We start from the raw sequence: 253070 nt of genomic DNA, 5'->3' as shown, positions 1-253070 counted from the left end.
CGGATTTTTTTTCTATCTCTTAATTTCTGTGACCAGTGTAAATTATGTAAACATTTTTATTTCAATTGTAATTAATTAAGCACCTTGCTTTATTCTTATATTTCTTATTACAACCTAATTTTCCTTATGACAAACTAATCGTCCCCTGGACGTTTCCACACTCCCACACACTTAATTAAAAAACCGTCCACCAGGCGTTAAACCTTATTTTCTTAATTCCTAATTTTTAAAAACCGACCACAGGACGTTAACCTGCAATTTCTTCATTTCTAGTGTCCCCTGGACATATCTTAAACCTAGCTTAATTTTTGTCCACCGAACCTACATCACAGACACAGTTTTTTTTTTTTCTTAACATTAATTTGACTCTAATTAAAACTTTACTTTGTTTTGTACTTTCAATACCCCCGGGCTGTCTAATCTCCGTAAAGGAGAGCGGACAACAAGGTTGAGGGCCGACCGGGCGCGTCCCCAGGTGGCGGATAGGGAGGGATATTGTGGGCAGGCCACGACTACTTTGGTCAACATGTGCTACAGGAAACCCGGCAGGTATAAAAACCAGCCTAGGGGGACCAAGGCCATGTCGCGGACCAACTTCCCAAGCCAAGGTGTAAGCGATCGTGCTGAGGGCTGAATGGCACAGGGGTACTGTGTCGCTAACGATGCACCTTGGGGCACCAGGTGCAACCCCATTGTATCTATGCACCTTCCGCTGTGCAATCAGGCTCTGCCGGCGGTGACCGTATATTTCCTTGACTACTCGTGGGACCAAAATGGAAACAACAATAACAACACCAAATAAAAACTCTGGATCGGAGGCTTCGAAAGAGGACTCCGATCTTCTAAATGTCCACATGGACGTAGTGGAGGGCACGGGAGGCTCAGCTAACGCCGGGACTCCTGGAACTCCAACGGATGGAGGCAAGAAGAAGAACCGCAGTGGAGCTGCGAAAAAGAGGGCCCGGAAAGCCAAACTGGCCGCACGGGAACAATTTTCGGAGCAAAACAGCGGGGACGCTTCTTCCCCCATCAACGTAACCTCGGTGGAGGATGGCTCTTCAGGAACTGGTAGCTCTAAAAGGCCCAGACCTGAGAACCAAACCCCACCAGAGGTGAAAAAAGTGACCAAACGTGGCAAGGTGACCTACAAACCGACTGGTTTCGGTGACGCAGTTAGGGCGGACAGAAAGGTAGCTATTGTGCCTTCTGGATACCCTGACGCGTTGCTGAGCCAGGAGACGGGTGATCTGATCACACAGGCGTTAGTCAGGGCGCTGGACGCTGTCCCTACAGGACAGCCCGTCCCGTGCTTTGACGGATGCCGGTGGGACCAAGGAGCTCTGTGGGTTACCTGCGCCGATGTCAAGGCCAAACAGTGGTTGCTGGGGACTGTTCCGGCTATTAAGGCTGGGGGGGGACTCGTTCTTCAAGCTCTGGAGAATGAAAAACTCCCTAGACTTAAGAAGCTTACGGCGGTTCTCAGTACCACTGAGGATACCAAGGTCATCCTGAACAGGCTGGCACGACAAAATCCTGGGCTCACCACTCAAATGTGGCGGGTCTGGGATCGTAGGGTGGTAGGTAAAACTGTCCACCTTGTTCTGGGTGTGGACCAGCGGTCGCTGGCGGCACTCTCGGGGTGCAACTACTCTCCCCACTTCGGTCTTGGTAAGGCCCGTTTTTACGAGGTCACATCCGGGAACGCAGCTGGGGCGAGTGGGGGTGCTTCGGGAGGGGCTGCTAGAAAGGCAACGAAGACCACGTCCGGAGCAGTGCCTCCTGGAAAGGAAAAGGCAAAGGCAAAGGTAGGAGAGCGGGGCCAGGAGACTGAAGCGGCTGGCGCTGCTCAGGAAACTGGCACTGCTCCGATACCTCCAAAGATTGTGGTCGTTCCGCCTCCACCTCCTCCAGCTGAGGAACCTGCTGGGTCCCTCGGTGGGGGGGGAGAGGGAGGAGGAACGTCACAATTCGCTTTGGACCTCGATAGTAGGGCCAATCATCAAGCCACCTCGCCTGATAATGAGTGGGACTTCCGATGGGGAAAAGACCATGCCTCCGGCAAGATCTGGATCCAGAGGAAGGCCCACAAAGGCGAAGGCGGTTGCCAAAGAGAGCCTGTCAGGGACTAAGCAGGGTAAGCAAGCTACCCTCGCTCAGGCGCTGGCGGGAACCCTCCAGTTGTCCGGCACACCGAAAAAGGGGATAGCCGAGACCAACAAGAAGGAAGACGATGGGCACTAAACTGTCCCCTTCCTTCTCCAACCCACCAGCCCCCACCCCTCCCCATCCTATTTCCCATTTCCCTCCCCATAATAAAAGCGATAAGACAACCAGTGCTGCAGATTCTGTAACTGCAGGACAGACTAGTTTTTCGCAAATAAATTTGCAACACTGCAAAGCGGCCTCTGCATTACTTAGTAGAGATCTGGCGGTGTTGCAGACAGATGTATCCCTAATCCAAGAACCTTGGGTTTACAAGGGCCAAGTCTTAGGGATAGACAGAAGAAATGGCTGTTTGATCCATGGTGATGCAGAGCTGGGGCCTAGGGCCTGTATCTTTATCAATAAGAAACACACAGCGCTCAAGTTGCACCAGCTTTGCACCAGGGATCTAGCCGTTGCTTCCATGATAATCTCCATAGAGGGGACTAGGACGGAGCTGATCGTCGGCTCTGCCTATTTTCCATATGAAGATGCCAATGTACCTACCAAGGAGGTCACTGACTTGGTAGAATACTGCAGGTCCAAAGGGCTACCACTCCTGATAGGTTGTGATGTAAATGCACACCATACGGTTTGGGGTAGCTCGGACATAAACGAAAGAGGCTCAACATTACTAGAGTACCTTTCTACCACTTGCCTAGAGATCCTAAATGTGGGATCTAGGCCCACTTTTGTTACCTCTCGGAGGCAAGAAGTGATTGATATCACGCTGGGCTCTAATAAGATTGCACAGTCTGTCACGAATTGGCGGGTGAGCGAAGAAAATTCTCTTTCTGATCACCGTCGAATTCACTTTTCGTTGGAAGGCAGCAGGAACGGCGGAACTGGGGGCACATATAGGAATCCTAAGGCCACAGACTGGATTCATCTATAAGAAAGAGCTAGTAGGTAGGCTGGGAGAGCCTTGCGGGACCCTAAGAACGGCTGGTAGGATTGAACAGGCGGTCGAGCATTTACAAACGGCCATTGTTCAGTCCTATGAAATTGCATGTCCTCTGAAAACTAGGAAATGTAGCAAGCGGGTAATATGGTGGAATGCAGAGCTGAGCAGGCTCCGTTCCTGGTCCCGGAAACTACTTAACAAAGCGTTAAAAACGAGAGCAGACCAAAACTGGGCTGAGTATAAAACAGCCCAGATTCAATACAAAAGGTGTATTAAGGTCTCCAAAACTGAGGCCTGGAGAAAGTTCTGTGGGGAGATTAAGGATCTACCATTGGTGGCCCGTCTCCGTAAGATCTTCACTTCGGGCCCTACAGTTAAGCTAGGTGGTCTGACTCTCTCGGATGGGAGGGCAACAGCAAACCACAGAGAAATACTCGCTCATCTCTTTGAAGTACACTTCCCTGGCTCGGAATTGACGGGACAGGAAGGAAATCAAAGAGAGGAGAGAAACCTCACAGTTACCAGACATGGTGACTGGAGAACTGCTGCAAGGGTGGTAACGCCCAGCAGAATTGAATGGGTAATTGGCAATTTTGAGAAGTACAAAAGCCCAGGGGTGGATGGGATTTTTCCGGCTCTCCTGCAAGAGGGTGGAGAATCACTTCGCAAACACCTCCTACACATATTTAGGGCCTGTCTGGCCCTAAGTTATGTGCCCGAGGCATGGCGTGAGGTCAGGGTAGTCTTTATACCAAAGCCTGGGAAAAGCTGCTATGACCTGGCGAAATCCTTCAGGCCTATTAGTCTAACCTCCTTCCTTTTAAAAACCCTGGAAAGGATGGTAGACAGACATATAAGGGACGAAGCGCTGAGTCGAACACCAGTGCATCATTCACAACATGCATACCAGGCTGGTAAATCCGTTGAAACGGCTCTACACGAAGTAGTTAGCTACGTCGAGAGGGCCTTTCGGCAGAAGGAATCAGTTCTGGGAGTATTCATTAATATCGAAGGGGCATTTGATAATACACCCTTCGAAGCCATCTGTGAAGCAGCGGAACGCTTTGGGATAGAGGAATCTATCACAGAGTGGGCCCACAATATGCTCCGCTCGAGAATGGTGACAACCGAACTTAGTGACACTAAGGTACGGGCCCGTGTTCGAAGAGGCTGTCCGCAAGGAGGCGTGACCTCTCCTCTCATGTGGCTATTAGTCATTAACGAGCTTCTAGTAAGGCTGGAGAAGCTAGGAGTACACTCAGTGGGCTACGCGGATGACGTTGCTTTGATGATCAGAGGTAGTAGTCCAACAGAGATAAGATGGAGGATGCAAAGAGCACTCGATCTTGTACAGAATTGGTGCACCGACAGATCTCTGAAGGTTAACCCTAACAAGACAGAGATGGTGCTCTTCACCAAAAAGAGGAAGCATAAGTTAAATGCGCCTTCAATTTTCGACACTGAGCTGAAGTTTTCAACAGAGGTACGCTACCTTGGAGTAACTCTGGACAATAAGCTCACGTGGAGAAGCCATATAAGGAAACAGGCTCAAAAAGCCACTGTCACTTTTTGGGCCTGTAGAAGGATATTTGGCACAACGTGGGGTCTAAAACCAAAACTAGTAAGGTGGATCTACACGGCTATTTTGATACCCCAATTAACCTTTGCCTCTGTCATTTGGTGGCCCGCAATACGAAGGGACGTCAATATCAAGGCATTAAATAAGGTCTACCGACTTGCTCTGCTAGGTATAACAGGAGCGTTTAAAACAACTCCCACCCTAGCTATGGGGGCACTCCTGAATGTAGTCCCCCCAAATATAACTATAGAATCTCTGGGTGTGAAAACGGCTTTGAGACTGCATTTTGTTGGGTTGTGGACGAAGGCTAGGACGGGACATGCGTCCATCCTACGGAACAGAGATCTCGAAGAGGTCCTGGCCCAAGGAGGGGACTATGGCTCTCGTGGCTACGACTTCCGACACAAATACAAAGTCCTCTTTCCAAACAGGCAGGAATGGGAAGAAGGAAGCGATGAAATCCTATCACCCCAAGGGCTAGTCTGGTTTACGGACGGGTCCAAAAGGGTAGAGGGAGCAGGTGCAGGAATTTATAGCGGCGGACCCAAAACTGAGATATCCCTCAGACTGGGTCACACTGCCTCTATTTTTCAGGCAGAAGTATATGCGATTCGGGCCTGTGTAAAGCATATTTTAGAGCTAAATCACAAGAACAAACACATATACATATGCAGTGACAGCCGTGCAGCTCTCAAGTCTCTCACATCGGTTGTGGTGACTTCAAGGCTGGTACGAGACTGCATCACACTCGCTAACAAACTAGCGAGCGCCAACTACGTCAATCTCATTTGGGTACCGGGTCACAGCGGTATCAAAGGGAACGACATAGCAAATGAATTGGCAAGGACAGGGGCCTGCAAAACGGACCCTGAGCCAGTCTGTTCAATTCCGGTGCCTCTGTGCTTTATAAGAAGCCACTTGGCTCAATGGACATGTGACAGGTTCTGGGACCTGTGGCTTGAAGCCGGAGGCATGCGACATACGAGGGCACTAGTTCAAGGACCATCGAAGTCGCTTGGTGCCAGTCTAGTAGAGCTCGACAGATCCAAATTGAGGATCATTGTCGGGCTCGTTACAGGACACTGGTTTACCGGGAGGCATCTGAAGCTCATGGGCATTACCGATGACTCGATATGCCCGAGATGCAATTTAGAGGATGAAACTCCCCTTCACCTGCTGAGCCAATGCAGAGCCTTAGAGGATGTAAGGAAAGACATCTTGGGCATCTGTGATGACACTCGGCCTAACTTATTAGAGGTTGGGATGGGCAGATTTCTGCGATTCTCGAAATCCATAAATCTGCTAACCCAACCTTAATTTTAACGAGAATTGACCTAGTAAGGCCGAGTACAATGGTTCAAAAGAACTGAGTGCTCGGCTCTACACCAAACAAAGACGTCAATCTCACTCTCAATTCAATTCAATTCACTTTCAATACCTTCATTAACTTTTTCACCCGAATTTTGATGACTAAATTCTCAATATAAATTTTCAACATTAATTTATTCTAACGATAGTTTCATTAATTAATTAATATTCACTCATAATTTTTCACCAATTAATTTTCCACAATTGTTATATACTAATTTTACCTCACAACAAAATAATCCGTTTTCTTTAATTTACTCAATATTAATTTATCAAAATTCCTAGCGTTTTTTTGTAACTTCAATTTATTTTATTTAGAAATTTAATTACTTAACTTTAAAATTATTTTATAATTAAATTTTTGACTAGAATCAAGAGTTGTAAATTGACTAGAAAATTCCGCCAGGCCAGTGAGTTGGCATCACCCGGGCCTGAATTTACGGACGGAATCCAGTAAATTATTTAATTAATAATTAATTCAGCCAAAGGAATAAATTTCGACCTGAATTAGTTATTTGCGTGAGATTAACGGAAAGATATCAAGTAATTGATTATAATTAATTCGGCCAATTAATGAATTAATTATAGGCCTTAATTAATTATAATTTACCTCGGCGTAATTTTCAGCAGCAACCAGATGAAGACTGTAGCTGGTGTTCGGTCTTCCTTAGTACCCGATGAAAAAAGATTTTATACATTAGATTTTAACTGTATAGAAATTGTATACGATTCTACACAAATTGTATACAAGTCTATATAATTATATACAATTTTATACAAATTATATACAATTCTATATAATTATTTGCAATATATAGAATTGCATATAATTATATAGAATTGTATACAATTTGTATAGAATTGTATACAATTTGTATAGAATTGTATACAATTTTCTATACAAACTGTATACAATTGGATCGGGCCATTTTTTCTATCCAATTATATATAGTCTATATATAATTGATATATAATTCTATACAATTGTATAAAATCTTTTTTCATCGGGTACTGTTGTTCGTCTTTTGGCTGATGACCTGCTCGTTTTTGGTTCTCTGTTTGGTTGGCGGGTTCTCGCTCCTCGTTTTCTCTCAATGCCTCGTACAATTAGTTCTTGAATATTTGTGAATGAACAGTACGCATTAGAATATGTAATTAATTAGTTAATTAAGATATCGGCCTATGGGCCTGATAGTCAAAATTTAATATAATAATCACCTCGTTCCACGTGAAGCGGAAACGGACTTATATTTACCTGAATTTTGATATGCATCCTGCTACTTTAGTCGTCCGACTGTCTCTGATAAAATCCACGTTCCGCAGTCCTAGACATCTTTGGTTCACTCTCGGAAACTTATTCCTACTCTTACTTAAATTAGGGGAGTGGCGAATGTTCGGGTCTTAGTGATCCATGCGACGCCCGGTGACTAGTCGCGTCACTAACCCACAACTTACGAGTTCAACGACCGGTTATCGACGGTAAACAAATTCGAAATTCAAATATTTGAATTTACAGGAGTTTCTAATTTACCCTGTTACACTCTCCCCTGCCAGACTATCACCCGGGTTCCGGATGATCACAAAGGCCTGAACATCCTAAGGATAGGGAACGGCCATGTACTCAAGACTTAATAAGATATCGATATTGTGGAAAGATAGAAAAATATTTATTTTAAATTTCAAAACAAAAAGAAAAGAAAAGAAAATTAAAGAACATTAATTTCTTCTTCTTGTTTGATTTAGGTGGGGGTGGACCCGTATACAAGGGCTCGTCGAATGAGCTTAGCCCAATCTCGAGGACATCATCCATCAAAAAGTCCTCGTCCTCATAGAACTTGGGGCTTTCACACCCAGAATCACCCGAACAATATTTCCGCTGTCGAATATCTTCATCTCAGCTCAATTAGGTCCACATTCCCGGTTCTTCTTCTTCTTGCGTCGAGTCTTCTTTTGTTGGTCCATGCTGCCAGTTTTGGAACCAGAGACCTGACCAGCGGCCTCGGGTGAGCATTGCTGGACACCCAGTTCCTCCATTGCTGGACGTAAGGGCTATTGAACTGCCTGTTGTTGCGTACCGGGAAGCGCCCTGGCCTCCTCCTATTATAGTTCAAGACACTGGGAAGATGACGATGCCAGTACCTCCGATTCGGCAGGTGTTATGGGAGGAGACCCAACTTCCATCGGTTCACGTACACCCTGGACTTCCGCAATGAGGATTTTACCCTCACGCGTAATGATATGCTTCATCAATTTTTTCAATTTCACGGGATCCACCGACTCGGGCTGGTTAACTAGTTGGCGAAGTGTATTGAGACGCTTTTCCCTACGTTTCGCGCTCTTAGACTTCCCCGGTACAGGAGATCTAGCGATAGATGGTGACGTGTTGAGAGTAGCTGATGATGTAGCTTGAGCCGACGGCAAATCGACAGAAATAGGTGGTGACTGAGTCGGCAATGGTACGAGCTGAACAAGAACGGGTGCTGGGCGTGATCGAAACGAAGCTGGTGGTCGTCGAATTTCTCTGGGGCCTGCTTGAGTCTCAATCAGGCGGCCTGAAGCTGGGTTTAACGGCCACTCCAATCCACTAGTCTGTGTTGCCACAGATCGACATACTGAAGCGCGGCCTGAGGAACCACGGTAACGGTCTGCATGGTAACGTCTGAGGCGGCCAGCTTGGGCTTGGGTAGCATCAGTCCCAGTCCAACCCGTTGGTTGATATCGATTCATCTGAAATATAATCTCATTGATAATCTTTCCACAATATTTTAATTATAATTAGTAATTATGTTTTATTTTTAGTCTTGGTGTTAAATCTTTCGCTTCTGCGAGGGAATTTCAAATCGGGAGTATAATGGGTACCGAGTATTTTACCGTTATTACTAATTCACTCGACTACTAATGGACTGACAATTTTTACTACGGTAGCCGGACCGAGATATTTATGGCCTATAACCTTGGCCTTTGTTACTAAGTTATTAGTATTATGTTAATAAAATGAAAAAAAATGTTGGAAAATCCAAAAGTGCACACCTCAATCACTCTTTTTATTTTTAATCATTACTTTTATTAAATAATATTAATGTATTTTCTTTTTATTATGAACTTTTATTCAACTTACAAATTATCCATTTGATTTTTTATTTCTTATTTTCAGTTTAATATTTTTTTACTAACATTTTTTTTAAATATCCCGCCTTTTGTCTTAGATGTCACTTTTTTTCAAACATATTAATACGCTAGTGCTGCCACCAGTAGTTGATAGAGAAAAACAATGAAAAAAATAATAACAACAGTAAAAATAGCAGCTAAATTTTTCACGAATAATCACTTTTACGTTGTTAATTAATTACAATTAAATTAAAAGGATTCATATAGTAATTTTCATAAGGGTTCTTGCCATAAAAAAGACAGAGATAATAAAAAAAAAGTTAAGCCGATTAATGGTGTCTATCGAGAGTTATCGTGCTTACGAAGATTCATATGTAACAAATTCACAGCACTAGTTTCTTGGATTAAAATAATTAATTTAAAATCAATGAATTTACAAATCGACTCAACGTTGGGTTTAAATTATTCCTTAATAAATTATCTGCATGCGAGTACACAATTTAATAATTTTTTGTGCTATGAAAAGGGTGTAGAAATGTTTTTGTATGAGAAAAATTGTCAACGAGGAAGAACCGTCAGTAAAGCACCCCTAGCGCTTTCGCGCTTGAGGTGTGCAAAAATTATATTACTGTCCCGGTTGCAGGTGTTATTGCTTAAAAATATTATCATTTATTGAAATTAAATAAAAATTTTTTTTTAGCTTTTTATTTTTTTATTATTTATATCCATTAAACTTTCAAAAGTAAGGAAATTTTGATTCTAACAATTATTTGAAATATCTTTCGTATCGTTTATCATGAAACATACTTGATTCTTAATCTTATACTTCCGACAAAAAATCTTATTGTAAAAAATTAACAAAAACTGCAGAACGGAACTAATAGTTATTCAAAAATAAATTTCCTTTTCTGTAAAATTGTTGAGGACATAAATTTTCGTATTTTTAAAAGTTTCATAGACATAAGTAATAGAAACATGAGAAATTAAATCAAATATTTAATTTAATTTAAAAGACAGTAAATATTTAGTGAACGATGTCAGCTGTTAACCAAGACGAAAATAAAGTTTTTCGAAAAATTTCTTTGTCAATAAAGTCAAGTTATTGTTTAATTTATTTGATGTCCAATCTGTTGATATAAACATTGCCGGTGACAGTAAATTTTAAACAAGTGTTTGGTTTGTAATTCGAAATAAAATGAGAACCTCTAAAACCTTTGGGGATCCATTTGTGTCAAACTAGGCCCAGGGGGCAGCATCATACGTTATTCGATGTCACGCAAAAATTTAACGTTAAAAACGATTTCTCAACTTATCGAACCAAATGGATACAAATAATAATTAACATTCAACTTCCCTAGCGAATTTGTTTATACCGAAAATTTTAGCTTCTTTTGGGTTCATTTCCGGTATAGTAGAAATTGATAAATATTTCGGTATGTTTTAAGAATTATACCTAATTCATACCCAGATTATACTCAAATCGTCTCATGTTTTGAGTATGTTTTTGAATTTTTCATACTTAAATTATACTGAAAAAAAACCATTTGAAGCTCGATTTATACTCAAATTATACCGAAATCAGAGAGGTTGAGATAATATCTTTCTATATAAGTCTTTACCTGGGAAAAAAGAAAAATTTTTCTTTGAAGTTTGAAATAAATAAATTTTTCGAATTCATAGAAAATTATAGAAATACTATTCCAATTGAGTGTTCAGTATTATAATGCTTTTTAGTAATAAATAGTTCAAAAATTATTTTCATAATAATTTAATTATTGATTTACTTATTTACTTCTATGTTTCTTTTTTTTTTTTTTTATACCAAAATAAAAAAAAATTTCAGTGTTAAAGAAAATATTTTTGTTTATGTTTGATAGACATACAATTATCATTAATTTATTATTTATTTGATTCTATTGCAATAATAGTATAGGGGGCATTCCATATCAAATCGGCCACTTTTTGAGGTCACCCCCTCCGATATTTTTAAAAAATTTATATGTTTTGGAGGCTGATAAAAAACGCTCTCATGAATTTTTTCAAATTTTTTTGACTACTCGTTTCCGAGATACCGATTTTTTTCTAAATACGAGGTTTTTATTTGAAACGGTTATAAATTTGCGAAAAATACACCAATCGGGTCGTTTTTTTTCCAAAATCTTCGTTTTTAAATGTTCTTTCATGTTATTAGTACTTGAAGAATGGTTAAAAAATAATCAATTAAAAATGAATATTAAAAAAACTGTTTACATGATTATACATGATCGAAGAATTCAAAATATTCGTGATAATTGTAATCTAATAATTGGTGATGAAAAATTAAAATATGTGAAGGAGACTAAATATCTTGGAGTGATAGTTGATGATAATTTAACATTTAATAGTAATGCCGCTTATACAAGTAGAAAGATAGCAAGTAAAGTTAATCTTTTATGTAGGCTTCGATTTACTGTGAGTAATTATATTAAAAGTCTTATTTATAAAACTATAGTTCTTCCTCATATAAACTACTGTAATACCTTAATGTTGAACTATACTGATAAAAAATTATGTACACTACAAAAAATACAGAATAAAGCAATGCGAGCAATACTAGGAGTAAATAAGTACACTAGCATTCTAATAATGTTAGAGACATTGAGTTGGCTATCGATCCGAGAAATGATATTTTACAATACTTGTATATTCGTTTTTAAAATGAAATATAGACTCCTACCTGATTATCTTAATGAAAGAGTTATATTTAATAATAATATTTATAATACCAGAAACCAAAATTTGTTAAAAATTGCGCATACTAGAACTTACACCGCAGAAAAATCATTAGATTATAGAGGATTTCAATGTTATAATTCTCTACCAGACGAATTATTAAAAGAAAATCGGTTACTAATATTTAAAATGAAATTAAAACTATATATTAAGGATAAAATTGATTATTTATATAAATTATAATTTTATACCAAATATGACATGTATATTTGTGAAATTGCTGTAAATAGCTGATGCTAAATAATAAATCATTCATTCAAGAAAAAAAATACGTTTTTATTCTTAATCAATTTTTTCATTGCTTATTTTGAGTTTTAAGCAAAAAAAACGTTTTTTCGAAATGTATGCCCCCTTCGAGTTTTTTGAAAAAACTCTCAAAAGAACTTGGATGAATTTAGAAAATTTTGAGACCAATCCGATCATGGGCAAACAATTCGTTCTTTTTTTTTTCTTAATTCGAAAAATTTTTTTTTTCCCTAAATATTATTTTTTGACTTAATTTGAACAATCAACATTCTCAGATCGGTCTATTTAGATGCTATAGTTTTTTTTAAATACTGTGCCGTTCGAAGTGTACTATTTTTTGAAGTTTTTCCACTCATTCAATAAATGAATTATAAAAATCAACTAAAAACTACTTATGAGTAGTTCATTTGGTATCACACAATGAAGTTTAATAGAACAGCAACTACAAAAGGAACTCAAAAACTTGATTGTGTGATACCAAATGACGATGGAAGTTTACTTGTAAAACAATACTCTAATTCCACTGAATTTAAAATTCAAAAATTATTTAAGCGTCAAAAAAAAAAAAAACTTCGTTTATTACTTTGGAGTTTAAATACGGATCAATTTCATTTACTATCCTTTCCTGGGTTTTTTTTTTATTCCTTATTGACTATCGTCCCAACAAGGCCAAGTACCACTTCTCCTACACGTAAAAAAATGTGTAGTTAAATTTACTACAAATGGAGTTCCATCTACTACACCGACTAGTAATATATAGGATAACTACAAGTTTAGTAACAGTTACTAGTATACTGTGGTACACAACTTGTAGTACCATTTACTACAGTAAGTAGTAATAAGAACTTGCATTAAATAACCACTGTGGTTCTTTTTACTCCACAACATAGTTGAATATATGTTATTCTTAATGTATTAGTTAACGATCATTAGTTTTTATGATATTGAAAAAAATATATAAATTTATCTTACATTCTTCGGACTTACAGTTTATCAAATTGAAATGATTTAAAATTGAATTTATTAATGAATAACTTAAAATAATCAGGACTCAAATTTTAAAAGCCTACTTTTAATCAATACCTGATAAGGATAATTTTTAAAATATATTTATAATCTATGAATTCTCGTATAAGCATAAACTTAGAATAATTACGTATTAATTTTTATTAATAGGAAATATAAAAAACATCGTTTTAAAAGTTATAATTCCAATAAATAACATATACCAATAAGCAATGATTTCAAGAATTGCATTAAAATCATTGAGTTTATTTATAACAAAAGTGTCAGTCGTTTTAAATTATATATATTATTATTTTTAAGTATATATTAGGCCCTAACGGATCGCTATCTACTAAGTATACACCAAATATACACGGTGTATACGCGGCGAATATACACTGAGTATACGCTAAGTTTACACCAAAAATTTTGTTCCAAGTCCAATTTTCATAAAAATTTTTAAGTGCTGTAAGCAAAGTCAAAAGTTTTTTAAGTGTGACTGGAAAAAAATTTTTTATAACAAATACATATTTTTTTTTAATATTTAAAATATAAATAATCAGTCATGCTATAAAAAAATAAATGAAAAAATTAAAGGTTGCACCTTCTAACGTCAACTGCTTAGACTACACTACACGTAAAAAATGGCTTCCTTAGCCACCTACGACTAAATCATTTTTTTTTATTCAGTTAATAATTTCTATGTTTTTTAAATTGCCATTAATTAGGCTTAGAATAGATTACTATAAATTAAGAAAAAGTCGATTTTCTTATTAAAGTTATAGTTTTTTAAGTAAGTTAGAAATAAGTTGAAAAGGTCAGAAACTGGGTCATGGTCAACAACAGGGTCTTTTACCTTATGTGTATATTTTTTTTTTATTTTTCTGAAAATTTTATTTTTTTTTCAAAATTTTATTTTTTTTTTTTATTCAACTTTTTTCAAAAAAATTTTCTTCACAACATTTGTTCTGAGGACTTCAAAAATTTTTTTTAGCGTATAACTCGGTGTAAGCTCTGTGTATATCGTGCGCATATCCACCGTGTAAATTCAGTGTAAACTTTGAGTGTATTTGGTGTATACTCGATATTCACCGAGTATACACTAAATAAACCCCTAATTTACACTGACACTTCAGGTATATATCGAGTTTACACTAAGTTTACACGGTGTATACGGATCCGCTAGGGGGGTGGTTCGTTTCAGAGCAATATTTTTTTTTTCAAGATGCTGACTCAAAATCTTGTAGAATATATAGAAAAAAAAATTCGGTCAAAATTTGAGCCCATAACTACTATTTTTAGAGGTCGCCGATTAATTTTCCAGTTTTCCCATTTAAATAACATACAAAAATCATTTTTTTACACTTTTCTTTACCGCAACCTGTGAAGACATTTGTTTTCTACTTAGATCATAATTTATTCTCATAGAGCATAAAATTCTCTAAAAAAAAAGTCTGTCACGAAAAAAATATCTAACGAATATTTTTATTACGTAATTATATTATATTTATTATATTATACTTGAAATTTATATTAAATAGCTCATAACTGTTGAGTTATTGATAACAGAATTGAGTCCCATACAACAAATTTGTAAAGCTCAATGAGCTTTACAAAATTGTCATTTGACTTTTGTTCATAGAGTCAATAATTTAGCCCTTGAATCCAATTGAAGATAAATTTTCATATAAAGCACATTCAGGACTAATTACGTACTAAAAATATTCGTCAGACAATTATTTCGTGACATACTTTTATTTAGAGAATTGTATGCTCTATAAGAATAAATTATGATCTAAGTAGAAAAAAAATTTCTTCACAGGTTACGGTAAAGAAAAGTGTAAAAAAATGATTTTTGTATGTTACTTAAATGAGAAAACTGGCAAATGAATTGGCGACCTCTAAAAATAGTAGTTAAGGGCTCAAATTTTGACTAAATTTTTTTTTCTACATCCCTGGCGGTTTTGAATCACCCTGGAAACACCCTGGGAGTGGAAACACGGCGGAATCACGGTCGATCCACGGTGGTTACACGGTGGTTTTGTGCCATTTTACCACCGTGTATACACGGTGATTACACGGTGTTTCCACGATGGTTACACGGTTTATCCACGGTGATAACGTGGTGTAGGTGGAATCACGGTGATAAAATGACAAAAAACCCACCGTGTAACTGCCGTGGAAACACCGTGTTTCCAGGGTTTCCAGGGTGATTCAAAACCGCCAGGGTAAGTATAATTTAAGTATACTTTTAGAATTCTACTGAAAACATACCGAAATCATACTGAAATACCAGGTATGTTTTAGATATTTTATCGGTGTAACCGAATTCGCTAGGGTTCACACAAATATTAAATAACGAAAGATAACTCAACTATTTATTTACCTGTGTAATAACTTTCAGTTTTTAAAAAAATAACATTCTTCGCGAAACGGTTAGGACATAACCTTGGTGATTTCGAAGACCAAAAATTTTCATTTATAGTCTTTTCCCAAAGGGTTCAACATTTTTTATCTTGGTGTAAAGTAAAAGTTGCTTTTCCTTTACAAAAAGGAACACAACACACCCATATTCTGTATAATTTTGTAATTTTTCTGATATTGAATATACATGACAATTATGCGACACTTGTAGCTACTCCAAAACACAGATGTAACTGAAAAATATACTGTATATTAATGATGGTCCGAAATCTATATTATTTATGGAAAATATCATAGAATTGATTATAAATTTGAAAATTTCTTGTGTTGTTTTTTCCTAAATCATTCGAGAACGAATTTTTTATTTCTTTTTAAATTTGACATTTAAAAATGTGCTATCGACCAAATTTGCTATCATGCTGCTCTCAAGCGGAGGAGTTTGACAAAACGGATCCCCATTGGGAACTGACAAACTGGATCACGCAGTCTAGTGGCAAAAAATCAAACTAATGATAGCTTACAGTCAAGTAAATACACAGTAAATGCATGCTGTTGACATCATCAATAAATTTTATAAATAAAATTATTAAGAAATAAAAATTAAAATAGAAGTTAGAATACTTAGAGAATGTAGAAAGTCAAAAAATTGAGTATTTTTTGCAGTAAAAAATTGTCGGAGTAAAGCAAATAAAAATTTGAACGCGATTTTCTATGAATTTCCGAACACTGGCGACCGTTCAGTGTTATTAGAAAATTTTTTCGATATTTTGAAACAAGTTGATAAATCAAAAATGTGGAAGAAGTTATTAAAAAAAAAGAAAGTTACTCCTTAAATGAAAGTTTGCTCCTTACATTTAAAAAAAAACCGATTATATGTTGCCAGATACGTTTGTAAAGTTTAACCTAAAACTTAAAAACTGAAAATATTGTTTTTGTTTTTCAAGTAAATAAATATTAATTATAATAATATTTTTATTACTCTGAAATTTTTCAGATTTTTGTAATAATTTCACAAGATTTTGTACGTTTGTACACAAAGCACGATAACTACGATCACATATTTATCACTTTTTTTGCGGTTTATTCCACATTTAATTAAATAGCCGACAAAAAAAATTAGTTGGTGATCATGAATATTTTTTTTTTGTTTTGGGTTTTTACCCGTCGAAGATAATTTGTCTATGAAATTTAATAACATTTTATTTATTTACCCTACTATCACATGGGTGACGCGTTTAAAAGTGTCAGCTACTGTCCGACATGTTTTTTAAGCCACGCCTCCGTGTCAGTTCCTAATAGTACTAGATTACAGAGCTCTCGGTGTGACTTTCAGTAAGATACAAACCACTCTGGTCAGGAGACACGGTAGTGTCTCGCGCCAAGTAACGTTCAAACACATGTATATGTGTGAAGTGTCATGGCGCGAGCCTACCGTGTATCTATACCGTAGACATAGTCGTTTTTGGTTCTTTTTAGCTCTCATTTTTAAAAACTTTTTTAAAATAATAAATTTTCGGAAAATTCCTTCTCTGTTCGAAAGATGATTGATTGTTCGTCTTAAAATTATAAAACTTTATTCATTTTAGTTATGAGAACTAATTTAAATAATGAAATTAGGCCAGCATATACTATAGCACCCCCAATTTAGACACTTTTATAAATTTTTTCATGCAAAAAGGGCACTGCCAGAGAATAAAAAGTTGTAAGGAATGCCATGATTCAGTAAAACATTGAAATTTTTTTATAGCAATGGTTCATTCTTGCGCCACTAGCGGTGCTTCAGTCTGTATTTTTTACTATAGTTTCATTGAGTTATATAGAAATTCTGACATAAAATTCAAACAATCCGTACTTAAATTATCGATATCATATTAGGAGATGACGATCAATAGAATGTAAGAACGTTTTAGATTTCAATGATACAAATAAATCCTTGTTAATGTCTAAGATGAATTTTTTTTTATTCATTTCGTATTCAAAGTTTACTTGTATTTTTTAAATGTTTCCTGATTTTGCATACATATATAGATTTATACCTGTACCACAGAAATACCTATTTGTGGGTTGCTAAAAATTTTTTTTTTTATTTTCTTAAGTTCTATCTAGTTATATCCGCTAGGTGGTATCAAAACCGTATAATATTTAGCGCGATGGCAGATACAGATGCTCCAATAGTTACTTTAGCTTGAAATTGACGGTAATTTGATGTTGAAATTGCCTGAAATTTTCTGCCTGAATTTTGCCGACAGTTTGACAACAAAAAGTGGAAAGAAAAATTTGCGGTTAATTTTTTCTCAATTTAAAGGTTAATTTTTACTACAAAAAAAAAATCTGTAATGTTCGTTCTTACCATTTCAGAAGGTAAGCATATTTATACATAAAATTGTCTACAATTTGAGGATAAAAAAATACTTAACAATTTTTCAAGTCAAATTAACAACAAATTGACATAAAATTTGCCTGAAAATTGACGACAACTTTTTTCTAGTTAACTTTTGAAGTGAATTTGCATTCTAATTCGGGCAGTAAATTTACGTCAAATTCAATAGCAAGTTGCATACAAATTATCGTCAAATATGGAAAAGTCCGAAGTTGACAGAAATTTGACGAAAAATTCAACGAAACTTTTGTAAGTCAATTTTTGCTAAAGCAAACTGTGCTATTAGGGTGTTGACATTGGCTGTCTTCGACCGAACCTCCCTGATAGCACAGTTTGCTTTAGCAAAAATTTCTTTGAATTTTTCTTCAAGTATCCGTCAACTTCCGACTTTTCTGTTTTTGACGACGATTTGCATACACCTTGCTAAACAATTAGATGTCAATTTACCACCCGAATTAAAATGCAAATTCACTTCAAAAGTTGACTAGAAAAAATTTTTCATAAGGTTTCAGGCTAATTTTTACATCAATTTATTGTTAATTTGACTCGAAAAATTGTATAGCATTTTTTTACCGTAGAATTGTAGACAATTTTATGTATAAATTTGCTTACCTTCTGAAATGGTAGAAACAAATATAACTGACTTTTTTTTTATCATAAAAATTAACCTTCAAATTGAGGAAAAATTAACCGCAAATTTTTCTTTCTAACTTTTGCTGTCAAATTGTCGACAAATTCAGGCAGCGAATTTCAGGCAATTTTAATATCAAATTACTGGTAATTTCAAGCTAAAGTGGCTGTTAGGGTATGCATAAGGATATACATATACATACAATCAGCGGCGGGTATTCATACCGTACCCGGTTACAAGCGTGCCTTGCAGATCTCTACTATTATCACTCTACCAACATACAACTCTCTTAAATAGATTTCTATGCGAAAATATCAATACTAAATATATTTATGTTGCAAAATAATTCTCTGTAAAATTATCTCTATGTAAACTTATTCTATTAAGTATAAATATATGCGAAAATAATTCATGTCCAAAATATCTCTATATTATATACAATCAGCGGCGGGTATTCATACCGTACCCGGTTACAAGCGTGCCTTGCAGATCTCTACTATTATCACTCTACCAACATACAACTCTCTTAAATAGATTTCTAGGCGAAAATATCAATACTAAATATATTTATGTTGCAAAATAATTCTATGTAAAATTATCTCTATGTAAACTTATTCTATTAAGTATAAATATATGCGAAAATAATTCATGTCCAAAATATCTCTATATTATATATCTCTATGAAAATTAAGTCTCTACAAAATTTACTATAATATGACAGAATTAGGTGTTAACATATTTATATTATGGAATTTCTCCATAACTATACAACTCTCCTTAATATTTCTCTATTCTGCATATCTCTATGACACAACAATTCTATGAAAAAATTTTTCTATTTAAAAATTTTTCTATGTTGACAAAACTCAGTTTCATAAGATCTCTCAGCAAAAAAAAAACTAAGTTTTACGAATGATTTTGTGTCTTACCACCAGCAATCGCGTGGCGCTACCATAAAATTCCAACAACAATACAATGATAATGATAATGATTTAAGTAATTATAATTTTTTCTTTTTAAATGTCATTAAATTTGAATCCTGACTTTGTCAGTATTTTATTATAATTTCATTTGAATCCTGACTTTGTCAATATTTTATTATAATTTCAAATTTAATGACATTTAAAAAGAAAAAATTATAATTACTTAAATCATTATCATTATTATTGTATTGTTGTTGGAATTTTATGGTAGCGCCACGCGATTGCTGGTGGTAAGACACAAAATCATTCGTAAAACTTAGTTTTTTTTTTGCTGAGAGATCTTATGAAACTGACTTTTGTCAACATAGAAAAATTTTTAAATAGAAAAATTTTTTCATAGAATTGTTGTATCATAGAGATATGCAGAATAGAGAAATATTAAGGAGAGTTGTATAGTTATGGAGAAATTCCATAATATAAATATGTTAACACCTAATTCTGTCATATTATAGTAAATTTTGTAGAGACTTAATTTTCATAGAGATATATAATATAGAGATATTTTGGACATGAATTATTTTCGCATATATTTATACTTAATAGAATAAGTTTACATAGAGATAATTTTACATAGAATTATTTTGCAACATAAATATATTTAGTATTGATATTTTCGCCTAGAAATCTATTTAAGAGAGTTGTATGTTGGTAGAGTGATATTAGTAGAGATCTGCAAGGCACGCTTGTAACCGGGTACGGTATGAATACCCGCCGCTGATTGTATCTCTATGAAAATTAAGTCTCTACAAAATTTACTATAATATGACAGAATTAGGTGTTAACATATTTATATTATGGAATTTCTCCATAACTATACAACTCTCCTTAATATTTCTCTATTCTGCATATCTCTACGACACAACAATTCTATGAAAAAATTTTTCTATTTAAAAATTTTTCTATGTTGACAAAAGTCAGTTTCATAAGATCTCTCAGCAAAAAAAAAACTAAGTTTTACGAATGATTTTGTGTCTTACCACCAGCAATCGCGTGGCGCTACTATAAAATTCCAACAACAATACAATAATAATGATAATGATTTAAGTAATTATAATTTTTTCTTTTTAAATGTCATTAAATTTGAATCCTGACTTTGTCAGTATTTTATTATAATTTCATTTGAATCCTGACTTTGTCAATATTTTATTATAATTTCAAATTTAATGACATTTAAAAAGAAAAAATTATAATTACTTAAATCATTATCATTATTATTGTATTGTTGTTGGAATTTTATAGTAGCGCCACGCGATTGCTGGTGGTAAGACACAAAATCATTCGTAAAACTTAGTTTTTTTTTTGCTGAGAGATCTTATGAAACTGACTTTTGTCAACATAGAAAAATTTTTAAATAGAAAAATTTTTTCATAGAATTGTTGTGTCATAGAGATATGCAGAATAGAGAAATATTAAGGAGAGTTGTATAGTTATGGAGAAATTCCATAATATAAATATGTTAACACCTAATTCTGTCATATTATAGTAAATTTTGTAGAGACTTAATTTTCATAGAGATATATAATATAGAGATATTTTGGACATGAATTATTTTCGCATATATTTATACTTAATAGAATAAGTTTACATAGAGATAATTTTACAGAGAATTATTTTGCAACATAAATATATTTAGTATTGATATTTTCGCATAGAAATCTATTTAAGAGAGTTGTATGTTGGTAGAGTGATAATAGTAGAGATCTGCAAGGCACGCTTGTAACCGGGTACGGTATGAATACCCGCCGCTGATTGTATATATATATTCTAATAGCCACTTTAGCTTGGGACTGGCAGTTATTTGACAATTGAAATTACCGAAATTTGCTGCCCAAATATGCCGACAATTTGAAAGCAAAAGTTGAAAAAATCAACTTAATGTCATTGTCTGACGGTAACACTTGTAGTCAAGTTGAATACAAGTTACAGACAATTTACTGTCATTTTAACCGTAACTTTGCTCTCCAACATTTTCCTTTAAGTTGGCTTCAGAATATGGCAGTAGCTTGAAGTTCACTTGCAGTTATGGTGGCCATCAGGGTACTTCCCTAATAACCACTTTAACTTGAAATTGACAGTAATTTGACATTGAAATTTCCTGAATTTTCTGAAATTCTCGAAATTGATTTTGCTTGAATAAATTTAGTAATGCACACCAAGTACATTGAAATTTTTTTTTTCAATTTTTTTTTCAATTCTATGAAAATGTTTTTCATGATTCCGAATTATATTAGGTACTTGGTATTTTTTCGATTTGATTTATTTTTTTTGTAAAAAGAATCTTTTCTTAATTGTAAAAAATTTTAAACGTGTACTTGGCGCGATTTTATACAGAGAATCTGTTTTTGGTAGGATAGCCACCTTATCCACAAGTTAACTTCAAGCTAGTGCCGTATTCTGAAGCCAATTTAAAGGAAAGTGTTGGAGAGCAAACAGTTACCTTTAAGTTGACGGTAAATTGTCTGTAACTTGAATTCAATTCAATCTAAATATCAGGGTGGATGCTGTAGACGTCAACAACAGCATTTGCAATTTTATCATACGATGGTCACAGCATTACCACAATAGTGGGCGCGAAATTTGAATTATTTGTCGACAACTTTATTAAATACAAATAAAATTAAATTATCCTAACGTAACCGGAAGTTTTCATTCTATAAATGTGACATCCTTGTTACGTTGATGTGTTCACTGGGAGTGACCTCTAAGTGACATCATTTTCTATTAAATTGTACAAAGCACTTTTATGCGCTAGAAATTATAATTGCTATATTAAATAGAAATTAATAAAGAAAAAACATAAGAGATATTAATATGTGATTTATTGGCTGAAAAACATACATACTTTTTTTATATGAAAGTACATTTTTTAAAATAAATATTAAAAAATCTCCAAGTTCTTACTTTTGTTTATTTTTCTCGATACTGAAATGTTATTTTTTTTTTTTGAGTATCGTCCCATACAGGTCGATACCAGACAAAAATATATCCGTTGTACTGGTTACCTCGAATGTGCATTCGATTGGGGGATAAAAGTTGGATCATATGTATCCTTGGAGGAACAATTTGCGCGCCCATAAATTTCTTAGCGGTGGATTTTTGAACTACCAAATATTTATTGTGCAGCAACACTACATGTTCGCACGTCAGACACTTTATTAATTTTTCCGCCTGCTTGTAAATAATTATTTTACACTTATTTTTATTGTTATTTATTTGTATTTAATTTAATAAAAAAGAATAATAACAATAACAATTAGAAAAACCAAATAAAATGTCTAATAATAAAAGAAATATATTATAACAATAAAAATAATTATTTAAATTATTTACAAGCAAATGAAAATACAGATGGAAATTTATATAAATGAAAAAAAAAAGTTTACTTCACCGATTCGACATAAACCTCAGCACATTTCAATAACAAATATTATTTTTTACATAAATTAAATGTAAAAATATTAATTATAGCAAATACATCATTTTTACACATAAGCCTTCCTATTGCAATGCCGTCACATACGTAAATCATTTTAAAGTAAAATTTTTTACATACCCTGTGGAAAAGCTCTCATAAATTCTGATAAGATATTGAATATTTTTTATGAGAATCTATGAGCTTCGAAAATATCTATGAGATTTAAAAAAATTCTCATATGAATTTTTATGAGAATCTATGAGTCAAAGCTTTTGATGTTTTCCTATCATGATTTCCGTACTAGATTTTTAAAAGAATGAGTAAGATTTTTTAATTTATGAGATTTTGTGACTCGAATTCCGCCAACGATTATGAGATTGAATAAGTACTTTCACTTCTATTAGATTGTTACAGTTTATTCTATGTATTTTCAATAAGAATTGATCAGGCGAATTCCGATGTTATAATACTTACAAAATCGCAATAAGATTATTTTTTTATACGAAATTTCCAGAATTTATAAGTTTTAGTAAGAGTTATCCTAGGAGATAATATCTTATTGAATATCATGAAATATTTGTCATATTTTATGAGAAAATATTTAACATGTATTTCTTCGAAAATTTATGAGACTGAATCAGGAATCACATGGACAAATGCAGACCTTTTTCTCATAAAAATTTTATGAGAATTAGTAAGAAAATCTATAATCGAATTAACTTGTAAAAACTTAAAAGATTTAATTTCAATTTAAAAGCTATGTGATTTATGAGTTTTTGTAAGTTTTATTTAGAAGGCTATTACTTATAAAATATTATGGAGTACTTATGGGATTTTATAAATAATTTCCATTCACATAAAATATTAATTTTATCAGATTCATTCAAAAATAATTGTTTAACTTCATTTTTTTTACAAGAATATACACCAAAAATACTAATATTATCACTTTTTTTTGTACTTTAAATATTTTAACTGTTCGGAGATGGGTGAAAATATAAGTGTTTATGTGATTTTTTACAAACCCAGTAATGTATCTTGCCCCATTTTTTTTTTTTTGGTGCAAGATACATTATTTGTTTGTAGCAATATTGCATTTTTTTGGTTAAATAGAATAAAATTTCTCGGAACAAGTGCTATTCTTTTCACGCAAGTATTTTTTTATTCTCCGACCAAAATAACAAAAGTTGCTTAAGCCAAGAGAAAAAATTTCTCGGGAGAAAAGATCGATATAGAGAAGAGGAAAGTCACCCGTGCCAGGCAGTAGCAGCGGGAGTAGTTCGGTGCTCGCCACGAGATCGCGCCTACGATTTGTAGTGTCCCTGGTAAGACATTTATTTCAGAAGTGTTATATTCCAAATTTCAATACGATTTTATTTGAGTACTCCTCTGTCATTTGACAGATCAACAAGTACCTGTTTGGGTTGTACTATGGTATATCCCATAATACATCATGACTTTAATATTTAATATTAATGTTTACTTAGTAATTTTTGATGAATAAATAAACTGACTCAATTCCATAGATATTTCGTGAATAGATTGCTAAGGATTTTCCGCGTAATTACTCATACAAATATTCTTGAGTATACATAATAAAAACTTTTTGAATTCATGCTAAAAAATTCAATAATTAAGCATATAAACCTTAATTAATCTCATAAATTTTTTCGTTACTATATGGAAAATTACTATAACAGGGCTAAGCTGCTACTCTGGTCGTCCTTACAAAGGGCGCCACTGGAAGTAATAACGGCCTCCCAGAGCCGGATCTTAGATCATCAGGGTCGGTGTAAAATAGATTTGTAAGAGAAGGAAGAGGAAGGATAATTTATAATTAATTAATTTATTTCACAATCAACAATTTTAACCTTTATTTATTCAACCTTGACAATATTTATTTAAACCTTTATTCTATAAATCTTATAACCTTTTATTACCTTATTAAACCTTATTACCTATAAACTTTATTACCTAATGTCAACTACCTTTGACTATATCACACACACACTCACTCTAAGTCCCCTGGACTATAATACACACACACACACACGACTTAATACTTTCCACGCGGTCAACAAGACCCTCTACGTGGCTAATATTTTCCCGCGCGGTCCCCTGGACCCTCTACGCGATATAAAACCTTAACTAATTAATTCACGCGGTCCCCTGGACCCTCTACGTGATTACAAAACCTTAATAACTATTTCACGCGGTCACCTTGACCCTCTACGTGATAAAACCTTATTTAATTAATTCACAAATTCCATAATTACACTATCCACTCCCACACACTTTACAATATAAAATTTCATTACCTATTTTCCGACTAAAATTAATTCTCATATAATTAATTACTACACTTTAAATTCACTAATCAATTAACAACTAATTTCTTATAATCACTACCACTTTCTTTATCAATTCAATCAATCATTTTGTTAAGACGGTTTTAGGATTATTTTATTTTACCGCTTAACATTCAAATCACCGACTCTATATCCAATACTCAAAACTTGAACACGTTTTACTTTACGACACTTTTAACGTTTGTATTTTATTAATTGATTTTGTTTAATTACTTAAATTAATTTAATTTATCCTATTATTAGTGACTAGATAATTTTGACTAGATTGCAATTGCTTTTCCGGCGAATGCCTTACACAACCTGCCTGGAAAATTTCAGAAGAATTTTCCGGCGATGCTTTATACAACCTGCCTGGAAATAACAAAGCTAATTATTAAGACCGGCTTTCGATTGAATATTACACGAAAATAGACACGACAATACTTCGCGGACACGATGTATAACTGCGTATTTAATTAATAAATATTCTGGGAATATTCTATAAAATACTTATCACGATTACGTTTATTCTTTCCCCATCGGTTGTCCAGTATTAGTTGTCCTGGTCTGGTAATTGTCCTGGTCCGTGTAATTGTCCTATTCCATGTAGTTGTCCTGGTGGTCACTTGGTCCTCCCGGCTCGGTGCTTCCCGGTTGTAACTTTGGGCGTCTAGATGTTTGCCCGATCCTCTGGACTCTTGTCTTGAACGTCTGTTCAGTCTGGTCGTTCCGGTCACTACTTCTCATTTTCCACTGCTGTCTTCTAGTTTTATTAATTCCTCTCGATTATTTTCGGCAATGATCGGAAAACCCCTCCCTGATTAATTATGATTGGGCCTAGCGTGAGAGTATTTTCTATTAGCGCGCCCGGCGACAAGTCGAAAAACTTAATCGAACGCTCGTTTGGGGTTGTAGGTAGGGTAGGTGGCCATCAGTGATAAATCACAATTTTGGTCAATAGAATGACCCAATTTACCCCGTTACATTACTATAATCACATTGATTAATCAGTATCAAATCTTGTATGATTACTTCAAAAATCGTCTCATACAATCTTATTCATTTCCAAAATCTACTCAATTGTAAACTTTACATTTTTCAAAAACTTATAAATACTTATAATCACAATATTACAGCTTCTGTTTCTTATAGATTCTGATGATTTATATGAGAATTTTAAGGAAAATTTTTTTTTGATGCACCATCTATGAGAAAATAATTGTATAAGAATTTTAGAGATTTTTCGTGGACAAGTGTACTGATAAATACTGGTACTGGTAAATACTGATCGTTTTCTCATAGCCAATTTTTTTTATGAGATTTTATAAGACCTTTTCCACAGGGTAAATGTGTCGAAATGTTTCGATGTAAAATAAATATAACTATTTTTTATGTTAGAATGCTGTAACAGTATGAACATATCCGAACCATTGCATTGTGATGTAAATGTGACGATATAATAGAATCACCAAGATTATGTCACTTATAAGTCGATTTAGTTACGTAATTCCGAGGTAATATCTAGAATGTAAAGCTAACGTTAGTATGTGATATAAATATAACGTCACATTTAGGTCACCAATGTGATATCACTCGTTCAGTAACATCCCTGATTAAAAAAATGTATTTGACAGGATTAAAAAGGATTAAAATTTTAATACTTTCAAATCCTTCTAAATACTGTAAATCCTTTTTTAAAATTCACGATTAATCATATTAAATACTTTTTAATACTAAAATAATCGAAAGGAGTAGAAGGATTTGAAAGGATTTAACTAGCATTTAAAATTTCTAATGCTACCGAATACTTTTTAATCCTGAAATAATGTTTTTATTTCGTTATCTTTTTAGGATATGAAAGGATTCAACTAGCATTTAAAATTTTTAATGCTATCGAATACTTTTTAATCCTGAAATAAAGTTTTTATTTTAATATCTTTTTAGGATTTAAATGAATTTAACCAGTATTTGAAATTTCTAATGCTATCGAATACTTTTTAATCCTGAAATAATGTTTTTATTTCGTTATCTTTTTAGGATATGAAAGGATTCAACTAACATTTAAAATTTCTGATGCTACCGAATACTTTTTAATCCTGAAATAATTTTTATATTTCGTTATCTTTTTAGGATTTAAATGAATTTAACCAGTATTTGAAATTTCTAATGCTATCGAATACTTTTTAATCCTGAAATAATGTTTTTATTTCGTTATCTTTTTAGGATATGAAAGGATTCAACTAACATTTAAAATTTCTAATGCTACCGAATACTTTTTAATCCTGAAATAATTTTTATATTTCGTTATCTTTTTAGGATTTAAATGAATTTAACCAGTATTTGAAATTTCTAATGCTACCGAATACTTTTTAATCCTGAAATAATGTTTTTATTTCGTTATCTTTTTAGGATTAAAAAGTATTTAAAAGTATTTGACAGTTTAAATCATTTCAAATCCTGTTAAATCATGTTTTCAGGATTAAATAGTATTTAACAGAATTAAAAAATTCGAATCATGTTAAATCCTTCTGAATCATATTTTCAGGAATCGATAGCATTCATAAGGATATAAATTTTTTTAATCCTTTCAAATACTTTTGTTTAATCAGGGATGCATGTAATCTTAATGTCACATTTACGTCACAAATTTGACGTACCATTTAAATTACAATTTATATCATCAGAATGTAAAATTTACGTTGAATTTGTTACGTTACATGTTCTCTAGATATGATATCACTGTTACGTTGGTATGTTCACTGGGCTGTTATATAACCTCAACGTAAAATTTGTATTTTTTCATGACTTCTATGTTATGTAAATATGATATTCAAATAACATCACCGTTATATCACCAATGTAACATGTACGTTACATTAACATCACATTTACGTTCATTATGTTACGTCACGATGTTACGTAAATGAGTGTGAAATTGTAATATACATGGTATGAAGATGTGATGTACACGTGACTCACGATTTTACGTAACCGGAAGTTTTCATTCTATAAATGTGACATCCCTGTTACGTTGATGTGTTCACTGGGTAGTAGTCAACGGATAAGAATTGATTTTTTTTATTATTTAATTTTAACCGACATTTATAGTGATGAAGACAATAAATCCTAATTAATTTACTTCATTAATAATTTACAGATATTCTAAATGAGATTCTAAAAATGACTATATTCGTTCATGCATGATTATATATAATCATATATGATCATCTATAAACATATCTGACTATATATAATTAGACCTGGCCAATTTTTGGATCTGATCATATATAGACAATTATGCATGATCATATATGATTAGACAAAATCTTTTTTCATCGGGCAAGTTGGTCGCGAACTAATGAATACCAACTTTTGCACGAGAAACCCTGGTTATCAGGGTATGTCCTGGGAGGTTACTAGGATCGGAGCTGACGCCACCTCCTGGACAGTGCCAGGACGATTTATTATTTAAATTATTGGCTAAATATTGATAAGACGCAATAAGTGTTGTAAGATATTAATAATAATAATAATAATCATAATAATAATCTTTATTTGCATTTCACTGTACAACTTCCGTTTTTTTTACAGTTTTTTTCCTTATTCTTAGTTTTAGTCTTAGTTTATTTACTTATTTACATTGATTGATGTCATTCATACCTGATTTAGCACTTTTACAATCATTCATACTAAATTAGTGTAATTTGTTCCCTAGTTTTCGCGGGTGTATAGTATTATACTTGTAATTACTCTATTTTGACTTATCACTGATTAGCTTTATTCTTTTTATCACTTTTTTATTTATTTACACTTCTTTTGCTTCGTTCGCCTTTTTCCTCGCTAGACTTTCGAATTTTCTTGCGTACTCTATGACTTCTCTGCTTGGTTCTCCTATTCCTATTTCCTTCATTCTTTCTCTTGCTTGCTCTGTTTGCTTGCTTTGCATGAATCTTTCTTTGATTTTATTTGATAGTATGCGGTCTATTTGGTTGTGTATTTCCTCACATTCCCATATATGCTCCAATGTTTCTTCATGTTTTCTACATACTCTACATGTTAAGTCCTGGTGTCCTTTGGCTGTTGATTTACCCAGGTTTCCGCATCTGAGCCTTGCCCATTGCTCTTTATCCTCACTCTTTGGCTCGTGTTCTTCCCAATATTTTTCCTCGCCTAATTCTTTTTTTCAGTATTTGTACCATTCATTGTATTGCGATCTATCTATTTTGCACCAATTTAATTGCAATTCTTGTTCTATTTTTATTTTTATTCCTTCTTCTAATTTCTCCTTGATTTTTTGTATGTCCTTTCCTTCTTTTATTAGATCTATTAGGTCTCCATCTCCCGTTTCTTCTATTGCTTCCTTCAGTTCTTCTGCCTATGGTGATGGGTTGCCGTTTGCTGTGTTTCTTAACTCTTCTTGCAGGCGTTGTTTTGGCCATCTGTCGTCTTTCATCGCTATTGTTTCTACCAGGTATCTTGCTGCTCTTTTTCTTGCCTCAATTTCTACCCCCATTCTTCCTGATTCTGCCTTCCATATGTATCCCGGGGTGTTTTTATTGACTCCCATGGCCATTTTTACTAGCTTGCTTTGTACTCGTTCTATTTGCTGTCTTTGCTTCCATCCCCATATTTCTACTCCATACAATCCTCCAGATTTCGCTATTGTGTCATACAGATATAGTCTTTTCTTAACCCGCTTATCTTTGCCCTCTTTATAAGTCCCCATGTGCAGTTTATTGCCCTCTGCGCTTTTTGGGCCACTTCCGCTATGCTTTCCTGGTTTGTTCCGTGAGTTGAACCAGTATCCTAGGTACTTATAACTGTTGACTATTTGCAGTTGCTGTTTATTGATGTTCTATTTTTCTTTCTTGCTTCTTCTGCCTCCTTTACTGAATATCATCACTTTTGTTTTCTGTGTGTTTATTTCCAGCTTGTTGATCACCATGTATTTCGCTACCGTGTTGAGCATGGCTTGTAGCTCTTCTGGTTCCTCTGCTACTTGTGTCTGGTCAACCGCGAACTTTTTGATGTACGAGACATAACACGCTCACTTCGCTCGCCTTCATTCTTTCAGAAATTCCGCCATTATCTCGGTCGACCAATCGACAACCGAATAAAATAGTCACAGAAGTGACGTAAAACGATACGACATCCGGTCATCAACTTTTTGGAAGAGGATACTTTTGCTTTTCCTAGTACTGCCCCTCCCTCTTTTTTACTTTCCAGTTTGTAGTCTATGTCATCTATCATTATGTTGAACAGTGTTGGGCTAGCTGGGCATCCCTCTCTAACTCCTTTGTATGTTTCGAAGCTTCTAGTCTTTCCTTCACTGGTAATTATTTTATTGCTTGTTCTTCTGTATATTGCTTGGATTATTTTGTGCATTTTTCCCCTGATGCCCTCTCTCCAGAATTTTCCCAGTAGTATTTCTCTGTCGACTGTGTCAAAAGCTGCTTTGAGGTCTATAAATGCGATATACGGTATTCACCGTTTCTTTCTGCAAGAATATTTCTTGAGCAAATCAACCGATTGAGATGGATGAGGCGGCAATCGAGGCATTCTATCGAGTTCTGTAGCTGATTGGATTTTGAAGTCGATCGTCTCAAGTCGTTTCTAAGAAATCGAAAAAAAAAAAATAAATAAATAAAATTTGCCAAAATTTTCGAGCCTACTCGATCAAATGATCATAAATTCCCATGAAAGTTGATGGCTAACAAGCTCTTTCGATTGATGCCTTAACCAGCTAAATCGGTTCATTACTTGAAAAGTTATAGACCGGTCACACACACACACACACACACACACACACACACACACACACACACACACACACACACACACACACACACACACACACACACACACACACACACACACACACACACACACACACACACACACACACACACACACACACACATACATACATACATACATACATACATACATACATATGTATGAATATCTTTGAAACGACTCAACCAAACAGTTTCAAAATTTGATCAGCTCTAGAACTCAATAAAATACGCCAATTTCCGCCTCAACTATCGAAATCGGTCAATTCGTTCGTGATGTATCATGCGAGAAAGAAATGCTAAAAACGGTTTTTTTCGAAAACAATGGGATACAAAAGTATTCACAACAATGTTTTCGAGCTCAAGGAGCTCGGGAAGTTTTGGGGCTGGCCCGCAGGTTTTGTAACTTTTTTAAATTATATTCATAAAAATGTAAACTTAAGTGTCAAAATAATAGATCTGATTCGACACACTGTTAAGATACCTGATAATTTCATTGAAATGCTCAACGTTAAGATAATAAATGTGATTTAAAATAATGCTAGTAAATAACAATTTATTTCATAGTAGACAAAAAATGTTAAATATTAAAGTATTAAAGGTAAAATAGTAGAATGTTGACAAACATAATAATTAATTGTGGTTCAAATGCTTAAATGTTATTCAACTTGGTAATATTTAAAAAATTCCAAGGTTTTAAATGTTTAATAAAAGCAATATAATTTACTCTTTAAGAACAAAATAAAAAAAAATGTAAAATGTTGTTTGTAAAATGATGACAATTAAAAAAATATTAAATTTTCAAATTTAACAATAAAAATTTCATATCATGAAATGCTTAATACTTTTTGATTTCTATGTAACCATACATTGCTAAAATAATAATTAAAATTTTCAAAATATTGTAGATAACGTAATAAATACGTATACTTTCGTTTATTATTTCATTACAAATGTCGTACAGAATTCAACATACACACTTTCGAATTTTAAATTATATGCTTTGGATTTTTTAATACATCTACTTGAAAATTGAAAAAAAAAACATTTGACAGTTTGAAAAAAAATATTTGAGAATATACCGCGTATATTTAGAAATTCTGAAACGTGTATTTTAAGTACTTTATGGAATTTGCAATGCAATATCAAGGAAAAATGTATTTATTTACAGCGTTAAATACAGTATTTTAAAAATTCAGAAATTATTTTTTACAGTGCAAGTACAGGATTTTTTTCACAAGTTTTTCAAAAATAATGATAAATTTAAAGTAATTCCAGGAAACCCTGCTGCATAGTGGTAAACATTTATATGATCTAACTCTCAATAGGAAATATTAATAATTTAATTCTTTTAGTCGAACCAGTATTATGTTTTAAACGAAAATTCAGTTATACCTTGAAGAGTAAAACTATAAAAAAATTGTTTTCGAACATCCTTGCATAGCTCTGTGATTTCCAGTTTTTTAGAAAATTTACATATCGTCGGCACAGATATACATTGTAGTCACCGCCCTGTTGAAACAATCTCATAGATTCCCATAAAAAAATATTTACCCTAGAAATTTAATGAGAAATGGCAGTGTATTTGGCACTGAAATTCCTCATAGTTTCTCATAGAACGATTGTATGAGAAAAAACGCAAAACTCTTATTTTTTATTCAGTTCTCATAAAATCTGATAAAATTTTTATAAGAAATTTAGAATGTTTTGTATGTTTATGATATTTTATGAGACATGAAATCATAAGCAGAGCAGTCTATCATTTCAAGCGATTTTGAATAATCTTATGCGATTGAAAGGTATTTTCGTCTTATAATTAAATGAGAAAATATTAATAATCGACTGCGATTTTCCTATAAGGTTTTATGTGGAAATAGTACACTGAGAAAATAATTTTCTCCTGACAACTAAATTTTAGTTATGACAAGAAAATGATTTGATTGCCCGCATTGCCAATCATATATTTGGTTATTTTAACTAAATATTTTATAATCAACCAACAAAACTAGTTATTGGAAACTATAAAATATTTAGTAAAGATAATTACGTGTTTAGTAGAAAGCATAAAATCAAATTAATTATCTGTAGAGTTTATAAAGTAGTCATAATGAAATATATGAGTGATCTTTAGAGAATGTGTTATTAATAATAATTGAATATTATTTTAAAATGACAGAATATTTATTTTACAGTTAAATGAATGCATATTCAATAGAATAATTTATTTCCTTGCCACTTAATTTTTTTCGTACTATGACAAAAATTGTTCAGAAAAAACATTAATATTGAACATTAATGTCATAGTCTAATACAGGATACCACTATAATCAAAAATTTTCAGCGGATAATCCGTCCTATGAATGGCAGTGTTACCAGATGGACTCATCTACTTTCCCCTAAACGCCCGCGTAAAATCCCCTAGATTGAAATAAAATCCCCTAAATTAAATGACTGAAATTATCAGACGTCTGATGACTTTTTGAATTTATTTTTTTTAATAAATAAATTATATAAATATAATTTAAAAATTTACAGGTGAAAAAATTAAAAAAACTTGAAGAACATTTTGGGTGTTGTATAGCCGCCAGGTTGACTATAGCGTGAATAGTTCTTTTAATTCGCCCTTCGGAACTTGGAGGCGTCAGCTCGCGGAGAAATGTGTAGGATTTAAAAGCGCGCGATATTACTGTTGAAATTTGAATTAGGTTTTTAATATACTAGTCGGAATTAATATTGAATATGAATTAAATTAACTCGTTCAATTTAAATAAAACTGTATTATTTTATTTATATATTTTACACAAAAAAGACGAACTTTATAAAATATCGTTTCTAAATTACCAACGTTCAAGTTGGTTACCACGTTTGGAATCATTCTCTATCCGAATCTTGAATCCGCTTGTCCTTCGTCTTCTCCAGCGATCCCCTTTTTAGAGAGGGGGTAAAATGAATAGTGAGGGTGTTTTCGTGTGCTGCTGTTGAGTCCCACTGTCACTCGCTTTCATCCCCTCTCAAAATGAGTGAGTCCGTGCAGACTTTGACGTCACAGCAGCTTCAATTTCCCTGGACTGTCGCTGCCATGGAGTCTCGCCATATTGTCTGCAGCTTAGTCCCAGCAAAATAATCCCTTAATTGTTTTAAATATTTTGGGAAAGTTTTGCCAACAAGAGGATTACAGTCATAAAAATATGGAATTAAACATCTGGCAAAGGATCCTCGTGGGTTTTCCCAAAATATTCATTTATTTTATACTCTAAGTGACCATTACAATACTTGTATTCTTATTTTAGTTTTTTATTTTGTATCTTATATATTTATATCTAAGGTTTTCGAAAATTCCCGCCTATAAATATAATTGTTTTGTTTCATTTTCTATAAGATGGTCATAGAGAGCGCTGTGTAACCCGTTGGCTACACAACATGGGATAATTTTTTTTTATAAAAATTTATCTCTTAGAAACTTAAAAAATTTATAAAATGTCTGCTGACTTTAATATCATTAAATCAAAGATCTTATAATTAATATTGTAAAGCTTGTTGAAGAATCAATGTACTATACATTGTGTTTAGAATAAAATATGTTTAATTATGATTAAAAATACATTAAAGTCTTATTGTTTTATTAGTTTAAAATTTTTTTCCGAAAAAAATAAACCATTTTTTAGTACAGGTGATAAGAAAGTATGAAAAACATATTTTCATACGAAACTTAGTATAAATAACAAGTTGTATTATATTTTATAAATTATTTAATAGTTAAAATCTTTTAAAATTTTTCAATTATTGTTTAAAACTCTAATAAATTATTTAATAGGTAAAATCTTTTAAAATTTTTAAAACATTGTTTAAAACTCTAATAAATTATTTAATTCAGACGAGGACGCTGTTTAACATGTGGACAACGATTATTTGCCATTTTCCTTTTTTTTTAAAGAAAATATGTTTTTTTATCTATAATGAAGCATGTTTGTAATTCTCATTGATAATTTATTAAAAAAATTTTAAAAATTTCTGTTCTGAACTGAAATCGTTCTTCGTTCATTTTTTTCAACTTAAATTTAAGGAAGTTTGTAATCCCCTGATCAAATCCCCTAAAAAAATGTTTCCCCTAGATTTCCCACCAAGCCGTCTAAAATCCACTAAATTTAGGGGAAAATCCCCCAACCTGGCAACACTGATGAATGCTTCAAGCTGGCGAATATAAAAACTCTGAAATAAGTATCTTACCAGGGACACCACAAATGGTGGGCGCGATCTAGTGGCGAGCACTGGACTACTCCCGCTGCTGCTGCCTAACATTATAACTTTTCAAATCAATAATCATTAGGTTCAAATAGATATTTATTAACCTCGAACAAATATATATATTTATTCTAAATGAATATATTTTTTTGTATCTAAGTAATGTTTATTAGAGTTAATATAACAATACTTTGCTTCAATATTTGGATTTATTGGGACTATAAAATATTTTACTTGTCCCTTAAATAAATATTTTCTTAACTTTACCAAATGATTTTATTATCTTAGAGAAAGAAATATTAATGTCAACCAAATAGGGTCTATTAAATCATTTGTTAAAAATGATAAAATAGATTATATTGACGTAATAAAATTTAGTTGTCCCAAATAAATTTTAGTTTTTGATTTTAGATTTTGAATGAATTTATGGGAATGAAAGGGATTTTCGTCTTATAATTAGATGAGACGTATGAATTATCGACTGCAATTTTCCTATGAGGTTTTATGAAGAAATACTTAATCCTTAAGTCATTTCGAGTGATTTTGAATGAATTTATGAGAATGAAAGGGATTTTCGTTTGATAATTATATGAGAATGTATAAATGATTAACTGCAATGCCCCTATGAGGATTTATGAGGGAATAGTTGATTTTCATATCATTTCAAGCGATATTGAATGAACTAATGAAGTTGAAAACGATTTTCGTCTTATAATTAAATGTGAACGTACGAATAATCGACTAAAATTTTGCTATGAGGTTTTATATGCAAATCCTTAATCTTTCTATCATTTTACGCGATTTTGAATGAATTAATAAGATGGAAAGGCATTTTTGACTTATTATTATACGAGAACGTATGAGTAATCAACTGCAATGTCACTATGAGGATTAATACGGGAATAGTTTGTCTTATTGTTTTAAGCGGTTATAAAATATCATTCAACATTAATAGGCTTCTACACGGAGAGAATTTTATGGTAAAAGTTACCATCAAGTTATAGTACAATTCTTAAACTGAATTATATGATTGATAATATCATTTAAATTATTAAATAAACAATCTGAATGGTAGTATCTACCATCTATATGGTCAAGTTTACCAATTATTTATGATAACCAGAAATTATAACTGTTATTATATTAAATAATTACTACTATTATAAAAAATCGTAATTCTTAGTAACCTGATGGTAATGGTTACTATCAGCCTAAATATTGATGACCATCTAAGCTAATAAAAAATTAAAATATAAACGTTATAGTCTGACGCTTGTCTATGTGTAATTTGTTTAACTGGGGAAGTGATTAATTTCACACACACACACACACACACACACACACACACACACACACACACACACACACACACACACACACACACACACACACACACACACATATATATATATATATATATATATATATATATATATATATATATATATATATATATATATATATATATGCACACAAACACACATACACACACACCTACGCACGGGTTCGCACACATGTACATACACACGGGTGCGCTAACTTACCCGCACACTTACCTGCACACATACGTACACTTATCCGCACACATGCGCACACTTACCCGCACACATGCACACGCACGCGCGCGCTTGCACTCATACACCCACTCGGACATACACACACGCGCACACTCATGCACACACACATTCTTAGTTAAGAATTTTTACAACTTTGAATGGTAATAGTTACCATCATCGATTGTAACAATTATAATTTTTAATAATTACAATTAGCATCTTCGATAGTAACCGTTACCATCATCAATTGTAACTGTTATCATTTTCAATAGTAATACTAATCAGTATAACCACTGAAAAATGTTATTACCACGTTAGATAGTTAAAATTACAATTTTTGTATTGTAGATACAATAATTAATTTCTCTCCGTGTAGATATAATAATTTTTCTTTATGTAAAATCTTCAAACATTACGTAGGTAAAAACATTTTTTTAAAAATTATTTAAAAATTTTTTTTTCTAATCGATTTAAATCGTTCCTTTTAATAAGGGATGTCATTAAGCTTCATATTTTTCAAAAGTCGACCACAACAAATCCACTAACAGTAAAAGATTTTCTGAGAGTTACTGATTTTTAAAAAAGTCTCATCGAATCTCATAAATCTAGCGTTTTCGAAAAATAGATTTAATGGGAAATTTATGTCATTATGATATATACCAAGTTCTCATCGGATCTCATAGGATGACAATTTCAACATGAAGAAATAAAATTTATTATAATTCTTTCAAATTTGTTAAGTAGAAATAATATAGTTAATAATCATGTAGGAACTTTTTATTTACTTGAACATTTGAATAGTAATTTAAGAGAAATTTCTTGTTAGATAAGTCTCTTAGAAACTCATAAATCAAGTAACCACATATATATATTTTTATGAGAAATTGATGTGTATCTGGCACTGAAATTACTCATTAAATCTTTTAAAATTGTTGCATTCATTACTCTGCGGAAATGTCTTATAAAATCTTTTAAATACTCTAAATTTTTTTAAGAGAATTCAACTTTAGATAAAGTCCCATTCAAACTCATAAAACTCGTAGATGTTTTTATATGAATAGAATTGATGAGATTTTGAGAGACTTTTACGTATCAGGATATTCTGTATAAACTCTCATTAAGAGTAAAGTAGTAAATACTTATAAAAACTCATAAAGAAATTTTCTATATTCAATCTTATAGAAATTTCTGACGATTTAACTTATAGTGTCTCATAAAATAAAAATTCTCATTCATTCCCATGAAAATTGTATAAGATATATCGCTTAAGATCATGAACAAAATAAAAACCCATAAATTCTCATAAAGAGTTTTATGAGCAAATTTTTCGTTTCTCATAGAAAATTTTGTAGCTCATAAAGTCTCATAGAAAAATATGTTTTTTTTATGAGAATCTGTGAGTTTGTTTCAACAGGGGCGTAAATAGATCGCTTAATCACCTCAAATTCACCGTGAAGTCACTTGATAATCACCATGAATGAATTTTGGAATCCCGAGAAATATACCGTTTAATCACGGTGGATACACGGTGATAAAATGGCACAAACCCACCCTGGAAACACCCTGGATCCACCCTGTTTCCACTTCCAGGGTGGTTCCAGGCTGTTTCCAGGGTGATTCAAAACCGCCAGGGTTCCTCTAGTAAATCTTCTAATTTTTTCTCGTTCTTTGTCGTTTTATTGCTTGCTTTGTTTTTTGGCGGTGTTTTTTCCACGATTGTATCATTCAGGCTGCTTGAGAGTGACATGTCATTCCAGTACTCTTCAAATTCCTGGTCTTGGTCTGCTGCTTTCTGTGGATCTTCTTCTTGCTTACTTTTCTCATTTTCTCTGTTTAAATTTGAGCTGCTTTTCCTTAGGAAGTAAGCATCCAGCCTGCCCGCATTATTTTTAATTAATCTGTTGCATTTTATTGTTACATTCGTACCTTTTGGCGGTCTACCCCTTCCTTTTTTAACTTCCCGCTAAGAAAATTGCAAATTATCAAAAAAGGGAAGTTATTGGTTTCGGTCCGATTTTCGAAAATCGAGTTTTCACCAGATGTCGATGTTTTGAGGTCCTAGGAAACTATTCTGACTATTCCCGGGTGGACGTCCGTGTGTGTGTGTGAACTTTTTTTTGTCCGACGATATCTTTGGAACGGATGAACCGATTTGAACGTACTTGGTGGCGATCGAAAGAGCTCACCAAAACTTAGTCTTGATTAGATTTTGGGGTAAATCGGTCATGTAGTTTACCAGTTATACAAAGAATAAGAATTAAAAATTTTTTTTTTATTTTAGTTTTTTATTGATTTCTCAGAAACGACTTATACGATCAACTTCAAAATCTAATCAGCTCTAGAACTCAATAAAACGCGTCGATTGCCGCCTCAATCATCAAAATCAGATAATTCGTTCGAGAGTTATCGCGGGAGAAAGAAATGGTAAAAAACAGTTTTTTGCGAATATCTTCAAAACAACTGAACCAAACAATTTCAAAATTTTATCAGCTCTAGAACTCAATAAAATATGCCGATTGCCACCGCAACCATCAAAATCGGTCAATTCATTCCTGAGATATCATGGGTGAAAGAAATGCTAAAATCGGTTTTTTTTTAAAACAGTGGCACACTAAAGTATTTTTTTTAAAACAATGGCACACTAAAGTATTTTCGAGCTCGAAGAGCTCGAAAATATATCCACATCAATGTTTTCGAGCTCGAGGAGCTCGAAAACAGCGGGAAGTTTTGGGGCTGGCTCGCAGGGTCAACCGATAGACAGATTTTTTTTGTTGCCGTCTGCTCCCACTGTTGACTTGTCACTTGGCGTACTTGTCGCTGTTGCTGTCTCTTCTATTGCTGTCTCATCCACGCTACTCACGTCATCTTTCTCCGGCGTCACGCTAGGCTCTCTGTTATCACTCCCGTCGTTCCCTCCCATTTTCTAATAAGTCTGCCTTTTCTTTTATTTTTTTTATTTTTTGCTTAGTTTTAAATTAATTTCTGGCACCTACCCTGGGTTTTGTTCCGCTTTATTTATATTTGTCTCTAAGAACCGGCACCGTGGGTTTTCTTTTTAATCACTCTTTTACTTTTTTTCACTACTTTTTTGTCTCAATCACTTTAAAATGCACAGCGGCTTTATCACACGCGTCTTATTGCTTTCGCTGCTGGAAGCGCCCCTCCTTGTAAGATATTAATATATAATTTTAAATGAAATTTAAATGCGCGCCTATTTATGGATCTCAAGTTCACTAATTAATTAACAGGTGGAGGCACCTGAGGCCACTTGTTATGACCTCCACCTATCGGGAGGTCGATTAATTAATTCTCTATAAATTAATTCGCGTATACTAGGGCCACTTCGCCCGGGAGTATTTAAATACTCAGCTCTGGTATGTTGATTATGAATTGGTGAAAGGCTGTTCAGAAAAACAAGGTTTTCTTAGTTGGTTGAACAATTTTTAATTATAAGTATATTTTTGCCTAGTACAGCGACGTTCGTGCTCGAGCTTCTGGCTAATTCTGCCTTACAAAATCAATCTTAAAATTATTCTCAGTTAGAAGGGGCGTCAGCCCTGGAGACTATGGCGGGGTAAGGTTTTCTTATTGGCTGATGTGGGGACGTAGTCGGGGCCTCATGACGTCACAGAGTATCTCCGCCCCTCGAGGTTGAATCCTCCGTTCCGTGGCTTGGTCGATCCTTTTCTACAGTTGCTACGTTGTCTGGAGTCATGTGGTATTTCCCGCCATTAGGTCCAAGGCTTTTACCCTTACAGATGTTTGGACCGCTCGAATTTTATTGCGGTCTCTAATCGGCTTACCCTCCATTACTCAAGTTTTTTATACATAACAGTTATAAGAAATTTTCTTATTAAAATTTATGGCAGGGTACTTGAATCTCTAGAACTACTTAAATACAAAATACACGGAATTTTTATAAATAACTTACAAATGTCTACAAAACTTACTCTTAATTTTAACGAACAAAGGATTTCAAACATAAGTTCCTTTTATGGTTTTTCCGTTTATAATTTTATTTTGAACAAGCTTCGAGTGACCAGATGTTTTATTACTCTTATTTATTACTTCCGAAAAACCCAAGAATTTCCCACGATTTATTTAAATATAATTATATTTAAATAACCCGCGTAAGAGATTGTTTGTTAACTCCGCGAGGGGTCATTTCGATCGGGCAGGTGGATCGCGATGGGACATCACACACTGAGGACTGTGATGTCCTATCACGGTCAGTACGAGCGATTAAAGCGACACCGCGTAGATTATGAGATAAACGCGATTCCGCGGGATTATTTAAAGATATCAGCATTTAATTTTACAATATAATATACTCTGTCGTGTTTTAGTTATATCTTATCATATTTTTCTTTGGGAATTTCCAAACCATTTATTTAAGCTAGGCCTGGTCACTTAAACATTTCTCTATTCTTCGAGGTCATAAAATTGTAAGATCTCGGGAAAACCCATAGTCCTAGAACTTATTTTTCCCAATTCTGTCTTTTTATTTAAAAGATAGAATTTGGTCTAGACATAAGGTTTTATTTTTTGTAAATGTAAAATATTTATAAATATTGTAACTGTAGTATTTAAGCTAAAATAGTTGAGCCGATTAGAGACCCTAATAAACTTGGGATACCCTAATGTCGGCAAAAAGGCAAGTCTAGAGCCATAAAAGATCGTACCCTGGGAAAAACCCTAACCACGCCGGATAACAGCACAGCTGCAGAGCAGACGGAGCCGGTGGTCAAGAAGAGATCCGATCCTGCTGGAGGAGGTCGCCCACGTGACGTCAGACGGACCCAACCCCCCACTCAAACCATCAGCACGGACTTGCCATAATTTTAAGTTATGCTAAGACAGAAAGATTGTGTAAGTCGAGTCGACAGGACGTATTTTGTAAACCAACTGATAAAATACAGATTTCTAGAGTCGTAACTATTTATTTAATTATTTTGTTTTATTTAATGAGCCTGCCATCAAGCTCAAGGATATTTATTATTTCTCTACTCATCGCGCTCTCGAAGTTGAATATTTTAATATTCCCGGGCGAATCGACCCCGTCGATAAATTTTAGACTTTAAAAATTAACTTCCAGCCAACCGCTAGGAGGAGGTGATTACAGGACATAAAAAGAGTATAAAAAAAAAATATTTAAAAAAATTACACTCATAGTTTTTTTAATTTTCTACATATGCATATATTTAGTTTTTCAATTTTAGTAATTGATTAGTTGAAAATAAAATCAAAAAATTGTCAATTGTTTTGTGAATTGAGGATCATTTAAAATCCTACACAATCGATTAAAAAATATCGAGAATCGAAACAAAACATCGGTGTGAAGCGGAAAGTTAAAAATTACCTTTAATGATAATCAGCTTTTGAAGAAGTTTTCAAAGTAAAATTTGTCGATTGCTCTGAAAAAATTACTCCTAATGCAATGGTATTACTTCCAAGAGACAAACAAATTCAACAAGCCAGAATCAAACTGCACAGTAAAAAATATTGTGTATTTGTGTCGAAAACGGTTTGTGTTAAAAATTGTAGTGTGTTAAATTAACACAACGTTTGTGTCACTTTATTTTGTAACATAAAAAATGTGTTGTACACTCTTTATTAACACATTTTGTGCGTACATACTGTGGAATTCTTTGCGCCCTCTTGTGGCGATCTTTCAACATAATCTTTGTGTTAAAAAGGGGTTACACAAAGTTTGTGTCGAAATTTTAACACAAATTTCGTGTCAACCGTTTTTAACACACAAACTGTGTTGATTTTACACAATATTTTTTATTGTGTGCAAGCAGATCCAACAACTGAGGAATTTCGGGATTCCAGTATAACGTGGAATAGCTATTTATCATGTGAAGATTCAATTCTATTTCTAATAGATCTTATTGCAAAATCATCAAGTAAAATTAAGTCTTCCAAAAGATCACAAAGAGGAGCAAGTGAATTCACCAGCGAGTTTTTCAGAAAGGGAACGGAGCCCACTGCCAGATAATTTGTCTCGAATTGACAAAGAATTTAAAGAAAGTTCTATTAAAGAAGTAAATATGATTCTCAAACTGCAGACAGCCACCTGTTTTTTTTGTTGTTATAAAAAAAAATGTTTGTCTCTAAATATTTTCCATAACCAAACGAACATCAAGTACAAATACATTTCAGCACGAAAAATAACAATTACTGTCAACAATCAAAGCTTTATGATTTTAGGTCTTGTCGGTCAAGGTATGAGTGCAAATGTTTTCCATGTACAGAATTTCAAATTATTTGAAATGAGGTCTATTAAAGTCGTAGATTTGTCTCGAATAGACGAAGAATTTAAACAAAGTTCTATTGAAGAAGTAAATATTAGGGTGGGCCGAGAATCCGCTTTTTTTGAATTTTCATTATTAATACCAAAAATATTTTTCTTTGTACAAAAAAGAAATTTTTCGGTAAACAAAAAAAATTTTTAGGTCGATATCTTAGGCTCGCCAAATCCCGCTAAAGTTAGAAGTTGTTTAAAATTTTTTTTTTTAACTTACTTTGATCGGAAATTTAATTCTCTACAAAAAATTTACGTAAAGTTGATATAGTTACTGAAATAATTGCAAGTTTTATTCTAAAAAATATAATTTTTTAAGATATTATCACTTGTTCAGGGTAAAATATGAATTTTATCATATAAATTTCATGGAAAATCAAATTTCTTACAGAATTGGCCTCCCTGATTAAAAAAAGCGATTTAAAACGATTTGCAATATTAAATGCCCATAAGAAGAGGGATTCAAAAGTACCCTGATTAAAAAAGTGAATTGAAAAGTATTGAAAAAGATGAGAAATGAATCCTTTCGAATACTTTCTTTACCCCAAAGTTTTCATTTTGACATAAAATGAATACTTTTCAATCCCAAAACAATAAAAGAATTTCTGAACTTCCGAGGAATTGAAAAAGATTCAAATGAATTGATATTTTTAATCTTTCTGAATCCTTCTCGATACCTGAATAATCCGACATTTCGGATCAAGTGTGGGATTGAAAAAGATTGAAATGAATTGAAATTTTTGAATCTTTCCGAATCCTTCTCAATACCTAAATAATCCGACATTTCGGATCAAGTGTGGGATTGAAAAAGATTGAAATCAATTGAAATTTTTGAATCTTTCTGAATCCTTCTCAATTCTTAATTCTTTTCAATACTTTCGAATTCCACTTTGGAATTGGAAAGTATTCAAACGATCGAAATTTCACTTCCATTCAATACTTTCCAAAACCGCCGAGGGATTGAAAAGAATTGAAATAATTTTCAATACTTTTCAATTCACTTTTTTAATCAGGGATATTCAAGGTATTCAAAAGCATTAAAAAGTATTTAAAATTTTTTATTTCGAATCGTTTTAAATCGCTTTTTTTAATCAGGGCTTCTGGTAAAAACTTGAAATTTGTAGTTAATCAAAAACTGGCAGTTTTATGTTTAGATACACATTTCTCGTTATTTGGTGGCTTTTACCAAGAATCGCTATGATCTTTGTAACTATCAACTTTGAATAAATTTTTATTAGATCTGTTTTGTATAATATTGAATTTCTTATGAAACTTTTATGAAAAAATTTATTTTTAACCTTGTAAAAGTAATAATATCTTGAAAAATTTCATTTTTTAGAGCAAAATTGCAATTATCTCAGTAACTATCAATTTTACGTAATTTTATTATAGGACCTTTTTTGTAGAAAATTAAATTTTCGATCAAAATGAGTTGGAAAAAAATTTTAAACAGTTTCTAACTTTAGCGGGATGTGGCGAACCTAAGATAACGACCTAAAATTTTTTTTGTACAAAGAAAAATATTTTTGGTATTAATAGTGAAAATTCAAAAAAAGCGGATTTTCGGCCCACCCTAGTAAATATGCTTCGCAAACTGCAGACAGCCACCTGTACAGGCTCAGATTATTCTCAGCACTTGACACAAGCCCTGCGTCTAATCTTCCAAGCGACAAATTAATTCTCCTTGCATTTCGATTAATTTCATTGATTGATTCGTTTATTTTTTTAACTAATTTATTATTATTAGTTGATAAGAATCGTTTTTAGTTCATAGTTTAGAGTAGTTTTAAGTTAATAGATATTAAAGTATTTATAAGTGGTTAGGATTATTATTATTATTATTATATTAATTATATATATATATATATATATATATAATAATATAATATATATATATAATTATATTAATTAATAATAAAATAATAATAACATATATATTAAGACGAAGGATTGGCCATTTTTCAACGAAGGAAAAAGGTAAGAGAAAAATATCGTCCCACATAAATTTTCCTACAGAATTCTTAAATTCGAAATGGATCATGAACGAAAGTTTATTAGAACACGGTTCCAGAGCAAATGCTAATTCCATATTATTACAATCATTAGCAAACTGAAAAGCTTCGGTTTTCTCGTACGGGTCGAGATATTCATCAAGTTTTTCCAATAATAATTTGACCATTTCTTTGTTATTATTGTAAACAGTTAGTTGTAACAATATGCTAGCATCGAATATATCTTCGTAATACTCTTGCAAGGGAGGGCAAACATCGCCCGCGTTTAATAATTTCTGAAACAACTCAATGTTGTCAGAATTTACTGTACAATAAATTGCTCGCATACGAAATGGTTCCCCAGGTAAAAAAATTTATATTTTTTGTAAGTCCAAGTTTAATATCTAACAAAAATTATTCATGGAAACATTGATAATAAATATTAATGCCACGATGTAAAATAGAATATAGGATGTTACCATCAAAAAAGGTACTTTTCACTCTGTCAAGTAACAGAGAAGTACTCGTACCAAAATTGCTTTCAACATCTGAATATAATACTTCTGAAATAAGTTTCTTACCAGGGACACTACAACTGGTAGGCGCGATCTCATGGCGAGCATCGAACTACTTCCGCTGCTACTTATAGCACCGGTGACTTCCCTTTCCTGTTTCAATTTACACTAATTCCCTGGTGAGTGAAAAAATTGTAAACTGTTAATAATTTTGATAATATCTTAAATTATTGCTATTAATTAATAAAACATACGTTTTGCGGGAATAAATAAATTGTCACTAATTTTTAATTAAGTTAACAAAAAATTAATTTATTAGCAATAATTACAGTAGTATTAATTTTAGCATATAATAATTAACAATCATCAGTCTTTATTTATCTAAGTCTAAAATTTTTACAACTTAAATAAAATTTTTTAATTAATTTTAATTATCAACAGATTCTGATATCGGTTTATCAGCTTTTTTTTTACAAGTACAGTCTCTATTTTTATCAGAATTTAATTTCAAATTATTTTATTCATTTGTACATTCCGCAGGACTGTACTCAATTGACTCGCACACTGTATATATTTCTAAAGCCAGTTTACTTTCTTCAATATAAGAAAATTAATGGATTCAGCTCCTAGAGCACTTAACACAATAATAATAATAAAAAATTCAAAATCTGACATTGGTACTGACAGATTTCATTTTTACCCTTAATTATTAATTTTGATTACACAAAATCTTAAGATCCTTATCACTAAAGTAGTCCAAAATATCTTGTCGAAGAATATCTGATAGTGAATGACCAAATAAATCAGAAATTGTTTCGTCAGCACGAACCAACAATTTTCTACGCTGCTCAGCTTTCAACACACGATAATAAATAATTCCTCCATACAGTTTAAATTTACTACGTAGTGCATTTTCATCAAAAATAATATCATCTTTACTGATATATTTAATATTTCGAGATATTTTATTTACAAACAAGTGTAAAACATCATAGAAAGTAATTTTCCAAGAAAACCGTTGTGTCTTCATAAATTCAACTTCATCCAAACACTTAAAGTAAAAATCGTTAAATTGATTATCTTTCACAGCATCTAGATTTTTATCTATCAGATATAAATTAGCAGCTTTTAATTTAATAATATGTTGGATTAATGTCTGGGAGTTTTGAGTACTTAAGGAAGCATCAATTGCCGTCTTGCCATTTTCGTCAGCGACATTAACATCAGCACCAGCATCGAGCGAGAGACTGACAATTGCTGATCCAGATCGATAAAAGTTCCAATTTAATAATAATACAACATTTTTAGTGACATTGACATCTGCGCCATTTTCTATCAAATATTGAGATAATTTGCAGTCCCTCAATTTAATAGCTTCCATCAACGGTGTATTATTTTGTGAAATCAGATTTATATCAGCGCCAGCTTTTAATAAAATTTCCGTTATTTCAGACGTGTGGTTTTGAATACTTAAGCAGAGAGCCGAATATTTATGTTTAGGGGTGTAATTAACATTGGCACCATTTTTAATCAGTAATTTCACTATTTTTTTTCTTTTATTTTTAATAGCGCATATTAATGCCTCTGAATAGTCGCAAGTAATGTTAGCACCAGTGCAATGATTGACTAAGTATTCAGCCAATTGGTAATTGTTATGATCAATAGCTGATTGTAATGAGGAATATTTATCTAATGATATATTAATATTGGCACCAGCTTCTACTAATATTGTGGCTAACTCTAAATTATGACCTGCACAAACAGCATCTAGAGCTGAGCCACAAAATTTAGGCTGATAATTTACATCCGCGCCATTCTTAATTAGTAACTTCATCAGCTTTTTTGACTTTCGACAAGCAGCTATTTGTAATGGCCCAGGATCTCCATTGACACCATTAATATAAACGCCTCGAGTAATTAGGTATTTGGTAATTTTATATTTATTACCATATACAGCTCGCTTCATTAGCTCTTGGAGAGCAGAGACATTATTATTAATGTCAACATCTGCCTCCATTGATATTTTAACTAACTCTAAATTGTTTTTGTTAATAGCTGCAATGATCGCTGTCACTTGAATTTTAGCGCCGTTTTTGAGTAATAATTCAACTACAGGTTTATTATTTTTTTCAACGGCTAAAATTAACGGCGTTTTTCTAAAATATGAAGTGTCGTCAATGTTATCTCCATTTTTAATTAACTTTTCGACTCTTTTATGATCATTTTTAATAATGGCGATATGAAGTGAGTTATTAATATCGAATGTTTCGGTTACATCAAAGCCAGCAGCAATCAATATCTCAATGATTTCAATATTCTTCTTATGACAAGCCATTCCAAAAACTTTTTCTAAGATCGCCGGACTTGCCTTCGTATCAGCTATTTTTCTCATCAGTAATTTAACTATCGGTATATTTTTATTACCAATAGCAGTACGTAACGCGACCACCAAATCGTTGAGTGAATAATCATCATTATCGATTAAATATTCAACAAATTCATGCTTACTGAGAGAAGTAGCGGATACAAGTAAACCTGCAAGTACTAACTTTTGAGGATAACCAGCATTTTGTGACATCATTTTTTTAAAAATTTTTATCTTGGTCTGGTCGATAGCAGCTAATAATGCAGAATACGGTTCCAGAGCAAATAATAATTCCAGATTATTATAATCATTAACAAACTGAAAAGCTTCAATTTTCAGGTACGGGTTGAGATATCTATCAAGTTTTTCCAATAATAATTTGACCATTTCTTTGTTATTATTGTAAACTGCGAGTTGTAACAGTTTGTTGCCGTCTAATATTTCTTCGTAATATCCTTCAAAGGGAGGACAAACAGCGCCTGCGTTCAATAATTTCCGAGACAACTCAATGTTGTCAGAATTTACTGCAAAATAAATTGCTCGCATACGAAATGGTATGTCTCTATTAACGTCTACGTTGTGCTGGAGCAGGAAGTCGATGAATTCTGTATCTTGATTATTAATCGCTAATTCAAAAATTGGTAGATCAAAATCGGAGATTCCCGGATACTGTGTGTTTACGTCCATCTTACCCGCAAGTATTTTACCTCGTACTTCATCATATCCAAAACGTTTATTCTTATTCTGAACTTCAGACATCGTGTCAATCTGTTTAAAAAAAAATTTTATATAATTTTAACGTACTTTTTATTATGATATTGAAGTTAGCCGACGTCTAATAATTTTTAGATTTTTTTTAACCATAAATTATAAAAGGATCATTTTTTATTGGCGGCATAAACAAAAAAAGTAAGTCGAATCTTTATTTAACTAGATTTCGGAAAAAATTTGGAGGTTAATGTCTTGTATAGAAAAATAATATTATGCACTTACCCAGTAAACACGTAATTATAAATTATTTTAATAATAATAATAATACTTGTTTTTATTTTTTATTCATGCACTTGTGTTTATTTATTAATTTTTAAAATAACGCCAGATGTGACGGTTTAAAATAATGACGATGAATGCCGGAAAAATTCGGAGCTACCCGACCTTGGTCGAACCGTATTAATTTTTACGCATTACTTTAGTCGTGTGATGATGAGAAAAAGTCTCATGGCTCTTTAAAATAAATATTTTTTAAGTATTTTCTAAGCTCAAAATTCCTCTATTTTAATTTTGATACATAGATCAAGATGAATCCAAAATAGTTATGAAGTTAACTGAGTATCGAATCAGCGCAGGGACATGGTCCACGATTCCTTATTGGTTGAAATTAAGGAGCGCAATTTAAATTTCTATTAATTTTTAAATTTCATAATCATAAAAAGCATAACATTTTGTGAAAATAGAAAAAATTTCACCAGCAGGGTGGCCACAAAGAAATGATTTCAAAATTCCCTGATATTTCCCGGTTTTCCAGTAAAGTTTTTCACATTTTTCCCTGATTTAGAAATTTTATTCGTATCATTTAGATATTCAAAGTTTTTATGATATTTTTATTTTTAATAATTAAATTTGATAATTAAATCATGCGAGAAATCAGAAAAAAATAAATTAACATTGCCGACTTTTGATTATTCGATTTTAAAAATGTATAAGTTAAAATATTTAGTAAGAAATTTTATAATTTAAATAAATTCAAAATACACTGGATACAAAAATTAAGGGATATTAAAAACATTTAAAATTCTTTGGTAATTTTTAACAGTTTGTAACTTGAAGGAAAATGGTCGTATAATAAAAACAAAAAGTCAAACTGTAGCTTCAAGTGTCTAGTTTTCTGATTTGGGTCTTTTAATTTTTAGGTAGATTTTTCTAAAATCTAACTATTGTATTTGTCCTCATGGTCGATTTTTCAAGCAATTTTGTCACAACCTATCATAATTAGTTGAGTAGGGTTCGAAAATACCATCCGTTAAAAAATTTATATATGTATGTATATATATATATATATATATATATATATATATATATATATATATATATATATATATATATATATATATATATATATATATAACGCAGTTTTGAGGACACGATTACGCCGACCATTCTTATCAGATCTTAATGAAATTTTTCACACTTATTCTATGGGCGATTATCACGGTTAAGTTCGAAGATGGGCAAAATCGGTTGATTAGTTTAGAAGTTATGGCTTTTTGAAATTTCCATGATTTTTTGAAAAAATCAATTTTTTTCCACATTCAAGTTCATATAATTTTAAAACTAATACTCATAAACAATTTCCGTAAAAAGTATCTAAAAGCTTGTCTAATAAGCTTTAATTTATGACCTTAGACTTTATATTTCGACCATTTCATCCTATAATTTGATGGCCTTGAAAATTTTAATGGAATCAAAAAATGTTGAAAATATGGGTTTCATTCCACATAACTTATGAATTTCCCATTATAATCCGGTTTCGTCAGTTGTATTTTATTGTGCACAAAATAACCTGTAAATTTCACTGCTATTTTATATTTTAAAAGTATTTCTTTTATTACTTATGATGGATCAAATGTACCTCTACTCCCTATGATTATCACTGGTCTTGTCATTACGATAGCACCTACAGTTCTTATCGGATCTTAATGAAATTTTCCACACTTATTCTATAGGCGATTATCTTGATCAAGTTCAAAGATGGGCTGAATCGTTCAAATAGTTTTGAAGTTATGGCTGTTTAAAATTTTCACGATTTTTCGAAAAAATCAGTTTTTATTCACTTTTAAAGTTTATATAACTTTAAAACTGAGACTCATAGATAATTTCTGTAAAAAGTATTCTAAAGCTTGACTAATAAGCTTTAATTTATGACCTTAACCTTTATGTTTCGAGTATTTCTTTCAATAATTTGATAGCCTTGAAATTTTCATAAAATCAAAAAAGTTGAAAATATGGTTTTCATTCCACATAACTTATGTATTTTCCATTATACTACAATTTTGTCAGTTGTACTTTATTGTGAACAAATAACCTGCAAATTTTACAGATATTTTAGATTTTAAAAGTATTTCTTTTAATATTTATGATGTTTCAATCGTACCTGTAGTTCTAAAATTATATCTGATCTTGCCATCGTAATAGCAATTACAATTATGATCTCATACTAATTAAATTTTCTATAGTTTTTTCCGTGAAGGTTACTTTGTTAGGTTACCTATAAAATGTTTTGTCGAATCAACTATCTGAAGTTCTCTATCGAAAATAGTCGTTGTCTTTTTTTACCCTCACTCTAAGAAAACGAGCCTAATATCATATCATGTCTATATACACTAACATGTAACGCAAAATATGTCTGTATGTGACTTTTTATAAATCTACCTTCCCTGTGGAAAAGCTCTCATAAATTCTGATAAAATATTGAATATTTTTTATGAGAATCTATGAGCTTCGAAAATATCTATGAGATTTAAAAAAATTCTCATATGAATTTTTATGAGAATCTATGAGTCAAAGCTTTTGATGTTTTCCTATCATGATTTCCGTACTAGATTTTTAAAAGAATGAGTAAGATTTTTTAATTTATGAGATTTTGTGACTCGAATTCCGCCAACGATTATGAGATTCAATAAGTACTTTCATTTCTATAAGATTGTTACAGTTTATTCTAATGTAGTTTCAATAAGAATTGATCAGGCGAATTCCGATGTTATAATACTTACAAAATCTCAATAAGATTATTTTTTTATACGAAATTTTCAGAATTTATAAGTTTCAGTAAGAGTTATCCTAGGAGATAATATCTTATTGAATATCATAAAATATTTGTCATATTTTATGAGAAAATATTTAACATGTATTTCTTCGAAATTTTATGAGATTGAATCAGGAATCACATGGACAAATGCAGACTTTTTTCTCATAAAAATTTTATGAGAATTAGTAAGAAAATCTATAATCGAATTAACTTGTAAAAACTTAAAAGATTTAATTTTAATTTAAAAGCTATGTGATTTATGAATTTTTGTAAGTTTTAGTTAGAAGGCTATTACTTATAAAATATTATGGAGTACTTATGAGATTTTATAAATAATTTCCATTCACATAAAATATTAATTTTATCAGATTCATTCAAAAATAATTGCTTACCCTGATTAAACAAAAGTATTTGAAAGGATTAAAAAAATTTATATCCTTATGAATGCTATCGAATCCTGAAAATATGATTCAAAAGTATTAAACATGATTCAAATTTTTTAATTCTGTTAAATACTATTTAATCCTGAAAACATGATTTAACAGGATTTGAAATGATTTAAACTGTCAAATACTTTTAAATACTTTTTAATCCTAAAAAGATAACGAAATAAAAACATTATTTCAGGATTAAAAAGTATTCGGTAGCATTAGAAATTTCAAATGCTAGTTGAATCCTTTTATATCCTAAAAAGATAACGAAATATAAAAATTATTTCAGGATTAAAAAGTATTCGGTAGCATAAGAAATTTTAAATACTGGTGAAATCCTTCTATATCCTAAAAAGGTTATGAAATAAAAAAATTATTTCAGGATTAAAAAGTATTCAATAGCATTAAAAATTTCAAATACTGATTAAATTCGTTTATATCCTAAAAAGATAACGGAATGAAAACATTATTTCAGGATTAAAAAGTAATCGGTAGCATTAGAAATTTTAAATTCTAGTTGAATCCTTTCATATCCTAAAAAGATAACGAAATAAAAACATTATTTCAGGATTAAAAAGTATTCGATAGCATTAGAAATTTCAAATACTGGTTAAATTCGTTTATATCCTAAAAAGATAACGGAATGAAAACATTATTTCAGGATTAAAAACCCTGTGGAAAAGCTCTCATAAATTCTGATAAAATATTGAATATTTTTTATGAGAATCTATGAGCTTCGAAAATATCTATGAGATTTAAAAAAATTCTCATATGAATTTTTATGAGAATCTATGAGTCAAAGCTTTTGATGTTTTCCTATCATGATTTCCGTACTAGATTTTTAAAAGAATGAGTAAGATTTTTTAATTTATGAGATTTTGTGACTCGAATTCCGCCAACGATTATGAGATTCAATAAGTACTTTCATTTCTATAAGATTGTTACAGTTTATTCTAATGTATTTTCAATAAGAATTGATCAGGCGAATTCCGATGTTATAATACTTACAAAATCTCAATAAGATTATTTTTTTATACGAAATTTTCAGAATTTATAAGTTTTAGTAAGAGTTATCCTAGGAGATAATATCTTATTGAATATCATAAAATATTTGTCATATTTTATGAGAAAATATTTAACATGTATTTCTTCGAAATTTTATGAGATTGAATCAGGAATCACATGGACAAATGCAGACCTTTTTCTCATAAAAATTTTATGAGAATTAGTAAGAAAATCTATAATCGAATTAACTTGTAAAAACTTAAAAGATTTAATTTTAATTTAAAAGCTATGTGATTTATGAGTTTTTGTAAGTTTTAGTTAGAAGGCTATTACTTATAAAATATTATGGAGTACTTATGAGATTTTATAAATAATTTCCATTCACATAAAATATTAATTTTATCAGATTCATTCAAAAATAATTGCTTAACTTCATTTTTGTTTTATAAGAATTTACACCCAAAATACTAATATTATCACTATTTCTTGTACTTTAAGTATTTTAACTGTTCTGAGATGAGTGAAAATATAAGTTTTTATGTGATTTTTTACAAACCCAGTAATGTATCTTGCCCCATTTTTTTTTTTTTTGGTGCAAGATACATTATTTTTTTGTAGTGATATTGCATTTTTTTGGTTCAACAGAATAAAATTTCTCGGAACAAGTACTATTCTTTTCACGCAAGTTTTTTTGTATTCTCCGACCAAAATAACAAAAGTTGTTTAAGCCAAGAGAAAAAATTTCTCGGGAGAAAAGATCGATATGGAGAAGGGGAAAGTCACCGGTGCTAGGCAGCAGCAGCGGGAGTAGTTCGGTGCTCGCCACGAGATCGCGCCTACGATTTGTAGTGTCCCTGGTAAGACATTTATTTCAGAAGTGTTATATTCCAAATTTCAATACGATTTTATTCGAGTACTCCTGTCATTTGACAGACCAACAAGTACCTGTTTGGGTTGTACTATGGTATATCCCATAATACATCATGACTTTAATATTTAATATTAATGTTTACTTGAGTAAATTTGATGAATAAATAAACGGACTCAATTTCATAGATTTTTCGTGAATAGATTGCTAAAGATTTTCCGCGTAAATACTCATACAAATATTCTTGAGTATACATAATAGAAACTTTTTGAATTCATGCTAAAAAATTCAATAATTTAGCATATAAACTATATGGAAAATAACTGTACTCACATTGATTAATCAGTATCAAATCTTGTATGATTACTTTAGAAATCGTCTCATACAATCTTATTCATTTCCAAAATCTACTCAATTGTAAACTTTACATTTTTCGAAAACTTATAAATACTTTTAATTACAATATTACAGCTTCTGTTTCTTATAGATTCTGATAATTTATATAAGAATTTTAAGAAAAAAATTTTTTTGATGCACCATCTATGAGAAAATAATTGTATCAGAATTTTTGAGATTTTTCGTGGACAAATACTGATCGTTTTCTCATAGCCAATTTTTTTTTATGAGATTTTATAAGACCTTTTCCACAGGGTTCCATTTCGGCTGCCGAATGGCCTTTTTTTATTATGCACGTGTTACGTCCCAGCCTGCTCGTCAGATGTCTCTGACTATTTTCAATTACTAATTATTAAAAGACCGATCTGAGACCTAACTAATTAGTTAAGATGTATATTGATAATTTAGCAAGTTGCATAATTAATAAGTTACTCTATAATATAGAATAATAATATAATGTAATAATATAGAATAATAATATAATACAATAATATAACATAATATAATAATATAAAATGGACTTGGTTAGTTGAGCGGAATCGTGACGGTTGTACTTAAAAATACAGGAGAGAAAAGTTAGTGTAATAGAGGAGATACATCGAATCAAAATAAAGAAAGTAATCAAAGTGGTGAAGGAAAGCGTGGGGAAGTGAGTGTGATAATAATTTTGATTGGGGAACAAACAAAAAGAATAAAATTTAGCAGAAAAGTGTTGTTGGCAAAACTAAGGTTAGTTTACAACAAGACAAAGATGGGGAAATCGCAGAAGCAATTAGACAGAGAGAAAAAATCGTCGGTCGGCAAAGAGGGAACCGGGAAAACCACGTCAAGACCTGGTAGACCGACGCTAGAGGCGCTGAGGCTGAAAGAGGCGGAGAAGGCAAATAAAATTAAAGAGTTCATGCAGCGAGCAGAGAAAAATGCAGGTGGGGGGGGAGATAAATACAAAAATGATGAGATGTTGGAGCAAATTCTACATGAGATAGAGGGAATTAAGAAAACAATGGAAGAAAATAAAGAAGAGATCAAGGAAGCGATTAAAGGAGAAATAGAGAAAGTAAAGGAAAATATAAGGATGAGAGATAGCATAGGAAGCATAGGAAAAATTAGAGATTTTAAGGTGGAGGGAAGGATAGAATCGGACCATATGCCGATTGTGTGCGAGTTAAAAAAAGGATATAAAAATAAGAACCTGGAGGTAAAAAGTGAATTTAGAGAAAAAATTATATGGAATGAGGAGAGTAAAACTAAATATCAGCTTGCTACAATGAACGCGAATTTTGGGGAAGAGACGACAGAAGGAAGGTGGGAAGAGATAAAGAAAGTAATAAACGAAAATATGCACAAAGAATTATGGAGATGCAAACAGACAAAAATGGGGTACAAGAAATGGTGGGATAAGGAATGTAAAAGGAAAAAGAGGTGCGTGAGCGGATGCCTCAAAAGATGGAAAAAGGGTATAGAAGAAAAGGAAAGATACTTAGTGGAAAGGAAAGAACTTAAAAAGCTGTGCAAAGAAAAAGAGCAGAGGATGATTGAAAGGGAGTATGATGAAATAAGAAAAGCGCGAACTGAAAAAGAAGTATGGAAATACATAAACAAATACAGAAAGGAACACGTGCCAATAAATAAAGAAATAAAAATGGGAGATTGGAAAGAATATTTCATGGATTTGCTAGGTGGAGAAGGTAGTGGGAGATTGGAGCAGGATGGGAGTTGCAGAAGAAAAATACAGAGAAGAAGTCGAGGATAAGCTGACAGACGAGGAAATCAGGCGTCAAATCAGGAAACTGAAAAAAGAAAAGGCAACAGGAGAATATGGCATTCCAAATGAAGCCTGGCAATTTATGCAGGGTAAAACGGAGCAAGAGGTCTGTGACATGATGAAAAGGGTTTGGAGTGGTGAGGGCTTCCCAGAGGACTGGAAAGTGGGGCTAATTTCTCCAATTTACAAAAAGGGAGAGAGGGACAAAGTGAATAATTACAGAGGAATTTCGTTACTCAGCACCGGCTATAAGATATACGCGATGGTGATGAATGAAAGGCTAAAGGAGGAGATAGACAGAAAGAAGGTGCTGCCAGATACTCAAGCAGGATTTAGAAAAGGGAGAGGGACGATTGACAACATTTATATCTTGCAACACGTAATCGAGAAGGAGCTAGCAAAAGAAAAAGGAAAGCTCTTCACGTTTTTTGTGAACCTGAAAGCGGCATTCGATAAAGTAGACAGAAAGATATTGTGGGAAGCGATGGAGAAGCTAGGAGTAAGTCCAAAGCTCATTGATAGGATAAAAAGGATATACGAAGAAACGAAATGCAAAGTCAAAGTAGGAGAAGACAAATCAGAAGAGTTCTGGACAAAAGAGGGGGTCAGGCAAGGATGCCCATTGAGCCCAACACTATTCACCCTGTTAATGGCGGATCTAGGGAAGGAACTGGGAAAAGGACAGACAGGAGGGGTAGTGGTGGGAAAGAAAAAATTTTGGTGTCTGGAGTATGCAGATGATATTGTATTGTTGGCAACAAGCGAAGGAGAATTAAAAGAAATGATGGAAAGATTGGAAAAATACTTAGACAAAAAGAGGTTGATCTTGAGTGAAAGTAAGTCCAAGATAATGGTTTGCAAAAAAGCAAGAGGAAGAAAGAAGAAGTCAGATTGGCGTTGGAAAGGTAAAGAAATTGAAGAAGTGAGCGAGTTTTCATACCTTGGTTATGTTTTCAAAAGCAGTGGGAGCTGTGAAGGTCAGATTAACAATTTAGTGAAGAAGGCAACTATTGTGTGCAAAAGCACATGGAGCATAGGGGAAAGAATCTTTAGAGACGACTATCGCAGGAGAATGAAAATGTTTGATAGCCTCGTGGTGAGTGTCATGGCATATGGAGCAGAGATATGGGGGTGGAAGGAACGCACAGCACTTGAGAAAATACAACGGAAATACATAAAATGGTCGTTGGGGCTTGAACAAAGTACGCCAGATTATATTGTGTACGAAGAAACGAAAAGGGAGAAATCGTAGCTGAGGCTAGCAAAGAAAGCGGTAGACTTCGAGGAGAAAATACTCAAGAGGGAACAGGGGATCGTTAAAGAGTGTGTGGAAGAAAGAAGAAGAGGCAAAGGAAATAAAAATAATCTAGAAGATAGAATGGAATATGTTAAAGAATGTGGGTATAGCCAAGAGGGAATAGATAAGCTGAGAGAAGAAGGAGTAGGAATAGGAGCAGAATTAAGAGAAAGAGGATACGAGGTCCAGAGACAACTTCAGGTAGTGAGGATACAAACGCTAAAAAATAAGAGATACCAGGAAATCTACACGGGATCCAACGCGAGATACCTAGAGCAAAGAGGGGCGGGAGGTAGCCAAAAGATTCTGGCTAGAGCAAGATGTGGTAGCGCAGAAGAAGGAAAAAAGGTTTGGCTAAAAGAAGAAGAGAAAAAGTGTAAAATTTGTGGGGAAGGAAAAGATGTTTTTGAGCACTGGCTAGAAGAATGCAGAGAGATTGAAAAAACGGAAATGAATCTGAACGAGCGCCTGAGCGATAGTGGGGATGAGAGAGCAATAAAATGGCTAAGGGAAATTGAAAAGAAGAAGAGGGGGAAGAAAGACAAAGATAAGTGAGGGAGAGGAAAATCTACCAAAGAGTCAAATAGTATTTAATGGAAGAAAGAAGAAGAAAATCTAAGAGAATTTAATTCAATAGATTATGTTAGTAGTTGAACTTATTGTGTAAATTAAGTAAAAGCAAAAGTTTATTATTTGTTATGTTATCTTCTTAAAATATTAAAAAATATTAAAATATTAAAATTTTCTAGGTTAAAAAGTTTGATTTAATTTAATTTAATAATATATATGTCGGAGATAAAATAATACTTGGGTTTTTCCTGAGACTTGGGAAAGTCCCAACTATATTGAGTTTGTTTTTAGACAATAAAAACTTAGTAAAAATATTTTACAATTTAATCCGCTTAAGATTTTGTTAGTTTTCATATTTACGTTTATGACGGTAGACTTAAGTCGAAGGAGCCCGTCTGGGCATCCAACGTAGACACGATCGAGAGATAGCAATATTTTCGGTATAATGAGTTTTCAAACATATGGAAGTATTTGTACGAGTTTGTAAAAATTACCTGAGATATAGTTTTGGTCGATTCGGGGACTCAAGAATATTGGGTACAGAGAGTTAGTTCTAATTGAGCAAAGGAACGGACAACATTGCTATCCGACCGATCGTGTATTCGTTTCGATTTTAATTTTACCGCCGTATACATTTTACAACAGTAACTAGAATATTTTCAATAGTTGTTATTCTCTAGTAAACTAATCGCTTGTAATAATTTGTGTATTTAATATTGTGTAATATTTGATATTTTGTAATCTTTGATATTTTCTCGGATACTTTAATATTGTGTAGTTGTCCGATACTGATATTATTGCTTGTAATCTTATTGTTTAGTGTATACGATATTTGTGAGTAGTAATTACCTGTGTGTGTTCGTTAAATTGTTTAATAAATAAGATGAGTGGCAAAGATAACGGCGTAGACCCGAGTCTCATTAATACCTCAACTGGTAATTCGACATATATATATATGTAAAACCATGTAATAACCAGTCCTATTTCAAAGCCACCAGGCTGAAATATAAATAATAAATAAAATAAATAAATAATATAAAATAATATAATATTATTTAGAATATTTAAAATATATTGATAAAGTTATTTTTCTCTTAATATTTGTTATGTACAAATAAACACTGACGCCTCGAGTAAATTCTCGAGACGTGCAGCTGCACAAATACCTATTTTGCTCTAAGATAACTTTTGTTCATAGATAAGTGACTCATTTGTTAGTAACAAAAACGGAGAAAGCGCAAGAACAGAGCATGGATCATTCGAGAATATCCATTATCTCGATCCACCCCTCTATATCGAACGATGCGCGGGCCTGATGCCCAAGCGCCTCGTATTGATAAGAAACACTCTAGTTTTTCTCGATCAAGAGAAGACAGTCTGAAATATAGAATCATCGAGAGCAATCAGGCTCAATATTAAAAACCCAACTTCGTTCTCGCCCTTTTGAAATTATTGTTAAGAGTACATTAACAATTTTATAAATCAATTCAACTGTATATTTTCAAATCACTCAAAACTGTTCTTTTATTATTGAATAAATCGGATTAATATATATTAAGAAATATATATATTCAAACAACCAGTTTATTACAACCACCGAGTGGTGGCTGTTCAATCCATACTTAATTATTATTTATAATTATATATAAGTTCTCATTACGTCCAATTTAAATCGACCGCTCAACTACGCCAGCGCCAAAACATCAACCAGGACGTAACATACGGATCCGGAGCAATCAAAAATCAATCGTAATTATCGAAAAAAATTTATTGAATCTCGAAGACCGTTTTTAAGACGAGCAAAGATTTGGTAAATGTCTTTTTCGATAGTTTTCTTAGGATTTCTTCGGAACCGCACATCATAAAAAAATATAAAGACTTGAAGCTACAATTTGCCTTTTTTGTTTTTGTCGTATGACCATTTTGCTTTGAGTTACAATCTGTTGAAAATCACTTTAAAATTTGAAATTTTTTTAATATCCCTTAATTTTTATAACGAGTGTATAATTGAAAATTTTTTAAATTTTGAACTGTTACAATTTAATTCCCGGATACTTTTCGAAATTCCCCGATATTTCCGGTTTGTGGCCACCCTGACCAGGTCATTCCATTTGAAATTATTTTGAAAAAATATTTTAAGTCGAGTGTAAGAAAAAAAATTACAGCGCGTCATCAGATCAAGAATTGTTCAGAAACTTTTTTATTATACGCTTTAAGTATCAAATCATCGATTTCAGATAAAATTAATTAATTCATTTATAATACTAATAAATTACTTTTAAAATTATTTAAATTAATCACTGTAATATTATTTTGTAGTGTATGTTGATATTTTTTATTGAAAGTATTATACTAAACTTTATATATTCAAAAAACAATTTGGTAATTTCTATGATCTCTTATTTCAATTATTGTTAATAATTAATAATATATACTAGGGTGATTTGTTTTGAACGACTATTTATTTTTTCACTCCCACTTGAAAATATTGTTATAGACACTGAAAACAAAATTCCTTGCCAATTTCAGCCCTTAATTTTAATTTTAAGTACTTTATATTTGATTTTGAAGTTTTCCTATTTAAAATACATAGGAAAGTTGGGATTTTTTTTTAATTCTCTATAACTCAGCCGCATTTCAAGTTATCGGGTCACCGTTTGCGGCATTTTGTAGGTAATTCAATACTCTTCAAAAGTCTCCATAATAATTTTACTCGGACTCTAATTAATTTTTCTGTATTGGTTCTGAAAATAATTTTTTTAATAATAATTTGGGTTTTTAGTTGGTATTAACTAAATAACGAAATTTACAGAAAAAGTGCAGATAACGATTTTTTAGGAAAATTTATTCGCTACATAAAAGGTCCTCTTAGTTAAGTGGCTCAAGTCCTTCGTTCACGTGATACAGGGATTTTAGTAATTTTGTAAATAAAATATTTGTCAAAAATTTTTCCGAAGTTCGTCAATTTGACCCCCTCTGATTTTAATGACTGGATTAAATTAATGAAAGGAAAATTATTTACTGATTTAAAATTGAAATTAAATAGCATTTGGTGGAATTTTTTGACAAATATTTTATTTACAAAATTACTAAAATCCCTGTATCACGTAAACGAAGAACTTGAGCCACTTAACTCAAAGGACCTTTTTTGTAGCGAATAAAATTTCCTAAAAAATCGTTATCTGCACTTTTTCTGTAAATTTCGTTATTTAGTTAATATCATCTAAAAACCCAAACTACTATCAAAAAAATTATTTTCAGAACCAATACAAATAAACAATCAGAGTCCGAGTAAAATCATTACGGAGACTTTTGAAGAGTATTGAATTACCTACAAAATGCCACAAACGGCGATCCGATAACTTGAAATGCGGCTGAGTTATAGAGAATTAAAAAAAAAAAATCCCAACTTTCCTATGTATTTTAAATGGGAAAACTTCAAAATCAAATATGAAGTACTTAAAATTAAAATTAAGGGCTGAAATTTGCAAGGAATTTCTTTTCCAATGTCTATAACAATATTTCCAAGTAGGAGTGAAAAAAAAAAATAGTCGTTCAAAATGAATCACCCTAATATATACGCTTTCCGGGAGTAAATAAATGGTCGCTAATTTTTAATTGAATTAACAAAAAATTAATTAGCAATAATTACAGTAGTATTAATTTTAGTATAAAATTATTAACAATCATCAGTCCTTATCTATCTAAGTCTAAAATTTTTACAACTTAATTCAAATGTTATAATTAATTTTAATTATCACCAGATTCTGATATCGGTTTATCAACTTTTTTTTTACAAATGCAGTCTCTATTTTCATCAGAATTTAATTTCAAATTATTCTCTTCATTTTTACATTTCACAGGACTAGAATCAATGGACTCGCACACCTTATTTATTTCTAATGCTTGTTTACTTTCTTCAACTTTAAGATTGGAATTATCTAAAGTACTCTGTTTTATTAAATTAATTTCAACATCATGCCCATCATTTTTTAACGCCTGTATACTTCTTTCAAGCGAAACAGATTTATCAGCTTTGAAATTAACTGATGTCAAGTTCTCCTCGCTTGTATTTTTAATGGCGATTTCGTGGATCTGACCTCCGTGTAACTGAAAATAATTAATCAATTAATCAATCAGCTGTAAATTATTTTTACTTATTTTAAATTGCGATAGTAAAATAATTGATAAGTAATGTAAGTACGTTGAAATTATATATGGGTTGAATAGCTTGTCTTTCCGTACTCGGTAAATTTACATTCTGTGATTCCGTACTCGGTAAATTACTATTACGTGACTCCGTACGTCCGCATAATGAAAAAACAGAAAAAGGCCCAAAGCCCCAAAGGTTCAAAGATCCACCTCCGAGCACAACCAATACCATTCCAGTAATTAATATTATTCCAATTATTAATAATGGCGCGACGACCATTTGAATTGGGAACCAAAGATTTTCTGAAACAAAAAAAAAATTATTTTATTTCATTATTTTTTTTTTTTTTTCATTAAAAAAATTAAATATAAAATTTACTCGTCGCATTATTGACAAAATCTCCGACAGCATGGCCAATTAACCCAACAGGTGTTACTACACATGTCGCTATCATTTTAGACAGCGCCTGTGCTGGGGTCACTTGAAGGAATGGATTTTCCATCATCGCTTCGTAATATTTTTGACATTCATCTACAGCTGTAATAATAAATATATAAATTACATAAATAATTATAGTTAATAATAGTAGTAATAATTAGTAATTATTATAATTACAACTCCATGCTGTCCATAGTTTATCCCACCATGACATTTTATGCGGATTACATTGAATGGGTACCTGCGTAAACTGTACCTGCTTCACTGTCAGCTTTATCTCAGCTTCCTAATAAATTTAAATATTATTCTATAAATATAATTATTTAAATATATAATAAATATCCTGATAATTGACAAAAATCTACAATTGAAGACGTCAAGTTGACTGCTAAAAATTAATAATGCAAATAGCTGATGGTAACTTCAACTTGTCAGCTTTTTTCTCCCAACTTTCTGTCAGATTAAATTTAAATTTTGCCTGGCACTTTTTCCCGCCATTTTTTGATTCAATGTATTTTTATTACGCTGTAGATTTCTGTCAACTTGTAATTTATGTTCTAATCAAATTAAAGTCAAGACTTAGAACAGAAGAACTTGACGTTAAACTGACGGAAAAAACTAAACAGCAAATTGTTGAAGAGAAAATTTAATTATTAATTACTTACACGTAATAATTGTAACCACGTGATAATAAAACTCGCTGCGAATACCGTCAATAAGATGATAAGAGTTATTTTTAACATATTCCATTTTGTTGTTAATATTATCCATGAGATCCATAGGACAACTATTGTTATTAACGTTATTTCCTTCTGTAAAAAAATAAATATATAAATTGTAATATTTAATTATTTAATTACAGTAATTAATTAGGTATAAAATTCATGATTCTGAAATTAGCAGACGTCTAATAACATAGATTTTTTTTTAAACCGATAAATTATAAAAAAAAAAAAATTAATTTAAAAAATTGCACTAATAGTTTTTCAAATTTCCACATGTACATTTTTTTTTATTAATTAATTTGTTTGAAAAAAATCAAAAAATTGTCAATTGTCTACTAACTTCAGGAATAAGTGTAAATGTAGCAGAAATAAGATAATTCTTTAACAGGGTGGCCACAGAGAAGTGATTTCAAAATTCCCTGATATTTCCCGGTTTTCCAGTAAAGTTTTTCACATTTTTCCCTGATTTAGAAATTTTATTCGTATCATTAAGATATTTAAGAGAGTGAAATAGTCGAGTTTCAGATGAACTGTTTTCATAGACAAAGACCCAAATCATTAAATAAAATATTTCATTCGATGCCCAAAGTTATAAATTACCGAATGAAATGTTTCTCGTTCGGAAATTTGACTTTATGTCTGAGAACGGCTCATTTTAAATTTCCATTTGCTGATGCAAGTGCAACAATGACCGTTTCGTTTGTTCGCATGTGTGTGAGAAAGAGAATAGATAGCATATTCTCTTAAAGTTTTTATTATATTTTCATTTTTAATAATTAAATTTGATAATTAAATCATGCGAGAAACCATAAAAAATGGCAATAAAATAAAATAATATTGCCTACTTTTGATTATTCGATGTTGAAAATGTATAAGTTAAAATATTTAATAAGAAATTTTATGATTTAAATAAATTTAAAATACACTGATTACAAAAATTAAGAGATATTAAAAAAAATGTCAAATTTTTTAGTAATTTTAAACAGTTTGTAACTCGAAGGAAAATGGTCGTACAATAAAAACAAAAAGTCAAACTGTAGCTTCAAGTGTCTAGTTTTCTGAACTGGGTCTTAAAATTTTTTTTGTATGCACGGTTCTGGAGTAATAAAAAATCAATCATAATTATCGAAAAAAATTTATTGAAGCTCGAAGACCGTTTTTAAGACGACCAAAAATTTGATAAATTTATTTTTCGATAGTTTTCTTAGGATTACTCCGGAACCGCACATAATAAAAAAATATAAAGACTTGAAGCTACAATTTGCCTTTTTTGTTTTTGTCGCATGACCATTTTCCATCGAGTTACAAACTGTTGAAAATCACTTTAAAATTTGAACTTTTTTTAATATCCCTTTTCAAAATTTTCTGACATTCCCATGATATTTCCTGGTTGCATTAAATTCATTGATAATTTCAGATATTCCCGGTTCGTGGCCACCTTGTTTAATTACATCTAAAAAAATAAAATAATAAAATTTAAAAAAATGCATATAGATTTTTGAATTGTCTAATTGTATATTTTTTTATCTATATTTTATAAAAATTTAATTCTATTATTTCAAAGTTTCAAAAGTGTTCAGATGTCCGCTAACTTTACAGGATTCTGAAATTAGCCGTTTAATAATTTTTGAATATTTCTTTCAAAACAATAAACTTAAAAAAAATATACTTTGAAAAATTGCACTTATAGATTTTTTAATTTTCTACATGTGCATATTTTTGTTTTTTTTTTTTTCTTCAAATTTGATTGTTCCCAACTTCAAGATCGTGTGTGAATGCAGCAGACATCAGATAAATTTAAAATTACAGATAGAGTAAATAATTTAAAAAATAATATTTATAAAAAATGCACTTATTGATTTCAAAATTTTTTTAATTTGATTTTATTAATTATTTACTCTAGTTATTTGAATTTTTAAATTTGTCTGATGTCTGCTACATTCACACTCATGCTAACTTCAGAATCATGACTTTACTGTTTTACTTCAGGATCATATAAATACTTACGTGTATTATCAAAAAATATATGAATTCTTTAATAGATAAATAAGTATTTTGCGCATAAATTTTCTCTGGTTTTATAAAAATATGACCAATAATTGAATCTATTTCACGTATCGTAGATTTTCCGATGGCAAAATTTTTTAATTTTATTAAATCTGTCGTCGTTAATTCGACTGTTAAACTTGATGTCAACAAATTGCCATTTTTCTGAAAATAATTAAACAATTAATTACTTAATTGTAGTAATTACTTAATTCAAATAAAATTACCTCAAAAGATGTTGCCTCTAGTAACAAATTAACGAATCTACGAGAGAATAATTCATCTGGGATATCATTATTGCGATTTACGTTGACATTAAACGCATCAAATGACTGCTCTGTTGTTCTGAAATATATAAAATATGTGAAAAAAAAATGAATCAGTGTTTTGTTTAAATTAAAAAATCAAACTGTTGGTAAACAAAACCTACATTACATCAGTTGGTTTTTTTAAATGACTGCTTACTTCCAATTGCTGGGTATATTTGTTATAATATATAGAATGCGGGTCTATATAATGATCCCGGCTGTAATTATAATTAATTAATTGATTGATTAATGATTTAAATTTATTGACATGAGGTGTGAAGTAAATAAAGTTCTTACTTTTTTTTAGTTTCTAATGTTGGATCAATGAAACAATTTACTGTCTTACATATCAATAAAACAATGAATATTTTTAAATTATTATTAAGTTCAAACATTTTTACATTTTTTTAAATTTTTGGCAGATAAAAATATAATCAGGTGTTTATACTTTTTTTTTATACGTCATATATTTTTTGGTTATGAGTGATTATTATTGGATACATATATGTATATATATATATATATATATATATATATATATATTAGACTGTTTCAAATTAAGCGACTATTTTTTTTTTTTTGAAGAACTTTGAAAAATCGAAAGGGTATGTTAAAATATGTTGACAGTTAAGATATGAGCTCTTAATATTGATATTTAGAGGTGGCTGTTTATAATTTTCGGTTTTTCATTTAGTAACATGGTAAAAAATACATAACTTCCGAAAAAATCAAGATACAGAAAATTTCTTCCCAAATATTTTGTAGCAAATTTACCGACCTACAAAAAAGGTCTTTTATGATTTTTGCATAAATTCAACCATTCACAAGATAACCGACGTCAAAGTTTGATACAATTCGAAGAACTTGTTTTTGCTCGTTCTGAATTTTATACCATGTCGACTAATGAGAATTCAGCAATTCTTAATATAGTTTTTTGTAGGAAATTGAATGCTCTACAAAAAAAGTCTCTTATCATTTTTTGATAAATCCATCTGTTCAAAAGTTATTGGAGCATGAAATCAAGTTAGAGTAAATTTTTAGATCTTTTTACTTTTCCGGCGAAACTATCGGACTTATTATAAAATGTCATAGGATATTTTTTGTAGACGACTTTATTATCTAGGAATTATCATTGATAAAGTTTTTTGGAATTCTGCATTGTTTTCTAGTTATTTCCATTTTATTGCCAAGCACCGAAAAAAAAATAATTCTTATCGATTTTAAGAGCTTGGCAATAAAATGGAAATAACTAGAAAACAATGCAGAATTCCAAAAAACTTTATCAATGATAATTCCTAGATAATAAAGTCGTCTACAAAAAATATCCTATGACATTTTATAATAAGTCCGATAGTTTCGCCGGAAAAGTAAAAAGATCTAAAAATTTACTCTAACTTGATTTCATGCTCCAATAACTTTTGAACAGATGGATTTATCAAAAAATGATAAGAGACTTTTTTTGTAGAGCATTCAATTTCCTACAAAAAACTATATTAAGAATTGCTGAATTCTCATTAGTCGACATGGTATAAAATTCAGAACGAGCAAAAACAAGTTCTTCGAATTGTATCAAACTTTGACGTCGGTTATCTTGTGAATGGTTGAATTTATGCAAAAATCATAAAAGACCTTTTTTGTAGGTCGGTAAATTTGCTACAAAATATTTGGGAAGAAATTTTCTGTATCTTGATTTTTTCGGAAGTTATGTATTTTTTACCATGTTACTAAATGAAAAACCGAAAATTATAAACAGCCACCTCTAAATATCAATATTAAGAGCTCATATCTTAACTGTCAACATATTTTAACATACCCTTTCGATTTTTCAAAGTTCTTCAAAAAAAAAAAAATAGTCGCTTAATATGAAACAGTCTAATATATATATGGGTGCGTCATTTCGGAGAAACATTTTTTTTTTAAGTCGTGTGGAAAAAATCATAGTTCAACACAAAAAAAAATTTTCGGGCAAGAAAAAAAATTCTATGTCGATTACAGACCTAGCTCATTGAAAAATTCGATTTTCCCATTTAAATAACACGGGAAAATTTTTTTTTTAGCTTTAAGTATTGTTAACTCCTTAACAAATCAATAGATCAAATAGACTAATACATATTTTTGTAGGAAATTGAACGCTCTACAAAAAAGGTCTCTTATTTTTCGATAAATCCATTTGTTCAAAAGTTATTGGAGCTCGAAGTAAAGTTGGAGATCTTTTTACTTTTCCGGCGAAACTATCAGACTTATCACAATTTTATTTTCTACAAATTATTATCAGTGAAGTTTTATCAAATTCCACATTGTTTTCTATTTGTTTTCATTTCAATTTCAAGCACTTAAAAAAGTGGTTCTGATCGATTTCAAGAGCTCGTCATTAAAATGAAAATAACTAGAAAACAATGCAGAATTTGAAAAAACTTTACAAACAATTTATTCCTTAGAAAAACACTTTTTTATATATTTTAAAATTCAAATGAATTTAAAAAATTTCCCGCGCTTTTTATTTCTTACATGTCACCGTACTGAGCGTGTGTCTATCGAATATATGTGTAAAAAATTTTCCATAAAATTGTTTTATTATTCTGAAATTTAAAATTCTAGTATTTAAATTTATATGACTTTTATTATTTGACATATATCTATATGTTAACATATACCCTAATAGCACAGTTTGCTTTAGCAAAAGTTTACTTTACAAAAGTTTACTTTTCAAAAGTTTCCTCGAATTTTCCGTCAAATTTCCGCCAACTCCGGACTTTTTCGTTTTTTACGACAATTTGCATGAAACTTGCTATTCAATTTGATGTAAATTTACTACGCGAATTAGAATGCAAATTCATTTCAAAAGTTGACTAGATAAAAGTTGTTAATTTTCAGGCAAATTTTCTGTCAATTTATTGTTAATTTGACTCGAGAAAAATTGTCAAGTATTTTTTTACCCTTAAATTGTAGACAATTTTATGTAAAAATTAACTTACCTTCTGAAATGGTAAGAATGAACATTATCAAGTTTTTTTTTCTCAAAAAGTTACCTTTAAATTGAAGAAAAATTAACCGTAAATTTTCATTTTCAACTTTTGCTGTAAAATTGTCGAAAAATTCGGGCAGCAGATTTCAGCTAATTTTAACATCAAATTACTGTCAATTTCAAGCTAAAGTGACTTTTAGGGATATTTTAAGTATGGCTATCTGGGCATTTACATTTTAGTTGGCCTTCTTGTTGAATTTTAATTTCGGGCATATGCAGGCAACCGAATGCAGAAAAGAAAAAGAAAGTTTTTATCTAGTGTTTTATTCAAAACTTTGCGGGGACCTGAAAGATTGCGTTAACTTATTTAACATCAACTACATGCTGTCAACTTGACGATAAATTTTCCGGCAGTAGCTTCCCGTAAATTTTCCGCTAAAGTGACTACTAGGGATGGTACCTCAGATCACTTTCGCGGATATATCTATAGTTTTGAGTAAAACTTTGTCGACCTGGATAGAATAACTTTGCCGTTGTTCTTAATTAAACTTAAGGATATCATTGTTTATATTGGGTAATGCGGAAGGACAAACGAATGTTTAACAAGTCTCTTTGTATTGTGGTTACTATGACATAACTTAATGGTCATTTTTATATGGCTGATTCCTTTGAACATAAGTAAGTAATTCTAGTATGCTTATTTATAAAGACAGTACTTTTTTTCATACATAATAGAATTTAACACTCGTTTTACTACTTTATGACAATAGTGTTAATTACCTAACATATCAATGCAAATCATTTAACTGATCTGTAGATATATTGATAACTTGATATTTGGAAGAATAAAAAAGAGCTAACCAGATGACTTCTGAATAATTAACAAATTACGAATATATGTATTTGCACATGTTTATATATATACAAACATTGTGTTTACCACTTACAAAAGTCGATGAATGATCGATTAGTTTCGACAATCGTCGGACATCGTCGTTATTCGTTCGTTTGTAATCTATATTTTACAAACTTATTTTTGTAACATTGGAAAAAAATATTTTTTTAATATTCCATAGCAATATTTTGAAAATAGTTCTTTCAAATGTTACAGTAATATTTTTGAGATATAGTTTAACAATATTTCTGATGAATATTCTTAAGGAAGTTCTAAGAATTATATTTATTTAATATTGTAGATGAAATATTTGAAAAATATGTATCATAAATATTTTCGAAAAATATTTCTTAAATATTAAGACATATATTGTGTTAATGGATCATCAATCGATTTTTGTATGTGTTAAAGACCATACCCTGTTTAAAAATACTCATTGAAAAGTATTGAAAAAGATGAGAATTGAATACTTTTGAATAAATCCTATTTCACAAGGTTTTCATTTGGACTTAAAATTAATACTTTTCAATTATATTGAATCTAAAAATAATGTAAGAATTTCTAAACTTCCACAGAATTGAAAATGATTCGAATAAATTGATTTTTTTAATCTTTGTGAATCCTCGTCAATAATAAAAAAGTTTCGAATTTTAGGGTTACGAGTAGCATTGAAAAAAATTCGAATAAATTGACAGTTTTCAATCTGTCTAAATCTTCCTCAATACCATAATAGTTCCATATTTCGGGTTAAGAGTTGGATTGAAAAAGATTCAAATGAATTGACATTTTCAATCTTTCTGAATACTTCTCCATAACAAAATAATTTCACATTTCGGGTCACGTGTGGGATGGCAGGTATACGACCTAGCCATAAGCGACCCTACCAAAAATAAAACCCTACCCAATTGAAGTCAACCGCATCACACCTACCTAGAAAATTCCTGCTCCAATGAAATATTCTACTGTCCCAAAATCTCCACCAATGAAAAAATCTAGCATGATATAATCACTGCTAAAAAAAAAACACTACCAAGTTGCATTTATGAATAAACTTTACCGTTTAAAATCCCTACCATCAACTTTAGAATGTATATTTTACTGACATAAAATTTATTTTTAATTAATTGGGAGCCATTTGGGAAGATTTAGGAGTATGACTTTATTATTTAGGACTAATTAATTAGTGAATACTTAGCATTTGGGATTTTGAAACCAAAACAATTCATAACTTTCTTCCCGAATAGTTTCCTATTAACTAATGAAAAGTCGTGTTAATTATATTTTCTAACATGTACACTAAACGCTCAAACAATATTGAATAATTACTCTTAAATTAATTAGTGCTGAGTTATAAAATTATATTCCTAAATCTTCTTAAATGATTCCCAATTAATTAAAAAAAATTTATTGTCTGTAAATATACGTTTTAAAGTCGATGGAAGGGATTTTCAAACGGTAGAGTTAATTCATAAATACAACTTGGTAGAGTGTTTTTCTGGTAGTAATTATATCGTGGTAGATTTTTTCATTGGTAGAGATTTTGAGATGGTAGAATATTTTATTGGAGCGGGAATTTTCTAGGTAGGTATGATGCGGCTGACTTCAATTGGGTAGGGATTTATTTTTGGTAGGGTCGCTTATGGCTAGATCGTATACCTGCCGTGTGGGATTGAAAAAAATTCAAAGAAGTGACAGTTTTTAATCTTTCTGAATTTCCCTCAATACCAAAATTGTTACATATTTCCAATTATGGCTTGAACTGAAATAAATTAAAATGAATTGACATTTTCCAATCTTTCTGAATCCTTCTCAATACCAAAATAGTTCCATACTTTGGATCGATTGTAGGATTGAAAGAAATTGTGAATTTTCAATTTTTCTGAATCTTTCTCAATACTAAAATAGTCCCATACTTCGAGTTATGACTTGAATTGCAATAAATTAAAATGAATTCACATTTTCGAATCTTTTTGAATCTTTTCCGAAAATAATGAAAGATTGAATTCTTTTCAATACTTTTGAATTCCATTATAAGAATTAGAAAGTATTCAAATGATCGAAATTTCAATTCCATTTAATATTTTTCAAAATCTCCGTATGAATTGAAGAGAATTAAAATCATTTTCAATACTTTTCAATGAGTATTTTTAATCAGGGTATATATCTATGTTTATACACTAACGCAAAAAATTAAAGGAACAAAAAAATTTTAGAAATTTTTTAGTGATTTTTCCAAGGCTGTAACTTTGTAATGATAATCGTATCGAGATTTAAAAAAATATAAACATTTTGAAGCTTGAAACCTAGTTTGAATATACTCAAGTATATGTCTTTTGATCAAAAAATCTTTTTAGAGCTACAATTTTTGCGCATTCATGAAGAAAATCGCGAGACAAAAATTTTTGAAATTTTTTTTTTTTTTTTTTGGAGGGTCCACGGGCTGAGGAAACTTTTTTCTCTGCCCTCCGGCCGGAAAGTTGCAACTTTCGGGCCGCTGCCCTGAACGAAGTTGCAATTTTCCGGCTACGTCGCGCAGAAATAGTATATTGCACACCTAGGGCAGTAAAGTAAGAAAGCTTCAGATCACATGTAATTGTTGGCCGAGGCGAAGCCCTGTTTTGCACAGTGGGACACGAGCTCAAGGGGCTCGAAAACGTTAGTGTGAACCTTAAAGAATATTCCGGTTTGGAAAGATTTGTAAAATATTTAAAACCTAATAGGATATAAAAGCTCAATATGGAAATAAAGCATTAGAAGCACCGTCGAACTGTAATTTTTCAACTGGTCCCGTAGCGTAGCCGTAGCGGTATTATCGTTGGTCTCTCGCGCGTCCAGTGTTTTAGATGTTAGGTTCGAATTCTCCGTAGGGTAGTGGCGAAAATCCAATTCTCAGAGAGCATGTAGGTATGATATTAATATGTAAATGCAGTACAAACGTCACTACCCCTGTACTTCGCTTAAATTGAGAATAAAAAAAAATTAATTTTTTGAATTTATCATTGTTGAAATCATTCAAGGCGCTAAACTAATATAGTAGCTGAAACTATGAATTTTTAATAGTGGTTACTATATTTATATTGTGATGATAATTATATCGAATTAGCCTTGCTAACCATAGAAGTATGGTTGTCATAAAAATTTGCTTCTGGACATGCTGAATAAAGAAACTGTTAAATTTACTACTAAATAATTATCTTAACTATACTTTTCTGTTACTGTTAACTAATATCATATCACACGGAAAGAATTTTTCGATAAAAATTACTCTCTAATTTCGAGTAATCCTGGGCCGTTGCAAAAAATTGGTATTTTTTGTTTTAAATTTAATATTTTTTGTTTAAATATTAACGTTGCTAGACTATGTTTTACTCTACTACTGAGTAATTTTTTAAGTCTTATATTTAATCGATTATTGTGAATATCTCATCTTAATCTATTAATTTTTACTCCATGCGATTAATTTTTACTCCCCAATATACCATTCTTTTAAACCCATTAACTGTTTGATGAAAAACTGCTTATAACTCGAATAAATTTTCTAATCTATGGAAGTAATTTTTACTCTAAACTGCAGAGTAATATTTCAGTAGTCTCCGTTAATCTTCGGTTAATATCGGCTTCAATTAAATGTCTTTTATTTTGCTCGCGACAACTTACATGTTACGCACACAAACGTAAGGCTGAAAAAAAAGACGATCTCTGTATCTCTCTATAACTTAATATTTATTTAAAAAAAAAAAAAATTTGTATTTCTTCTTTTTCAACACAATAAGAGTAATATTTTTTTTTTATTCTTTTTCAAAATATTTATTTTAAGTCATATTCTAAGGCAATTAGATGGTTTTTAGATTTTTTATAGAAATTTCAGCCTATTAATTGTAATTTTTATTGTAATTCAATATAAATTTTATAAATTGACTAATCAACTTTTTATCATAACCTACGAGTAAAAATTGAATTAGAGAGAATTTTTTTAGACATCCGCTAGGGGTAATTTTTACTCGCAATTGTGAGTAAAAATTAATCTGATTGATTTTTACTCACTGAAAGAGTAAAATTTCGTAATTCGAAAGTAAAAAGTCGTAATGGCCCAAGATTACTTGATTTAGAGTAATTTTTAGAATAAATAACATGGCAATATTCATACGGAAATTCTTTCCGTGCATTTAACGAAACTGCACTTAATAGTGGAGGTCTTATTCAACTATGTTTTTTATAGTCCAGAAAACCATTTTTTTCTCTCAGTGATCTTCGAGCTTGAAAATCTTCTTGCATGCAACTTTTTTTTTATGAGTTGTTTAAGGTGGATGGGTCGTGCAAGCGAAAATTCAAGAAATCTTCCAAACTTTGAGTATAAGTATTTAAATGTATAATACACACGCTCTTAAAATTTAGAGACGATTCACCACGTCTAAAAAAAGATATTTGCAATGAAATTTTATGTTTTTTATATATGTAGCATGGGAGAAGCGTGGGAAAATGACAAACTTGTTAGTTTTTTTCTTGACGGAATTTCACTGTTTTAACGAAAAACTAATATAATGAAGAATAATATATTTAGAAAATTAAAAAAAAAAAAAAAATAGAATTATTTACCATGTAGTTTGTATAAAATATTGAAATAAATTACACTTTTCGAAGATTAGTTTTAGTGGAGAGGATCGGAGAAACAGTCACGAGTAAATGAAGCGGCCACGTTACAACGGGTAGAAAGCGCGAAAATACATAACGGCTAAATTCATATAGTAAAATATCGGGAATAATATTAGTGGATAAATAGTTATATATGTTTCATTAACAGTTATCAATAAAATGCAACGATTTATTAACAACAACAAAAAATGAATAAATAAATTAATGACTGAATTAATTAATTTAGAGTATATTTCAAAATGCGCTACAAGTAGCTACAGCTTCTAAATTTTGAAAATTTAATTAATTAAATAATTTAATTATAGTTAATTAGAACTTTAATTAGTTGAATCATATTTAATTTTCTTGATAAATAACCACCAAAATAATTTAATCGAACATTTACGTTTAGATCATGTGCATAAACTATTGGCAGGGAGTCTAGTATATGGTGGGGACAACTGAATCGATCGCAGCGCTCGATGTGGGCACAATTTCGTTGAATCATGCTCTTGTGGAAAATAAACATGTGAATATTAAGTTTAAAAATAGTTTATAATAATTATTGTGTCATTAATGTTTGCCTCTGCTCATCGTTTAAAGTTAAAACAATATTTTATAATTTACTGATTCAAATCCGTTTTGGATAATGATTTTTATGATTGCCTAAAAATAATTTTTTAAAAAAATATTATAAGTTAATACTTTCTTAGTTACGATTCATAAGCAAATTATCATGAATTACAATAAAATTATTTACTAGAATTTTGTTAAAAAACGCAAATTACTATTCTACTATTTTTAAACTTTTATTATTGTAGTTGTCATGTATTATTTGTTTTGATTTTATCGGTTAACCTTATTCTATCCCTAGCGAACCTGAAATACGGTAAAAAAACCGAAATTTCGTTGAATTTACGGTAAATTACCGTAAAAAACCGTAATACCGTAGTATTCCGTATTGCTACCGAATTTTGCGGTAAAATTGCGGTATCCCACCGAATTTTTACGTAAAATTACGGTAAGTTACGGTAATCTACCGCAAAAATTCCGGAATGGGTATAAAATTCTTTTACGGTAAGCCTACCGTATTCTTACCGTAAATTTTTAGTCTGCCACCGTAGAACACACTTATCTAAATGTATTTCTGTAAATTTGGCAAGTACTTAAAGTTTTACTACAATTTAATGACTTTTACCATCTGGGACTCAAAAATAAAAGGCTAGAAAAAATGGCTAAATCTACCAACAAATAAGATAAACATATCTTAGAAAATCTACTACAATTCAGGTATGGGTTAAATTGGAAATGCTATGAGGAAAATGGACACAAAAAAGTTGATGTACTAACATTTTCCACTTTTATTTATTCATGGTGTCCAAAAATAGAAAGTATAGAAAATTTAAAGCTCACATACCAATAAACGGATGTTTATGCAAGATTATTATGGTTGTAGGAAATTGAACGCTATACAAAAAAAGTCTTTTATTATTTTTTGATAAATCCAACTGTTTAAAAGTTATTTGAGCTTAAAGTCAAGTTTATAGTGAATTTTGAGATCTTTTTATTTTTCCGGCGAAACTATCAGTCTTATCACAAAATGTCATAAAAATTTTTTTGAAGGTAATTTTATTCCTTCCAAATTATTACGAATAAAGTTTTTCGAAATTCTGCGTTGTTTTCTAGTTATTTTCATTTCAATGTCGAGCTCTTAAAAGCAATCAGAAAACTATTTTTTTAAGTTTTTCTTTCTTTCAAGTTTCATACATTTGAATTTGCCGGGCTATTTTGAGACAGCTGAAACCTGAAACACGCTCCCTCGTGTGAGTAGCTGAAACTTGCTCCCTCGCCAGATAATCAGCCATTAGATTTTCTGCGCAGTGTCTTCTGTTCATTTTATAAGCGTTACATTATTGAATAATTATCATTGTGGATTTAAATGATAAATAAATTGATTTCAAATAATTGAAACATGAAAATTTATGTTATGTGATTTTTTACATTTTATGCGTGAGAATATGCTTAACAAGTGATTATAATAATCATTTTAATTTTTGTTTATGACATGCTGAGTTTATTGGTTAAGTTTAGCGTTGTTGTAATAAGTTAGGAAAAATAATCAAATTCGATTTATTACGTGCTATTTACAAGAATTATTTTATTCTTAACTTAAATTTAAATTTTTCTAATAAATTAATTTATTCTAAACTTAAAAGCCAGATTTATAGCAAATTTATAGATTTTTATTACTTTTCCGGTGAAACTATCAGGCTTATCATAAAATGTTAGAGTGTCTTTTTTGTACACAATTTTATTTTTTACAAATTACCTCCAATAAAGTGTCTCAAAACTTCGCATTGTTTACTAGTTATTTCCATTTTCATGTCAAGCTCTTGAAATCGATCAGAACACTAATTTTTTTTAAGAGCTTGACATTAAAATGGAAATAGCTAGAAAAAAATGCGGGATTTTAAGAAACATTATTGGAGATAATTTTTAATGAAGAGGATTCTCAACAAAAAAGATTCTATGACGTTTCGTGATAAGTCTGATAGTTTCACCGAAAAAGTAGAAAGATCTCGAAGCTTCCTATAAATTGGACTTCAAGCTCCAATAACTTTTAAACAGATGAATTTCGCAAAATTTACAGTACAATTACTGTTCCTGTGAGCATATCTAATTTTACGGTATTTTTCGATATCACTACCGTAGTTTACGGTAATGCCACCCTAATCAAGTACGGTAATTCTACGGTAAGTTCCGGTAAACTACGGTAGATTCCGCGGAATACCGTAGTTTACCGGAACTTACCGTAGAATTACCGTACTTGATTAGGGTGGCATTACCGTAAACTACGGTAGTGATACCGAAAAATACCGTAAAATCAGATCCGCCAGGGATTCTAAAATAATAGTATTTATTATTTATTAAAATTTTTTATCCTTAGTTTCTTTATCGAAATATATTCAATTTAATTTTCTCTATCAAAAATACAAGTGCACTTTTTCATTTATATCATTATAAATTTTTGTATTTTGATTTTATAACAAATTTTTATTTTTTAAACTGATTTTATGTATCTATCATAATTCTCGAGCATGATTTTTTGTAACCATCAGATGTCGTTTTCGTCGCGCTCCCTGCCAATAAGTGAGTCTTGACTGTACAAGGCGAGTAAGAGAATAAATATGCGACGTTGCCAGATTTTCAAACAGACTAATTTATCATAGTGTGAGGGTATTCGTTTAGGGAATACAGTAGTATTAGGAGTACAGCCCAGTTAAAAAAATATGGACTATAACGTTAGCTCCGCAGGTACGCGATACATGGGTAGTGATCCAAAAATTTTTGACTGTACTGTAGGGAAAGAACTACCTTAAGCTCAAACAAGTTACGTCATAAAGTTTAAAATTTCAAGAAGAGGAAATAATTAATGAACAAGCGTTTTTTAAATTTTCATTCACGATGATGTTCAATAAAATAAATGTATTTAGGCTGTAATCATTTTAAGTGACCAAACTAAGAATTTAAAAGAATTTGGACTCAGATCAGAGCATTAATATATAAAATATCCGAGAAAAATATTATTATAACAGAGAAATTTTCAACTTGTTAAGAGTTGGCCCCTTATAGATTTGTTATTAATTAGTGCGCCACTGAAAGATAAAACTCAGCCTTCCAGAACCGGATGTTAAATTGAATAAATTTTCAGAGTCATTGTACGTATTGTAAGAATAGGAGACGATGAAGGAATTAAATAAATTTTATCAATTATGTAACAAAATTTTATTCAGTTTATTTATAATTAGATTACAAGCATAATCTTAACATTATTTAGTTCCCTGGACTTTACTTAATCTAATTTAGTTTCCTGGATTTTTGTAGTTATTTAGTCCCCTGGACCTTTTACTTTATACCTTGGATACTTGAGCAATCACGATAGTTTGAGAGAGAAACTAATAGTCTAATAACGAGGTCCAACTGTAATATTAAATTTATTTTGATTACAATTTATTTAATTGTGATTTGAAATTTTATTTAATTAATTAATTTGTGATTTTACCCAATAATAAATTTTTTTCATTAGTGAATTTATAAAATTTTCCCGTTGTATTAATTGGTTCATAAAAAGTTATTCCTTTAGGAAAATTATTTTTTGAGTTCTGATAATTGTACTTTGATATAGTACTCTGGGCTCAACTATCTATCTCTTTCTAATTCGTGTACAATTTTCCATAGCTCTTTTATGTCTTTCTATTTTGTGTACTCACACAACTCACTAAATTTTATCACTGGACACTTTATTTTCGACATAACTTTTACAATAATTTATCGCCCACTTATAACTAGTTAATTATAAATTATTTAACAATGAATTTCCGGCGTACTCGCCAGGAAATAAATTTCTCGTCTAATTAGATACAAGAGTTAATTTGTGCGGCCACTCCATGCCAAGGCAATACGAACGAGGATTTATGATTTTAACCAAAATTTTCTGGCTTCCAGAAATATTTTATAACTTAATCGAAAACTTGAAATGAATTGATCAAATTTGTTCCGGCTTCACTGCCAGGAATAAATTTCGAAGCTAATGAAGAAGCTAAATTGAACTAAATTAATTACTCCGTCCTCACTGCCAGGAATATTTTATACGAAATTCAAAACTTAATCGAGACTTTCCGATTTAATTGACTACTACTAGAAAATGGTGACTAATGCAAGATGTCTGAAGTGCTAGAACTTTCTACGCGACTGATTACGCGCTGTTCCAACAAGTAATCAAATAAATTATGTAGATTAATCCCGGCAACTGCCAGGACTTAATACTCATAATTTACCCAAAGATCTCCAGATGACAATCGACCAAACTCGTTCCACCAATTCTCCAATTATTCTCTAGCCGGAGTTTTATTTGTACGTTTTTTTAGCCAAATAAGTCTCAATCGTCTCAAGAATCTCCAATTTACTTTCTCCAATAATTGCCAATAAATTCTCGAAAAACCTGCGTATCAGTACGCATCAGTAATTGGATAGCTTACAAAATTAATACCAGCAACTAGTAGGTGTATTAATTTTAAATAAATGAAAGAGTCATTGCTTGGTTCCTCTAGGTAACCCATGCGAATAAATTAATTACCTAACAATTAGATGTCGTTCCACGACTGGATGTCTTGGCGGTCTGACCCGTTCAGCTCTTGTCGTTACCTTATAAAAATATCACTCGTGTTCCTTCGGTAGTTTTTGAAAATTGCCCCTTTTCCTAAACTTACAAACAAAAAGAGAGGCTGAAGGACCGAGTCCTCTCAATTTGTGTTACTCGGCGACCAGTCGTATTAGATAGTAACGATCTGCTAGTAAACATTATGGCTATTTACCGACTGTGAAATTGATTAATGTCAAATGAATGAAAATCCTGACTTATTTTTATTTTTTACAATCACGTGAGCGATCGAGATGTGTGATTTTGGATTTTCCAACAATTTCTTTTTCTCCAATGAATTTACGTAATAATATACTTGAATAAACTACGAAACAAATAAAAATACTTATGGATATATCGTTATTAACACAATCAATTCATATGGATAATTTAACTAGAAATAAAAATTTTATTTTAAATTGTTTATAATAGTGATTTTCTTCCAGATAATACGACCTTGCTAATCAATATTTGTTTTAAATACTTTATTATATTCGTTCAGTAATCAGTATATTTGCTTCAACTTTTCTTTCGGGTCTATTTGCTTCGACACCAATATTTCGATGACGAAACAAATTTAAGGTCAACTCAGGGTTTAGCTAGAAATAGGATGGTCCGGGCTAGCTCAGAGCCGAGTTTTCAATCTATAGAACTCCGCTACTTAGCTGGCCTATCAGATAATTTGGAGGTCTATGACACTGAATTGATGTCTTTTATAGCCAATAGAGAAATCCAACGAGGCAGCAATGCTGCATACCTTATACTTTACGCGGCTACCGAGATGGAAGACGCCGCTACTACAGAGGCTTGTTATCTAGTACTCAACCGCTTCATGATGTATTTTGACCGCTAAGTAAAATAAATTACGTAAAACGACATCAAAGTGATCTAACACCGCTGATTAGTTCTAAATTATTCACAATGAATACCTCGAACTTCTGATGCGAGTATTTAATTATTGAGAGTACGCTGTAACTTAGGAAATTTAAGCAATTGCCACGGCAGCGGTTAATAGCATACTCAACAGAATTAAATAATTAATGACAGACGCATTTGCTACTGAAATCACCGCAAATATAAATTATTAGCTGCAGGATTAAGTGAAACTTACTGTAAATAAGCGTGAATAAAATTTAATTTGTTTTTTTTTATAATTCTGTGTTTGCAATTTTTTGTTATCATTAAGCCACACCTTCACCAGATCCCATCCTGTCACCTTCTTATCTATTGCACGACTCATGATGCGAAGCATCAGAGTGCTTTACGATCGAAAAATTTTTTTCGCCTCACTTCGGCAACTATCTTGTTATGTCAGATTGACATAAATTAATGATTTAGTGGGTATTTGGTCCAAGCCGAAGCCTATAGACCGGGAACCCCAGAGATCTTTTATTAAGGAGGATAGGTTTATTTTTTTATTAATAAAACAATATTTAATTTGAATCTTTCACTATATTAACAACTCGATTACAAAAATGTCGAGGTTTAGAGATTATGCTTCTAATTACAATGTTGGAATTACCTCCTGATTCAAATAAATTTCAATTATAATCCAAAGACAGGTGGCTAGTCAGCCGACTCTGATTTACAAGATTCAAAATTATATTTACTATTTTAATTTTTAATTACATATGCTCGAATTTTAATTTTGTGATTCTGATATAACTAACTGAACATTTCAAACTTTCAAATAACATTTTAATTTCAAACTACACGTGTTCGAATTTTCATTTTGTAATTCTGATATAATTAATTGAACATTTTAAACTTCCATTTAATATTTTAATTTTAAACTACACGTGTTCGAATTTTTATTTTTTAATTCTGATATAATTAATTGAACATTTTAAACTTCCATATAACATTTCAATTTTAAAACTGAATATTTTCAATTTATTTAATATTTTAATTGTACCTGCTTTCTCTGTGGGAGTCCATGATGTAGTACTTATACACGTTTAACAAACTCTTTTCCTTTTCTTTTTCTTCATTGTATAAAAAAACTTGTGCACACTCCGATGATCGCAGCCAGAAGAGAGAGAGTCTCTTTTTTGTTTCTGGGCCCTAAATTTCTTATCTGCCCCTCCATATTTTCCATTTTGGTCGGCGCACGCATTATTCTCCCCACTAAGGTTTCCCTTAGCAGGTATTTTGCTGTTCGCGTGGCTCATTGTATGTTAAAAAATTATATGAATAAAAATAAATTATTTTGGAAATTATAAAAATCAATCGGACGTAACAATCTCAATAATTATACCCTTGTTAGTTCACGGAATCAAGATATTTTGCACACTATTTTGAACATAATTTAATGGAGATTAGTTACATACTTTTCAAAAATTTATTTAGTTCGATAAAAACGGAAAAAACATCAAAATAGTTTTAAAAAAATTTCCTGTCCGTCAAGTCTGAAAATCAAATTTTTTTTTTTAATTCTTTGATAGATTTGTAGGTCCCCTATTGCAAATGGCTAGGTAACTCAGTGTCGTTTAATTACAATTAATAAAATAAAAAAAAGGCTGTATAACTATATCTATATATATCTATGTAAAATTAACATGAATGGTGATATATCTATACATTATACGTACATTTATCCCACCAGGGGCGCTTGCGAATTACCGTCCTAGTACAGCTGTTTTTTTTGCTAATTTGGTAAGCTTGAATTTTTTCAATTCAATTTTTTTTTATTTACATATATTTTTTTTGTTTTTGTTATTAATCGAGATATTTTAAGTAGGTTCTTTTGTAATTATAAAAAAAATACGAATATAATTAAAAAAAAAAAAAAAAAACAACAAATTTTAATGAAAAAAAATTGTATATATTTTAAATTTATTCGTGCTTCCTGCTATTTTTTTATTATTATTTTATAATAAATGAGTATTATGAGTCGTGCACTTCTGGATTTTCCAAATTTTATTATTTTAGTTTCGTTTTATAAAATGAATTACTAAGCAGGGAAGATAATTAAGCTGATCAATGAGTAAGCAATTTTTTGTTAATTTGTATTTTCTTAGCAGTAAGTTCTAAGCAGAAAATTAACGGGACCACAAAATTGTGATTATTTCATTGTATCGAATAACATCTTATTCGAAACATTAGACGCTCATTCAAACTCACTGGTAATTGAGTTATTAAAATTACTCTTATTTTCTTTACTTAAATACATCATGAAATACAATTTTCTCACAACATATTATGCCATAACCTCCGGTATTGCTTTTCAGCTTAAAGGTGTACCTGTTTAAGCCCAGGTACTAGTTTCACTTTCTTAACTTTCATGTGTCGTTTTCTTAACTCTTAATTCATTTAAATTAATTTTCGTCTTAATTAACAGCTGAAATTGTGCACAAAATATTTACAGTCTTTTAAATTAAATTAAATTAAAGTTGCTCAAGCAACTTGCACAATATTATTGCTACTAGGGTATGGACTCGTAGTGGCTGTGATTAGATGCCACGCGAAATAAGGATTTTTTATCATACTTCCAGTTAATGTCCACTCTTAGTCGTCACTTGATTATATTTTTTGACTCAGAGTATCATCTGGGGTGGGGATAGCGATGCCCGCATCGTGTGGATGCCCAAAAGGGCGCTGAAACGGTCTCACGTAAAACGGAGGTGGATTTCGGTCCCGTTACAGGAATGAATTATACGTGTCTGCGTTAAGAGATTGATCTTTTGTGGATACGTTTGTGAGTGGATCGATTAAACATTGGTTTTCCAGATCAAGCAGCAGGTTGAAATTTGTGAGAAAATTGGCCCCTTATTTTTAGTCAGCTATTACGAAGAACTAGGAAAAATTTCTACGAAGATTCAAATCCAGGTTGAGCGTTTTCGTACCGTCTATATTTATATCGGCTAACGGGATATTTCAACGCAAATCAGAGCACTCACTCTTCACTAGATTAACGACCGCGCACTTGTCCAACGCAAAAGGCATGCTGACATCCCGTGTATACTCTGCTACGATGTTCAAGGATGTCTGAAGGTGTTCCTCATCAGATCCATACACCTTCAGATCATCCATGTATAGCAAGTGATTATTATTATTAGTATTATAACTATTTTTCAATAAAAATGTCTTTCTCTCCTTTATAATTTTATAGCTCATCTAGCTTGATAACTTAATTTAGATTCACGAATTTCATATTCTTTTATTTATCTTGAATTACAATTGACTCTACTTCAAAGTACACTACGTTAATCATGTTTCACTTCCTATCTGTTATTATAACCACAGCAAATTTGTTGAATAACTGTAAGGGTTTGAGACATGAAAGTGCACTTGTAATTTAAATTCCTACTTCTACTTTAGTAAAAACTGGAAGATTTTATAGACAAATAGTTGAAGATTAGATAAAATATATAATTATATGATAAAATTACGCACTTGATATCAATATAATAGTGATAGTTGCTAAAGATAATATAAAGTACATATATTTACAAGTAAAATGAATCATTTATTATAAAGATAAGAGAATACCATAACCCGGTGAAAAAAGATTTTGTCTAATCATATATGATCATGCATAATTGTCTATATATGATCAGATCCAAAAATTGGCCAGGTCTGATCATACATAACTTGATCTGTTTATACATGATAATATATGATTATATATTATCATGCATGAACGAATATAGTCATTTTTAGAATCTCATTTAGAATATCTGTAAATTATTAATTAAGTAGTTTAATTAGGATTTATTGTCTTCATCAATATCAATGTCGATTAAAATTAAATAAAAAAAAAAAAAAGAAAAAAAATTATTAACCATCGACAATTATTTTACTACGAGGTCACCCATCCAATTAATGTCCAACGCCGATGCTGCTTAACTTTGGTTATCGATGGTTTGTAGTCTGATCCTCTAGTCTGTTATACACTTACAATTAAGAAACGTTTATGGCATTACTTAACTCAAATAATCAAATTGATACTTTATACTTTTAAATTACTGCCGAAACCTCTGAACATTTTTTAAGTATTGGGGATTTAAGTTTGATTGATAGTTGACAGAATAAAAATTTAATAACATTGATATTAAAAAATTGTCATATTATTTAATATATATATATATATATATATATATATATATATATATATACCCTTTTTAAAAGAAACGATTGAAACGATTAGAAAAAAAAAATTTTAAATACTTTTTAATGCTTTTGAATACTTTGAATACTTTTGAATCGCCCTTCTTATAAGCATTTAACATTGCAAATCGTTTCTTTTAATCAGGTTATATATATATATGTATGTATAACACTGTCTTTGATGACATTTTGTCATGAATAATACGGAGTTCGATGACATTTCCCGTCTTTGACGACAGTCGTCGAAATTTTTTCGAATTAACTCGGACTTTGGTGACAGTCACCGAAATTGAAAAAAATGAAGGATATTTTTTATCTCGGACTTCGGTGACTTGAGCATGTACGGATTATTTATGTGACTTTTTGTTCATAAGCACTTGGATTAATAGCTTATGTTAATGTTGATGAGTATGAAATCGTTTAATAACAATATTTATTGAAACTTAACAATCCATTAAATCTTATCTAACTAATTATAGCAATAAACCGTTTTTATCGTCTGCTAAAAAATTTTCTAAATGCGCGATACGATGTATGAGAGCATAGGTATTGATACGTATTTTCCAACTACTACAATATATTGTTATGATGTAATTGTTTGTGTACCTTTCATCGAACTTATAATTTTACAAAAAAAAAATCAACAGGCTGAAACATTGTAAAAACATGTTGTAGTTTTTTTTCTATTAAAAACTTTAATAAATTACAGTAATTCTAATATCCCTCTGTATTTTTTTGAGCCATATTTTCATAATAATATACGAAATACTAGGGCTTTTTCAAGCACGATGGTTTAAGATATGCAACATTCTACAAGAATATTATTCATGGATAAATCTCTTTTGATTGAATAGTTCAGTACATAACTAGAAGTACCACAAATAACCTAGTTGCATGAAATAAACTTCGAATATGGTTTTTGAAACCCAATCCAGACTATAAAGATGAAAATTTTTTGTGACAAATGCTGCATGTTTATGAACACATTCATAAAAATATAACCATCTTTAACATTTTTTAGTATTATACCGTGACTTGGGCGACTTTGTATCTGAAAATTACTTGCAATATATATCTGACTTCAGAGACATATTTGTATATCATACACTAACTTTGTATATCATACACTAACTTTGGTGAATTTGTACCTCAGTATTACTAGCGATATATATCTGACTTTGGAGACATATTTTTATATCATACTCTGACTTTGGTGACTTTGTATCTCAATATTACGTGTGGGGTATATCGGAATTTGGGAACATATTTTTATATCACACTCTGATTTTGGCGACATTTTTTAGTATTGCAATCCAATTTTGGTGACTTTTTATTGGAGTATTACTTGTAATATATATCTGAGTTCGGGGACATATTTTCATATCATACTCTGACTTTGGCGACTTCAAATTGTCGTGATAAGTACAATACATATGTATTTTAGTTTGATATTTTTTAGTATTATACTCTGACTTTGGTGATCTTGTATCCCAGTATTACTTGTGATATAGATCTGAGTTTGGAGACATATTTTCACATCACACTCTGACTTTGGCGACTACAAATGGTCGCGATCAGTACAATACGTATATATTCGAGTTTGAAGACATTTTTTAGTATTATAGTCTGACTGTGGTGACTTAGTAGATCAAAAATCGGGTATTTTGTCGCGGATATTATATCGTCGGGTCAAGTGTTACGCAGCCCTGTAGTTATATAGCATGAAGACAATATTGGATTATAGTAAAATTTACCGATAACATAGAAAATACTCATATTCAACGAGCAAAATTTACAATGCACATTGTAAACTTGAAAAAGCAGAAGACTTTATATTTTATCGAATATTTTTAGTAACTGCATCGTAATTGATACTGTTGTATTATGATAGTTACTAAAATACTCGTAAAATATACACTAGTAGGGTGTTTCAAAAAAAAAAATAATTTTTTTTTTATGGTACCCAAAAATTGATGGTATAACAAAAAATAAAAACTTTGGTACAAATCCGAGCTCTTAATAATAATATTAACGTTTGCCTCAATCCATTTTTCTATTTTCCATTTAAATAACATGGGAAAAAAAATTTTTTTTTTTTTAGAATTTTCTAGCTTACGTACCACTCAACGGATTTTTATGCACCATAAATAGTTTTGTAGAAAATTAAACGCTCTACAAAAAAAGGCTCTTATCATATTTCGATAAATCCCACCGTTCAAAAGTTATTTAAGTTTCAATTCAAATTTAAAGTAAATTTCGAGATCTTGTCACTTTTCCGGCGACACTATCAGTCTCATCACAAAATGACATAGATTTTTTTTTGTAGTTAATTCTATTCCTTACAAATTACAACGAATAAAGTTTTTCGGAATTCCGGATTGTTTTCAAGTTATTTTCATTATAATATCAAAAGCTCTTAAAATAATAGATTTCTGATTGATTTTAAGAGCTTGACATTGGAATGAAAACAACTTGAAAACAATGCAGAATTTCGAAAACCTACATTGTAATAATTTGTAAGAAATAAAATTATCTACAAAATAGTTTCCACGACATTTTTTGATAAGACTGATAATTTCGCCAGAAAAGTAAAAAAATTTCAAAATTTACAATAAATTTGACTTAAAGCTCAAATAACTTTTGACCAATGGGATTTATCAAAAATTGATATGAGACTTTTTTGTAAAGCGTTTAATTTTCTACGAAAACATTTATTGTGCATAAAAATCTGTTGATTGGTTTTTGAGCTAGAAAATTAAAAAAAAAAAAATTTTTTTTCCCGTGTTATGTAAATGGAAAACAGAAAAATGGATTGAGATAAACCTTCATATTATTATTAAGAGCTCGAATTTGTACCAAAATTTTAATTTTTAGTTATACTTTTAATTTTTGGATACCTTAAAAAAAATTGTTTTCTTTTTTTTTAAAAAAACACCCGAATACACTAGTCACAAAAATTAAGATACTAGTCACAAAAAAAAAAGCAAATTACAGATCTAAGTTTCTAGTTTTCAGATCTGAACTTCAATCAATAACTCAAGACTTATGAGCCTCAGACTCAGGAACCTGAAAAAGTTCCGGGCCTCGTTTCTAAAGGCGCTATCGTAATGTTTGTAAGCGTCGTTCACTGATAACTTAATCGTTATAGTATTTTCATGCACCCGGCAAACTTTCTGACTCTGTCAACAGATTTTTCGTTTAAGGAAGACCACTAGTGTAAAATTAAAAAAAAATCAATTATTTATTGGCATAATTTGAAGACAAAACATTCGATAAATTTCATTAGAGTTACAGTTTCTTTTATTAATGTTTCTACGCACCATGAACCTCCAGCTTTCCGAACGAATCAAAAATTTTTTTCAGATGATCACACTAGTGGTCGCTCTCTAGTTATTTAAATCGAAATTTAGATGAAACTATAAAGCTTACGTAAAGATTCATCATAATCTTTAATCATAATCTCTAATTAATCAAAATTTGGATGGACTACAAAAAGTTTATCATTTTTTGATAATTAGTAATACTTTGTAGGAAATGAAATTGTCTACAAAAAAGGTCCCATGATATTTTGAAATAGGTCTGATAGTTTCGCCGGAAAAGTAAAAAGATCCCAAAATTCAATATGAATTCGACTTCAACCTCAAACAACTTTTGAACAAATAGATTTATCAACAAATGATAAGGAACTTTTTTTCTAGAGCATTCAATTACCTACAAAAATATGCCTGCCAATCATTCCTATGACGCATTGTAAGCAACTCATAAAAATCAGAAGACGTAAAAAAATTTTTTTCCATGTTATTCTTATGGAAAATAGAAAAGTGCGATGAGGAACCTCTTAATATTAATATTAAGAGCTCTAATTTTCACAGTCGTCTTTTTTTATCTAAATGAAACTTTTGAACCGGTTTCCGAGAAAAAAAAAATTTGTAATTCTTTGGATCACCCTAGTATAAACACTAGGATATACTGGCATATAAACTAGGCCGAAGAAAGAAAAATCAACTATTTTTTTTTTTTTTTTTTAGGGACACATTTCAAAAATCTAATAGGATAAAAAAGTTGCATGTTTATTATAATAATAAGTACTACCTTATTGTAATTTACTATTTTCCACTTAAATAACACAGGGAAATATTTTTTTAAATTCGAATTTTGTAATTCATTAGCTAATTACTGTACTCGACAGACCAATACATATTCGTGTTGAAAATTGAAAGCTCTACAAAAAGGTCTCTTATAATTTTTCGATAATTTTTCAAATGTCATTCAACGCCAAATTTTAATTCATGGCAAATTCCAGTATTATTTGACATTCCCGATAAAAATTTCTGTTTTATTACGAAATGTCGTAGGATTTGTTTCCCGATAAAATTTTCAAAATGCAAGTAACGTAATTTTCAAGTGATCAATTTTTACAAAAGTATAGTGTAAAAACCTTGTAATAAAAAATGCATATAGTATTATAAATACGTAAATAAATGAAAAATCTGTTATTTTCGGTTTTAAAACTGGTCAGCAATGGTCAGAATATGATTTTCATCAAGAAATTGATGTGAAATTGAAATGCAAAGAACTAAAAAGTATTTCCGGATTTTAAAAACTTGGTGAAAGATAATTTATTGGAAATAAAATGGTCCCCAAAAAAACTCCTAAAATATTTTGAAATAAAACTGGTATTTTCGTCGGATCTGTTGAATAATACTGAAATTTACCATGAATTAAAATTTGGTGTTGAATGACTTTTGATTGAATTTATTAAAAAATTATAAAGGAACTCTTTTGTAGAGTTTTTAATGTTCAATAAGAATATGTATCGACGTTTCTGGTACAATAATTTACTGACGAGTTATAAAATTTTAAATTAAAAAAAAATTTTTTTATTGTTTAAATGGGGACTAGAATATGGCAATAAGGAAGTACTTAATATTTATAATAAGAGCTTTAGTTTCAACGGGAGTCCTTAATTATCCTATTGAAACTTTTGAGTGCGTATCCTTGAATAAAAAAATAACAGTATAATATATGTGGCGAATTTAACTATATTTTCTGATGCATTTTTTTTTTTTTATATTAAAAAATATAATATTCATCATATACGAGTTCGTATATGTTAAGCATATATAAAATATATATGTCAATCATATACAAAAAATATATTTTTATCATATATTCTTGTCCTATACGAAAAATTTAGTCTGCCCTGGTGGAATTTTTTCGGACGTTTCTCTGAAAAGCTCTGAAAAAGTCTTTAGAACTTTGAGAAAAACTTTAGAACTTTAGAACTGAATTTTTCAGAGAAAATTCCAAAAAATTTCCACGAGGGTGATCATATATAAAAACATATATTTTTATTGCGTATGGAAAAAAAACTTTCTTATTCGTATGACCAACTCAAATTAAATTAGATCTAAATTTTAATATACTCTTTAAATTGCAGCCAAAATTTTCAACATTAGTTAATTTGATGCGAATATGCATACCTATATACATATACATACACCGAATAAAATATCTGCTTAAATATAACAAAGAAAATATTTAGTGCCATATACAATATAAATTATATGCTACCATATATTTCATTTCATATAAAAATTTTATATTTTTTGAATATAAAACGAAATATATCAATACAATATATTATAAGGTAAATGTAAATGTAAATATAGCTTAATATAAAAAGCATGTAAGTTACATATATGGAATACATGTATTTACTACTGTATATAATTTTATTTTAAATCGGCGACAATCTCTATATGATTTTTTATAGTCTGACTTCGAAGATTATGAAATCGTAGTCGTGATTTTCATATATTTTTGTATTTGAGTACATTCCTTTAAGCTCCCATTCTAGAAAATTGAATGTATGATTCAATTTTTATTTAACCGAAAACTCAATATTTTTTAACTCAGATACTTTAATTTTGAGTTCAAGATAAGAAGAGGTTGGTGATTGTTTCCTGACTTATTCAAAAAATATTATTTTTGAAATAAAATCAAGTAAGTATATTTAAAACTTTCATTATTTTTGAGAAAACTTTTTCTTATTTTTGAGAAAAAAGTTTTGAACAAGTTTAAGAATAAAAAGAATCAACTGTAATAGTTAATTACTCTGTGAATAAACTTAGGATTTAACTGCTATTGATTTCCTAAAAAATCATGATTTACAAAATGATCGTTTTTATTGCGTAACTCAAATTATATCACCAAAAATGTTCTTTTCCTGTTATTTCAACAACTCGTTCCTTTAGAAGAACTAAGAAAGGTTACAGGGATTGTTTGGATATTCTTTGAAGTTCTGAAAACAAATTTTAAAAACTATTTTAATTTCATTGAAATTTATTTATCTTTACTTAATAAAAATAACCTTTAGTCTATAAGAAATCCTTGTGAATGAGAATATCAATTTTTATTTTCAATAAATTTTTAGCTGAAAAATTATTTTTCTTGGTCAAATTTTTAGTAAGATACCAAATTTTGTTTGAATATTTCCTTATTTCATTTTATTATATAGAGTACTCCAAGAAAACTATTAATTTTGTTTGATAAGATTTAATGGTATCTGAAAAATTTGAGCTGTTTTCCTCGATTAAGTTATGGAAAATTTAAAAATCTCTTGTTGCTATTATGTTATTTTCATTGTGAACGTCAACATAATATTTATTTTTTATTTGCGTAGAAAGTAAAAAACATTGCAGTGTTAAGCAAATCCAGTTAAATAAGTTAAAATTTTTTGTTGTATCATTAAATTCAGTTTAATTTATTAACACTCGTGATATATGTATCACCCATAAATTTATTCAGAATTATGACGAATTAATTGCTTGTTTTGGCATGCACAAAAACTTTTTAAAAATTTCAATAAATTTATAAATTTAAAAAGCATATCATTATTTATTGTCGAATTAACCAACAATTGAGTAACATATTTTTTTTAGAACAGGCTTCAATGAAAACTTTCATGTAAATCAGATTGGTGCTTCAGTAGAAAGTCGGTTAAATAGATATCTCAGTTCATATTTGTAATAATATCCACTAGATGTCGCACTATTCTCTGTCCATTTTTAATTTCACTTTATCGACATTTCACCTTCTATCTGCATATTGATTGCTGTTAATGGAATAGTCACAGCCATTTTCATACTAGAAGCTTTTTTGTAAAGTATGTCGAGTACGACAACTGCGTTGTTGATAAATAAAAATTAATTATTACTTCTGGCAAGGTTTAATTATACTTATATTGATTATTAATAATGTATTCCTTAATACGTGATGAAAATAATATATTTCATGTTACTTTAAAAAAGAAATGTAAAAAAAGAAAGCATTCATACAGTTTCGAAGATTCAGATGGAAATTTTATATCAGGACGCTTAGAATGTTCTAACGGTAATCGTAGACGTACTTTATTATAAGTAATAGATTTTTTAACATTAAATATTTTATCATTATTTTTTTAAAATTATTAAATAATAAAATGTAGAAAATTTGCTGATTTATCTATAAAATAATTAAAATATATGTGAAAAAGAACAAAAATAAAAATAAGTATAAAATTCTTAAGGGTTATATTTCTGTTGAGGATAGTTCATGTGAACGGGATGTATGGCGGACTTAAAACTAGAGATGCCATCAATAATACTGTTCACTGATGAAATACACAAAATTTTGTTTTTGAATTTTTTAATTTTAGCTTTCTTTATACACTTTTAATTATTTAGCAATTTCAATCAATTCATTTATTTTGACAAGAGCTCTGATTATTTACTTAAGACATAAATTTATAACCAATTAGCATCAAGAGATGCATTATGTATCATCAGTATATTAGAAAATTACAATGTCACCTTGTATTTCGATGCAATAACTCATTTATTTTATATTATTACAGATGATATAGAATCTTTACGTTCGATACAAAAAAATCTTACATCAAAAGTTCCTAAAGTTGAAGTCACTCAAACATTACCTAGCCCATCACACAAAAAAAAACTTAAAAATATAATTATATTAGAAAACACAAAATTACAAAATACGAAAAAAATTCATATAATTGAAAACAGTCTCAAACATTCCATTAAAAACAGCGATGGGAAAAATTTATTTCACGATTCGCCAAGATTAATAACAAGTACACCAAATACTTCAGGCACATTGACATCTAGCTTGAAATTAAACACAACCCATACATCAAGCACAGCAATAAATTTATCTCTTATGGAATCTGAATCAATATCTCAAATTAATGGAATTGATAGTGTATTGGCAAAAAATGATTCTCAGATCATATTAGTTAATGAATCAGAACAGTTATCAACTTCTCTCGATCCTTATTTAAATGATGGCGGAAATTTATCATTTGAACAATCTCTTACAAATTTAAATAACGATAACTTTATTGGTAATTACTTATGGCTGATTTACTTATTTTCCACTGAAATATATAACAATTCTTCTTTTTATCATATTTGAATGAACTGTTAAATTCTACAATTACATAAAATGTTTTTTATCATAAAGACATTTATTACTGATAAGTTTATGACTACTTATTCTAAACCATAAAAATTGTTATTGAAATTTCCTAGTACTGATTTTGCAAGCTGCTCACTAATTAGCAGGCTGATAAAATTTCTAGAATTTACTGAAAATTATATTCTATTAACTCAAATAAGTACGTATACTGTAAAAATACTTACGTTAAATTTTTTTCCACTCAAATCTTACACCAAAATAAATATGTATTTGTTGTTACTGAATTGTTCTCCATTGTCTATACATTCGAAATTATTCAATAATTACAATCGGTTAGAGTATTTACTAATAATGAAAACATTTTAATACTTCTGGTTGCAAATATTAAATAAACTATAAATTACAGTAATATTGCCTGTAATTTTTTTTGTTTAGTTTTACCCTTCTAAACATCAGTATCAGTAACTTTTTTTTTGTAAATATTTTGAAATAATTATTAGGACCGTAATTATTTCCATAATTATTGTTTTTTTTGCAATGTGGAGTGATTTAACTTCGAAAAGACGACATTTACCATGAATTTATTTATCTGTCTACCAATAAGTAAATTAAATATCTTGAAAACAAAATATAATGGAAATTTAATGCAAAATTTTTATGATAATAGAATAAGTAGAGTTGTAGAATTCTGTCATTGCCTTTTAAATGTAAATTCAGAAAGATTTTTTTTCTAGGTATAGTTGAGAAGTACAATCTAACAGATCAAAATAATTTTGATAGGTATGATACATTAGTTATCTTTATTTTTTTGTTATATTCAACACTTAGTTAATTTATTTTAAATACTAGGATATTTCTAAATTCTCAAGTTCTTGATTTATCCGAAACCGAGTTAGAACTATTAAAAACTATTGATAGTGAAATTTCAATAGATGTTTGTTTAGAAAATGTGGAAAAAATTGAGGAAGTATCAACTGAAATGGATTTTAGTAAAAAACAGGTTATGAAGACAAATGATGAACAGTTGATTTTAAATAAAGAAGCTTCAGAAAATCTAATGCCTACTGAAGTTGATAAGGAAGTGAACGGTAATATGATAAGTCTTATAAGTTATAGTTTAAATTTATTATTTCTAGTATATTTTTAACCAATGTAAGACGTGTTCTTTTATCAAGAGTTAAAAAAAAATTGAATCTCGTTCTTTAAATAAATAAAATTATCTCTATCTTGTATATCCTTATCATAAATATTACTTTCAATAGATTCGGATCCTAGTTATGCACCTGATAATGATTCCAATGTTTCTATTGATGAGAATCTCTACGAAAATAATGAACCCGGAGAAACTACTAGCAAAAAAAATGATGTTACAATAGTAATTCGAGAAAATATCATATCTCAAGGATTTGATGTATCTTTGCCTATTCGACACGTTCCCTCATCATCGAAAGTATCTGAATTAGAACATAATCCAAGTGACGGTGGTCTTAATGAAGAGAGATCTGTCGGTCAGATATTTAATGACAAAAATGGCACTAATGACACAGAAAAAAATGCAGGACGTAATTCTGAAGACGTCGATAAATCCTCTAAAATCTCTGAAATACCAGAGCAATTGGAAAATACTGATAAGAAAATTTTAGTTAAGCCGTCCAACTCAGGGAGTAAAGTTCATGCGTGTTTATACTGCATGAAACTACAAACACGATTACCCAGGCACTTAGAATTGATTCACCCACTGGAAAAAGATGTTAGAGCTTTCCTTGCGTACCCTCGAAAAAGTTCAATTAGACATGAATTAATTGCGACGATTCGGAACAATGGTGATTATATATATAATAGTAATTTAGAAGGTGAATCACTTCGTAATCGGATTGTGTCTAGGCGGCCTAATGTGTCAAATCCCAAAGATCCAAGTGAGTTTATGTTTTGCCCTAGCTGTCAGGTGTCAGTTCGTGAAAAAACTCTTTCAGCTCACTTCAAATACTGTACCGGACAAAATGGAAAAAAACGCAGAGTCATTAAAAAACTGGCAAAAATATATGATAATGATTTACATCCTGAAGCATGTAAAAAGTTACGCAATCTTATTGTTTGCATGCATGTCGACGATGTTTCAAAAACTTTAAAATTCGACACTCTATTGATACGATTTGGAAATACGCTTTGTGAAAAGTACAAACAAGATCAGCAAAATGAACTGATTCGGAATCGACTTAGACTCCTTTCAAAGCTACTTGTAACGACACAAAAAATTGAAAAACATACATTCGAAAAAAATAATCTTGGTAAATCTTTTATTTTCACTCCAAAAATAAAAAACATGACTTGTTTATTTCACCCACAACATATAAATACTTGCATAAAAGCAGTTCATCTCATGGCTGGAGGAAATGATAAAAATTACGATATGAAATCTCCGTCGGTTGCATCTTTAATCGGGACTTTGTTAAAACAGCTTGGAAATTTTTTGAAATGTGAAAATATCATGAGTAATTTGAAGAACAAAAATGAAGAGATTGATGACTTTCTGTTGGTTGTGGAAAGAAAGTGGGCAGACGTTATAAATAAAAACGTTCAAGAAGCGCAAATTAAAAAGAAGAGACAAAAAAAAATAATTCTACCCACGACAGACGATATTAACAAACTAATGGATCATTTACTAAATCAACAAATGTTAGCTTATAATTCTCTTAAAGAACAGTTTTCAACTGAAAATTATCTTTTGTTGGCTGAAACAACACTCATGATTGTTCAAATGTTTAACCGGAGAAGGGCAGGTGAGATGGAACGGGTTCTATGGGAAGATTTTAAACTGTATAATAGTCTCAAGCAAGATCGATTCAAAGAAATTATGGAAAGTATCTCTGCCCAGGCCAGAGAGTTCTGTAATAAATACGTAAGATTTTCAATCCGAGGCAAGCGTGGAAGAGATGTTACAGTTCTATTAGATGAGACTATGTTTAGTGCAATTGAAATGTTAGAAAAAAACAGATTGAAAGCTGGAATCCGTCAAAATAACCCGTATATCTTTGGGATACCTGGAAATTCCGACGATAAATATTGTTATTTACGAGCTTGTGTACTGATGCGTAAGTATTCAAAGCAATGTGGAGCTCAAAATCCTGGGTCTTTACGTGGAACAACATTACGAAAACACATTGCTACCTATTTAGTAAACCATAATGCAGCTAATATTGATCGTACTAAATTGGCTAACCATCTAGGCCATAACATGGGCATACATGAAAATTACTACCACCTTGTCAATGTTGCTGAAGAAATTTGTCAACTACCGAGAGTGTTAGAAAGTGCTTGTGGCGCAAAACATTCTAAAGACAAAAATCACGATTCATCTGATGATTCTGATTCGAACTCTGAAGATGAACAATCAGAAGCTGATAATTATGAGCTGTTTCAAAAAAATAGTCTCATGGCAAATTCATCTATTAATGCCGGCGAAGTATCATGTTCTAATTCTCCAAAAACTTTAAGTGGAGTTTCATTAGACAAAGGTATAAAATCCATTCATTAGACATGTCAAATTTTTTATGTATTTTTCTCTAGTATTTCGAAGTTAAAAAGTTCATTTTTTATTATCTTAAATAAAAGTATACTAGGGTGTTTCAGAAAAAACAAATTTGTTTTGGTATTCGAAAATAGTAAGTATATTTGAAAATACAAATTTTAGTGCCAATCCGAGTGCCAATCCTTAATAATGATACTAAGGTTTGCCTCCATATATTTTTCTATTTTCCATTTGAATAACACGGAAAAAAAATTTTTTTTTTTTAATTTTCTAGCTTAAAGACCACTCAACGGATTTTTATGGGCAATCAATATTTTTGTAGGAAATTGAACGCTCTACAAAAAATGACATTATTTTTGGATAAATCCAACTGTTCGGAAATTATTTAAGCTTAAAGTCAAATTTATAGTAAATTTTGAAATCTTTTCACTTTTCCGACGAAACTATCTGTCTCATCACAAAATCTCATAGAAATTTTTTTGTAGATAATTTTATTTCTTACAAATTACAACTAATAAAGTTTTTCGAAATTTCGCATAGTTTTCAAGTTATTTTCATTTCAATATCAAGCTCTTAAAATCAATCAGAAATCGATTTTTTTAAAAGCTTGATATGGAAATAAAAATAACTTGAAAACAATGCAGAATTTCGGAAAATTTTATTTGCAATAATTTGTAAAGAATAAAATTATCTACAAAAAACATTCTATGATATATTGTGATAGGACTGATAGTTTCGCCGGAAAAGTCAAAGGATCTCAAAATTTACTATAAATTCGACTTTAAGCTCAAATAATTTTTGAACAGTTGGAATTATAAAAAAATGATAAAAAACATTTCTTGTAGAGCGTTCAATATCCTACAAATTGTTTATTGTGCATAAAACTTCGTTGATCGGTTTTTGAGCTAGGAAATCCAAAAAAATAAAAAAAAAAATTTTCCCGTGATATTTAAATGGAAAATAGAAAAATGGAGGGAGGTAAACCTTGATATTATTATTAAAAAGAGCTCGAAGTGGTACAAAATTTTAATTTTTTGTTATACTTTCAATTTTTGGAAACCATAAAAAAAATTTGTTTTTTTCGTATTTTTTTTTTTAAACACCCCAATGTATACTTATGTAGTTGAGTTGATTAGTCTTTTTTTAGTTGTGAACTGTACCATCTGAATTATTCAAAATACTTTTATAATGATCTTGCATAGTCAACACTTGTGTAAAAACTGAAAATAAGTTATTTTGTTATTGTGAAAATTATATAAATAACAAAAAGATAGTTTTAAATAATTCTTGTTTTTTAATATCGCTTTTCATGTTCATATTCAGTTGATTTTTCACATGATATTCTTTGTACTACTAATTACGATAAATGTAGATACTCATAAACAATGAAACACAATTTCATTCTAAAAACAATTATGATTAGAAAAAGTGTTAGTTATTAATAATCGATAATAGGCTAAAACAAAAATTTGATTGAAATTCTTTTTATTTAGATTTGGATGAATCAATAAAAACTTCGTGCAGAAGGCAAAAATGGAATGAGCGCCACATCGATGCGATGCTGAATCATTTTAAAGACGAAATAAAAGATGGACGCTATCCAAACAATAAAAAAATGATGAAAGTATGCTCTATTGAGCCACTATTAAAAAACCGCTCAATTCCAGCCATGAGAACATGGTTTTCAAATTACTATAAGAAAATAAAGCCAAAAAAAGCAGAGTGATTTTGATATTTGATATTATTCGCAAGTTATTTTGAAAATTATTTAGTGAATAGAAATAGAGGAGTGTTGTGATAATGAGTCAATCGCTCTTAGGTTAGTTATATTGTAGAAGCAAATGTTTCTTAACTTTTGATAATGCTAGTTCGTTTGTTTACGATAGGATGAGTAGTCAAATCCGAACAGTGCAATGATACTTAAATATTTAAAAACGAAAAAAAAAACTTTGTAGTCTTAAAATAAGTGATTATTTTAAGTACCAGCTCCGAAATATTTGATAGTCAATTATATTTAAGTTCAGCGCTGAATTATTGATAAGTCATTATGATTATCTTCTTCTCTTTATATTATGTTTTTTAAAAACAAAATTTCTATTTAATTGTTACTAGCATTAAGGTGTTTACTGATTATGATTCGCTTAAATTATAGACATTTTTATATCATTCAATGCGTACGTAGCATGAAGCTTATTGATGAAAAAAAAAATTGTTATCAATAATTAACATAGATATACTTGCAAAAAATGTTCAATTTTATTTGCTAGGATTTTTGACAAATCCAATTTTTTTTTGTTTTTTTTTTTTTTTGTTTATTGAAATGTGAATTGCAGAACTATTTTTACAATTCAAAAACTATAAATGATTAATATGTCAGAATTATTTTGCTCACCATATTTTTTTTTTTTTTCGTTAATTTATGAAATAACTACATGATTATGATATATAGTATTTCATATTCTGCTTGGGTAGAAAAACGATCGTAATATTTAGAATACTATCATTTATCAGAGAACATATTTACATGATTATACTTCAGTTTGCCTCGAAAAGTTGATAATAAATCGTTTTTGTATTTTAAACGATGCATCCACAAATTGCAGATTAATAAAAAAAAGAGTATTTGACCACAGAGAATAGAATAATCTTATTAAATTGAAAAGAATGATACTACTAAAATCTTCACAGTTTTTAAGGTGCAAAAGTTGAAAATAAACAGTTTTCGAGACGTATAAGTAAAAAGTTACGTCATAACAATTTCCGTTTTAAATTGTCAATATTTTTTGTTTTGGGTGAACGGAAAAGTTATATTTCTACTAATTTTCTATTTATAATGTTGATTGTATGTAATCAATTACTTTAATTTAACTTTTTTCTTATTTTAATAATGATATAACGATTAATTTTCAATAAATAAAATTTCTCTGGTAATTAAGCATTATTAGTTAATTTCTGGTTCTAGAATATATAAGATTTTATACTTTTATGTTTATGCAATTACACAATGATACTTATATTCAGATGCATCTGTATTTTGTTGAAATAAACACTTTTCTTTAAGTACGAACGTTATACTGCCATACATCAATGTGATAAACAATTCGTTTCTATCTTATCTTAATAAATACGATTAGATGTTAATATTAAGACATTACTCTACCATCAAGAAAATAATTTTTGTTGCGAAATTTATTTGTCTTAACTTTGAAAATGATTATTTTTGCTACAAACCGATAAAAAATAATTGATAATAATAATTAACACAGAACTGTATTTTATTAAATTTGTGATTAATTTTTCCGAACTCAAACTCATATCAGTTCATGGAATCGCGGATTCAGTGATGTTGGGAAGTCAGCAAAATTACAAACTTTTATGTACTTTTCATAATATTGTTTTATTATAACGAACGTTAATTTGGAGACTACGCTGTGATTAATACAGTGAAATTTTCTACGATAATTACGGCATATGGTCGCTACAATTTACGTTTCAATTAGAAGTCTTAGAAGTTAAGTCAATATTACATGCCAACTTCTTAATAAGGATCATTTGCTCATCAGAAGTTAAGAATAACTAGGAAATAATAATTTTGAGGAATTTAATAAAATTTGAAGCCACTTATTTAAGGGAATTTTATCATATTTCACTGCTAAAAAAAATGACTTTTTGAAATAGTATAATAATTTTGTAAAGCTCTGTACGATGTCTAAAATTAAAAAATTACGTAAGATCATATAAAACATAAAAATATTTTAAATACATGAAAATGAAAATATATTGCATCGCAATATATTATTATTTTGCTATCATATTTCGGATGGCAAAAACAGGATTACCTGAAATTTGTGAAAGCATACAGATAATTAAAACGATTATAATATAAACGATCGGAAAAATTGTCATATAGATGTCATTTAAGTCCTTAAGTTGATTGGCATCCAATATAAGTATATCGTCAGCACTGATTCATTGAAGTGGTTTAATGACCGGTAAGTAGTTTAGACTTAGCGCCTGGATGTCAGGGTTGAATACAGTTGACATCAAGATTTTCCATTAAATAAAGAGACAAATTATCGGTTTTAACAACTAATTTCAGTCTAAGAACTTTAAAGATATTAATTCGTGAAGACCTATGAGTTTTTCACAAATAGATTTAAAAAAAAATATTTGCAATAAGTGTACAGTATGTATAATTTGATAAATTTTGTTAAAATTTAATCAGCAGTTCAACATTTTACATTGAGGCTTTATTCAATAATTTTTAGCGGGTGCTGCAAATTGAATATAGATCTCCAGTAATCCTTTAATGAAAATATCTCTTGCAATAAAAAATATTGAGAAAGAATGCAAATTTATATACAAGAGTTGTCCGTTTGGAACGATTATTTTTTCTTTCACTCTCACTTAAAAATTGCTGTAGACATTGAAAAAAAAATTCCCTGAAAGTTTTAGCTCTCAATTTTAATTTCAAGTATTTTCCATTTCATTTTGAAGTTTTACCCTTTATAATACACTCTCTAAAAATGAATTAGTGAAATTCTCGCGAATCAGTGGATAGTCACTATTTCTACAGCTATAAGTATACCACTAATTCAACCAGTGGTATACTCATAGCTGATTCCCAGTGAATATTCACTAATTTGAAGTAAATTTCACTGATTCATTTTTAGAGAGCATGGGAAAGTCAGGATTTTTCGATTCTGTATAGCACAGGCACATTTCAAGTGATTAAGTCGCCATTTGCGGCATTTGATAAATAATTCAGAACTCTTTAAAATTCTCCTTAGTAATTTTACTCAGATTATAACTGTTTTTTCTGTATTGGTTCTGAAAAGCTTTTTTTAATAGTCATTTGGTTTTTTAATTGATACTGACTGAATAACGAAATTTTAGGAAATTTTATTCTCTACAAAAAGGCTCTCTTAATTAAGTAGTGCAAGTTCGTCGTTCACGTAATATCAGGATTATGATAATTTTGTAAATATGTTTTTTTATATTCGACCGAATGCCTTTTAATTTCAAAATCTTCTAAATAAATAATGATATAAGCGATCAGTCACTGAAGTCAGAGTTGAGTAGCTCTGTTTAAATAGTCAATTTCAACGACTATTATCATGAACCGAGTTAATTCTGATAAATGTCGACGACAGTCATCGAAAATGTAGAATGTCGTCAAAGATAGTGCATGTTTATTCAAATTGTCATCGAAAACCGAGTTATCCGCAAATATCGTAGTTTAAATTAGGATATAAAGTCGCCAAAGTCAGTGTATGATAGGAAAATATGTCTCCGAACTCAAATATATATGCCAAGTAAGATTTGTATACAAAGTTACGAAAGTCAGATTACAATATTATTTAATTTAGCTAAAATCAGAGTACGATATAAAAATATGTCCCCGAATTCTGATATATAACACAAGTCATATTGAGATACAAAGTCGCCAAAGTCGGAGTATGACATAAAAATATGTCACCGAAGTCAGATATATATCGCAAGTAATACTAAGTTACAGAGTCACCAAAGTCAGAGTATAACATTAAAATATGTCACCAAAGTCAGATATATATCGCAAGTATTACTGAGATACAAAGTCACCAAAGTCGGAGTATGATATAAAAATATGTCACCGAAGTCAGATATATATCGCAAGTAAAACTAAGATACAGAGTCACCAAAGTCAGAGTATAACATAAAAATATGTCACCTAAGTCAGATATATATCGCAAGAAATACTAAGTTACAGAGTCACCAAAGTCAGAGTATAACATAAAAATATGTCACCAAAGTCAGATATATATCGCAAGTATTACTGAGATACAAAGTCACCAAAGTCGGAGTATGATATAAAAATATGTCACCGAAGTCAGATATATATCGCAAGTAAAACTAAGATACAGAGTCACCAAAGTCAGAGTATAACATAAAAATATGTCACCAAAGTCAGATATATATCGCAAGTAATACTAAGTTACAGAGTCACCAAAGTCGGAGTATGATATAAAAATATGTCACCGAAGTCAGATATATATCGCAAGTAAAACTAAGATACAGAGTCACCAAAGTCAGAGTATAACATAAAAATATGTCACCAAAGTCAGATATATATCGCAAGTAATACTAAGTTACAGAGTCACCAAAGTCGGAGTATGATATAAAAATATGTCACCGAAGTCAGATATATATCGCAAGTGATACTAAAATACAGAGTCACTACCCGGGTCAAAAAATTAAATCTGTTTTATAATATATGATAAATTTAAATATTTTTTCTTTAATTCAAATTTATAAATCGTATTCATTTTATATAGGAATTTAATCTGTTTGTGTCCGTACTAGTCATTATCCAGGCCAATATCAGACTTATTTTCGTATGATATTTAGTCTGTTTTAAATCGGGTTTAGACTAAAAACAGACTTTTTTATTATAATTATTGGTCTGTGTTCAATTGTTTTTAAGGACAAAAACAGACTTTATTTACTATAATTTTTAGTCTGTGTTCAATTGTTTTTAAGGACAAAAACAGGACTTTTGATAAATATAAATAATAATAATAATAATCTAGAATTATAAATTTATTTTAACTTTCTTGGTATTTGAAATATGCTAATGCGCTTCGGTAATAAGATGTCACACGGAGAAAAATGTTGGCTTGAAACCTACCAATTTTTACAATGCTGTAGACCAAACTTGAAACAGGAAGTGAAGCATCCAAAAAATTATTGTGCTCTTATAAAACATTATTATGCTACATCAAAATACTTACAACGCTCAAGAAACTTATCGATAAGCTATAATATCAATTACTTTCATACATTACAATAATTTTGATGCAGCATAATAATTTTTTATAAGAGTATAGTAATTTTTTGGATGCTTTATTTACTGTTTCAAGTTTGGTCGACAGCATAATAAAAATTGGTAGGTTTCGAGCCAAAATTTTTCTCCGTGGCACAAGAATTTTGATGTTTTCGAATGCCAAAATATTTTCGATTTTATCCAGTAAATAAGAAAAATTTCTTGACATTTTGAAAGTTGTTTTATCACTTTTATTCAATGCTATAAATATTCAGCCAAGACAACTAAAAATTAAGCTGTCAAATTTTCATTATCTGCCGACATTTTTAAACAAAAGATACTAAATAAATAGTAAACAAAATATAATCAATTCTGTAACTTAATTTTACTTCCTGCTAAGAAAATCGATGATTTTCGAAAAATTCAGGAAGTTATTGTTTTCACCCCGATTTTCAAAAATCGAGTTTTCATCAGATGTCGACGTTTTGAGGTCCTAGGAAGCTATTCTGACTATTTTCAGAATGATTTCCGAGTGTATGTGCGTGTGCGTGCGTGCGTGCGTGCGCGTGTGTGTGTGTGTGTGTGTGTGTGTGTGTGTGTGTGTGTGTGTGTAAACTCTTTGTAACTTTTTATCTAATGAACCGATTTAGATGGTTAAGGTGGCAATTGAAAGAGCATGTTAGCTGTCAACTTTCCTGAAAATTTCAGAACATTTAATCAAGTAGACTCGAAAATATTAGTGAATTATGAAACAAAAAAATTTTTTTTTTTAGTTTATTATTGATTTCTCAGGAACGAGTTGAACGATCAACTTCAAAATCTATTAGCTCTTGAACTGGATAAAACGCATCGATCGCCGCCTTAACCATCTCGATCGGTTAATTTGTTCGAGAGATATCGTTGGAGAAAGAAATGGTGAAAAACGGGTTTTTCCAAATATCTTCAAAACGGCAGATCGGATCGATTCCGAAATTATATCAGCTCTAGAATTCGAGAAAACGCGCCGATTGCCACCTCAAACGTCAAAATCAGTTCATTAGTTCAAAAGATTTCGGCGCTGAAAACTTAAAAAAAATAACGTAAAACGTTATTTTTTCCGGATAAATCAAAATGAAATGTACTAAATGTGAAATCATGCCAACTATTCCTTTTTATAGTCTCTTTCGATCATCATAGAATGTCATCTAATTTGTTCTTTAGTTTAAATCATATATTCAGCAAAAAATTAAGAAAACCCAGTTTTTAATATGTTTCTCGGATATTTCATATATTATTGCTCTGACCTAATCAAAACTAACTCAAATCATGATTTTGATCACTGAAATTGATTTCTGCCTCGATACATTTATTTCATTGAACATAATCGAGACTAAAAATTTGAAAACCGCTTCTTCATTAATAATTTTGGATTTTTAACTTGTCAAACTTGAGCAAAATACGTAACTTAGTAGAACTTGAAAAGCTCATAAAAAATAATCTCAGGCAATTGCATTTTCGAGCTCGAAGAGCTTGAAAATATATTCACAATAATGTTTTCAAGCTCCTTGAGCTCGAAAACAGCGGGAAGTTGTGGGGCTGGCCCGCAGGGTCAACCGACGCCCAAATTTTTTTTTATAAACATTGCCCATAAATTAAAACTTTTTAAGTCCATGATTTAATCTAGTTTTGTCCTTGTAAATATTCAGAGCTAAAATTTTCAAGAATTAATTTAGTTTGGTCTGCCTGTAACGCAATTGTTTTTTAAAACACCAGGTTGAAAACAGCTTAAAATTTTTGTAAAAGATCAAAAACAGATTAAACAGTTTAATTGGACTAAAATCAGATTAAATCTTTCGGTCCGGGTAGATCAAAAACAGATTAAAATTTTTATAGAAGTTCAATAACAGACCAAGTAGTCCAAATACAGTTCAGTTAGACTAAAATCAGATCAAATTTTTCGACCCGGTTACTGAGATACGAAGTCACCAAAGTCAGAGTATGATATAAAAATATGTCACCAAAATCAGATATATATCACAAGTATTACTGAGATACAGAGTCACCAAAGTCAGAGTATAACATAAAAATATGTCACCAAAGTCAGATATATATCGCACATGTACCCGAAGTCGATGTATAACATTTAGATTTTTGAGATTTTAGAATCTATATATATCAGATGTCATCAAAGTCAGACTATATCATGAAAATCAAAAATAACATTGGAATATCAATAAATAGACTAAAAAACTTAGTGTTATATACCTCAGGACAGTCAGTAGTAGCTATATATACGTAATATATATCGGCCATTTTGGAGTCATCAAAGACCGAGTTAAACATATATATATATATATATATATATATATATATATATATTTAAATAATTATAGGTTTCATATCAATGAAATCTGATCAGACTTAATCATACATAGACATATATAACTACATATAGGTTTATATCAGTCACGTCTGATCAGATCTAATTATATATAGGCCTATATCTAATTATATATGGGTTTGTATCAATCATGTCTGATCAGATCTAATCATGTACAGACTTATATATGATCATATATGGGGTTATAACAGCTAGGTATGATTATATCTAATTATATATAGACTTATAGATGATCAGATCTGATCATATATAGACTCATATATGGTTATATATGGAGATATACCAGTCAGGTATGATTATATCTAATTATATATAGACTCATATATGATCAGACCTGATCTTATATAGACTTGTACATAATTATATATGGGGTCATAAAAGCCAGGTATGATCAGATCTAACTATATATAGACTTATATATGAATAGATCTGATCATATAGAGACTTATATATGGGCTTATAACAGCCAGGTATGATCAGATCTAATTATGTATGGGGTCATATATAATTATATATGACCCCATATATAATCATGCATGATTATATATAACTTCATATATGATCATATATATGAACATATATAATCATATATGATTAGACAAAATCTTTTTTCATTGGGAAATAACCCCATCAACAAGTTATACAAACACTCCTACTCCAAGCAAAACCCTTGAAATGTACATTCTCGACCTCACATCCTCCTCCTTAAATCCAACAACTCAATCTACATTATCATACTTAACCCTTTCCCGGCTCGGAGTATCGGTGAGTCTAGGTGTGAGACATGTGGGGATAGAGCTAATCAAAGTCCGTTGTAAGGCTGTATGAGTGAAAGTTTAGTTGTGGTAGTGTAGACAAACGCCCCCTTCTACCGTTTTTCTGTCTCCCTCTCTAGAAAACAGACTATAGCTCTCTCATTTTAACAATAAGACGTACGATTCAAATTAAGAGTAGGGATTCAAGGTCGACCGGGAAAGGGTTAATTCTATATTCTCATGCCTAAATCAACACAATCACGCCCTATCCCCACCACAATTCTGGCCCCTATATTATGATGCCCAAATCTACGTTATTAACCCCCCACCAAGAGCCTGTCGTCAGTAACTCCAAACCACAAATAAACAACTACCGCCATTTTGATTCTGGGTAATTTCGATATCCAACCCCCTACTTATCAACCCAGAAACGGAATCGCATTGGAAGCCAATGCGATTCAATGTGATTCAACGCGATTCAATACTATTTTTGAAACCCATTGTATCGCGTTGGAAAGTATTGAATCGTATAGGATTTTCAAGACCCCGTAGATCATGCAGTTTAGAGGTTAAACTGAATAACCAACTAAGATTTTTGTGTACCATAAGCCGTTAAAGTACACAGAAAAAAAAAAATCTTCTCTCAAGAAAATTTTTCTTCAACCAAGAAATTTTTCAGCGAGTGGAATGAAAACCGAAAATTTCTTGAACGAAGTGAAATAATTTCTTGAATTTTAAATCTTCAATTAAGAAAAAAAATTCTTAAGCCAATACATATTTCATACTTGGTCCAAAAATAGAATTACTTGTTTTAAAAACTTGCAGTTTTTAGTTTAATAATAATTTTTCTTAATCTGAGTATGTTACTTACTTAAACCAAGAAATATGAATATTTAGTTCGAGAAAGTTATACACTTAATTAAAGAACTATGATGTTTTGAAACAATAAACGGTACGAACTCGAACTAAAAATAAAGGGAGTTGATTCAAGAAATTTAAACTCTTGGTTTGAGCATAGTTTACTTTCTCTGACCAATCACACGAAAAATCTCAAACCAAGATTACTAGAGTCTCAAGCCAAGAAAGTTTTCTCTTGGATTCTCACTCATAAATGCTCCCTCCTTCGCACCCGAAGGAATGAATACTCCCCACTCTCTCTCTTTCTCACACTAGCACAGCAAATGGATTTTGAGTTCACCTTTTTATTTTAAATAAATTAAAAATTAAATAACCAAATTATATTATTATAATAAATTAATTGATTAATGTAATTATATAATATTAAATAATTTCTCAATTTTTTTTGTAATTAAATTTTTTTTTTTTTTTTTTAACTTTTTTATATTTATGTCGAAATTCATTTATGAACGATTCATACAATCCGTTCAGTATTTTGGTAAAATGTCAAAACTAACATTTTTCTAAATTATTGGCGATAACATTTGTAATATTAATTCTGGGTTTAGGATTTAAAAATGTGACTGACCATAAGCCAGTGTGGTTCAGTATATGTGGGCAAAGTAAACGTAGCCTAGCAAAGGCTGGGATGGCTTAGTTGGTAAAGCTCTCGCGTGACGCCGAATCGATCTGGGTTCGATTCCTCGTTTAAGCGATAAAAGTTTTTTCTCAATTTGTTTAAATATTAACTCATTGCGAAACTTGCCCATCCCTTATAAATGCTTCTGATACAGTATTTATTTGCTTCACAGCATTGTTTGTAATATTTAAACAAAAAAAAAATTGTTCATTAAAAAAATGAAACAAAAAAAATAAATTTTTTTAGCTCGATAGATTTATTTGCTTAATTAAAGAAATTAATTTCTTGGCTGAAAATTTTTTTTTTGTTTGCGACAAATAAAAAAATTCTTGGCCCAAGAAAGTTTCTTCTTGGTTTAAAAAATTTTTTTTCTTAGTACTGTTATGCCCAAGTCTTAATATGTACTTCTATTATTATAATTTTTGCTGACAGTGATATTCTTACGCCTGCACTTAGTCGTAGCACGACTTTATCTTTGTTTTTTCTCATGGCGTAACAATACCACTGTTCAATGTTACAGATTCGCTGACGAATAATCGTCAGACGTTCGCTTAGCTTATGATATGAAACATCTATTGTAGTTATATAGTATTATCTTGATAACTCTGTACTTATGAATTAATTATATGATTTTTAATGTGGTATCATTACTGAATTTGTAATCCTGAAACCGAATGGAATCTAAACAATAACATTTTTATATTAAATATTATAAGATTATCAATAAACAATTGGGTAGAGATAATAAGAAGTGAAGTGTATTACTCATCTAATCATTTAAAACTCCTGGCATAACAAGAAAGTGGTGGCAGCAGTACGGATCTCAAACCAGTTCCAAGAATTAGAAACGAGACAGAAGAATGGAAATTACAGAACTACTGTAAGTAAGAATCTATATAGTACATTTTTATAATCATACATGAGTGGAAAAGAATTCTCTGAATATAGAGAGACTAGTGAAATCATTCATACGGACGATTCTAATTCTATCGGTTCCACCGTTAACGATTTATGCGATCTTGAAGACTCAACTCTAGTTACCAAAATGCCGAACACTATTGAAAGTCTTACAGAATTGGTAAAAGCTTTGCAAGAACAAATAACTACATTGCATGAAAAAATAAATAACCCTGATCGGTCATCTGAGCAACAAGATAACGTCTCGTTGTCAGCGGAGAATAGTGTTTCGTCTACGCTTGACATAAAGAATTTGAAACAGCAACTCGAACTAATTACGGAGTTTGAAGGCAATAATATTGCGGTTGAAACATTTATTTTTGAAGTAAAAACTGTTCTCGACGAAATACCGGAAGCTCAAAAAAATACATTTATTCGACTAGTGATATCTAAAAGAATAGTTCGACAAGCACGAAAAACAATTGACGGGCACGATGTTCGGTCATCCGATGATTTATTTCAAGTTCTTCGTAATAACTTCGGGGAATGTAAATTATACGACGTCGCCATTCTCGACAGAAGTCAGTGTCAGCAAAATTATGATAGCGTACTAACTTATAATAAACGATTTAACGAATGTCATCTAAATATCAAAAGAGCAATTAACAACAATTCAGATTTTACTACCGAAAGCCGAAATTTAAGTTTAAAAAATGAAGAGAAACAAGGTCTAGCTCAGTATGTGCGAGGTCTTCGCTCAAGTATTAAATTATTCGTCAAAGCCGGAAAACCGTCAACGATCAGAGAAGCTCAGAATTTAGCTTTAGAGACCGAAAAAGAAGAAGAAATATCGCGAGTCGTCTATAAAAAACCTAACTTTGAAAACAAAAGAAACCCTAATCCAAACAAATCCAATAACGCTACCAAGACAAATCAAGAACATTTCAAATCAAACACACAGCGAATTACAACAGACAACAAAAAACGATTTCCGTGTCACGGATGCGGTAGCTTAGAACACTTTATAAGAGATTGTCCGCGAAAACCATCGAGCTCAAATTTTCCATCTCGCCAACAACCAAACGTACCGAACCCTATCAAGTATACCGAATGTCGAGAAATTCACGGAACCCAGGAGCAAGCTTCATGCTTAGAGTCAACAGCAAATTCGGACAACGATCTCATTCAATCTTGGCAGACACAGGGGCAGCAGTAAACGTGATTAAGCTCAAATGTACTTCGGGTTTAAAAGTTAGAAAAACATCCGCACAATTAATCGGTATCAATAATACGCCTGTAAACTGCAACCAAGAATGTAAAATTGATGTAGATGGTGTAGAACATATATTTTTAGTGGTCCCAAATAATTTTCCACTAGAAGAAGACGGGATCGCCGGTCGACCTTTCCTTGAAAAAAAAGATGCTATTATACTAGCGAAACAGAAAAAAATTATTTTTAATCGGAAGATTCCACAGGCACAAATTTTCAAGTTTAATTGCAATTATTCAAAACCCAGAAGTAACCTTTTAAAAGGTAACACTCGCATCAATCATATTCTTAATGAAAAGGAAAGAAATCAACTTTGGGATATTATAGATTCTTATCAAGACGTTTTTTATTTACCAGGTGATTCACTTCCATGTACTAATTTAGCTGAGCATATTATAGAAACCATGGATGAGGTACCAATTAATGTCAAACAGTATCGATACCCACCAGGTCAAAATGAGGAAATCCTGAGACAAGTTCAAGAAATGAAAGAGAAAGGAGTCATTCGAGAATCAAATTCGCCGTACAACTCACCGCTCTGGGTAGTCCCAAAAAAACAGATGCTTCAGGTAAACAGAAATGGAGAATTGTGGTCGATTACCGTAAGTTAAATGAAAAGACACACACAGATGCGTACCCCATACCTAATATTGAAGAGATATTAGACCAACTTGGTAATGCTCGCTATTTTTCAGCCTTAGATTTAGCTAGTGGGTTCCACCAGATCCCGATGCGGAGAAAAGACAGCCCAAAAACAGCATTTAGCACACAACATGGCCATTACGAGTTCGTAAGGATGCCATTTGGCTTAAAAAACAGCCCTGCTACATTCCAGAGGACCATGGATGATGTTTTGAGAGGATTGATTGGTAAAAATTGCTTTGTATATCTCGACGATGTCGTCATATATGGCAATACACTGGAAGAACACAACTCAAATTTACGCACCTTCTTACAAAGAATGAGGGAAACAAACCTGAAACTGCAGCCTGATAAATGTGAGTACCTAAAACCTGAACTACAATATCTTGGTCATTTAATTACAGAAAAAGGAGTTAAACCTAATCCAGAAAAAGTTAAAAGTGTAATGGAATTTCCACGACCAAAGAATATAAAGAATATCAAACAATTTTTAGGACTCTCTGGCTATTATCGAAAATTCATTAAAGATTACAGTAGAAAATCCAAAGCGCTAACGGAACTATTAAAGAAAGACGTTCCCTGGCATTGGGGACCAGATCAAGAAAAAGCATTTATCACATTAAAAGAAGAATTATGCAGAGAACCAATATTAATATTTCCATATTTTTCAAAAGAATTTACATTGACAACAGACGCATCAGGTGTTGCACTAGGTGGAATTTTATCACAATACGAAGAAGGAAAAGAACATCCAATAGCCTACGCCAGTAGGACACTGAACAAGGCAGAACAAAATTACTCAACCACGGAAAAAGAATTATTAGCAGTAGTATGGTGCGTAAAACATTTCCGTCCGTATCTATATGGACGCAAATTTTAAATTATAACCGATCATAGACCATTAATTTGGTTGATGAATTTGAAAGATCCTCATTCACGGCTGGCCAGATGGAGAATAACCCTTGAAGATTACGAGTATGAAATCATTTACAGAAAAGGAATTCTCAATACAAATGCCGACGCCCTATCAAGAAATCCTGTTCTTATATACCAGAAAGGACGTGTTGAACATCCAAGTAAGAAAAGAAAACTCAGTGATCCCTCACAACCAGGACCTAGTAAACAAAGAAATTTAGCTACTGAAACTAGACAGTCAAATAAGGAAAGCCAGCAGAATATGAAAAGGAAAAGAATAGAAAACGAAGAAAAACAAAATAAAAAACTATGTTCCAGAAATCAAAGCAACCCAGGAAAACAACCACCAGAAAATCAATTAGAATTAGAAGAAGAAATTAAATTAGGAAAACAGCTTATTCTTACTAACACGCCCATACCTGAGGGTAGCGTGGATATATCATTCTTTAAAGGTGACAATCTTCAACCTCTTGAAGTTTATTCTGAGGAAGACACTCAAGAGTTACATATCATCATAAGAATTAGCCATAATACAACAGTAGAAACCTTAGACAATATAATTGCTGAATTGAAGTATTTAGTTGTGGCTGAAGAAATAAAGGAACTCCATGTCGATCACAATGAATGTGTTCAATTAAGTGGACTCCCCAGTCAAATAATCGAGAAGGTTTGGCGTGGACACTTTAAATATTGTAATACTAAAGTTTATTTACACGATAGAAGAAGAATGGTACCAAAACAGGAAGACCGAGGAAAAGTACTACAAGAAAATCATACTAGTCTTACAGGAGGCCATGGAGGAATAAAAAAGATAAAAAGCATATTATCGAATCTCAGAGAAATACTTTTGGGAAACACTAAGGAAAGACGTTGAAAATTACGTCAAAAACTGTGTGACGTGTCAAAGAAATAAAATTAGTCGACATCCGACAAAAATGCCAATGATTATAACGGATACACCAAGAAAATTCAATGGTAAAATTGCGATGGACATCTGCGGACCTCTTCCGGTAACACAAAATCGCAACAAATATATATTATCAATACAGGATCAACTCACCAAATTTTTCATAGGAATACCAATGCAAGACGCTACAGCTGCGAACGTAATCGATAAGTTCTTAAAACATTATGTAAGCTACTTCGGTACACCAGATAATATTTTAACTGACAAGGGAACTAATTTTACCAGCGAATTGATGAAGAATTTTGAGAAATTTTTAGGAATCAAACCAATTACAACCACAAGCTTTCATCCAGAAAGCAATGGAAGCTTAGAAAGAAGCCATCAAGTCATAAAAGACTTTTTGCGTCATTTCAGTAATGAAAATGCTGACAATTGGGATGAGTACCTACATTTCGCAAACTTATACTACAATACGTCGAAACATGAAAGTACTGGGTTCGCACCATGTGAATTAGTCCTCGGAGAAAATGCTAAAGATGTGTCATCAGTGAAGAAAAATGAAAATATTCCTTATATTGAGTATTTAAATGAATTGAAAGGAAAATTAACAAGAAATTTGAATGAATGCAGAAAAATCCTAACTGAAAGTAAACAAAGAACTAAAGATAGATACGATAGAATGATTAACCCCCAGACGTTCAGACCTGGAGATCTTGTATGGTTACGAAAGGAAAGTACCGCCAACAAAAAAAGTCACGCGCTGGGTTTACCATACGAAGGACCATACAAAATAATAGACAAGACTTCAGATGTTAATTATAAAATTGAAAAAAATAACAGACACATTATTGTGCATGCTAATAAACTAAAATTTGCTAACATTAATTTGTTTCAGGATCCTTCTAATTAGTATCGCCAGAATTAAGGCTAAAAACTACGAAGAAACAGAATTCTCTGTTTTGCCAAACATCTATATGGAGTACTTGGGAGAAGTCAGATTCTTTCACGAAACATACAATATCATCTCATATTTCAATTTGGATGAGTTAACGGTTGAAGAATCAGAAATTTTAAAAAGCCTGAACTTTGTTGATTATCACTGCGCCAAAAACTGCAGCGAAACAGGTTTAATTAAAAAATTATACAGCCAGTTCGAAACCATTAGACAAGATAAGTACAAGCTTTTTTCAGCAATAGGCGTACCTAATTTAATCCGACAAAAACGTGGTATATTCGATTTTGTTGGAAAAATAAGTAAAATACTTTTTGGAACCATGAGCGAAGATGATGCGACTTATTACAATTCAGAAATAGATGCTGTTCATAAAGACAATAAAAGAATTGGAGAACTATTTAGAAATCAAACATATATTTTACAACTGACTCTTCAAAAAACTGAACAATCTTTAAAAGACAATGATAACAAACTAGCTCAAATAAATTCGAATTTTCAAAATATTGACAAAAATATTCAAATATTGGCAGAAAAAGAGGAAATAATTGAAAGAAATTCATTAATTACGGAAACTTGTTTAGAAATAGAATTAGCTTTAATCGAGTTTAACAGAAATGTTGGTATGTTTATTCAAGCAATAATTTTTGCAAAATTTGGTCAAATAAACCCTCAATTACTAACACCAGATTCGCTCATGAGTTCAATAAAGTTAATTAGAGACGAAAGGGGAGCTAACGAAATGCCTATTGTAATTCAAAATGGCAACTATTTCGAATATTTAGAAGTAAGTGAAATTACCATAAGTGTAATAGAATATAGATTTGTTTATATTATTAAAATACCTATTTTAGAGATTGGGGACTACAAAGCATACAGAACAATCCCAGCTCCAAAATTGATAAAAAGTAACTTGTTAGCATACATATCAAATCCGCATGATTACATAATTACAAATAATGAAAAACTACTGTACACACCCAGTGACGAACACTTTCTTAACACTTGCAAAAAACACAAATCACATCATTTTTGTAGAACAATACATCCTAAATACTATATTCAATCACATGATACATGCTTAAGCAAAATTGTAAATGAACCGACGAAAATAAATAAAAACGATTGTGATATTAAAATGATTACAACAAAACAAACCATTTGGGTACAATTTAAAAGTAATAATAGATGGTTATACTCAGCACCAACGCCACAAAGCATAAAAATTATATGCGATGACACTGTAGAGAATAAAATAATAAACGGAACAAAAATTTTATGGATTTCACCCGGTTGTAGTGCCGTATCTAATGATGTTATATTAAATTCACACATTGAAAAAAATTATGATAATAATAAAGCATTTATTCCAATCATAACTTATAATTTTAGTGAACATTTTCAATTATTCGATGATCCATCTTTGAATCTGAGCTTAATAAAAATTCATACAATAGAAACCCCCGATGTAAAAATAGAAGATTTAACTAAATATGGCACTAAATTGAGTGAAATCAGTAGAGAAGCGATAGAAATTGGTAACCATGAAAGAACACAAACTACTTATGAAAAATTTATAAATTGGGGTACTTATGTTCTGTATGCATTAGTTGTACTAGTAATACTATTCTTAATCAATAAATTTAAAATTTTTAAGATGATTAAAGAATTAAGAAATGGAGTCTATGACCTTTGTTGTACATATTCAAAGAAAAAGAAACTTAACAAAAAATATCATTCGAATAACGAGCTTCCTATGGGGGCAATAAATCATGCTAACTCTATCTCGTCAGAATTAAATTACCATATAGATAATTTTCGACAGAATCATCAACTACATGAACAAAGAAACAAGGTACAAAGGTCAAAACTCCGAATATCAGAATTCGAAGACATAGCTCATAATTAAGTACTATGAAAAATCAGTTTATAAGAAGATTTTTCAGTCTAAGGGTAGGGGTGTTATGCCCAAGTCTTAATATGTACTTCTATTATTATAATTTTTGCTGACAGTGATATTCTTACGCCTGCACTTAGTCGTAGCACGACTTTATCTTTGTTTTTTCTCATGGCGTAACAATACCACTGTTCAATTTATCTTATGATATGAAACATCTATTGTAGTTATATAGTATTATCTTGATAACTCTGTACTTATGAATTAATTATATGATTTTTAATGTGGTATCATTACTGAATTTGTAATCCTGAAACCGAATGGAATCTAAACAATAACATTTTTATATTAAATATTATAAGATTATCAATAAACAATTGGGTAGAGATAATAAGAAGTGAAGTGTATTACTCATCTAATCATTTAAAACTCCTCCCTGATTAAAAAAAATGATTAAAAAGTATTTAAAATGATTTGTTTTTTAATCATTTTAAATACTTTTTAATCCTTCAAATCATTTCTAATCCTGTCTCTTATGGACATTTAACGTGTGAAATCATTTTTAATCATTTTTTTTTATCAGGGCTGGCATAACAGTACAAAAACTTTTTTTTTTAGCTCAAGACATTGTTTCTTGACTCGATAAGGTAACAGTCTTTAGATAAGAAACAAGTTTCTCGAGTTAAAAACAAACTTTCTTGAACCATGAAAAATAATGCTTTAAACCAAGAACAAACTTTCTTGGGCCAAGAAAGTTTGTTCTTGGTTTAAAACATTATTTTTCATGGTTCAAAAACTTTTTCGTTTCAGCTCAAGATATTTTTTCTTGACTTAAAAACGTAAAAATTTTCAGGCAAAAAAAAAATTTGTTGAATTGAAAAAAAAATCTTCTCGAACCAAAAAAAAATTTTTTGGGACCAAGAAATTTTTTTCTTGGTTTAAAGAATTTATGTTTTAGACTAAGAAAATTATGTCTTCCGCGAAGGAAATGATTTCTTGATCCAAATAATTTTTTTACTTCAATAAAGTAAGAAATTTTGCTTGGTTCAAGAAAAAAATTTCGAAGACATTTTATTTCTTGTTTCAAGATTTCCTTTTTTTCTGTGTAGTAATAATTGACATGAAATATCGAATTACTATTTAATTATCGCGGTCATTTATTCAAAGGAAAATATTCTCATAAAATGAAAAATAATAACTGTTATCATTTATATTTTATAATAAAATAAAGTTATATCGTCAATCCAAAGAGATTATTTTACGGTCAATTTTTAAAAAAATATTAGATTACAAGTAAAAAATAAATTTTTTACAGTAATTTTATTTAAAATAAATAAAAATTTATCGCATAGTAATTTTTTAATTAAACTTAACCGCGTAAATTTTAGAGAAGACAATTTTAAAAATGTGAAAATTTGTTGACAGTCGAACGTCAAAGTAAGACCTTGACAATTTTTCTGGAACTGTCATCTAGTGTAGTCGAGAAGTGAGTTTTCTGCGAAAAATCGTTAAGACACTCTTAAAAATATGGCGGTTGGTGCACTGGATTCAGAATTTAATTCTGGGAAATGGATATTTTTTTATTTATCCGCCATTACAAATTTTATTTGTTACAAACAAAAAACGAAGAGACAAAAAGGGAGTCTCCGTTTTGTAGCTATAACTTCAAAAATATTAAAGATATCTGAAATTTAAAAAAAAGATTCTAAAAGAGGAGAAAATTTTAGTAAAATAAGTCTTGACTCCCCGAGTTGTAGCTCCATTATTTATAATTTTAATTTAACGTTGAAAGTTGGGCTCCGCGCGGCCGTTTCGGTGCCTAGGCGTCGCCGCAAAGCAAAGTATGCAACACAAAACTCAAGTCTCCGAAAAATTTGTTAATTAACAATTAAATAACGTAAACAAAAATCTAGCTAAAAAATTATTCTTTTGCGGGGCTATATTCCTTCAAGTGTCTAGATGACACTATAATTTATTCGATTTTTAAATTAATATTGAATGTTGTAAAAAAATTATTTTGTGTTGCATACTTTGCTTTGCGGCGACGCCTAGGCACCGAAACGGCCGCGCGGAGTCCAACTTTCAACGTTAAATTAAAATTATAAATAATGGAGCTACAACTCGGGGAGTCAAGACTTATTTTACTAAAATTTTCTCCTCTTTTAGAATCTTTTTTTTAAATTTCAGATATCTTTAATATTTTTGAAGTTATAGCTACAAAACGGAGACTCCCTTTTTGTCTCTTCGTTTTTTGTTTGTAACAAATGAAATTTGTAATGGCGGATAAATAAAAAAATATCCATTTCCCAGAATTAAATTCTGAATCCAGTGCACCAACCGCCATATTTTTAAGAGTGTCTTAACGATTTTTCGCAGAAAACTCACTTCTCGACTAGACTATTTGTCTTTCTGACATTTTTAAGGGGGATAGTCACTGTGAGATTTAAAAAAAAAAAATATTTTTTTTTTTTATTAGATCAAAGTGTATATTCTTAAATAATCTAAATTTTGTTGCTTAAAATTAATTATATTAAATTTTCAATTAATTGCGAATAACTTACGACTTGTGAGAAATATCAAAAATTTTCTCTGAGATAAGTTGTAGGAAATAAAAGGCTCTACAAAAAATGTCCTCTAAAATTTTCGGATAAAGTTGATGGTTGCGTCAAAAAATTTAAAAAATGTAGAAATTTATCGTCAATATAACTTTAACTTTGAATAACTTTTGAAGAAATGAAAATATCGAAAAATTATAAGAGACCTTTTTTGTAGAGCGTCAAATTTCCCGCAAGAATATGGCTTGAACATTTGAAAGTATTGATCCCACCGAGGGCTACAAAATTCCAAAGCTTAAAAAATAAATTTTCCCATGTTATTTAAACGGGAATTAGAAAATTGCGATGCGGCAGTTGTTAATAATAATATTAAGAGCTCAAACTTTCACAGTATTTTTTTTCGTCATTTCCAACAATATTTTCGATATATATAATGAAGTATGACCGAGTGATTAGCTTGCCAAGTCTGGTCGCACCTAAATATTATAGTCGAATATTAGGGCGCCACTGGAAGATGGACTCGGCCTTCCAGAACCGGATGTTAATGTAATTATTTTATATGCTCAGGGTCGTTCGTAATTTTTATAATTTTGTGAGAGAGGAGACCCAGTGAACACATGACCTTATTTTGACGTCATACATAGGTCATAGCAATGTCACGACATCTGATGTAAATTTGATGTCAATCTGACGTTCTACATGACTTTAATATGATGTAAAGCTTGTGACATCATATTGATGTAAGCATGACTCTTGTACGATGTCACAGTTATGACTTATGTATTACGTACGTTTGACATAGAATCTACATCACATTGTTATGTAGTAATAAAGTCATTATCCGTATATCATAATGACGTAATTTTAAAATCATGCATTTATGTCAGTAGCAAAGTCACGGTTATACGTAATGTGGATGTCACTCTTAAATCATATCTTTACATCAGTGACAAGTCAGTATTTTACGCAACGCTGATGTAATGTCCGAGTCATAGTTTTTTATCATCTATTTATTGAAATAAAACAATCATAGAATGAATTTTGAAACATGTGTAAATGTGTAAAAATAACAACTAAACGTCGAACATTTTTGGGGTCAAAGTAATCGATAAACTCGATAATAGATCATTCAGACGTTTTAGATTAAAACATTAGCGTGAGCATAAAAAAATTAACTTTATTTTTTTAAATGATATATCGAAAATATCATTTAGGATGACAAAGAAAATGTAACGACCGTTTGAACTCTTTTGCTATTATGATTTTAAAGTTTAGTATCACAATTTTTCAATCGATTGAATTTCATACGATTTTGTGAAATTATTTAATGTTTCGCAAAATTTTATATAAGATTTTTTAAATTTCACATCACAACAAAAAATTAAAAAATTTGATGAAACTTAATGAAATTTTATACAATTATCATCGAGGTCGACAAATATTGCTTCTATAAAATTTCATATAAGTTCATGGAGTTTTTTAAATTTTGTAAAAATCCATCACGATAACTTATTAACTCTGTCTTTTCCGGCATTTCACTCTAAATACATCAATTAAGCACGAGATTTGAACTCTCGTGATGTGGACCAGTGAGCAACGTTCAGGACTACCAGCCAAGAGTAGCCGTGTTCGAACCCAGCCGACGCCCAGGATTTTTTCATCATTTAACGTTATCTAATCTTGTTTCAGAATTCACAATGCGTTCGCGCGGTAATAATCAAATCAAAAATTCGGTATTTCATTTTATTTTTTTCTTTTTCAAAATATTTTTTCCGAATTGATAACTTTGACATCACCCATATGTCATATTGACGTCATAGAAGGTCACACAGACATCACATTTACATCATGCATACGTCATTAGTTTTACATCATAATCTTACGTAAAAAAGTGGGAAATAATGAGTCACACCTGACTCATTCGTGACTTATATCTTACGTAAATGATGACATAGCGTAACGTCACTCTGACGTCAAATTTACGTCAATGTGTTTACTGGGGAGGATTGATGAACAGGCTGAAATAAATTTTATTTAAGACTTTGCTTTCAATTTTAATAATTATAAGCACCTTGCTTTATATTTATTTAACTCTTAATAACAATTATAACCTTATGACAAACTAAATTTTTATGACAAACTAATTTTCCTCGTCCCCTGGACGGTTTACTTATGACAGACTAAATTATACCTCGTCCCCTGGACGGAATCTTATGACAAACTAAATTTTACCTCGTCCCCTGGACGGAATCTTATGACAAACTAAATCTGCGTCCCCTGGACGTTTCCACACACACACACTCCCACGTTAAAATACCGTCCCCTGGATGTTAAACCTTAATTAACCTTTAATAAATTCGTCCCCTGGACGTTAACCAAAATTTTCCTTAAAACAAACTAAAACATCCCCTGGATGTATAACTAATCTAATCTTAACATGTCCACCGGACCTAAATCACAGATACAGTTTTCCTTTACACTAAATTGACTCTACAACTAAGTGACTCTACTCATTAACTTTCACTTCAATTTTACAACTCCAATTTTCAATTAATTAATTAATTTTTGGTTTAATATAATTTATTAATTAATTAATTTTAACGCTTATAATTTTTCCACTTTTAATTTTTGTCATTTAATCATTTACTTTCTTTTCCAATTGTTCATTAATTAATTTAATTTTCCACGCATAGAATTCTACTATTTTATTCGCCACAATTAATATTTATCAATAACTTTTAATTCATAATTTCTTCACTTATAATTTTCAAAACTAAATTTAATTTACTCACAAAATAATCCGTTTCTCACTTTTACTCAATATTTAATTTACCCAAAATTCTAGCGTCCTTTTTAACTTTTAATTATTAAATTATTCATTTAATTTTTACTAAAATTAATTATCACTAAGTCACGACTAGAATTTATTTACAAATTGACTAGAAAATTCGGCCATAGAGTTGGCGTCACTCAGGTCCAGAATTTTACTGACGGATTTGAGTAAATTGAAATTAATTATAAATTAATTCAGTCACTGGAATAAATTCCGGCCTCAATTAATTTATTGACTTTATTTTATAATTTAGTTGATTAATATTTCACGCGGAAAATTATTTTATTTCGGCCAAAGGACCTGAAATAAATAATTTTGAGTTACAGACACTATTTAACAAACGGAACGGCGCGACAACTTTTGAGAAACACGAGAAGCGTAATTGTAATGGCCAACGGCCTTCCAATACGAAATAATTATAATTTAACCGACGGAAAGATATCAAGTAAATTAATTATAATTAAGTTTGGCCATTGGAATAAATTCCGGCCAAACTAAAATTACAATTTTACCTCCAGAACGTTACTGCAGCAACTGATGATGTTAATTCGGCTGCTTCCTGGATGTCGGTGTAATTTTCCTCGGTGGACGGAATTTAGCCGGTCTCGTGTCGTCTCAGGCTTCTCTTATTTACTCTCTTTATTTACGGTAATTGTTAATATTGATAAACCTGTCAATGAACAGTACGTATAAGTAATTGATTTCAAGATTTATAAAATTGAAATTTATCGGCCAAAGGTCCAGATAATAACTTTATTATTAATTAACTATCGCTTCGTTCCACGTGAAGCAAACTTAAGCGTATATAATTACCTTGATTTTAATTAGTGTCCTGCCGTTGTCGTTGTCTGAACAAAAACTAGAACTCAACTGATGATTCCATGTTCCGCAGTCCTTTTTATATTATCATTCCCTCTATTCTGGTTCACTCCCGAAAACTTAGACTAGGGGAGTGGCGAATGTTCGGGCCTTAGCGATCATGCGACACCCGGTGACAAGTCGCAACCCTAACTCGCAACTTACGAGGTCATTAGCCCGTTAACGGCGGGAATACAATTCAAATTCAAATTTATAGTTTTAACCAAAGTGCATAATGTATCCTGTTACAGAAAAAATTAGTCGATTTTTTTGAATCACTCTAGTGTCTATGTTCAAAAATATGTATCTAGAGTTTTATATGAAAATTCCGAATATTTTCCAAGTTATAGTCATTTTTGTGACAGTGCGTCAACTGACCGTTGCATCGACTAAAAACTTTAGACGCGTTTTTCTCGAAACTACTTTTTTTGAACTGGTGGCATCTGTAATTTGCATAAATATGAACCGATTCGCAACTTTTTTTTATGCCGTATTCGTCTATTCAGTAGCTAAAGTTGCACGTAGGAGATTTTGAAAATTTGGATTTTTAAGATTTTTTAGGGCTGTTTGAATCCAAAAAAATGAGAAAAAAAAACGAAAAAATTTTTAATATGTCGCCATTTTTTTTCAAATCCAAATTTTCAAAATCCCCTACGTGGAACGATAACCACATGCATACAGATTACAACGCCGTTTGGTTTTTTTGTTTCTGATAATCCGTTTTTGAGTTAGAGATGACACCGTGGTGGGGAAAATTTTTTTGTTGCTCCACAAAAATGCTTATAACTTTGTAACAACATAATATTTTTTGATGAAAATTTAGGAGAATTATCTTCAATGTATACATTATAAAACAAAAAAACCCGATCCCCAAATTTCTTTATTATTCCAGTCAAAAAAATTCCCGAAAATCACCTATTTTTTCGATCCTCACAGTGGCTATCTCCCTTAATAATTATATTTTAACAAAGTTCAATAGTTTGTATTTTTTAAATAAATAAATACATGCCTTTAAACTTAAATACTTTTACAGTCATTCAATTTTTCGTGCTTAGTGAATTATTTTACTAAAAAAATTTGATATCATTAAAATGATTGCAAAAGCTATAATTTTACTAGATGTTTTCTATTTACACTCTGTATTAAAATAATTTTTTTTCTCTCAATTATTTTTGAGTCATATTATAATCGTATTGAAATTTTTAAATTTCGGCTATCGGTAATCTAGAATTTTGGGTTAATCGGTAAAAGAAAGTTCCTACTTAGCCTATATCAACGTGTCGCATTGAATCGCATTGATTCGGATTGACAAGACGGCCATTCCAAAAACAGGATTGAATCGGATAGAAAACTGAATGCGATTCAATGCGATCCCGTTTGCTGGGAACGATGCTTTTGCAGACACCTGTTGCTGGAGTAGGATTCCCTCCTCTTATCTACTGTTTTGGTAAGATTTTTTCTCAATTTCAATTATTATTTTAGATTGCCAACATGGCTGAGAAGAATGTTAATCGTCATAACACTGATAATAATGATGAAACAAGTAGACTTCAGTTATCACAAGAAATGCGGCAGCAGAACTTTGATAGTATACGATTTGCGTCTTATCGTACAGCATGTAAACTTCGATTTATACAGAAAAAAGTTTATCGTAAGTATCTTTTAGCCAATGCAAATATTTATACACATAGTTACGATAGTGAAACTTATTACAAACATTTGAATACTCCCTGTTTAAACAAAACGATTTGTGACGATTAAAACTGTTTTAATTGTTTTATATTGTCAGGAATCGTCAATCGATGATTAAAGAGATTAAAAACGATTAAATTTTTAATCGTTTAAAATCTTTTTTAATTTTCATGCAGGACCAGAAATTGCTATATGTTATTTTACGATTAAAGACGATTCATGACGATTAAAAATTTCAAATCGTCATGAATCGTCTTTAATCTTTATGCGGGACCAGTAATATTATTTTACGATTAAAGACGATAACAATTATAGCAATTTCTGGTTCTGCATGATAATTTAAAACGATTTCTGACGATTTGAAATTTTAATCATCATTAATTGTTTTTAATCGTAAATTAATAAATGGTCTTTTGACGATTAGAGACGACTAAATGTGAAAAATCATGACGATTAATACTGATTAAATTTTTAATCGTTTTTAATCGTCACAAATCGTTTTGTTTAATCAGGGCCTGTAAAACAAATGCCTTCTTCTTATGGGTAAGGGTAACGCAACTGTAGTCAGTCAATTATATTGTTATTGAAACAGCGATCATCATATATTTCGATAAATATTATTTTCTTTGTTTTTCCTTTCACCATTGTAAATTGTGGTGTTTTTATTTTTCATTCAAGTGTGTTGATATATTAATATAAGTGATTTATTAACTTAAGGAACTGGGTATTGCAATTTGGTATCATAATTGAGCGTTCGTGCGCGCGTCTATGTGTGTGTGTGTGCAGATGTGGTCATTAATGCCTGGTATACTAAACGTAGCACTGCTATACTTTAATGTACCGGACATTAATGACCACATCTGTAAGTAAATTTACGTGCATGTAGTGTAATATATATAGACAAAAGAAACCTGATAATGCTTTGACGGCCATGCAACTGGGAAAAAACGATGATGATTCAGATATTACCGAAGGCGCAGTGGACAACAAATTACGGATGAAGTTTAATAATAAGAGAGATGAATTCCGTGAACACATTATGTGCGTTATTTGCGAGCGAAATTGAATGAAGAGGGGAAAATGATTGACAAGCATGGGGTCCAAATTTTCAAGAGTGAAGATTTAGTAGCAGTAAAAAGAATAACTCACATACCGCTTCTCGTACATGCCACTTCAGAACATTAATACTAAATCGCAAGTTTAGTTGATTCGGTGATAAACGAAAATGCGGAAAAAAAAATCAATAAAAATCAACCGAGAAGTATTGTGACATCCAACCCACTTTTTGTTTTTCGATCGATTGACTTGATACATTTGACGTTTCAGTGCACCATGACAGATGCTTGGATCATTTTGAAATAGTTTTAAACCACAACGGTTGGACTGATCAAATAAGAGTTTCTTATTAAGAAGCTTTTCAGAAAAAAAAGCTCAAACACCTTTAGAGATGCTATTAATTAAGGATGGGAAATTATTTAAAGTATTAAATAATTCAGGTCTGATCATGCCGGGTCATTTTTCATGTCTAATCAGGTCTGAAGACTCATGCCTGTTGGGGTCTGATCATTTTGTCCCGAGTAGCTGTTAACATAGTTCCGTGTTGCTTTTACACCATAGTGTTTCAAACAAAAAACAATTTTCCTACCTGAAAGTATGCTTGATTATAAAGGGAAGACTCTATTATAATAATATTCGAAAATTTTTTAGTATTTAAAAGAAGTTATTATTTTAATTTTTTTTTTCAACTAATTGAACGAACAAGATTATTTTTGTTGCACATACACAGTAAATTAATACTTCAGTCACTAGTTTCTCTCCAAGCAATTTATATTTCTAAAAAATGAAAATATAGATTGCTAGATTGTGGAGTATTATATCCAATCTCGAAGTTAATTTTTGATAATCTTTGAAAAAATTTGCTAGATTACAAAGCATGAATTCTTGCCGTGATGAGTTACCAAATTAGCTTGACGATTTCAAAGGCCGTGGGACGATAAGTATACCGAAACGGCCCCAGATAGGGATCGGGCTCATTTTTTCAGGGAATGTTTGTACCCATGAGATACTTCGATGCTGCGAGTTTCGGGTCTTTATCTATAACCACTTCGGAGTAAATCGAAAAATACTGAAAATTAGAAAAAATTGATGTTCTCAAAGCGTACTTATTCGTTTGATCTGAAAATTGGATATGTTTTGGGGGTTGATGGTAGCTATCTGGAAAAAAAATAAGAGCTATTTCGGCTCACAAAAACCTAAAAAAAACGAGTTTATATTTTTAATTTCAATTTTTAAGCATCTTACCATTACGACACAGTTATGAAAATATTTTTTTTGAATTCCTCATCCAATTTCCTATGAATCTATGGCCTTTCGAAATTTTTTAAAATGGTACTACATATTGAAAAAAAAAAAAAACCATTTTTTGCTCAAAAATCGGGTTTTTCTAATAATTTTACTCTTGAACTGATAAAACACAAAACTTACTCGTTTACTAAGGTAGAGAAAACCATAAAAGAAATAAAATATCCTTACATTATTAAAATAATTTTTTTTATTTATTAATTTCAACGCTGATATTTCATCCATAAACAATTAAAACTGCAATTAAATATATTAATCTACTACACGTTGTAATCCAGTAAATATAAAAAGTTGCTCATCAGTTATTCGAAAATCATCCATTTTATCGAGAAGTGTCGAATCACATTCTACAGCCAAACTTTCCATCATTTTAGACAATTCTGAAGATCTTAAGTAACTCCAATTAGAATAAACTTTCAAGTGGTTCAAATTCTCCGTATAAAAGCGTTTTTTTATGAGATGATCGCTGCAGCATCGATTCCCATTCGGAATAAAAATTCTTTTCTTTATAAAGCATATCATACGGGCATCTTGAGGAACAACGACTAGATTTTGATTTGAAACAGAACATACATAACAATATCTATGAGTCGCAACAGTTCTCTTCATTTGAACTTCTATACATTCTTCTATTTCATTATTACAGGCAACATCTAAATGAATAGATGGATCATCAGTACTTGATTGAGATAAAGTCATCGTTGATAAACTCGATTCTGTTCTTTCTAAAAGATCACTCCTATCTGAAGGTAGTTCATATTCCAACGATAATTCCTGATTCTCATCTTCAAGTTTGGTTTTTTTTTTATTTTTTTACGCGACAATTCGAACAAAGAATATCACCAACTACAATCGGACACTCAAAAACAGTTAAAAACTCTTCAGCTTCTTCGTCAGATTCTATATGTTTTGGAGTACCCGGCATTTTTTTCAGGTACTTCGAACAAATACAACACTTTGGATTATTAGCGTCAGGGGTCGACATATTTTCACTTAAATAGTTATTTAAACAATTAAAAATAATTACTAAATATAGATAATAGTACAGCCAATTCTTTGGAATGTCAACACTCAGTAATTTTTAGGTTATCTACAGATCTAGTGACTTTTCACAAAAAAAAAACAGTGTTACCAATTTCGAATTACAGTGCCATCTTGTGGTTGTTAAATTCATTGAATATTGGGCGGGAACGTTTAAGTTCTCTGAAACAACGTTGATTTACATAAACAATAGTAATGAATACTGATTTACTCATTACAGTTACTGATAGAGTTTTTAATAATAGTTAGGTACATTGAATGAAATTATTTTAATAATGTAAGGATATTTTATTTCTTTTATGGTTTTCTCTACCTTAGTAAACGAGTAAGTTTTGTATTTTATCAGTTCAAGAGTAAAATTATTAGAAAAACCCGATTTTTGAGCAAAAAATGGTTTTTATTTTTTTTCAATATGTACCCTGATTAAAAAAGTGAATTGAAAAGTATTGAAAATTATCTCAATTCTTTTCAATCCCTCGGCGGTTTTGGAAAGTATTGAATGGAATTGAAATTTCGATCGTTTGAATACTTTCCAATTCCAAAGTGGAATTCGAAAGTAATGAAAAGAATTCAGGTATTGAGAAGGATTCAGAAAGATTCAAAATTTTCAATTCATTTCAATCTTTTTCAATCCCACACTTGATCGAAATGTGATATTATTTAGGTATTGAGAAGGATTCGGAAAGATTCAAAAATTTCAATTCATTTCAATCTTTTTCAATCCCACTCATGACCCGAAATGTGAAATTATTTAGGTATTGAGAAGGATTCAGAAAGATTCAAAAATTTCAATTCATTTCAATCTTTTTCAATCCCACACTTGATCCGAAATATCGGACTATTTAGGTATTGAGAAGGATTCAGAAAGATTAAAAATATCAATTCATTTGAATCTTTTTCAATTCCTCGGAAGTTCAGAAATTCTTTTATTATTTTGGGATTGAAAAGTATTCATTTTATGTCAAAATGAATACCTTGGGGTATAGAAAGTATTCGAAAGGATTCATTTCTCATCTTTTTCAATACTTTTCAATTCACTTTTTTAATCAGGGTAGTACCATTTTTAAAAATTTCGAAAGGCCACAGATTCATAGGAAATTGGATGAGGAATTCAAAAAAAATATTTTCATAACTGTGTCGTAATGGTAAGATGCTTAAAAATTGAAAGTAAAAATATAAACTCGTTTTTTTTTAGGTTTTTGTGAGCCGAAATAGCTCTTATTTTTTTTCCAGATAGCTACCATCAACCCCCAAAACATATCCAATTTTCAGATCAAACGAATAAGTACGCTCTGAGAATATCAATTTTTTCTAATTTTCAGTATTTTTCGATTTACTCCGAAGTGGTTATAGATAAAGACCTGAAACTCGCAGCATCGAAGTATCTCATGGGTACAAACATTCCCTGAAAAAATGAGCCCGATCCCTATCTGGGGCCGATTCGGTATACCCGGGAAAAAATGATCAGACCTGATCAGACATGAACAGGCATGAGTCTTCAGGCCTGATCAGACATGAAAAATGACCATGCCTGATCAGACATGAAAAATGACCATGTCTGATCAGGCCTGATCAGGCATGTTCAGGTCTGATCAGGTATGTTCATGTCTGTTCATGCCCATCCGGGTAAAAAAATTATATATAAAAAATGGCCCTATATAATTATATATAATTATGTATAACTATATTCAATTATACATGTATATAATTGTTGCTATAAAAATAAAAAAAATAAAAAATTCGGGCGTGTGCAGGATTTGAACCGTGGACCTTGCGCTCGAAAGTGTATCTCGCTACCCACTGACCTAAGAGATTTAGTTGAAAAGTAAGTTTCGCATGAACTTCAAGTAATAAAAATCTTATACGTGATAGATTCTTGGTCAACAAAATTTTAGATCTATGAGCAGACATGAACAGCCATGAACAGACCTGAACATATATGACCAGGCATGAACAGGCAAGGACAGGTATGATCAGGCCTGAGCGTATTTAACGCTTCAGACATGAACAGGCATGAACAGACATGACCAGGCATGGACAGGAATGATCAGGCATGAGCGTATTTAACGTTTCAGACATGACCAGTCATGAACAGGCATGGACTGGTATGAACAGGCATGATCAGACCTGACTGTATTTAACGCTTCAGACATGAACAGTCATGAACAGGCATGATCAGGCCTGAGTGTATTCAACGCTTCAGACATGAACAGGCATGGACAGGTATGATCAGGCCTAATCATACATGAACAGGCATGATCAGGTCTAATTTCAGGCCTGATCATACATGAACAGGCATGGTCAGGTCTGATCATTTTTTCCCGGGTACTTATCGTCCCACGGCCTTTGACACTAATGATATAGGTTTGCAATCGTGGATTTTCCAAAATTTTTTTTTTATTCAATTTATTGTACTTCATCTACTTTGCCCAAAAACTCTGATCAACCTTTATTGAAAACACTAAAATTCAGGTTAATCACGATCGAAATTAAGAAAAAAAAGAAACTATAGTATATTACACACCGAGGGAAGTAAAGTAAGAAATGTCTCAGATCCCATGTAATTGTTGGCCGAGGCGAAGCCGAGGTCAACAAACATGTGATCTGAAGCTTTCTTATTTACTTCCCGAGGAGTGTATGCTATTTTTTTCCTCGACGGAGGCGGAAAGCGGCAACTTCGTTTTGCACAGCGGGACGAAAGTTGACGCTTTCCGCCCGTCGAGGAGAAAAGATGATTACTGTATCCTACAACGTTTGATTAGAGTTTTCGAGTTAAAAAAGTGAGATGTAATTCGAGATAAAAATAACTAGTTAATACAATATGCAAATTAGGGTGATCCAAAAAATAACAAACTTTTTTTTTTTCTTCCAAACAGGTTCAAAAGTTTCATTTAGATAAAAAAAGACGCCTGTGAAAATTGGTTGGGCGCGTTTTGGTCCCCGGACAATTCATCCCCCGGACAGGTCATCCCCTGATGGTTGACCCTGGGGACTTCTATTCAAAACGATTTTGGAATGAGTTTGTATGGTGATGTGGCACATAAACAATAGAAAAGTCCGCCGTGTACACATAGATGGCGTTTAATTACATACGTGTAGCCGGTTACTTACCATCTTGTAATAGATTAAATAAAAATTAAAATATTTAATAATTAATTTTATTTAAAACCGTACGATGGACGGTGGCGTTATAGGTCCAACCCATTTATAATTTTTTGGTAACTTCAGTGTTAGGTATGAGGCAGGATGTGTTGGAGGTGCCTCACTGACGATCCCTGTGGAAAAGCTCTCATAAATTCTGATAAAATATTGAATATTTTTTATGAGAATCTATGAGCTTCGAAAATATCTATGAGATTTAAAAAAATTCTCATATGAATTTTTATGAGAATCTATGAGTCAAAGCTTTTGATGTTTTCCTATCATGATTTCCGTACTAGATTTTTAAAAGAATGAGTAAGATTTTTTAATTTATGAGATTTTGTGACTCGAATTCCGCCAACGATTATGAGATTCAATAAGTACTTTCATTTCTATAATATTGTTACAGTTTATTCTAATGAATTTTCAATAAGAATTGATCAGGCGAATTCCGATGTTATAATACTTACAAAATCTCAATAAGATTATTTTTTTATACGAAATTTTCAGAATTTATAAGTTTTAGTAAGAGTTATCCTAGGAGATAATATCTTATTGAATATCATAAAATATTTGTCATATTTTATGAGAAAATATTTAACATGTATTTCTTCGAAATTTTATGAGATTGAATCAGGAATCACATGGACAAATGCAGACCTTTTTCTCATAAAAATTTTATGAGAATTAGTAAGAAAATCTATAATCGAATTAACTTGTAAAAACTTAAAAGATTTAATTTTAATTTAAAAGCTATGTGATTTATGAGTTTTTGTAAGTTTTAGTTAGAAGGCTATTACTTATAAAATATTATGGAGTACTTATGAGATTTTATAAATAATTTCCATTCACATAAAATATTAATTTTATCAGATTCATTCAAAAATAATTGCTTAACTTCATTTTTGTTTTATAAGAATTTACACCCAAAATACTAATATTATCACTATTTCTTGTACTTTAAGTATTTTAACTGTTCGGAGATGAGTGAAAATATAAGTTTTTATGTGATTTTTTACAAACCCAGTAATGTATCTTGCCCCATTTTTTTTTTTTTTTTGGTGCAAGATACATTATTTTTTTGTAGTGATATTGCATTTTTTTGGTTGAAGAAAATAAATTTTCTCGGAACAAGTACTATTCTTTTTACGCAAGTATTTTTTTATTCTCCGACCAAGATAATAAAAGTTGCTTAAGCCAAGAGAAAAAATTTCTCGGGAGAAAAGATCGATATGGAGAAGGGGAAAGTCACCGGTGCTAGGCAGCAGCAGCGGGAGTAGTTCGGTGCTCGCCACGAGATCGCGCCTACGATTTGTAGTGTCCCTGGTAAGACATTTATTTCAGAAGTGTTATATTCCAAATTTCAATACGATTTTATTCGAGTACTCCTGTCATTTGACAGACCAACAAGTACCTGTTTGGGTTGTACTATGGTATATCCCATAATACATCATGACTTTAATATTTAATATTAATGTTTACTTGAGTAAATTTGATGAATAAATAAACGGACTCAATTTCATAGATTTTTCGTGAATAGATTGCTAAAGATTTTCCGCGTAAATACTCATACAAATATTCTTGAGTATACATAATAGAAACTTTTTGAATTCATGCTAAAAAATTCAATAATTTAGCATATAAACTATATGGAAAATAACTGTACTCACATTGATTAATCAGTATCAAATCTTGTATGATTACTTTAGAAATCGTCTCATACAATCTTATTCATTTCCAAAATCTACTCAATTGTAAACTTTACATTTTTCGAAAACTTATAAATACTTATAATTACAATATTACAGCTTCTGTTTCTTATAGATTCTGATAATTTATATGAGAATTTTAAGAAAAAAATTTTTTTGATGCACCATCTATGAGAAAATAATTGTATCAGAATTTTTGAGATTTTTCGTGGACAAATACTGATCGTTTTCTCATAGCCAATTTTTTTTTATGAGATTTTATAAGACCTTTCCCACAGGGATTCCACCAACACATCTGGGATGAAACCTAATATTGTTCGGTGTCTATTAAACTTTAAGTTTGATAAAGATTATAAGTTTGGTGATTTAACGCGGCAAATTACACAAATTACACATTTTAATTCGCGATATCTACAAATTATCGACCAGTTTTCAGGTAGATATTTAAGTGTACACGTGTCAGTTTAACATCAAAATGGCGGTTTATGTGACATCATCTTTGTATATACTCACAACATCAATTCTTGTTTGGAATTGTTACTCTGAACAAGATTACGACTAAAATAACCGAGTGGGAGTTCTTGGGGATATTTTGTCGGGGATGAGTTGTCGGGGATGTATTGTCTGGGGATCAAAACGCGCTCAACCGTGAAAATTAGAGCTCTTAATATTAACATTAAGAGGTTCCTCATCGCACTTTTCTATTTCCCATAAGAATAACATAGGAAAAATTTTTTTTACGTCTTCTGATTTTTATAAGTAGCTGACGATGAGTCATAGGAATAAATGGCAGGCTATTTTTTTGTAGGGAATTGAATGCTCTACAAAAAAAGATTCTTATCATTTTTTGAGGAATCTATTTGTTCAAAAGTTATTTGAGGTTGAAGTCGAATTCATATTAAATTTTGAGATTTTCTACTTTTCCGGCGAAACTATCAGACTTATTACAAAATATCATCAGACCTTTTTTGTAGACAATTTTATTCCCTAAAAGTTATTTCTAATAAAGTTTTTTCGAATTCCGCATTGTTTTCTAGTTATTTTTATTTTAATGTCAAGCTCTTAAAATCAATCAGAAGACTATTTTTTTATGAGCATGACATTAAAATAAAAATAACTAGAAAACAATGCGGAATTCGAAAAAACTTTATTAGAAATAACTTTTAGGGAATAAAATTGTCTACAAAAAAGGTCTGATGATATTTTGTAATAAGTCTGATAGTTTCGCCGGAAAAGTAGAAAATCTCAAAATTTAATATGAATTCGACTTCAACCTCAAATAACTTTTGAACAAATAGATTCCTCAAAAAATGATAAAAATCTTTTTTTGTAGAGCAATCAATTCCCTACAAAAATATGCCTGCCATTTATTCCTATGACTCATCGTTAGCTACTTATAAAAATCAGAAGACGTAAAAAAAATTTTTCCTATGTTATTCTTATGGGAAATAAAAAAGTGCGATGAGGAACCTCTTAATGTTAATATTAAGAGCTCTAATTTTCACAGGCGTCTTTTTTTATCTAAATGAAACTTTTGAACCTGTTTGGAAGAAAAAAAAAAAAGTTTGTTATTTTTTGGATCACCCTAATGCAAATATTTAACTATAATTCTAATGCACTAAATTTTTTCACACATTTTTTCAGTTCACAATGTAGATATTTGGAATGTTATTGAAGCGTTTAGAGAAAATGGTTTGAACACATTGGAATCATCGTACATGTTGAGTGTTTCAAGACTGGAAACCTTATTATCTTCGTTGTTTCATGCACTTAATAAAAGAGTCCCAATAAATCAGCAATGTAAAGTTGATGCAACGACGGCCCTACTAATGAACTGGTTATTGGTTACATACATGAGCGGGTATGACAGAAATTTTATTAATACAATGATTTTGGCTACAATTTTTTGAAAACTTGTTAAAAAGTATTTAATAAATGTTGTGAACATTTACTAAACATTTGAATAGTTTGAGCTATTCAAATAAATCGAGTATTTAGTCATTAGTAAAGTTGTTAATTGAAAAAAAAAAAAATTTTTATGCTTTGAAGATTGGTTTTAATCAACTGTTACGTCCTGGTTGATGTTTTGGCGCTGGCGTAGTTGAACGGTCGATTTAAATTGGACGTGATGAAAACTTACATATAATTATAAATAACAATTAAGTATAGGTTGAACAGCCATCATTTGGTGGTTGAAATAAACTGGTTATATTTATATGTTATTAAACATATTATCTGGATCTGTTTTATTCAACGAATAAAGAGATAGTTGGAGAATTTGTGAAACGTACAATTGTGGTATTATAATATTGTTAAGTTATTCTTAACAATAGCTTCGAAAAGGTGAGAACGAAGTTAAGTGCTTTATTCTGAGCCTGACTGCTCTCGATGATTCTATAATTCAGACTGACTTCTCTTGATCGAGAAAAACTAAAGTAACTCTTATCAATACGTTTGGGCATCAGACCCGCGCATCGATTCATATGGAGGGGTCATTCGAGATAACGCATGTTCTCGAATGATCCATTTTAATATTTGTTGAATATACTTAATTCTTACGATCTCTCCACTTTTGTTACTTACAAATGAGTCACTTATCTATTAACAAAAGTTATCTTAAACAAAATAGATGTTTGTGCAGCTGCATTAACTCGAGGCGTCAGCGCTTATTTATATTTGATAAAATATAGAAAAATAACTTTATCAACTATTACTCATAACCTTAACGTTCAAATATCTTAAATAATATTATTCTATTATTATATTATATTATTTTATATGATTAATTAAATATTATTGGAATTACTAGATTATCGATATACAATATAATTAGTTAGATTTCAGGTCGGTAATTAAGGAAGTAAAAGCTTACGTCATCTGCCATACAGGCTGGGACGTAACACAACACAGATACAGAAAACTTCTAAAAATATGTAAGAAAAGTATATTTATTCTGAGATACATTTTTATGATAAAAAGTAGTGTAAAACTCCTTTTGGTGGCAAACGCGTTCTTTCCACGATTATTATTTTACCAGCTCGAGAAAACAATCTATAGCATTCGATAAAAGTACATGATATTGGCAAGTACCTTCTTGCGATCGGCAAAAGCTGTGTGAATACATATAATTCTTATCGTCACCATTGAAATGGATCGTTAGACTGAATGATTCTCGGCATTTCTTGATTAAATTCGTAAGTTAAACAAAGATTTCGTTCTTGGTACTTACTAGATCTTAGTTGTCTCATGAAATCCCAGAATAAATTACGGTCATCAGTACTGGGTTCGCGAGAGGATAAAGGCTGGGGTTCAGTAGCTATTTTGTCAGGATGGTATTCTCGAATTTCATATCTTGATTTTTCCACAGTGTTTTTTTTTTCACTTTCATCAAACAGAAGTCATTATATCGGAGTTCTAGAAAGGTACTCTTACGATGCCAAATTTCTTAATCTATTTCCAAAAATTTAACATCGAGAGTACTCAAAATATTTGCCCTAACGTTGTCGCTATCAGATGGGTATGATCATTCTGATAGTAGCTAAAAGTATCATCTTCATCACGTAATGATTACTATAAATCTATTTATCTCATAACCCTTCATTATATTTTCAATGCCAAAATTATTCGGATCAATGTCATATTCCATATGGTTTGATTTATTAATAATGCCCTATAGTAAACGTTCGGCCATTAAAAATGTCGGATATCGAGCAGTACAAGTGGATTTCGTTACTTTAAACGACGGTCATGAGACGTTCTTGACGTCAGTAATTCAGCTACTAGCTGTCACTTGCCGCCACATATCTGTCCTCATCCTCCATGATGATTCAAGTATGAAAATACAGTATTCATACGCTGACTAGGCCCGTCAGTGGCTGCAATACGTCATAATATAATTAATAGTCATTTTCTCGCATAACTATACCAGTACTTATAACGTTTTTTATTCTTATGTTTCATGAAGCGAAAGCAATAAGGTAACAGTATTTTCAATAAAAGTGGCATTAGCAACTTTATGTGCAGGAAAACTTATCGACAAGTTCCGTTGTAAGTTGCACAATATAGGAAAGGTTTGGATAAAGCTTAATTTATTCAAAAGTTTCGGTTCTTTCCAGATATTTACTCTCAAATATCGGATAGTAATGGACATATGATGCACTGGAAGTTTACCGAATATTTAAAAGAAATTTTGTCTTTACCGGCTGCGGTATACGAAACACCGTCTTTCCCATATTCAGAAGATCTTAGTACCTCAATTTTTAAACCAGTAAATACAATATAAGCTAAACTTCATAATAATACTAATATTTTGTCTACACTGAAAAAAAAAATTGCTATCATAACAAAAATCAAGACTACGCAGCTATTTGTTATGATAACAAAACTATCTTGGTTAACGCAACGAAGTGACATTTGTTGTGGTAAGTAAAGTGAAGTTGCTGTTATAACAAATGATATGTGTTCCGGAAAAATTTTTCGAACACGCATAGAATTCTGTGCTTTAATTAGGTAAACAATATCATTAAGAATTTATCACGAGTTTTTTATATTTGACATAAATTGCGGTTGTAAATTATGGTTAAGATATTAAACGCTATTTATTTTGAAAAATATACCAATATCTCTAAGTATAGCTAAGGGCGCCTTAAAGAAGTGATTTTTTTGACTCAAGAGAATATATCAAGAAGCGATAATATCTTAAGTGAAGTAAAATTTTCCCGAGTCAAGAAATTTTTCTTATCTTAGGAATTTCTTTCTGTTCTAAAACAACTCAGATCTATCTGAAAAATTCCTGGTTCCAGTAAACTTTTTTTTCCATCTAGTAAATTGCTAAGGTTGATAGTCTGTATTGAACATAGTTGTGAACGTGATGCTTGGCCCAATTTGGACAGACAGTTATTTTCCAGATAACAATTGTGAACAAAGTTTTTTGAGTTTCTTTTTTACTTATTTACTAATTCTTGCAAAATTAGTAATTCTTAATGATATTGTTCACCTAATTACAGCACAAAATTCTATGCGTATTCGAAAAATTTTTCCGGAACACATATCATTTGTTATAACAGCAACTTCACTTTACTTACCACAACAAACGTCACTTCGTTGCGTTAACCAAGATAGTTTTGTCATCATAACAAATAGCTGCGTAGTCTTGATTTTTGTTATGATAGCAAATTTTTTTTTCATTGTGTATATTCAACACTTATATTTTTCGCAAATTCATTTTTGCTTCATCAGACGATCATAATTTAAAATATTAATACCATCGATCTTACATTATGACCACCTGATAAAGCAAAAATAAATTTGCGAAACGTTGCGTAAAATGATGGTTTGTTATTCACTTTTATTTTTAGGATTCAAAGGTTACGGTTAACACTTTTCTCGATACATTTATGTCCGATGCTGGGCCTCATTGCTTAATATGGTTGCCACTGTACCATAGAATAGCAAATGTTGAATCAGGTATTTAACATTTTCTTATTCAGTTTAATTTTATATTATAAATTTAAATATTATGCAATCTTCTTTTAATTTACTATTTTTCTATCTTACAGTTTTTCATCCTATAATGTGTGACGCGTGTCACAAATCCAATTTTTCAGGGTTTCGTTACCGGTGTCAAAAATGTATCTCATATCAATTATGTCAAGATTGTTTTTGGCGAGGTAAAGTGTCCGGAGGGCATACAAATGATCACGAAACGAGAGAATATAGTAGTTTTGTAAGTCATTTATTAACTCTTCAATATTCATTCATCATTGCGATGATGGCTTAAAATCCGAATTCGTTATAGAAATCACCGAGCAAGCAAATTGGGCATTCATTACGAAAGAGCTTCAGATGTGTGCCAGAAAAAGAAAAGAACAGTCTTCCTAGATATCCCGAACAACCAGAAAAGACATTAGATCTATCTCATATTGTGTGCGTATCACGTAGCAATAGAAAACAACTTTTTTTATTTTATATGTTGTGCATGTGTCAAGGCCGTATTTAAGGAAACTGACATCAGTTATATATTTAAATGTCCAGAATTTTTGCACTCGAACGGTGGCATAAACAAAGATTATAAAGATACGTATCTTTTTTCGGGCAATCTATATTTTTCTCAATTTATCTATAAATCGTCTTATTTAGAAGGTTTGCATGTTTAGGTTTCCACTATATAAAATTGGTGGATTTAAATATAGTGGAAACCTAAACATGCAAACCTTCTAAATAAGATGATTTATAGATAAATTGAGAACAATATAGATAGCCCGAACAAAGATACGTATCTTTATAATTTTTGTTTATGCCACCGTTCGAGTGCAAAAATTCTGGACATTTAAATATATAACTGTTGTCAGTTTTATATTGCACGCCTCGGAAGCGAAGCGGAGAGGTTGTGCTTTATAACCGACCTGTCAAGGTCACACGATTTCCACTCATTAAAGTGCATATATGTTTTTTCTATTACTCTTACACATTATGAAAAGCACATCAATATAAAGCTGAAACACTAATGAATAATCCTGATACTTTTTTTAATTTGTCCAATATGTATTAATATAAAAAAAAGTTCATTAAAAAAAATTTATCGTGGACGTCCATTAGTCTGTGGTTCAAAAAAACGGCGTGGTACGGATATCTCGAGAACGACTTGACGAAACTACTTAATTTTTTTTTCAAAATTTTCAGAAATAAGCAAAGAAGGTTCCTTTCGAAAATCACTACTGTAGGCCTTCTCGTTTTTTTAAAAATAAATCATTACGGTTAAAACCGGCAATCTTACATGTAAACAAACACACACTGCCGCCATTTTTCATTAGGAATGTTCTCCTTATTTATTTTTTTTTTTACTTTTATTACCGTATATTTACCATGGAAATTTCTATGGGAAAAGAGCGGGATATTCAATTTTATTCGAAATTTAACTTTTAAAAAAAAACATAACATGAGCGTTCGAGGCGTGCACTTTTGGATTTTCCAAATTTTTTTTATTTTTTTCTCAATTTAAATTGAAAAAAATATAGATAGCCCGAACTGGGAATCGAACCTAGACCATATCGGTATCGCGCCGAGTGCTCTACGTACGTGATTAAGGGAACGGGGATAGCTTTGTCGTTCAGTTTATCCGTAAAAAAACTATCTATATTGTCCCTACCAAATTTTTAAGAATATTTGTGTGTATGTGTGCTATAAGCTATCACTTCCTAACTAAAATTGGAGCTCTAGCGGTTTCAGCGCTACGTTAGAATCTCGGTCGAACCACGGTGTTTTTATTATGGAAAAACGCTTTCAGTGTTCCGACAGTGTAGCAGCAGAGATTAGATGGTGGTTTCACGGTCGAACCACGGTGGTTTCTGTGCAGTCACGCTACTATGTTCCGACCATGTCCCCACTGTGTTTTACCATTGTTTCTAAGGTGGTTTAAGGGTCTTTCGAACATGAGTTCACGGTGTTCCCACGGTAACATTCCAGTGGTCCCACGGTGGCTTCACAGTAGTTTGCAGTATTTTCTACGGTAAGCTCATGGTGGTTTTACGGTGACCTGAAAGTACTTCTGCGTCGGTTTTTTGGCGTTTTCGCCATGGTAGCTCAGTATTTCCTCATTGTTTCCACGATGATTTCATTGCTTTCGCGCCATTGATATATTCTTTTTATAGTTTCCAAATCTCCGTATCAATCATATTTTCTTCTTTTCTCAGTATTTTTGATAATTATCTTTTTTAAAGTATGTAGTTAAAATATTAAATTGAACAAAGCTTAGTATTTTGAGTGATCTTATCAACATAAGTACACAGAAAAAGAGGGTTTCTTAGCGCGAAAGAGTTTTACTCACCCAAGAAAATTTTGACTTGCCCTAAAAAACTTTTTACATTATGAATTGAAAACGAAAATTTTCTTGGGGCGAGAAAAAATTTCCTTAATAATGATAAAGTCATTAGTAAATACGATTATTCTAAATAGTAATTCTTACATTTATAATTCAAACGTGAATAATTCAGAATAAATATTAATACACTGTAAAAAATCGTGAGCGAATCCGGATTGAATTTCAATCCGAATTCACTCCGCCACTCAGAGTTCCGGAGTTTTAAAAAAAAATCACTCCGCATGCGGAGTGAACTGGGAGTTTTTTTTAGCGGAGTGATCTCGGAGTGACGCGGATTTTATTTCACTCCCAATTCACTCCGGTCCAGAGTTTTGACATTTAAATGAATTTAAATTAATTCATATTAATTTATATCAAACTGTTAAGCAGTGTGTGTGTGTGTGTTCGGATGTGTACATGTGTGCGAATTTGTGCGTGCGTGTGTTCGAGTGTGTGTCTAAATATGTGTGTGCGTATCAGTTGATCAGTAATGTAATACGCGAGTTTTTACTTCGATTTTATTTAGTAGAGTTATTTTTTATTAATAATATCTTCAAAACTCCTCTCCGGAGTGAATTTCACTCCAAGGGGAGTGAATAATTAAAAATTCAATCACTCCGCATTCACTCCGGATATAATCCGCATTCATTCCGCGAATTTTTTACAGTGTATAAATGTATTAAAATAAATTTCAATTAAATATTGATCTATCCATCTATTTTTAGTTAAATTTTTTTACTTACATGATAATTAGTGCACAGATTAAATCGTCGTACTTCCTAACGTAAACTGTTTAGACTCTACTTAAAAAATGGCTTCCTTAGCCGCTTATGGCTAAAATATTTGTTTTTAATCAGCTAATATTTTCGATGTTTTTTAAATTGCCATCAATTAGGTTCAGAATAAATTACAATAAATTAAGAAAAAATTGATTTTCCTTTGTTGAAAAGTTGAAAAAGTCAGAAACTGGACCAGGGTTAATAACTGGGTCTTTTACCTTATATTTGTTAAGAAAATTATTGCATTAGATATTTACGTTTTTTTTCAACTTGAAAAAAAAATTTTATGACACTGAAATTAGCTGACATCTAATAATTTTTGGATTTTTTTTTAAAACATTTCATTTAAAAAAATTACACCTATATTGGAACGAAGTTCTTTATGGCGCGTTGCGGAGGGGTACCCTAGCCGGCAAAAAACGTCCGTAACGCGAGAAAAAAACGTAACCTTTTATGTATAGTCTATGTATGGTGGCTATACACTGTCTAATGTATAGTCTATGGGATGACTGTTATTATTATTGCCGTTTGCTATTATTATTATATCATTCGATAATTACACCATCTAGTGGTCAAAAGTGGAACCATCTGAACATTACTACTACGTTAAACGCAGGGAGGCTATACACAGGGTTGCGAATTCTTTAATGAGAATATTTGCAATCAAAAATTGAATTTTCACTCCGTAATTGAAATTATATCGATTAAAATTACAACGTTAATTTTTAATTCAACAACTTAAATTGAAAAATTGAAAAATTAATTTAAATATAAACACGTGGGATTAAGAATCGAAAAACCAATTTTTAATAAGAGAAGTGAAATTGAAATTTAAAAAAGTAGTTTTTAAATTGACACGTGGGTCTAAAATTTCAAAAATTAATTCTAATTCAGATACCTGGGATTAAAAATTAAAAAATTACTTATCAAATAAGTAATCAAGACAAAAAATTTGACAGCACTTATAACAGGAAAGAATATTGTTTTACTTGATCCTCAGGGTTGAATATTTTTAAACTTACTGTTGATCGTCAGATATAATAGAATTTGAATTAGGAAGATCATGCATAGTTAAGACATTTGAGCATTAAATTTTTTAAATAATTTTCAGCGTACCCTCGCGGACTCGGGATTACTCCGAAATCATGGTGAAATTTCGGTGAAATCATAGTGAAATGACAGTGAAATCACTGTAACTTTGTGCCATTTGCTTACTGTGTGATAATTATCATCCGATGGTAATTTTATGATGATTTCACCATCGATTCATAGTAGAATCACAATAGCATAACAGTCAATTTACAGTAGTATAGCTGTAAGTTGACAGTAGTATTACTGTGTATTTACAGTGATTTCACTATCAGTTTATGCTGGATCTGCAGTGCTTCAGTCATGCTTTCTCAGTAATAATACCGTGATCATACAGTGATTTCACAGCAGTCTTACTATAGATTCTTCGTGAAATCACAATAATATCGCTGTGAATTGACAGTAATATTACTGTGATTTCTTAATCATTCAATCCTGGATCTGCTTAGTTTTCATCGAGATTTAGGGGCAATATTGAGATCCTATATTTATTGATTCAAAGATAATAATAATAAAATTAATAATAATATTATAATAGCAACAATAATCCTAATCTTGGTTTTTCAATAAATAATTTTTCTTGTTTAAAAAAATTATTTAGTATCCATCCCTTTGTACGACTTCATGTAATTATTCCTCTGGAGGATTAAATGCTATTTTTTTACCCTCGGTAAAGAAGGAATTTTATTTTTTTTTAACGCATGATGGGATTCGAACTGCCGACCCTTCGATTGAGAGTAGCTTAAGTCATGTACTTTAGCCCACTCGGCCACCACACGCATTCGGAACTAAATATTTAATCTGTTACTTCATGCTATTCAATACTATATATACTCAAGATTAAGCTATAAGAAAAATTATTTTATTAAATACTATAAAATTAAAAGAATTCGATATTTATCAAAAAAAAATTTTTACCTTCATTTGTAAATCATCAAGTTTTCTTAATTTAAGAATATTTTATTTTAAATTATGATAAATAATAAATATTTACTATTGAAATATTAATCTAAATGATATTCTCTTTATTTTTTGCAGTAGTTTAAATTCAATTTATACAGTTTTAAAAAAAAAGTTATTCAATTTTTTTATTTATTTATTTTTTTTCATAATTCTGAAGAATTTTACCGTCTTAAGCTTTTATAAAATTAACTAAATTAGACAATTACAGATAAAGTTTCGCTCGGAAATTCCTAAAATAGCTAAATTTATAATAAATAAAATACATTTGTGCCCAAGTATTTGCTAAACTTACAAATAATTATAGGAGCATTTATGAAATAATTGATATTATTTTTTTTTTAATTCCATTTCTATCGATTAATGACATTAAAAATTCAAATTTTTGATTTTGAAATTGGATTAATGATAGATGTACCGTATCAGATCACTATCAAAGTAGAGTGAAATCATGGAGAAAACGCTAATAATTTGCTGTGAAAATATCATAGAGTCACAGTGCTAATACTACTAGGTTGTCATGGGATCACGGTAAATTCATGGTTAAACCACTATGAACTGACTGTGAAACTATTGTAAAGTTACAGAGTTAACACTATCAAATTACTATGGAATCACAGTGAATTCGTAGTGAAATCACGATAAACTGACTGTGAACCCATGATAAAGCCTCAGTGTTACCATTGTTGAGTTACCATAAATCGATAGCTGATCGACAGTAAAATTATCATGAAAGTATGGTAATTTAATTGTAAAATTACTGTAAAATTACTATATAACCAGAGTGACGAAATGGCACAAAACGACTGTGAATTCACTATGAAATTACCATCAATACACAGTAAACTTACGGTAAAATTGATTTCACTGTGATTTCACTGTGATTTCACAGTAACCCCGAATCCGCGAGGGTAAGCAGAGAATTTAAAATTAAACCAACACCAATCCGATGTTCAGAATTAAAAATATTTTATTTAATTTTTATCATCAAAAATAGAAAATTTAGAAACAGAATGTAATTTTCTAATCCCCTTTAGCTATGGCTAATTAAAATTTTTGATTGACTTTTCAATTATTAGATATGGAATTAGAGATTAGAAAGAAAGTTTTTAATCTGGTTTTCTGAATTGAAATTTTTTATTTAATGTTTTATTTGAAAACGTAGATTTAAAAATTAAGCCATTACATTTTAACGATACTTTACGAATTGAAAATTTGAAATTTAATTTTTAATTGAAAAATGTTGGATTAAAAATGAAATGTGACGTTTGCTACGTAAATATTAAAATCATTGGGTGTTTGATGTCGCAACACTGAGATCTCTAACGAAAAACAACCCTGGGACCCAGATCTCTCGGATGTCCCACGTATGGTGAAAGCATTAGAGAGATCTGGTGGCGTCACGAAGTGAATGTCCAAGGGTAACCTACCCCATTTGGTACCATACATTCACTTTACCTTCTAAAACATCCCTTCCAGAGACTCAGGGTGCGCAGTAGACCCCTAAAAATCTGTATATAAACCCCCGAGAATCTTCCAAAGACAGTCAGTCGCTCTCAGTTGTAACCAAGTAAAGACTGAACTCAGTAGTACAAGCAAGTCTGTTCTACGCTCGAATAATACCATCATCCAGGTCTAATTGGCACAGAGAAGTTGATTCACCAAGCGAATTGAGCCCCATGGTGGCAGCAGCAACGCTCAACTTGTAAGTACCCTGCAATTGATTCGCTAATAAAAGAATTACGCTCAATTTGTGAGTACGTTCTTCGGTGATCAAAACACTGATCTGTACCCCATTTGGACTCTGTGGCGAATTAACGCTCCGTGTGAGTAGTATTTCCGCACACAACGCTCAACTTGTGAGTACGGTGCGGAGTCGATTCGCTAAAAAGGAATTACGCTCAACTTGTGAGTACGTTCCGAATCTGATTCGAGTCGCGAATAGACTTGTTCACTGCAAGTGACTAGAAGATTCACGGGTCACACCCAAAAGGGGTAAGCAAACGCACTACTTAAAAATCTACCGCATTACTAACACTAGATTGTAACAGGAATTAATAAGCATTGTAAACACACTGGTAACAGAATATATTCTTCTCTTTCTCTAAAACAAGTTTCATCATTTTCACAAAACCTTTCACTTTCCCAAATCGTAGAGAATAAGACTTCTCGAGGTCTATCCGGCAGCCCACCTGTCTTTCATTCCTAATACCCTAGTAGCCACGCAGGGTAAATAAATTGGGAACCCGATAGAATTCGCATCCGCTCGGCGAATTACTATCAAACAAATCACGTCCATCAAGGTAGGCAAATAAATACTAATCGTAATAAGCGCGAGTTACGACACATGTATGCAACCACCCTCGATACTGAGTACGTTGCTTTAACACATTTTTAACGCCTAAATTGACGCGTATTAATTGAACGGGAACGAAGTAGCCCGCTATTTTCTTCTAATGATTTCTTTATTGTGCATCGATAACCGCGAATTATCTAATTTAAGTATTAAAATACCTACCCCGGACGTGACAGAAAAAATTATTTTTAATTTGTTGTTTTTGGATTATGAAATATAAAAAAAAATTTAATTGAAACACTAATGCAATTATAAATTTAATGCGCTATTTGCAACTCTGGCTATACACTATGTATAGGAATGTATTAGACGGGGCCAAAAAAATCGACTATATTTTTTTTTTTCGATACTGTGAAATTATTATTCCTGATGACTAAAAAAAATTACTGTGCAAATTTGAGCCCTTATTATTGATATTAAGAGGTGTATCGTTACGACTATTAGTTTTTTGACAGAAATTTCATTTTTTACCCAAAACTCGTAAATCATCTATCTGAAAAATTTAAGCAATGTATATTCTTAAAAGAAATTGAATTCCCTACAAAAAATTTCTCTTAGTAAATTGACGTCAAATAAGCCGTTTCCTTGTAACCGTGCCTTAAACATTGATTTGTTTTTTTAATTCGTTGATTCTATTTTGGATTTTTGTAACTACTAGAAATATTAAATTTTTTTTTTACGCAAGATTCATATTCTTGAAGAAAATTTAATGCTCTACAAAAAAGGTCTTCTAACATTTTTTGCTAAATTCACTCCTTCGAATGTTATTCAGGTTATTGACCTCGTTTTGACTCAACTTCAACCTTGAATAACTTTCGAAGGAGTGAATTTAGCAAAAAATGTTAGAAGACCTTTTTTGTAGAGCATTAAATTTTCTTCAAGAATATGAAACTTGCGTAAAAAAAATTTCTAATATTTCTAGTAGTTACAAAAATCCAAAATAGAATCAAAGAATTAAAAAAACAAATCAATGTTTAAGGAACGGTTACGAAGAAACGGCTCGTTTTACGGCAATTTCCTAATAGAGATTTTTTTGTAGGGAATTCAATTTCTTTAAGACTATACATTGCTCAAATTGTTCAGATAGATGATTTACGAGTGTTACGTCCTAAATTTGGTACGTAATTATTTAAGTTTGTGAGTATTTGGCCCAAGCCGAAGCCTATAGACCGGGAACTCCAGAGGTTTTTGTCTTAATAATATTATTGGTGAAGATTAAATTAAATGATAAATTCTCGGTTTAAATTTAATACATATATTGTAAAACCGTACAAATTATTGTTTGCTAAATAACTATTACAAAAATTTAGTTATTAAAAATTATTCAATTACAATTTTAAACGCAATATTAAGTGTTAAACAACACGTAATAAAATTAATTATCCAAATACAATATTAAACCGAATAAAAATTAATTATTCCAATATAAATTCTAAACGAAAATTAAATGTTAAACAACACTTAAATAAAATTAATTATCCAAAATACAATTTCAAATATAAAATTCGTGACCAGACTATTTCTTAAAGTCTTTTACAAAATTTAACTATTCCCATATAAATTCAAGTATAATAATTCGTGACCAGACTATTTCTTAGTCTCTTACAAAAGTTAACTGTTCCCATATAAATTCAAGTATAATAATTCGTGACCAGACTATTTCTTAGTCTCTTACAAAATTTAATTGTTCCCATATAAATTCGAGTATAATAATTCGTGACCAGACTATTACTTAGTCTCTTACAAAAGTTAACTGTTCCCATATAAATTCAAGTATAATAATTCGTGACCAGACTATTTCTTAGTCTCTTACAAAATTTAATTATTCAAATATGAATTCAAGTATGAAATTTAGTGACCAGACTCTCTTAAAGTCTCTTACAAAAGTTTATCTGTGGTATTTTATATTAAATATTTATTAACATACCTGGGTTTCCACCTTGCAGTATTTACCGTTGTGAAAATATTTAAATAAAAGGATATACTAGAGAACACTTAGTATAACGCTCACTGACTCTAATTAAAAATATACTTGTCCATTCTACGTGGAGGATCCCGGGGGAACCTGGCCACTGAACCTAAGTTTGATTTACGATCCGCATACCCGATGAAAAAAGATTTTGTCTAATCATATATGATTATATATGTTCATATATGATTATATATAATCATATATGAAGTTATATATAATCATGCATGATTATATATGGGGTCATATATAATTATATATGACCCCATACATAGTTAGATCTGATCATACCTGGCTGTTATAAGCCCATATATAATCATACATAAGTCTATATATGATCAGATCTATTTATATATAAGTCGATATATACACTGGTCACAGAAATTAAGGGATAGAAAAAAAATCCGAAATTTTTAGGTGATTTTCAACATGCTGTAACTTGGTGAAAAATGGTTGTATAAAAAAAATAAAAAAAAGCTAATTGTAGCCTCAAGTTTCTAGTTTTCAGATCTGGACCTCAAAATTTTTTATCATGTACGGTTCCGGAGTAATCATAAGAAAACCAACGAAAAAAAAATTTTCAAAATTTTTGCTGGTCTTTCAATACCTCTATGGGCGACAATAAATTTTTTTTAATAATCCGACTGTCTGACTTTTCTCGGAAATTTTATGCCCTTTAATTTGGTGGCCTTAAAAAGTCTCTACGACGATTTGGCGCTGAGTTATCATTGATCAAAGCAAAAAAGTCCATTTTGGCTTTGATAATCAATAACTCCGGATGTATTGGTCGTACGGAGAATGGAAGCAGGGTTTTGAAAACTGGAAAACATTCTCTATAAGGCAAAATTAGTGGCATTTAATAGAAAAATTTTTTTTAAAGCGATATTGTTTGGTAAAAAACAGGTCAAAATTCACAAATTTAAGGATATTCGGAAATTTTGCTATAACTTTGGATATAACGGATGAACAAAGGATATCTTCGACTTTTTTTCAACCTCAAAGTGTCCTGAAAAAACCCTGAAAATTTCAAATCGCTGCGATTTTTCTTTCTTAGTGCCCCGAAGCTTTAAATTTATCGATTTTGTCAAAAATCACCATAATTGGTAGTTTCTCGGTTTTTGTTCATTTTTTCGATTTGAAAATGGTTTTTTTTACCGATAATCATCATTTCTTCGATCAAAAAGATCAATTATCGAAAAAAATTGAAAAAAAAAAAATTTTGAAAAAATTTTTTTTTTTTTTCAAAATTTTTTTTTTGTTGTATCTGCAATGATTTATTATTGTCAAAAAAAATTCCTAAAATTTTTTTACCGCCGGCATTAGAGTTACCCAAAGCGTATGTTTGTTAAGTTGACATTTAAAGTAGATGCAGTTACAGCGGTAAAAAAAATTTTAGGAATTTTTTTTGACAATGATAAATCATTGCAGATACAACAACAAAAAAAATTTTGAAAAAAAAAAATTTTTGAAAAAAAAAATTTTGAAAAAAAAAAAAATTTTTTCAAAATTTTTTTTTTTTCAATTTTTTTCGATAATTGATCTTTTTGATCGAAGAAATGATGATTATCGGTAAAAAAACCATTTTCAAATCGAAAAAATGAACAAAAACCGAGAAACTACCAATTATGGTGATTTTTGACAAAATCGATAAATTTAAAGCTTCGGGGCACTAAGAAAGAAAAATCGCAGCGATTTGAAATTTTCAGGGTTTTTTCAGGATACTTTGAGGTTGAAAAAAAGTCGAAGATATCCTTTGTTCATCCGTTATATCCAAAGTTATAGCAAGATTTCCGAATATCCTTAAATTTGTGAATTTTGACCTGTTTTTTACCAAACAATATCGCTTTAAAAAAAATTTTTCTATTAAATGCCACTAATTTTGCCTTATAGAGAATGTTTTCCAGTTTTCAAAACCCTGCTTCCATTCTCCGTACGACCAATACATCCGGAGTTATTGATTATCAAAGCCAAAATGGACTTTTTTGCTTTGATCAATGATAACTCAGCGCCAAATCGTCGTAGAGACTTTTTAAGGCCACCAAATTAAAGGGCATAAAATTTCCGAGAAAAGTCAGACAGTCGGATTATTAAAAAAAATTTATTGTCGCCCATAGAGGTATTGAAAGACCAGCAAAAATTTTGAAAATTTTTTTTTCGTTGGTTTTCTTATGATTACTCCGGAACCGTACATGATAAAAAATTTTGAGGTCCAGATCTGAAAACTAGAAACTTGAGGCTACAATTAGCTTTTTTTTATTTTTTTTATACAACCATTTTTCACCAAGTTACAGCATGTTGAAAATCACCTAAAAATTTCGGATTTTTTTTCTATCCCTCGCGGACTCGGGATTACTCCGAAATCATGGTGAAATTTCGGTGAAATCATAGTGAAATGACAGTGAAATCACTGTAACTTTGTGCCATTTGCTTACTGTGTGATAATTATCATCCGATGGTAATTTTATGATGATTTCACCATCGATTCATAGTAGAATCACAATAGCATAACAGTCAATTTACAGTAGTATAGCTGTAAGTTGACAGTAGTATTACTGTGTATTTACAGTGATTTCACTATCAGTTTATGCTGGATCTGCAGTGCTTCAGTCATGCTTTCTCAGTAATAATACCGTGATCATACAGTGATTTCACAGCAGTCTTACTATAGATTCTTCGTGAAATCACAATAATATCGCTGTGAATTGACAGTAATATTACTGTGATTTCTTAATCATTCAATCCTGGATCTGCTTAGTTTTCATCGAGATTTAGGGGCAATATTGAGATCCTATATTTATTGATTCAAAGATAATAATAATAAAATTAATAATAATATTATAATAGCAACAATAATCCTAATCTTGGTTTTTCAATAAATAATTTTTCTTGTTTAAAAAAATTATTTAGTATCCATCCCTTTGTACGACTTCATGTAATTATTCCTCTGGAGGATTAAATGCTATTTTTTTACCCTCGGTAAAGAAGGAATTTTATTTTTTTTTAACGCATGATGGGATTCGAACTGCCGACCCTTCGATTGAGAGTAGCTTAAGTCATGTACTTTAGCCCACTCGGCCACCACACGCATTCGGAACTAAATATTTAATCTGTTACTTCATGCTATTCAATACTATATATACTCAAGATTAAGCTATAAGAAAAATTATTTTATTAAATACTATAAAATTAAAAGAATTCGATATTTATCAAAAAAAAATTTTTACCTTCATTTGTAAATCATCAAGTTTTCTTAATTTAAGAATATTTTATTTTAAATTATGATAAATAATAAATATTTACTATTGAAATATTAATCTAAATGATATTCTCTTTATTTTTTGCAGTAGTTTAAATTCAATTTATACAGTTTTAAAAAAAAAGTTATTCAATTTTTTTATTTATTTATTTTTTTTCATAATTCTGAAGAATTTTACCGTCTTAAGCTTTTATAAAATTAACTAAATTAGACAATTACAGATAAAGTTTCGCTCGGAAATTCCTAAAATAGCTAAATTTATAATAAATAAAATACATTTGTGCCCAAGTATTTGCTAAACTTACAAATAATTATAGGAGCATTTATGAAATAATTGATATTATTTTTTTTTTAATTCCATTTCTATCGATTAATGACATTAAAAATTCAAATTTTTGATTTTGAAATTGGATTAATGATAGATGTACCGTATCAGATCACTATCAAAGTAGAGTGAAATCATGGAGAAAACGCTAATAATTTGCTGTGAAAATATCATAGAGTCACAGTGCTAATACTACTAGGTTGTCATGGGATCACGGTAAATTCATGGTTAAACCACTATGAACTGACTGTGAAACTATTGTAAAGTTACAGAGTTAACACTATCAAATTACTATGGAATCACAGTGAATTCGTAGTGAAATCACGATAAACTGACTGTGAACCCATGATAAAGCCTCAGTGTTACCATTGTTGAGTTACCATAAATCGATAGCTGATCGACAGTAAAATTATCATGAAAGTATGGTAATTTAATTGTAAAATTACTGTAAAATTACTATATAACCAGAATGACGAAATGGCACAAAACGACTGTGAATTCACTATGAAATTACCATCAATACACAGTAAACTTACGGTAAAATTGATTTCACTGTGATTTCACTGTGATTTCACAGTAACCCCGAATCCGCGAGGGATCCCTTAATTTCTGTGACCAGTGTAGTTAGATTTGATCATACCTGGCTGTTATAACTCCATATATAACCATATATGAGTCTATATATGATCAGATCTGATCATCTATAAGTCTATATATAATTAGATATAATCATACCTAGCTGTTATAACCCCATATATGATCATATTTAAGTCTATACATGATTAGATCTGATCAGACATGATTGATACAAACCCATATATAATTAGATATAGACCTATATATAATTAGATCTGATCAGACGTGACTGATGTAAACCTATATGTAGTTATATATGTCTATGGATGATTAAATCTGATCAGATTTCATTGATATGAAACTTATAAATATTTAAATATATATATTTAAATATATATATATATATATATATATATATATATATATATATATATATATATATATATATATATATATATATATATATATATATATTATAACGGGTTTTTCACCACCGGAGATTTACCGGAGTGAAGTCCGAATACACTTACGATTTTTGGCAACCTTGTTCAAAATTTATAGTTGGGCGCCAGGTGATTTTATAATCACCAATAAACAATTATCAAAAATATAACTCGGCTCAGGGTGGCGGATCGAGGAAAGGTCAGGCACTTAAGATTACGATAAATAAGTGATCAGAATTAAACACAATAAGTAGTCGTATATTAAATACAAAATAAATTGATCGATATCACAAATAAAATTATCGGTTACAATCGAAATATATAAATGCCGTGGTCGGTATGACCCGATATAAACAAAATTATCAAAAAAAAATCGTAGTTGATCGAAAAACACAATTAGTTCATTGCTCGGAGGAAAAAAAAACTCGGTTCACGAAATTAAAATAAAATACGTTTATTGTCCGGAGACACACATACAGCGGAAGTATTAACGAAATACTTGACGAGTGACGTCAGAGTATTCTTACACGGTGAGGTGACAAGACTGCTGTTGCGAATGAGACACGGATAATCCGTAATTCTCAGAATTGCTCGATTGAAATAAAATAAAATATAAAATAATATTTTATTTCGGTAACGCGTTAAATTGCACGATCATATAATTTTTACGCGTAATTAATTATTTAATTAATTATTATCGCACTTCACTTATTTATTAACAAATCGGTTGTACACTTTGTTCAGTTTCGGGCCGAGGCTTCGGCTTGTTCACTTAATCGGTTATTGTCGGTCGAAATTATTGGTCGCGATTAATTGTTCGTTGATCAAACTCGGATTGATCTTACATGTCGTAATGCAAATGGATCATACGTCGGAATCGAAATTGTTCGTTTAGTCGAGTCGAATTATTCAAATAAAAATAAAAACGTGGCCGTTCAGTTCGGCGTCTATCCCGGATCTCTCGTTTCAATCAAGACGTCGGGTCGATTGCTCGGTCAAAGTCGGAATTTTCGCTCATAGGTGTCACCAGAATTGGCTCACCGGATAACTATTTATTTTATTCAAATAATTTCAAACCTCGGGTCGATGTCGAATTTTCCCCATGTTACAATATATATATATATAACCTGATTAAAAGAAACGATTCGAAACGATTTGCAATGTTAAATGCTTATAAGAAGGGCGATTCAAAAGTATTCAAAGTATTCAAAAGCATTAAAAAGTATTTAAAATTTTTTTTTTCTAATCGTTTCTTTTAAGAAGGGTATATATATATATATATATATATATATATATATATATATATATATATATGTGACAATTTTTTAATATCAATGTCATTGAATTTTTATTCTGTCAACTATCAATCAAACTTAAATCCCCAATACTTAAAAAATGTTCAAAGGTTTCGGCAGTAATTTAAAAGTATAAAGTATCAATTTGATTATTTGAGTTAAGTAATGCCATAAACGTTTCTTAATTGTAAGTGTATAACAGACTAGAGGATCAGACTACAAACCATCGATAACCAAAGTTAAGCAGCATCGACGTGGGACATTAATTGGACGGGTGACCTCGTAGTAAAATAATAGTCAATGATTAATAATTTTTTTTTATTTTTTTTATTTCATTTTAACCGACATTTATATTGATGAAGACAATAAATCCTAATTAAACTACTTAATTAATAATTTACAGATATTCTAAATGAGATTCTAAAAATGACTATATTCGTTCATGCATGATTATATATAATCATATATGATCATGTATAAACAGATCAAGTTATGTATGATCAGACCTGGCCAATGTTTGGATCTGATCATATATAGACAATTATGCATGATCATATATGATTAGACAAAATCTTTTTTCATCGGGTACTTGGAGATCCTGGTCAAGAGAGAGAGTTCACACGACCAATTTTTTGGGTCTCGACTTTCAGGGCGTTCCAGTTGACCTCAATTGGGGGAAAAAGCGTGACCAATTAAGTGTCCGAATTCCTGGGCCCTTACCCTCACTCTTAGATTTTCCAGAGAGTGTCGTATGAACTCCCACTACAAGTGGATGCCTTCGTATGAGTATGTGTACATATGCGTGCGTACATGTGTCCACCCACACGCAAGCACATTTACACGTGAGCAAAACACACACACGCATACATACACATACTCATGTACATCATATACTCATGTACATCATGTACTCATGTACACCATGTACTCATGTACATCATCTTTACCATTATGAATTATTATTTATTATTTATTAAAATATTATTTATTATTAGTTATTATTTATCAGGCCTGGCGAGCTGCCTAGAACCTTTGATTACTAATTATTATTTATTATTTATCAAATATTATTATCTTAGTTATTTTACTATTATGAATTATTATTTATTTATTAAATAATAATTTATTACTATTTATTATTTATCAGGCCTGGCGAGCTGCCTAGAACCTTTGATTATTAATTATTATTAATAACCTACTAAATTATTTACCAGGTCTAGTGTTCTCACTTAGAACCTTTTACTATTATTTATTAATTATAAAAATATGAAATGTTATATTATTTATTAGGTCTGGTATTTTTACCTAGAACCTTTAAACATTATTTATTATTTATAAAAATAATAAAATGTTATTATTTATCGGACTATGAAATAATTTTTTATGAATTATTTTTATGAAATATTTTCCCTAGCGGTTTCACCGCGACGGTGAAAGCACGGTCGAATTACGGTGTTTTTACCGTGAAAACACGTCTTCCGTGTTTTGACAGTGAAGCGGCGGAGATTCGACGGTGAATTTACGGTGGTTTCTGTGCAGTCACGCTACTATGTACCGACCGAGTCCACACTGTGTTTTTACGGTGGTTTAAGGGTGTTTCGAAAGCGAGTTCACAGTGTTCTGACGGTGAATTTCCAGTGTTTTCATAGTGGTTTCACAGTGGTTGGCAGTAATTTCCACGGTGAGCTCACGGTGGTCCCACGATGGCCTCACAGTATTTTCGCGTGGATTTTTCAGCGTTTTCTCTGTGGTAGTTCAGTATTTCCTCGTTGTTTTCACGATGATTTCATGGTGTCTTCACCATTGATATATTTTTTTCTTATAGTTTCCAAATCTCTGTCAATCATATTTTCTTATTTTCTCAGTACTTTTGATAATTATCTTTTCTAAAGTGTATTGTTAAATTATTAAAATGAACAAAGCTTATCATTTTAAGTTATCTTATCAATATGAGTACACAGAAAAAAGGAATTTCTTGGCGCCAAAAAGTTGCACTCACCCCAAGAAAATTTTGACTTGCCCTAAAGAAATTTAAGCATAATGAATTGAAAACAAAAATTTTTTTGTGGCGACAAAGAATTTTCTGAATTCAAGAAAAAATTTTTTTAGGCGAAAATAAAATGTTATTGCGTCAAAAAATTTTTCTAGTCCCGAAGTGAATTTTGTTTTTATTCAATAATGCAAAATTTTATATAATTGAGTTCTAGCAAATTCTATTTAATAGCGATTTCTGAGTAAATATGCCGCGCAGGTTTGTGAATCATTATATTTTGTAATATACTTTAGATACGACTAAATAATGTAACATTATTCGAAAAAAATGATTTTACAATGATTCATAAATCTTATAAAGTCTATGAAATTTTTCAATTTACCGCATTCATAAATGTTGTAAAGTACGCAAACTTTTTTAAAATTTTTGAAAATAAGCTAATAAGATCATTAGTGAGATAGTTAAGGACATTTCGATGTTTGAATAATGAATTTAGTTATAAAAAACTTAGATTTCAAATTTAAAATATTGTATGGTTAAGTTTGAAAAATTTTAACTTCTCATTTACATAATTTACCAAAAAAAGTATTTATTGCCCCGCTACTAGTGGGTATACCGGTATTGGTCTCGTTACCCTATAAACAATTATATAATTGAATGTAATACAAATCAGAAAATCAATCATTTATTAAATATCTTTAATTTTCTAAAGTTCATTTGTGCTTATATAAATACAATCAATCCCCACAATCAAGGGTGTGATTTGGCACAGTGGATAGCAGATCAGACTTTGAATGCGAAGGCGCTGGGATCGATCCTCCGAGTAGGCGTTAATTTTTTTTTTTTTTTTTTTTCGCTATAAAATTTATGGACGCATCATGAAACGATGAGCTGACTGTGGAAATACGGTGAATTCACGGTTAAAAAACTGTCAAGCCATCGGAAAGCCGTTGTAAACTCACCGTGGATATCGCTGAAAACCACTGTGGAGCGCACCGTAGTTTTACGGTGGTTTCACCGTAAAACCACCGTGAGATTACTGTGACCTTACGATCGAAACACCGTGGAAACACTCTTTAAGTGCAATGGAAACGCGGTCGGAATACAGTGGCGTGACTGCACAAAAAATACCGTGATTTCACTGCATTACAACCACGTTTTCACAGTCGTTCCACGGTGTTTTAACGGTGTTTTTACTGTAAGGTCACCGTGGCGCTAAAATCGCCAGGGTTTAGTTAAAACATTAAAAATGAGTCATTTGTTTTGTTAAAACATTTTTTTAAATGAGTTTAAAATGTGTCCAGCTCTTATCTAGTATTCGAAAACTGATAAAATTTCTATTTATTTGTTTGTTTTGGTTTAAGCCGTTAAAAGCTTTTGTGACGCACCAAAACGATTTCTAAAACTGACCATCGAGGCACTTAATGTATACTCTCATTATTCTGTTTTACTTATTTAAAAATTATAAAATTAAAATAAAATCGTCTAATTTTTGCCAGACGTAACACGAGTTTGGGGTAATACATGAAATTTCTGTCATAAAAATAGTCGTAACGATACACACACCTCTTAATATCAATATTAAGGACTCAAACTTGCACAATAATGTTTTTTGGTCATCAGGAATAATATTTTTACAGTATCGAAAAAAAAAAAAAAATTAATCGATTTTTTTGGCCCAGTCTATTGTGTATGCTTATTCTTTACAGCATACACACCTATCGAGAAAAAAATCATAATAAAAATGTATACCCTAATAATTATTTTCTTTATACTTCGAATAGAACTTGAAATTAATATTTTTATAATAAGGAACTTCGTTCCTATCTGGTGTCCCACGACACCACGCAATTTTTTTTTTAATTTTATATGTGTGCATATTTTTAGTTTGTTTTTTTTTTTTTAATTTTTTATCTGGAGTAATTTTTATTTTTTTAAATTAGAAAGTTATATTTTGAATTAAATTTTTTGTTTTTATTCTGCGTTCTTTAGAAGATTTTGGAAATATTTGAAATTTAGGAAATTAATTTTTAGTCTTAAAATTAAATTACTTATATAAAATAATTAATTATATTGAAATAAAAATTATTGATAAAATAAAAAATATGAGGAATTCATTTTTCTAATATTTTATTTTTCAAAAATTAAGATAATGCCTATGGTACATTATCGTTAATTTTAATTATAGTATTCATTCATTATTTACAAAAAATATATTAAAATTATTAAATATAAATTAAATTTTTTAAACGTAATTACGATTCATTTATACAATTAAAACTTATACTAAATATTTAATTTACAAAAATAATAAAAATTAAAGTAATATTTTATAGTAATAAATTACCGTGTCATGAAAAATTGTTTACAAAAAATTGCAATTATTATTAAAAACTCTTATTAAAACTATGCTAGCTTACGTTTTTTAGCAGAACAAAAAATGTTGCCCATATCATGATAACTCTCACGCTTACGGATGTAGTTTACTAGGACTTCGATTGTTATTTCTTGATCCGCTGCAGTTTCTGGTACAAGTTGTCAGGTACTTCCAACTGAATGATCCTGTACTTCTCCAGCAGCTTGAGGTGATGATGTCGATGACCCACCTGAATCCGCACATTTTTTCTTCATCAGTCTATCACGATACTCCTCATAGCTGATTTTCTGCCGAGTACTTGATTGCTTTACTTCAGCTTTAGCGGAAACACTTTCTTGATCCAATTAACTGGGGCTTGTCACTATCCGATTTATTGAGTTCATTCGGGCAGGTGGATTTTTAAATAAACACATCACCCGTTTTTGTATTTTCGGTGACAGTTGATTTAAGACCTCTTTGAACTCCCTGTTCATCTTTATCGGCAGATCGAAGGTCACTTTTGTATCGAGCAGCCAAAACCAAAGATTCCCATCAATGACTTCGGGAATCTTCCACTGCGACGATTGGATGGTGAAATAAATACAATACGACGCCACAACTGCCGGTTTGTACTTCAGGCACATTGATGTCATCTGTAAGGTGTAGTTCGCCATCTGCAGAAAAATCTTGCATAGTTGTTTGCAAGCTTTTATTTTTCTGCAGAATTTCATGATGTAATGATGAGGGTGATTAACCCCCATCTTAAATTTCAGTGTTGCCAGAAGAATGCGCTCATTTACTATGAGTGCCTTGACATTCTCCTGGAACTCGGCAGTCGTAGTGTCCAGTTGTTGATCCCTGGTTTTTTCCAAACAGATATGAAGAGCACTTATGACCGCCTTCGATTTTGGTGGCTCTTCTTCAACCTTTGCCGCCGCAAAAATTGCCGCCGTTGCAACTTCATAACGATGGAACTTAGCCAATGAATGATAGATAAAAAATCTGTGCATGTACACTATGGCAGTATGTACACACACTTCTGATAATTTAAGCCGCTTGCCCAAATCGTTTATCAAGTAAGCGGCTTGTTGCTTGTGGTCCAATTCCTTCTCCGCGCTGATACCATCCTTGAAGCTTGGAGAGTTCTTCAGCTCTTCTTTGTTCAAACACCACTTTTGCGCCATTTTTATACAAAATTTTTCAGGATCTATCGAACTTCACTGTAAACTTTCGTACTTTACACTGAAACAGCTTACGCACTTTGAAATAATACAATTTTTTTTTTCCGTAAGTTTTAATATATTCTCAGACGAACTCTCGGGTATGGAGTTCAAGAATAAAGTGAGAAAATATCGACAAGACTCTGATATTTAGAGGATTTTATAGCAAAGCAGTTTAAGATTTTGTCCCAGCGAAATTGTCACAACAATGGGTATGGGGGTAATTAGAAAGTAACAGTTTGGGGCTGAAGAAATGTACCTGAGGTAGAGAAGGTCATTAGACTAATGATTCAAAATATTATGGTCATTAGGGTTTAAATATTCAGGTGTGAACGTGATTAACATTTATGTGAAAGACCTGATGGTAAATAATTAAGTTTGTAATTAAATGTTTATGTCGAAGTCTCAAATAATGACTTTATAATTTCTTGAAACTTAAAGTACACGGAAATAAATTAACTGTGCACATTAAGGTAATTCACTCGCAAAACGACTTTTGTTAGGAATGCAATGAAATTACGAAATTACAACATGAGAGTAACAAAAATGTCTAATATTTAATAAAAAAAAAACAAAATTTTTCCACCGATTGTAAAACGAGATATTAACAATTAAAAAGGGCATAGTTAACATGCTGGAGATTTACCAAGTATAAAAAAAAACGTATAGTATCCTGAATATCTTGAAAACGGTTCTTACCATTTTTTTTTAAAACTTATGCACTGGTAAATAAAAAAATTAGAATTTTTTTTTGAAAAACTCATCATTATGTTATCTGAAAAAAGATATCTTTTAGAGGCCAGACAAATGTTATCTTTTTGACAACTCTTTACGGATATCGGTTTATCGAGATCTAAAAGATAACTTTATGATAACTTCTGTAGATGTCCTTATGCGGTCAGAAAGATATCTTTTTGTTAACATTTGATCATAACCTAAATTTATCAGCTGACGTTTGGTATTCATATATTTTATGTTTAGTTTAGTCTAACCTACAAAATAGATATACGTGCAAAAAGTGTTTGATGAAAAATGTCCTTCAGAAAAACATTTAAAGAATTATCTACGAGCCAACAAATGGACGTTTACGAAAATTCTCAAATAATTCAATAAACTATTCTAATCTGTAGGAATCTCAGATTATCGAGCTTCAATCATTACCCTGAATAAGAAAAGTGATTTAATCATATTAGTCATTTATATTAGTCGATTAAAATTATTTTAAATTATTTCAAATTGTTTTGAATCATTTCAAATAATTTTTCTTAATTAGGGTACCAAACTTTGAAGTTAATGGTAAATGTCAATTGGATTATACTAAAAATCATAGTATAAATAATAATAGCGATAATAGTGGTGACAATAATAATTATGGTGATAAACAAGCTGAAGTGAATTTGAAGATTAATATTATTATTGTTGTTATTATGATTATTATTATTATTATTATTTATTGTTGTTAAATGCTCAGGGGGTTATCCCCGGTAGTCCGACTCTACCGAGGGCCTCACCTGAGCGCCAAATCGTTACTGCTGCGATGCTCTATCAACAGGATAGTCAGCATGCGCAGCAGGCCAAGTTTGGTTGCCTAAGTAAACGGAGGGACCCGAGAATAACAGCCTTTTGCATCCGCGATGCCAGAAACTCAACTTGCGCTGAACAAGTTGGTATTCTAGCCAGTGCAGACACAAACGACTGTTTCATCCCTCCTAGGACGCCAACAATGAGGACGACAAGTTTGACACGGTAACCTGGGTGAAGTTTGCCAATTTCGAATAGGAGATCTTGATATATCTCGTATTTGTGCTCTTCTTTAACCGTGATGTTATACTCAGCAGGTGCTGAGAACTCGATGACATAAATGTCTCGAGTGGTTTTATCGAAGAGCACAATATCAGGTTTGTTGTGGTCTATTTTCCGAGTTGTTGCGAATGGCACGTTCCAATAAATACGGCAACGGTCATTCTGAACAACTTGCGGAATATCTCCTGGCAGATAAGGCAGCACTGGTGTTTTGTCGATACCGTGCGTGTGTCTGAGGTGGTAATAAAGTACTCGCAGAGCAGCGTTGTGACGTTGAATGTATGCATTTCTTGCCAACACAGGACATGCTGACAAGAGATGCATAAGCGTCTCTGGATGTTGCTTACATACCCTACACGATGTGTCGGGTAGCTGCATCTGGAGTACTTTCGCACGGTATTCGAGGGTATTGATTACACCATCTTGGCAGGCAAAAATATATTCTTCAGTCTCGGACATCAGGCCAGCCGACTTAAGGAAGGAAAACATCAGCTGGGTGGACAAGCCATGGTCACGCACGTGTTTAAAGAACACGCTGTGCATGGACTTGTCCATGTGTGTACTGAGCAGTTTTTGCTGCTCAGCATTCCTGACGACACTCTTAAATTCCTCCTTGGGGAGTTCAATAAGAGGGTTTACTCTTCCGAGACCGAAGGATTTTGCCGCGTACCTTGCTGCCTTATATAAGAACACTCCCTTCTGCAGATTCTCATGACTATGAACAATCTGCATAAGGAAGTCGTTCTCATCTGCTGTGAAATTGACAACTTCGTATGTTAGACCCAAAACTAAACGATCATGTACACTCCAAGCTCTGTAAACCTCTCTCTCCGATGTGCCGGGAAAGGTATAATCTGGTGACCGAGGACTTAGGGTGCATGCTCCGATTGATGTTCATGACTTTGCGTGTCTTGATATCGAGATCTCTAAGCTCTTTTCGGGTCCATTTAAGGACACCGAAAGAGTAGAGTAGTACTGGGACAGCAAGCATGTTTCTTGCAGAGACTTTGTTTTTTCCGGAAAGTTCTGATGACCAGATTTTCCGGAGTCTCCGCCCATACTCGCTGCAGAGAGTCGTTTTGATTTTCGAGACGTCCTGCATAGGACTCCCGTCAATCCCTAGATATTTGTACGACTCTCCGGCGTCAAGATGGTCAATGACGCTCCCATCTACTAACTCGATATCTTCGCGCAAATCAGAGCACTTACCCTTCACCAGATTAACGACCGCGCACTTGTCCAACCCAAAAGCCATGCCGGCATCCCGTGTATACTTCCCTACGATATTCAAGGCTGTCTGAAGGTGTTCCTCATCAGGAGCATATACCTTCAGATCATCCATGTAGAGTAAGTGGGTGATCGAATATTTCCGATCAGTTGGTGGGCCCACTGAGTATCCACGGGTACGGCGTAGCGCAACAGATATCGGCAGCAGTGAGATGCAAAACAGCAGAGGGCTCAGGGAATCTCCCTGGAAGACACCTCGCTTGTACTGTACAACTTCGGTCACACGTTTGTCGTTGCCACATGATATGTGGAACCGTGTTCGCCAAAGTTGCATTGTACGCTGTATGCATCCCACTGTATCGCGATTGACCCCAAGGCATTTGAGCAAAAAGAGAATGAGCTCATGAGATGTTGAGTCAAATGCCTTACGGTAGTCAATCCAGGCCATTGACAGGTTGCGCTGATAGTAGATTCTCTTTGCAACCTGACAGGCCTCTTTTACTGCCACGCTGTTCGTATATCTGCTGCCATACAGGATCTATCTCCTGCAGAATGGGATTGTTCAAGATTTTGGTGAAAATCTTATAAACCGCATTCAAACAGGTGATAGGCCTGTAGTTCGTTGGGTCGGACAAGTCACCTTTCTTAGGAATGAGCACGGTTCGCCCTTCTACAAGCCAGCACGGAATAGGTTTGTTGCCTCTGATAAACGCTGTAAAAATCCGGGCCAGATGGCTATGGGTAGAAGTAAGTTTCTTCCACCAAAATAAGTTAATGCCATCCGGACCCGGAGCAGCCCAGTTCTTACCATTATTCAGAGCCAAACGAACTTCTTCCACGCTGACTTCAGGGCTCTCTTCATCAGCATTGTCGTTTCGATGGTGGCAACAAAATGCCTCGAAGTCGTTGAGAGCTGGAGTGTCACGATTCACGTTCGGTTGATCACCATACAACTCGGACCAGAAAGCTTCTACTCGCTCGATAGATGGGGGATCGCCAGAAACAGATGCCTTAGGTGTCAGAAAGCGTGAAGGACTTAACCGAAACAAAGAGTTATCGGTAAGCCGCTTCAGCTTTTTCTCTAGTGACTTTTTAGCAGTCATCAGAGCCCGCAACCTGTTAAGGGAACCTTCTTTGATGTTAAGAAGATTCTCCTTATTCAGTGTGTGATGTTGATATCGTAGTCCAGCCGCAATACGACGGACTTTAGGCGTAAACGCTTTACGAGCATTTACGTACTCAATCACACACTGAATGCGGGAGACATGTTTCTGAATATGAATGTCATTCTGAATAATATTTTTGATATAGCTATGAAAAAAAAAAATAGTCAATTTTTTTGGCCCAGTCTACTAGATATATTATATATATATATATATATATATATATATATATATAGGTATATTGTATACATACAATGCATTCGTACGGTGCCCCGTAGGATACCCTATACTGTGGAGACTACACGGAAAGAATTTTCGGATGAATATTGCTATGTTATTTATTCTAAAAATTACTCTAAATCGAGTAATCTTGGGCCATTACGACTTTTTACTTTCGAATTACAAAATTTTACTCTTCCAGTGAGTAAAAATCAATCAGATTAATTTTTACTCACAATTGCAAGTAAAAATTACCCCTGGTGTATGTCGAAATAAATACTCCTGAATTCAATTTTTACTCGTAGGTTATGATAAACAGTTCATGATTTATTCTATAAAATTCATATTAAAATAATATAAAATTTATATTAAATTAAGATAAAATTTATATTAAATTATAATAAAATTTACATTAATAGGTTGAAATCTCTACAAAAAATTTAAATTCATCCAATCGCATTAAAATGAATTGGAATAACTATTTCAATAAAAAAAAAAAAAATAGATCCTAAACGATCTACAGTAACATATATCTCTCAAGTTTTAGGGAAAAAAAGTAATTAAAACTAAAAATGTATTTAAAATCAAGAATCAATATGAAATCAAATACGTGACTTTAAATTTAAACATATTGCGTCATTAAAACAAAAATATTATAAAAAAATTTTTTTTTCAGTCTATCGGATCAGAATAACTTAACATTAATAGTTTATGGAAAAAAAATATCATAGCAGAATAATAAAAAAAAAGTTCATGAAGCACCCTCAGCGCTTTCACGTTTGAGGTGTGCAAAAAACTGTCATAATACTTATATTATTCTCATTTTAAGATATCAAAAAATCATGTCGCCATATATTATATTAGATTTTTTCGCATTTGAACCGCTATATACATGTAATAATACGCAATGAAAATTTTATAAACAAGATTTTTATTAATGATCATAGTGATGACAAAGCTTACATAAACAACGTGTACATTTTTTTTGTAAATTTACAATTTTATATACTTATATTAAAACCAGTTTTGAACTACATAACTAGTACCATTATTTGTTCTTACGATATGGGTTGAAACACAACCATATAAATTAGACTGATTCAAAAAAATCGACTAACTTTTTTTTTCTTCATTATATTGAAAATATTGTTGAAAATGACGAAAAAAAAAATACTGGGAAAGTTTGAGCTCTTAATATTTATATTAACAACTCCCGCATCGCAATTTTCTATTTCCCGTTTAAATAACATAGGAAAATTTATTTTTTAAGGTTTAGAATTTTGTAGCTCACGGTGGGACCAATACTTTTGAATGTTCAAGATATATTCCTATGGGAAATTTGACGCTCTACAAAAAAGGTCTCTTATAATTTTTCGATATTTTTATTTCTTCAAAAGTAATTCGAAGTTAAAGTTAGATTGACGATGAATTTTTACATTTTTTTAAATTTTTGACGCAACCATCAACTTTATCCGAAAATTTTAAAGGACATTGATCAGACATTGAAAATATTGATCAGCGACCTATTAAATGTTAATATCAATTTATTAATATTTAGTCGATGGAAAGATCGATATTTGATATGTGTAGGATAGTATTTAATAAATACAGTCGAATATTTGATAAATCAATTTATCAAATATTAGTAAATTTTTCTCTCAGTGTAACTGAGCGGGTGTATCGACTTTAAGGTTTAGACTTATGACTATTTCTACAATAGCACGTAGCTGCAAGTAAAGTTTCCAAGCCTTATTTTCATAAGGAACTATAGCACCAAATATTAAACAAAAATATCGAACGAGACATAGAGTTTCTGATGCTGACATTGACAAACGTTTATTTTTTAAATGAGTCTCTAATATTTCTGAAGGTTTATTTTTATTAGGGCCATAATCAAATCCTCTAATTCTTGTATTAGCTTCACTCAACGAAAATAATTTAGCATTTCTAATTAATTCATAAAGAATAAGACCAATATCATATTGAGCTATACCTTCTAAGACATCATGCATAACGTCAACAGAGAGGTTTTTCGTGATATGAAAATTTTGTATATCATGAAAAACACACTCCTTAACAATACCAGTTTCTTGTACATCATTGCTTAATACATCCTCATCATAATTTATTTTTGTTCGAAGTAAACATTGAGATTCATCTACGACTGAATCTATATCTTTTTTATTAATTTTACAAAACCGGCAAAAATGAAATGAATTAAAACTTTCCGTTAGTCCAAATAGAGAGTGAATTCCTAAATTATCACCTAATACTAAAGCAAATTTAAAGTAAATAGTAACTTCATTATTCAGATAGTTGATAGTAATACCTTCTTTTTCTAAAAATTTAAGTTCACCCTAGCGGATCCGAATTACGGTAAATACAGTGATTTACCGTAATTTACGGTGCCTATCAGAATTACCGTAAATTACGGTAATCTACGGCAAATTACGGTAAATTACCGTAATCTACGGTAATTCTGCTAGGCACCGTAAATTACGGTAAATTACGGTAAATCACTGTATTTACCGTAATTCGGATCCGCTAGGGCATCTATCAATTTTGACAAAACTATTTTATTTTTGAAAGTTACACGGTCCAAAGAATTAAATAAAATGAATAAAAAAATATTTTCTAGTTTTGATACTAACGATGGAGGCAAACAAGGTATGGAAAGATATATGGCACCTCATTTAGAAATACCTTTATGACTACCAAGAGGATTGTTATTTTCGTAATCATCAAAGTACACAAATAAGGGAAACACTAACTTGTCAACAAATGGAGTACTGATTTCTTTCCATAACGTGCCTTGGATGAAGTTGGAATAACTATTATTCTCATTTTTAAGATGATTAACATATTTCAAAGTTTCTTCTAACATTCCCGGTATTTCAAAAAAAACTTTTAAAACTTTACGCATTGGTACATATTGAGCTGTCACTGAAACTGTTTTTAATACTTGGACGTGATTTTCATGACGATATTCTTGTCGAGTACCTATAAGATATTCTTCCGGTGGAATATATGAATTAAAAGATCGAAACGTTTTAAAGCAATGCCATTCTGATGAAATAGTTGACAGTCGAGAAGTTCTTTGTTGAATTATATTTTTAATATCTTCTGAAGTATTACTTTCACTATCAGCAGATTCAAGATAATGCAAAATTTCATTCTCTATACTACTAGTAATTCTACTAATTAAATTATTTGTATCGTTAATAATGCTCTGTGCTCGACAACATCAAACATCAGAATAACTATGTATTTTTGAAGCAAAAATTACGTGATCTGGTATTTTAGTATTTTTATATAAATTTGAATTGCGTAATAAAACATTCTCATTATTATTTACAACCTTATGAACTTGAAATATACACTAATGCAAAAAATTAAAGGAGCAGAAAAATTTTATAAATTTTTTAGTGATTTTTGGAAGGCTGTAACTTGGTGAAAAAAAATCGTATCGAAAATTTAAAAAAGGCATTTTATAGCTTGAAATCTCTAGTTTAGGTGTAATTTTTTCAAAATTTTTTAAAAGCTCCGATAAAATAAAAAATTTCCAAAAAATGTCAAAAAAAAAATTTAGAACACAAAAAAACAGTTTCAATTTTTTTTTTCTTCGATTTTTTTTGACATTTTTTGGAAATTTTTTATTTTTTTTGTCATTTCCTTGCACTTGCTGAGTCACCAACGCAAAAATTTGAGAAAAGTCGAAAAAAAAAATTTTTTTCATTTTGATTATGATTACACAATTAAAGGAACAAAACTTGCTCCTTTAATTATTTAGCTCAACTTTGATCGATGATTCCCAAAAAACGGTTCGATAGATCAATTTAAAGATTTACAAGGGTTTTGGGGGTACATTAAGCTAAAAAAGTCCCTGGCAACATTATTCTTTTTATCGATATTTGCAGAGTAGCGGTTGATTTACTAAAAAACCAAAAAAAGTCATTTTTTTGTACTTTCTTCTAATGGATGTTAAAAATAAAAAAAATTTTTTTTTTTCAAAAAATGATGACAGGGTCTTGTAGGAAATTTATTCAAGTTTTCAACGCCGCCCTTCAACTTTCTGTGCGATCATTGGTACCTGAAATATCGAGGATCAAAGCCAAAAGGATCATTTTCTGTTTGAAGGCTGATATCTCTGCGACAAATCGTCCTACGAGGTTAAAAAAAAAACCAAATTGAAGCTGAATAAATTTGCTAAACGATGTATGCATTCGTTTAGTTGAAAGGATTTTTCCGCGGTCCGTAGGCTCTTCGGAAAAAAAAATAAAATTTAGAAATTTTTTGGCTCGCGGTATTTCTCATGTTTGCGCAATAATCGGAGCTTTTAAAAAATTTTGAAAAAAATACACCTAAACTAGAGATTTCAAGCTATAAAATGCCTTTTTTAAATTTTCGATACGATTTTTTTTCACCAAGTTACAGCCTTCCAAAAATCACTAAAAAATTTATAAAATTTTTCTGCTCCTTTAATTTTTTGCATTAGTGTATTTTTTTTTATCGAAGCCGTTTTTGTTTTTAAGATTGGAGATTTAACTTTCTCTCTAGGAGTAGAACAGTCTGAAAAATTTACGAAATCTGTATTATTGTTATCACTACTATTAATACTTTTGCTACTACTAATGTCATTTACAGTAGTGGTATCATTATTAACTAAGCCTACATCATTATTTACAGCAAAAAAGTCATCATTAACAATTAAGTTATCATCAATAGGATCATTATTGTTAACCGAAAGATTATCATGGTTAGCTAAAATAATATTGCTACTTGAGTTCATATTATCAGGGATAGATGATTGGTGTGAAATATTACCTATTTTTTTTTTATGTTTAACTCTAACATGTTTCCTAAAGCCATCAAATGAGATGTATTGCCGTAAGCACGATGGTTCTCCACATTTATAAATTTTTTATAATTGATGACAATATTTCATATGATCTATATAGTTTTTAGGTTCTTTTAAGCGATCATCGCATTCAAAGCAAATAAACATTGTCTTTTAATAAAAAATTTTAATTATAATGCAGCAAAAACTAAAATCTAATTACCCTGATTTTAAAAAAACAATAAATTCTCATAGCTGTATACAGATATACATAAACTCATAAAATTTATCGAATATATACAACGAAAATGAATGATGAAATCAATTAATTAAATGATAAAATGATGAATACAATTTAATTTAAAATCTCATTCTCAACTAATTAGGGATCTTCGATTTCGGTGTCCGCTTGGGTCAGAAGTGTTCAACTTCACCAAGCAACACATTTACTGATCGATTACAATTATCAAAGTCTGTAGTGATATCATAAAGGCCTTTTTGTATAAAAAGCCATAAAAAATAACTTTGTTTCGGATATGCAGCTTCAAGTGCAAAAAATGATTGAAAGCACAGGTTAATTGCGTGGAGAGACGATTCAACTTTATAAAGATAATCGTTGATTGACACATATACAGCATCAACTGAATTTAATGGACCAACAAAAATCGGTAATGGCTGTAACGTGTGCCCTGCTTGTCTAAGCTCTTCCTTCCGTAAATCCAAAGCTGATTGTATATCAACTGTAAAATTATATTAGTGTACACATTTGAATTAAATGATAATTATAATTATAAATGAAACTCGTGATTTTACCTCAACATGTAAAATAAAAGAATCACGGTATTTTTGAAAAGCTTTATCTTTACTTGTATCTCCTTCCTGATTGTTTGTTAGAGCTTGTGCGGAATCATTTTCTTTATTTTTTTTTATTTTTTTTTGGGCCGTCAATTAAATTTGGCAAGAGATACAATATTAAAGTATCTTTATCTAAGAAATAAAATAGTAAATTAGAATTAAGTTTTCCTTAAAGAACTGAATGGATATTAAATAAGCAAAATTACGTGTTACTAATGTTTCTAATGAAGTTAAATAACAGTTATCATTAGGATTTTTCAAATTTTTTAAAGTTTTTAAACGTTAGATTAACCCTTCGTTACCCACGTTCTTTTACCAGCCGAATTTACCCACGTGGTTAGCGTCGCGCCGCCGTGTTAAATTGAACGCGCTGTTGCCAAACGTTCAACCACGACTATTATACAGTATTTAATAATTATCAAAGAAAAATTGTAATATAAATTCGCAGTTTTTTCATGGACCAGATTATTTATTATCAAAAATCGAAAAATTAACATTTTCAATTATATATATATATATATATATATATATATATAAATATTGTATTATTCTATGAATAATAATTTTTTCAGAACTTATTTGTACTAAAGTTTATATCATTATATTTCTATTTTATATAAATAGTATTAATTATTATTTAATAACAATTAATTTGTAAATAATATAATTAAAATAAAAATTAACTTGAAAAATCACTTCTCTTTACCAGTTGTGTTGAACGTGTGGTAAAACAGGCTAAAATACTGGCGGCAAAGAAATTTGGCTACAGCGCAGTTTGAAAAAGATCGGGAGACTTACCCACGATGGGCGGCAGAGCGCCGCTTTCTCAAACTCGGTCTCGAATTTTAGAATGTAAAAATATTTTCCAAGGGTTTTTATGCATGTAAATAGCATTAAAAATTTTTTAATAGATCAAAAAAAGAATTAAATTTTTTTCAAAACTACGAATTGAAGTAGTTACGAGAAAAAAAATAAAATTTAAAAAAGGCGGCGCCACGCTCATAGCGTGGGTAAGGAAGGGTTAAATAATGTCGAACATTGTCAAAGCGATCAAAGAAAGTACTCTCAGCTTTGGGATATAGCTTTTCAAAATCAACTTGCAACTGTAAATAATCATTATGAAATAATTAAAAAAATATTTAATTTGGATAATATCAAATATTATTAGTATTTAAAATTTAATATTACCAATTCGGAACCAAACTCAGTACTCAACGAAGGAAAGCGACCGTAATAATCAAGAATACTGATTTGATTGGACAGAATGTTACGCCGCGCATCAAAAGTGGAATTCCAATATTCTAAAACCGTTCGTTGAAGATCTAAATGATTACTCAACCACTCTAATTTATCGTTTACTGCTTCTACAAAAAAAAAATATTACAATCAGATTATAAATTATTAATTAATTATTAATCAAACTTTGTAGATTATTAATAAAAGTTTTTTTTTTACTATTAAATATTTTTTTTTATATTAAATTAAGTTATTATTTAAAACAATTTTAAATTAATTTTTTTTAATATTAAATTTACCTGTTGGCACAAAATCTACTGGCCTAGTGGTATTTTGGTTCAACGGAGAAGACAATAATCCATGTTTCCGTAATGTATGTTTAGAATATTAATAGTGGTCGTATAAACATCCGGAACAATTTTTTTTTAATTTTTTTGTGACTGAGGAAGAAGAATAGTATGTTTCAACTTTTTCTTGAAGAAAAAGATCAGCAATACTAGTTTCCAATTCTATGAATCGAGCTTTAGGGATTCTAAAGAAAAAAAAAAATCGTCAACGTTATTTGATTTTATATACTTGTAAGAAATTGAATGCTCTATAACAAAAATTTTGATCTACACTAATGGAAAAAATTAAAGAATCAAAAAAAAATTCTAAATTTTTAGGCGATTTTCAACAGGCTCTAACTTTGATAGAAATGGTCGTACAAGAAATAAAAAAAAAGGAAATTGTAGCTCCAAGTGTCTACTTTCTGGATTAGAACTTCAAAATTTTTTTGCGTCAGCAGTTTTTGAGTAATCTTAGAAAAACCAGCAACAAAAAAATTTTCAAATTAAAAAATTTTTTTTTTTTGGTCTCCGGGCGTGGAAAAAATTATTTTTGCTTAACCACTATTAGGATCGGATACCTTCATTATTCAGCTTTAATTTCATTTTTTATGGACCTTGATACGTTCACTTCTCGCCGAGATATCGGTCTTCAAATGGAAAAGGATCCTTTTGTCTTTGATTATCGATATCTCAGAAACCAATGATCGCACAGAAAGTTAATGGTGAGTTTTAAAAACTTGAATAAATTCCCTTCAACGATTAGCCATTGTTTTTTCGAAAAAAAAATTTTTTCCTATCGTCACATCAATTTAAAATGCAACAAAAAAAAGGTTTTTTGTGGTTTTTTGGAAAATCAAGCGCTGAAACGAAAATATTGTGGAAATCGATAATGTTGACTGTGCATTTTACAGTTCAATATGTCCACAAAAACCCTGCAGAGAGCCAGATTAATCCAACCAGCCGTTTTTTTGTTTCACGCCATCAAATTTTTCAAAAAATTAAAGGATCACGTTTTTTGCTCTGAAAAGCTCATAATCTTTAACAAGATGAAAACAAACATTTTTTTGGAGCTTTGTCCACAATTTTATTGCGGACAGTGCTTAAATTTCCAAAAAAGAAAAAAGTTGTTTTTCGAAAAAAAAATTTCAAAAAAAAAAAAAACACTTTTTTGAATTTAATGTCTGAGAGATCAGTAAAATCACGGAATGCAGCGACGTAAACGTGTTAAAAATTATTGGGTGTTGGTTTTGTAAATTTCCTATAGTTATTCCAAAAAAAAATTTTTTTAAAAAAAAATTTTTTTTTGAAATTTTTGTTTCGAAAAACAACTTTTTTCTTTTTTGGAAATTTAAGCACTGTCCGCAATAAAATTGTGGACAAAGCTCCAAAAAAATGTTTGTTTTCATCTTGTTAAAGATTATGAGCTTTTCAGAGCAAAAAACGTGATCCTTTAATTTTTTGAAAAATTTGATGGCGTGAAACAAAAAAACGGCTGGTTGGATTAATCTGGCTCTCTGCAGGGTTTTTGTGGACATATTGAACTGTAAAATGCACAGTCAACATTATCGATTTCCACAATATTTTCGTTTCAGCGCTTGATTTTCCAAAAAACCACAAAAAGTCCTTTTTTTGTTGCATTTTAAATTGATGTGACGATAGGAAAAAATTTTTTTTTCGAAAAAACAATGGCTAATCGTTGAAGGGAATTTATTCAAGTTTTTAAAACTCACCATTAACTTTCTGTGCGATCATTGGTTTCTGAGATATCGATAATCAAAGACAAAAGGATCCTTTTCCATTTGAAGACCGATATCTCGGCGAGAAGTGGACGTATCAAGGTCCATAAAAAATGAAATTAAAGCTGAATAATGAAGGTATCCGATCCTAATAGTGGTTAAGCAAAAATAATTTTTTCCATGCCCGGAGACCAAAAAAAAAAATTTTTTAATTTGAAAATTTTTTTGTTGCTGGTTTTTCTAAGATTACTCAAAAACTGCTGACGCAAAAAAATTTTGAAGTTCTAATCCAGAAAGTAGACACTTGGAGCTACAATTTCCTTTTTTTTTATTTCTTGTACGACCATTTCTATCAAAGTTAGAGCCTGTTGAAAATCGCCTAAAAATTTAGAATTTTTTTTTGATCCAATTAATTTTTTCCATTAGTGTATGTTGTTCTTATAGAAAATAGAAAAGTGCGATACGGAATTTCTTAATGTTAATATTAACAGCTCTAATTTCACTAGTGTATTTTTATATCTAAATGAAATTTTTGGACTTGCTTCGAAGATAAAACAAATATTTATTTTATTTTCAAACACCTTTCAGACTACCTATACATAGTTAGGTAGTCTCTGCAAATTTTAAATTAAAAAAAAAAAAAGTTTACTTACGTAAAATTATCTAATTTTTTAGGGCTTCCTCCTATGACGACAGACTTAAATACTTTATCCTTTTCTTCTTTTATTATCAATCGTGACAGCAAATTTCTTATGTCTTTCGTAAAGTACCCCAAATTACGATACGCCGACAAAACAACTTTGCCGTCAGTTGATTTCAATAAAATTTTACCGACTGGCTATAAGTATAAATTTTATTAAATAATTATTAAGAAAATAAAATTATAACAAAAAGTAATTTCATACGTGATTTTTCAATTGCTCATCTAGTGGATGCTGTTGATTCGTTGTATCGTGGACCTACCATTATATAAATACGAATAATTAATTAACTATAAAAATAATTTTGCCAACTTACTTTATCACTATAGAAGAATAATGTTAATTTTGAATTTCTTACCTCTTCAGTAATATTACTCATTATGTTAAAAAAAAGAAACAAAAGTTTTTTTTATTTTAAAATAAATATTAATTTGTACTCACATTAAGATTTAAATAATTATTTTAACCGTTGTTGATTTGAAATCTGTTGAGTTGCTATGGAAACTATTGAGTTAGAGAGAGACAGAGAGAAATAAAGAGATCGTCTTTTTTCCAAGCCCACGCTTGTGTGCGTAACATGTAAGTTGTCGCGAGCAAAATAAGACATTTAATTGAAGCCGATATTAACCGAAGATTAACGGAGACTACTGAAATATTACCCTGCAGTTTAGAGTAAAAATTACTCCCATAGATAAGAAAATTTATTCGAGTTATAAGCAGTTTTTCATCAAACAGTTAATGGGTTTAAAAGAATGGTATATTGGGGAGTAAAAATTAATCGCATAGAGTAAAAATTAATAGATTAAGATGAGATATTCACAATAATCTATTAAATATAAGACTTAAAAAATTACTCGGTAGTAGAGTAAAACATAGTCTAGCAACGTTAATATTTAAACAAAAAATATTAAATTTAAATAAAAAAATACCAATATTTTGCAACGGCCCAGGATTACTCGAAATTACAGAGTAATTTTTATCAAAAAATTCTCTCCGTGTATATATACGTATATAGTCTCCATACCCTATACACTCACGCCTGAAAAGTGAAAGTTGTAACGCGAATAGTCGTAACAAGGTCATTCGTTGAACGTATTTTACTCCTCATATTTTTTCCATACCGGGCTCCTTATATGAAAATCGATTCTTAAGGAGTAAACTCCAAAAACTCTTCGTGGTTACTTCAAGAAATACATCAACTTTAAAATGCATATCAATTTTTTTTTTTCCGATGATCCGGTAACGAGTTATGATGTTCACCGCAAAACGACTTTTTTTCGAGGCGCCTCCAGAGATTCAACGTCACCGGCTTATTAATCAATATTTTTCGTTGAAAATTGTTTCTGATATTCTCTAAAAGTAGCACAATAATATGTGATTAAGTTCAATGAAATTATATTACTCATCTCGCCGGGAAAAAATCACAAAAATATGCTTTTTTTTCGCCTTTAAAACCCTACCCCCCCCCCTCCCTTACTAGTGATTTCTGAGTGAATATGATGTACAGATGTGTGAATCATAATATTTTGTAAAATAATTTAGATACGACCAAATAACGTAACATTATTCGAAAAAAATGATTTTACAATGATTCATAAATCTTATAAAGTATAAATACTTTTTTTAAATTTTTGGAAATAGGCTAACAAAACAATTAGTGGGTCAGTTAAACGGATTTCGAAGTTTCAATAATGAATTTAGTTATAAAAAAAAAGCCATTCGGCAGCCGAAATGGAAGGTAGATTTCCCAATTAATCTACATAAAAAGTTACATATATACATATTATGTGATACATGTTAGTGTACGGTCATGATATGAACTTAGGCTCGTTTTCTAAGAGTGAGGGTAAAAATAGTCAACGACTATTTTCGATAGAGAACTTCAGATAGTTGATTTGACAAAACATTATATACGTAATGTATTAAACTAACCTTCATGTAAACAAAGTATAGAAAATTTAATAAGTATGAGATAATAAATGTAATCGCTATTACGATGGCAAGACCAGTGATAATCATTGGGATTAGAGGTACATTTGATACATCATAAATAATAAAAGAAATACTTTTAAAATATAAAATAGCTGTGAAATTTACAGGTTATTTTGTTCATAATAAAATTCAACTGACAAAATTGTATTATAATGGTAAATGCATAAGTTATGTAGAATGAACACCATATCTGCAACATTTGTTGATTCCATTAGAATTTTCAAGGCCATCAAATTATTTGAAGAAATCGTCAAAACATAAAGTTTAAGGTCAAATATTAAAGCTTACTAAACAAGCTTTATGATACTTTTTACTGAAATTGTCGATCAGTTTTAGTTTTAATGTTATATAAACTTCAACAGTAAATAAAAACTGATTTTTTCGAAAAATCATGAAAATTTCAAACAACCATTACTTCTAAACTAATTGACTGATTCAGCACATCTTCGAATTTGATCAAGATTATCCGCTATAGAATAAGTGTAAAAAATTTCATTAAGATCCGATAAGAACTGTGGGTGCTATTGTAATGACAAGACTAGTGATAATCATAGAGATTAGAGGTACATTTGATACATCATAAATAATAAAAGAAATACTTTTAAAATACAAAATAGCAGTGTAATTTACAGGTTATTTTGTGCAAAATAAAATACAGCTGACGGAACTGGATTATAATGGGATAAGCATAACTTATGTGGAGTGAAAACCATATTTTCAACATTTTTTGATTGCATTTAAATTTTCAAGGCTATCAAATTATTGGAAGAAATGGTCAAAATGTAAAGTTTAAGGTCATAAATTAAAGCTTATTAGTCAAGCTTTAAGATACTTTTTACAGAAATTCTCTATGAATTTTAGTTTTAAAGTTATATAGACTTTAAAAGTGATTAAAAACTGATTTTTTCGAAAAATAGTTAAAATTTCAAACAGCCATAACTTCTAAACTAATCGACCGATTCAGCCCATCTTCGAACTTAACCGTGGTAATTTCGCATAAAATAAGTGTAGAAAATTTCATTAAGATCCAATAAGAATTGTAGACGCAATCGTGTCCTCAAAAGTCCGTTATATTACATAAATATATATATATATATATATATATATACATACATATATAAATTTTTTAACGAATGGTATTTTTGAGCTCTACTCAACTAATTATGATAGTTTATGACCAAATACCTTGAAAAATCGACCGGTGTCACGCGTTTTGGTCCCAAAACATTTCATCCCCGACACATTATCCGCACGACTAATCATCCTCGGACAATTAATCCCCGACAATATATCTGTGAGATAAATCATCCCGACGACTGTTCATCTTATGACATCTTAACCATGACAATCTACCTTATATTGATAATTATTTCTAATCATTCTTTATTTTAATCAATATTTGTACGATTATCAAGCACATCAAATCCATGAAAAAAATTATCTATACTTTTTTCCATCAACCGAATATTATGTAACTTTGAGTTTAGTAACCCAATGATTTAATTGAAACATCAACAATAATAATAATAATAAGAATAATTACAATAATAATAACGATATTATCTAAAAGATCATTTAAATGTAGTCAAGTATCGCGACTTCTGGATATTATGTTGTCTTGTATATTCAGTTGTTTTGTATAAGTGCCTTAAGCAATTGTGATACTAATTAGTTAACTATATTGATCGCTAAAAATTAGTGTTAATAAGTAATTAAGAGATAATATTTTATTATTAATATAAAGTAAATAATTACTAATGATCGATTATGTACTATGGTGCTAAATGATGTGGTTATGAGAAAGTGTGTATTAAAATTATATTGATAAAATGTTCATAATTAACAATATTTATAGCTGGTTTATTGTATTTAATATTTTTATTGAAGTATCAATTGTCCAACAGGTAAATTATCGGGTATTATTTGTCTAAGTGTAAGTTGTCATTGTCATGAATCGTCGCGGGGATGAATTGTCGGGGATGACATGTCGGGGATGAAATGTTTTGGGACCAAAACGCAGTGAACCAAATCGACCACGAGGACAAATACAATAGTTAGATTTTCTAAAAAATCTACCTAAAAATCAGCGTTTTTTATCGGTTTGGAATGGAATGCCCCATGTATATCAGTTCTTGGTCTTCTAGACTTTTGAAAGAGAAGCTTTATTCTTGCCGTTAAATGTCATATTGATTGAAAAATTCTAATCCAAAGTAATTTATTATAAATATTTAATTTAAAAAAAATTGAAAAAAAAAAATTCTGGTTCTTGGGGGGATCGAACCTACGACCTTCGCGTTATTAACACGACGCTCTAATTTTTTTTTTTATTTTATTTTAAATTAAGTTTATTTGCAAAATTCATACAAAGTCTTTTTTTTCATAGTTAGCTGCAATATTTAACTAAAAAAATAGCTATAATTGTATCAAATGTATTTTTAATTGTTGGTCTCTGGAGGATGGGCTGCTCACAATCATTTCTGCTTAACCATGATGGTACTTTTGATGTTTTTTTAGTATTAAGTCTCTGGTATTAAGGCTAGTTAATTAGAAGTAAGTACGTATGCTAATATAAGATGTAAAAATATAATAAAACTTCATCATGTTTTTGTCTTATTGTTTTAGGCTTATAAACTATAACTGTACAATATTTACAATATATACATGCTGTAGAAGGCCATATCTACAGTAGGGCTGTCCACTCGTTTACTTTTCTTCTTTTTAGGTGCTTTCGGTGGGGTGTCTCTTCAGTGAGCCACCAGTATTTGTCATTCAGTCTATGGAAGTCAAGTTGGTCTTTCTCTGGGATTGCAGTTGAATAATTGGTACCAAAGTCTGTATGTTTATCGGCCTTATATAAAATTCTCTTGTCGTTGATTCTACGTGAGTGATGATATATTATGGGAATATTGTTGTAATCTTGGATTAGGTCGAGTCTGTCATTATAGATGAACATGTGTGGGAATATGTACCCAGCTGTGTTATATTTCTCACCTTTATCTGCATCTATGGAGTTGATTTTTTTTAATTCGCTGTTTTCCATCGTGATCAGGTTGCTGAAGTAATCCCTGTTTCGTTTGATGATGAAGTTATCTATTCTTGTAATGTTTGCTTTGTCATACAAGACTTTATTGCTGATGAATTTGCGGTAGTTTGTGGCTTCATCTCTATAGCAGTTGCAGCAGGTACGGAGACATTTCCGCTCAAATTTTCTCATCGTTTCCATCGTCGCTGCATTGGTGTTCCACCAAATTGGCGATCCATAAGTTAGTATTGGTCTTATGAGGAGTTGGTAGCAAATGACTTTTGCTTTTATACCAAGGTTGCGATTGTAGAAGATTCTTCTGTTGGCTTGAAAGGCCTTTGATGCTTTTAGTAGCTGCTTGTTGATATGTTCATTAAGTTTCATCAGATGGTCTAAGTAAAACCCCAGATATTTGACTTCTTTTTTATGTGGTATTGGGATGATTTGTTTCGTGTCCGGGTGTTCTGTACTAATTTGGAACTCTGCAATATGTTTCTTTCTGATCTAATTCATTATTGTAACTGGTCTTTGGAATATGATTGTTTCACACTTGTCCGGGTTAATCCTTAGATTCCACTGTTGGTAGAACTTGTTAATGTTATTCATCAGCTCTTCAAGCTTGTCCCTCAACACCAATGGGTTTGTCCCCATTATGTACACTATGAAGTCATCGGCAAAAGCTTTGCCATAGACGTCCGTCTTAGTGTTGAGGCCGAACATTCTCAGAAGTCTGCTGGTAAATATGTTGAAAAATATTGGAAAATTCACTGTCTCTTGTTGAAGGCCTTCAGTTATTCGGAATATGATCGAAGAAAGGTTGATGCCGTCCCAGGTATTAAAACTTTTGCCATGTATCATGTCGTAGAAGAGAAATATCATCCATTCTGTAGAGTCTTTTTTAATTAATGTGTAAATGAGGCCCGCCAGCCATACCGAGTCAAAGGCTTTCTCAAGGTCTACAAGTACCGCTGCTATGAGTTCTTGGTGGTGGATTCCTTGAAGGATGTCAGTGACTATGGTATGGGTGGCGTGCACTGTTGAGTGTCGCCGTTTAAAATCATACTGCTGCTCTGGGATGATGTTATTGTCCTCACAGACTTTATTGATGATTTTATTTATATGTATTTCATATACTTTGCTCAAGTTGCTAGTGAGACTGATTGGACGATAACTTGCTGGCTTTGTTGGGTCCTTATTGGGCTTCAGAATCGGTAGAACCTTAGCTGTTTTCCATTTAACTGGGAAATATGCATGATTTAGTGCGTTATTGAATATGATTACTAATGCTGTTATAACTGAGTCTGGTAGGTGTTTGAGTATTATTGCTGGTATGTTGTCAGGACCACTTGACGTCTTATTTGGTAATTTTCCAAGAATTTTTTTGATTCCGAATGAGTTGCAAAAGGTGAGCTGTGAGTCAGCTTCGTTTTTGGGGTGGTCTGCTCTGTTTTCCGTGTTGAAAATGGTAAATGTTGTTGCATTTGCTCTCAGTTGGTCTAGATTTACTTTCACCTTATCAACTGTCCGGTCAACAATCCTTTTCAGCGCCGTACCGTTGTTAAGATATCTTGGCGAGTTAATTTTCTGATAATGTGCTCCAATTATGTTTAGTTTATCTGTCGGATCCGTGATGGTAATAGAGTTTTTGCTTGAGTCGACAACTGCTTTATTACGATTTACTGCGCTTGTGGTAATCAGATCGGAGTTGATGTCCGGTGTCTGGTTTGCTATTTGTATGTTGTTGTTAGATCTCAGGATTCTGTTTATTTTTGGGAAGAATGTAGCTGGGTCCTTGTGGTTTATTTGCCTTGTCATGTTGTTCCAGTAGTCAGTGATTGATTTATTAAATTCTTTTTTAAGTTCGTTTTTTATTAATTTAATTGGTTCTTTAGTCGTTACTATTTGTTGTTGGTACTGTGGAGGGTGTGTTTTGTGCAGGTTATTGAGTTTAGTGATGAGAGCTGATTTATTTTTCTGGAGTTTCTTGATCCTGGAGTTGACATATTTAAAAACGCTGTCTTGTTTTTTGTGAGTTGGAACTACTGCATCTATGGAATTTAGGATTGATTGAGTGATGTCTTGTATGTAGGTGTCTATTTCTGGTATAGTGAGATTTCTATTGTCCGGTGGTAATGTTGTAAACTCTTTGTTGAGATGTTTGGTAAATTTAGGCCACTTGGTAGCTTTATAGTTAAATTTTTTCAGTTCAGGGTTGATTTAGACCATGGATGTGAGTTGTACTAAGAAGATGAGTGCTCTGTGGTCACTGTCATAGTAAGCTGTCTCTATTTTATTATTGACTAGGTTGATAAGATTTAAGTTGGTGATGCAGCAATCTAGGAATGCTTGACTAGGCATGTAGGATGGCTCATTGGATGGATACAGCTTGGCACCCAGACCTGGAGCTACTTCTTTCTCCCATTTAATAAGATATTTCCCACGTTCATTAGTTTTTGGGTCTCCCCAATCTTGTCGTCTTGCATTTAAGTCACCAGCGGTTACGAATAAAGTTTTATTGTTGTCTAGTTCTAGTTTGGAGCACAGGTGATCTAGTTCGTCTCTGAACGCTTTTTTATTATTTGGTGTTGCATACATGCTGATAATGTACGTTTTCCCCAGTCGAACATTAGGATGGGGTAAACTAATGATTGTGTACTCTAGAGTTAAGTTCTCCGCTGATGACGGCTGGTAGATAATCTCGTACTTTATATGGTTTTTAATGGCTATTGCAGTGCCCCCTCCTTGCTTCTTTTTTGGTCTGTCGGTTCTGATAAGAGTATAATTTTGGAGTGCCAATTTGTGAGCTTCTTTGAGTTTAGTTTCGCTGATTAGGGCTATATCTGGATTGTGGAGCTGTAGTCTTGATATTAATTCATGTCTTCTTTTGTTGGTTTGGATCGAATTTACGTTGATTGCCATAATTTTGATCACTGATTTTGGATTGGAATCTACCAGGTGGTTTGAAGTCTAACTTGAGTAATGTTTTTGGGCCTTATTCGCCATTGGGAATACCTAGGGAAGCTATAAATGAATTCAATTCTCTGTGAGTTATACTCAACGTTTGCCAGTCTTACATTAATTGATCTCATTTTTTGTGCGATGCCTGCTACTGTTCTTTGGAGTTCCATAGCCCACGTGAGTGGCTCCAACAGGTTAATCGGTTTTTGTATTTGGGGTTGTGATGATTCTTGTGCATTGGTCTCTAACTCGAGGACTGCCTATCTAAATGACATATTTTGTTGTATATATCTGTCATTTGGGGGTGGTCTAGGCCTGCTGTTATTTAGCGCCTGTCTATTACTAGCACTTGTTTTATTTTGCTTCTGCTCTTGTGCAAATTTAAGATACGGGCAGCCCTGGTAGTTAGCAAGGTGGCCTTTACCTTTGCAGTAAGCGCATGTAAGTTTGGTTTTGTCGTCTTCTTTAGATATGGTACATTCGTCTTTAGGGTGGTTTTCGCCACATTTTACACATCTATAGTTCATCCCACATGAGGATGCAGAGTGACCCACTCGCTGGCATCTCGTACATTGAATCGTTTTAGGTTTGTGTAGGCCTTCCCATTTTATGTTTTGGTAGCAAAGCTTTTTGATTTGAATTAGATTTTTTAGTATGCTATCTGATGTGATCTGCACTATAAAATGTTTCCTGCTGTTTTCTTGTCTCATCGGCAGTTTTTTAATTTTTACTATCTTAACTTGGGGTGGCTGAAGTTCAGAGATTTCACTGGCGATTTGCTCTTCTGTGAATGTTCCATTAATATTTTTAAGTAGAATTGTCTGTGGTTTATCTTCTTTTTTTGTATATGTGTAAAATTCTATTTTGTCCTTGAGACTGTTTATTATTTGGTCGTATGATGCTGTGTCTTTTGTGTATATGGTTTGTTTATCTCTATTTGCATAAATGGTGAAGGCGTTTTTGTCGATGTTACCGTCAAGCAGTTTACTAAGGTTCACTGCGTTTTGGTCCCAAAACATTTTATCCCCGACAATTCTTCCCCGACAATTCATCCCCGCGACGATTCATGACAATGACAACTTATACTTCCCTGTCGAAAAGCTCTCATAAATTCTGATAAGATATTGAATATTTTTTATGAGAATCTATGAGCTTCGAAAATATCTATAAGATTTAAAAAAATTCTCATATGAATTTTTATGAGAATCTATGAGTCAAAGCTTTTGATGTGTTCCTATCATGATTTCCGTACTAGATTTTAAAAAGAATGAGTAAGATTTTTTAATTTATGAGATTTTGTGACTCGAATTCCGCCAACGATTATGAGATTGAATAAGTACTGTCACTTCTATAAGATTGTTACAGTTTATTCTAATCTATTTTCAACAAGAATTGATCAGGCGAATTCCGATGTCATAATACTTACAAAATCTCAATAAGATTATTTTTTTATACGAAATTTCCAGAATTTATAAGTTTTAGTAAGAATTATCCTAGGAGATAATATCTTATTGAATATCATAAAATATTTGTCATATTTTATGAGAAAATATTTAACATGTATTTCTTCGAAAATTTATGAGACTGAATCAGGAATCACATGGACAAATGCAGACCTTTTTCTCATAAAAATTTTATGAGAATTAGTAAGAAAATCTATAATCGAATTAACTTGTAAAAACTTAAAAGATTTAATTTTAATTTAAAAGCTATGTGATTTATGAGTTTTTGTAAGTTTTAGTTAGAAGGCTATTACTTATAAAATATTATGGATTACTTATGAGATTTTATAAATAATTTCCATTCACATAAAACATTAATTTTATCAGATTCATTCAAAAATAATTGCTTAACTTCATTTTTTTTTTATAAGAATTTACACCAAAAATATTAATATTATCACTATTTCTTGTACTTTAAATATTTTAACTGTTCAGAGATGAGTGAAAATATAAGTTTCTATGTGATTTTTTACAAACCCAGTAATGTATCTTGCCCCATTTTTTTTTTTTTTTTTGTGCATTATTTTTTTGTAGCGATATTGCATTTTTTTGGTTAAACAGAATAAAATTTCTCGGAACAAGTACTATTCTTTTTACGCAAGTATTTTTGTATTCTCTGGCCAAAATAACAAAAGCTGCTTAAGCCAAGAGAAAAAATTTTTTGGGAGAAAAGATCGATATGGAGAAGGGGAAAGTCACCGGTGCTAGGCAGCAGCAGCGGGAGTAGTTCGGTGCTCGCCACGAGATCGCGCCTACGATTTGTAGTGTTCCTGGTAAGACATTTATTTCAGAAGTGTTATATTCCAAATTTCAATACGATTTTATTCGAGTACTCCTCTGTCATTTGACAGACCAACAAGTACCTGTTTGGGTTGTACTATGGTATATCCCATAATACATCATGACTTTAATATTTAATATTAATGTTTACTTGAGTAAATTTGATGAATAAATAAACGGACTCAATTTCATAGATTTTTCGTGAATAGATTGCTAAAGATTTTCCGCGTAAATACTCATACAAATATTCTTGAGTATACATAATAGAAACTTTTTGAATTCATGCTAAAAAATTCAATAATTTAGCATATAAACTATATGGAAAATAACTGTACTCACATTGATTAATCAGTATCAAATCTTGTATGATTACTTTAGAAATCGTCTCATACAATCTTATTAATTTCCAAAATCTACTCAATTGTAAACTTTACATTTTTCGAAAACTTATAAATACTTATAATTACAATATTACAGCTTCTGTTTCTTATAGATTCTGATAATTTATATGAGAATTTTAAGAAAAAAATTTTTTTGATGCACCATCTATGAGAAAATAATTGTATCAGAATTTTTGAGATTTTTCGTGGACAAATACTGATCGTTTTCTCATAGCCAATTTTTTTTATGAGATTTTATAAGACCTTTTCCACAGGGTTAGACAAATAATACCCGATAATTTACCTGTTGGACAATTGATACTTCAATAAAAATATTAAATACAATAAACCAGCTATAAATATTGTTAATTATGAACATTTTATCAATATAATTTTAATACACACTTTCTCATAACCACATCATTTAGCACCATAGTACATAATCGATCATTAGTAATTATTTACTTTATATTAATAATAAAATATTATCTCTTAATTACTTATTAACACTAATTTTTAGCGATCAATATAGTTAACTAATTAGTATCACAATTGCTTAAGGCACTTATACAAAACAACTGAATATACAAGACAACATAATATCCAGAAGTCGCGATACTTGACTACATTTAAATGATCTTTTAGATAATATCGTTATTATTATTGTAATTATTCTTATTATTATTATTATTGTTGATGTTTCAATTAAATCATTGGGTTACTAAACTCAAAGTTACATAATATTCGGTTGATGGAAAAAAGTATAGATAATTTTTTTCATGGATTTGATGTGCTTGATAATCGTACAAATATTGATTAAAATAAAGAATGATTAGAAATAATTATCAATATAAGGTAGATTGTCATGGTTAAGATGTCATAAGATGAACAGTCGTCGGGATGATTTATCTCACAGATATATTGTCGGGGATTAATTGTCCGAGGATGATTAGTCGTGCGGATAATGTGTCGGGGATGAAATGTTTTGGGACCAAAACGCGTGACACCGTTTACTAATTGTATCATTGATTGAACTGTTATTTGTATAAATTGGTGGAGGTTTGCTCCTTGGACTCTTATTTAACACAGTCTGCGATGGCCGTATGCTGGCTCTAGTATTTGGTCTACTCTGTTGATTTTCAGCGACATCTTCTGGTGCACCAGTTAGGGGGTCAAAAGAGTTTAAAGTTGATGGGTTTTCTTTGTTTGTCTCAGTAGGTAACTTAGCTGTTTTTCTGGGGGTAATCCATTCATCTTTGTCTCCGTCTACATTATCGTCTGTTGTATGGTCGACTACCACTGGATGTGGTAGAGTTCGCGCGTGATCTAGCTTTGTTCAGGTTAGGTTTTACGCTATTCGTCATATTTAATTTCTTGTTATTAAATAATCGTTCGATATCAAAAGAATTCAACTCGCCTTTGTTAATTCCTGTCCTGATGTTTCTTGCAGTTTTTGGGTCTCGTGAGGTGTCCGATAGCTGCGTTTGCGTTTTCCTCTTGTTATTGAGGCCGGCCATTGTTGGCACGTGCCTTTTTAGCCTCTGTGTTTGATCCAAATTTATGTGTTGAGAAATTTTGATTATTTTTTGAATATATGCACTCACTGAGATGCACTTATTCTAATAATTTATTGTATTCTGATATATTGTTGTAACAGTTTGGTAGTTATTTAGCAATTTAGCAGTATTCAGAGGCTCGACAATTTCACTCCTTACTGTAGCGAGGCTGCAGTAAACTAGCACGACGCTCTGACCAACTAAGCTAAAGAACCGAATGGGCTCTGAATAATAGCAGAACAACAAGAATTTATTACTAGATTTTTCATTATTTATTAGTTGTCACATCGATTTATTTCATTCAAGCCGTTAAAAAATATCAATTATAAGAAATTTCATTATTTGAATAACTCTAAATATATATATATTACGGCGATCCAAAAAATAACAAACTTTTTTTTTTTTCTTCCAAACAGGTTTAAAAGTTTCAGTTAGATAAAAAAAGACGCCTGTGAAAATAAGAGCTCTTAATATTAACATTAAGAGGTTCCTCATCGCACTTTTCTATTTCCCATAACATGGGAATAACATGGGAAAAATTTTTTTTACGTCTTCTGATTTTTATAAGTAGCTAACGATGCGTCATAGGAATAAATGGCAGGCATATTTTTGTAGGGAATTGAATGCTGTACAAAAAAAGATTCTTATCATTTTTTGAGGAATCTATTTGTTCAAAAGTTATTTGAGGTTGAAGTCGAATTCATATTAAATTTTGAGATTTTCTACTTTTCCGGCGAAACTATCAGACTTATTACAAAATATCATCAGACCTTTTTTGTAGACAATTTTATTCCCTAAAAGTTATTTCTAATAAAGTTTTTTCGAATTCCGCATTGTTTTCTAGTTATTTTTATTTTAATGTCAAGCTCTTAAAATCAATCAGAAGACTATTTTTTTATGAGCATGACATTAAAATAAAAATAACTAGAAAACAATGCGGAATTCGAAAAAACTTTATTAGAAATAACTTTTAGGGAATAAAATTGTCTACAAAAAAGGTCTGATGATATTTTGTAATAAGTCTGATAGTTTCGCCGGAAAAGTAGAAAATCTCAAAATTTAATATGAATTCGACTTCAACCTCAAATAACTTTTGAACAGATAGATTCCTCAAAAAATGATAAAAATCTTTTTTTGTAGAGCATATATATATATATATATATATATATATATATATATATATACACCAAATATCACTAGCAAGTAGAAAACATCATAATCATAGATCAAATTGAACGGAATATAGTATAGTGCCGGATAGCTCAACTGGTAGAGCACTCGGCGCGATACCGAATTGGTCTGGGTTCGATTCCCAGTTCGGTCTATCTATATTTTTCTCAATTTATCTATAAATTGTCTTATTGAGAAGGTTATTTGCATGTTCAGGTTTCTACTATATTTAAATGGTGATAGATCTTGCCAGATATGATTATATCATTCCATATATATCAGAGTATGTACATATATGGGGTATTTCACGCCAAATCCACTACTTTTGACCCCAACCCCTTTCGATTTAACTGAAAATTTTTCTTCCTTTTCTACCCCATTAAAATCATTCTCAGAAAATTTTCAAATTTTTTTACCCAACCTAAAAAAATTTATGAGTTTTTCAAAAAAAAGGCTTTTATTTTTTCGAATAGCTATAACTTCTTCAAAGATTGACTAATTAGAACGTTATTTTTTTTATATTTTTGTCTTTAATTGGACTTTTCAGAAAAAAATACAAAAAAATTTTAAGATGATAAGCTACACCCTAACGGACCCAATTTACAGTGGGTTTATCGTAAATTACGGTAAACCCACCGTAAATTGCGGTAATCAACCGTAAAATATTGATTCAAAAGTGAAAAAAAAAATTGAAGATACCTATAATAGTAGTTTATCTATCGAGTGCGATCGTGTTTAAGACGCGAATGTGAAGATTGGTGCCCGAGCTGAAGGCGAGGGTACCAACACACGAGCGTCTTAGACTCGATTGTACTAGATAAATACATTAGTTTTTGTGACAGATATTTGAAATTTACTACATTTAGTGCCTATAAATGGCAGGTTATAAATCCGCGTTTATTTATTTGGTAAGATTGTTTTGATTATTTGTTGAAAATTAGAGAGAAGTCGGTAAGTGGACGAATTGAAATGATGATAAATTTTGTCACAAGATGGCTCGTTAAGTTACTTCGATATTTTTTGGTCGTTTGCTATCGCACATGTAACCAAAAAATATTTTTTGATCCGACGATGACATCACTATTAGAACGATTAGGTATCTTTTTTACCATCTGTATCTTATCTAATATTTTTAGCTGCCGGCTATAGGCGCTAAATGTCGTACATTTCAAGTGTCTATCACAAAAATAATTTTATTGTTTTTTTTTAAACTGCACCTAGAAACAATAAAAATGGAAAAAAAAACTTACCATTTGGTCTATTTTCGACCAAGTCATGGGCTTTTGAAATAGCAATATGCGTTGGATTTCTTTTTCGATAGCCTGTGACTTGGTCAAAAATAGTCCAAATGGCAAGTTTTTCTCATTTTCTTTGTTTTTAGGTGCAGTTTTTATAAAATATGTGTTATACCTTATTACCCTGAATGTGTAAATATTCACGAATTAGAAAAGATCTGATCGTTCAAGAATATTTTGTAAATTTTGATAATTAACACAAGTTTTCTTTTCTCCAATCCCAAAGTATTATCTTTTTCTTTAAATTATCGAAATATACGTAGTGACGTAGTCGTATATAAATATATCACAAATTTAGGTTAACAGTTCTGAAATATATGATTTTCACTTTAGGCCACCATCTCCGTTGCCGTCTCACAATGGTTTTCAAGATGCAGGATTTTCTATTGGATTAGATACTGCATCTATGGATAGTCAGTTAACCTTGAAAAGTTTTGACTCTTCAAGGCTTGACGACGAACATAAGTTGATCGCCAAGTATGCCCATCGGCTAGCTCAAGAAGCTAGGACAGTGGTAAGTTCATGCAAACATATGTTTTCATTGTAATTGTATTCCTTTAGTTGTAGTTTGTTCAAAAAAATTATTCACAGGACTGTAATATTACGTATATTTAATTCAGTTAAAAGGTTAATGTCTTCTAACAACTCAAGAGATAATTAATGCATGAATATATATGTTAACGCTTTTGCGAATTCGCATTCTTCAACTATATTAAACATACATATATTGTAACATGAGGAAAAATTCGACACCGGTTAAAAATTATTTAAAAATAATTAAAAGTTACCCATTGAGCAAATTTTGATGAAATCTATGATCGCAATTTTGATTTTGACCATAAAATCGATCCAACGCATAGATTGAAAGAGAGCCCTGATTAAAAACTCCGATTGAAACCGCTGATTTCCGATTGAATCCGATTGACTCCGATTGAATCCAATTGGTTCCGATTGAAATCCGATAGACTTTCAATCGGAATTAATTGGTTTCAATCGGAGTTTTTAATCAGGGAGGTAGGGGAGAAATGCTGCGGTTATAACAAAAAATTTTATTTTTTCGATTCCATTTGTTTTTTTTAAGATAGTAAACTTAAAAACTGTCAAAAAGTTAGCTGATAGTATCTTTTATGTGACTGACAGTTAATTTGTAGAAAGTCAATGTTAACTCATTAAAAAATCAATTTATTTAACTAAAGTCAGGGGCTAAGATGGCGGCGCGCGTGGCCTTTAGTTGTAACACAGTGCAGGGGCAGTTGTAACACGGAACGAAATAGATATTTTTCACCAAATTGCTTTTATTATTCAGTCTTAATACATACTATTATACTTGATTAACTCTTAAAGTCAAGTATTTAAACTTAAAGTATCACATATATTTGTTTGACAGGTTCGTAAGAGAATATCCTTTAATATACCACCTCTGTTAGTGGGTGCTTTCTTTGGAAATTTTTGTTTCTCGCGCATGTGCAGATCAAGATGCGCACTAGTTCTGCGCACATTTGTTTTAAGCGCAAGAATTTAAAAAAAAATTTTATGAAAATTAATTAATATTTTTTCTACGATAGTAGGGGAGCATGGGACACGAAGGCCCCCCTCAAAAATTAGGTAAAAATTTTTTTTTTCATTTTCCGTCAAGTTATGACCTTTATAATGTTTTTATTATATTTTAGGTCAATATGTGATATGTGGGGCGAAATGGACCATTCGAAAAAAAATTGTAACGAAAAAATTATTTTTTTTTTTATTTTCAGTCGAGTTAAGGGGTTAGGGGTACTCAGGGGTATGAAAAAATGATGATTTTCAATAATTTTTTTTTTGTAGTTAATTACTTTATTTGACAAAAATAAAAACATAGCTTTATTAGAACACGTTTCGATTTGACTTCACGAAAATTTCAAAAAAAAAAATTAATAATTCAAAAAGTTATCGCTGTTTTTGTAGAGCCCGTTCCTCCCGAAGTCCTTTGCGGTGATCATCATAAGTCCTTGGAGATTCATCTAAAATCAATCGGACAAGAAAAATTAGTTTTATTAATAGATAATCTTGTGCCTGATCGAAGCTTTTTTTTTTTTTTTCGAAATTAACAAAATGGCGGCCTCAGGAAATTTTTTTCAAATTTTCGAGAAAAAAACCGACAGTTTATTGTTAAAAAAAAATCGAAATTTTGAAAAAAAAAAAAAATCCTTCGATCAGGCACGAGTTTTTAATGTATTTCAAAAGTACAATAAATTTTATTGAAATCTACCGAGCAGTTTTTAAGTTACAGTGATCACCAGTTCAGAAAACATAGTTTTGAGAAAAACGCATTTAAAGTTTTGCTATGGATTTATGTCGAATTATAAGAATTATTTAATAACTTACACTGAGTCATCTATTCCTGGACCATATAATAGCTCTTCAGCCGACATAGCAGCTTCCAAAATATCGATTTGCTGGTGCCTACGTTGCAATCGACCTTCTCGGGTGTTATCATTAGCGCGCTTATCTGCTACTTTGATACGTGCAGCATCCATTCTTTCTGCATACCGATGAGAATTAGGCCCACAATTAAGTCCTAGTGTATTCATCAAGACTAATAATGAATTTATACCCTCATTAAATATACACATAGCAACGTATGCAGCTATTTGTACGATGGTAAAACTAGTATTTACCGTTTTTGGGCATATTTTCCATACTAGTTGGTTAAAGCTTTCATTATTATTCTGATTGAATCCACCTACACATCTTGAAAGTAAATTTTCATTACTAAGATCTTCGTATATAGGCTTGATAGCTTTTAAAACATCAGAAGGTAAAGGAGAATAATCGTGAGAAAAGGTATCAAGCTCTCCTCTTGCTTCAGCGCGCTGGTAAGAGCACCAAGATTCTTCGCCTTTTGGACACATATCATGATTCGGTTTTTCATCACTCGAGCCGTAGTGATAAAAGGTTGCCATTATAGCAGATTTCATATTTTCAATAGAATCACAATGCCGGCGTATTGCTAAACCATAGTACACAGTTAGTTTGTCTATTAATTTTCCTGTGAGCTTACCTCGACCACCAAGACCTTTTTGTTTACTCTTCAGCGTACGTAATCGACTCCCCATCCGCTTTTGGACATGCCCTATACATTCCTTTTTATTTACAGTTGTATTTTCGTAAGGATCTGATTTTATAATTCCTGAATAGGTCTTGGAGTCACCATCACCAATATAGTTGGCATACTTAACTCCATATTTAGTTTCAGAATACGAAAACATTTCGACCATCGCATCCACCTCCATTTTCCCAGAAGACCCTTGATGATTAGCAGAACACACATCTTCATGCGATTGATACCATTCCTCGAACTCAACAGTATTTGTTTTTTTTTTCCAATACTCACATAGCTTACAATATGCACTTTTAATGTTTATGTCAAGAATCTTTCCAGTAAAATAGCCAATTATAGAAGAAACTCCAAATGACGATGTATATCCCCGTTTTTGCCAGGTTCCATCTCCCGATACAGTTAGATGATTTATATCTTCATTTTCAGTTGTTGGCATTGCTTGCTTTTCTTCATTCACAGCTTTCGTCATGAAGGTTTCTGCGACGGCTTTACTACAATTCAAAATCTGTTTCAGTAAAATTGTATGCGTAGATTTATCTAAAAAAGACGGCATGTCCATCAGGCCGCAAAACTTGCACAATCCTTCGTATCCTATTCCTAGTATTCTCATTACAAAAATGAAACGTCTGTTTATTTCATAAGAATGCCCAACGAAAGAACAGGAAGGAATATATTCATTTCCACAGTTATTACATGCAACTACAATTTTGAATCCCAGCCCACGTGTACTTGCTGTTTGAAACACTACATTTCCATCACATTTTTTACATTTTATAAGAGCAGAAATTGCAGTGAATACCTGAATAAAATTTATTATTCGAAATTCAGTACTGCTGTCTTCAGGTACATCATCTTCAGTGTTTTGTTTTAATTTTTTAGAAGATGTACTCTGAATACTTTCATCACGTTCGGCTGTTTTCGGATTAAAAACATTCTTTCTTTTGACTGAACGCGACTTATTAATTTTTTCAGAACTCCGAAGTTCTCTTGAAACCTTTCTAGAATCACGTCCCATGGTTAATAATTTAATTCACTTGAGAAATAATTTATCACAAAACTATCGACTGATCAGTGCAACGACTACAGGTATACTGGCAACCAAAAATTATTTTTCAGTTCTTGTACTACCTACAAATTGTGAATATATGTAGAAGGATATATATATATATATATATATATATATATATATATATATATATATATATATATATATATATATATATATATATATATATATAATTATAAATACATTAAAATGGGGAGATATTCATGACAATGAAACCCGAAAGGTCGGTTGCTTGCAGCTGTTTCTAGCTACCTGCTCTCGAATGCCACGTAGCACCCGAGCGTCCTTTGGTCATTGTTAAATAACTCGAAAAGAATTTGTCGGATTCACTTCAAATTTTCACACAATATTTTTAAAATATTATACTTTAAGAAAATGCAAAAAAAAAAAAATCGATTTTTTGAAAATTCTGACTACCCCTAACCCCTTAATTTTTTAGTTAAAATTTTTTTTTTAATTGGTCCATTTTACTCTACATATCACATATTGGCCTAACATATGATAAAAACATCGCGTGCCAAATTCCAAAGGGGCGTATTACAGCAGTTAGATAGGGTTCCATGCCAAAAGGGCGTACACGGAAAAAAAATTCTAGTTAAATTTACAATGCTAACATCGTAATTTGTCCTATTAATTATTGTATTGGTGGACTAGACTTTTCACATCGTAATTTTTACGATAGAGGGTTGGAAATTTCATTTAAGAAATAATACTTCAGACAAATAATACGAAGTCTTAAGCTCTTTAATATAAATTACGATGTAACATCGTAAAATTTCAAGAGAAATTTTAAATAAAAGATTATAATAATAATCGTTCGGAACAAAATATAAAGAACTAAATCGTTGTTTTCTTTTATCTTATATCAATAATATTTTTGGAATGAACTGATTTTGACGTTCAATAAGGCATTTGGCACAATTTTTTGACCTCTCCATTCAAAAAAAATTTTGAAACATTTGATGAATGATATTATGAGTTATTCGGGGAAAAAGAAGGAATCGGTATTTTTTCCACTCTTAATCACCAATATTTTTTGAAATAGTGAACCGATTCTTGACGTTTAAAGTGACATTTGACGCAGTATTTTGACCGCTGATGTTAAAAAAATATTTTATAATTTAGCTCAGCAATTTTGATATTATTAGAAAATGATACTTTTTCAAAATTCTATTGACAACGGTTTCTTTTCAACTAATGAACCGATATTGATGGTTACGGTAGCATTCGACGCGGCTTATATTTTACACCTGATGAGATTTTGGAATCGATCTACCGATCACGTTACAAATTATTCGAAGAAAAATTTTTTTGAAAAAATTTTATTTTTGGAATATCTCCGAATATACTGTACCGGTTATGCTCATTTTTTTCAGAAATTGTTGGAATTGATGAGCTGCTCCAGACGCGATCTTGAAAAGCTCAATCGGTTCATCCGTTCAAAAGTTACAGAATATTCACATACATACGTATGTACGTACATACACACATAAGCTCGGACATCACCTTGAAATTAATCAGAATAGCTTCCTAGAACCTCAAAACGTCAAGATCTGTTAGAGATTCAACTTTCGAAAATCGGATCAAAACCAATAACTTCCCTTTTTTTGAAATTTTTCGATTCTCTTAGCGGGAAGTTGAAAGTTATTTTCATAAACAGGGTCGACGAATATGTCTGATTTATTATCAACAATTATCGAAGCGAAATTAGTAATGAATATATTTTACAAACGAGATATTATCTTTAGGATGTTTTCGATCGTAACTTGATCAAAGATTACTGATAGTGCTGAGGTACTATCTTAGAAAAAATTTTAATAAATTTTCATAAATTTTTTTTTTAATTCTGGCGCTTCAAACAAATATGCGCAGAACCAGTGCGCATCTTGATCTGCGCATGCGCGAGAAACAAAAATATACAAAGAAACTACCCAGTTATTCTTGCTTTAACTTTACCCATTTTAAATTAAATCTGTCAAATAAAAATATTCATATACACAAAGTGAGGTTATAATCTCAAAAATAAACGAAATAAACATATTAAAGTACTTTCTGATGATTATTATAGCATAATAATGATGCTATAATTTATTTACGTACGAAAAAATTCACAATGAATAATGTCAATTGCAAAAAAAAATAAAATCCACCTTTTTATTGCACTCAGATATCACTTTGTTTACTAGCAAACTACACTATCCCAGAGTAGATTTGTGGCGCATCCAGTTTGCGCAGATCCCATACACGACTCTGAGTGTTGCAACTGCTACTCGTTCAAGTGTTACAACTGGCCCTCACGCAGAATTGTTAATAAAAATCTAATTACAATAACAAAAATCAGTAAATTGATATAAAATTCGATTATACAATACTCTTGATATGTCCCTTCAACAATTCTCAATATTTTGATATCGGAACAAAATTAATAACTGAAACTTTGATCTAGTCAATAATTTACTATTTTGAATAAGTTAAAAAAAGAATAATAATAATTTTTAATTTTTTTAATAGTTTTTCATTGAGTGTTACAACTGCCCTTTGTTACAACTGCAGCACCTCTCCCCTACGGTTTCGACTTCGAGCGTAACGGCCGCGTTTTTGTGTTTTGAGAACAATTTCGATTTACGATCAAAGAACAATTAGATCGCGAGCAATAATTACGAATTGTAAACAATCCGAGTTATTGAACAATCGAACTAGCCGCAGCATCGGCACAAAAGTGGTCAATGTGACGTGAGGATATTCGTGTAAGACCGTTTCCCTGATAAAACAAAATGATTAAAAATGATTTGTTTTTTAATCATTTTAAATACTTTTTAATCCTTCAAATCATTTCTAATCCTGTCTCTTATGGACATTTAACGTGTGAAATCATTTTTAATCATTTTGTTTAATCAGGGTTTTGTGTTGAACAAATGAAGTGAATTTTTGTACGTTTTGATAAAGTTTATAAATTAATAAATTACGTATGTTAACGAATCTTAGTAATATTTGAATGAGTGACCGAAATGAAATTAATTACGTTTTTTTATTTTATTCGGAAATTTCGAAGGATTATGGATTATCTATATGTTTTATTTTTACGGTAGTAGAGCCTTGCCGTGTAAATACTCTGACGTCACTAGTCGAGTATTTCGTTACGACGTACGTTGTATGATTGTGTTGGAAAAATAAAATAAATTTTATTATACACTTATCCAAACCTTTGTAGTGAGTATGCACTGATGTTGTAACGTAGATCAAGTACAATTATTATCTATCGAGCAATTTTTCTAATAAGTACTGAGATTGTGGATACTTATTATTACCGATTTGAGTGATGAATTTTTAACTTCCCGCTAAGGAAATCGACGATTTTCGAAAAATTGGGAAGTCATTGTTTTTACCCCGATTTTCGAAAGTCGAGTTTTCATCAGATCTCGACGTGTTGAGGTCCTAGGAAGCTATTCTGACTATTTTCAGAATGATGTCCGAGTGTATGTATGGATGTGTGTGTGTGTGTGTAAACTCTTTGTAACTTTTTAACTAATGAATCGATTTGGATGGTTGAGGTGGCAATCGAAAGAGCTTGTTGGCCCTCAACTTTCCTGGAAATTTCAGATCATTTGATCAAGTAGACTCGAAAATATTGGCGAATTAATGAGAAAAAAAAATTTTTTTTTTTAGTTTATTAGTGATTTCTCAGAAACGACTCAAACGATCGACTTCAAAATCTTATCAGCTCTAGAACTTTATAAGCCGCGTCGAATGCCACCTCAACCATCTCAATCGGTTGATTTGTTCGAGAGATATCGTTGGCGAAAGAAATGGTAAAAAACGGTTTTTTTCGATTATCTTTGAAGTGACTCATCTGATCAATTTCCAAATTTAATCAGCTCTAAAATTCAAGAAAACGCGCCGATTGCCACCTCAACCGTCAAAATCGGTTGATTAGTTCAAAAGATATCGGCGCTGAAGAGTTAAAAAAATAACATTTTATGTTTTTTTTTCCGGATAAATCAAAATATAATGTGCTAAAATGTGTCTGAAATCATACCAACTCTTTCTCTTTATAGTCTCTTTCGATCATCAGATAATGTCATATAACTTGTTCCTTAGTTTTAAACATATTGTTGGCAAAAAATTGAAAAAACCCAGTCGTTAGTGTTTTTCCCGGATATTCCATATATTATTGCTCTGACCTAAGTCAAAACTCATTTAAATCTTGATTTTGATCACTGACATTGATTTCTGCCTCAATACATGTACTTCAGAGAACATAATCGATAATAAAAATTTAAAAGCCACTTCTTCATTAATGATTTTCGATTCTTAACTTTTCAAACTCTACACGGAGAAAAAAATATTGTTCTCAGAAGTATACTGTATAGTTACAGTAACAATACGCTATAGTTATCTACTAGATTGTTACTCCAACGATCTACTGTATCGTTCTGACAACAATACGGTGGATAGCTCTGGGACCTATACGGTATCGTTCTGAGCCCTATCTGACGTCACGCGCGTTGCAAATTATATGAGATATTTAAAAACCTGTATCATTCATAAATAAATGATAAGCAAATAACTTTGATTAAATAAAATAATTTATAAAACTGATTTATTAGTTAGTTATAGTCTAAATAAATTTTTAATATAAATATAAATATATCTTTTAATTTTTTGAATTTATTTATTAGTAATTGAATTTTAAATTCAATTTTAATTCAGATCTTATTTGTTTATTATCTCATTAATTATTTTTCTTCTATTTACGTATCACATTTAAATTATAAAACATCGACTATATATAATATTTAGATTTTTGGTTATGAATGTATATTTGATTACAAAAAGCATAAAAAAACACTTATCAATAAATATATCAACATAGTTATGGAGATTTTACTCTGTTAATTTATTAATTACCCGTGGGTCCATATTTCAACATCACAATTATTTTTTACACTATTTTTTTTATTAAACGTCTGCTAGCAATAATTATACAATATTCAAAAGTTGGCGCGAAAATGGATGTTTAGTTAGGTTAGACGATGCCGTGTGAGGTGACGACTACGGAAAGTCGTATAGGGCTCACAGCTATCTAATAGATAGTTACTGGAACGATACGGTATTGTTACCATAAGCATACGTATTGTTGTGGTAACGATCTACGAGCTACTATACTTTAGATCGTTCGAGGAGCAATATTTTTTTTTCCGTGTAGCATAAAACGTAACTTGTTAGAGCTTGAAAAGCTCATAAAAAAATGATTCCATGTAATAGCATTTTCGAGCTCGAAGAGCTCGAAAATATATTCACAGTGATGTTTTTAAGCTCCTTGAGCTCGAAAACAGCGGGAAGTTTTGGGGCTGGCCCGCAGGCCAACCGACGCCCAGATTTTTTTTTTGCTATGTTGAATGAGATATAGATCGTATGGTCTACTAAGTATTTTGCTTTGTTTATTTTGTTTATATCGAGTCTTAAGTCAACACCGGCGAATTTTATTTTGTTGTAAACTGATTATTTTTATTTGTGATCTTAAATTTTTGTACTGTCAATATATAACATTTTATTTTTGTTAATTTTGAACAATCATTCAATCGTAATCTTAAGTCACCGATCTTTCCCTGATCCATCACCCTGAGCCGTATTACTTGAAATTTGTGAAATTAATGACCATATATATTAGACTGGGCCAAAAAAATTGACTATTTTTTTTTTTCATAGCTATATCGAAAATATTATTCAGGATGACAAAAAAAAAATTTCATGAAAGTTTGAGTCCTTAATATTAATTTTAAGAGGTCTATCATCGCAATTTTTAATTTTAATTCATAATTTGATGTTTTACGTCAGAACTGCTAAAACATTGGAGTAAAAAAAATTCATTTCCACTTTTTCTTATGTAAAATTGAATTCCCTACAAAAAAAGTCTGATTGAAAATTTTCGTCAGACAAGCCGTTTCCGATTAATTGAGCTTAATAAATTGATGTATTTTTTCGATTTAACATTTTTACTTTTGAATTTTGTAACTGACAAATCAAGAAATATCTAAAAAAGATCATGACAGATTCTTAAAGGAAATTTAATGCTCTACAAAAAAGGCCTCTTAACATTTTTTGCTAAATTCACTCCTTCGAAAATTATTCAAGGTTGAATTTGAGTCGAAACGATTTCAATAACGTAAATAACTTTCGAAGGAGTGAATTTAGCAAAATATGTTAAGAGGCCTTTTTTGTAGAGCCTTAAATTTCTTTCGAAAATCTGTCATGGTCTTTATTAGATATTTATTGATTTGTCAGTTACAAAATTCAAAAGTAAAAATGTTAAATCGAAAAAATATATCAATTTATTAAGCTCAATTAATCGGAAACGGCTTGTCTGACGAAAATTTTTAATCAGACCTTTTTTGTAGGGAATTTAATTTTACATAAGAAAAAGTGGAAATGAATTTTTTTTACTCCAATGTTTTAGCAGTTCTGACGTAAAACATCAAATTATGAATTAAAATTAAAAATTGCGATGATAGACCTCTTAAAATTAATTTTAAGGGCTCAAACTTTCATGAAATTTTTTTTTTGTCATTCTGAATAATATTTTCGATATAGCTATGAAAAAAAAAAATAGTCAATTTTTTTGGCCCAGTCTAATATATATATATCTTGAAGTTAATAATAATTAAAGTCTTGTATTTTGGATGGCCGCAAAGAGTTACGACTTCATGGTCAATAAACAATAAATAATAAGAATAATAGCTTGATATGGCCACATATGACTTAATATGACCATATATGAAAATTGGCAATTAATAATACTACAGTAGCAATTAGCCGCCTTTTTATAAAAGGACTAACTACCACCAGCTCGCTTCGCCGGGCATTTTGTAACGTTAAATAACTGTATATTTTTTTTTATTATTGATATCAATATCCTAGAATTAACCGTTTGAACATCCATAAATATTCTCATTCTCCCACACCTTTCTATGTAAAAAAAAAGATGTAAGTAATAATAACATAGTACAGACTCAATTTTTAATTCCCTTGCTAGCCCCGTAACGGTCAGTTTTATAAAAACAAAAATACACCGTTCATTTTTTCGTTGTGTAAATGATAAATATTTCAAGTTTTAAGCCTGTAAATCTTTATGATCAAAATGTGAAAATTTGCATTTTTTACGCCCCCACGAACCTCTATAGAAGTCAACTTTCTGGAAAAAATTAATGATATTAATTTTTTTTTTTAAGCAAATACTTATTTCAAGGTTCTAGTCTATAGATCTCGCAAACTCTTTGTTACATTTCCACTTCCTCATTAAGCAAAACGATTTGACGATTAAAAATTTAATCGTCATTAATCGTCTTTAACAGTCATAATCGTCATAGTTTTTCACATTTAATCGTCTCTAATCGTCAAAAGGCGATTTATTATTTTACGATTAAAAACGATTGATGACGATTAAAATTTTAAATCGTCATGAATCGCTTTTAAACTTCATGTGGGACCAGAAATTGCAATATTATTTTACGATTAAAGACAATTCATGACGATTAAAAATTTTAAATCGTCATGAATCGTTTTTCATCCTCATTCGGGACCAGAAATTGCAATATTATTTTACAATTAAAGACGAATCATGACGATTTGAAATTTTTAATCGTCATTAATTGTATTTTCTTATCAGGGCTGCACAATGTTGATATTTAACTCACCCGATGAAAAGATTTTTATATAATTATATACAATCGTATATAATTCTGTATAAAAATGCAAAAAAGAAGAATAAAATTATACACAAATGTATTTATATATAATTATATATAATCTATACGAAAACATTATGTGATTATATAAAAATGTATATATTTGTATACAATTTGTGTATACGATTGTATATGATTCTATACAATTAGATATAATTATGTACGATTGTATACCCTGATGAAAATTTTTCGGACTTTTGTCCGAAAAAGTCTTTAGAGCTCTGAAAAAGTCTTTAGAACTCTAGAACTGAGTTTTTAAGACAGAAGTCCGAAAAATTTTCACCAGGGTACAATTGGATCGGGCCATTTTTTCTATCCAATTTATATATAATTTTATACAATTGTATAAAATCTTTTTTCATCGCCCTGGTTAAAAAAGAGAATTAAAGAGGATTAAAAATTAATTGAATCCTTTTTAATTCTCCGCAGAGAATTCAATAGAATTAAAAAAAATTCATATTTAGGAATTTCCAATACTTTTTAATCCTCTTCAGAGAATTAAATAGAATTGGAAAGAATTCAAATTTAGCTATTTTCAATACTTTTTAATCCTCTTCAGAGAATTCAATAGAATTAAGGGGTTAGGGGTAGTCAGAATTTTCAAAAAATCGATTTTTTTTTTTTTGCATTTTCTTAAAGTATAATATTTTAAAAATATTGTGTGAAAATTTGAAGTGAATCCGACAAATTCTTTTCGAGTTATTTAACAATGACCAAAGGACGCTCGGGTGCTACGTGGCATTCGAGAGCAGGTAGCTAGAAACAGCTGCAAGCAACCGACCTTTCGGGTTTCATTGTCATGAATATCTCCCCATTTTAATGTATGTATAATTATATATATATATATATATATATATATATATATATATATATATATATATATATTCACAATTTGTAGGTAGTACAAGAACTGAAAAATAATTTTTGGTTGCCAGTATACCTGTAGTCGTTGCACTGATCAGTCGATAGTTTTGTGATAAATTATTTCTCAAGTGAATTAAATTATTAACCATGGGACGTGATTCTAGAAAGGTTTCAAGAGAACTTCGGAGTTCTGAAAAAATTAATAAGTCGCGTTCAGTCAAAAGAAAGAATGTTTTTAATCCGAAAACAGCCGAACGTGATGAAAGTATTCAGAGTACATCTTCTAAAAAATTAAAACAAAACACTGAAGATGATGTACCTGAAGACAGCAGTACTGAATTTCGAATAATAAATTTTATTCAGGTATTCACTGCAATTTCTGCTCTTATAAAATGTAAAAAATGTGATGGAAATGTAGTGTTTCAAACAGCAAGTACACGTGGGCTGGGATTCAAAATTGTAGTTGCATGTAATAACTGTGGAAATGAATATATTCCTTCCTGTTGAAAATATGAAATCTGCTATAATGGCAACCTTTTATCACTACGGCTCGAGTGATGAAAAACCGAATCATGATATGTGTCCAAAAGGCGAAGAATCTTGGTGCTCTTACCAGCGCGCTGAAGCAAGAGGAGAGCTTGATACCTATTCTCACGATTATTCTCCCTTACCTTCTGATGTTTTAAAAGCTATCAAGCCTATATACGAAGATCTTAGTAGTGAAAATTTACTTTCAAGATGTGTAGGTGGATTCAATCAGAATAATAATGAAAGCTTTAACCAACTAGTATGGAAAATATGCCCAAAAACGGTAAATACTAGTTTTACTATCGTACAAATAGCTGCATACGTTGCTATGTGTATATTTAATGAGGGTATAAATTCATTATTAGTCTTGATGAATACACTAGGACTTAATTGTGGGCCTAATTCTCATCGGTATGCAGAAAGAATGGATGCTGCACGTATCAAAGTAGCAGATAAGCGCGCTAATGATAACGCCCGAGAAGGTCGATTGCAACGTAGGCACCAGCAAATCGATATTTTGGAAGCTGCTATGACGGCTGAAGAGCTATTATATGGTCCAGGAATAGATGACTCAGTGTAAGTTATTAAATAATTCTTATAATTCGACATAAATCCATAGCAAAACTTTAAATGCGTTTTTCTCAAAACTATGTTTTCTGAACTGGTGATCACTGTAACTTAAAAACTGCTCGGTAGATTTCAATAAAATTTATTGTACTTTTGAAATACATTAAAAACTCGTGCCTGATCGAAGGATTTTTTTTTTTTTCAAAAATTTCGATTTTTTTTTAACAATAAACTGTCGGTTTTTTTCTCGAAAATTTGAAAAAAATTTCCTGAGGCCGCCATTTTGTTAATTTCGAAAAAAAAAAAAAAAGCTTCGATCAGGCACAAGATTATCTATTAATAAAACTAATTTTTCTTGTCCGATTGATTTTAGATGAATCTCCAAGGACTTATGATGATCACCGCAAAGGACTTCGGGAGGAACGGGCTCTACAAAAACAGCGATAACTTTTTGAATTATTAATTTTTTTTTTTGAAATTTTCGTGAAGTCAAATCGAAACGTGTTCTAATAAAGCTATGTTTTTATTTTTGTCAAATAAAGTAATTAACTACAAAAAAAAAATTATTGAAAATCATCATTTTTTCAGGCCTCTGAGTACCCCTAACCCCTTAAAAAGAATTCATATTTAGCAATTTTCAATACTTTTTAATCGTCTTCAGAGAATTAAATAAAATTGAAAAGAATTCATATTTAGCAATTTCCAATACTTTTTAATCCTCTTCAGAGAATTCAATAGAATTAAAAAGAATTCATATTTAGCTAAATGCAATACTTTTTAATCCTCTTCAGAGAATTAAATAGAATTAAAAAAAATTCATATTTAGCTATTTTCAATACTTTTTAATCCTCTATACACGGAGGAAAAAATATTGTTCCTCGAACGATCTAAAGTATAGCAACTCGTAGATCGTTACCACAACAATATGTATACTTATGGTAACAATACCGAATCGTTCCTGTAACTATCTATTAGATAGCTGTGAGCCCTATACGACTTTCCGTAGTTGTCACCTCACACGGCACCACCTAACCTATTTAAGCATCCATTTTCGCGTCTATTTTGTGTGACGGGTGTAATTGTTGCTAGCAGACGCTTAATAAATAAATTATTTTATTTAATCAAAATTATTTATTTATCATTTATTTATTAATGATAAAGATTTTTAAACGTCTCATATCATTTGCAACGCACTCGGCGTCAGATAGGGCTCAGAACGATACGGTATAGGTCTCAGAGCTATCTACCGTATTGTTGTCAGAACGATACAGTAGATCGTTGCAGTAACAATCTAGTAGATAACTTTTTCGTATTGTTACTGTAACTATACAGTATACTTCTCAGAACAATATTGCACACCTCAAGCGCGAAAGCGCAGGTGTGCTTTATGGACGGTTTTTTTTATTCGACTATTTTACTCATATAAAAATCTTTCTACACTATTTTTATTCTACCAAGATAGGTAAAATTGTATACTAGCATATAGAGAATTTATTAAGGAACAATTTAAACCCAACATTAAGTCGATTCATCATTTTATTCGTTTAAAATAAATTATTTTAACTCAAGAAACCAGTGCTGTCAATTGTTACGTATGAAACTTCGTAAACACGATAACTCTCGATAGACACCATTAATCGGCCTAACTATTTTTTTATTGTCTTTGTATTTTTTATCACAAGAACCCTTATGAAAATTACTATCTGAATCCTTTTAGTATAATTGTAATTCATTAACGACGTAAAATTGATTATTCGTAAAAAATTTAGCTGCTATTTTTTTACTGTTGTTATTATTTTTTTCATTGTTTCTCTCTATTAACTTATGGTGGCAGCACTAGCGTATGAATATGTTTGAAAAAAAAAACGACATCTAAGACAAAAGGCGGGATATTTAAAAAAAAATGTTAGTAAAAAAATATTAAACTGAAAATAAGAAATAAAAAAATCAAATTGATAATTTTTAAGTTGAATAAAAGTTCATAATAAAAAAAAAAAACATTAATATTATATAATAAAAGTAGTAATTAAAAATAAAATGAGCGATTGAGGTGTGCACTTTTGGATTTTCCAACATTTTTTTTCTCCGTGCAGAGAATTAAATAGATTTAAAAAGAATTCATATTTAGCAATTTTCAATACTTTTTAATTCTCTTAGAATTCGAATAGAATAAAGAACTATTCTCACAAAAAATATAGAGAGCCCGAACTGGGATGGATATTCCGAACTGTCCATGGGGAAGACCACTAGTTATACCAAATATAATATATTATCTATACCAGATATATATATAGGAGGTGGTGCAGGATATACTGCGCCACTACCAGTAGGTACTACCCACTTTGCTACGTAAAGTTCACTAGGTAGCAGTGGAGTGCTGACTGACAATAACGTCCGCTGCATTTGCTTTTAACACTTCTACTATAAGTGTCCATATCCAAGAAGCCCGCACGCTCTAGCGGTGAGCGCGGAACTATATTTCGCTCACTTACTCTCTTCCGCTAGATTGTCGATCGGCAAGAGTCTCACGTTCACTCTTACATTTTTTTCCCGTTACCTTTTTATCTTTTAACTATTTTTTTTTATCCAAGAATTTCTCCATAAAAAAAAAATAAAATTTCACGTATAAAATTATTATTTCTTTTCTTTCTCAAAATAAAATTTTAATAAATAAATAATTACTAATCATTATTATTTTGTTTTTTTAAAGTTTAAAAGAAAAAAAATTTTTTTTGTTATGGTTACAATTCTCTCGAATTCTCAGCGAAAACAGGAATTGCAACATGACTTTGAAATTAAAAAAAATAAGTTGGAATTAAACTTTTTCGAATCCTGTTTTATTCTCTCGGATTCTCGGGGAGAACAGAAATTGCAACATTATTTTAGAATTAAAAAGAATTAGTTAGAATTAAACTTTTTCGAATCCTCTTTTATTCTCTTGAATTCTCAACAAGAACAGAAATTGCAATATTATTTTAGAATTAAAAAGGATAAGTTACGATTAAAAATATTTAATACTTTTTTATTCTTTTTAATCCTAAAATGATAATATTTTTTTCGCTAGATGAAGGAGAATTAAAAAGGATTCGTTTTATGTTCGATCTTCATTCTCCGGAAAATTAAGAGCATTGGAGAGTATTAAGTAGTATTAAATATGTTTGCTTTTTTAATCCTTTTTAATTCACTTTTTTAACCAGGGCGGGCAGCTAGATTCGCAGTATTTGTAGGTATTGAGTTCTCGACAGCAAATAACCGCAAAGTGACCCAAAATAACTATAGTGTTGTACTTAGATATTATTTATAACCATAACTTTATTAAAAATAATATTTATAGAGTTTAGAAGTTGAAAGTATACACTTGTGATATAAATTTAATATGTTCAATAGTCAAACTTACAAAAGGTATGGGTATGGAATTGATAATTTTAATAATTTCGGATGTCAAAATCGGGCTTAAATTTCGAGTAAATCTAAGGTAAATCTAGCGTAAACCTATCTGTTCTGCTCTGTAAACGTGGGTTTTTATAAAGTATTCTAATCACGAAAATAGTGGGATGAGAATTATTAAGCGGGATTAAATTGTTGATCAAAGTACACACCCATTGGTCGTTGAACTCGTCATTGTTTATCAACACGAGGTGATTGGGCATAAGACCCATTTGTCGAGGGCGAGAAGGGATTTAATCCTCGGCTGAAGTAAATTTCTGAGAAAAGTTATTTATTTGAAAGACAAATTCCATTTTCATATCATTTGCGTTTGTTACAGATTATTACTAATATTTTATACAGCTGTGTTTTAAAATGATTAAATTATCTTCAGTTGAATATACTTGAAGCTTAAAATGAAAAACGTTCTCATACGTGGGATTATGTGCATCCGGTGATTCGTTTATTATTTGATTATTGATTTAAAAAATATATGTTAGTTAAAGATATTTTTATCATTTATAATATACATTTACATTATTATAATTATCTACTTAAGGTCCTCTAATTGTTGGTGATTAGGATACCTTATTTTGGGAATAAACTATAGGTCGGTAATTAAGTCTAGTAAGCTTAGAACGGGCCCTGCTTGATAGCCAGGATATAACACATCTCCTAAGAAAAAATTTTTAATATCAATTTTCAAGTATCATAGTTAATATTTATTTCAAATTTCAATATTGTAGGTCTTTTGGTCTAAGTACAAAAATTTCCAATTTTGACGCTCCCGAAAATTCACAAAAAATTCAATTCGTTAAAAAAAAATTTAGACTGTGGATTTTTTCATGTTATCACTGATATTTATTGAGAAATTCGAATTCGTAGATCTTTTGTTCAAAATTCGGGCAAAGTTACAGTTTTGATGCCCTTAATTATTTAATAGTGGATTTGCTTATCTTTATTTTTATGAAGAAATTCAAATATATTATCGTTTTTGTTAAAGCCGCGAACTTCATCTAAGGCGTCTACAACTGAAGAATCTGTGAGTTAATAATACAAACAATAAAATATTATTTTTACTTTGTATTCATAAGTGACATTATTTTTTAAGTTACCTGCATTTAAACTCGTGGTTTCAATGTATGCTTGATCACAACAAGCCAACATCAGACAAGTCTAAATGAGTAAGTTGAAACTGATCAGCGTCCACCCTAATAAAAAAGAAGCCTAATTCCTGCTAGTTGAATTAGATTCTAATTTCTTTAGTCCCATTAGAATTGCGATGATCCGTCGTGAAACTCTAAATAACCATGTATTATTTCTGTCTACTAGGTTGACTGTTGAATTATGTTAAGCATGTACAGCTGATCTCTAATTATCTCATTTGAATTACTTCTAGACATTGTAGCTCGAATTTTTTATGCAGGTTACTATAAAAACTATAATGTGTGGCAAGGGATAATAAACGATTCAGTCTTCACACAGTTGTAGTCTTTGCCTTCAGCTTAGGCAATTAACAGTACCTTCATCTGAAATCATTGTGTTGTATCCCTAGCCACACAACAAGATGTCACTTGAGTATATTAAATTTTTAACTTATTTTAATTCCATAAGAATAATAACTTCTATCTATGTTATGCTATAGCAAGGCAAATCTTCTTCAGACATCAATTTAAGTTCTGTAGATGCTGCTCATGCTCAACGTGAACTTATAAGTCAACTGGAAACGAAGAATAAGGAAATCATGCGTGAAATAGCTAGATTGAGGTATGATCCTACAAAAATTGCTACTACTACTATTCCGCTACTGCTGTCCATGTAATTGTAAAATAAATTTAATTTTTCTTGGCCAACCCCCAAGAGTCGCATGACAAACACTATCCTACGATTTATCTCAAATCCAGTATTGATGTAAGGACCTGATCGGATTAGTTTTGATTGACACTTACAATTGATAACGAGCTTGAACCCGAGGCCACGTATTCCAGTTCCTGCAAATTCAACATCCTGCTTGTAATCCCAACAATTAAAAATATCCGACAAAGCTGTGAGTATAGTGAAAAATTCAATTGGAAACTCATAATGTCCTGATGAAAACGTTCTCTTTGCTCTTCTGAATATGCTCCCATGTTGTTTTTAAATTTATCCAAATGAGCAAGTAGCATATGTACTTTCAATGACATCCGGTAGCCCATGGCCTTAAAATTTTTTAGCATATTCTCAACTAACTTTTCGTAGTTTTCAGCTTTGTTATTTCCTAAAAATCCAGAAACAATTGCTTTAAAACTGTTCCAACTCGCTTTTTGAGTACGATTCAGCAACGTTGGAAATTTTTCATCGGTGAAAATCTGTGTAATTTGTGGACCAACAAAAACCCCAGCTTTAACTTTTGCATCTGATAACTTCGGAAAAAACTTTTTCAAGTATCCAAAAGCTTTTGAAGTTTCATCCAGTTTTTTAACAAATTGTTTCATCAACCCTAACTTAATGTGCAGAGGTGGCATTAACACTTTTTTCGCTTCAACAATCGGTTCAAATTTTACGTTTTGTTTTCTGACACAAAGTTCTGTTCTTACAGGCCATGACCATTGAATATAGTGCTTAGCATCCGCTCTGCTATCCCATAAGCACATATAACGCGGATACTTTGTATATCCGCTCTGTAGTCCCATTAAAAATCTCACCATTTTTAAATCTCCAATAAGCTGCCAGTTTTACTCACGATACTTTACAGATTAAAGCAAGATTATAACACTGTCATAATTTTCTTTAAGATGTACTAAGTGAGCGATTGGAAGAGATGATAATTTATTTCCGTTGTATAATAAAACAGCTTTTAAGCTTTTTATAGAGCTGTCAATGAATAAACGCCATTCGCTAGGAACACAGGGTATGCCAATTTCTTCGAACATACCTTTTATGTTATTACAAAAACAAAGTCCATCTTCTTTTGTGAAAAATGTTGAGAATGTTTCATGCCTAGTCCGCTGATCCGTGATATTAACATCATCAAGCAAATTCCACTGTTTTAGACGAGATCCTAAAAGCTCTGCTTTATTTTTTGGCAAATTTAAATCTCTTATCAAGTCGTTAAAATCTTCTGTAGTAATAAAATGGTGTTTTGGCTGTTCTGTTGTAGGTAAAAACTCCTTATCTGAATTACTTTTATGAGAACTAAGAGATGAGCTATTTTTCTGCGATAATTTTTTCGGTGGCTCTGGTACTGGTCGTGTCAAGTCGTGTGCAATTGGAGCAGAAGATTCAAAGTCAGGATATTCGATAGGTTTTGCATTTTTACCTCTACGTCTTTTACTCGGATTCACGATGCAAAAATAGCAGTCATTGACGTGGTCTTTTGGTTCTTGCTAGATCCTTGGTATTGCAAATTTCATGGACCTCTTCTCACCTCGATACCAACCTAATATATAGAAATAAAAATTAATATATCTAGTATATTTGATTCACCGCTTAATTAAAAATTGCTTAACTTCCAAACATCTTTTACAATAACTACAAGCAACATGTGGAGCCCATGGCTTGTCTTGATGCCAAATAGGGCAGTCAAAATATGCTTCGTAAGCTTCACAAAGAACGTGAGATGTCTTTAGTTCGTGTTTTACGTCTCGAACTTTAATAAATTGACCACATATATAACAAAATGCATCAGCATCATACCCGGAAAGAAAATTCTAACAAAATTTACGATGTTAATATCGTAATCGTGGACTAGACTTTTATTAGCGTCAATTTTAAAATATTTTATTTTAAAATTTACTATGTGGGTTATATTTTTTACTATTTAACATCGTAATTTTAACAAAGACTTTTAGGATTAAAAATTACTTCAAAAATTACAATTTAACATCGTAAAAATAAAAGAAATAAAAATTACAATTCAAAAACTATATTTATTCCTATATGTAAAATATTAACTTAAAACCTACATTAAATATTTATTTGCTGGATCGGGATGGTGAAAGAAATAAGAAGTCACTGATTTGGTGTATTGTCCATATTTAATAAAAATAAATCACAGATAATAGCGTAGAGTACAAGAGTCGATCACGAGTTTATATTAGAGCACTTATTGAACATTATTCGATTGCATTTGAGTTTAATTGAGTTTTATATAAATTGCATGGCACCGTACACGTGAACATTATATTATATACATATAGAGCGTAGTTGAAGATCGAGTTTGTTGAGTTTAATGAATACGAGTTTATAAATTTACACGGCACCATACACGTGAATTAATTTACACAAAAGAGCGCAATAAAGAATAAATGATTAACAATTAATGATTTACAACTATCATCAATAGTTCGAGTATACATTTTAGTCACAATTAAATTTAATTCGCGACACAGAGTACGAGTAAGAAGAGCAAAATTATAAGAAGCGTAACGAGCCGAGTCTGAACGTATAATAATTACTTTGCAGTCACAAATAAAAAAAAATATTGATTTTTGAGATTAAGATTACTGGATGACTGAATGATGACATCAGTCACACCAGTTGACATCATGTCCAAGTAAATAATTAATCGATGAGTAATGAAAGTAAATGTAATTAAGAATAATTATTTGTGGCTGCAAAGTCACATGATGGCGAGTATGTGAATAGATATAGCCCGCACGTTAGTTTAACACGCGGTCACCACAGCAATGAGCACAGAGTTTATATATGAAAAAACAGATATAATTGAAGAATATAGATGATAACAAATACATGGTGAATCAGCGAGTTACAATAAGAATGATGTACTTGATAATGTAGAGTAATTAACACGATGAAATTTAATTACAATAAAAACTGGTAGCACGTGGTGTTCTATCACAAGTGTTGTAGAGTAATGCCAGTTGCCGCGTAGCTGGCTATCGAGTTGAAATTCCGAGTATCAGAGGGCGCGTCGATAGCAGCACCTCTGGTATAGTAGAGCGTAGAGTTGTCAAGTGTTCTGGCGCGAACATTTGAAATTTACGCAACACTATATTTATCTTTCTATGTACTTTTGAGTAAAATAAATATTACAGTGCTCCTTCTGTTATAATACGATGTAAGCTATAAAAATTACGATATTGTATTGTAATTTTTAAATATTAACTGCGTCCTCCGCAAGAGGCGCTCTCATGACTTATGAATGTTTATTCAAATCGTTTATATGAACCTTAAAAACCATATAAAGTGTAGGCTCTTCGGTGGCCGAGTGGTCCAAGGCGTCGGACACTTCGCACTCAGAAGGACTCAGGTTCGAATCCAACGTCCGAACGATTATTATTTTATTCTTTTATTTAAAATTTCTCTTCAAATTTTACGATATTCACATCGTAATTTATATTGAAGAGCTTAAGACTTCGTATTATTTGTCTGAAGTATTATTTCTTAAATGAAATTTCCGACGCTACATCGTAAAAATTACGATTGTAAAAGTCTAGTCCACCACTACAATAATCAATAGGACAAATTACGATATTATTATCGTAAATTTAATTCGAATTTTTTTTTCGTGTATTTACAGTTTCGCGACGACATTTTAACTTTTTCTAGACTCTTACAAAACATCTGATCGTTGTTTATCACTCGATTGCCGTCTAGCGGCACTATGTGAACGTAAAAACCCTACTCTGATCGCGCGGTATTTTTGAATGTATTAAAATTAATTAAAATTTATATAAAAATTCAAAAATGACTATTATTACTATAACTATTACAAAAGCAAACTTTATACCAAAAAAAGATATTTTCTTTTCGTTTTTGTGCATAATTAACCAAAAAATCATAATATAAACTTTAGGACAAAGAAAGAAAATTTGTTTGTAGAGTCGTGTAATTAAGGATTTTAGTTTACCATGATTGCGTTTAATTTGAGGGATTTTACTTCGCGAAAGATCACTCGTGGTGGAGCGGTTGAGAGAGCTATTAATTTTAGAATTTCTACCCAACACACTTTGATCTTGGAGAATAAGAACAAATTTGGTTCCAATTCTCTAATTAACATTAATTAATATCTGTTCATTCAGAAAACAACAAGAAATGGAGTCAACTGAAATGAATGATCCTGCACTTATGACTGAACTTCGCGCATTGAGATTAAGAAAAGAAGAATTAGAATCGCACTTAACAAGCTTGCAGGACTCACGAAAACAATTAATGATGCAGTTGGAAGGGCTAATGAAAATGTTAAAGGTAAATGTTCATTGAAGTAAAAATATAATAACTTTTCAAAATATTTCACCATTATTGAAAGCAATTTTTACTAAATGATTATTTAAAAAAAAAAAAAATTTCAGTCTTGAAATTATCCAAAGTTCGAGACAAAAATTTTCAAAATTTTTCTTTTTTTTTCAAAGGGTCCATGGGCCAAAGAAAATTTTTTCAAGTTAAACCAATGCAAAGATCATTCAGGAAATTTATTCAGCTTTAGTTCCATTTTTTTGTGAGCCTTGTATGACGATTTTTCGATAAAATATCAACATCCCTTTAATCAATCAATAACCCTGGAAATTTTTTAATTAATCCATCCAACCGTTTTTCCAGGGTGATTGATCAAATTTTTGGAAAGGAATTAATTAAAGTTTCCCTGTTTAAAAATATTGATTGAAAAGAATTAAAAGTGATGAAATTCGAATTCTTTTCAATAATTTCACTTGATTTCAATTTTTTTTGTTTGTATATATAGATATACAGTTTGCATGGAGTGACCGCTTCTCAATTCTTTTCAATCAATATTTTTAATCAGGGTTTCAAAGCCGCCCTTGAATTCACTGTATAATCATTGGTAGCTGAGATATCGATGATCAAAGCCAAAAGGATCCTTTTTTGTTTGAAAGCTGATATCTTAGCGACAAATTGTCATACAAGGCTCACAAAAAAGCGAATTGAAGCTGCATACATTCGCTAACTGATCTATGTGTTGGTTTGACTGAAAAAAAATTTCTTTGGCCCGTGGATCTTTTGAAAAAAACCAAGAAAAGTTTGAAAAATTTTTGTCTCACGCTATTTCCCATGATCAAAATTTTTTTATAGCTACGTTTATCGCGCAAACCATCTCGAAACTAGAGACTTTAGGCTTTAAAATGCTTTACTTGTAGTTTCAAATAATGCAATTATTATTTGCGAAGATACAGTCTTCCAAAAATTACTCAAATTTTCATAAAATTTTTCTGTTCCTTTAATTTTGAGCTAGGTCATGAGTGACCTCAGTATTATAATTAAATTATTTGTAACGTATAATTTAAGCTCATGAAACATAGTTCGAGATATTGACGCTGTGAACTTTCTCTACCTTTCACACTCCCTACTCCCCATTTCTTACAAAAAAGTGAAAGAAGTGTTCGTCTACTGCCATTTCTTCTGAAACTTTAATTCAAGAAATTTCAAGTCCCGACTCGAGGTTATCTCAACTAGAGCTTCTGTAGCAGTAGTCACTGTTTTTCACTGTGCTAGGATTAAGTACCCAATCCTTAGTTTTGTTAAGATACACTAGAGTTTTTTGTTGCTCACAAAAGTTGCTTCTCCCGAATAGGTTATCAAGTAAATTGAATTGCAAAATTCATTGTTCAAGATAAACTGCGTAGTTCGACCCAAGCTTACTGATCTTGCATTTATGAGCAATCGTCAACCCTATTCGCAATACTGATTAATGCTGGAAGGAATCTTGAGCAAATCAAGAAGAATACAGTGCAAAATTATATCTGTATATACTGTGATTTCAAGATCTTGACTAAGATAGCTACTAGGGAATAGAAGTTGGCTAGTGGGAGTGATCTTCTCCTTGCATTAATGCTCTTTTAGCTGCTAGGTAATTTTTTTGTCATCAATGAAGTCTGAATGTGCTGCTATTTAAACTAGAATTATATTAATACCGGTTTGAACTGTCTTGGAATGAACGCTAAATGTTTTTGATTTTAGTGTTATAATTGTTCGGATAACTCAGATTATTGTGATTCAATTTCGGAAAAAAATACAGTTTTTCTCATTTTTCATAATGATAATTAAAAATTTTTGAAAAATAGGAAATAATAATGCTTCCTGTCTAATTTTTAGGATTTGAGTTTTTAACAGATATCAAAGTTTCAAGGTTCAAGGAATCGTTGCTGACCATACTCTGATTGGCGATCACCTATCCATCCATCCGTGCATATAAGTGAGTGAGTGTGTGTGTGTGTGTGTGTGCTCAAGTAAATTTTTTTTGCTGCTCTGGAGTTATTACAAGAATAAAAATAAGGATTTTTTTGATATTTTTTCCAAGTGTTTTTTTGCATAACTCGCAAATTTCTGAATCAGTTTGTCGCAAATTTAAATCTCCCTTGAGTTTCACACACCCTTTCATTGCCGCAAAGCATGTAGTGATAGCTTCTTTTACTAAACATCGTAAATCAAAAAATTACTTATTTCATTTGAATATTTTTATTGGTCTGACAAAAATATAACTGGCCTTTAAGCTTTACGAACTCAAAACTTGACAAATGATACTGTTTCCAATATTTTTAAGATCGAAAACAGCGGTAAGTTTTAGAGCTGGCTCGCATGTTTAACCATTTTTCAGATTTTTTTTTCCCACGATATTTTTAAAGAAATAAACTGATTTAAAAGATTCTCACAGCAGTCAGTGAAGTTCACTGCTCTTAAGAGCTTCTTAGAGTGTGGAATTAATTAATTTATTTCTTTTTTTTTTGAAGATATTAAAAAAAACGTGTTTTACCAGTTGTTTCTCTGGCGATATTTTTTGAACGAGTCCATCGATCAGGAGACACGGTAGTGTCTCGCGCCAAGTACACGTTTAAGCACACATGTATATGTGTGAAGTGTCATGGCGCGAGCCTGCCGTGTCTCTATACCGTAGACCGAACGGTATTTAGCTCCAATTTTTAAAAACTTTTTTAAAAAACAATATTTTTAGAAAATTCCTTTTTCAGTCGAAAGATGATTGATTGTTCGTCATAAAATTATGAAACTTTACCCATTTTAGTAATGAGAACTAATTTAAATAATGAAATTAGGCCAGCATATACTATAGCACCCCCATTTTTAATAATTTTACAATTTTTTTCATGCGAAAAGGGCACTGCCAGAGAATAAAAACTTATAAGAAATGCCATGATTCAGTAAATGATATATGTTTTTCTATAGCAATAATTAATTTTTTCGCCACCAGTGGAGCTCCAGTCTATATTTTTTACTATAGTTTGATATGAAATTTACCCGGATAGTCACCTCCACTGCAAATTAACTCCTCTAATAGCCACTTTAGCTTGAAATTGACTGTAACTTGACATCATTGAAATTACCTGCCCGAATTTGCCAATAATTTAACAGTAAAAGTTGAAAAGAAAAATTTGCGGTTAATTTTTGCTCGATTTAGAGGTAATTTTTTATAGAAAATAATTGTTGGTAACGTTCGTTCTTTGCATTTCAGATGATAAGCAAATTATACATAAAATGTCTATACAACTTGCTGTACAATATGACGTAAATTTACTACCCGAATTAGAATGCAAATTCACTTCCAAAGCTGACTAGAAAAAATTTTTCGTCAATTTTGAGGCAAAGTTTTACATCAATTTATTGTTAATTTGACTCAAAAATTGTTAAGATTTTTTTTTCCCTCAAATTGTAGACATATTCATGTATAAATTTGCTTTCCTTCTGAAATGATAAGAACGAACATTAGCGACTTTTTTTTTCTAGTAAAAAATTACCTCTAAATTTAGCAAAAATTAACCGCAAATTTTTCTTTCCAACTTTTTACTGTTAAATTGTCGATGAATTCAGGCAGCAAATTTCAGGCAATTTCAAGCTAAAGTGGCTCGGTGAAAATTTGCCACGGCTTGTCTAGGGAAACGTACATATTTCCCCTAGACAAGCCGTGGCACATTTTTGCCGAACTGCTAAAGTGGCTATTAGGGTTAAGCTTATTGAAAGTTTAACTTGAAATTAACGGTAAGTTTACATCAAGTTTGCATCAACCCTACCCTGATAGCCACACATTACTCAGTAAGGTCTACAGAGCAACACTTTCGGCTAACTCAACGAGAAAGTTTCTGGCAAACCTTAGCTGGATATAATACTTTCCATTGAGTTGGCTTCAAAATACGGCAGTGGCTTCGATGTAATTTGACAGAAAAACTTGTCGTCAACTTGAAATGAAACTTTCAATTAACTTAGCGTCAATGTCTGACAGTAATACTTGTAGTCAAAGTGAATTCAACTTAACAGACTATTTACTGTCAATTTGAAGATAACCTACTTGCTCTCCAACACTTTCCTTTAAGTTACCTATAGAATACGGCAATAGCTTGTAGTTAACTTACGGTTAGGGTGGCTATCAGGGTAATAGCACAATTTGCCTTAGCAAAAGTTTACTTACAAAAGTTTCCTTAAATTTTTCTCCAAATCCTAATCGCTACTTTAGCTTGAAATTGACTGTAACTTGACATCATTAAAATTACCTGCCCGAATTTGCCAATAATTTAACAGTAAAAGTTGAAAAGAAAAATTTGCGGTTAATTTTTGCTCGATTTAGAGGTAATTTTTTATAGAAAATAATTGTTGGTAACGTTCGTTCTTTGCATTTCAGATGATAAGCAAATTATACATAAAATGTCTATACAACTTGCAGTACAATTTGACGTAAATTTACTACCCGAATTAGAATGCAAATTCACTTCAAAAGCTGACTAAACAAAATTTTTCAGGCAGTTTTACATCAATTTATTGTTAATTTGACTTATAAAGTATTTTTTCACCCCCAAATTGTAGACATTTTTATGTATAAATTTGCTTACCTTCTGAAATAGTAAGAATGAACATTACCGACTTTTTTTTTCTAATAAAAATTTACCTCTAAATTGAGCAAAAATTAACCGCAAATTTGTTTTTCCAACTTTTGCTGTCAAATTGTCTGCAAATTTGGGCAGCAAATTTCAGGCAATTTCAATGTCGAGGTACTTCAATTTCAAGCTAAAGTGGCTATTAGGGTGTGCTATTAGGGTCAGTAAGATTTAGTATAGAAATATACCCTATAAAAAGTGTGCTATTGCACAGTTTGCTTTAGCAACAGTTTACTTTACAAAAGTTTCCTTGAATTTTTCGTCAAATTTTCGTCAACTTTAGACTTTTCCATTTTTTACGTCAATTTGTGAGCAACTTGCTATTGAATTTGATGTAAATTTACTACCCGAACTAAAATGCAAATTCACTTCAAAAGTTAACTAGAAAAAAGTTGTCAATTTTCAGGCAAATTTTGTCAATTTATTGTTAATTTGACTGGAAAAATTGATAAGTATTTTTTTACCATGAAATTGTAGACAATTTCATGAATAAATTTGCTCACCTTCTCAAATGGTAAGAATGAACATTAACGACTTTTTTTTTCGTAAAAAGTTATCCCTGATAGCCAGAGTTTCTAATCAGAAAGTTGGTGTACCTGAGTTGCAACCAACTTGACGACAAGTTGTTGACAACTTTCAGCTCGTGTAACTGTTGACTACATGTTGGCTACAAGTTACTCAAAAACTTGGCGACAATCTACTGCCGCAACCTGTCACCAAGTTTCTGAGCAACTTGTAGACAAGTTGTCGGCAACAGTTACACAAGCTGAGAGTTGTCGACAAGTTCCTCGGAAAGTTGCCGACAACTTATGGAAATGCTAACTTTTGCGGCCAATCTGGCGACAGGTTGCGGCAGTAGGTCGTCGACAAGTTGCGGCCAACTTGGCTATCAGGGTACCTTTAAATTGAAGAAAAATTAACCGCAAATTTATATTTTCAACTTTTGCTGTCAAATTGTCGACAAATTTGGGCAGCGAATTTCAGGAAATTTGACAATTAAAATTACTAAAGTTTGCTGTCCGAATTTGCCGACAATTTGACAGCAAAACTAGAATAAAAGTTTTCTTGAATTTTTCGTCAAATATCTGTCAATTTCAGGCATTTTCGTTACTGACGACAGCTTGTATACAAGCTATTTATGTTTTTCAAGTTAACTAATTGATTGACAGATGGAGGCACTTGAGGCCACTGAGGACGTAACCACTTCCTTGAATTTTTTGTGAAATATCCGTCAACTTGAGGCTTTTCCATTTTTGACAACAATTACCCTGATAGCCACACCTTACTCAGTAAGTTCTGCAGTGAAACATTTTCGGCTACCTTAACGAAAAAGTTTCTGGCAAGCTTGGCTGGATAATGCTTTCTTTTTTAAGTTGGCTTCAGAATACGGCAGTAGCTTGAAATTAACTTGCGGTTCAGGTGGCTTTCAGGGTTAAAATGAAACTTTTAATCAACTTAACGTCATTGCCTGACAGTAACCCTAATAGCCACTTTAGCTTGAAATTGACTGTAATTTGACATTGAAATTGCCTGAAATTTTTTGTCCGAATTTGCCGACGATTTGACAGCAAAAGTTGGAAAGAAAAATTTGCGGTTAATTTTTCCTCAATTTAGAGGTAAATTTTGACTACACAAAAAAGTCGGTAATGTTCATTCATACCACTTCAGACGGTAAGCAAATTTATACATAAAATTGTCTACAATTTTACGGTAAAAAATTACTTTACAATTTTTTAAGTCAAATTAACAATAAATTGATGCAAAAATTTGCCTGAAAATTGACGAAAAATTTTTTTCTAGTCACCTTTTGAAGTGAATTTGCATTCTAATTCGGGTAGTAAATTTACCTCAAATTGTATAGCAAGTTGTGTATAAATTGTCGTCAAAAACGGAAAAGTCCGTAAGTGACGGAAATTTGACGAAAAATTCAACGAAACTTTTGTACAGTAAGCTTTTGCTCAAGCAAACTGTGCTATTAGGGAAAAAGTCCGACGTTGACGTATATATTTGACGTTAACTTTAAAGGGAACTGTCGTTAAACAACTGCAGCTCCTTGTTTTATAAAAATTGATTAATCAGATTATGATATTTAGCAGTACAAAATTACTATAGTTGTTAACAAACAATTTTATTGTTTCTACAAAATAATACTATAAACAATATAGGCTCACGTGTCTTAAATTATAACTCGATTTCTAATAGTGTAGATTAAAATCATTCTCAATCAATACGACAAAAAAAAGACAAATCCTACCAAAAACAGATTCTCTGTATAAAATCGCGCCAAGTACACGTTTAAAATTTTTTACAATTAAGACAAGATTCTTTTTACAAAAAAATGAATCAAATCGAAAAAATACCAAGTACCTAATATAATTCGAAATCATGGAAAACATTTTCATAGAATTGAACAAAAAATTGAAAAAAAAAAATTTCAATGTACTTGGTGTGCCTATAAACTGGAAAAAAAGAATATCATTCAATTTTATTGGAAAATAATTTATATGCGAAATCAATTCTAAAAATTTTGCTTGAATAAATTTAGTAACGCACACCAAGTACATTGAAATTTTTTTTTTTCAATTTTTTGTTCAATTCTATGAAAATGTTTTCCATGATTTCGAATTATATTAGGTACTTGGTATTTTTTCGATTTGATTCATTTTTTTGTAAAAAGAATCTTGTCTTAATTGTAAAAAATTTTAAACGTGTACTTGGCGCGATTTTATACAGAGAATCTGTTTTTGGTAGGATTGCCTATTTTATCCTTATATGCACTTTATAGTACACAACTCATATTACCCCTGGCGGATCCGAATTACGGTAATTTACCGCATTTTGCCATAATTTACCGTACAATACGGTATTTCTACGGCAAATTTGGTGCGATTCACGGTAATTTACGGAATTTCGCGGCATCTTGCAGTATTATGGCAATTTGCCGTATTTTACGGCATTTTTAGTGCAAGCACCGTATGCTTTTTTATTTTTGCAGTTTTTACAGTGCAATGCTTCACTTTGTAAAAGACCGCAGGCTTGTCGCAATTTTACGGTAAAAATACCGTGCGTTCGCCGTCGAATACCTTATTTTACCGTAGAACGACGTGTTTTACCGCAAATTATGGTAGTTTGCCTACATTGCGGTATTTTACCATAAAATACCGAAATTCTTCCGAGTACCGAAAATTATGGCAAATAACGGTAATTACCGTACTTCGGATCCGCCAGGGACCGCACCATTTTGTTTACAAACATGAACATATCAATTTCATATTCAGAAATCCACGGACTATCTTGGTTATAAATGTTTCTATTGTCTTTGGTAATTTCTTTTCTGCCGAATTCGTTCATAACTCTATACACTACTAACAGAAATTAAGGGTGTTACGTTCTCGCTTTAATTATATTTAAATATAACCCTGGCGGTTTTGAATCACCCTGGAAACACCCTGGGAGTGGAAACACGGTGGATCAGAGTGGTTACACGGCGGGTTTGTGCCATTTTACCACCGTGTATACACGGTGGTTACACGGTGTACCCACGGTGTACCCACTGTGATTCCACGGTGTACCCACTGTGATTCCACGGTGTATCCACGGTCATTACGCCGTGTACGTGGAATCACGGTCATTACGCCGTGTACGTGGAATCACGGTGGGTACACCGTGTAACCACTGTGGAATCACCGTGGGTACACCGTGTAACCACCGTGGAATCACGGTGATAAAATGACAAAAACCCACCGTGGATCCACCGTGTTTCCAGGGTGATTCAAAACCGCCAGGGAAATTTTAGAATTTTTTTTGGTAATATATAATGAAACTTTGGTCACTCTGACGAAGAACAATTCTTCAACAGAGTAACTAAAGCAGATAAGCGATTTCCGCGAACATCGTCGTGGCCCGTAGTCTAAACTCATGACGAGGCATGAGACCCGAGCCTTGACAATGTTTTCTAGGGTAACTTGAGATGCGATGTTGGACGATTTATAATTTTATAATTTTTTGTACTGGATCTGTAGAGGCAGAACAGGCAGTCAGCCGACGAACATCTAAGGCTCCGGACCTCTGTCCGGTGACCGACTGACTTTAAATTTAATGTTTTATTCAAAAATATACTTGAATTCATTTCAAATTTTGTACTATTTAAATTTAAACCCTTCAAACAAAATTTAAAAACTATGAGAGTCGAACAGTGACATCACAGGAGATCTATCGATTTTCCAATAATGTCTACCTGGGAAATATTTAATTCTTATTTAATTGATTAATAAATAATATGAATTAATATTTAGTCAGAATGTAACAAGGGATATAAAAAAAATTGTAAATTTTGTAGTGATTTCCAACATGCTGTAACTCAGAGAAATATGGTCATACGGCAAAACAAAAAAGCAAATTGTAGCTTTAATTTTCTAGTTTTCAGATCAAAATTTTGTATGCCACGGCGATACTTTAAGTGCCACAGATGTGGCTCGCATCGTTACTCTTCTTCAAGAGGGTCACAGTCAGTTAGAAGTCGCTGCTAGAATGGGAGCGAGCCAGTCCGTTATCAGTCGTGCCTATGCGCGATTTAATGAAACAAAGATACGACTGTCGTCCGGGTCAAGGTAAACGACGAATCACTACCGAGCGATGATCGAGCTATTATTCGACAAGTCTGTCAAAATCCTACTGCTCATACAGGTACAATCGCTCATCAATTTCGTAATCGTCGACAAAGTCCTTCCCAAAAGCACATCTCGGTCTCAACAGTTCGAAGTCGCTTGCGAGAGCAATTACTACGTGCTCGACGCCAAAATCGCGTGCCTACGGTGACTCCTAGAAATCGTTGAACCCGATTAGAGTATGCACGTAACCATCATTGGGGTCGTAGGCAATGGACCAGTGCGTTATCCACTGACAAGTCGGATTCCGTCTTTATGGCAACGGCAGACGATCTCTCGTTTGGCGTCGTCACGGAGAACGATATCGTGATCGTTTTACACGACCTGTTGCGGCGTTTAATGGCGGATCGGTTATGGTATGGGCAGGTGTATTGATCAATACCAGAACTCCATTGGTCATCTTACGTGGAACAGTGACTGCTGAAAGGTACATTCACGAAATTCTGGAACCATACGTCCTGCCTATGCGTAGACGAATGGGAACAAGACATTTTATTTTGATGCAGGATAATGCTCGTCCTCACACTGCAGTAATTACGCGAAATTACCTTCGATCCGACAACGTAACTACGCTCAATCATCCACCTATGAGTCCCGATTTGAACCCAATTGAACACGTTTGGGACATGCTTGGGCGTCAATTGTGGCAAAACTATTCACAACTACGTAATTTGCAGCAGTTGACTTAGGCGTTGCTACAATGTTGGCGAGAGATTCCGCAGCGAGACATTCAGCGGTGCATTAACATGCGAGAGTGCTTACAAGCGGTGCTACAGAACAGAGGTGGCAATAAAGGTGGTACTAAACTATGACCCGGAAGTTTAGAGGCCCTTTGACAAACACTGACACAGACGTTGAGACACAGACATAGAAACACAGATACTGACGTAGACGGAGATTCAAACGCACGCGCACACACAGACACTCACACACACACACACACACACACACACACACACACACACACACACACACACACACACACACACACACACACACACACACACACACACACACGCGCGCGCGCGCGTTTGTAAGAAGTGAAAATCCGACCGCGGAATTTCTACGCGGTACGCTTTGAGGTAGTAAATTTTGAAGTAAAAACTCGAGTAAATTTTTTTTGACACTGGCGAATCATTGTGGATATGACGAGAAAACAAAATGATAAAAAATTTTAAAGGCCAGATCTAAAAACTAGAAACTTAAAGCTATTGATGGCTTTTTTTGTTTTGCCGTACGATCATATTTCTCTGAATTATAGCATGTTGAAAATCGCTACAAATTTACATTTTTTTTTATAACCCTTAATTTTTGTTAGTAGTGTAGATATGTAAAAACCGCTTGTCTAAATAAAAAAATTATTACTGTACCTTTACATTTTATGAAATTGTGAATCTATTATAGAATCATCAGACTTCTCCACAATCAACCCCTAATAGCTCACCAAGAAGTACAAAGTCACCTCCTCTTCCACAAGGAGGAATGACCAATAGTAAATCAGCACCTTCTACCCCTGGAAATTCGCTAGTCACGTCACAACAAGATTCTCAGCAAGCGGAATTTTTAATATCGTCACCGAATTTCCAAAATCCACCATCGAATTCGAATCTACCGCTCAACATTATACTCGGAGTACATAATGGAACACCTGATAATTTAACTTGCGTAGGAGGAGATGTAAGGTAAGATACAACTCCTGTTTTTAGATTGATGATCAATATGACTAAGAAAAAACAACAAAGAACATCGTAAATTCATTATAACTCTACGCAAAATAACTTTATTCACATCGTGACTGACAGTATGAAAATAAGGAATATTAGTACTGACTTTTAATGTCATCTGTAAGTACATTGTTAAGAAATCTATTTAAATCTATTTAATCTCTTCAAACGATGCTCTTCGTATAATTACGATTAAACTTCGCACGCCTTCGGCGTGTTCGTTTAATCTTAATTAATTATGGGCATTCATGATCATCTATAGTCATACATAACTATGACTATATATGGCCTTATATGATTCATATATGGCCATGCATAACTTTATTACAAAGTTGGTACGCCCATGCATGGCCATATATGCCTATATATGTGATCCATATGTGCCCATGTATGAACTATATATGGCCATATATAACCTTATATAATTCATTAGTTACGGGCATATATGATCATACATAGTCATACATAACTATGTATGGCCATATATGCTCCAAATATGTCTATAATAGACTGGGCCAAAAAAATTGACTATTTTTCTTTGTCTTAGCTATATCGAGAATATTATTCAGAATGACAAAAAAAAAAATTTCATGAAAGTTTGAGTCCTTAATATTAATTTTAAGAGGGCTATCATCGCTATTTTTAATTTTAATTCATAATTTGATGTTCGACGTCAGAACTGCTAAAACATTGGAGTAAAAAAAAGACATTTTTACTTATTCTTATGTAAAATTAAATTCCCTACAAAAAAGGTCTGATTGAAAATTTTTGTCAGACAAGCCGTTTCCGATTAATTAAGCTTAATAAATTGATATATTTTTTCGATTTAACATTTTTACTTTTGAATTTTGTAACTGACGAATCAATAAATATATAATAAAGACCATGACAAATTTTCAAAGGAAATTTAATGCTCTACAAAAAAGGTTCCTTAACACTTTTTGCTAAATTCACTCCTTCGAAAGTTATTCAAGGCTGAATTTGAGTCAAAACGATTTCAATAACGTGAATAACTTTCGAAGGAGTGAATTTAGCAAAAAATGTTAAGAGGCCTTTTTTGTAGAGCATTAAATTTCCTTAAAAGATCTGTCATGATCTTTTTTAGATATTTCTTGATTCGTCAGTTACAAAATTCAAAAGTAAGAATGTTAAATCGAAAAAATATATCACTTTATTAAGCTTAATTAATCGGAAACGGCTTGTCTGACGAAAATTTTCAATCAGCCCTTTTTTGTAGGGAATTTAATTTTACATAAGAATAAGGGGAAATGAATTTTTTTTACTCCAATGTTTTAGCAGTTCTGACGTAAAACATCAAATTGTGAATTAAAATTAAAAATAGCTATGATAGACCTCTTAAAATTAATATTAAGGGCTCAAACTTTCAAGAAATTTTTTTTTTGTCATTCTGAATAATATTTTCGATATAGCTAAGAAAAAAAAAATAGTCAATTTTTTTGGCCCAATCTAGTCTATATATGATCCATATATGCCCATTAATGAACCATCTACGGCCATGCATGGCCAAATATGTTTCATTTTCACGGGAAACTATACCTTAATTTCCGTAAATCTGTTAAAAATATCGTCCCTACTAAAATCCGATAGATTCTTATAGCTGTATGTATAAGGCCCTATACTTAACTATGGCACTTCTCATAGAACTCATTCATTCTTATAAAATCTATATGGAAATTTATGAGAATCTATTCGATTCTATGAGATTTTCTAAACAGGGGTAGGTCCATTTTTTCGAAAATTCACATCTCTGTAGAGCTACTGTAGATCAACGTAGACCTAAATTATTTTTTTCCACGATCGAAAAGAATATTTTATTGCAATATTTGTATTTCCATAAAAAACCAGTGATTCGTTCAATTTTTTGATACTTAATTCTTTATATTTGAAAAATATATAAGAAGTAACTATTTGTTATTAGGTCAGCATTCCGAACCAATAGCTTACCCAATAGTGGCTCAAGCAGTGCCAACAATACTTTAGGTAGATCGCTCCGTAATGATCTTTTAGTTGCTGCGGATAGTGTAACAAACGCTATGTCTACTCTTGTTCGAGAGTTGAACTCAGGTAAGATTTGAATACTTATCCTCGATTCCACATTTTTTTATTCAACAAGCAAACATACTACCTTGCATAAGTCAAGAAATGGCTACGTGATATTTCAACTGACAATAGATAATTGCGACACCGATGCTCGTAAAAGAATGAATAATCATAAATGAAATAAATTATTCAAAAATATATTTAATAAAGTAAACTCAACACATAAAGTTTGTGTACAATTTATTATGCCTCTTTTGTTCAGGCCATTTATTCTGAACACAATATTTAAAAATTAGTAGATTACAATTCAAATGAAATAGTATTTTCTCATGTATGATTTTATATGATTTGAACGTCATGTGATAAATTTTTCTTTTTCTTCATATATGTTCTCACACACCCTAGTAGCAATAAAATTGGGCAATATTCTTTAGCAAGATACTTGAAGAAGCACTTTGTAAATAATTGGACGATTCTCGACTAAGACACTTGATCAAGATTCTTTATCCAGACTGGCGACAGACTTGGGCCAGTCTGTCACCAGGATTTGACCAAATTCTTGGCCCAGAGTCTTGACATAGACTTGCGCGAGAAACGCAGAAAACGACGAGCGCGCACTTATTTCCCTCCTTTCCACTTGAATGTGAAAAGTATAGTATTGCAGTGGTTCTCATTTATAGTTTAGTCAACAAGTTCAAAAATGTTATTTTTCTACAATTACGCATTGAGTTTGTAGTAATGCCTAGAATTGAATTGCCTAGCGCTAGAAAAATTGATTACCAGAATTTTCTAGCACTTAAAAAATTTCGGAAATTTTTTAATAGAATAAGATGAATAATTAAAATTATAAATAATGGGAATAGAACTCCGGAAGTTGTGACAATTTTATAGAAAACTGCTTCCTCTTTAATCATCGTTTTTTAATTTTACGCTTCCTCTATTAATTGTTGGGTTATTGCTAATAATAAGAGTCATTCGTTTTTTCTATTTGATTTTGACTTATAAAAATTGCTATTTTTATTTGTAAAAAAAAATGTCTTGTCAAATTTAATGACAAATTCAATAAGCTGTCACTCGTATTTTTAGAAAAACTAGATTCATTTTCTACAGAGAACTCACTTCTCGACTACAGTATTGTAAATGAAACTAATATAGAATGAGAACCTCTACTCTATAAGATAGTCCCAAAGTTTAGCAATAGATGGCCCTAGATTTCTGGTCAAATTCTTGACAAATTCTGATCACAGTCTGGCTTAAGTCTTGACCAATAATCTTGGTCAAGAATGTGGACCAATTCTTGATCTAAAATCTTTCTGAAGTATCTTGATCCATGCTGGCACAAGGCTTTTACCAAATTGCTACTAGGGCAAATATATATGATTCAATATTAATTGTACCCATATAGCAGTTTTTTTCAAGGCTTTTACAAGCCTGCTTTTAAGGTCGATAGTTGCTAGCGTCACCATTCACCTATGGGTCTTGCTCCAGATATTTGGTGCAGATTTGAATTGCAAGTCTTATGCTAGCCTTACACAAGAATTTTGGTGAAGTTATCGTTCAATTATAGGAGAAAGTCGGTGCCAGAAGCATGTTGAATCTATCTTGCAAATAGCTTGCTCAAGTTAAAACTGGTGGGGGAAGGAATAGTATAGGGAGTATCGCACGTCTTGAACAGATTTTGAGCAAGCCATGCGCAATAGGGTGGGCCAAAAAAAACTTTTAATTTTTTTTTTTTTTAGCTACTACGAAAATATTGTTCAAGATGACGAAAAAAAAATCCTGGTAAAGTTTCAGCCCTTAATATTAATATTAAGAGGTCGCTCATTGTGATTTTTGATTTCCCATTTAAATAACATGGAAAAAAAAATTTTTTTAGTTTGGAATTTTCTACCTCAGCAATGGCTCGTTGTACGGATAAGCCCAGCATGTATTTTTGTAGGGAATTTAACGCTCTACAAAAAAAATTTCTTATCATTTTTGGATAAATCCATCTGTTCAAAAGTTATTGGAGCTCGAAGTCAAGTTAGAATAAATTTCGAGATCTTTTTACTTCTTCGGCGAAACTATCGGACTTATCATAAAATGTTATAAGAACTTTTTTGTAGACAATTTTATTTCCTACAAATTATTATTGATAATTTTTTTTCAAATTCTGCATTGTTTTCTAGTTATTTCTATTTTAACGCCAAGCTCTTAAAATCGATCAGAACACTATTTTTATAGGAGCTTGGCGTTAAATTAGAAATAACTAGAAAACAATGCAGAATTTGAAAAAAAATTATCAATAATAATTTGTAGGAAATAAAATTGTCTACAAAAAAGTTCTTATAACATTTTATGATAAGTCCGATAGTTTCGCCGAAGAAGTAAAAAGATCTCGAAATTTATTCTAACTTGACTTCGAGCTCCAATAACTTTTGAACAGATGGATTTATCCAAAAATGATAAGAAACTTTTTTTGTAGAGCGTTAAATTCCCTACAAAAATATATGCTGGGCTTATTCGTACAACGAGCCATTGCTGAGGTAGAAAATTCCAAACTAAAAAAAATTTTTTTTTCCATGTTATTTAAATGGGAAATCAAAAATCACAATGAGCGACCTCTTAATATTAATATTAAGGGCTGAAACTTTACCAGGATTTTTTTTTTCGTCATCTTGAGCAATATTTTCGTAGTAGCTAAAAAAAAAAAAAATTACAAGTTTTTTTGGCCCACCCTAATGCGCAAGTATCTGCTGCAAGTTTCTTGAACAAAAAATGCGGCAGAAACTTTTGGCTTCACCATGTTAAAAATATCTTCGATATTCTTGCCTGCAGTACCATGAGCAAATCATGCACAATTTTTAAGTCAGCTCCTTGCTACACATTATTGCGCAAGGCACATACGTAGAAGGAGACACTAGCAATGATAGGCCTTGCAGAAGACTCATATACAAGAGCGCTTGTTGCCTAAGTATGTGATCTTATATGAATTCTAAAGCAGTACAAAAAAGTTTGTTTTTCTTCATATCTGTTCATAAGTGGGCCTACATTATTCATTTATAAAAACACACGAATCATTCATGATGTTTTATAAATCATAAATGATCATATCCAAGTATATATAGTGAGATATGAACTGTTTTCTCTGAACAGTAAACCATAAATTAAATTTATAGCTTCTAAGTCTTCTAGCAGCTTTATATCATTATCAGCTGAATGATTTTTTTTTCTTTTTGTCGATTACAGATTCCAGTTCAGAAGAGACACCAAACAATAGTAGCCATTGTATTACTCAAGAAAATAGCGGTATGTGTTTTACTTTGTTTAATACATTCGTCAAAATAATTAAGGAGGCAAAAAGATATTTACGAACTTTTTAACAGATATTTTAAAAGCTGTAACCCGGTGAAAAATAATCATACAGAGAATTAATCAAAAATTGAATTTATTATCTTTTTCTCTTCAAAAACCATATTATGACATCTAGCTAATATTTTTATGTAGTGGACCTCTTTTCGACTTTCAATCGCTATCGTACTTAATAATAGAAGAATATGATCTTATTATTCTAACAACTGGTCAAAATTTCGATTCGGTAGATATGAGTTGATAAAGTGGTCCCAGTAAGAGAATGCACCTCGGGAATTGTCCCCACTACCGAACATTTATGAATTGCGCATGCGCACAGAAAAGTGGGAGAACATTTAACACATAAAACACCCAGAGTAGGAGTAAAAACCGACGACACCCGAGGTGCATTTTCTTGTTGGGATGACAATAACTCATTGGATCAACGTAGTTGATCAACTACGTTGATCCAATGATACACAAAGGAGGATATTCATGTTAACCTAAGTTAACCCCCAAAAACGAAGAAAATAAGTTCTACGTAGAGATGATTGACTTTTTTCCAAAATTAAATATTCTTGTCTTGTTCGTTCTAGTAGATAAATGTTGATTAACTCTGGAAAATGAATCTGAACGTAAAAGAATTTGCCATGAATCTATGTGGAATATTTTTTTATTATTCATCCGCATAAGCTCTGATAGCTCTGGCGGATCCGAAGTACGGTAACTTGCCTCAATTTACGGCAATTTACAGTAATAGTCGGTAAGTTACGGTATTTTACTGTGGATTTCGGTAAAAAGACGGCAGGTTACCGTAATTTGAGGCATTTTTACTGTAAGCACACCGTGTGTTTTTTATTTTTACAATTTTCATAGTGCAATACTTCACTTTATGGTAAAATACCGTAGGGCTGTTGTAATTTTACGGTAATTTACCGCTCTTATTCTGTAAAAATACCGTAGTTTTGTTGTGAAATACCGTGGTTTTGCCGTAAGATACCGTAATTTACCGTAGAATACCATATTTTACGGTAAAATATGGTGATTTACGGTAAAATTCGGTATTATACGGTAAAAGGATCCGCTAGGAAGAGCTCAGCTGACACAACTGTTTTTTTTTAACGTATTCGATTTCTAATTTAATTTTCTGTTTAATTTCGATACAAATTTTTGTTGTAAATTTTCGATTGTTTCAATATTAGTATTTGAGTATTGTCAGTAGAAGTTACGTACAAATGATTTCCATTGAGAATTAAAAGAAAGCTTTTATTTTTTTAGATGTTGAAGCTGGTACAATTGGAAAAGACAAAAATGAAGAAATGAATTTTCGGCGAGATGATCTTCAACAGCGATATCAACAAGAAAATATTCCTCTAGAAAATCTTCTAATTCGAAATACGAAGGCATTACAAAATTCCAAAGGATCACGATCTCATGAGCAAACCCAGAATGCAGAAGAATTTCGTAAAGTTAATAAGATAATCAAACCGCAAGAAGCACTAAACTAAAAGTAATCTATTTCGCAGATAGATCTACTCATGAATAAAATTGAATCAATTTAAAGAAAATCACATTTGCAACAATCTTGAAAATAAACGTCTTTAAAACAATTTTTTGTACGTGTTGCGTAACTACAAATAAAAGATATATGGTGAATAGTTAGATAGTAACCAGACTGCATAAAGTGATTCAAAACCATTTTTCGCAGTTTATATTACGTTCAATAAGATTTATTGAACGTCTCTGAAAAGGGACAGCTTCATCACAAAGATAGAATTTTTTTTTCTAATAAATAGCAATAATTGATAAATGTGAGAAATGATTGACTCTTTTGTCACCGCAAAATAAATGTATAATTGCTTTAGATCATTTGAATTTATAAATAAAAAATGGAAGGCAAGAGGCGAGAGCAAAGATTTGAATTTAACAGAATACTTATGTCTTTAAACTCCTCAGGCTAACTATTTAAGTTTTACTTTACTTCAATTATATAAAAAACATACCCATAGAATTGCATCTAAACGTTCTTAGTAAAAACGTGCGTGCAGTTCAGAAGCCCCATGCGCGTAGACTCTTTGCAATGTCTAAACCTGGACTGCATAGCCGAGCTGAAAACTCTTCTGTGCAATATTTCTGCTCCACAAAGCTTATACTTCATTTATCAAATATATTGATTTAATTAACTATCGCTGATGTGTAATATTTTAAGATTCATTTGAATCGTCACAGTGTTGGCAGACGAGTGAAACATTATTATTGTATCAGAGGCGTAAAATTATTGTACTTTCAGTAAAATTATTGTACATTTTAAATTTATTTCTTATTTTCTTTTAATTACGTTATTTACTAAGGATATAGTATAACTATTACCCTAAATACTTACTCTCAATAAATTCTGAAATTAATTAGCGACATTTCTTACAAAAGTTAGAAATTTTTTTTATTTAAACTTGACATCTTATTTGGACGACATGTGACGCGAAATTCAATTGAAAAATTGAAGTAAAATTAATGACATTACTTCTAATTAATTTGTTTTTATAGTAAAAATAAAGCAGATCGTTCAGATAAAAGTTCAAACAAGTGAAAATTTAATATCATTTCAATTTTTAACATTTTAACATTTTATCATGATGTCATTGGCTGATGTCAAAAAAAACTACTGGCAGGCTATCTTTTAACCATAATAAGAAATAATTACTATCGATACGTGGCGGGAAAATACATAGGACTTAATCAAGATTTTTTTGAAATAATTTTATTAGCGTAAGCATAGCGATCATTAGAAATTATTGTATTTTTCATTGGATTGTACATTTAGGATTAAGGATTGTACAATTCATCAAATTATGGTACGTGTACAATAATTATTGTACGTCTGCTCACACTGAATCGTCATTTAAAAAATTCAATAATTATTCTTATCTTCTTAAGAAAACAAAATTATTTTCAGATTTAAAAATGGGCCAGTCCTAACTATGAATGTTCGTGAAAAATTATGCGTGAATAAATATGTTTCTGCATAAAATATCTTTCAAACTCTCGCGGTTTTCATGACACGGTTGAAACACTGTATTGAAAGAGTATAGACGTAGTCGGTACCCTGCATGAAATATCCGATAGATTCTTATAGCTGTATGTATGATGCCCTATACTTAAATATAGCACTTCCCATAGAACTCATTCATTCTTATAAAAACTATATGGAAATTTATGAGAATCTATTGGATTCTGTGAGATTTTCTAATTAGGGTAGCAAGTAGTTTTACCGTATTTATACGGAAAATTAGTGAAATTTTATTACCGTATTTCTACGGGGCTTATACTGCATTTATACGGAACTTATGCGACATTTATACCGTAATCATACAGTATTTCTACTGTATTAATACGGCATGTTTATTATATTAAAAACAGCCACCCGGCCTTACCCGGAATGGAAAGCTCATAGTGATCTTGTAGTCAGAACTACAGAAGATTTTCTTAATCAGATTTTCAACAGATGTCCATCGAATATCCCCAAGTTACTTAAAAACTTTGATTTGGCTTGAATAATGAGAGTATCTCCGGCTCGGGAAAGTAGAAAATCTATCAGGGGATGAACAAGCGGATAATGGCTTGTTGGGAACCCGAAAGAAAAAAGTGAAGGAAACCTTTTACATAGGGTATGGGAAGAAGTTGCACCCCACCACTAATCCTGCGTAACCATCTTGACCAGAGCTGCGAGTCTGATACCACGGGGGGCCTTTCTAAGCCCATTGCGACCAGAGTCTCTGTATTTCCTGAGATGGGAGTAGTGTTTAGTCCGAGAGAGGTAGGACTCGTGGTGGCTGTGGTTAGATACCACGCGCAATGAGGATTTTTGATTATACCTCCGGTTAATGTCCACCTTAGCCATCACTTGATTATATTTTTCGACTAAAAGTGTCGTCGGGGTGGAAGATGGGGATGCTATGCAACGCGAGTATGCCCAAAAAGGCAAGGTATCGGCTTCCGGTCGGCGGCGGTGGACTTAGGTCCCATTACATTAATATCACATTTTGAATGCTGAATGCTTTAACCTCGATCGAATCGACTGTTCTTAAGGGCCAACAATCCATTTTCAAGATCTGCAATCTTCACCTTGTCTCTAGGAGTAGCTTTTGTGAAAACGTGGAAGACATGGGTGTCTTCATCTTGAAAAGTGAGGGCATCACCCACGTGGACGGTATACAGGGTTATTTCTGTTGTCGTGAATTCATTGTGGCTCAGAAGATCTTTGCCAGTAGCAGAAGTTAATTTCCAATTAATTGGGAGAAGTTTAATTAGATTGTCCTTTCGCACAAAAGAATAATCTTTTGTGTGGATGAAAATAGGGGTGAGAAGTTTTAAAGAGTTAGGTCTATCAATGATCGTACATATTTCGAGTTTAGATGAAATTTTGTTGGTGTCAAGAGAATTTACTATGTTTACTTTGGAGATCGTCATATCTCCATCAGGTAATACTTCTCGTTTTCTTTTTCTAAAAGGCATCCCGGCCTTCGTCATGTACCCCGCAGTACCTGCTTGAAGTGGTCTCGACCCGAATATCGGTGGAGACGGATCGAAAACCAACAAGGTTTTCACTGCGCAGGCCATATTCTTCAACTTCCCTACTAGTTTCCAAACCAGTTGCCGAATCAAAAAGGTTAATCTCCTTAACCTATGGGCATGAATATAATAATAAAATTACACAGATAAATATATACATACAAACACTTCCTCATACAAATCGAAATAAATATTTTATGCAAAATATAAAAATTTAAGTAGCTCAATTTCACAGACGTTACGTTCCTCAACCTCTAATGAGTACATGTATAAACCGTTTTTTAATTCATCTTATGTTTCTGCCGATGTTATTTCAAATGGTAATGAATTCCAAAAATTGCACCCCGTAACTATTATGATATGTCATTGTATGCGCAAAGGGCACTTGAAGTAAAGAATTACTTCTTCTATTTGAAGTACCTGCTTGCCCTATATCATAAGTCGTTTCCCATTCTCTGGATAGCTCTGGGGAAGGTTGCTGAAGCAGTATCAACCCGGGCGATTCGGTGATAAGTGTCTGTATGCCTCCGGAAATCCCATCCTGAGCAACTCCCGTTAAATGAATCGGTTTCGTAGTTGTTGCCACGATGGTCATTATGTTTTAATTCACATTCTTGATCTATAAGAACAGAATCGTCTGATCTTCTTCAGGTCATGCTCAGTTTTCCCATGCACAAAGAAAACGGAGCAAACCTGTTCTTGAATTATTGATCTAAATACTTCTTAAATAGAAAAATTTCAAAGTTGTTTGGATGGGTATTGAAATTGGAATAAAAAATCCTAACTTTCAAGAAATTTTTTTTTCCATACATACAAAATTTCGTAGAGTAGAAGAAATAGGTTAATTTAAAACGAAGCACCATAATGTAGATAGGTCTAAACAGAAAAACTTTGGCTCGAAGATATCTGTCGTCATGTGAAACTGCTGGAAAAAATAAATCAGGCAAGGAATAGTGAGGTCGAATTTGATCTGGGTAGACATGTTCAAATTCGATCATTTTTTCTGAGATATCCATGAGGATAGAATTAAAACAAGTAAATTTTATAAGAGAATTATTTATTATGTTTAATGATACTTCTATTTCAGAAAATATAAGAATTACTCTTGTTTATTTCTTTTATTATTAAAAAAAAATTGGTTATTCTTGAAAAGATGCAAGCTCGTATATTAAATTTTTCAATACGTTAATTGGGATCAATTATCTTTCATTGAGCAAGTACAGAGTAAAATTTAGGCTGAAAAAAATAATAATTAATAATTTAGCGTGAGCAGTGTTGTTATTATTTTCTTTTATTCAATCTGGAAAACGCTCACCTCATCGTGTTTTTCATCTTTGTTACTTTCATCTTCATCACCTGAACTATCACCACCTGAGCTGTCGGCTAATTGTCCTGATTGCTCCAAAATATTGTAATTGTCAATAGCAGTTAAAGAAGTCTTCACTTTGTTCGCGTCGTCATAGCACTGTAAACATACTCTAACAGATTTTCCATTTCCTTGGCCTGGCAAAAATAATTTTTTATTACTGCAAGGGCCACAAACTACAGCACCGCATTGACGGCAATGATGCTACGAAAGAAAAAATAATAATAATAATAATAATGGAAAAAAAACTTGAATGCAATTTAAATGTAATCTTAAGTAACACATCCTTGAGCGAGATTCTGGTGCCAATGCCTAGAGCAAAACCCCCGGTCACCAGTGTCTTTTTCTACGTATGGGTCTTGCGCAAGATCATGTAGCAAGATATCGTCATCAAGACTCGTGCATGATTTGCTCAAGCCATTGTACACAAGAATATTGAAGATACCTTAGATACAGTGCAGTTGAAAAGTTTTTGACGCATTTCATGCACCAGTAACTTGCGGCAGGTAGTTACACATGGCTTGCTTTAGATCTGCTCAAGGCTCAAGCTCAATCTTTTTTGAACAGATGTCACTCTCACTATATATAGTGATAGAGACAGCCGTTCCGAAAAATTGACCATGAGGCTTGAGCAGATCTTGAGTAAGCCATGCGCAACTATTTTCAACATGCTGCTGGCGCCAGTCTTCCTTTAGAATTGAGTTATAATCTGGCACAAATTTCTTGTGCAAGGCCTGCACTAGACTTGCTATTGAAATCTGGCCACAACTATCTGCAGCAAGACACATCGGTAGGAAAAAACACTAACGTTTATCAAACTTGCGACCAGGCTTGCTCAAGCCTTGAACAAGATTGTTACATGGGATATTATTTTCTTTTCTAGTAGTTTAGTTATACTTCAATTAGATACAAATAATGTAGCCAGTAATTGATTGTGAAAAAAATTTCGAAATCAGTTTACGCGATAAGCCAATTTTGGAATTTTAAGTTATTTTCGAACTCTAATTGCTCGAATACATTGTTTGGCAATGACTGACATTCATTTAGTTTAAATGAAGAATCAGTTGTAGATAATGAAAACCAGGAACTGAACAATAATGTTTGACAAAATATTCTTTCTGTTTATTGTTATTGTTTTGACTTTTTTTCCTAGAGATTATTGGAGCAGAAGACTATTTTCGAAGAAGAAAAAAACTAATTCGAATATTCAATTCAGACCTCACTTTTTAAAATTGATTTTTATCCATACAAGGTTATGTTTAAAAGTCGTTTCGGCAATCAAAAGATACTATTATGTACAAGAATAGTTACCCGTCGATTTAAAACAGTAAATTGCGTTTTATTGCAATGCATGCAGATAGTTGCTTCATTGTCTGGCACCCAAACGGCAGCATGTACTTCAACTGGCTTTTTTCCACCTAGAAATCAAGACAACTATGATTATTATTGTGAGGATTACCATCATGTCGGCCAATACATACACAGAAAAAAAAATTAACTTGGTTCAAGTAAATTATTTTCTTCAAAATATCATTCTTGTTTCAAAACATCTAAACTTTTCAATTCAAAAAAAGTTTAATCTTGAATAAATAAGTTATTACTCTTCAATGGAAAACATATTATCAAATTTAATAATAGCCCTGATTAAACAACTGAATTCAACCGAATTAAAAATTTTAATTCTGTCATATTCTGTCGAATTCTGCAAAACAGAATTCAACTGAATTGGAAATTTGAATGTGAATTTAACAGAATAAAACCGATTTTAAAATTTCAAATTCGTTTTAATTTAGTTCAATTCAGATTCAGAACCAGAAATTGGAGAATTATTTTCGAATTAATCAGAATTAAACCGAATAGAATTATTTAAATTCGTTTTAATTTGGACCAATTCTGGTTTTCCTGCCGAATTAGACAGAATTCATTTTTAAGTTAGGTACCGAATTAACAGAATTTATCTGAATTTAATAGAATTAAAAATTTAATTCTGTTTAATTCGATCGAATTCAGTTGTTTAATTAGGGAGTACATTGCATAGCGAGTGGGTTAGGTGAGTCTTTATCCGGGAAGCACAATGTTTTTAACACGAGTCGTAGGTGCACTCGCACGAGCGCCAGTGAGTGCTTAGTGTGCACCGGAGACGAGTGCTAAGAACATTGTGTTTGACGGATAAAGACAACCCACGTGCTATGCACTATACTTTATTCAACAATTGTCTGATTTTTGCGAATTATTATGTCAGCAAAGTAAACCCTAACCAGGTGGGGATCTATATGATACTAGTTCTTGACTTCTCTCACCACTCATTTCTCATTTATTTTAATTCATAAAAAATAACCAACGTATTTATACTGACATCAAAGTTGTTAGATTGATTGTACTACTCATTCGAATATATTTAGTGTCGAGATTATTTGCTTTAGTGATAATAGTAGAGTTTGTTTTTGAGAACAGTTGATAATGACTTTTGAGGAATGTGTTTATGGATTCAAATGCGGTTGTTTATGACTCCGCTTGCTTTTTGACGAATTATCAACCACCGATTGGTAAACGGTCATTTAGGGTTTGCTTTGCAGATATGATAAGTCGCGATATTCAGACATGCGTTAAATAAAAGAATCTATTTTCGCACGATGGTTAAACGCGCAGTGACTTATGTCCATAACCAGATATTTAAATAAAATAATAAATACACGGCTCAGCAGTCCATATTGTTTGTGTGAAATTATACGAACATAAATTTCAAAATGTACAATACACGAGTAAAACCTTGTGTAAAATAAAAATAATAACAATAATAATAATAACAACAATAATAATAATAATAACAATAAAAATAATAATAATAAAAATAATAATAATAAAAATAATAATTTTAGTAAACAACTGCACGACGACGTGGTAAATTCAAAAGTTTAAATAACCATCTGACGATTTTTTGGACTCCCTAATTGAAAAGCAGAATAAGAATTGTCGCAGGACGCAATCGTTAATTAATTATAGATTTGCACTTCACCCGTTACAGTTTATACATAAAATTTGTAGAATTTATATTATAAATTTGTACGAATTTCAAATAATATCACAACGATAAAAAAGTATTTTTCCAGCGAATTTCTATTCAATATTATTATATATTATTACTACTGTTGTTATAATTAAGTATTATTTACCAAAATAGAATAGAATTTTTACTTTTTCGTAATAAATCTTCAATACATTTTGTGATGTGAGCCATCCATTCTTGTTTCTCTGTAGCAGTAGCAGCATAAACAGCGAATGATTTTGTAACTGTCCTTATAAGCCATCCATTTCGATACTCTGTAAGTTGATATTCCATTATTAGAATGCTTCTTTTAATTTATCTATACTGTACCATTTACGGTAGTATCCCCGGCGGATCCTAATTACGGTAAATTGCGGTACTTTACGATAAATTGTGGTATTTGGCTGTAAAGATACGGTTAATTCGCCGTGAAATTGCGGAAATCCTGTGGTATTTTACGGTAAAAGTGCGGCATTGTTGGGTAAAAGGGCAGTATTTTACCGCAAATTTACGGTAACGTTGCGGTATTTCACTGTAAACGTGCATATTTACTGCAAAATTACGGCATTTTACCGTAAAGTGAAGTCTTTTACTGTGTAGGATAAAAACGCCAGTTGCGGTAAATTATCGTAAATTGCCGTATTCTACTGTAATTTGCTACAAATTACCGCAAAATGCGACAAATTCGCAGTACAATACAGTAGTCTGCGGTAAAATAAGGTAATTTACAGTAATACAGATCCGCTAGGGATCTCATATCAAGAAACGTCCAAACACATAGATGTCACGCATACAAAGGTGGCGCAAGACGACCCTGTCTCTGTATCGAAGTCACGTGTATGTACAACCTCAATTAGGCAAAAAAATCCTGTCTGGCATATGAAAAGAACTAGCTAGTGCACTAAGGGCGAAGGATAACTCTGCACTGAACTATACGATGCTGATAACTAAAGGAAGAGATATAAAATTTCTTGCGAGAAAATGGTGGCAGGTAATTGAGTATAATTATTCAATCAATATTGTATTTATTAAAAACAAAGTAACCTTACAAAGAAATTAATTTAAATAAGCTTATGCTGAACGTCATCAAATATACTTAAGACAAAGTACCTACATTGTTACTTCTATAACCATGTTTAGAAACTCTCAAGAATCGAATAGATTCTCATAAATTCCCATAGAGATTTTATAAAAATGAATGAGTTCTATGAGAAGTGCTATAGTTAAGTATTGGGCCTTACACATACAGCTATAAGAATCTATCGGATTTTTTAAGCAGGGAATAATGGTACGATAGCAATGAAAATTTACTGGCTTTCTATCATAATATTTAGTGACCTTCGACAACTTGAGATTACTGATTTTAAATAATATTAAACTTACTGAACTTAAATATTTATTTACAAGTCAAAATCGTAATTTCATCGTTGAAATTTAAAGACTATATAAATCAAAACTCCAACTTACTCCTCTGTCTATCCGATTTATTACTCCTGACTACTTTCCAGCATCCCACCTACGAGCTGCAACCTCTAATCCTTTTCTCACTTCAATTCAACCAACGGATCAGGAGACACGGTAGTGTCTCGCGTCAAGTACACGTCAAATCCCACACACTTATATATATATATATATATATATATATATATATATATATATATATATATATATATATATATATATATTAAAACACACACACACACATACACAATAATATCTCCGTTTCAAACAACTTAAAAATTATAAATTGGAAAGGATAGTTCGACATATATTAATTATTTAATAATCAATTATTTTAGGAACCTCACATATATACAATTCAATATGTTCATACGACTATAAGACGAAACGAGGTATACACTAAAAATGAGATTGGAAAAGTAAAGTATCAGATAGAAAAAAAAAATTAAACTTACGTGCTTCGTCTGCCAACGATTCCAGTTTGACTTCTTCTAAAGGTATAATATGTTGTTTGTTGTACTAATATAAACACATATACAAAACACATAGAATATTTAAATATTTTAATTAATACATCCACAATAAAAAATCATTTTAAAAACTTACTTTTTTTTTATTAATAACAATATTTCCATAAACCAATATATCATTAAAGAGAAAAAATTGTCGTGGTTTGGATTTTTTTCGACACATTTTTATTAAAACCCCCTCGCCAACCAAGACTCTTCCAGGTACTGCTAAAGACTACAAGAAAAATATTTTTATTATTATCGAAAAATAGAAATCTTCGAAGTCAGGGTTGTAAATGCGTAATTAAAGAATTTTTATGAAAAAAAAAATGTTCCGAACTAGTTATTTATATCTGTAGATAGTCTAATTACTTTAGAATCGCAAAAAACTAGAAAAATAGTAAAAGCACATTCATTTTTAAAAGGCTTAGTCAAAAATATTACAGACAACCGTTTCCATAACAACCGTTACCACGATAGCAGTTTCCATAGCAACTGTCGCCATGACGACTGTAAGCGGTGATATAAAACCTACTTTTTTAGGATAGATACATATAAAGTCTTTTCAGAGAAAAGTCGTCGTCGGGAATTGTCAAAAATTTTCGGTTTATAACGTTGATGTCTGGTGACGGCGTGAGATTTAGACCCGTTTTCTAAAGAAGGGGGGGGGGGGGATGAAAACTGACGGTAACGTACTCTCTGGGAGAACTTTAATAAATACTTTATTATAATCACACAGGGACTTGCCACTCTGACCTCCCACCATGTCTATTTTTGCCAGAGAGTTTACTCAATGGAACAACTTGGCAAAATAAAAAGTCTTAAGATACTAATATCGCTAATGTGACAGTACTACAAATAATAATAATTATTCAAATAATATCATTGTTTTAATAATTTCAAAAAAATGTTTTTTTTCCGATAAAAATTCCGCCTCAAAGAACAAAATCGATTTATTAGTTCAGCAGATATCGGAGATGAAAAATTTTAAAATAACAATTTACTTCATTCCTTCAGACAACGCATATTGCACTTCCTCATATTTTCCAAAACTCATATCAGCTCTCTGGCTTTGTAGTGTTTGATGATCGCTACATAAATTATAGCAATCGGTTCCTTAGTTTGAATAATATTATCAACAGAAATTTTGAAAACTCACGGTTTCTGAAATTTTTTCCGGACGTTTCACAAATAATAACGCTATGGTTCGATTCAAAGCTCATATAACTCTCTATCTCGATCATTTCTGTCTAAAATAATTGAATTCATCAAGCATAATCATGAGCGAAACTTTAAAAAAACGATTCTTATTGATTATTTCCATTTTCTCGAATTCTCGGAAATTAATACAAAACGTAACTTTTTTCGAGCTCGAAAGGCTCAAAAATACCAATGAATACGAGCGTATTGTCGAGCTCAAAGAGCTCGAACTTTTTAATGCATTTGAATACTTTCAAATTGCCTTACTTATGGGCATTTAACATTGCACATCGTTTTAAATCGCTTCTCTTAATAAGGGCGAAGAGTTAACCGTTTTTCAGATTTTTTTTAAATGCCTTTCTCAGACATTTTGATTCTTTGAATCGACACAAAAAATTTCTTAAACAAATTGAAAACTACAAGTTTCAAGAATTATCTTTAAAGTTTTACGAGTTTCATGGTAATCTCTCAAAATGGATCAGTGAAATTTCACTGATTTAACCAGTGAATTAAGGTGATCGCTCGGCTCACTGGTTGAATTAGTGAAACACTCCAGTGCAGTATATAAATATAAAGAAAATAAGATAAATTATTAGTTTCTATTTTTATTGTTAAAAACAGAGTGAAAAGTTGACGGTACACTGAGAGAAAAATTTACTAATATTTGATAAATTAATTCATCAAATATCGATCTTTCCATCGACTAAATATTAAAAATTGATATTAACATTTAATAGGTCGCTGATCAAGATTTAATAGAAGTTTATTAATCTTTAATAAACTTTTATCAACTATTGATATGTGAGATTTGTATATGGTATTAATGAGTGTGGTGGCGTTGTACCCTATAACCTAACATATTGCCTTATACATGCGTTACAACTAACAAATTGTTTTTATGCTTGTTGAAATAATAAAAAAATAAACAAAATAGTGTTATAGAAAAATGATTAAAAAAGTGGGGCTTGCTAAATTGCACCTAACCTATATTAACTAAACAAACTGCTTACATATCACGATAGTATATAACCTGCACTACAAATCCAAGTGTTTAACTCAGTGTGTTAAAATAAAACACGTTAGTGTTTTCTGCAACTTAAGCGCGTAGAAGTAAAACGGTATAAACGTTTAAACAATCGCATAAATCATTACAAGTGTTTTAAAGGTTCGCGTAACACACTTAAGTGTTTAATCCGAAAACGTTTTATCCGTTTAAAGAAAAAAACACTTCTACCTGTTTTATTATAAAGCGCTTACTGTTACTTTAAACGTTTAAAAAAACATCGAGTGTTTTAAATTAAAACAGATATTCCGGAATTGAACACTTTTTCAGAAAAAACGTTTAATCTAAAAAACATGTATATTATAAAACGCTTAAATTTCTTAAACAGTTTAAAAAAATTCTATCAAATTTGTCAATCGACAAATGATACAAATAACAATTTCAAAATATAAAAGTGTAATAATTTTCAAATACATTTATGCATTACGATATAGATGTATCAAAACTTATTTTTTTGTATTGAAAATAAAATTTTACAAATGATTGAACTCGGTTCATATCATCCAATGAATTCTAAACGATCATAATTTATTAATGAAATAAATGTTAGATTTTTCATTTTAAACGACGATAGAGATATTCTTGAACTAATATATTTTTTACATCTTCAAAGTTAAGTTTCTGTGTATCAGCGTATTTTCTCTGATGACATTCTTTCTGTAATTAATAAGGAATAGTATTTTAAAATAAACATATGATGAATCCAAAAAAATAGCCCGGGAAAAAATGCTTAGATATGATCATATCTGTTCATTAGAGTGGGCCAAAAAAGTGACTATTTTTTTTATCTTTAGTTACAGTGAAAATATTGTTTGAGATGATGAAAAAAAAATTCTATTAAAATTTGAGCTCTTAATGTTAATATTAAGAGGTGCCTATTTGCAATTCTCCATTTGCCATTTAAATAACATGGGAAAAATTTTTTTTTTTTTTATTTTTCTAGCTCGGCATTCGCACGTCATATAAATGAGTCCATAACATATTCTTATAGAGAATTTAACGCTCTACAAAAAAGGTCTCTTATCATTTTTTGATAAATCCATCCATTCGAAAATTATCGGAGCTGGAAGTCAAATCTATAATAAATTTCCAGATCTTTTTACTTTTCCAGCAAAACTATCAGACTTATCAAAAAATGTCATAGGATCTCTTTTATAGACAATTTTATTTCCTACAAATTAGTTGAAATAACGTTCATTCAAATTCGGCATTGTTTTCTAGTTATTTTCATTTTAATCTTAGGCCATATATTACTAAATGTACTATCATATATGTTAATGTATGATCCGGATCTTTACGATGCGCGCGCACAGGGGTTACACGAAAACTAAATGTTGAAGTTGCTACATACACAACACGTGTTTTAAAAGTGCGAACTGTATATGTGCTTAATAATTATATTCAGTATACTGAATCACTATAGTGATTTAAATTGAACATTTTGATAAATATTATTCACTACTTATTTGTAAATATTAGTGAAGAAAATTGTGCTTATATACTTTTTCAAGTGTTCCAATATAATTGAGGTTAACTATCCGTATGTATTATTTATTGATATAAATTATTATATTATTATTTAATCTAATGTCTACTAAATATTATTAAATTATTAATTTAAAATATTTATTATTGATTATTTAATATTTAAAAAATAAATCAACAAATTTAACACAAAATTTGTGATAAAAATTACAATCGAATATTAAATTAAAATAATAAATATTTAAAATTAATAATCTAATAATATTTTGTATAAAGTACATATATAATACATATTTATTATTCTCTAAATTTAATATTTTTTATAAATTATTAAATATTAAATTTAGAACATAATAAACATTTTTAAAATAATTAAAGAAATTTAATGAAAAAATATTAAATAATAATGAAAATTAAATATTTAATTAAATTATTAATTTGTAATATTAATTTCTCTACAATTAAATTTGATTATCAACCTAAGATTCTGTTATTGTAGATTTTATGACTATTAATGGTACTATTCAATTTCTATTCCAGTTCTTAAGATGGATAAAACAAATGCGGAAATTTGTAAGGACTGTCACAATTGGAAGATGCTATGGCAGTAATATGGACATAATTTAAATATAACATTCGAACAATATAATAAAATTCATGTTACACTTAATGGAAGAAAATAAATATTTATTTATTTAATTTTTCAAATTTTAACTAATTTTTATCAAATGTGTTGCCGATCTTTTTTTAGTTCTTTTATTATTTTATTGTAATTAATTATTTGTATTATACTGTATATTTTCAGATTCTGAATGATTTTTATAACTCAATAAATAACCAGTTATTTTAAAATTACTTCTATGGTTTCTAATTTTTTTCAGGTGTAAACATTTTTTAGAGCTTTTTTTTTGGATAAAAATACAAATATATTTTTAATTTATACTAAATTCCATTTCTACTTTTATGCTGAATGTGTGATGCAAAAATTATCTGAATCTTCTGATAATAAAAATATGATTCCAGGATATGACAACAATCAATAACGACTTTTATTCAAAGGCAACTATTATTTTTAATATTAGAAATATTATTATAAAAATTTCATTGATTATACTTCAATAGAAAAATTATTATTTTTATTTTAAAAATATTTATATTATTAATTAATGACACTAAACACTTAAAGTGTGGATTGATGCCTAAACAATTAAGGTGCCTTATCATCTAAAACACTTTATGTGTGTTAAAATTAAACGTTTAAAATGTTTACTACACTTTAAACACTAAAATAGTGTTTAGTTGGTGACTACAAGTATTTAAACGCTTAAAGTGTTTTAAAATAAAACACTTGGATTTGCAGTGAATTCCTGTTCTGTCTAGAGGGAAGAAAGTCGTTCTTTTCTTTTACGAGAAAACAAATGATAAAAGTTATCGTAAGCGTCATTCTTCTCTTAGAGGCCGAAATTTAAACTTTCAGGTGCAGATATGGTGAAAAATTGTATACACACCACGGAGGAAGGTAGGACGCCCTAATCCGCGTGTTCGCCAACCTCGCCTTCGGCTCGGGTAGGCAATTATACACGCGAGTTGGAATGTTCTACTTTCCTTCCTTGGTGTGTAATATACTATTAATTCACTCGTTGAAAAAAGTGAGCGCGCCATTCACTGATTGAATCAGTGAAATTTCACTGATTCATTTTAAGAATATACTCTTTAATTTCTGACGGGGCTGAACGTAATGTTGAAACCGATGTTCATGAATATCGTTTAGGTACATTTTCAAAAAAATATCAATAAATCCAAGTCGTTAAATAATTATGTTGCGTGGTAAACGTCAAATTTAACCAAATACTACTCAATGAAAACCGTAGAGTTTGAAAGCAAAAACAAGATTACACTTGAATTTCACAATTACTATTTTCAAGGATAGAAAATATTGAGGAATATAATTGTCAATAGCTTTTTACAGGATGGAATTTTGGTTTTCAAGTTCTGATTCAAAATTAAAAAGTGATTTATGACCATTTTACCATTGATAAAATAGAGCATTACCTAATTAAGAAAAACGATTTGGAAAGATTAAAAAAAACTTTTTTTGACAGTTTTTAATTTTTTCATAAACTAGATCCTCCTAATTTTTAAGCATTAAATCCTCTTGAAAAGTTTCAAATCCCCCGTTATTCAATGATTTTGGGAGATATGAAGTTATTCAATTTTCTAAATATTTTACAGTAAATTTTAATCACTAAATAATAGTCGGATTTCCTGATTGTTGAAAAACTTGAGACGATTCGAAAATATAAAATTTTTTAAAATATTTTTAAATACTTTTCAATTATTTAATAATAATTGAATCCTATTTTATACGAAGATTCTGAAAAATTTAATAATATTACAATTGTCGAATTCTTTCAAATTTTTTTTAAAAGCTCAATAATACTGAAAATTCAATTCATGGAGAGATTTAGTGCAATTCACAAATACTCAATTGTTTTGAATACTTTCAAATACTTTTAAATCACTGACTAATGACTGGATCTTATTTTATAGTAAGATTTAGAACGATTTGTAGTCATCAAAGTTTTTGAATACTTTTGAATTACTTTTAATCACTACACTTGTTGTGTACTGGGTAGGTGTCGCTGGGGTGCGCAGGGGATGCTAAGTATGAGTTACGCATCAGATTATTCGTCAGATTGCTGTTAAGTGGACACGTGTAAGAATCGGACTTAAATAAAATACAATATATATTTTTATAATAATCAATGTGCTATTAATTGATATAACCTAATCTCTTTCCCTAAATACATTACAACACTGAAAGAAATTTTCTTTAAAAATTACCGTTATATTCATGGTAATCGAGGGACAAATGACACGACCTAATCATTTTTCGGTAAGTGAAATAATTTTTAACTTTTTTTCAACAAATTTTACCATAGTCTACTGTAAATTTTATTCGGTTTTCGGTAAATTTTATGAAGTCTGCCACAAAATAAATAAATTTTTTCGTAATTTTTATTTCAAAAATGGTAATAAATAAAAGCGCCGCATTATGTCCCACGATTACAGTAAATCTAACGGTAATTTTTAAAGAAAATTTCTTTCCGTGTAAATAATAGTGAGATTTCGGTCTGTGGAGCGATTTACAATGTTTCGAAAGTACTCAATTTTGTTTAATACTTCCAAATACTTTTCAATCACTAAAAAATACCTGACCTCCATTTTTTACGGAACTTTGGAACGGTTTAAAATTATTAAAATTGAAAAATACTTAAAAACATTTTTTAATTGCTAAATAATACCGAAATTTCGATCCATGAAGAAGTTTAGAACGATTCAAAAATACTAAATTTTTTGAATACTTCACGCAGAGAATTTTTGAGTAAAGAATATCCATAAAGTTTGGTACTGTAAGGACATCTAGCCAATAGCTAAATTTTTAACTTCCCGCTAAGAAAATTGTAAATTTTCAAAAATTCGGGAAGTTATTGGTTTCGGTCCGATTTACGAAAATCGAATTTTCATCAGATGTCGAAGTTTTGAATTCCTAGGAAGCGATTCTGACTAACTTCAAAATGATGTCCGAGTGTATGTATGTATGTATGTACGTACGTACGTATGTAAATATCTGTATCTTTTGAACGGATGAACCGATTTTTAACTTTAAGGTGTCATTCGACGCGACTTGTCAATATCTTGAAGCTGTGAGAAATTGAGCTTGATTGGTAGGGCTCGTTCAGAGATATTCCAAAAATAAAATTTTTTCAAAAATGTTTTTTTTGGATAACTTTTAATGTGCTTGATGGATTGATTCCAAAATTGACTGCGCCCTAGAGTTCTATAAGCCGCGTCGAATGACACCTCAATCATCAAAATCGGTTCATTCGTTCAAGAGAAACCGTTGACGAAAGAATTAAAAAAAAAAACTTTTTTTTTATTTTTTTTTGAAATATCTCAAAAACGACTTGATAAATCGAATTCAAAATTTGATTAGCTTTAGAACTTTATAAAACGCGTCGGTTGCCACCTCAACCGTCTCAATCGGTTCATTCGTTTGAGAGATATCGTTGGAGAAAAAATGGTAAAAAACTATTTTTTTCGAAAAGAACGGCACACAAAAGTATTTTCGAGCTCGGAAATGTATTCACGACAAAGTTTTCGAGCTCAAGGAGCTCGAAAACAGCGGGAAGTTTTAGGGCTGGCCCGCAGGGTCAACTGATAGACAGATTTTTACTATGCTGTTAGTAGAAATTACACTTTATTTATATGCTATCGATTTGTATGTCTCTGGTTAAAAGAAACGATTCAAAAATGACTATAAAGTTAGCAGACAGCTCACAAATAAAATATTTGACCAAGCATATCTTGGTTATATGTCATATTATTGAAAATTTAAAAATGGAAAATGGCGCGTAATTTGAAAACGTCAATATCCATGAAAAAAACTTTTTTTTTTTTAGTACAGTTGTCCAGCAATTTAAAAAATAAAAATTTACGAAGGTCTTACGACTTTAAATTTAGATAAAATTCGATGAAATTAACACATTATGATTAGCTAGTTACAATCTAAAAGCCCATTTTACAATTTTTTAAATTTTTGGCTTAGAATCTTTAGAACGTTATAACTTATGAAATAATCATCCAATCTGATACAAAAAAAACTCAAATTGTTTATTTTTAAATTCTCTAAAGGTCCATTTTTTTTTTTTGTTGTTTTCATTTTTTATTTATTGTTATTAATAAAAATAAATTTTAAAACATTCCAAAACGAACATATCAAACTCAAAATAAATAAAATTCACAAAATAAAAAATAGGGCATTTATATTTTTGAAAAATTTAAATGTCCATTTTTTTTTTTTTTTCACTTTTAAGCTTTGTTCACTAATTAGCAACCAAAATAAATTTAAAAGAAAGTAAAAATAAGCATATTAATTTGAAAATTGATCCGAATTATAAAATTAAAAAAATAACTTTTGTAACTTTAAAAAATCTAAGTATCCATTTTTTTTTTTTTATTCCTCAGTTTTATTTTCTAAATAATAAAAAAAAAAAACAAATTCCAAAAAAATTTGAAAATAGAATATCTCGGTCAAAATTGATAAAATTTATAAAATAAAAAACTGAATATTTAGAATTGACAAAAAACTAAAGATCCATTTTTTTTTTTTAAATTCCAAATTCATTTTTAAGTTGGTAAAAAGAAAAAATTGATTTTACTAAAGAAAAAGAATCTAGACTTTTACCTAAATTTTCATTTTTTTAAAATAAATTACTCTCTTTTCGATTCATATACCATAACTAATTCTATCTTGTCTTCTTACTTACTTTTTTTTCTACTTTCAGATATTTTTTTTTAAACGTTTGAAAAATAAATTTTAAAATAAAAAAAAATTAAAATTAGTCTTGGGACCTCTTAAAGACATAAAAGTCTAGATTCTTTTTCTTTAGTAAAATCAATTTTTTTTTTTTACCAACTTAAAAATGAATTTGGAATTTAAAAAAAAAAATGGATCTTTAGTTTTTTGTCAATTCTAAATATTCAGTTTTTTATTTTATAAATTTTATTAATTTTGACCGAGATATTCTATTTTCAAATTTTTTTGGAATTTGTTTTTTTTTTTATTATTTAGAAAATAAAACTGAGGAATAAAAAAAAAAAAATGGATACTTAGATTTTTTAAAGTTACAAAAGTTTTTTTTTTAATTTTATAATTCGGATCAATTTTCAAATTAATATGCTTATTTTTACTTTCTTTTAAATTTATTTTGGTTGCTAATTAGTGAACAAAGCTTAAAAGTGAAAAAAAAAAAAAATGGACATTTAAATTTTTCAAAAATATAAATGCCCTATTTTTTATTTTGTGAATTTTATTTATTTTGAGTTTGATATGTTCGTTTTGGAATGTTTTAAAATTTATTTTTATTAATAACAATAAATAAAAAATGAAAACAACAAAAAAAAAAAAAATGGACCTTTAGAGAATTTAAAAATAAACAATTTGAGTTTTTTTGTATCAGATTGGATAATTATTTCATAAGTTATAACGTTCTAAAGATTTTAAGCCAAAAATTTAAAAAATTGTAAAATGGGCCTTTAGATTGTAACTAGCTAATCATAATGTGTTAATTTCATCGAATTTTATCTAAATTTAAAGTCGTAAGACCTTCGTAAATTTTTATTTTTTAAATTGCTGGACAACTGTACTAAAAAAAAAAAAGTTTTTTTCATAGATATTGACGTTTTCAAATTACGCGCCATTTTCCATTTTTAAATTTACAATAATATGACATATAACCAAGATATGCTTGGTCAAATATTTTATTTGTGAGCTGTCTGCTAACTTTATAGTCATGATTCAAAACGATTTGAAATGTTAAATGCCCATAAGAAGAGCGATTTAAAAGTATTTAAAAGCATTGAAAAGTATTTAAAATTTTTTTTTTCCAATCGTTTTAAATCGCTTCTCTCAAAAAGGGATTTTACAATGTGCATCGAAAAATTTAGATATTTATTACGCGTCCTCGTAGTATCAAACTTTTTGGGTAATTTTTAATGAAAATTTCTCTGGGTCTTCCAAATAATTAACAATCACAAAAAAATTTTTTCAATCGCTTTCAATACTTTATAATTTTTATTGAGAATTCAGAAAAAGTAAAAAAATTAAAATTTATTTTTAAATCTTTTCTAATCACTTTTCTTAATCAGATTTACTCAATTATCACACTGAAATTCGAAACCCTGTGTATATTTACGAAATATAATCGTGTATTCCTTACCTGACCAGAACTACCAAAGCAATTCTCAACCATTGTAATGCGGCGAGCATTAGCTTCACTGTTTACTGTAATAAAAATGAATATCATAGGCTAAAAACAATCGAGTTTTTTTTAAGCTACTAACAATAAAGCTATAATGTAGCTTATAGAGATTACAATATAGCTTCATTGTTTATCACTGTTGCGTAGAAGTTTAATTATGCATTAAACCCTAACATCATTTGCAACTGGAAGAATCAAATTAATAATAATAGAATAATGACTACACTCGTTTTAATTTTGAATTTTATAACTCGTTTTGTTTTTTCCTATTAATATAAACATTGTAACTGTCATAAAATAAAGCCAACAGTGGGTACTTGATATTCAGAAGTGAGCATAAAAAAAGAATTATCCTTTAAATAAATGAATTTATCTATATATATAAATACTTGGAACCCGATAGTACGCATTTTATATATAAAATAATATAAAAAGATAATTAAACTACAAAATAATAAATAAATAAGAACAAAAACGTCAAACTAACCAAGTCGATCGACCATGGTACAAAAAGTTGACATATGACTACATGACTATATTCTGTGAATGTGGGACGGTGACAATTTGCACAAAACTAGATACAAGGTCCCTAGATGGGGATTTGTTGAATCCCGGTGGCCTCAGGTGTCTCCACCTGTTAATTAATCAGTGAACTAGAGAGGGCGGGGGTAACAAAAATATCGATATTTTACAATCGATATTTATTTTAAATCATAATCGATAGCCCAATTGTTTCAGGATAAAACTAACAATATATCGATTATAAATATTGGAGTGAAAATTTCAAATGTTTTTTAAGTAATTTTTATAATACACTGGTCACAGCAATTAAGGGATAGAAAAAAAATCCGAAATTTTTAGGTGATTTTCAACATGCTGTAACTCGGTGAAAAATGGTCGTATAAAAAAAACTTAAAAAAGCAAATTGTAGCCTTAAGTTTCTAGTTTTTAGATCTGGACCTCAAAATTTTTCATCATGTACGGTTCCGGAGTAATCATAAGAAAACCAACGAAAAAAAAATTTTCAAAATTTTTGCTGGTCTTTCAATACCTCTATGGACGACAATAAATTTTTTTTAATAATCCGACTGTCTGACTTTTCTCGGAAATTTTATGCCCTTTAATTTGGTGGCCTTAAAAAGTCTCTACGACGATTTGGCGCCGAGTTATCATTGATCAAAGCAAAAAAGTCCATTTTGGCTTTGTTAATCAATAACTCCGGATGTATTGGTCGTACAGAGAATAGAAGCAGGGTTTTGAAAACTGGAAAACATTCTCTATAAGGCAAAATTAGTGGCATTTGATAGAAAAATTTTTTTTAAAGCGATATTGTTTGGTAAAAAACAGGTCAAAATTCACAAATTTAAGGATATTCGGAAATCTTGCTATAACTTTGGATATAACGGATGAACAAAGGATATCTTCGACTTTTTTTCAACCTCAAAGTGTCCTGAAAAAACCCTGAAAATTTCAAATCGCTGCGATTTTTCTTTCTTAGTGCCCCGAAGCTTTAAATTTATCGATTTTGTCAAAAATCACCATAATTGGTAGTTTCTCGGTTTTTGTTCATTTTTTCGATTTGGAAATGGTTTTTTTACCGATAATCTTCATTTCTTGAATCAAAAAGATCGATTATCGAAAAAAATTGAAAAAAAAATAATTTTGAAAAAAAATTTTTTTTTTTCAAAATTTTTTTTTTCAAAAATTGTTTATTTTCAAAATTTTTTTTTTTGTTGTATCTGCAATGATTTATCATTGTCAAAAAAAATTCCTAAAATTTTTTTTACCGCCGGCATTAGAGTTACCCAAAGGGTATGTTTGTTAAGTTGACATTTGAAGCAGATGCAGTTACAGCGGTAAAAAAAATTTTAGGAATTTTTTTTGACAATGATAAATCATTGCAGATACAACAAAAAAAAAAATTTTGAAAAAAAACAATTTTTGAAAAAAAAAATTTTGAAAAAAAAAAATTTTTTTTCAAAATTATTTTTTTTTCAATTTTTTTCGATAATCAATCTTTTTGATTCAAGAAATGAAGATTATCGGTAAAAAAACCATTTCCAAATCGAAAAAATGAACAAAAACCGAGAAACTACCAATTATGGTGATTTTTGACAAAATCGATAAATTTAAAGCTTCGGGGCACTAAGAAAGAAAAATCGCAGCGATTTGAAATTTTCAGGGTTTTTTCAGGACACTTTGAGGTTGAAAAAAAGTCGAAGATATCCTTTGTTCATCCGTTATATCCAAAGTTATAGCAAGATTTCCGAATATCCTTAAATTTGTGAATTTTGACCTGTTTTTTACCAAACAATATCGCTTTAAAAAAAATTTTTCTATCAAATGCCACTAATTTTGCCTTATAGAGAATGTTTTCCAGTTTTCAAAACCCTGCTTCTATTCTCTGTACGACCAATACATCCGGAGTTATTGATTAACAAAGCCAAAATGGACTTTTTTGCTTTGATCAATGATAACTCGGCGCCAAATCGTCGTAGAGACTTTTTAAGGCCACCAAATTAAAGGGCATAAAATTTCCGAGAAAAGTCAGACAGTCGGATTATTAAAAAAAATTTATTGTCGTCCATAGAGGTATTGAAAGACCAGCAAAAATTTTGAAAATTTTTTTTTCGTTGGTTTTCTTATGATTACTCCGGAACCGTACATGATGAAAAATTTTGAGGTCCAGATCTGAAAACTAGAAACTTAAGGCTACAATTTGCTTTTTTAAGTTTTTTTTATACGACCATTTTTCACCGACCCGGGAAAAAATCACCATGCATGATCATGCATGATCATGCAGGATTCATGCATGATTCGTGCCTGATCATGCAGGATTCATGCATGATTCGTGCCTGATCGTGCATGATTTATGCATAATTCAGGCTTGATCCTGCATGACTCATTCATGGCCAGGCATGACTCATTCGTGATCAAGCATGATCATGCATGACTCATTCTAGATCAAGCTTGTACATGCATTAAGTTTGAAATAATTGTATCCAGAGATATTATCCATCAGGAAAGGTCATGTTTGAGCATGCTCTATTATGCATGACCATGCATGGTTCATACTTGATCGTGCATAACTCATTCATGGCCAGACATGACTCATTGGTGATCAAGCATGATCATGCATGGCTCATTCTAGATTAGACTTGCTCATAACTTACGTTATGAATAATTGTCTACAGAGATATTATTTATCAGGAAAGATCATGATTGAGCATGCTCTGTCATGCATGACCATGCATGGTTCATACTTGATAATGCATAACTCATTCATGGCCAGACATGACTCATTGGTGATCAAGCATGATCATGCATGACTCATTCTAGATTACCCGGGAAAAAATGATTTTGCCTAATCATATATGATCATGCATAATTGTCTATATATGATCAGATCCAAAAATTGGCCAGGTCTGATCATACATAACTTGATCTGTTTATACATGATCATATATGATTATATATGATCATGCATGAACGAATATAGTCATTTTTAGAATCTCATTTAGAATATCTGTAAATTATTAATTAAGTAGTTTAATTAGGATTTATTGTCTTCATCAATATCAATGTCGGTTAAAATTAAATAAAAAAAAAAAAAAAAAATTATTAACCATCGACAATTATTTTACTACGAGGTCACCCATCCAATTAATGTCCAACGCCGATGCTGCTTAACTTTGGTTATCGATGGTTTGTAGTCTGATCCTCTAGTCTGTTATACACTTACAATTAAGAAACGTTTATGGCATTACTTAACTCAAATAATCAAATTGATACTTTATACTTTTAAATTACTGCTGAAACCTTTGAACATTTTTCAAGTATTGGGGATTGAAGTTTGATTGATAGTTGACAGAATAAAAATTTAATAACATTGATATTAAAAAATTGTCATATTATTTAATATATATATATATATATATATATATATATATATATATATATATATATATATATATATATATATATATATATTTAAATATTTATAGATTTCATATCAATGAAATCTGATCAGATTTAAACATACATAGACATATATAACTACATATAGGTTTATATCAGTCACGTCTGATCAGATCTAATTATATATAGGCCTATATTTAATTATATATGGGTTTGTATCAATCATGTCTGATCAGATCTAATCATGTATAGACTTATATATGATCATATATGGGGTTATAACAGCTAGGTATACTTATATCTAATTATATATAGACATAGATGATCAGATCTGATCATATATAGACTCATATATGGTTATATATGGAGTTATAACAGCCAGGTATGATTATATCTAATTATATATAGACTCATATATGATCAGACCTGATCATATATAGACTTGTACATGATTATATATGGGGTCATAACAGCCAGGTATGATCAGATCTAAGTATATATAGACTTATATATAAATAGATCTGATCATATATAGACTTATGTATGATTATATATGGGGTCATAACAGCCAGGTATGATCATATC

At 31.0% G+C, this 253070-nt stretch overlaps 8 protein-coding genes and 2 long non-coding RNA genes across 22 annotated transcripts; 4 read left to right on the top strand and 6 right to left on the bottom strand.

Moving 5' to 3' along the window:
* Positions 1 to 3944: 3944 nt before the first annotated feature.
* LOC130672801 (uncharacterized) lies at positions 3945 to 6002 on the top strand. The gene has a single exon (XM_057477546.1). It carries the CDS (start codon positions 3945 to 3947, stop codon positions 6000 to 6002), a length of 2058 nt encoding a protein of 685 aa, XP_057333529.1.
* Positions 6003 to 6967: 965 nt separating this feature from the next.
* LOC130671292 (uncharacterized) lies at positions 6968 to 16813 on the bottom strand. Its single transcript, XR_008990495.1, has 4 exons — positions 16461 to 16813; positions 15571 to 15841; positions 7309 to 8780; positions 6968 to 7166 (listed from the first exon to the last, which is right to left on the bottom strand). It is a non-coding gene; the product is annotated as an uncharacterized LOC130671292 (long non-coding RNA).
* Positions 16814 to 46104: 29291 nt separating this feature from the next.
* Positions 46105 to 49429, bottom strand: LOC130666176 (putative ankyrin repeat protein RF_0381). Its single transcript, XM_057467004.1, has 2 exons — positions 49130 to 49429; positions 46105 to 48904 (listed from the first exon to the last, which is right to left on the bottom strand). Exon 2 carries the CDS (start codon positions 48893 to 48895, stop codon positions 46481 to 46483), a length of 2415 nt encoding a protein of 804 aa, XP_057322987.1. The 5' UTR covers positions 48896 to 48904; positions 49130 to 49429; the 3' UTR covers positions 46105 to 46480.
* A 10254-nt stretch (positions 49430 to 59683) lies between these two features.
* LOC130673873 (uncharacterized) lies at positions 59684 to 66426 on the bottom strand. Of its 2 annotated transcripts, none has more exons than XM_057479088.1 (9): positions 66241 to 66426; positions 66066 to 66161; positions 65863 to 65980; positions 65597 to 65800; positions 63530 to 63676; positions 63042 to 63150; positions 62805 to 62963; positions 62478 to 62728; positions 59684 to 62383 (listed from the first exon to the last, which is right to left on the bottom strand). In XM_057479088.1, exons 1-9 carry the CDS (start codon positions 66336 to 66338, stop codon positions 62024 to 62026), a joined length of 1542 nt encoding a protein of 513 aa, XP_057335071.1. In that variant the 5' UTR covers positions 66339 to 66426; the 3' UTR covers positions 59684 to 62023. The 2 variants fall into 2 exon arrangements, with proteins under 2 accessions (XP_057335071.1, XP_057335078.1); XM_057479095.1 differs by having other exon boundaries at positions 62199 to 62383; positions 62519 to 62728.
* A 2921-nt stretch (positions 66427 to 69347) lies between these two features.
* Positions 69348 to 229498, top strand: LOC130678162 (dystrobrevin beta). 9 transcript variants are annotated; one of them, XM_057485194.1, is made up of 16 exons: positions 69348 to 69586; positions 123437 to 123605; positions 133543 to 133759; positions 135863 to 135945; positions 136014 to 136165; positions 137256 to 137364; positions 137457 to 137623; positions 137696 to 137823; positions 187468 to 187648; positions 205431 to 205469; positions 206073 to 206194; positions 210451 to 210616; positions 221334 to 221611; positions 223593 to 223738; positions 226943 to 227002; positions 228323 to 229487. In XM_057485194.1, exons 2-16 carry the CDS (start codon positions 123446 to 123448, stop codon positions 228550 to 228552), a joined length of 2238 nt encoding a protein of 745 aa, XP_057341177.1. In that variant the 5' UTR covers positions 69348 to 69586; positions 123437 to 123445; the 3' UTR covers positions 228553 to 229487. The 9 variants fall into 9 exon arrangements, with proteins under 9 accessions (XP_057341177.1, XP_057341183.1, XP_057341182.1 ...); XM_057485200.1 differs by lacking the exon at positions 223593 to 223738 and having other exon boundaries at positions 228323 to 228462; XM_057485201.1 differs by lacking the exons at positions 69348 to 69586; positions 133543 to 133759 and having other exon boundaries at positions 123472 to 123605.
* On the top strand, positions 91921 to 98907 carry LOC130678161 (uncharacterized). The gene is made up of 6 exons (XM_057485193.1): positions 91921 to 92139; positions 92642 to 93151; positions 93960 to 94005; positions 94075 to 94313; positions 94488 to 96740; positions 98248 to 98907. The coding sequence occupies exons 1-6, from the start codon at positions 92004 to 92006 to the stop codon at positions 98478 to 98480; spliced, it is 3417 nt and encodes a 1138-aa protein (XP_057341176.1). The 5' UTR covers positions 91921 to 92003; the 3' UTR covers positions 98481 to 98907.
* LOC130678164 (uncharacterized) lies at positions 188901 to 191364 on the bottom strand. Of its 3 annotated transcripts, none has more exons than XR_008991771.1 (3): positions 189789 to 191364; positions 189496 to 189706; positions 188901 to 189131 (listed from the first exon to the last, which is right to left on the bottom strand). XR_008991771.1 is itself a non-coding variant. In XM_057485203.1 (2 exons), exons 1-2 carry the CDS (start codon positions 191244 to 191246, stop codon positions 189128 to 189130), a joined length of 1755 nt encoding a protein of 584 aa, XP_057341186.1. In that variant the 5' UTR covers positions 191247 to 191364; the 3' UTR covers positions 188901 to 189127. The 3 variants fall into 3 exon arrangements, 1 of the variants encoding a protein (XP_057341186.1); XR_008991770.1 differs by having other exon boundaries at positions 189496 to 189688; XM_057485203.1 differs by having other exon boundaries at positions 189496 to 191364.
* On the top strand, positions 199902 to 201509 carry LOC130678165 (uncharacterized). The gene is made up of 2 exons (XM_057485204.1): positions 199902 to 201010; positions 201375 to 201509. The coding sequence occupies exons 1-2, from the start codon at positions 200391 to 200393 to the stop codon at positions 201376 to 201378; spliced, it is 624 nt and encodes a 207-aa protein (XP_057341187.1). The 5' UTR covers positions 199902 to 200390; the 3' UTR covers positions 201379 to 201509.
* On the bottom strand, positions 204285 to 209294 carry LOC130678166 (uncharacterized). Its single transcript, XR_008991772.1, has 3 exons — positions 208372 to 209294; positions 205543 to 207845; positions 204285 to 205467 (listed from the first exon to the last, which is right to left on the bottom strand). It is a non-coding gene; the product is annotated as an uncharacterized LOC130678166 (long non-coding RNA).
* Positions 229499 to 232653: 3155 nt separating the features above from the next.
* On the bottom strand, positions 232654 to 249133 carry LOC130670773 (pleckstrin homology domain-containing family F member 2). Of its 2 annotated transcripts, none has more exons than XM_057474282.1 (8): positions 249055 to 249133; positions 248526 to 248590; positions 238093 to 238230; positions 237942 to 238005; positions 236175 to 236300; positions 234291 to 234397; positions 232929 to 233183; positions 232654 to 232849 (listed from the first exon to the last, which is right to left on the bottom strand). In XM_057474282.1, exons 1-8 carry the CDS (start codon positions 249086 to 249088, stop codon positions 232820 to 232822), a joined length of 819 nt encoding a protein of 272 aa, XP_057330265.1. In that variant the 5' UTR covers positions 249089 to 249133; the 3' UTR covers positions 232654 to 232819. The 2 variants fall into 2 exon arrangements, with proteins under 2 accessions (XP_057330265.1, XP_057330274.1); XM_057474291.1 differs by lacking the exon at positions 249055 to 249133 and adding an exon at positions 248742 to 248827.
* Between the last annotated feature and the right edge of the window lie 3937 nt (positions 249134 to 253070).

This window comes from Microplitis mediator, chromosome 1, assembly GCF_029852145.1.
Source record: "Microplitis mediator isolate UGA2020A chromosome 1, iyMicMedi2.1, whole genome shotgun sequence".
Taxonomy (NCBI): domain Eukaryota; kingdom Metazoa; phylum Arthropoda; class Insecta; order Hymenoptera; family Braconidae; genus Microplitis; species Microplitis mediator.
This window is presented reverse-complemented; position numbering and strand designations above follow the sequence as displayed.

Bases quoted from the DNA above. Each gene is read 5' to 3' on its own strand.
- LOC130672801 (XM_057477546.1), top strand. From the start codon at position 3,945: ATGGTAGACAGACATATAAGGGACGAAGCGCTGAGTCGAACACCAGTG.
- LOC130666176 (XM_057467004.1), bottom strand. From the start codon at position 48,895: ATGTCTGAAGTTCAGAATAAGAATAAACGTTTTGGATATGATGAAGTA.
- LOC130673873 (XM_057479088.1), bottom strand. From the start codon at position 66,338: ATGTTTGAACTTAATAATAATTTAAAAATATTCATTGTTTTATTGATA. The intron at 63,151-63,529 runs GTAAGTAATTAA...TAAATTTATTAG, and splicing joins CGTGGTTACAATTATTACGT to GAAGCTGAGATAAAGCTGAC. The intron at 62,729-62,804 runs GTAAATTTTATA...TTTTTGTTTCAG, and splicing joins TTTTGTCAATAATGCGACGA to AAAATCTTTGGTTCCCAATT.
- LOC130678161 (XM_057485193.1), top strand. From the start codon at position 92,004: ATGTATTCCTTAATACGTGATGAAAATAATATATTTCATGTTACTTTA. The intron at 92,140-92,641 runs GTAATCGTAGAC...ATATTATTACAG, and splicing joins ACGCTTAGAATGTTCTAACG to ATGATATAGAATCTTTACGT. The intron at 93,152-93,959 runs GTAATTACTTAT...TTTTTTTTCTAG, and splicing joins AAATAACGATAACTTTATTG to GTATAGTTGAGAAGTACAAT.
- LOC130678162 (XM_057485194.1), top strand. From the start codon at position 123,446: ATGGCTGAGAAGAATGTTAATCGTCATAACACTGATAATAATGATGAA. The intron at 136,166-137,255 runs GTAAATACAATA...TTTTATTTTTAG, and splicing joins GTACCTCAATTTTTAAACCA to GATTCAAAGGTTACGGTTAA. The intron at 206,195-210,450 runs GTATGATCCTAC...CTGTTCATTCAG, and splicing joins CGTGAAATAGCTAGATTGAG to AAAACAACAAGAAATGGAGT.
- LOC130678164 (XM_057485203.1), bottom strand. From the start codon at position 191,246: ATGGGACGTGATTCTAGAAAGGTTTCAAGAGAACTTCGGAGTTCTGAA.
- LOC130678165 (XM_057485204.1), top strand. From the start codon at position 200,391: ATGAATATATTCCTTCCTGTTGAAAATATGAAATCTGCTATAATGGCA.
- LOC130670773 (XM_057474282.1), bottom strand. From the start codon at position 249,088: ATGTCAACTTTTTGTACCATGGTCGATCGACTTG. The intron at 238,231-248,525 runs GTAAGGAATACA...TTTTTCTTGTAG, and splicing joins GCTTTGGTAGTTCTGGTCAG to TCTTTAGCAGTACCTGGAAG. The intron at 232,850-232,928 runs GTGAGCGTTTTC...TATTTTTTTCAG, and splicing joins AAGATGAAAAACACGATGAG to CCTAAATTTTACTCTGTACT.